The following is a 288,358-nucleotide window of genomic DNA, read 5'->3' on the forward strand; positions in this document are numbered from 1 at the left end:
CCGTCCTCCACAGCGCCTAGAAGCCTCCTGTAATATTATACAGGCGGAGCTGCGACCGTGACCGCCTGTCTCTGCATTTCATCCACACATGCAACCCTAAATCAGGTGCCTGGCTTTAGGACCCCTGCCTCTGGTCACGCCTGTCTAGACTACCTACGTGCACCAGCAAATGCGAGAAATATTCAACGAGTGGCAGAATTACCGGCTTCTTTAGCTAACAAGTATTTATGTCCAAGAGACTTTAACACGAAATTTTTCTTTGCGTTTTTATTTACTTACGTTACCATTTTAATAAATTATTTACAATATCTGAAATATGCAAATTTTATACATGTGTATAAGTGGTATCCATGTATACGTTTTGTAATTTCAGTATTTTGCCCAGCCGGCCGGTGTGGCCGAGCGGTTCTAGGCGCTTCAGTCTGGAACCGAGCGATCGCAACGGTCGCAGGTTCGAATCCTGCTTCGGGCATGGATGTGTGTGATCTCCTTAGGTTACTTAGCTTTAGGTAGTTCTAAGTTCTAGGGGACTGATGACCTCAGATGTGCTCAGAGCCATTTGAACCATTTATTTTGCCCAGATAAATTAATAAATAGGAACAGGGAGTTGGAGACAGTTGAAGGTCAATATGTGTTTGAAGGATCGTACAGTAGGTTATTTGGACTGATTAGTGTTTCTATTCGCGAGATACACACAAAACGTTTAGTAAAGGTCCCTAATAATTAATTAACTGTGTGAAACATAGGTTAAGGTGAGCGAACCCTGTTGGAGTTCGAATAGTAACGTTGCATATGTATCCTTACTTAAAACCTTATTTAAAAACGTCATATATACCAGTTGTCTTTTGGAAGGAAACACGTGCAAGAAGTTGAAGTATAAGGGCATCATCTCATAACGTTAAGCGATCTCCAGTTTATTCAAATAAACGCTGAGTCAGCGATCTACACGAATGAAACTGCTGTCTGTGTGAATTTAATATAGAGCCCAACGAAGCGTCACGTCATGTACTCTGCTGTATAGATTTGAGTTGCAGAAGCAACAAAATTACAGCAATCATCATTCATTTACCAGTCATTTAATCTTAACACCGAATTTCGCGATGTTTAAGGAAGAGGAGTTGCTATGTGGATACATTAGAAACAGCAAAACCAGACATCACGACATCACTCGACATCTTCGTACGTCAAGAGGCAGGCGCATATTAAAAAAATGGTTCAAATGGCTCTGAGCACTATGGGACTCAACTGCTGTGGTCATTAGTCCCCTAGAACTTAGAACTACTTAAACCTAACTAACCTAAGGACAGCACACAACACCCAGCCATCACGAGGCAGAGAAAATCCCTGACCCCGCCGGGAATCGAACCCGGGAACCCGGGCGTGCAGGCGCATATTACTTCCATACCTATTTCATTAAAGAAAACATAAATATTACAAGTGGACCACAAATAAAATAACTCATTCAGAGCATAACAACCATCAATATTTTGAATCAATACACAGATTAAAGACTTTACTATCATGTTTAATGGCATAAAGTACTTAACAAGCATTATGTTGGTGAAATAACGTGAACAGTTTTTACGTCACTTAGCTCTTCTGTTGTGCATGTCTAGCATGTCTACATACCAGGTTAAGAATTTAACACAATATGCCAAAGGGGTATCAGAGCACACTAAAGCAAAGTGTATCGTTGGAGACGGTACATGTACAGAAACAAAAGTAACCACATACGATAACACAGTAAAGGAAAAGAATGATCCTTTACAGTAACATTGTAACGAAAGTGAACAATAGATTTAATCTCTTAGGTGAATCTCTAACAAAAATATTCTTTACATTAATTGCATATCGACATTCTGGGAGTCCTTTCACTGTATCTTCCAGTGTTAGGTTTAAAGACTATGCAAGGGAGTGCTATATCAAACAGAGCCTCATCTATTTTTAAAAAGTGAATTACTTAAAATAGCTAAAATTTCATCTTGTACATCATGGGGTGTCCACTTCAAGTTTCGCACTGTGGCCACATGAAAAGTTCCTGGTTATCTTCACGTCAAAGGAGTTATAAAGTGTCAAAGTTATTTTTTTTTTCATCGGTATCCTCTCATATTGAAAGCCTTTGCACTGCAAAGGAATGGCGGAATATATGATTTTTAATTACAAGCTCGTATTCTTTCATTTGAGTCAGTTTTTCTTTTGAAATCTGGCTAAATACATTGACATTAAATTTTAAGAATTTGAATATCAGTACAGTTTCTCCGTGGCAGTCTGACGTTTTATGCACTTTCAAATTTTTACCTCTTTCTTGCAGCTCGAAATTGCCATGGTAGCTTTTTCCATTCCGACTGAAAACGATGTTCGTGAAATAGTTGTTTGCAAATTTTGCAAAACATAACATCTTTTATCTTATTTTAATCAATTCATGTAAACTGCTGTCTCCAAGAGGGCTGATAATTGCGACGCTTTTTCCTGAAACGGTGACATTTGTTACCACATCACTTTTATCAATATATTTGTCTTCGTTTTCAGACACAACTCCACTAACACTAGGTCTAGATTCACAATCACTAACACTTGAAGCATTAGCACTTACTTCCTAATTTTAAACTTGTTCATTTTAAAATGGCCAGTAATGGTCGAAAGACTGATTAGTAATTCGGTCGAGTCGTAAAACTGACGCTGTGCCATATTAGTGCATACACCTCAGACGATAAAAGCTCTAAAAATACTAATCGCTTTCCTTTACTTGGCGCCGGCCGTGGTGGCCAAGCGGTTAAAGGCGCTACAGTCTGGAACCGCGCGGCCGCTACGGTCGCAGGTTCGAATCCTGCCTCGGGCATGGATGTGTGTGCTGTCCTTAGGTTAGTTAGGTTTAAGTAGTTCTAAGTTCTAGGGGACTGATGACCTTAGCAGTTAAGTCCCATAGTGCTCAGAGCCATTCCTTTACTTGGCCCCTCTCCGATCGGTAAAAGTCGGTTGACTTTGAGCCGGTCCGGAACGTTAACGGTCGCTGTCATGTTTCCTACGTAACAATGTTGTCCGTGGTAGCCATTGTTTGAGTAGTGTTGATTCGTTTGATGTGTTGTGTCTGGTGATTGCCAATACTATTTACAAAAGTGAGTCAATAGGCTCTACCGGTACCTTGTCCACTAGCGATTATAGTCATCAACTGTCGTGTCACTTCTGCGACGCATTAACCTATGCACTTTCGTTTCTATTATAACCTCTAAGCTGCCTGCTCTGGGAGAAAGGGGCAGCGCTTTTCCGAGCAGCCGCTCGTAGGTTTCCGCTTCCAGCACGCCTCCGTACAGGAGCCAAGTAAAAGTGGGCGACTGGTACAGACGCAGGAACACCCCATCATAACTCGTCACGTGCATAGGTTAGAGTAGTAGCAGAGATAAAGTCGCAGTAGCTCGTAATGTTGGCATTGTTCTCTTACCTAATCATTACATGTTCTTATGCAACAATGTATACAGATTTCTCACTAAATCGGTGAGGAACGGACGGTGAGAAATACATGTGTTTGAACATTAGAAAGGAGGGGGGAGGCGGTGGCGGGAGTGATGGGGCCCCTACATGTAAATATTGATGGTGGCGGACACAAAAGGTACCTCGCCACAAAATGGTCGCCACTATGCTCGCAGGTTCGAATCCTGCCTCGGACATGGATGTGTGTGATGTCCTTAGTTAGGTTTAAGTAGTTCTAAGTTCTAGGGGACTGATGACCTCAGAAGTTAAGTGCCATAGTGCTCAGAGCCATTTTTTCAACATCAATATATGGAGCAAAAGTATTTTACTTTCCCCCTTTATCTCTCTGGGAAACGGCCTTTAACATTTTTTCTGAGAGCTGATGCATCTCGTTCTCACGAACTTCCTCCGTGTTGTAATGGATCTGGGAGATGTGTTATTTTCTACCGGATGTGACGATAACAAATCTAATGAGGGAGGTTGTAAATGTTTTCTTATATTTTTGTCAGAATATTTTTTGTGAATTGTAATTTGCCTTATTTTATGCTAATTTGCATATATGTTAGAGAGTGACAGCATATTGATTAATATTAGTAGATGTGACGAATAATATCAAAGAGACTGGTTACAAGTGGAAGCTTGTGTGTTGTGTGAAATGTCTTTGACGCTGGAGTCGTCTTTGACCGTAGTTAGTCGGCAGTGAACACTCGGTGCGTGACGGTGGAACAATGTACAGGTCCCCGTCATAATAATTTGCAAGTGACCAGCAAAAATGAGTTATTCTACTACTTTTTTATATAAACATCAAGAAGGAAGCACATTCGGAAAATGGTATTTGAAGCACCAAAAATGAGGCAAACGCATTGAACCAGGACATTTCCGCAGGCGACGAAACAGCATTATGGAATCATACTTTCACTAGACGACTGAAGCCAACACAAAAAAAAAACTCAAATATCATCTTATAAACATCCACGGAAAAGTGAGTACTGTCACGAAATATGCTAAATTCAAGTATATAAAAATAGTGAGCATATTTCAGTGTCCACATTTCTGTTGCTTCTAGCTGCTATAAATGTGTTTTACTCATTGTCCAACAATACGCTCCGTTCACCTAGTTTACACATCTCAATGTCTACAAATTTTCTTGCTACAAAACACTTTTAGCAAGAGCTCTCTGCTTCCTAATTTCCAGAGAATTTGTCTTGTCTTCAGAAATGATGCTTCTTAAATAATAAAAGTGGTGCATGTGCTTCGTTTTTAATAGGCCCTACCGCCAGTGCTGTTTTTTCAGCCATTTATTCGGTAAGACGAGAGAAATTAAGAAGAAAAAATTAGCTTCGAGACTCACTTACATACATGGTGTTCCAAGGATATGGCAGAAACGTTGATTTGAAGCAAAAAAGTTCGTAAGGACATTTGTGCCATTCCGAATGGTTTCGAAGATAGAACACGTTCAATGTGCATTGTTATTTAGTTTCATTATTATTCAGTACATAGTTACGTTTATGAATGTATACATGTTCAACATTATAACATGCGTTTCACAAAGTATCAATTGAAAAACAAGTATTTTTAACACATTCAACTCCAAGCATTATCGTATAAATCACATTATTATTGTTGTGCAGTTCACAATAGATGTTCGAAAATCTCGTCACCTTCAGTGTATTTCTGCGCTCTTGGAAGAATATGTCGTGTTGCTTGTCTGAGTACTTCTGTATGTTCCCTGATGAAGATGGCAGCAACCGTGATGCGACCAAGCAATGCATCTCACGTAGTCACCTTTCGTTTATATACACGTCAGAATTTCACGCAGCCTTGCAAACAAAAGTCTAATGGCGTAAGGTCTGGCGATCTTGGTGACCAGTTAATTGTACCACCACGACCAATCCAGCGATTAGGATGTTTCCTCTCACAAGTTGCAGTGGCGTGGCAAAAGAAATGTTCGCATGACAAAGTGTTCAACATATTTTTCAAACAAGTATAAGTGATTCTGTTTCATCATTCGCGCTTATAAAATGACTGATCATGCCGCCCGAAACATTTGTAGAAAAACGAACTTAGAAATTGATTTGCATTGCAGCGTCCGCAGCTCGTGGTCGTGCGGTAGCGTTCTCGCTTCCCACGCCCGGGTTCCCGGGTTCCATTCCCGGCGGGGTCAGAGGATTTTCTCTGCCTCGGGATGACTAGGTGTTGTGTGATGTCCTTAGGTTAGTTAGGTTTAAGTAGTTCTAAGTTCTAGGGGACTGATAACCATAGAGGTTAAGTCCCATAGTGCTCAGAGCCATACACTGCAGCGTATGGATTTTCATGCGATCATCTATGATTATTACGCATGTTGTTTATTTCATTCTGTGTAAACTTGGTTTCATCAGTGAATTTTAGTAATGGAAAAAAATTCGATTATCGCGTAACCAGTTAGAAAATTCAAGCCGTGTGGTACTGTCGACAATGTGAAGATTGTGGACGCGCTGTATGTGAAATGGGTACAAATTTCCCGAATGTAATTTTCGCCTTACACGTGGGATGCTGATACACGTAGAAAGTCGCCTTGTACTGGTAGTAGAACTACACTGCACTATCTCAGCAGTGTGTTGCTGTTCCCGCACAGGATGTTGAACTACATTTTCAGAAGAAAAATTGGAAGTTGGAAGAATACATGTTCCATGAAACGTGCTGAAAAGTCTGGTAAACTGGCTACGATCATGACTTCGATGTGTCTGTAAGTGCCGGCGGTACTTTTCGACAGTAACAGTAGCGCTACCTTCACAGAAGCCGTAACAAACATCATATCTGCGTAGTCTTCATTAGTCTAGATTTGTGGCACTTTAGGTGGCACGTATACAAACAGTGTCAACCGGTGCTTCTGTCTGGTACACTCTCACCCCCTCGCACTAACTCACTCGCGGCACACCATGGAGAACTGCGCGTTAAACTGGCTAGTTTAATAGCATCCCGCGGGGAAAGAGGTTGAAAGCAAAGAGGTAGACTGGGCTGGAATATAGCGTCACGAATGATGGGTGGGTAAGATACATACGTGCGCGCCCCTAGCACAAAAACAGATGTACGTTATATGTGTTGTGTCTTGGAAAACATTCCGATTAGGGCATATGTTCATATGAAGTTGTACGTTTCAAATGAGCGTTGCTGTTATGGACCTGAATACTGACCATTCCTCGTGGAACACGTTGTATAATATTTAAATGAAACTGACTATAGATTGCCGGCCGGATGGCCGAGCGGTTCTAGGCGCTACAGTCTGGAACCGCGCGACCGCTATGGTCGCAGGTTCGAATCCTGCCTCGGGCATGGGTGTGTGTGATGTCCTTAGGTTAGTTAGGTTTAAGTAGTTCTAAGTTCTAGGGGACTGATGACCTCAGAAGTTAAGTCCCATAGTGCTCAGAGGCATTTTTTGACTATAGATTAGTAACCATGTAATATCAGTTATGATTTTGTCGTAAAAAAGTAGACATAGAACTGGTCAGTCTTCAAAAATATAAATGAATTTTCCTGAACTCGCAGACGATAATTCAGTTATGGTAACTAATTAAACTAAATGTTTATGAGAGGAATGAAAGTATTTCAAATACTTTTGTAGCAGAGAATGGTTTAAGTGAAGAAATTTTAAAAAAAATGTATAACAGAATGGAAGGAGGCAAAAAATTTGTGACAAATATTTTCTGCGCGGTGGCCGTGCGGTTCTGGCGCTGCAGTCCGGAACTGCGGGACTGCTACGGTCGCAGGTTCGAATCCTGCCTCGGGCATGGGTGTGTGTGATGTCCTTAGGTTAGTTAGGTTTAAGTAGTTCTAAGTTCTAGGGGACTTATGACCTAAGATGTTGAGGTCCATAGTGCTCAGAGCCATTTTTTTTTTTTAATATTTTCTGCGACAAATGTTTTGCTTAGAAACTGTGATAGGCGTAATGCGACTGTAATTTGATGATGCTGGGGTAAAATCATTCAAATTTGTGTGCACAAACAAATCGTTAGTAACATACATTTTGAATATTCAACTCAGCTGTGTTCATTTATGAACCATTATGAATTTATGCTCTGCAGGTGAATGTGCGCAGGTTTGAAACTTCCTGTGTTTGCGTCGCACTCTAAGAAGATATTCTCCAGTGTCCTACGCTCTTTGATGATGACAGTAAGTAGTTGCCTGGCGGGAGCCTCGTAAACCAAAAACCGGTTCACAAATTAAATTATTGCTGTACAACATTCACAGTTTGCCTTTTTCGTGGATAAATATGAAATGCTGAACCGAGCAGCGACGGGAGAATACATTGGCATCATTTTGTTTCTGTTTCGTCGGAAACGCTTTATGGAATCGGCCGAGGCGACAGTGGGGGCGGCAGTGCGTGCCGCGGGGTGTTTCTGCTGGGAGCGCGCGCCGCGTGGACAGAGCGGATGAGCGATCGCCGCGGCCCTCCAAGAGCAACAAGTGCAGGGCGCGCCAGCAGGTGCCGCCTAACTTTAGCGCCGCCGCACCTTGGCACGCCACTGCGTCGCGGCTGCTCATTTTTCGGACAGCAAAGCTCGCCTCGCCTCGCACTGCCCCTGCCCACAGAATCCGTGCCGCATCGCCGCGCCCGCCGCTTATTTGCGTCGCAGCGGCGGCACAATGGGGCCGTTATACTGTGCAACCTGCGGCCGCGCCGTTCTGCTTGTGCGGAAAATCTGTCCTAATAATGGACGTTACCGAGCAGCTGCACAGCGAGGCGTCCGAAGCTGACACGCAAAGGCTAGCGTAACGTAGTGTACCCCCGGACACCTGTCGCGTAACGACGGACCTCTTCATTGTTATTTACATCCTCCCCAGCCGGGAGTAGGGCGGGGGCTCGCGGCGACCACGTGACCGCTCCTCGGCTTTTGATTAACACAGTGCATCCGTGGACCCTCGTTTCTCTATTCCTCATTAATCCGTACCTTTCTTTTAGTATAATACTTAAACATTATTTGATTCTTGAGGAGTAATAGCGTGAAACATCGATCACGATAATCATTAATTTTAAATTTAGCCAACAGTCACACTATCCATCGGTTTCTTGAGTTACGTTTATACGGGCCGTAGGAAATCGCAGCAATTTTATCTGGCCAAGTTGCCAGCAAAGATTGAGCTAGTGTGATAACAAAATATCCAAATCTCCGATACTGCATCCATGATTTAATTTCTACTGCAACACGAATTTTCGCCGCTAGTTGAATATTTCATTTAAAAAATAACAATGTGTCACCAATGCTGAAGACAGTTTTCTCTCTCTCTCTCTCTCTCTCTCTCTCTCTCTCTCTCTCTCCTTATGGGCGCTAATGACCATAGAAGTTTTGCGCCCTAAAACCACAAACCAAACAAAAAAAAAAAAAAATCTCTCTCTCTTTGCCTGAAATATAGTGAAATCGAAACATAGTTTGTTCGAGAATGTAATTCGTAGGTGAACAGATGTAAAGAATTGAATAAATATCTGAGGAGTGAAAAATAAGTCGCTTAGAATAGCAGATTGTATCAATACTGAATATACATTATTCTGAAAATGAATACAAAAACTCGAGTTTCATATATAACTGCAGTTCAGCAGACCACATGACTTTACATGACTAAACAAGTTCAAAAGACAAGAAGAAGCACCCTATTTCATGTTAACGTCCATGATATTATTTAATAATAAGTGGGAAAGCAATGGGATAATCAACTTGCAAGCTCAGATGACAGAACTGAAAGTGGATATAGATTCCCACGAGGTCTAACAAAACTGTGAACTCGAGCAAAGAACTAATACAATGAGGTGAAGAAAAGCGATAAGATACCGATATCCGCATACACAGATGACGGTAGTACCGCATACACAAGGTATGAAAGGGCAGGGACAGTGCATTGGCGGAGCTATCACTGGTACTCAGGTGACTCATGTGAAAAAGTTTCCGACGTCATTATGGCCGCTCTACGAGAATTAACAGTCTTTGAACGCGTAATGGTAGTTGGAGCTGGACGCATGGGGCACTGCATTTCGAAAATCGTTAGGGAATCTAATATTCTGACAATCGGAAAACCGAGGCCTGGTGAGACGAGTCCATAATGGTTTGGGATGTGTTTTCATGGAATGGACAGTGTCCTCTGCTCCAACTGAACTTATCATTGACTGGTTATGTTCAGCGATTTGCAGACCACTTCCAGCCATTCCAACCAACGATGGAATTTGTATGTAGACTCCTGGAAATGGAAAAAAGAACACATTGACACCGGTGTGTCAGACCCACCATACTTGCTCCGGACACTGCGAGAGGGCTGTACAAGCAATGATCACACGCACGGCACAGCGGACACACCAGGAACCGCGGTGTTGGCCGTCGAATGGCGCTAGCTGCGCAGCATTTGTGCACCGCCGCCGTCAGTGTCAGCCAGTTTGCCGTGGCATACGGAGCTCCATCGCAGTCTTTAACACTGGTAGCATGCCGCGACAGCGTGGACGTGAACCGTATGTGCAGTTGACGGACTTTGAGCGAGGGCTTATAGTGGGCATGCGGAAGGCCGGGTGGACGTACCGCCGAATTGCTCAACACGTGGAGCGTGAGGTCTCCACAGTACATCGATGTTGTCGCCAGTGGTCGGCTAAAGGTGCACGTGCCCGTCGACCTGGGACCGGACCGCAGCGACGCACGGATGCACGCCAAGACCGTAGGATCCTACGCAGTGCCGTAGGGGACCGCACCGCCACTTCCCAGCAAATTAGGGACACTGTTGCTCCTGGGGTATCGGCGAGGACCATTCGCAACCGTCACCATGAAGCTGGGCTACGGTCCCGCACACCGTTAGGCCGTCTTCCGCTCACGCCCCAACATCGTGCAGCCCGCCTCCAGTGGTATCGCGACAGGCGTGAATGGAGGGACGAATGGAGACGTGTCGTCTTCAGCGATGAGAGTCGCTTCTGCCTTGGTGCCAATGATGGTCGTATGCGTGTTTGGCGCCGTGCAGGTGAGCGCCACAATCAGGGCTGCATACGACCGAGGCACACAGGGCCAACACCCGGCATCATAGTGTGGGGAGCGATCTCCTACACTGGCCGTACACCACTGGTGATCGTCGAGGGGACACTGAATAGTGCACGGTACATCCAAACCGTCATCGAACCCATCGTTCTACCATTCCTAGACCGGCAAGGGAACTTGCTGTTCCAACAGGACAATGCACGTCCGCATGTATCCCGTGCCACCCAACGTGCTCTAGAAGGTGTAAGTCAACTACCCTGGCCAGCATGATCTCCGGATCTGTCCCCCATTGAGCATGTTTGGGACTGGATGAAGCGTCGTCTCACGCGGTCTGCACGTCCAGCACGAACGCTGGTCCAACTGAGGCGCCAGGTGGAAATGGCATGGCAAGCCATTCCACAGGACTACATCCAGCATCTCTACGATCGTCTCCATGGGAGAATAGCAGCCTCCATTTCTCCGAAAGGTGGATATACACTGTACTAGTGCCGACATTGTGCAAGCTCTGTTGCCTGTGTCTATGTGCCTGTGATTCTGTCAGTGTGATCATGTGATGTATCTGACCCCAGGAATGTGTCAATAAAGTTTCCCCTTCCTGGGACAATGAATTCACGGTGTTCTTATTTCAATTTCCAGGAGTGTATGATAACGCGCCATGCCACCAGGAAAAACAGTTTTTCACCGGGTTTGAAGAACGGCCAGTATAATTCATGCATATAATTTGGCCACCCATATCGCTCGACATGAATCCCATCGAACGTTTTTGAGACATAGTCAAGAGGACAGTTTGCGTACAAAACCTGCACTGGCAACACTGCTGCATTTATCGACAGCTCTAGAGGTAGCATGGCTCAGTATTTCTGCAGAGGACTTCCAACGACATGTTGAGTCCATGCCAGGTCGAGTTTCTGCATGACACTGAGCAAAAGAAGGTCCGACACGATATTAGGAGGTATCCTATGACTTTGTCACTTCAATGTACTTCCCGTATTGAATGCAACTGCAAGGTATCTCATGTAAATAAATCTGGTGTTCCACAAAGTAGCACTGTCGAACACACTGCAGGCCAGCAATCATCTCACCCAAATCCAGATAGATGTTACTTGAATGTATCCCTTTGTTTATCGAAAGACAAAGCTTATATACAGAACAAATGGGCCCTCCTAGTAGTGGGAAAGGGGGGTACCAGGCAATTTTGTTAGTGTGGGTTGCCTACATCAAGGGCAGGTATGCACTCAGGGACAAACCTATTGTTCTCCTTTGATTGATGGGTACTTAACCTATTGTTCTCCTTTGATTGATAGGTCCTTAGCCTATTGTTCTGTTAAGTGGTTTTACATGTCGCTGCACTTAACCTATTGTCTCCCCCATCCCCTCCCACTTCCCTCCACCCTCAGCAAGGGGGTGCTGGACCATTTTGTTAGTGTGGGTTGCCTATATCAGTGGCAGGTATGCACTCAGTGGCAAACCTTCTGTACTGCTTTGAATGACAGGTACTAAAACCTACATATTGTCCTGTTAAGTGGTTTTCCCTGTCACCGCCCTAAACCTATTGTTCCCCCCACCCCCTCCCCCTCTACCCTTGCTGGTAGAGGTATACTTTCATGCCTGAGATATTGGAATAGACCCTGCCACTACTATCAATTTAATTTGATTGACTACTTAATTAAATTGATCTATTAGTTAACCTCTCTGGTGGGAAAGTGCCACATCCCCTGCCACCCCCCCCTCCCCCGTGTATTAAGCTCAAATTCCATAAGGACAATGCAACCTCTACTAACCTAAGAAAATTGTGGAAATATAATTTAGGTCACACTGACTACTTAATTAAATTGATCAATTAATTAACCTCTCTGGTGTGAAAGTGCCACGCCCCTCTGTTGGGAAGTTCAGATTCCGTCAGGACAATGCAGCCTCTACTTACCTAAGAAAATGTTGGGAAAAAAGGGCACCTCCACTAACCTAAGTCATCTGACCGCCACCTCTTTCTAGGAATTGGCGGGAAAAAGACTCAGTTGATCGATTATTTGGAGGGTATTCTATTGTAGTGTATGGAATATTGTTTAAACTATTTAGTCATTGTGTGGAATATTGCTTAATTAACAATTTAGGGGTTTCAAGGCATTCTATAAAATATGTGGAAATTGGTGGAGAGGAACAATCTCACAACAGGAAATTGAAAGGTATATTGTTTATTTAAAAAAACTCAGGAGGGAAGGGGGGTTGGATTTCTCTTGCTCATCATTGTCTTCTGTCTGGAAACACGTAAGTCTTGTAAGAAGTAATTACATGGAGCAAACATGATGCATAACCTAATGTTCGACACTACTCTGGGTGTCTCAACTTAATGTTTGGGCCTTTGTCGGTACTTAACCTATTGTTCTGTTACGTGGTTTTCCATGTCACCACCAGATCCTTAAAATATTCTACTGCCATTGATACCAAAATAAGTAATTAGTTATGTCCTCCCACCATTTTATGGTACACTTTTTGAATTACACACGCTTTTGAATGCCATTTCTGGGGCATTCTTCTTTGCCACACACCCCCTTAAATTTTGTACTGCGTTTTACATGAAAATTATGCAAATTAACCTAGTGTTCTGCACTTAACCTGCCGTTCTGCTCAATGTCACCCACTCATGAACACCCTCCCATTAACTACTGAATTGCTAACACCACATTCATAAAAAAGATTTATGCAAATTAATTAAATCGGTATCCTTCACATGTATGGGGTAGTTTTTCTTACCTCGCAGCATGCTATTGGCCGGTGAAATCGATGGAATACAGCTTGAACAAAAGTTGCTAATAAAAAACACACCCCGGCACTCGACGTCCGCCGCCGCCACCGCCCCAGTCGGTCGCCGCCGCCGGCGCGAGCCACCGCCCGATGCAAGCCAGTGCGAACCATTGCACTCACACGGCTGCACGTGAAATTTGGGTCTATTTTCGTGTATACAGTTAGAATTCTTCGAGTGTTATACTGACATCGCAGAATTCCAAGTCGCGCTCACACTGGTCCCATACGCGATTTCGCATAGCTGTTGTATGGTCCAGCACCGAGAGAGCTGTTCCAGTGCTTCCCAGAATAGCACAGAGTGCATTGTTCCTCGCACAACGTGAGAGACGCGTCTAACCATGCTTAAATGCCCAGCGTAACTGACGCAATGCCGCGATGTGCGCGCGTTTAGCTAAAAATCCTCGCAAGCGCATCTAACAAGGTTCTCAATCTTATACAAATGTCTCATGACTATGTCGAGTGGCGGGGTGTGTTTTTTATCAGCAACTTTTGTTCAATCTGTATTCCATCGATTTCACCGGCCAATAGGATGCTGCGAGGCAAGAAAAACTACCCCATACATGTGAAGGATACCCATTTAATTAATTTGCATAAATTTTTTATATGAATGTGGTGTTAGCACTACAGTAGTTAATGGGAGGGTGTTCATGAGTGGGTGACATTGAGCAGAACGGCAGGTTAAGTGCAGAACACTATGTTAATTTACATAATTTTTATGTAAAACGCAGTAAAAAAGTTTAAGGGGGTGTGTGGCAAAGAGGAATGCCCCAGAAATGGCGTTCAAAAGCATGTGAAATTCGAAAAGCGTACCAGAAAATGGTGGGAGGACATAACTAATAACTTAATTTGGTATCAATGGCAGTAGAATATTTTAAGGAACTGGTGGTGACATGGAAAACCACGTTACAGAACAATAGGTTAAGTGCCGACGAAGGCCCAAACATTAAGTTCAGACACCCAGAGTACAGTGCCGAACATTAGGTTATGCATCGTGTTTGCTCCATGTAATTACTTCTTACAAGACCTACGTGTTTCCAGACAGCAGGGAATGATGAGCAAGAGAAATCCAACCCCCACAAACTAATTTTTTTTATAAATAAACAATGTACCCTTCAATTTCCTGTTGTGAGATTGTTCCTCTCCACAAATTTCCATAGATTCCACACATGCCTTGAATCCCCTAAATTGTTTAAATAAACAGTATTCCACACAATGTCTAAACAGTTTAAACAATATTCCATACACTACAATAGAATACCCTTCAAATGATCGATCACATGAGTCTTTTCCCGCCAATTCCCAGAAAGCGGTGGCGGTCAGATGACTTAGGTTACTGGAGGTGTCCTTTTTTCCCACCATTTTCTTATGATAGTAGAGGTTGCATTGTCCTGATGGAATCTGAACTTCCTGCCAGGGAGGCGTGGCAGTCTCCCACCAGAGAGGTTAATCAATTGATCAATTTAATTAAGTAGTCAATGTGACCTAAATTATCTTCCCACCATTTTCTTAGGTTAGTAGAGGTTGCAATGTACTCATGGAATTTGAACTTCGCACCAGGGCAGGAGGTGTGGCAGGGGGGTGTGGCACTTTTCCACCAGAGAGGTTTACTAATTGATCAATTTAATTAAGTAGTCAATCAAACTGACAGTAGTGCAAGGTCTATTCCAGTAATTCAGACATGAAAGTATACCTCGAGCAGTGAGGGGGGAGGGGACAGGGTGGGGGAACAATAGGTTAAGGTGGTGACATAGAAAATCACTTAATGGGACATTACGTTAAGTATCTGTCAATCAAAGGAGGACAACAGGTTTGCCGTTGATTGCATACCTGCCATTGATGTAGGCAGCCTGCACTAACAAAATGGCCCTGCACCCCCTTGCTGAGGGGGTAGGGTAGGGGGAGGGGGTGGGGGGGACAACAGGTTAAGTGCAGCGACATGGAAAACTACTTAACAGAACAATAGGCTAAGGACCTATGAATCAAAGGAGAACAATAGATTAAGTACCACAATCAAACGAGAACAATAGGTTTGCCCCAGAGTGCATACCTTCCCCTGATGTAGGCAACCCACACTAACAATACTGCCTGGCAGCCCCCTTGTCCCACTATTCCTCCTCACAGCTTGAAGTGGAAGAACAGTTCGTGTCGCTTTGTCCACTGACTGTACAGCCCTGTCTAACCGAACCTATCCACCAAGAATTTCTGTTGGCTGGCTCACGCTAGAATATAGGCGACCTGTTGAAGAGATGTCCTGCAGTTCCCATAACTAGATAAGCTACTCTAGCAGACAGGTAAGGGACTATGCTTTCTTGAGCCACACAATTGTTTATCGATGTGCACGGAAATACATGGCATGAACGATATCTAAGCAGGCGACTCTGAAGCCGCACAGCGCAGCTGCCGAACCTGTTCACTTGTGGCATTTGTGTTCTGCAGATAACCGCTACTCGAGGGCGTCTTTTTCATTCTTGCCACTTGGTATCAATGACCAAATGTCTTAAAAAGAATTTAAGAAAAGTAGGAAAACATTTCTGCTTAGGAAAAGTTGCAGGTAATGATGTGCATCTCGGTAACATGAATCATAAGTAAGAGAGAAAAAAGTCAAATACAAATATCAAAAATGAAGTTCCTTATGTTAGCTGTGCAAGAAACCAGGGACGCAGGCTAAAAAATGGTTCAAATGGCTCTGAGCACTATGCGACTTAACTTCTGAGGTCATCAGTCGCCTAGAACTTAGAACTAATTAAACCTAACTAACCTAAGGACATCACACACATCCATGCCCGAGGCAGGATTCGAACCTGCGACCGGAGCGGTCGCTCGGTTCCAGACTGTAGCGCCTAGAACCGCACGGCCACTCCGGCCGGCAAGGACGCAGGGTCAGGAACGGATATGTAAGGAGAACTGCACGTTACCTCTACCATGGAGGAAAAAATGAGTGCTGCGAGACTGAAGAAGTTCGGTCCTGTGACGCAAATGCACCCGACTCGAATACCATGTCAGTATTTGGAGGTGAAGGTACCAGGAAAAAGCTCGATTGGACGGTCTAGGAAGAGATGGGAAGACGAGGTTAATGAATATCTCAAGACTGGAGGAGAAACGTGGAATGTTGTGGATAAAGAAAATCTGTACTAGGGCAGAAATCAATAAAGGCAATCGTTGACGAAGTTCCAACCCGGCTCGCTGGTAGGATTTCCTGGAAGGATCCGCCATGATGAAAAGCTGTTACGAAAGCAAATGAAGCTTCATCATACATTTCACTAAGTCAGAGTAATGTAAAAGAAAAATACTGAAGTAATCGAAAATGAGCGTAAGGGCAACAAGAATCGTTCAGTAGCTTCAAATGTGAAACTGAATGCAAAGCTGCCTAGGAGACAGACCTCAACTTGTTCTTAACGAGACAAAAGTATCAGGTGGGAAAGTAACTCTGGAAGTACCTCAAGGTTGTTCATGAATATTTTCTGGGTTTCTTGATGTGAAGGACCTATGGTGTCCGGTGGCTGGTGACAGAATACCTGTATTTCGTTTGATTTCTTACCCTCAATTATCTTTGTAGCTGTCTTGCACTGAAAATATGTGCACAACAATGCAGGTGTAGACGGTGCGCACTGTGCGCCCTTCCTGAAAAAGAACTTCCTCCATTCATTCACGATACTTGCTGTTGACAACATTAACGACCACTTTCTTCTTTACCCTTGAGCTTGCATGCAGGAATACGGGCAACGTGAGAGGTAGGTCATCGGCGACATGTAGCGGTATGAGTAGGTTTACTTACGAAGAGTTGGCCAGTGCGCACCTCATTTCCGGGTTCTCTGAATGCAGAGGCAGAGTGACACAAGGGCGCTACGCTAAGCTGTTGCAGCAGCGGCGCCAACCACTTCACGGTACTCTTGCGTCTGTCTGAGGCTTGTTGTATTACTCTGTGTCCTCTGTTGTAACTTTTGAATACTGTTTTTTCAATGTTGGGAAGGTATTTTCTCAGAAACGAAGGTAATTTGGGTAACAAATCGAATAAATATTAATTAGATTATTACTCTGTAAAGAACCGTCGACCAACCATATGCCAAAACTCGCAGAAAATATCCCTGAACAACCTTCGAAATTTCGTGGATCCACGAAAGGGTAATTTCAATTAATTATGGTTGGAAAACAGAAATATTACGTTTGGCACACGATATACTATAAAGAGCCAAAAAAAAAGAACTGGTACACCTGCCTAACATCGTGTATTGCCCAGGCGAGCACGCAGAAGTGTGGCAATACGACGTGGCAGGACTCGAATAATGTCTGAAGTAGTGCTGGAGGGAACAGACACCATAAATGCTGCAAGACTGTCCATAAATCCGTAAGAGTGCGAGGGGGTGGAGATCTCTTCTGAACACCGCATTGCAAGGCAACCACGGTATGCTCAATAATGTTCATGTCTAGGGTGTTTGGTAGCCAGTAGAAGTGTTCCTGGAGCCACGCTAGCAATTCTGGACGTGTGTGGTGTCGCATTGCCCTGCTGGAATTCCCCAAGTCCGTCAGAATGCACAAAGGACGTGAGCGAATACAGGTGATCAGACAGGACGCTTACGTGCGTGTCACACGTCAGAGTCGTAACTAGACGCATCAGGGGCCTCATATCACTCCACCTGCACACACCCCTGACCATTACACAGCCTCCACCAGCTTGAACAGTCCCATGCTCACGTGTAGGGTCCTTGGATTCGTGAGGTTCTCTCCATAGCCGTACACGTCTATTCACTAGATACAATTTGAAACGAGACTCGTCTCATCAACAGCCGAATATCGGTGTTGACAGGCCCAGGCGAGGCGTAAAGCTTTGAGTCGTGCAGTCATCAAGGGTACACGGGTGAATCTTCGGCTCCGAAAGCCCATATCAATAATGTTTCGTTGAATGGTTCGCACGCTGACACTTGCTGGTGGCCCAGCATTGAAATCTGCAGCAATTTGCGGAAGGGTTGCACTTCTGTCACCTTCAACGATTCTCTTCAGTCGTCGTTGGTGCCGTTCTTGCAGGGTCTTTTTCCGGCCGAAGCGATGTCGGAGATTTGATGTTTTACCGGATTCCTGATATTCACGGTACACTCGTGAAATGGTCGTTCGGGAAAATTCCCTCTTCATTGCCAATTCGGAGATGGTGTGTCCCATTGCTCGTGCGTCGACTGTAACACCACTTTCAAACTCACTTAAATCCTGATAACCGGCCATTGTATCAGCAGTAACCGATCTAACAACTGCGCCAAACACTTGTTGTCTTATGTAGGCGTTGCCGACAGCATCGCCGCATTCAGCCTGTTTACGCGTCTCTGTATTTGAATACGCATGTGTATATTCCAATTTCTTTGGCGCTTCAGTGTAACTGTATTGGCAATGTGAGGAAGTGCTGTAGAATATGCTCACTCAGATAAAAAAAACAATTTCGAATTAGAATTCTCAAAAAAATAGTAAGACCAAAACTAAGACACCTATTGCAATTGAGTATGCGGCTGAATGAGAAGCAGCGGCTCCAAGTTGTCGAAAGCTGCCAGCAGCCGGACGAGCGGTGTGCCGACCCCATGTCCCTCTGTATCCCACCAGAATGGCGCCACGTGGCAGAGGATGACACGGTGACCGGCCGGCATCGCATGGCCTTCAGAGCTAGATGGCGGACTCAGTAGAGGATATTACGATTTTATTGCTTTAGTGACCGCAGCTTACAGAAGCTACTGCCAGTATAATGACCGTCAGGTAATGTATAGAAGCATTAGCAATCGATGCCAGAGTGATGATTTTGAATGGGGCTGATTTTAGTACTGTTCCCGTAAGTTGTTGCATACTACCACTTACCGACAGACTGCAGGTCGTTGACTGAAACCTGCCAATATGTAATCCCGCAGTGAGCAGCATTCCCACTAACAACAGATTTTCATCGCCAGTTGTGACGCAAAATCTTCCACAGAAATCAACTCTGGTAAATAAGAGAGTCGAAATTTTGTCAGGCAAAGATTGAAACTACACAGCACTTTCTCGTACAGGTGAGAAGGATTATAAAATAAAGTCTCTGGAGTCAAATCACAAAGGAAAATCTTATCACAGATATGAGTCGACATCTGAGTATACAAATCGGAAGCAATATGAACATACGATCGATGAGATTTCGGGCTTGCAGCCGGATCATGTAGACTTCTTGCCACGATATTTCTGCTGGGAATCGTCCAGCCATCTTCAGGTGAGTGTCCGTCACTGGAGGCGCCTGCGTCGCTAAAAACAAACGTCAGATGTCACCAGACGTGTCATTATGAATAAAATGTCTTCTCTCAGCGGAAATTAGAGAGATCACCGGATCCCAAGCCTTGTCCAGTTGAAAACCGCCATCACGATTCATAAGATTTTGCGCTAGGCGTACCTACACAGATTCTTTAATTACTGAATCCCATAAAGTTTTCGCTGGGGCCAAGATTTTCGTGGCACAAAAATCCATAGCATGTCCTGTGGTAATACAAGGTGCATTCAAGTTCTAAGGCCTCCGATTTTTTTTCTCCAGACTGGAAAGAGATAGAAACATGCGCCTTGTTTTAAAATGAGGCCGCGTTCATTGTCAATACGTCCCAGAGATGGCAGCACCGTACGGCAGATGGAATTTTACCCGCCAGCGGCGAGAATGAGAACTGTTTTAAATACTTAAAATGGCGACGTTTTCCTTACTTGAACAGCGTGCAATCATTCGTTTTCTGAATTTGCGTGGTGTGAAACCAATTGAAATTCATCGACAGTTGAAGGAGACATGTGATGACGGAGTTATGGATGTGTCGAAAGTGCGTTCGTAGGTGCGACAGTTTAATGAAGGCAGAACATCGTGTGACAACAAACAGAAACAACCTCGGGCTCGCACAAGCCGGTCTGACGGCATGATCGAGAAAGTGGACAGAATTGTTTTGGGGGATCGCCGAATGACTGTTGAACAGATCGCCTGCAGAGTTGGCATTTCTGTGGGTTCTGTGCACACAATCCTGCATGACGACCTGAAATTGCGAAAAGTGTCATCCAGGTGGGTGCCACGAATGCTGACGGACGACCACATGGCTGCCCGTGTGGCATGTTGCCAAGCAATGTTGACGCGCAACGACAGCATGAATGGGACTTTCTTTTCGTCGGTTGTGACAATGGATGAGACGTGGATGCCATTTTTCAATCCAGAAACAAAGCACCAGTCAGCTCAATGGAAGCACACAGATTCACTGCCACCAAAAAAAATTCGTGTAACCGCCAGTGCTGAAAAAATGATGGTGTCCATGTTCTGGGACAGCGAGGGCGTAATCCTTACCCATTGCGTTCCAAAGGGCACTACGGTAACAGGTGCATCCTACGAAAATGTTTTGAAGAAGAAATTCCTTCCTGCACTGCAACAAAAACGTCCGGGAAGGGCTGCGCGTGTGCTGTTTCACCAAGACAACGCACCCGCACATCGAGTTAACGTTACGCAACAGTTTCTTCGTGATAACAACTTTGAAGTGATTCCTCATTCTCCCTAATCACCTGACCTGGCTCCTAGTGACTTTTGGCTTTTTCCATCAATGAAAGACACTCTCCGTGGCCGCACATTCACCAGCCGTGCTGCTATTGCCTCAGCGATTTTCCAGTGGTCAAAACAGACTCCTAAAGAAGCCTTCGCCGCTGCCATGGAATCATGGTGTCAGCGTTGTGAAAAATGTGTACGTCTGCAGGGCGATTACGTCGAGAAGTAACGCCAGTTTCATCGATTTCCGGTGAGTAGTTAATTAGAAAAAAAAAATCGGAGACCTTAGAACTTGAATGCAACTCGTACAGTGCTCAGCTGCGGCCGACTTACTGGGCTACGAAAGGCGAGTGTGGCGTTCGTGTTCAACGCACCTTTCACGTACTGTGCGTGTCGTCTGACCGATGTAAGCTTTGCCACACTGGCAAGGAATTTTATAGATCCCAGCCTTCCGCAGAGCCAGATCGTCCTTTACTGAACCGAGTAGGGCACTAATCTTCGCCAGTGGCCGGAAGATCACTTTAACTTGATGTTTCGTTAGGATCCTGCCTATTTTAGATAAAAGGTTGCCGACGTATGGAAGGAACGCCCTGGACTTGAATAGCTCCTTATCTTCTTGATTTTGTAGGTGGTCACGTTTCTTTCATCTTAGCGCTGTTCTAATCTGATGTGGAGAGTAACCATTACCTCTGAACACCGACTCTAAATGTTCCAGCTCCTTTGTAAGGCTGTCTCCATCAGAAACAATATGAGCCCGGTGCACCAACGTTCTAAGGACGTCGGTAGTTTGTGCAGGATGATGGCAACTCGACGCTTGCAGGTAAAGGTCCATATGTGTTGGCTTACGATAGACACAATGCCCTAATGACCCATCCACTCTCTTAGTAACCAAGACGCCCAAAAACGGCAAGCATCCTTCCTTCTCTATTTACATCGTAAATGTATGTTCTTGTGGATTGCAAACTTCAAGAATCACAATATTTATATACTTCTAAACTGCTTCATTATTATTGTTTGTTGCTGGCTGATAAATTATTCTGCGTTCTGACATAATCCTATTATGAATACATACAAATGAAATATACGTCGAATGTGCGGGCAGTTATAGCAATTAACGAGTCTTTGTGTCGAGATACGTGAAAATAACTTCCTATTTATTTGAAATTTTTTGGTGTATCCTTCTCGAGTCATTGTTCTTGATGTTTCAATTGTCTAGGAAATTATTGCTACCCAAAAGAAGTTCACTGAATTTTTTATGTGATATCTTGTCATAAATGACATTCTTCACGTTTTTTGTTTCAAGTTATCCTCAAACCTTATTCATTCCCATTAACATTTCTAGCATTGTTCGCTTCACAGATTCCATCCTTTTCACAACGCAAACGAAATACGCGTCTTGCCTTCAGAGAGTCCATAATAGAGCTGCCTGGCAAAAATTACATTTGGTGGGAGCTCTTAAGTACCCTCAAGCATGTGTCTTTCAATTTTTACATACCTTCCTTTAATTCTTAATTATTAAATTAGTGTGGTCCGTATAAGCTATTATTTATTTCTTGTTACAAACAGATAATTTTAATATAAATAACATTAAAAACATAAGTAGTAATTTTGACTTGAGTGGTGCTAATACCATCATTCTACAAGATGGTTTCCGAAAATATTGGACTTTTAATTACATCGTATTACTGAGATGGACTAGTTGCAATTACTTCTATTGTCAATGAAAACAGTAGGAATAAAATGATACTTTAAATTTTTCCAAATTATTTAATTTTAAATTTTATACAACGGAAAGCCAATACTACAATGTAAAGCCAATAATGTAAAACCTTAAATACAAAACACTGATGCAACCTGTCTTAAAAATGATAATTACTAACTTGTTAGAGGCTAAGTGGCACGATATTTAACTGGAAATGTCACTGTTTCCGCCCTTTACATCAAAACAAATTGACAAATATGTACACTGTATATACATTGCGAATGAGGCTAGTAATAGCTTTTGTGGGCGAATAACAATACGAAATGTGGGTAAACAGTGTCAGAGTACTGATAAAACTCAAATGAAGTACCGTACCGACGGTATCCTGCGCTCCTAATAGAACTGCAAAAGCTGTTTTTCCTCCTCACATGTACCCCTCTACAACTACATTTCTGTAATTTTTTTCTGCGGCAATTTGGCAAATTTTATAATTTTGAAAGCAGGTTTAATATCGACTAAGCACAGTGATACCGAGTATCATTTCATATAGGAACTACCGGGTAGTTATAACTAATTTGCAGTACTGACGGAGGTCAAATATGGGCTTTAATTGTGGCATAGCAGCGAAACTTGGTAGATATGCCATTGCGTTAATATGGAACTGATTTACAGTGTAAGAAATTAGTTCCATTTTTGGCTACCAGGTGCAAATCTGGCGCTGCGAATGCAAGAAAGACGTACAGAAATATTTCCATATGCAATGGATTAGGAACAGGACACGAGCAGAAAAGGTCAAACAAGTGCGAAAGGCATAATGTTGATTTTGTTGTTAACCTCCGCTTACAAAATTCGTTTAGTATGAACACCGGAGGCGTCTATGAGACGCTGCGTCAGTAAAACGACATGATCAACAGTTGCCCACAGCACTTCCGGTGGCATCTGAGCCAAGTGTTCCTGTATACTGGCCTTCAGATCAAGTGAGAGCAAATGTGTCCCTGGTAAACGCGCTCGTTTAGATATCCCCAGAGCCAAAAGTCACATGGATTCAGATCAAGTGCCCTTGCAGGCTTTGCATCTGGAAAACCCCTCGAGATAACACGTTCGTGGAAAGTTTCATCAAGCAGATCTTTCACGGGGGGAGCGACACGAGATATTACACCATCTTGTATGGAAACAGTGGTGTCCACACGGTTGCGCGCATCCAAAGCAGGAATCACATTCTGTACTAGGTGGTCTCGGTAAGTTGTATACATCAAGGTACACCTCATAGGCCCTCTGGGTGTATTCTCTTCAAAGAAGAACGAATAAAGAATAAACGTGCTTGTAAATACACACCACACACACATTTCTTTTGTCATCAGTATTGAAACTCGTTTGATGCAGCACGCCACGATTTCCTCGCCTGTACTAATCTCTTCATTTCAGAGTAGCACTTGCAACGACGTACTCGATTTTTTGCTGGATGTATTCCGATATCTGTTTTCCTCTTCAGCTTTTACCGTCTCCAGCTCCCTCTAGAACCACGGAAGTTATTCCGTGATGTAAGAGATGTCCTAACATTCTGTCCGTTATCCTTGTCAGTGTTTTCCACATATTCGTTTCCTCTTCGATTCTGCGCCGAACCTCTTCATTCCTTACCTTATCAGTCCATCTAATTTTCAACATTCGTCTGCAGCATCACATCTCAAATGTTTCGATTCTCTTCTGTTCCCGTTTTCCTGCAGTCCTCGTTTCACTACCAGACATTGCTGTGTTCCAAAAGTACATTCTCAGAAAATTTCTTCCTCAAATTAAGGCCTGTGTTTGATGTTAGTAGACTACTCTTGACCAAGAATGCCCTTTTTGCCAATACTATCCTGCTTTTGATGTCCTCCTTGCTCCGTCCTTAGTGGGTTATTTTGCTGCCTAGGTAGCAAAATTCCTTATCTTCATCTACTTTGTGATCCCCAAGTCTGATGTTAAGTTTCTCGCTCTTCTCATTTCTGCTACTTCTCATTACTCCCGTCCTTCTTCGATTTACTCTCAATCCATATTCTGTCGTCATCAGATTGTTCATTTCATTTACCAGATCTTGCAACTCTTCTTCACTTTTACTGAGGATAGCAATGTCATCAGCGAATATTATCACTGATACGATTACAACTTGAATTCTAAACCCACTCTTGAACCTTTCTTTTATTTCCATAATTGTTTCTTCGATGTATAGATTGAACAATAGAGGCGAAAGACTACATCCCTGTTTCACACTCTTTTTAATCCGAGCACTTAGTTCTTGGTATTCCACTGTTATTTTTCCCCATTGGCTCTTGCACATGTTGTTTATTACCCGCCACTCCCTATAGCTTACCCCTATTTTGCTCAGAATTTCGAATATCTTGCACCTTTTTCCAGGTCGACGAATCCTGTGAATGTGTCTCGATTTTTCTTTATCAGCCTCAAAGCCAGAACTGCCTCGCTGGTTCCTTTACCTTTTCTAAAGCCGATTTGATTGTCATGTAACAGATTGTCAATTTTCTTTTCTGTTCTTCTGTACATGATTCCTGTCAGTAGTGGACGCATGAGTTGTTAAACTGACTGTGCGATAATTCTCGCACCTGTCAGCTCTTTAAGTCTTCGGAATTGTGTGGATTATATTTTTGCGAAAGTCAGATGGTAAATGGCCATATACATTCTACACACAAACCAGAATAGTCGTTTTGTTGCCACCTCCGCAATGATTTTATAAATTCTGATGGAATGTTATCTGCCTTTTTTTTATTTTAAGTCTTCCAAAGCTCTTTTAAATTCTGCTTCCAAAATTGGATCTCCTATCTCTTCTATATCTTCTTCTATCATATCACACAGGTCTTCCCCTTCATAAAGACCTTCAATGTACTCTTTCCACCTATTATCCCCTCTGTATTTAACAAAGGAATTCCCATTGAACTCTTAATTTTACCATACTCGCTTTTAATTTCACCAAAGACTGTTTTGACTTTTGTATGTGCTGAATCAGTCCTCCTGACAGTCATTTCTTTTTCAAGTTTTTTCACTTTTTTCATGCAGCCATTTCTCCTTAGCCTCCGTAACTTCCTATTTATTTCATTCGTAAGAGACTTGTATTTCTGTATTCCTAAATTTCGGGGAATATTTTTGAACTTGCTTCTTTCATCGATCAACTAAAGTATTTCTTCTGTTATCCATGAATCCCGCAACCCTTTCTTCTATTCCTTCCCCTACAACCGCATTCCAGTACCACATGAGTATTATATTTTCATCTCCCATTACATATTGAATTATACGTTGAATGTTCTCATATACTTTCTCTATCGCTTCATCTTCGGCTTGTAACGTCGGCATGTATCTCTGAACTGTAGTTGTCGGTGTTGGTTTGCTCTCAATCCTGATCAGAACAACCATATCACTGAACTGTTCACAGTAACTCACTCTCTGCCCTACCTTCCTATTCATCATGAATCCCACTCCCTTTATACGACATTCTGCTGCTATTGATATTACTCTGTACTCATCTGACCATAAATCCTTGTCTTCTTTCCATTTCACTTCACTGGCCTCCACTGTATCTAGACTGAGCCTTAGCATTTCCCTTTTCAGATTTTCTAGCATCCCTACGACGTTCAAACTCTGACATTCCACGCCCCGACTCGTAGACCATTATCCTTTCGTTGATTATCCAATATTTTTCTCATGGTCACCTCCCCCTTGGCAGTTCCCTCGCGGACATTCGATAGGGGGACTATTCCGGAATCTTTTGCCAATGGGGAGATCATCATGACACTTTTCAATTAAAGGTCACATATCCTGTGGATACATGTTATGCGTCTTTAATGCAGTGGTTTCCATTGCCCTCTGCATTCTTATGCCGTTGATCATTGCTGATTCTTCCGCCTTTAGTAGAAGTTTTCCACCTCAAGGGTAAGAGAGTGCCCGGAACCTCTATCCACTTCTCCGCCCTCTTTGACAAGGCCGTTGGCAGAATGAGGGTGACTTCTTAGGCCGGAAGTCTTCGGCTGCCATTGCTGATGATTTTTATACAAAATTTAAGCGACGGCGGGGTTCAAACCCGAGACCGAGGACGTTTTAATTACTGATCAAATACGCTACCCCTAGACCACGGTTGCAACACAGACGTCGATTATAATGGCTTTTCGAGCACAACACACGGTTTAACAGTACCCCAAATTCGGCAGTTCTGCGTATCCAGTGCAATCTGTAGTTGCCCGGCAACAAGTAATGAACTTCGATCCGTACCAGAAACCGACGAGAAAATTCAGAAGGTTGCTGCGGACCACGATGTTTCACGTACCACTTCAAAATAGACAGCAAAACTTTCGTACTGCTGACCATGCGATGGACAATTCTCGTGACACTGCACGAGCTCTAGCACTTCCGCGGGCACGTGCTGCATGATCAGTTTCAGCAACAGCAACGTCGTCAGCGACTTCCACACCGGGATAGGACACCTTCCTGTTGCAGTTGCCACACTTAGCTCATTTAATGTCATCGTGCCACTCGTCGGATCTTTCAGTCGGCGATACTCTCTCAATGCAGCACCGTAACTGCTGCTGCTGCCGTTCACATAAAACACTACCCCTAACAGCGCACGGTCTCTCTTCTCGATAGCAGAACAGTTCCCTCACGTTACGGCTTGCCAAATGACAGCGTGTATGCCATACCGGCACACATATAGTGTACAGCGCCATAATTGCACCCGGTGGCCATAATTGGAACTAATCTTTCAAGCGTAAATTGGTTCCGCTTTAACGCGTTATCGTATCTACCAAGTTTCGCCGCCATGATTATAGCTCCTATTGGACCTCCATGAGTAACTGTAGTTAAATTATGACCACCCGGTACATGATTTATACGCTTAGCGCAGATTTTAGCAAAGAAACTTCAGATTTCCGATGCTTTAACGTGTGTCAGAGTTACTTTCGCGATAGAATAATAGCAAAAGACCTATTACATATGTAAGGCCTATTCCTAGTGGTCGTTAAGATCCCAATGCTTGAGCAGTGCAGCCCATGACCAACAGGAAATTGCAGAACATACATTTGTTTAGCGGGTCCGACTTAAATGAAATGAGTACAGCTGTCTATAGGCACTACCGCTAACACTAGTACTATTAATCACTCACAGAAGGCTTATTCATGAGTTCTTTGTTATCTACACGACACATGAAACCAACCTAAATTTGGGTGCAGCAAACGAACTTGCAGGAGGGGTAAGTAAACTGGTATCTCCTCAACCATTTTTGCCTGTTTCCTACACAGGCGTATGTCACTCACCCTCAGTCGGTTCGAATCGGAAGCCTTCGGTCAAACAGCATATTTGATTTAGCACCCGTTCGCCGACCTTTCAGATCCTACGACATCGTAGCGAAGTAGCAGTAAAAACCCATTGTTGAACATGAGCGAAATGCGTAGTTGTCAGCCATGTGAACCAAGTGTACTGTTACACATAAACCATGTTAGGGGTAGATGCCCGTTCTGTAGTATCCATTTCTTTATGATGTTGCTGGACGAAATGACACCGTGACGACAGCATACCTTTTCAGTCGCCAGCTGAGGGGAGCCTGCTTCTCACAGGTAAAAGATGGGAACACGAGGGACAGGAGCACTCACATGCCGCTCCCCGACAGGTCTGTAACAGTCTCTCTTTTTTGTTTTGGTTGGTTTTTGCTCCCTTTGTGTGCCTGCGCCATTGGCGCGGGCCTATGTCGCCACCCTCTCGGTACGTCCTTGCGCAAATACACTATCGTAGTGCAAGTGCTGTTACAGCTGTCGAAAGTCTCTCTTGAGATACGATTTCTAAGTCAGAATAAATCTAGACAATGCCCAGTTTCATTACATAGTCTATAAAGAAGAAGTCGGGTTGAAAGTGGTAGAGCCGGCCCTATGGCCGAACGGTTCTAGGCACTTCAGTCGGAACAGCGCTGTTGCTGCGGTCGCAGGTTCGAATCCTGCCTCGAGCATGGATGTGTGTGATGTCCTTAGGTTAGTTAGGTTTAAGTAGTTCTAAGTCTAGGGGACTGATGACCTCAGATGTTAAGTCCCATAGTGCTTAGAGCCATTTCAACCATTTGAAAGTGGTAGAGTCATTTCGCGCTATACCATGGACTATGGATAGGTGAACACTAACTGTTTGTTAATAACGTGACTGACATTATTTATTCAGCCCTAACTGACAAATCGTCTGTAGTTCCATGAATTTTCAAATTGTTGTTAGCCTAACAATGGTACTAGAGAGAAACCTATGCGACGCATTATATTTGTTGAATTTCAGAATGAGCGATCAGGGTTCACATAGGCTAACATATTTTCTAATTTTGTTTTACAGGGCCCAGGACCCTAATGAGTACAGGACATTCGGGGCACGTGCTGGCGTGCACTCCGACGAGAAATTCAAGAACTAAGTGACTTTAAAATAACTTCCAGGAATTCATCCAGGTAACACTTTCAGCGGCCGCCGATATTTCGGCGGGAGAACACCCCGCCATTTTCAAGGCAAACTGCAGTTATTTGAAAGTTGTATACGCCAGGAGAAACTCAGGTCTCAACTGAGTGATGTACACCGCGCTCACAAACTCGTGGGATAGTGGTATGCACAGATACAGATGGCGGTAGTATGTTGCACACGAGGTATGAAATTGTGGTGCACTGGCGCGGCTGTCATTTGCACTCAGATGACTCATGTAAAAAAGTTTCCTACGTGATTATGGCCACACGGCGGGAGGTAACAGCCTTTGAATGGTAATGGCATCTAGACGCATTCCATTTCGAAAACAGTTAGGGAATTCAATATTCCGAGATCCAAAGTGTCAAGAATGTGATCCCAGGGATTGCCTCTGACCATCGACAACGCAGTGGCCAATCACCTTCACTTAACGACCGACAGCGGCGGCGTTTACGTAGAGTTGTCAGTGGTAACAGACAAGCAACACTGCCTGAAATAACCGCAGAAATTAATGTCGGACGTACGACGAACGTATCCAATAGTACAGTGCGGCAAAATTTGGCGTTAATGGTCTATGGCAGCAAACGACCGACGCGAGTGCCTTTGCTGACAGCACGACATCGACTGCAAAGTCTTTCCTTGGCTCGTGACGATATCGGGTCATGAGTCCCGATTTCTGCTGATAAGAGCTGATGATAGGGTTCGAGTGTTGCGCAGACCGCACAAAGCTAGGGACGGACCCAAGTTGTCAACAAGGCACTGTGCAAGCTGGTGGTGGCTCCACAACGGAGTGGGCTGTGCTTGCATGGAATCGACTGAGTCCTTTTGTCCAGCTGAAACGATCATTGAGTGGAGTAGACCATTTGCAGCCATTCATGGATTCATGTTCCCAACCAATACTGAAATTTTTATGAATGAAAATGTACCATGTCAGAACATTCTGGACAGTTCGAGCGAATCATTTGGATACCCAGATTGCCCCACATGAATTCCATCGAACATTTATGTGACATTGAAATGGAACTTGTAGTCTCATTCCATATTTTTCTCAACAAATTCCGGTACCAGAGAATTATAGCGAGAGTGCTTTTTTTACTCTGCAGAAGTACGTCTGTGGGTAACAAGCAGAAGAGAATGGACCAAGTGGTGTTTATTTATTTATTCATTGATTTTTTTTTCGTGTGTGCCAAGTTTCACTGTATCGCTTCCTTTGTGCAACCTGGGCTGTATGAGTGAGATATTATGTGAAGTAGCAGAAAGAGGTCGTAGCATTGCATGAGTAGAGTGGTTCTGTGGCAGGATAGTACCAGCCTCCAAAAACGCAAACAAGTTTGGCAAAGGTAGTGTGCAAGTCAGGTCAGAGAGGTCGCGAAGGCACGAGTATTGGCTCAGTCAGGTTGGCGAACCATCCCCTCCACAACCTTTGGGACGAACAACGGTTAGGCGAGGTGTCCGCAAGTCCACTGGATCCTGGGTAGCGGCTCTGGACAGACTCAGCTCTCGATTTTGGTAATGTTAAAAAAGGTATCAGAATGTCTCAAAACTACTCGTTAATAAAGTCCATATGTTGAAATCAGGTGTGAGATTACCTCCAAACCCCCATAAGGGAGTTTATTTTCATAATTTAGTCAAATTTTAGTAAGAACTTTGCGTTTGTGCCTTGGTGGAATAAAGACCTGCAAAATTTTCCCACCATATGATAGTAGATGTTCTTCCCCCTCCCCCACCCCACCTCCCCGCTCAGTAACCCGGCGTTGTTTCTGAAAGCAAGATTAAACTAAAATTGGCAGTCATCATTAAGTGCAACACTTGCTACCCTTTCTTCAGCGTACGTTTTAACGAAAATTGAAATATTTAGGCAAATACTCTTCGCTTGCAGTGTCTTTGCTGAACTTATTCTGCGTGACCTATAGTAATCGATTGTAATAAGCATGGGTTTAGGTCTAATTGTGTGCCTGCATAAAATTACATTGAAGCGAGGTCTGCGCTCCCCTCTCCTTTTCCATAATTACGTGACGAAAGTGAGTCATGTTAACTAGAGAGACCAATTGTGATGATGTACAGGGCTATTACAAATGATTGAAGCGATTTCATAAGTTCACTGTAGCTCCATTCATTGAGATATGGTCACGACACACTACAGATACGTAGAAAAACTCATAAACTTTTGTTCGGCTGAAGCCGCACTTCAGGTTTCTGCTGTCAGAGCGCTCGTGAGCGCAGTGAGACAAAATGGCGACAGGAGCCGAGAAAGCGTATGTCGTGCTTGAAATGCACTCACATCAGTCAGTCATAACAGTGCAACGACACTTCAGGACGAAGTTCAACAAAGATCCACCAACTGATAACTCCATTCGGCGATGGTATGCGCAGTTTAAAGCTTCTGGATGCCCCTGTAAGGGGAAATCAACGGGTCGGCCTGCAGTGAGCGAAGAAACGGTTGAACGCGTGCGGGCAAGTTTCACGCGTAGCCCACGGAAAATTGGCTCATGCCACAACTGGAGACCGACAGCGCCGACTTCATCTTTCAACATGATGGTGCTCCACCGCACTTCCATCATGATGTTCGGCATTTCTTAAACAGGAGATTGGAAAACCGATGGATCGGTCGTGGTGGTGATCATGATCAGCAATTCATGTCATGGCCTCCACGCTCTCCCGACTTAACCCCATGCGATTTCTTTCTGTGGAGTCATGTGAAAGATTCAGTGTTTAAACCTCCTCTACCAAGAAACGTGCCAGAACTGCGAGCTCGCATCAACGATGCTTTCGAACTCATTGATGGGGACATGCTGCGCCGAGTGTGGGAGGAACTTGGTTATCGGCTTGATGTCTGCCGAATCACTAAAGGGGCACATATCGAACATTTGTGAATGCCTAAAAAAACTTTTTGAGTTTTTGTATGTATGTGCAAAGCATTGTGAAAATATCTCAAATAATAAAGTTATTGTAGAGCTGTGAAATCGCTTCAATCATTTGTAATAACCCTGTATATTCCAACAGACACACGGCTAGTTATTGAAATGCCATCGGTATTGAATAAATATCAATTAACCTATACCCTCGACTAATTATTTCCTCCCTCCATCATAAAGAACAGGTGAAAGTCAGTACCACAGTTTAATGCTGGGACATGAAAGTAAATAACAGCTCTATGCTGCCTAATAAGCCCTGCATAGGTGCCCTCTGTAGTGCTTCGGAAAAAATTGCGTCATCCATTGCGTTCAGATTTTTACCGGTTGGTTAAAACCTTCCGCTAGAAATTATTAATACCTGGCAATAAATTGCAGGGGCCTGTAATTTCGTGGACCACAAGAATTTGTTAAACCGTTACTATTGGGGGTAGCTTGCATGAGCTGTAGGACATGATAAGCGACGGTAATCTTCCTACTAGATCCGAAAAAAAATGGCTCTGAGCACTATGGAACTCAACTTCTAAGGTCATCAGTCCCCTAGAACTTAGAAGTACTTAAACCTAAATAACCTAAGGACATCACACACATCCATGCCCGAGGCAGGATTCGAACCTGCGACCGTAGCGGTCGCGCGGTTCCAGACTGTAGCGCCTAGAACCGCTCGGCCACCCCGCCGGCACTAGATCCGAGTTTTAACAACAACTATACCACCGGTAGTCGAAGGTTTTGTAACATAATCGGCAGGTCAGTTCCTGCACAAAATCCTGCACCGGCAAAACTCTCGCAGTTGTGGGCGGATATAGAGGCAGCTTGGCGCATTTCCGCAGGCGATTTCCAACTACTTGTTTAGTCCATGCCACGTCGTGTTGGTGACTATGTTGGGCAAAAGGAGGTTCGATGCGATATCAGGAGGCATCCAATGACGTTTATCACCTCAGCGTATTTCCACCATTTATTGATTACCTTTTAATGTACCGCCGGCCGAAGTGGCCGAGCGGTTAAAGGCGCTACAGTCTGGAACCGTACGACCGCTACGGTCGCAGGTTCGAATCCTGCCTCGGGCATGGATGTGTGTGATGTCCTTAGATTAGTTAGGTTTAAGTAGTTCTAAGTTCTAGGGGACTTATGACCACAGCAGTTGAGTCCCATAGTGCTCAGAGCCATTTGAACCATTTTTTTTTTAATGTACCAAGTGGTATAATGAATCTCAAAGAGGTAATGTAGTGCATCACACACATGTAACGGGCGAGAGAAAGAGTTAAGATTGACATTATTTGTAACACGTGGAAAGGAGGTCGGGTCCGAACTACGGAAATGAAACAGTTCAATGGCTTCGTACGTTACTGTACGCGATCTCGTAATTCAGTTTCATTAACTGAATTACTGCATGTCTGTGACACGTTAAGAATCGAAAGGAAGAAAATGAACACTACTTAGCCAAAACCGTTTCCTCTGTCCGACATTGTCAGAGATTGCCTAACCTGAAATTAGTCTCCATTCCTTCCGAAACGTGCCCATTGCTCCACATTGCGTAGATCATACCGTGGCTGCTTCGCAGACCACAGCTCTGCGCCCGCCTTCTGCCTCCGTCGACGATCGACAGTCTCCACACAAATTTACAACGGGGTTCCAACATGGTGTCCTATCTCTACCAGAACTCGTGGCCGATGCCGACAACCTCAGGGCTCTGCTATTCACCTCGCCTAGGTGCAGCCCTCGTCAATCGCCGGACACACACGAGATGCAACTTCCAATCAGAAAAATTTGCAATAAAATTTAAGCTCCTACCCGCATGTCGAAGAGGAAAGAGCCAATCAGATTCGCTGCGGCCTAAGGCAGAAAGCGCGACCAAAACCACACCTACAGCGACACGCCGGTGTGAAAATGCGTCTCCCACAAAAATGTAGACAAACGCCGAGCACGTTGTTTTCCGTTGCTTTTCTGATCGCCCGAGTCCGCCGAAGATGCTATCGGGAGCCGTGAAATCCCTGCCGTTCGCGCTCCTCGGTCGCGAGTCAGACCCCAAATCAAGTAGTCGTTCGACGACTGCGACTAAAGCGTGTAACGGAACATATTAAAGGCTTTACTTTACCGAAGTATGCGATACCCTCCAAATTCAACCAGTTTAACGAGTATTTATGATTATAGAAAAGTTATTGTGTATGTTAACAATGATTGCATAACATGTCTGAATAAACAGTCAACCCATTAAATTATACTGAGTAACTGACCCACACAAAAGTTTATATCACTTGATCACTGATACAGCAAATGTCATCATGTAAAAACACTAAGTTCATCTTAAATAATTAATATGAAGTACGAAAAATAGTGGCCAACTTAGGTATTTTGGATCTCCTTAAATAAAAATCACCCAGTGAAACCTATTTGTTCACTAGGAGCGTTTTCACTCAGTATTCACGTAAGCAATCCTATTTTAGACGAAAACCAATGTAATTCTTAATAATTCATGTTATTTACTTATTTATGCAAATTAGAGAAGTCAATTGACAAACTTCTAAAAAACGGCCTTTTTGTAACAAAGAATTATTCTGTCAAGTCAACAAATCTGTCTGTCATTTTAATAACATGTTAAATTATGTCACTCGATGCAAATTAATAACTTTTCTGCACAAATTATGATAACAGATGTACATGTGACTTTTAAACTATATCTCTTTTTAGTAGTTCTTTGACAATGTTATAAATACAAGCAGCAAGAAGGGTCGAGAGGCAGTCGGAATGTCACTTTGGTAAAGTGTGTTTGTGTGTTATTCTTTGAGGTGGATAAACAATGCAAAGAACATGTAAAGGGAGTACTACTTTGTGTTGTGTCATGGTCTTTGGTGGACAGTGGAATTAAGATGGCCACCTGAGTAATAAATATTTGAAGTTTACATATTTGTTGGTTTCGCTCGTTCTTTATCATCAAAAGCACATAAAAACACGGGACCTCATGTTTTTAACCCTAGACAACCAGATTTAGAGCCAGCATCAGCATCGAGACACAGCAGCGAACCAGCAAGTGGCAGCGATTACCACAACACAATGCATTTTAATGGCGCCAACCTAACATCAAGTGCTAACAAGCTCCGTAAATGGGAGTGAAATAGTGCGATTACAGCAATTAGCTATATCTAAGACTAGGCGACCACTACAAGCGGAAGTTAATGACGTATCTGTGCCCCTCAGTACTGTTCTCTGTTGCATCTGTGGAAGGGCCGCACTCCCAGTGCGGTACCGTCCATCCCCCCCTACTGAGTCCTGGAACCCATGACGTCCGCCCATGCAAGGCCTGAAAGCGGCGGCACGTCACCCAGGCGCGTGGCCGGGCGTCGTCGTCTGGAATCAATACGTGGCCCATAAAGCTACACTCTCGTACACATGCGCTTTTAGAATCTTAATTGCATGATAAAGTTATTAAAAGAAATTACTGGACAAACATTACCCTTAACCTCGTAGTCACTCAGTTAGTCATCGAAAACAAAACTGAAGCTAACGTGGAAACAAGCTCGCATACATCGAGTGTAATTAATATCACTGCAGAACTGAATGTCAGCGAGTGGCCAATCAGGCCTCCGCCTCACAAGATACAAAGAGTAAAATTTGCTCGACAGTAACCGACAGTACACAGTACAGGACCATTTTGTTACAAAGTACGTTGTCAGAAACTGAGGAGCCCTAAAAATTTTATAACAACGTGGTTGTCGCAGCTGTGTCGTTTGCCAGAGAACTTTTCCGCTTATCTAAAAACAAAGAAATTTATTGAGAAACACTCAAGAAGAGACAAAAAAATGTAACGATACCGAAGGAAATGGTTGTGAAATGTAATGAACAGTACATTGAGGTCATGAAAGATGGTGGTGAGCAATGGTCTGGATACGAAGAAAGCCAGTTATTGTGCAGTAACATATAACAGTGACAACGAAATATTTTGAGTCACTTGAGTAGAAACGGATTGTGAGCGCTTGCGTCTGACATTCGCTTGCAATACGGTACTAAAGTTAACTGCCCGAGCCCACTATCGCGCTTGTTCTGCCAGAACGACAGAGGCAGCTGCAGAGAGGAGCAGAGTGATTTAGTGGCTCCTGTGACCATTAGCCGCCCACGTCCCGCGGCGCGCCGCGCTGCAAGTACGCAGGGCTAATTAACGGACGTGCTCGAGGGAAATAAGCTGCGACTGCAGTGCAGGTGTGCCAGAGGCGCGAATCTGCGTTTCAGAGCTACCTATTCTAAAGATGGTTACTCAGCTATCACGTATGAGTAAGGTGAACACACGGCTACAGTCCTCAGATAAAATTAACAGCCCCCTCAAGGGCCTCGGCATTCGTTTGCTGGGTAAGGGCTTGGCGACCCCAGCTTCCTGAACTGGGGATTGGTCAGTGCCGCCACTCCTCTGTCACTGTAACCTCTAGGCGGGATTCACCGACCACCGTGAGGTGTGACGGTGGAACAGTGTGTGTTATTGAGCCCGGGGATCTTGGCTTCACTCCCTGGGTCGCGAGGACGGTACAGACCCCTCTAAAAAACTAAATCGTAAGGTGTGTTGCGAGTCGATAGGATGCATGACGGTTGGGGCGGAATATTCGTTAGTGGGCAACCTCTGGGGAGTCTGCCACACCTGAGTTGCGTAAGGCTTCCTCAAGCTAGCTGGGCTCTGTCTCGGCCGACTGTTTGCCACAGTGGTATCCACGACCTCTCAAACACTTGCTCCCGACGGTTCTAGTGGTCCGATGGGTAGTAGTACTAACATCTGTTCTTCAGAGACAGCACGGGAGGATAGCCTTCGTGAGCAATGTTTATTCAATGTTCAGGCATTGTATCGTAACAGGACACACCCAGTGTGTAAAAATGTCTTTCTTATCGTAAGAAGATGGTACGTTTGAGAAGGTATCGCCCTTCGATATCCAAAAACGGCCTTGTTGGTTTGGCTGGGTCTCTCAGATCTGTTAAACGGCTACGTAATGTCACGTTGCTGGTCGAAACATCAATATCACTGCAAGATAACAAACATCTGAAGTACAGATGTGTGGATGAGGATCCCATCCTAGTAGAACCGCACCGTATCCTTAGCTTCAGTGAAGGACTTGTCACATACAGTAACAGCATGTATGTGGACACTTTAGAGCTTAAGGAGGAATGGCCTGACAAAGGGGTCGTTGAGGCGAGAAATGTAATGCATCTCTTGAATATAATACTGGAAGAATTAGACTCGTTTACGTTGCTGTTTCATTCACCGGTTTTACCAGATTATGTTAAATTTTGATTTCTAAGACTGAATGTCAGACCATACCTCCCCAACCTTATGTGGTGTTCCGCGTGCCAGAAGTTCGGGCACACGACTCTAGTGTAGTAAAAGATGAGATACATGTGGTAAGTGTGGTATGACTGTCCATGCTGATAGAACTACGTTTACCTCCCCTGACCTTCATAGCAATTGTTCACGTCCACATCTAGTTTGGAGCAGAGAGTGTACTGTGTTCAAGGAAGAAGAGAAAATCCAGGCGTTAAACGTGACTAACGCGTACTTTACGTTGAAGTGAGGAAGATGTACTAATCGCTTTAACCCCATCCTTTTACATTTCATTTACTGCAGCACTCACCAAGAAGCCTGCAGCATTAAGTATTTCCACCCAGACGTCATCTACGGATCTTGATACCAAGACATGCTCTTCCAAATGCGGTTGTGGCTGCAACAGTTCAGATGGAACTGTTGCTGTCTCCACACAGTGTCCAACGGAAATGAAATGTGTGTGAAATCTTGTGGGACTTAACTGCTAAGGTCATCAGTTACACACTACTTAACCTAAATTAACCTAAGGATAAACGCACACACACCCATGCCAGAGGGAGGACTTGAAACTCCGCCGGGACCAGCCGCACAGTCCATGACTGCAGCGCCTCAGACCGCTCGGCTAATCCCGCGCGGCCAGTCTCCAACGGGGCGAGCACTGCTTTTGCTCATGCCGTCGATGCCACTTTGGTAGGGCAACTGCTGCACACCTCTGTGTCATCAACTCTGAAGGAGAAGGTGCTGGCAAAGCGTATTGTCAAAAAGGGACAATCGAACCACGTTGATCGTCAGATCCGGAAACTCTCGGAACACGACGACTCGACCATTGACTTGGAACTCTGCTTCGACAAACCCTTAAGTTCACTCAGTTCTCCCCCTTCTGAAATGAATTCTCTTACACGCAGCAAGGCAAAGCGAAAACTTAAACATCTCAGATAAATGGCTGCTGTGCCTCAGTAGGACATGAACGGCTACAGAACACATGTGGAGGAGTTGAAACTGATGGCACAGAAGATATTCCTTTGTCTGTGTCTACAGCTAGCGAATTATAAACGTAGTGATACCCCTGTACTCAAAGGATATAGTCTCCATTGGGAAGTTGACGCCAGTGGAGACTAGGCTAAAGGTGTCGTGGCTATCTTTGTGAATGACACTTACCACTCCACTCCAATCTCTCTCAGAAAGGTATCCAGCAGTTACGGTCACGGTGCATGTTCCATTCGCTGATGCCATTTATAGCGTACATCTGTCGCCCAATGGAAGTCTGGATAGAGCTGGTCTTTCTGAGCTAATTTCACGACTCCCTCCACCCTTCCAACTTGTAGGCGATTTTAATACACACAATGTGGAATGGGGATTTCTATCAACGTGCCCCAGGGGTAGGGTTATCGAAAGCCTTATTGTGTTAGAGGCGTTATACCTTCTTAATGCTGGTGGCAACACACACTTTAGCAGTGCCCCATGAGGTCATTTTCAGCCAGAGACCTTATTTTATGTTCTCCTGTCCTTGCTAACAGGGAAGTAGTCTGTGACTTGTGCCCAGTGACCACTCTCCTATCTGGATCCACATTCCAGACAGAGTTGTTCCTGAAAAGAAGCCGTCAGGTTGGATGCTTAGTAGAGCGATCTGGACACCGTACTGTCAATTAGCTGTTTTTGAACGTCGAGATAGTGTACAGGACTGGATATATCACACCATTAGTATGATGCACTGTGCTGCAGGTGCATCTATGCCAAAGTCTTCAGACTGACTTCAGAGGCGACATATCCTATGGTGGAATGATGAGTGTCACTCCGCCACCAGGTGAATATCTGGTAAATGTGCCAGACGACCTATAACTGATGTATTAAGGCAGGGGCGTCTACGGTATGCGCCTTAGCACAAAGCAGAAGCAATGACAGATTAGTTCGGTTTGATTACTGCCACTGCAAACCAAGATTTATCTTTCCGCGGCCGTCGGGCACTGATGAGATAGATGGTTGGAATTTTTAATTCTACCAACACCAAAGACAACAGCTGCCCCTTTTCCTTGTGGGAGCTTGAGTGTACGTAGTCAAAGGTAAAGGAGACTATCCCAGGTAAGAATCTAATCCCATACAGCATGTTACAGTACATTCACCAGTATGCAAATGAATTACTCCTGTCCCTTTATAATGTGACTTAATTGCCCAGGGACGTTCCAGACTCGTGGAAGGAGGTGATTTCAGTTCCACTTCGAAACCAGGGAAGGACCACATGTTGCAAGGTAGTTACTGTAGCTAGGCCCTCACTTGCTGCATAGGAAAGACACCAGAACACATGGTCAACTGCCGCTTGATTTGGGTCCTAGAATCGCGGGAGTCGTTCGCACTGTGGGCTTTGGGCAACCTCTCTCCCTAAGCAGACAGCACCTCATAGGTGTCGTCTTCGATCTTAAGAAGGCCTATGACACTCCTTGAGGGCATCACATTCTGGGACAGCTTCACAGATGGGACTTTAGTGCATGTTTAGCAATTTTAATACGGTCCTTCATTTCCAGGCTATTTTTTTCGATAACGGGTTGGTAAGCAAGAAAATGGCGGCCACAGTTAAATCACATGTTCGATGTTCATTGGTTCTGGACGACTTTGCCATCTGCTGCTTCTCCTTCAATTTTGTAACGCCCATTCTTCAGTTGTAACTCACGATACAGTGATTGGAGGAGTGGCAGATAGTACGAGGTATTACATTTTCCTCAGAGAAATATGTCTGCGTTACTTTTAATCGCTCGTCACCCTTTTCACCTGCATATTCTTACAATGAGGGTCACTGGTCTTACTTTTAAAAGGTCAGTGAAGTTTTTGGGATTCACTTTCGATGAACATCTCACATGGTTATAATATCTGACGGCTATTAAGACCATGCGAATCCTCAGCCACAGGTCATGGGGGGCAGACCGAACATATCACCTTCAAAAAAATGGCTCTGAGCACTATGGGACTTAACATCTATGGTCATCAGTCCCCTAGAACTTAGAACTACTTAAACCTAACTAACCTAAGGACAACACACAACACCCAGCCATCACGAGGCAGAGAAAATCCCTGACCCCGCCGGGAATCGAACCCGGGAACCCGGGCGTGGGAAGCGAGAACGCTACCGCACATATCACCTTCAGTTTCACAAGGTGTTCGTGTGATCCCGTCTTGACTATGGCTGCACACTTTATGGCTCTGCTAGACCGTCTTATGTTAAGATAATGGATGCTGTTCATCATGAGTGCATTCTGCTGGCGAGAGGAGCCTCTGTTGAACCTCGGGAATCACCACTTGTCATCCGGCGGCGGCTCCTCATAATGCATCATGTGTGCGCCTACACTCTTCGCCACAATCACTGGCATTCCATACTGTTGCTCGCCCTCCAAGGGAGTGATTATTTTGAAATACGTCACGAGCAACGAAGCCATTCTGGATTCGCATGCGGCAGGACTTAATGCCTTGTCACTGACTGCGCGGTCCCTCCCGCCGGAGGTTCGAGTCCTCCCTCGGGCATGGGTGTGTATATTGTTCTTAGCATAGGTATGTTTAAGATAGTCTAGGTAGTGTGTAAGTCTAGTAACCGATGACCTCTGCAATTTGGTCCCTTAAGAACTCATACACAGGTTCACACTTAATGGCTCTCGATGCAGACAACATTTCTTGTTCTTTATGGCGGTTGGGCCGTTCGCCGCCCTGGTTAATATGGACACCGGGAAGAATTTTAGATCATCGTACAAAAAGATTTTTACTCAGAGCTCTGTTTTTAAATCGACGTTTTACAGAATTTTAGCCGAGTATTATGACTGTGTGGTCATTTACACTGATGGATCTCAGCAGGATAATTCAGTCAGCAGTGCTGTTTTATTTCCAGGCTGTGTCATCAAGGAAGATTTACCTGGTACATTTACAGTTTATGGCACTGAATTGTATGTGAACATGAGAGCACTGGAGAAGATGATGTGCTTTCCTGCTTCCAAATTCCTCAGGTGCACCGACTGTCTAAATGCCATGCAGGCTATCGACCACATGTATCGAGCCGAAAAGTATCTTCAGCTGATGCACGGCAGCCTTTTCCACTTACAGAGGCAGAGAAAGATGTATCATTCTGCTGGGTACCATGGCATGTTGGTATTCATGGTAATGAAGCAGCAGATGCAGCAGCTAAGGATGTCTGTTTAGGAAGCTACAGTTTCTGAATGTGCTGCCCCTGTCCATGCTATTGAGACAAAACATCACGCGTCTGTGACTGGGGTTGAAGAACAACAATCTGAGGCCCGTGAAACCAACAAGGCGATCGTGGTGTTTGCCCTTCTGGCCACTGCGGCAGGAGCAAGTACTTTTAACGCGCCCTATCCTCCGATGCATGGATTCTTCCTTCGGCAGGAAGACCAACCGGTATGCAGTGCTTGTGAATGCGTTTTATACCAAGCCATTGGGGCTGCAACCCATTTACCAGCTGACCTGACTTCTATTCTAGGCGATGATAACACGAATGTGATCCGTGTGATGTCTGATCTTCTCATTATAGTCTATATTTAGATGTTGTGTGGTTACATTCTATGTATTTTACTATCATACTGCATTGAGGCACATATCCTTTGCTGTTTTGTGTGACAGTGTGAGTGAGAGTGCCACAGGATGGCTGCGGATTACATTTTTTAATTTACATTTCGTTGAAAACTTCTAACAAGTCATAACCGCACTTGTATTCTCATAATTTAGTACGACGCTGATAACCTCGCTGTAGAGCGCCCTATACGTACCACCATTACCAGCATAAAGTGAACAGTATTAAAATGTAGCCGCTGCGGGATGGTGGAATGCGAACGTATATTTTCTTACGTTTGGGGTCCGTTCCCACTGGCTACTACGATCTGTAAACTTGATAGTTTCCTGCCGTTATGTAGACAGGAGTGATATCACCAGCAGTCGACCAATGGTGTAAACGCCCAGAAGATGACCCCTACGTCGGGTTGAAACCGGTTGGCGGTATAATAATAATAAATGCGATTAAGACTGTTTTTGAATAATTGACCTGACCTGGCTGCCTCACATCCGCAACGTCAGGGGGCGAGCAGTGGGGCGCCTTCGTGTCCTCTGTCCGCTGCTCAATCCCTCCTCCGTCCTCCCTCCACGGCATGGCCTCACCGTGTACCTGGCCCTTGCTCGGCCGGTGCTCGATTATGCGGCCGTGGTGTGGGCAATGCAGCTACGTCGCACACAGCTCCGCTCCAGCGCTTCCAGAACAGGGCGCTGCGGCTCATACTGCACAAGCCACTTCGTTATTCCACGAGGCTGCTCGTTATTCAACGAGGCTGCTATACGAGGAAGTCGGCATCGCCCTCCTGCGGGATCACTTCCAGTAGCCCGGCAGGATATTCTACAACAAAGTAGAACACTCCGGCAGCCGTTTAATTCGTGGGGTGGGTCGCCAGGTCCGCCACAGGGCGACAACCAGTTGGCCTGAACTGCTGCAGGAGTAGTATCCCTGCTGCGTAGATGCTGACACACGTGGCGTCTCCAAATCTGGAAGACGCTCGCGCAGGCCTATCCACAGTGATAGGCCAGCAACCCACAGGTTAGGTCTATGCACGAACAGCAGCCTGGCTGCTTACCCTGTCCCTACACCTATTTGATGAACCAGCGCTTTGAGCGAACGAGAGCCGCGCGGTCTGAACGCGCCTTACTACACTTCGTCCGGCTCTCCTCATCGGAGGTTCAAGTCCTCCCTCGGGCATGCATGTGTTTGTTGTCCTTAGCGTAAGTTAGTTTATGTTAGATCAAGTAGTGTGCAGCCCTAGGGACCGATGACCGCAGCACTTTGGTCCCATAGGAACTTACCATCACCACCAACGAGCGAGTGAGCGAGCACATATTTTTGTGTGTTTGCCATTTCATAACATTTACAGACTTTCATAGCGGTGAGGGCTCGTCATCTACGAAATAGTAACTGCATTGAAGACTGACTCAACTGTAAACCCTTGTTTATATATACAGGGTGAGTTACCTAACATTACCGCTGGATATATTTCGTAAACCACATCAAATACTGACGAATCGATTCCACAGACCGAACGTGAGGCGAGGGGCTAGTGTAATTGGTTAATACAAACCATAAAAAAAATGCACGGAAGTATGTTTTTTAACACCAACCTACGTTTTTTAAATGGAACCCCGTTAGATTTGTTAGCACATCTGAACATATAAACAAATACGTAATCAGTGCCGTTTGTTGCATTGTAAAATGTTAATTACATCCGGAGATATTGTAACCTAAAGTTGACGCTTGAGTACCACTCCTCCGCTGTTCGATCGTGTGTATCGGAGAGCACCGAATTACGTAGGAATCCAAAGGGAACGATGATGGACCTTAGGTACAGAAGAGACTGGAACAGCACATTACGTCCACATGCTAACACCTTTTTATCGGCCTTTTTCACTGACGCACACGTACATTACCATGAGGGGTGAGGTACACGTACACACGTGGTTTCCGTTTTCAATTACGGTGGTGAATGGAGTGTGTCCCGACATGTCAGGCCAATATATGTTTAAAATGGTGGCCATCATTTGCTGCACACAACTGCAGTCTCTAGCGTAATGAATGTCGTACACGCCGCAGTACATCTGATGTAATGTCACCGCAGGCTGCCACAATACGTTGTTTCATATTCTCTGGGAGTTGTAGGCACATCACGGTACACATTCTCCTTTAACGTACCCCACAGAAAGAAGTCCAGATGTGTAAGATCAGGAGAACGGGCTCGCCAATTTATGCGTCCTCCACGTCCTATGAAACGCCCGTCGAACATCCTGTCAAGGGTCAGCCTAGTGTTAATTGCGGAATGTGCAGGTGCACCATCATGCTGATACCACATACGTCGACGCGTTTCCAGTGGGACATTTTCGAGCAACGTTGGCAAATCATTCTGTAGAAACGCGATGTATGTTGCAGCTGTTTGGGCCCCTGCAATGAAGTGAGGACCTATGAGGTGGTCGCCAATGATTCCGCAACATACATTTACAGTCCACGGTCGCTGTTGCTCTACCTGTCTGAGCCAGCGAGGATTGTCCACGGACCTGTAATGCATGTTCCGTAGATTCACTGCCCCGGTTTATGAAACCCGCTTCATCGGTAAACAGGTAGAACTGCAACGCATTCTCTGTTAATGCCCATTGACAGAATTGCACTCGATGATTAAAGGCATCATCATGTAATTGCTGATGTAGCGACACATGAAACGGGTGAAAGCGGTGACGATGCAGTATGCGCATGACACTACCGGCTCTCGCAATGTCCCGTGACTCAAGTGTGGGTTCATGGCAACAGCAGCTAACACACCAGCTGCACCCGCTTCTCCTGTGACGGGCCTGTTACGGACCCGTTTGCGTGCTACGACCATACCTGTTGCATACAGTTGGCGGTAGATGTTTTGCAATGTGCGGCACGTTGGATGCTCTCTGTCCGGGTACCGTTCTGCATACACCCTGCAGGCTTCAGTTGCATTTCGTCGACACTCGCCATAGATGAGTATCATCTCCGCCTTTTCAGAGTTCGAATACACCATGTTCACAGTTCCTACAACACTACACTATCACAGACGTCTGGTAACACGGTGTACTACAGTTGGTCTGCGTGCGGAGACGAGTGCAGAATAACAATAGCAGCAAGCGCTGCATGCGGACACTGCGACAGCTAGACCAAACCACAACAGTGCACTGCAGCCACACTCATAAACACGGTCGTCATCGTAAACATGTCCGTGCAGATACTGCTCGCCGACCGTGGCCCGTGTTTGTTACAACTGAACGTCGGAGGTTTCAAGCGTCAACTTTAGGTTACAATATCTCCGGATGTATTTAACATTTTACAATGTAACAAACGGCACTGATTACGTATTTGTTTATATGTTCAGATGTGCTAACAAAACTAACGGGGTTCCATTTAAAAAACGTAGGTTTGTGTTAAAAAACATACTTCCGTGCATTTTTTATGGTTTGTATTAAACAATTACACTAGCCCTTCTTCTCACGTTCGGTCTGTGGAATCTGTTTGTCAGTATTTGATGTGGTTTAGGAAATATATCCAGCGGTAACGTTAGGTGACTCATCCTGTATATATATATATATATATATATATATATATATATATATATATATATATATATAGTGTTAGCAACTGACGCTGCAACTTTTGAAAACAAAATTACGGGTATGTATTAGTTTTACTATTTGATATTAGATATTGATGTTGATAGTGAAACCTGGTAATCAAGGGAAGGCAGGATTCGATTACGATTTTGGACGGGGCCATAATTAGTTACTGTGGGTTGCCTTTTACAGTTACACACAATTTATTTTAAACCAGTAATTCCAGACTCAACAATAAATAAAAATACCAGACGTTATTAATGAAGGAATAAACAAGTGTGTAAATAAAAGTGTTTTCAGTGAGTTACAATTTAGCAAATCACCATTAAATACAGATACAGCAGATAATGTTTTAAAAGCAAGCCACTGTGATCTGGGCAGAAGGCCTTACACGCCAGGAATGGTAATCAATTAAGAATTGTTTAAAACTCGCTGCAACTTACAAATAACAGGTATTGAAATATTAAAGGCAAGTCGCCACAAACATAGCAGAAGGCATCAGACGCCAGGAATGGCAGTAAATAAGGCTTTAAGGCTCACTGCATAAATACAAATACCAAATTTTAATTTTAAGGCAAATGACCACAATCACGGCTGAAGGACTTACACGCCAGTAACGACAACAATATCAAAAAATTTAGAAAGCTGATGTAAAACAGCAAATACAATAGCAAAGGTTAATTAAAAAACAAGCAACTGATCACCAAATGGGTGAAATAAGATGATGATAAACTTTGTAACACAGCCGTTAACATCCACAGACGGTGCTCCAGGAATCGACCTCTGAGAAGGTCCGGCAACAAACACTTTCGCCAGCGATGAGATAGGCAGCCAAGAGTTGCATTCACTTCACAAGACTGTAACTCAGACTAGTGGCAGCCTAACGAACGCCTAATGATAATCTTGCTGAAGCTACCTGACGTCCGATAAACCAAATGCAACGATGGAACAATACGCGAAAGCCGGAACCAGCGGTCTGCACTACGTCCCCGGAATACTGTGTTTAGAGCGCCTGGAACGAAAAAGGAACCACTACCACTAGAGTAGAAGAAACCACAAACCGGCCTACAATCAAGAAAGCTGTCAACTGACACACCTTAACGGACAGCAGCGGCAAGGCGTTGAAAGGTACACTGCCGTTACATACACTAACCCCTAGGGCAGGAAACTGGGGCGTTAGCGGCCACCAGGTAAGAAAAATTACCGCTGGTTGAACTTAACAAATTGTAACAAGTTGAACGCAGTAAATATTAATAAGAAGTCGAGGATAGCTGATTAGATCCGCGTTCCCCAAGCACTCCACTCGCTGCTCTTCGCCTCAGCGACACTATGAACAGCAACACGAACCCAAGTCACTGGAGAATCGCGAGGTATCACAGAGGTGGAGGTTTGTCTACTTGGATTGAAATGCACTCATCTTAAAGCTTGCTGGATCCGGTTTTCGACAAGGTCGTGCTCCCTCGTGACCACAGGCCTTCCATCCGGCAGTCTACGCGCGCCACCAGCGGCGTGTTCTGGCACTGCGCGGACCTGGCTGCTCCTGAGTCCCCAACCGAACTGGCCTACTCAGACGACCCGGAAAAACGACGTCGCCCCAAAGATAGTGCAACAGTTACTACATATCGATAACCGCCGCTGCTGCCACTAGCGGACAAACGCTTGCGAAACCAAGTGGTGCCAGTCAACACGAGAGGAAGACGAACAATCGCAACCATGCCAACTAAACGATACCGTCTGGCCTCCAACAGAGGGCGGAAACCTACAAAGAGCACCAACGCGAGTCGCACCACGGCTCAGACAGACAGATAGATGGTAGATGTTGATATCTCAATTCTCTGTTTACGAACCGCATCTGTTCCTCGCACCTATTTCCCCTAAACAACCACAAAGAGCGCAAGAGATGTTACAACAGGCGTTCAGATTTCGTCGATTGGTTTTGAACGGCCTAAAGTGGTTTGATCCTGTAGATCAGACCAAAAATTGCGGTCGCACTGCACTTCAAATGTGTGAGATCACATTCGCTGTCAACAGTGTCAAAGGTTGTCAAGAACATCGTCCTGCTGCACATTGTTCTACGAACTGTCGTTGCCGATCGCGAAATGTGTGGAAAGCGACGCCGAAAGGAACGGGATGGTTTCATTGACGCCGTTTACGTCACCACCTGAAGGCTTTTCGTGTCGATTGTGAGTGGTGGTGTGTCCGAAATGTTTTCCTTGGCCGCTCATAAGAAAACCGCGTGATTTCAACGATGGGCGTCGCGGTTCTGGCTTTCATCGTAGAGGCGTAAGAAGAAGGCCTGAAATGTGGACGAGAGACAGTGTGACGACCTTATCGTTGACTGACGCATTCACCGTGGCGTTGGGCAGAATTCTGATGAAATTTGATGCCAGTGTGACATCATTAACCCACCTGTTTCGCACGAACTTCTGAGCTCTGGTCTTTTTTGCGCGTATGTCAACACCTTGCTGTTTCAAGCGTCGCCGTGCCCGAGGATGACGTCACAGGGCACCACGCTTTTGCACCATTACGGAGGAAGGCTCTGGACGCCTTTGAGACAAATTTCAAACTTCTACGTCGCAATGGAGGACGTGAGGGCGTTTCTAAAAAGTGAGCCTTTAATTGTGTTTCATAGTGTATACAAAAATTAACTACACAAAAGTGAAGCAATGCAAGGCGCCACATCTACGGAAGCCTTTGATGACACCTCCCTCTCATTTCACTCAGTGACGAACATTTAATTTTGTATACTTAAAGCAAGATGTTAATACCGCCTGAACGTAAATCCCAGAATAAGCAGCAGTTTGATTACCAGGAAGCACCATGCACGAAATTAAATTATCGGAGGTGTATTGCATGTATCGTTCAATAATGTGAAGACATACCGCGCGCGAACTCTAGTTATGTGACATCTCAGAAAAACTCCTTTGCGAGAAATAAAGTTTGAAGATTTGAATAGCAATAAATAATGAAAGTATTAATATTTTCGTGGTTGTTATTCGCAGTTTAAATATTTGTCCAAATTTTTGATAAGAATATAATCATTTTAAAATTCACTTATGTATAACTTTTATTAAGTATCAAAACAATTTGGTGTTATGAAGCTGCTCTGTTACCTGTCAGGACTGGCTACGAGTTGTAGCTTGTTATACTTGTGTGTGATATCTTATAGGACTTAAATGCTAAGGTCATCAGTCCCTAAGTTTACACACTTCTTAACCTAAATTAGCCTAACACACGCACCCATGCCCGAGGGAGGACTCGAACCTCCGCCGGGACCAGCCGCACAGTCCATGTTTGCAGCGCCTAAGACCGCTCGTCTAATCATGCGCGGCTGTTATACTTGCTGAGCAATGAAGTACTTAAAAAAAATCGATTATTTTTGCTTATAAGTATATAGTAGTTGTCCTTCCAATGTACAATGGTAACTGTGATTTTATTTTTACACATATGGCGATTTAGATGGCCCCTGTGCTTCCATCTCCCTCATACCCTACGTAGAAAGTCGCTTGTAGACTTCCCCTTTAGGTACAGGAAGCACTGCTTATAATTCACGCTCAGACGTTCACTTTAGTGCCTACATTCAATCACTTTTTTTCTTTTTTTTCTTTTTTCTTTGCAAGCTTCTTCTCCAGTTGTTATACTGATGTTCGTCACCCTTTTTCTGCTTGCAAATGTCATCAGATCTGTTCGCAGTACGCCACGCAGAACTCACATAAACCTCTTCTGGGCCCGAAATATATATATATATATATATATATATATATATATATATATATATATATATATATATATATACCGGGTGATCAAAAAGTCAGTATAAATTTGAAAACTGAATAAATGTATAAATCACGGAATAATGTAAATAGAGAGGTACAAATTGACACACATCCTTGGAATGACATGGGGTTTTATTAGAACCAACAAAATACAAAAGTTCAAAAAATGTCTGACAGATGGCGCTTCATCTGATCAGAATAGCAATAATTAGCATAACAAAGTAAGACAAAGCAAAGATGATGTTCTTTACAGGAAATGCTCAATATGTCCACCATGATTTGTCAACAATAGCTGTAGTTGAGGAATAATGTTGTGAACAGCACTGTAAAGCATGTCCGGAGTTATGGTGAGGCATTGGCGTCGTATGTTGTCTTTCAGCATCCCTAGAGATGTCGATCGATCACGATACACTTGCGACTTCAGGTAACCCCAAAGCTAATAATCGCACGGACTGAGGTCTGGGGACCTGTGAGGCCAAGCATGACGAAAGTGGCGGCTGAGCACACGATCATCACCAAACGACGCGCGCAAGAGATCTTTCACGAGTCTAGCAATATGCGGTTGAGCGCCATCCTGCATAAACATCGTACGCTCCAGCAGGTGTTTATCAGCCAGGCTAGTGATGATGCGATTCTGTAACATATCGGCGTACCTCTCACCCGTCACGGTAGCAGTTACAAAACCAAAATCACTCATTTCCTCGAAGAAAAAAAGGCCCGATAACGGTAGATGTGGTAAATATATCCCATACCGTGACTTTCTCGTCGTACAATGGAGTTTCCACGACAGTTCTAGGATTTTCGGTAGCCTAAATTCTGCAGTTGTGGGCGTTGACAGACCCTCGGAGCGTGCAATGAGCTTTATCGGTCCACAACACGTTACTCAACCAATCGTCATCTTCCGCCATCTTTTGAAACGCCCACACCGCTAATGCCCTCCGCTTCACTAAATCTCCAGGTAACAGTTCATGATGCCGATGGATTTTGTACGGATAACATCGGAGGGTACGCCTAAGTGCCAACCAAACGGTAGTGTATGGAATGCCGGTGTGACATGCGACTACACGAGCGCTGACTTCTCCGTGCATAGACGAACCCGCTACAGTCTCCATTTCTACCTGAACTGTCTCAGCAGCATTACGCCTTGTGCTCGGTCGGCCACTACGGGATCTAAACAACCCGTGGCTTCGAACTTCGAAATCATTCTCGCCACAGCTGAATTTGTCAACGGACCTTTCCCGGTTCGAATCCCCTTCCTATGGCGATAGGATCGTAACGCTGAACTAGCACATTCCCCATTCTGATAATACAGCTTCACTAAAAGCGCCTTTTCAGGTGACTTCAACATGCTGCGACTGCTGGCACATCTGATTCTCTCTCTCATTACAGCTCCTTTTATACACGATTGTCATGCGCACTCACTGACGTTTTGCTGTCCAGCGCCATCTGTCGGACATTTTGTGAACTTTGTTTTTTTTTTTTTTTTTTTGTTCTAATAAAACCCCACGTCATTCGAAGCATGTGTGTCAATTTGTACCTTTCTATCTACATTATTCCGTGATTTATTCAGTTTTCAAATTTATACTGACTTTTTGATCACCAGGGAGAGAGAGAGAGAGTAAGTACCATTCTTTTTGCAATGTTCTACATTGTGTAAGTAAATGCTGGCAGTAGCTTCGCCTTTGTAAACTCACGCGGCATCTGCATGCGTAAATAAAGGCTCTCAGTGCGAGGGGTTGTTTTTCCAGTGTGCGCGTAGATTACTTTTAATGTTGTCGTCAACTGCGGCATGGCTGGCTTGTTTGCCAGTACAAATCCATCTTAATTTTTCAGAAACCACTTGCCAAAGTAGACATAAAAATGTTGCTGACTCTCAGTCGTTATCCATTTTCTTCAGATTCCTATACTGAGGTTTTACTTCGACAGTTCTGAGGTTTTACTTCGACAGTATGACGTATGATATTTTCACGTTACTTATTGTTAGACAAATTTCCTGTCATCCAGTAATTTGAAAATATCTATCTCCTGCGACCTTCAGTCAACATCGACGTACAGCTTTCAGAAGAGTTTTGATATGGTGGCTTACTACCCCAATATGATCCAATTTATTTTGCTTGTAAAGAGGCTTACTCTTGGCCTAACTTATGAAAGGCTTTTGTTTTAAAATGCCTCCTTTTCCCTTTGGTGTTTACATCTTTTTAACATTAATGATTTAATCCATATGTTTCATCTTGAGTAGTCGTCCTGGCTCTGAAGGGTCCTCAGTGGTTTGTAAATAGACAATTAAAATCGTTTTCTGGCCTCCCATAGTGAGGACAGGGATGGCTGACTGTTAATTTTAATGAAATTACAATGAAATTTTGACCATTAGCTGCTTACAGGCGTTGACAGTTGAAAATGTGTGCCCTGACTGGGACTCGACCCCGGGATCTCCTGCTTACATGGGAGACGCTATCCGATTGAGACATCGAAGACACAGAGAATAATGCGACGACTGGCACTTGTCTCTGGCACGCTCCCCGTGAGACCCACACTTCCAACTTAAGAGTCCACACACTAAATTTATAGTGCCCCTGCCCACTATACTCAATAGTCGCAGCAGTCGATCTACCGATTCCCGTAGGAGGTTGAGCGATGTGAGTGCATCCGCACTGAAGAAGATCATTGGCCGATAAGTCTTATCTATATGAAGATGGTATTTGTTCTTTCAGAGTTTACAAAATCTACGTGCAAGCAATATTACAAGCACAAATTCAGTAAACTAGCAACGTGATAGTTATAAAATGCTATGGAGCAGCAATATTCGACGTAACGACTCAGTCACTCCACTGAGCTTGCACTAACCATTTTTTTTCTTCCACACACCACTGTTACAACAACCATCTCTCGGCAGCTCAGCGCACTAGGATTATCGCATTACTACAGTTCTATAGAGCACGTTCTCCACTATTTCTTTACAGTGCTATCTCAAAATTCGTATTTTTTGAGATGTCACAGACCTAATGTCAGTGTGCAGTGTGTTGCAATGTATGGAAATGACCACAAACATGGCGTAGGGATGCTTCAACACGGCGTCAGCTGAGGAGGTATATAGGCGTAGAGGGTGGCGCTAAGCAAGGCGGCTGAAGCCAGTTGGGGCGAGAGGAAGTTGGGACTGCACGTCGTGGGTGAACAGTGGCGAGCGAGGGCGAATTATGTGAGATTATTAACAGTTTGACGCATCAGTCATATTATAGCGCAATAAAATAATTTACCTGTGTTCTGAAGTCATGCAGAACACTGTCGACTGTCAGATTTACATTACCACTTTTAGTCCACGGTTTAAGATTTGTTCGCTGGTCGTAGTAATTTTAATAAATAGCTTTCTTATGCACAGTTTTCATAAATAACTTCATTTTATTCACGATATTCACGTTACAACTACTCTCCGTGATCTCTCAGCTACCATTTCCTCATGCCATGAACTCTAAAACATAACTGACGACTCAGCTCTAACAGACAACTGTTTACTGTACAAAACGCGTGAGTGTCGGAGGTGGTGTGAAAACACTTGGGCTAGGTATACGATACATAGTTTTTACAACACGTTGATTTTCAAAATACATTGCGAAATTCTATATAATCATTGTAAACGTTCATACATTTAATTTGAATAAAATATAGAAAATCTACCGTTTGGCTGAAATATATGTATATACGCTATTACAAAACTGACTTGGATGTGGCAGAACCACTCTCTTTCATGAAACATTAAATATTTCCCTTCTCGAACACTGCAAATTAATTAACACCCCACGCCTAAAAACAATCACGAATTGAACTGATCTATAAAGCACTTCAAAAAAATAAATAGTAAGATTGCTACACCGTGTCATAAATCCTGGACTGAGCACGAACGATACCTGGCGAGTGACCACCTCGCTTCCAATGAATGTAAATAGTCACCGAATCTTCAGAAGTTGCTTTTACACAGTAATATGTGTGTACATTTGACGAATCCTATAACTTGGTGTGAGTACATCGAACAGAAAACATTTACGTTTCTGAGAGTGTCAGACAATGTAAGGCATATTGGTTTTGTAACAAGACATATAGCCGGCCGGTATTACCGTGCGGTTCTAGGCACTTCAGTCTGGAACTGCGCGACCGCTACGGTCACAGGTTCGAATCCTGCCTCGGGCATGTATGTGTGTGATGTCCTTAGGTTAGTTAGGTTTACGTACTTCTAAGTTCTAGGGGACTGCTGATCTCAGATGTTAAGTCCCATAGTGCTCAGAGCCATTTGAACCATTTTTCTTAGGAATCGGCTGGGATTAAATTCAAACAAAAAATCCCACATGTCCACGTAACGGCGTGGCAACAGGAAGGCCACCTGGCCACATGGCCAACACGTAAATTATCCGTGCCGACGAGAAATTTAATAAACCGGCATTTGAGCCAGACTGCAGATCGATTTTACTGCCGCTTACGTACATTTCGCGTAAAGACCACGAAGATAAGATGAGAGAAATTAGGGCTCATACAGATGCTTACAGATAGTCGTTTTTCCCTCCCCGTATTTGCGAGTGGAACAGGGAAGGAAATGATTAGTTGCGCTAGCGGAGTATGTCTCTGTATGTAGATGCGGGACAAAGACAAATGAAAAAGAAGGTGAATTCATCGTATTATTTATTTATAATTTATTGTTGTCCTTATTTCGAGCCGGCCGGAATGGCCGAGCGGTTCTAGGCGCTTCAGTCTGGAACCGCGCGACCGCTACGGTCGCAGGTTCGAATCCTGCCTCGGGCATGGATGTGTGTGATGTCCTTAGGTTAGTTAGGTGTAAGCAGTTCTAAGTTCTAGGGGACTGATGACCTCAGATGTTAAGTCCCATAGTGCTCAGAGCCATTTGAACCTTATTTCGATAGGTGTCCTTCAGGGAAAGAGAAGAGAAGCAGGCTGGCCGCTTTCGATCCGCGAGAGCAGACTGTATACGTTGGCGAACAAGCGAGGTCGCTGTGAGACAGCAGTTTGTAAAGCGGGAAACAAAGTGTCAGCGTGAGCGACGGGGAAGCGTCCCATCTGGCAGCCAGCGGTCGCCGCCAGTTAACACACCAGGTATTTCTGAAAACCGTCTGCACCGCTCCGTCGCGCCAAGGCCGCATCCAACATTAAACTGTGAATCGGGAGAGACTGAAGTCTTCCACTCACAGTCATGATTACATGTTGTTGTTGTTGTGGTCTTCAGTCCTGAGACTGGTTTGATACAGCTCTCCATGCTACTCTATCCTGTGCAAGCTTCTTCATCTCCCAGTACTTACTGCAACCTACATCCTTCTGAATCTGCTTAGTGTATTCATCTCTTGGTCTCCCTCTACGATTTTTGCCCTCCACACTGCCCTCCAATGCTAAATTTGTGATCCCTTGACGCCTCAGAACATGTCCTACCAACCGCTCCCTTCGTCTTGTCAAGTTGAGCCACAAACTCCTCTTCTCAACAATTCTATTCAATACCTCCTCATTAGTTATGTGATCTACCCATCTAATCTTCAGCATTCTTCTGTAGCACCACATTTCGAAGCTTCTATTCTCTTCTTGTCCAAACGATTTATCGTCCATGTTTCACTTCCATACATAGCTACACTCTATACAAATACCTTCAGAAACGACTTCCTGACACATCTATACTCGATATTAACAAATTTCTCTTCTTCAGAAACGCTTTCCTTGCCATTGCTGGTCTATATTTTATATCCTCTCTACTTCGACCATCGTCAGTTACTTTGCTTCCCAAATAGCAAAACTCCTTTACTACTTTCAGTTTCTCATTTCCTAATCTAATTCCCTCAGCATCACCCGACTTAATTCGACTACATTCCATTATCTTATACCCTCCTTTCAAGACACTGTCCATTCCGGTCAACTGTTCTTCCAAGTCCTTTGCTGTCTCTGACAGAATTAGAATGTCATCGGCGAACCTCAAAGTTTTTATTTCTTCTCCATGGATTTTAATTCCTACTCCGAATTTTTCTTTTGTTTCCTTTACTGCTTGCGCAATATACAGATTGAATAACATTGTGGAGAGACTACAACCCTGTCTCACTCCCTTCCCAACCACTGCTTCCCTTTCATGCCTCTCGACTCTTATAACTGCCATCTGGTTTCTGTACAAATTGTAAATAGCCTTCGCTCCCTGTATTTTACTCCTGCCCCCTTTAGAATTTGAAAGAGAGTATTCCGGTCAGCATTGTCAAAAGCTTTCTCTAAGTCTACAAATGCTAGAAACGTAGCTTTGCCTTTCCTTATTCTATTTTCTAAGATACGTCGTAGGGTTAGTATTGCCTCCAGTGTTCCAACATTTCTACGGAATCCAAGCTGATCTTGCCCGAGATCGGCTTCTACCAGTTTTTCCATTCGTCTGTAAAGAATTCGTGTTAGTATTTTGTAGCTGTGACTTATTAAACTGATAGTTCGGTGATTTTCACATCTGTCAACACCTGCTTTCTTTGGGATTGGAATTATTATATTCTTCTTGAAGTCTGAGGGTACTTCGCCTGTCTCATACATCTTGCTCACCAGATGGTAGAGTTTTGTCAGGACTGGCTCTCCCAAGGCCGTCAGTAGTTTTAATGGAATGTTGTCTACTCCCGGGGCCTGTTTCGACTTAGGTCTTTCAGTGCTATGTTAAACTCTTCACGCAGTATCGTATCTCCCATTTCATCTTCGTCTGCATCCTCTTCCATTTCCATAATATTGTCCTAAAGTACATCGCCATTGTATAGACCCTCTATATACTTCTCCCACCTTTCTGCTTTCCCTTCTTTTCTTAGAACTGGGGTTCCATCTGAGCTCTTGATATTCATACAAGTGGCTCTCTTTTCTCCAAAATGATTACATGAGGCTAGTTAAAATCGTCTACCGATCTTGGCGCGTCCTCTGGTCTCTTAAAATGAATTCTTCCCGAACACAGGCAGTAATCACTTGCCCCTGATTTCTTCGCTTTGTCTCCTCATTATTTTCAGAATGCCCTTGGATGCTGCAAGTACAATTCTTTCCTGGAAATTTATTTGCTATCTCAAATTTTCCTTTGCATTTCTTCTTCATGCCTTTCAAGAAAATATCAATAAATACAATATTCTTGGCATTACCTAATTTTACCTGCAGCGTAATTAATGTAAAAGTTGAAAATAAAGAACAGTTTATGCATAGCGACTCGATCTCATGACCTTCGCATTACCGTTCTGCACTCTTCCCGCCGCGGCAACTGCTGGCTGGAAGCTACCCTGCCATAAATGGTTCATTCCGCAACCAACCCGCTCCAAAAATGCTAATTTTTCTAAACGCTTGGCCATCTGGGGCTTCCATTTCAGTCATCCTGATTTCTGGCCAATCCCTGCATAAACCGTAAGGTTGGACGAATTCGGTCCCTTTGTGAGAGGTCAGCTTGGCTGGCTGCCATGTGAAGAACTCGTGTTCGATTCTCGGTACTGTCAACGACGTTTCCTTGGTGGGAGGACTGTAAAGGTGGCCACTCAGCCTCCTGACGTCAAATGAAGATCTGCTTGACGGGGTGGAGAGGCTCTAGGTTATGAAAGCTGACAACAGCCGACAGAGCGGTAAGCTGACCCCACGCCTCTCCAGGTAGTGCCCAATGACGCGATTGGCAGAGGGGTCCGCCAGTTCTTGAGAACGAAGTTTACTTTTATGTTTCTTACATCATTTTTGCACGGAAACTTTTCGATGTGTAGGAAAAATCCAAACGACGTACCAATATTGCTGACAGGAATTTAAAAGTTATGCGCAGTTTTTCATGCGCGTCATTATCCAGAAATGTGCCGCTATTTTTCCGTAGTTCACAAATGACAAACTGGAAGAACATAAATCCAATTCGTAAGTAAAATGCTCACATTACAAATGTTGTGTTCGAAGAAAGACGTACACAACAAATACCGCGAGAGGCCACCACAACATGGGCATACCACTCGTCTGGCGCCCCTCAGTTCCGAGCAGCAGCCTACAGATAGTGCTCACAAAGTCGGACCACTTTTGCTTCTGTGCCACTTCCTTCAGCGCGTCGTATGCATCCGCTGTCAGTGTGGACAGCCGCCAAGAGAGCGTTGTCACCCGTAGACCACATTGCTTCCGCCTTGTACCGGTGGACACAGAAATCCGTGAACCAACAGCCACAGCCAAAAAACCTGACGCGCAGTGGACACTCGGATCCCACCTCTCGCCATATCCCTGCTCCGATTGCTCTCACATCAGAAAAGCACGCCAGCCCACTTCTAATTGGTCTCGTGCCTATGCTCTCGGTGTGCAGGTATCAATGGAACACGAGGTACTGGTCGTTGGGCAAAGAGACCACCCAAAAGCAGTCGTTGTGCCACTGTGGAACATGAGACTGCGTACCAAGCAGTCCTGTTAAAACTAGCTGCAAGTGCACTCGCTGTTTAAGGGGCTCCGGAAAGGCTCAAAATCATGAAAAGTTCAATTTTTACTTTTTTGCGTTTTCTGAATCTGCAGACTATTACCTTTTAATAGATATATAATTTATTCAATTCCGAAGACTACAACTATTTTTAAATTTGTTTTTAAATGTGTTCTACATGGGCGTGACCCACTGTGGCGCTGTTAAACTGCTGTCAAATGGTGTTATTATTAACGTCCGTGTTCATCAGGTACATTTTAGTGATGTGAGATAAAGTATGTGTTGTGGCTAACCTGTGATGGTTCAGTATATATCGCTGGTGTGATTGTCGATTGTTTCATGTTTATTTACTCTGTCGTTATCTCGAAAATATTCGTAATTAATTCTGTTTCTTGAGTCTCTGTTTTGTTGAAGTATAATAATGAGTAAAAGTAAAGTTGCTGTTGCGACTTTCAATGATGGCAACATTGTAAGGTGTAAGGTATTTAGAAATATGGGAATGAAGATAGGTTCTAACATGGTACGAGCGATGCTTGCTTTAGACAAGAAACGCCTTCGGGCTGCAGACAGGGCTGTAAAGAGTCTAGAAATACAAACAAGAGTAAACAGGAGGAGGAACAAGAGGAAGCTGGAGGAGGAGTTTGCAGAGGATGAAGATAATCCATCCTATGGACCTGGAATGCACTAAAAAGTTAATCCAATCTTTGTCGCTCGATTCCCAAAACTTTTATTTTCTCATACTAATTACATGTTTTCTAAGGATCATCCAAACATATTTGTTTCAAACTTTCAATAAATGTTACACAGTACCTTCTGCATAATTTAACACAGCCTTTTTCCAAAAAACTGTATATTTTTGAATATATAAATAAAAAATTGCAAAAAAATGTTGTGGATTTTCATTACAATGGAAAAAAATCATCTTTAATAACTGAACTAAAATTTTGTAAAATCCCTGTGTTAAGTTGTAGCCCATATTCCAATAAATAATCTGTAAAAAGTTCAACTTCCTACCTCAAATACTTTGTGAGGAAAGATGTAATTTATAAGCGTTATTTTAACATTGCAAGTATAGGGTGTTCCGGAGCCCCTTAAAGTGGACAGTTTCTTGCCTGTTGCGCAATGTAGCGGCCATTTGCTGCTGTAGTTGACAGTGGCCGACCACTTCCTCTCCTTTGGGCAGCATGCCTATGATTTAGAAAACTCCCCATGAACGTGAAGCAATGCTGTGAGCAATACCAAACAACTGGCTACACTCGTCGCAGTTCGTCCTTCTCAAAGTTTCCCGATGATTCTTCCCCTTATGAAGTCATCCAAATGTTCTCTCAGGGTAATGTTGTAGTAAAGAACGTCGTCACAGTGCACCATAACTGCTCGCTGATTCCTGTTCAACTTGATTTCCCTAAATCGCTTCAGGCAAATCCCGGAACGATTCCTTCGAAAGGGCACGGCCAATTTCCTTCCCTAACCCGATGGGACCGGTGACATCGCTGTTTAGTCCCCTCCTCCAGAATCAGCCAACCAACCACACCGTTCAGCTGCCTCGTGTTGCTTAGCCGGCCCCATTTGGCGCAATGGTCACGGTGCCTTCACGCCATGTGACGTCGAGCTTTTTCTGTACGCTGAGGAGACCTATGACAACATGCTCCCACTCTTTCATTCATTTACACCGAGCTGTTGATATATTATGTTACTTGCTCTATCTCATCCTTAAGTTTCGCAGAGCTGTGTACATCCACAGCTACAGCTTCACGAATACTCTGCAAATCCCACTTAACTGTTTGGCAGAGGGCGCACAGAACCAGTCACATTATTGCTCTTTCGTTCCACTCTCGAATAGAATATGGGAAAAATGAAATCTAAATCTTTCGATGTGAGCTCTGTTTTATCCTACTTCATCACGTTAGTCATTCTCCCAATCCAAGTGGGTGTGATAATGAGCGCTGAAAATCGTATCCACTCTCAGGATTCAGACAGGCTACCTTCCTTCGAAGGGCACGGCCAATTTCCTTCTCTAACCCGATGGGACCGGTGACATCGCTCTTTGGTCCCCTCCTCCAGAATCAGCCAACCAACCACACCGTTCAGCTGCCTCGTGTTGTTTGGCCGGCCCCATTTGGCGCTATGGTCACGGTACCTTCACGCCATGTGCCAGACGACGGCACAACTGGCTCAAATATCGGTGTGGGATGTGAATGGCGCAATGTAAAGGTATTATCATCGTATTCAGTCGATTATTAGTTATAATTTGTTTACTGGGAGGATTTTACTTGCATTATGTGATCATTTTGTCCTCATGGGATGTAAACAAACTATATACAGTATATTTATAGTACAGTAGCGAATCGACGCCAGGACCTTAGCTTCACTTGTTATACGAATGGAATTTATGACGTGGGTGGCGTTATTGTCTGAGAAAATGAACTGGTTGGCGTCCTCACGTCTCAGCTGTCCATTTTCATCTGCCCAGTGTCTGCTGTCGGGAACGCAGCTGTGTTGTTGGCAGAGTCCGGAGTATCAGGTGGACCACCAGACGCTGGGATCTCAACGTAGAATTTGTTCAGTGGTAACGATGGGTGCAGGAGTTTGCAGAAGGAAGCGGCCAGACGCTTCAAGGTGGGTGCAGGAAAACTAAAGGCGCGCTTGTGTCAACAGAGTAAATCAGTCCAATTTGTGGCGTGGCAGGTAGGGCAGTCAGATGCGACCGAGGCGGCTGTTCCAAATGGCGCATTAGCCGTAATATATCTGTGTCCGCAGAGATGGAGTGCGCTGGCTCGGCCACCGAAATAGCTGAGCCGCGAGTTGGCTGTTGCAGGTCGCAGTGTGGTGAGAAGGATGGCAAAATACTTCTCTTTTGTAATCACTACAATTGGTAATTCGTCTATTTCTGCAGAGACACGGTAAAGGTCGTAGGATAGTCCAAAAAGAGGCATAACGATTTTTACACGCAGTTGGACAACTTGCCAACGCTTAGGTAAATCTCAATAGTTTGTTTACATCCCATGAGGACAAAATGATCACATAATGCAAGTAAAATCCTCCCAGTAAACAAATTATAACTAATAATCGACTGAATACGATGATAATACCTTTACATTGCGCCATTCGCATGCCACACCCATATTTGAGCCAGTTTTGCCGTCGTCCACACAGCATGCGTAGCAAACCTTTGCCAGATCAGCATGGCAGGCACGCATCCAGTACCAGCCACCTATACACTATCTAATGTCTCATGTGACATACTATCAAATACATAGCCAAAAGCCCCGCGGGATTAGCCGAGCGGTCTTAGGCGCTACAGTCAAGGACGGTGCGGCTGGTCGCGGCGGAGGTTCGAGTCCTCCCTTGGGAATGAGTGTGTGTGTTTGTCCTTCAAATGGGTCTGAGCACTATGGGACTTAACATCTATGGTCATCAGTCCCCTAGAACTTAGAACTACTTAAACCTAACTAACCTAAAGACATCACACAACACCCAGTCATCATGAGGCAGAGAAAATCCCTGACCCCGCCGGGAATCGAACCCGGGAACCCGGGCGTGGGAAGCGAGAACGCTACCGCACGACCACGAGCTGCGGAGGTGTTTGTCCTTAGGATAATTTAGGTTAAGTAGTGTGTAAGCTTAGGGACTGATGACCTTAGCAGTTAAGTCCCATAAGATTTCACACACATTTGAACAAAGCCAAAAAACAACTGCACCACAGTTCTCTATTTCACAGTATTCAGCAATTTAATCTATGCCAGCAATTTAACATCTTCTAAAATCATTGGCATCGACCGAGCAAGGTGGCGCAGTAGTTAGCACATCACACTCGCATTCGGGAGGACGACGATTCAAACCCCCGTCCGGCCATACTGATTTATTTTAGGTTTTCCGTGATTTCCCTAAATCGCTTCAAGCAAATGCCTGGACTGTTGCTCTAGAAGGGCATGGCCGGCCTTCCCTAATCCGATGGGACCGACGGCATTGATTAATTTCTTTCAGTTAATTTTTTGTGCAACCACAGCGAAAGACCTACATCTTGGCAACAACTAACCAGGGGCTAACTTGCCTGGGAGAAGCAGAACAATGTCGTGGAGCCCCTGAGAACGTGGGCGCCCTTAAGAACGCGGATAAAAGGAAGGAGAAATTAAAATGGATTGTAAAACCTGAAAAATTAGTGGTTTGTTTAGTCAAGTGAAGTGCCTCCCTGTGCTGGAATAATCAAACATGGTCTTAGAAACACATTTGCGTTGTTTATAGAGTTCAATGATCGATCTGAATTAGAACTCGAAAATAAATTAATTGAATCTATAGAATAAAGGAAGCTATATGTCAGCAGACGTTTTAGCCAACGCTATGTTGGAGCGCCCATCGTGAATGACGTATACAATGTTATGCAAACAATAAAGTCTTAATTTAAAACAAGTTCTTAAAGGCGCTGCAAGAGCTGATGAAGAAAAAAATCCTGTGTTTTGAAGCAGGTGAGAACATAAACAGTTTCTTTGGTCACAGGATACTACATTGTTATGATTTAGGAACTTCGTGTGTGCGTATTTCCGAGATGACTCTAAAGACACTAAATCCATTGCGTTGGATTGGCAAACGCGACTGCAGTTAAACAGTTGAAGACAGTTTCATGGAAGCTCTCATCAGTCTGACATAATTCCTACAAATAAGTGATCTAACAAATTTGGTGCAGCTTGTAATTCTGAACACATTTTAGCACTTTTGTTCCACCATCTGGGATATTATTAACTCATGTACCGATAACTCGCCTGACAACCTTTCATCCATTCTCAAACTGAGTCGTTTGCAAGATTTTTAAAACGCTTCACATTCCTGAGTAAACGTGAATGAATCAAAAATAACACTGTTGGTAACAAGGACATCAGGCATTAATAAAGCTTTACGCCTTTAAATGTAAGAGAAAAAAAAGCAAGCGCAGTGTCATCGAATCCACAGTGGTTACCAAGCACTTGGTTGATTAGTGTGGATGGCATATCTTGTAATGCCATACACTGAAGACTTAGAACAGTATTTCCTTTGAGCGTACTGACGTGAAATGAGAGATTTCTATTATTTGTCGAATTGGAAACCATCGTCTCTGTTGAACAGGTTGTCTGCCAATTGTACTTCCACAGCTTCTTTGACCACTGAATCCTACTGCGGTGGAGGGTTGAGATGGTGGGAAGAAACGCACCATCCGTGGGCTAAATATGCTGTGTGGTTTTCCAAGTGTGTGTATGAAGGCTGCTTGCTGGCTGGCTGGCCGGCCGCGCAGCAGCAACCCGTGCGGGCAGAGGCGGGCGGGCGAGCGCATGCGCACGCACGGAGATGTAGCTGCAGCACGGAGGAGGCGCACGGTTACGTTTTTGATTCCACCACAAGCAGCAGGCAGGGATTAAGATTCGTGCATCCGGTCTGCTGCTGCCACCATTGCTCGTTTCCATAGACTTACTAAATGAAAACTAGACCGCGCATTGGCGCTAGTGTCGCGTCCCCACATTGAACGTGATAGAAGCCGCCATTTGCAGGGAAACAGTGCGTAAACAGGATTCGTTCGTGTGCTGCTTTTAATTGTAACAGTAAGAATGGAAGCAAAGACGAAGACGGAAACAATGATACATTTGACAGGTCAGTCATTTCTGGCTGTTTGTTACTTTCTATTACTTGAGTATAGTATTTTCATGGAGAAATAATACATCATCAGCGTTTGTTTTTGTTTAGATTTCCCCTTACAAATGATTTTCTAAATCGGAAATGGATAGTTGCTACTCGGAGAGAGAACTTCCAACCGACAGCAAATCATTTGCTGTGCTCTCTTCACTTTGAAGAGAATTGTTATATGGAAAATTATGTTAACAGACGTCAACTGAAGGACGATGTTATACCGACAGTATTTTGATTTCCAACTCATTTGCAAAAGGTATAGTGTTTGCGAAGCCAATTAATGCAAATGCTAAATGTAGGTGACAGCAGATTGTTCTATAGCCTAACCTGATGTCTATATTTACACCTTATACTGTATCTAATAAACTTTCGGCTACAAAAATTGCCAGTTACAAAAGGAAAAAAGTTGCAGTGTTAGATTACAGACAAACGTACTTTGTTGCATGTCAAGTACTTATATTGTATTTGCATATAAATTACTAAAAATACTAACAGGGTCAATGCACTAAGTTGAACTCAATGAAGAACTAGGCACATGATAGGTATTTAGATTTTTAATCAGATATATATTAAGTATGAATCAGAGGTAGGTTGAATAATTGCGTTTAGATACTTAACATGTGTTGTCAGGTGGTGATTATACTTCGTAAATGGTCAAATATTTGATAAAGTGTTGCAAACTCAATCACTTTCAGAGGTGTTATCAGTGTTAAAAACTAATGTGCGAATGAAATTCCTACGGTATTTAAAGTGACATGGGTTATTACAATTAGTCATACCAAAATTCGAATGTAGACAATACTGTGCTAAACAAAAGTAAGCGTGCAAAATGTACACAGTAGTCGGCAAAAAGCAAACAGGACCTGACAGGAAAATTATGTGAACTAAATAATAATCGTGCTGTCTGCTACTTTAAAAGTTTCATGTAATTATCTAATGCAAATAGCTCGATGTAAACTCGCCCCACCTTGTCAGGAGAGAGCCTTACATTCTTAAATTTCACGTCTCTATGCAGACGTATTTCGGAAATTAGGAAACTTCATTCATTTAAGTATACTTTTAAAATAGACACGAATACTCCGTATTTTTTTAAAAACAAACATGTGTTTAATTTGTGCTTCAATTTGCTCTTGTTGCGTCTCATATACTTCAAATCACAACCCAGTGCTACGATTCATCCCTGCAAATTGCGACGATCAGCTGCTTCAATTGGGGGACAGTTGCCTCGCTTCTCCGCTACGGCGTGGTAGGGGCTTGCTCGTTTCTAATCGTGATATGTACGGAGCGCGGCTGCAGCGGAGGAATGTGGCCGCGCAGTCGCTTCGCCTGTTTCTCCCTGGGCACTGGGTGGCTGGGGGGTGCAGGGCTATGCGGCCAGCCGGGACGGGGCTAGGCCTACACTCAGTGTCCTCTTTACCCACGTGTGGCGGTACCAGCGGCACCGCCGAACACGACGTTGCCGTGGCTGCTCTCCATTCGACTGTGCCACCGGCATGTGGCGTTCGCTGTGCTATTCAGTGGTTTGATATTTAACTAATTTGTAAATGAAAATGATGTTATCTCATTACAGTGAGTAATTAAAAAATAATTTTTTCTCCCGGCTAAAGATTTGGTCAAGTTGCTAAAGAAATCCTAGTTAACGTCGTGTTAAAGTGTTGTCTGTAAGTTGTGTAAGTGTCACTAAATCACAGTTCATACAACAGATTCTATACAACTATTGATTATGATGGAAACAGTTATCTTCAGCAAAATGATCATTAAAACTACCGAATATCAGACGCGCACAACACTGACGTATGTTACATGAAACAATATTCTTCGCAACTCGTGCGTAATTAATTTCGGCTCCATACACCAGCAAGAAAAGTTTGTTGTACGAGCACTGTTTTTAAAGATCCAATCTGATTCGAATTATTTTTATTAAAATGAGTTCGGGACCACCGGTGCACATTTATTTTTACACATTTTTATTACCTTCGGCATTTATGTCTGCAGAGTTGCGTAATTTGAATTTGCCGCTGAGATAATTGTTAAGATGCGGCAGATAATTGACAGACACTTTCTATTGTTAGAGCAAATTTCCTTTTAACAGATAAGTATTTGAATTAATGCTTATTAAACTTAGCTTTTATATTGTGCACTATTTAGACTAATTTTCATCAAGCAAACCTTTGATACTTTCGTAAGAAACACAGATAAAAATGCGATACAAATCGCTATCATCAATGGCTGCGCTCCTTGCAGCGGAAAGAAATAATTAACACAGATAGTGCTCATTGAGAGAGGAATTAAAGTTACAAATAATTGTTCACTCATATTTATAATAATAATGAACTCTATTCTCAAGTAATAATTAACAAATAATTTCAATTTCTTAACAGACCTCAGTTTGATACGCGTCTTGCATCCGCAACCTACAAAAGCCAACCAAAAAAAGGTGAAAACAAAGGAAGACGAACACAGATCATAAAAGGAATTGACAATTATCATTTTCTTTGTATGATACACATCGATATGTCCAATTACATCATAAAACATTATATAAATAATTAATATTTATCATCGTTTTGTTTTATTTCACTGTTTTTCTATATGTCGGATAGATAATGTTTATAACTGTTAGAGGAATAATTTCCTCTCGTCGCACGGTAGCTAAAATTTATCTCGTGGATGTTACAAGCAGCAGCAAGTGCTGGCTCTCGCTAAGCGTCGCTTTCGGTGCGGTGAGGACGAGGGTGTTTGAGCACATTGTGGGACAGGTTTTGCCACCTTTCTTTTAGTTTGTTTTTTAAATAAAGAAATAACTGTCGTCCTTCTTCTACGGCCTACACTCTAGAGCGAGCGGTAGACTGAAGCCATACTCCTGTCCGGTAAATCAGCGTGTTCTGCGGTGCGATAGTAGTACACTTTTCGAAATACAAAAACTCTCATATTTTTTCTTCCGTGGTCGCAGCACAAGTGCGGCATATTACCGATGCATAGAGATTTCTATGGCAGTGTCCCTGCCGCTATTTTTACAAGTCCAGCGTGATTTTATACTCTTAGGGCACCTGATACTAACGTCTGATTGTTTGTAAACATACTAGTAGTGCGGGACATAGGTTTCTTTAAGTAAAACACAGGCTTGGTGCGTGTCTGTGATTAAATAAAAACTGTTTAACGTTAAATATAGCCGGCCGCAGTGGCCGTGCGGTTCTAGGCGCTACAGTCTGGAGCCGAGTGACCGCTACGGTCGCAGGTTCGAATCCTGCCTCGGGAATGGATGTATGTGATGTCCTTAGGTTAGTTAAGTTTAATTAGTTCCAAGTTCAAGAATCATGAAAGAGGGTTGTATACATGGAAAAATCCTGGAGATACTAGAAGGTATCAAATAGATTATATAATGGTAAGACAGAGATTCAGGAACCAGGTTTTAAATTGTAAGACATTTCCAGGGGCAGATGTGGACTCTGACCACAATCTATTGATTATGAACTGTCGATTAAAACTGAATAAACTGCAGAAAGGTGGGAATTTAAGGAGATGGGACCTGGATAAACTGAAAGAACCAGATATTGTACAGAGTTTCAGGGAGAGCATAAGGGAACAATTGACAGGAATGGAGGAAAGAAGTACAGTAGAAGAAGAATGGGTAGCTCTGAGGGATGAAGTAGTGAAGGCAGCACAGGATCAAGTAGGTAAAAAGACGAGGGCTAGTAGAGCTCCTTGGGTAACAGAAGAAATATTGAACTTAATTGATGAAAGGAGAAAATATAAAAATGCAGTAAATGAAGCAGGCAGAAAGGAATACAAACTTCTCAAAAACGAGATCTCGACAGCAAGTGCAAAATGGCTAAGCAGAGATGGCTAGAGGACAAATGTAACGATGTAGAGGGGTATGTAACTAGGGGTAAGATAGATACTACCTATGGAGACCTATGGAGAAAAGAGAACGACTTGTATGAATATCAAGAGCTCAGATGGAAACCCAGTTCTAAGCAAAGAAGGGATAGCAGAAAGGTGGACGGAGTACAGAGAGAGTCTATACAAGGTCGATGCTCTTGAGGGCAATATTGTGGAAATGGAAGAGGATGTAGATGAAGATAAAATGGGAGTTACAATACTTCGTGAAGAGTTTGACAGAGCACTGAAAGACCTGAATCGAAACAAGGCCCCGGGAGTAGACAACATTCCATTAGAACTACTGACGGCCTTGGGAGAGCCAGTCCTGACAAAACTCTACCATCTGGTGAGCAAGATGTATGAGACAGGTGAAATACCCTCAGACTTCAAGAAGAATATAATAATTCCAATCCCAAAGAAAGCAGGTGTTGACACATGCGAAAATTACCGAACTATCAGTTTAATAAGACACAGCTGCAAAACACTAACGCGAATTCTTTACAAACGAATGGAAAAACTTGTGGAAGCCGACCTCGGGGAAGATCAGTTTGGATTCCGTAGAAACACTGGAACACGTGAGGCAATACTGACCTTACGACTTATCTTAGAAGAAAGATTAAGGAAAGGCAAACCTACGTTTCTAGCATTTGGAGACTTAGAGAAAGCTTTTGATAATGTTGACTGGAATACTCTCTTTCAAATTCTAAAGGTGGCAGGGGTAAAATACAGGGAGCGAAAGGCTATTTACAATTTGTACAAAAACCAGATGGCAGTTATAAGAGTCGAGGGGCATGAAAGGGAGGCAGTGGTTGGGAAGGGAGTGAGACAGGATTGTAGCCTCTACCCGATGTTATTCAATCTTTATATTGAGCAAGCAGTAAGGGAAACAAAAGAAAAATTCGGAGTAGGTATCAAAATCCATGGAGAGGAAATAAAAACTTTGAGGTTCGCCGATGACATTGTAATTCTATCAGAGACAGCAAAGGACTTGGAAGAGCAGTTTAACGGAATGGACAGTGTCTTGAAAGCAGGGTATAAGATGAATATCAACAAAAGCAAAACGAGGTTAATGGAATGTGGTCGAATTAAGTCGGGTGATGCTGAGGGAATTAGATTAGGAAATGAGACACTTAAAGTAGTAAAGGAGTTTTGCTATTTGGGGAGCAAAATAACTGATGATGGTCGAAGTAGAGAGGATATAAAATGTAGACTGGCAATGGCAAGGAAGGCGTTTCTGAAGAAGAGAAATTTGTTAACATCGAGTCTAGATTTGTCAGGAAGTCGTTTCTGAAAGTATTTGTATTGAGTGTAGCCATGGTTCAAATGGCTCTGAGCACTATGGGACTCAACTGCTTTGGTCATAAGTCCCCTAGAACTTAGAACTACTTAAACCTAACTAACCTAAGGACATCACACACATCCATGCCCGAGGCAGGATTCGAACCTGCGACCGTAGCGGTCGTGCGGTTCCAGACTGTAGCGCCTTTAACCGTTCGGCCACTCCGGCCGGCCAGTGTAGCCATGTATGGAAGTGAAACGTGGACGATAACTAGTTTGGACAAGAAGAGAATAGAAGCTTTCGAAATGTGGTGCTACAGAAGAATGCTGAATATTAGATGGGTAGATCACATAACTAATGAGGAAGTATTGAATAGGATTGGGGAGAAGAGGAGAATGTGGCACAACTTGACAAAAAGAAGAGACCGCTTAGTAGGATATGTTCTGAGACATCAAGGGATCACAAATTTAGCATTGGAGGGCAGCGTGGAGGGTAAAAATCGTAGAGGGAGACCAAGAGATGAATACACTAAGCAGATTCAGAAGGATGTGGTTTGCAGTAAGTACTGGGAGATGAAGAACCTTGCACAGGATAGGGTGGCATGGCGAGCTGCATCAAACCAGTCTCAGGACTGAAGACCACAACAACAACAACATGTAATCATGATGTGAGTGGAAGAATTCAGTCTCTCCCGATTCACAGTTGCATGTTGCAACAACAACAACAAATTCTGTTGTTATGCTCTATGCAAAATTCTACCAGGCGGCTTCCTCTTTCATTCCTTACCCCCATTCCGTATTCACCTTCTATGGTTCCCTGTTTTCCTTTTCCTACTGTCAAATTCCAGTCACCCATGACTATTAAATTTTCGTCTCCCTTCACTATCTGAATAATTTCTTTTAACTTATCATACATTTCATGAATCTCTTCGTCATCTGCGGAGCTAGTTGGCATATAAACTTGTACTACTATGGTAGGCTTGGGCTTCATATCTATCTTGGCCACAATAATGCGTTCACTATGCTGTCTGTAGTATCTTACCGGCATTCCTATTTTTTTACTCATTACTATACCTACTCCTGCATTACCCATATTTGATTTTGCATTTATAACCCTGTATTCACCTAACCAAAAGTCTTGTTCCTTCTGCCACCGAACTTCACTAATTCCCACTATATCTAACTTTAACCTATCTATTTTCCTTTTTAAATTTTCTAACCTACCTGCCCGATCAAGGGATCTGACATTCCACGCTCCGACCCGTAGAATGCCAGTTTTCTTTCTCCTGATAACAACGTCCTCCTGAGTAGTCCCCACCCAGAGATTCGAATGGGGGACTACTTTACCTCCGGAATATTTTACCCAAGAGGACGCCATCATCATTTAACCATACACTAAAGCTGCATGCCGTCGGGAAAAATTACGTCTGTAGTTCCCCCTTGCTTTCAGCTGTTCGCAGTACCAGCACAGCAAGGCCGCTTTGGTTAGTGTTACAAGGCCAGATCAGTAAATCATCCAGACTATTGGCCCTGCACTTGCTGCAAAAACTGCTGCCCCTCTTCAGGAACCACACGTTTGTCTGGCCTCTCAACAGTTACCCCTCCGTTGTGGTTGCACCTACGGTACGGCTATCTCTTTCGTTGAGGCACGCAAGCCTCCCCACCAACGGCAAGGGCCATGGTTCATTGGGAGGGGGGGGGGGGCCTCACACTATAGTCCTCCAATATTTGGTAATATAAGCGGTCTGGGACTTCCAACAAACTTTAAACATTATTTCAAACATTTTCTAAAATTCTCACTTACATGCTTATCATATATCAAAATAAAGTCAAATATTTAACACATTATCTCATTTGTAAAGTAGTAAGACGTTTGAAGTTGTCTTATAATTAGGAACGCAATGCTTTAAGGAATCGGCGGTGCTTTCTTACCGGTGCATTTCTAGTTCTACAGAGCAACTTTCCAAATACAGATCACTACAAACTATAGGAGTCTTAACGTTTTTTATTACAGTGTTTGCCAGCAAAACAGCAGACTCTAGATTCTATAAAGAATCGGACTACGGTGAATAAAACAGCTCCAAACGCCTGATTACTTTACAATTCAGTTAATGTGTTAAAATTTGACTTTAACCCCCGTACGATATTCGTATCTTTTTTGACCACAAGGACTTTTGATGGTTTATAATTTTGAAAATATTTGCTTTTGACAATTCGTCTTCATTGACTTTGACCTTTGGCTGGCGTGAGGTCTGGAACAGGACAAGGAAATTAGACTTTAGAAAAAACGGACGTAGCTGGTGGAATACTTAACTTTAATCCATTAATAGTGAACTTCGCTCTGGACGTTACACGATTCACAGTATCAATAGTAACTGGTAATGGCGCCTTGCTAGGTCGTAGCAAATGACGTAGCTGAAGGCTATGCTAACTATCGTCTCGGCAAATGAGAGCGTATTTTGTCAGTGAACCATCGCTAGCAAAGTCGGTTGTACAACTGGGACGAGTGCTAGGAAGTCTCTCTAGACCTGCCGTGTGGCGGCGCTCGGTCTGCAATCACTGATAGTGGCGACACGCGGGTCCGACTTATACTAACGGACTGCAGCCGATTTAAAGGCTACCGCCTAGCAAGTGTGGTGTCTGGCGGTGACACCATACAGACAATAAATATATTTAGGAGCTTTAGTTTGGCATCCACATAAATAATGTATGGGCACTATTATATTGAAAAAACTGCCTCAGTTGCGAAAATTTTCTGGTCTTTACCCAGGTTTCGACTAGAATAATGTAGCCTTCTTCAGAAGCATAAAATCACTATAAAATGCCAGAGTAATTTTATGCTTCTGAAGAAGGCTCAGTTGCGAAAATTTTCTAGTCTTTACCCAGGTTTCGGCTAGAATAATCTAGCCTTCTTCAGAAGCATAAAATCACTATAACATGCCAGAGTAATTTTATTCTTCTGAAGGCTAGATTATTCCAGCCGAAAACTAGGTAAAGACCAGAAAAGTTTCGCAACTGGGGCTGATTTTTCAATGTATTAGTTTTATCACAGTTGCTGACAGGGCTGCAATATGCTAAAAATTCTTGTGGAAACTATAACTTGGCACGTGGTCCTCTAGTTCCGGATCGGAAACTATCGGCAGCAGTCGGAAGATGGAGTGGCGTGGCGATTTGAACATGTTGCCAACTGTGCGGCGTAGACTGCATTGGTCGTCTGCTTTGTTGCCTTCTGTGTCGGTCGCTTAGTTGTGCTGTTGCTGTCAGTGTGTAGTAGCTGTGTTTTCACTGTTTCGAAAATGAGTGATAATCCGGTTGCTGGACCATTGCGGGAGTTACCGTCGATTTCAGTTGGGAAAAAGAATCCAGCTATAAGGAGCGCTTGTCATAAAATGATGGTAAATGTGGTGAAGTGCTGCGATGACGAAAAAAAAAAAAAACTCGTACAGAGTATTTGGCAGAGCTGCGATGTACACTCGGAACAGCCTGCGTTGTATTGCGGGAATTATGGAATTTGTCAGGAATCACCCAGACGTATCCCCAGGAACTCATGACGAAAGGAGGTTAGCTTCAATTATAATCCTATTAGAGAATATTTCTAAATAGCTCCACATAGGACTGTACTCTTTTACTGATAGAGCCAGTAGAAAGACATATGCTTCTAGTAATGACTAATCGTACACTTTAACCTATTTCTGAAAATATTCGAATGCAATTTCAGTTCGTAAAAAAAGCGTTTTATTCTCTTCTGCTTAGGAGAAAAAGCGGGGAAACTGAAGCAGTTGTTGATGACTCCAACAAACGAGCCATCAGGGACGCAATAGAAGAGTTTTACACTGTGCAAAATGTTGTGCCCACTGTGAGAAAACTTCTGCCAGTTCTTGAACAGAAGATTGGTTGGAGATGGAGTATCACCTCTCTCACAAAAGTGTTTAAGTCCATTGGTTTCGTGTGCAGCGAGGTTGGAAACAAGAGGACTTTGTTATTGGAACTTGGCGACATTTTGCATTGGCGGTCTCGGTTTCTCGTCGAGTTGAAACATATCAGAGAGGCTGGCACAGAATTTTTTTATTTGGACGAATCCTGGATGGACAGTAACCTAACATGCGGCAAAGCTGGTAAATAAAAGATGTTGTGGGTGTTAGTGCGTGGGGAAGCGTCTCCAGAAGACTAATAGTTGAAAGTACGGGTTCTAAAAACGGATTCGTTAGGCAGGCAGAGCTAAAGTTCTGGGCCAAATCAAACCAGGGTGACTACCACGGGCAGATAAATTTTGATAATTTCGAAAAATGGTTCGAAGAGCTTGTACTCCCAAGTCTTCCTCCACACTCTGTAATAATCATAGACAATGCACCTTATAACAGCAGACAACTCAACAAACCGCCCACCAAATACGATAGGAAAGTATCTATGGTACAGTCGCCGCAGAATAGAAAAATCCAATATGATGAGAGTATGACAAAGCAGGCTCTGTACTCCGATTCGGGAGAATAGGCCGGCAGCGAAGTCGTATGCAGTTGATATACTAGCAACAAGAAATGGCCACAAAGTAATTCACTTACTGCCATATAATTGCGATCTGAATGCCATTGAGTTAGCGTGGGTAACAATAAAAAGATTCTTTCGGGAGCGCAACGTTACAGGTGACATGTCATCTGAAAATCTGTTGAATCTTGCAAGCGCTTGTTTTCAGGCTGTAACTGAGGAAGGGTGGAAAGGTTTACTGCAAAAAGGTTCAACAGCTTGAGCTGGAGTACTTGAAGCACGAAGGTGTGATGGAGATAGCCATTGACAACCTCATTAGCGACGTCGACACTTCAGAGACCAGTGGCAACTGAGAGAAAACGATCACGTGCGAAATTGAAACTGTTAGTGCATCGGAATTATCGGAAAATTCAGCAAAATTCGCCTGTTTCATCCTTATTTTATTATACATTTGTCTTAAATGTTATTATACCTTCGCTGAAGTGAGTGGCATCCAGTAAATTAAAAAAAAAAGACAGTAACTTATCTTCCATTCTTGCTGTCGTAAATTGTTCTTTTACCTACTTCTAATTCCGCATTTATTTTGATACGGTAACTCGTAACGAAGGACGTTGTATAGTATTGTATTGTTTGTTAACCGGGGGGCCTAGAAACGACGGAGATGCTCCGTCCCCGCCGCAGCCGCAGTGGTCCACAACCCCACGACGACTACCGCAGTCAACTTTTCCCTTCCGCCGCCCCACACCGAACGAACCACTCTTTCAGGGTTACTGTGCGGTTCGGCCACGGGTGGATCCCCCCCAGAGATCGACTCACACCAGACGAGTGTAACCCCATGTTTGCGTGGTAGAGTAATGGCGGTGTATGCGTACATGGCGAACTTGTTGGCGCAGTAATCGGCGACATAGTGTAACTGAGGCAGAATAAGGGAAACCATCCCCCATTCGCCGAGGCAGACGGAAGACCGCCTAAAAACCATCCACAGACTGGCCGGCTCACCGGACCTCGACACAAATCCGCCGGGCGGATTCGTGCTGGGGACCAGGCGCTCCTTCCCGCCCGGAAAGCCGTGCGTTAGGTCGAACGGCTAACCGGGCGGGCACGAAGGACGTTAATGTCTTTATTTAATATGTCAGTACAAACAGTGATCTCAATTTCGATAGCACGAAGTATTTAACTGACGGTTAACTCTGTCCTGCACATAGCTGTTCGATAGCACAAAGTATTTAACTGACGGTTAACTCTGTCCTGCACATAGCTGCTTTTGTGGAAGTTTAAGAAACACGTTTGTGTTGCCTGCACTACGCGCTTGCAGTACGTGGAAGCTTGTTCCCTCCTCTCCCCTCAGCAGCTATAGTGCTCGCTCCCCGCAGCACCTCTGGGAGATGCCAAGTGATAATTCGCGTATAGTAGTACTTCTATAGACCCTGCATATTTTAATCTTCACTATTACAGCAAATTCTGACAATATTCAATTTGCCAGCAATGAAAGGCTTATGGATGTACTAAGATGGGTACGAAGAAGTGAAATCATTGTCGTTTTGAACGATGGAATTTCTATTTCTGCGGAAAGGAAGAAAGGAGAAGTGTGGGTTACTGTTTTTCCCTGCAACAAAATCAGTTTGTAAAGTAATTCACTTCTACTCAGGTCACTAGATTACTGCCTTTACAATTCATAAATTTTGTACTGTTTTCCCTCGAGATAATGACCACTTTGCAAGATGATGAAATAGCAGACATACTGATGAACATATCTGATAGCGATGAAGAATTTTCGGAGGATGAAGATCATATTTCGGAATGCAGCTCTTCGTCTTTACTGGATGGCGCATGTGATACACCAGAACAGCAAATGGTAAGCGGTGCAGTAACGATGTCAAAGGATAAATCAGCTGAATGGAAGACAGAACCCGTATCTCAACTGGGGGGGGGGGGGGGAGCGTGCAGCATGTAATATAGTTCGCCTTACTCCAGGGCCAACAATGTATGCCACTTCTCACATTGCAAATGAATACTCAGCTTTCAAATTACTACCTCCTCCATAAATTGAAAATATACTAATCTATTCTAATGCTGAAGGAATGCGATTATGTGGAGACAACTGAAAAATATTAGGTATTCTTGACCGAGATGCTTATATAGATCTGTTGTTGTTAGCAGGAATTTATAAGTCATAAAAAGTCAATTGAAAGTTTATGGGACGAGTACAAAGGTCGCCTACTTTTCAGAGCTGTCGTGTTACTACAATCGTTCGAAAAGATATCAAGGGTTATTCGATTTGATGACCTTGAGACAAGACTACAAAGACGTGGACAAGATAAGTTTGTGCCTAAATTATACAATCCCAATATGTTTGTTACAGTAGACGAACAACTTGCTGCATTCAGCAGAAACTGCCCTTTCCGCCACCATATGCCCCGTAAACCGGCAAAGTATAGCATCAAATTTGGGGACTTTGTGACAATGAAAGAAGTTGTGTATGGAATATTCAGCCATATACTGGGAAACGATCAAGTAGTGCCCTTGAAAAGAACCAAGGTCTAAGGGTTGCAACTGACATGTCTTATGGTTTGAGAGGGCATAATACAACCCGCGATATCTTTTTCTGTTCAACCCCCCTCCCCCCTCCCCTCCCACAAGCTAGAACAAATAAAATGCTGGTGAAGAGAAATATTACAATAATTGGAGCTGTGTGAAAAAACGAGCCTTCCATCCCACAGAAATTATTGGAGACCAGAGGAACACTTAATTACACATCAACATTTGCTTTCACAAAGGACACAACGCTTGTATCACACATCCTACAGAAAAACAAATGAGTTATTGTGCAAAGCACTCTGCACTGCGATGCAAAAGTCAGTGATGGCACCAAGAGAAAACTTCAAATTATTTTTGACTACAACGCTACGAAACGAGCTTTGGACACATTAGACAAGATGGTGGTGAAATATACAGTATAGAGGAAGACGGACAGATGGCCCACTGGTGTGTTCTCAAATATCATTGACACATCTGCATACAACTCTTATTTGTTACACACAAGGCAACATATATCCAATGGAAATCAAACACCCTACGGCGAAGACGACTATTCCTAGGAATTCATGGCGACCATGTAATTGATGGGTATAGGGAGAGACGAGGAATTCTTCCAAGAGGAAATGCTGCAAGAGAGAAAAACATCGTTTGAATCTGCACCCTCCAGATCGTACGAAAATGATTCTAGGAGTAAGAAGAGAGGCAGATGTTGTCAATGCGGAAAATCTAATAACAAAAGTTCAGTGAAATGTGTTAAATGTAAGAAATTCTCTTGCAAGAAACATTTTACATATACATATAAAAACTGTTAATAAAAGTTAGTCATAGTGTAGTAAAATCAACATACACATAATTATAATATTTAATTATTGTGTTGTTGTACTATTCTATTACGCACTTCGAAAGATTAACACATTACGCTCTCTAAATTATACCGTAATTTATGACTTCAGTACACAAATGTGTAAAAGTATACCTACAGAAAACATCTTAAAGTGTACGTGCAAAATAAACGCCGCAGTCGGCTCAAGCATGTAAGCGAAGAAAAGTTTGGAAAACGTTTGAAATTTTGCTTGAAGTTTGTTGAAGTTGCTAAGTGCTCTCAAATGAAACACTAGATGAATATAACCTCGGTGATTTCTTCTTCATTTTAATCAAAAGCTATTTTTCCACTCATTTCAATGTTTATGAAGTCATATCTCCTGAAATATGTGTCGTACGATGATATAATTTTGTAGGTACATCCAGTGGTATATGTAGATACTGTTACTGCCTGCAAACTATGCTGCGCAGGGAGTCGGTAGTAAAGAAGTAATAAAACGCCATGTCTGATGCTTACGTTTTACTACATGAACAGCAAAAATGTAGTAAACTAAAACTTTTTTCCTTTCATCATTTTTTTTGGGGGGGGGGGGATGTAAGCGGTTTGAAATGATGTATGAAGTTTGTCGGAAGTCGTTAAGTGCTCTCATTTCCATATACTCGATGAATAGAGTCCGGGTCTTTGGGCGCCAGCAGTTACACTGCCTCAAAACGAACACAGAGTTTATAATTGTAATACTTGTCTTAGTGTGTGTAGCTTTTAGTAGAAGATTGCAGCTCTGAATGAGTAGACTATGACAACATTTTGAGTTTCCAAATTTGGTGAATAATTTCGCGAAATGCTGAACAGTTTTGCTTAGAAATTCATTAGGAATAGAGAGATCGAGCCGCCGAATATGTGAGGTTGCAAAGAGTACACATTATGTTAGTTGTATCAACAGGTCGAAATAAACTGACAAGGGAGACGTGCACTGGACTCTGCTTAAAGGTTTGCTCCAAGGATAATACTCGGTGGTACATGTAAGAGTTGTGCACATGTAAGTTTATTTTAAGTATTGATTTGAATCGTTCATTGACGGGTGGAATGAAAGCCTCACAAACTCCCTCTGTTGCCGTCTTTTAACATTGTTACCAGGCATTAAAACAGGACTAGGCATTAAAACGGGACTGAATCGTAAAAGCAATGACAACAATTAACGTTACTAAAGAGTAGTACTAGTCACCTACAAAGAACGTACTAGCAATTCAAATAAACGTTACCTTGGACACGTAGATATGTGTCTGACAGCACTAGCTGTTAGGATCTGACAGAAATCGTCCACTACACTGGAAGGATCTGCCATCTTCAGCGGTATGGACAAAATACTGTCGGAAGGATTCTAACAGTCTGCTGAGAAACACTTTAAATTTGTGACTACCCAGCGAGCTTGCAGATTACGAGGTTTTAAACCACCTTAAGACGAAACGTAAACGTTCTTTGAATGTAATGTTAAACAAGAACTGTGTATACAAAGGACAGTCAGATTCTAAATTAAAGTAACTCTGTGTCCCGTATTTCTGTTGTCTTGTTATTTTTCTGTCACTGTTTTTGCGTACGACAGTTTCGAAAGGGTCCAGTAGGGTAAAATTTTAGAACGAGCGTAGCTAGGAAATTTCTTGACAGCTGACTCCGGGAATTTGCCGACTGGGATATTATTTGCACCACCGACTATTAAAACTGGAAGCCAAGACAGTATACTAAGTAATGAAATTTTGTTTGTTGAGCATATACAATAGTATGGAGAAATCATGATTATACCTGTAGGAGCCTTGTGGTGTAAAGTATGCGAAGTTTAATGCGCAGAGTTACAACTTCTGAAAGTGACAATGGCTCTTACTCAGCTAGACACTGAGCGAAACTGAGCTTCTGTGACACTTAAGGGCACTTTGCGTCATTCCATGCTACTTCAACTCCCTGCCAGACCCCATCATCTGTAATAGCTGATCTGTGTAGTGTGCCAGTGTCTCTGCAACCCACGACGAGATGTTTTCAGCGGGTGAGAGAGCTCGAGAATGTGCTGGACAGTGCAGCATTGTAACACCAGCTACATCGAAGTATTATCTTGTCTACATCTGCATCTACATTTATACTCCGCAAGCCACCCAACGGTGTGTGGCGGAGGGCACTTTACGTGCCACTGTCATTACCTCCCTTTTCTGTTCCAGACGCGTATGGTTCGCGGGAAGAACGACTGTTGGATAGCCTCCGTGCGCGCTCGAGTCTCTCTTATTATACATTCGTGATCTCATCGGGAGGTATAAGTTGGGGGAAGCAATATATTCGATACCTCATCCAGAAACGCACCCTCTCGAAACCTGGCGAGCAAGCTACACCGCGATGCAGAGCACCTCTCTTGCAGAGTGTGCCACTTGAGTTTGCTAAACATCTCCGTAACGCTATCACGGTTACCAAATAACCCTTTGACGAAACGTGCCGCTCTTCTTTGGATCTTCTCTATCTCCTCCGTCAACCCGATCTGGTACGGATCCCACACTGATGAGCAGTACTCAAGTATAGGTCGAACGAGTGTTCTTTAAGCAACCTCCTTTTGTTGATGGACTACATTTTCTAAGGACTCTCCCAATGAATCTCAACCTAATACCCGCCTTACCAACAATTAATTTTATATGATCATTCCACTTCAAATCGTTCCGCACGCATACTCCCAGATATTTTACAGAAGTAACTGTTACCATTGTTTGTTCCGCTATCATATAATCATACAATAAAGGATCCTTCTTTCTATGTATTCGCAATACATTACATTTGTCTATGTTAAGGGTCAGTTGCCACTCCCTGCACCAAGTGCCTATCCGCAGCAGATCTTCCTGCATTTCGCTACAAGTTTCTAATGCTGCAACTTGTCTGTATACTACAGCATCATCCGCAAAAAGCCGCATGGAACTTCCGACACTATCTACTAGGTCATTTATATATATTGTGAAAAGCAATGGTCCCATAACACTCCCCTGTGGCACGCCAGAGGTTACTTTAACGTCTGTAGACGTCACTCCATTGAGAACAACATGCTGTGTTGTGCTTGCTAAAAACTCTTCAATCCAGCCACACAGCTGGTCTGATATTCCGTAGGCTCTTACTTTGTTTATCATGCGACAGTGCGGAACTGTATCGAACGGCTTCCGGAAGTCAAGGAAAATAGCATCTACCTGGGAGCCTGTATCTAATATTTTCTGGGTCTCATGAACAAATAAAGCGAGTTGGGTCTCACACGATCGCTGTTTCCGGAATCCATGTTGATTCCTACTGAGTAGATTCTGAGTTTCCAGAAACGACATGATACGCGAGCAAAAAACGTGTTCTAAAATTCTACAACATCGACGTCAGAGATAGGTCTATAGTCTATATATATATATAGATAGGTCTATAGTTTTGCGCATCTGCTCGACGACCCTTCTTGAAGACTGGGACTACCTGTGCTCTTTTCTAATCATTTGGAACCTTCCGTTCCTCTAGAGACGTGCGGTAAACGGCTGTTAGAAGGGGGGCAAGTTCTTTCGCGTACTCCGTGTACAGTCGAATTGGTATCCAGTCAGATCCAGTGGACTTTCCTCTGTTGAGTGATTCCAGTTGCTTTTCTATTCCTTGGACACTTATTTCGATGTCAGCCATTTTTTCGTTCGTGCGAGGATTTAGAGAAGGAACTGCAGTGCGATCTTCCTCTATGAAATAGCTTTGGAAAAATGTGTTTAGTATTTCAGCTTTACGCGTGTCATCCTCTGTTTCAATGCCATCATCATCCCGGAGTGTCTGGATATGCTGTTTCGAGCCACTTACTGATTTAAGGTAAGAGCAGAAATTCCTAGGATTTTCTGTCAAGTCGGTACATAGAATTTTACTTTCGAATTCACTGAACGCTTCACGCATAGCCCTCCTTACGCTAACTTTGACATCGTTTAGCTTCTGTTTGTCTGAGAGGTTTTGGCTGCGTTTAAACTTGCAGTGAAGCTCTCTTTGCTTTCGCAGTAGTTTCCTAACTTTGTTGTTGAACCACGGTCGGATTTTCCCGTCCCTCACAGTTTTACTCGGCACGTATCTGTCTAAAGCGCATTTTACGATTGCCTTGAACTATTTCTATAAACACTCAACATTGACAGTGTCGGAACAGAAATTTTCGTTTTGATCTGTAAGGTAGTCTGAAAGCTGCCTTTTATTACTCTTGCTAAACAGATAAACCTTCCTCCCTTTTTTTATACTCCTATTTACTTCCATATTCAGGGATGCTGCAACAGCCTTATGATCACTGATTCCCTGTTCTGCGCTTACAGAGTCGAAAAGTTCGGGTCTGTTTGTTATCAGTTGGTCCAAGATGTTATCTCCAAGAGTCGGTTCTCTGTTTAATTGCTCGAGGTAATTTTCGGATAGTGTACTCAGTATAATTTCACTCGATGCTCTGTCCGTACCACCCGTCCCTGAGTGTCCCAGTCTTGTTGTTGTTGTGGTCTTCAGTCCTGAGACTGGTTTGATGCAGCTCTCCATGCTACTCTATCCTGTGCAAGCTTCTTCATCTCCCAGTACTTACTGCAGCCTACATCCTTCAGAATCTGCTTAGTGTATTCATCTCTTGGTCTCCCTCTATGATTTTTACCCTTCACGCTGCCCTCCAATACTAAATTGGTGATCCCTCGATGTCTCATAACATGTCCCAACAACCGATCCCTTATTCTAGTCAAGTTGTGCCACAAGCTCCACTTCTCCCCAATTCTATTCAATACCTCCTCATTAGTTATGTGTTCTACCCATCTAATCTTCAGCATTCTTCTGTAGCACTACATTTCGAAAGCTTCTATTCTCATCTTGTCTAAACTATTTATCGTCCACGTTTCACTTCCATACAAATACTTTCAGAAACGACTTCCTGACATTTAAATCTATACTCGATGTCAACAAATTTTTCTTTTTCAGAAACGCTTTCCTTGCAATTGTCAGTCTAAATTTTATATCCTCTCTACTTCGACCATCGTCAGTTATTTTGCTCCCCAAATAGGAAAACTCCTTTACTACTTTAAGTGTCTCATTTCCTAATCTAGTTCCCTCAGCATCACCCGACTTAATTCGACTACATTCCATTATCCTCATTTTGCTTTTGTTGATGTTCATCTTATACCCTCCTTTCAAGACACTGTCCATTCCGTTCAGCTGCTCTTCCAAGTCCTTTGCTGTCTCTGACAGAATTACAATGTCATCGGCGAACCTCAAAGTTTTTATTTCTTCTCCATGGATTTTAGTACCTACTCCGAACTTTTTTTTTGTTTCCTTTATTGCTTGCTCAATATACAGATTGAATAACATCGGGGATAGGCTACAACCCTATCTCACTCCCTTCCCAACCACTGCTTCCCTTTCATGCCCCTCGACTCTTATAACTGCCATCTGGTTTCTGTAGAAATTGTAAATAGCCTTTCGCTCCTTGTATTTTACCCCTGCCACCTTCAGAATTTGAAAGAGAGTATTCCAGTCAACATTGTCACAAGCTTTCTCTAAGTCTACAAATGCTAGAAACGTAGCTTTGCCTTTCCTTAATCTTTCTTCTAAGATAAGTCGTAAGGTTAGTATTGTCTCACGTGTTCCAACATTTCTACGGAATCCAAACTGATCCTCCCCGAGGTCGGGTTCTATCAGTTTTTCCATTTGTCTGTAAAGAATTCGCGTTAGTATTTTGCAGCTGTGACATATTAAACGGATAGTTCGGTAATTTTCACATCTGTCAACACCTGTTTTCTTTGGGATTGGAATGTAATAATTCTTCTCGAAGGCTGAGGGTATTTAGCCTGTCTCATACATCTTGCTCACCAGATGGTAGAGTTTTGTCAGGACTGGCTCTCCCAAGGCTGTCAGTAGTTCTAATGGAATGTTGTCTACTCCGGGGGCCTTGTTTCGACTCAGGTCTTTCAGTGCTCTGTCAAACTCTGTACGCAGTATCATATCTCCCATTTCATCTTCATCTACATCCTCTTCCGTTTCCATAATATTGTCCTCAAGTACGTCGCCCTTGTATACACCCTCTATATACTCCTTCCTGCTTTCCCTTCTTTGCTTAGAACTGGGTTTCCATCAAGGCTCTTGATATTCATGCAAGTGGTTCTCCTTTCTCCAAAGGTCTCTTTAATTTTCCTGTAAGCAGTATCTATTTTACCCCTGGTGAGATAAGCCTCTACATCCTTACATTTGTCCTCTAGCCATCCCTGCTTAGCCATTTTGCACTTCCTGTCGATCCCATTTTTGAGACGTTTGTATTCCTTTTCGCCTGCTTCATTTACTGCATTTTTATATTTTCTCCTTTCATCAATTAAATTCAATATTTCTTCTGTTACCCAAGGGTTTCTACTAGCCCTCGTCTTTTTACCTATTTGATCCTCTGCTGTCTTCACTATTTCATCCCTCAAAGCTACCCATTTTCTTCTACTGTATTTCTTTCCCCCATCCCTGTCAATTATTCCCTTATGCTCTCCCTGAAACTCTGTACAACCTCTGGTTCTTTCAGTTTATCCAGGTCCCGTCTCCTTAAATTCCCACCTTTTTGCACTTTCTTCAGTTTTAATCTACAGTTCATAACCAATAGATTGTGGTCAGCCCCTGGAAATGTCTTACAATTTAAAACCTGGTTCCTTTTTTTGTCATCAGTCTACTGATGCGGTTTGATGCGGCCCGCCACGAATTTCTTTCTTCATCTCAGTGTAGCACTTGCAACCTACGTCCTCAATTATTTGCTTGACGTATTCCAATCTCTGTCTTCCTCTACAGTTTTTGCCCTCTACAGCTCCCTCTAGTACCATGGAAGTCATTCCCTCATGTCTTAGCAGATGTCCTATCATCCTGTCCCTTCTTCTTATCAGTGTTTTCCATATATTCCTTTCCTCTCCGATTCTGCGTAGAACCTCCTCATTCCTTACCTTATCAGTCCACCTAATTTTCAACATTTGTCTATAGCACCACATCTCAAATGCTTCGATTCTCTTCTGTTCCGGTTTTCCCACAGTCCATGTTTCACTACCATACAATGCTGTACTCCAGACGTACATCCTCAGAAATTTCTTCCTCAAATTAAGGCCGGTATTTGATATTAGTAGACTTCTCTTGGCCAGAAATGACTTTTTTGCCATAGCGAGTCTGCTTTTGATGTCCTCCTTGCTCCGTCCGTCATTGGTTATTTTACTGCCTAGGTAGCAGAATTCCTTAACTTCATTGACTTCGTGACCATCAATCCTGATGTTAAGTTTCTCGCTGTTCTCACTTCTACTACTTCTCATTACCTTCGTCTTTCTCCGATTTACTCTCAAACCATACTGTGTACTCATTAGACTGTTCATTCCGTTCAGCAGATCATTCAATTCTTCTTCACTTTCACTCAGGATAGCAACGTCATCAGCGAATCGTATCATTGATATCCTTTCACCTTGTATTTTAATTCCACTCCTGAACCTTTCTTTTATTTCCATCATTGCTTCCTCGATGTACAGATTGAAGAGTAGGGGCGAAAGGCTACAGCCTTGTCTTACACCCTTCTTAATACGAGCACTTCGTTCTTGATCGTCCAGTCTTATTATTCCCTCTTGGTTGTTGTACATATTGTATATGACCCGTCTCTCCCTATAGCTTACCCCTACTTTTTTCACAATCTCGAACAGCTTGCACCATTTTATATTGTCGAACGCTTTTTCCAGGTCGACAAATCCTATGAAAGTGTCTTGATTTTTCTTTAGCCTTGCTTCCATTACTAGCCGTAACGTCAGAATTGCCTCTCTCGTCCCTTTACTTTTCCTAAAGCCAAACGATCGTCACCTAGCGCATTCTCAATTTTCTTTTCCATTTGTCTGTATATTATTCTTGTAAGCAGCTTCGATGCATGAGCTGTTAAGCTGGTTGTACGATAATTCTCGCACTTGTCAGCTCTGTCTTACCATTATATGATCTATCTGATACCTTTTAGTATCTCCAGGGTTCTTCCATGTATACAACCTTCTTTCATGATTCTTGAACCAAGTGTTAGCTATGATTAAGTTACGCTCTGTGCAAAATTCTACCAGACGGCTTCCTCTTTCATTTCTTAGCCCCAATCCATATTCACGTACTATGTTCCCTTCTCTCCCTTTTCCTACTGACGAATTCCAGTCACCCATGACTATTAAATTTTCGTCTCCCTTCACTACCTGAATAATTTTTTTTATATCATACATTTCATCACTTTCTTCATCATCTGCAGAGCTAGTTGGCATATAAACTTGTACTACTGTAATAGGTGTGGGCTTGGTGTCTATCTTGGCCACAATAATGCGTTCACTATGCTGTTTGTAATAACTTACCCGCACTCCTATTTTTTTATTCATTATTAAACCTACACCTGCATTACCCCTATTTGCTTTTGTATTTATAACCCTGTATTCACCTGACCAAAAGTCTTGTTCCTCCTGCCATCGAACTTCACTAATTCCCATTATATCTAACTTTAACCTATCCATTTCCCTTTTTACATTTTCTAACCTACCTGCCCGATTAAGGGATCTGACATTCCACGCTCCGATCCGTAGAACGCCCATTTAACGACGTCCTCTTGAGTAATCCCCGCCCGGAGATCTGAATGGGGGACTATTTTACCTCTGGAATATTTTACCCAAGAGGACGCCATCATCATTTAATCATACAGTAAAGCTGCATACCCTCGGGAAAAATTACGGCTGTAGTTTCCCCTTGCTTTCAGCCGTTCGCAGTACCAGAACAGCAAAGCCATTTTGGTTAGTGTTGTAAGGCTAGATCAGTCAATCATCCAGACTGTTGCCCCTGCAACTACTGAAAAGTCTGCTGCTGCCCCTCTTCAGGAACCACACGTTTGTCTTGCCTCTCAACAGATACCGCTCCGTTGTGGTTGCACCTACGGTACGGCTATCTTTTTCGTTGAGGCACGCAAGCCTCCCCACCAACGGCAAGGTCCATGGTTAAGGGGGGAAGTCCCAGTCTGTATCTGGTAAATTTAAATCTCCACCTAAGACTATAAAATGGTGAGAAAATTTATGTAAAATGTATTCCAGATCTTCTCTCAGTTGAAACTTCCTGGCAGATTAAAACTGTGTGCCCGACCGAGAGTCGAACTCGGGACCTTTGCCTTTCGCGGGCAAGTGCTCTACCATCTGAGCTACCGAAGCACGACTCACGCCCGGTCCTTACAGCCTTACGTCTGCCAGTATCTCGTCTCCTAGCTTCCAAACTTTACAGAAGCTCTCCTGCGAACCTTGCAGAACTAGCACTCCTGAAAGAAAGGATATAGCGGAGACATGGCTTAGCCACAGCCTGGGGGATGTTTCCAGAATGAGATTTTCACTCTGCAGCGGAGTGTGCGCTGATATGAAACTTCCTGGCAGATTAAAACTGTGTAGCTCAGATGGTAGAGCACTTGCCCGCAAAAGGCAAAGGTCCCGAGTTCGAGTCTCGGTCGGGCACACAGTTTTAATCTGCCAGGAAGTTTCATATCAGCGCACACTCCGCTGCAGAGTGAAAATCTCATTCTGGAAGCTTCTCTCAGTTGTTCTGCCACTAATGCTGCTGAGTCGGGAGGTTGGTAAAAGGAGCCAATTATCAACGTAGCTCGGTTGTTGAGTGTAACCTCCACGCATAATAATTCACAGGAACTATCCACTTCTACTTCACTACAGGATAAACTACTACTAACAGCGACAAACACGCCACCACCGGTTGCATGCAATCTATCCTTTCTAAACACCGTCTGTGCCTTTGTAAAAATTTCGGCAGAATTTATCTCTGGCTTCAGCCAGCTTTTCGTACCTATAACGATTCCAGCTTCGGTGCTTTCTATCAGCGCTTTACCAATGCAGCTTCGACAGTTTACAATTAAAATACCGATTGCTGCTTGGTCCCCGCATGCCCTGACTTTGTCCCGCACCCTTTCAGAGGTAACGTAACGGACACCTCGAGCACAGCGCACAGTAACCGGCCTCCATGCGTCAGGAATGTAACGGTGACTGTCCCAGTTGCTGACTGTGCGAACCAGACTCGATTCTGTTTTGTACCCCATGGGACCCCATACCGCCACGCCACGTGCTGCGCACGTATGAAGATGACGAATGAAATCTGTCAACGTTCGTTCTCCCCAGGTCCTCCACAAGTGGATACGTCCGCCGTGGTGCTGTTCGCGGAACCGAGACTCGTCTGGACAGATGATGAAGTGCGACTCTTGTGTCCAGCGTCGTCGGTGGGCGCACCGCTGTCTCTGTTGTTGCGATGAGGTAAGCCGCAACAATGGCCACTTCGCTGAGGCTCACACGTACTGCAAAACTCGCCGCAGTGCCCGTGTCGATCCTTACTCTCCATTTCGTGACTGAAGGCTGTGCGAATCTGCATGGCCAAGTGAACAATACAGGATGTTCCAAATGAAGGCTACACTCTTTTTATGACTGTGATACTATTACTAGGGTCATTCAAAAGGTCTGCATTAACTTAGAACCTTCTATTTTGTACAGAACGAAAAGACTGGATACCCCAGTTGAAGAAAATAATTTATTTTACAAAATACCTTTACAGGCCTACAACAGAATCTCCATTCTTGCTTACGACAGCGTCCGAACGTTTTGGCAACTTCTCTATTCTCGATAGAGCATCTTCATTGTCGAGCTGTCTGACTACTCGGGCCACCTCACAGGAAGCTTCATCACTCGTATCAGAACGTTTTGTTGTTCCTCAAATGTGGGAAACAAATCAAAGTCTGGTGGGCTCATATCAGGACTATATGGTGTGTGGGGAAACGTTTCCCCTCTATATTTGTCGAGCGTTTCTCTCGCGGATAGGACAGCATGCAGTCTTGCAAAATGAGAACACCAGATGCAAGTACGTCAGGCCTTCTTTGACGAATTCTCGAAAGCAAAACATTTTGTAGGAACTGCTTGTAATATGCGCTTGTTATGGATGTGCCCTGGGGAACTCCATGTAGCTATGATTCTATAAATGCCATCATCTGTTTCCCCTTTGACTGTTGGCGGCGGTATTTTTTCGGGCGTGGAGCGTCGTAACTTTTCATTTGCGACGACTGAGAACTCAGTTCTGGCTCAAAGTCTCGCATCCAGGTTTCATCAAGTCCAATAGGCCTTTTCAGAACCTGTTCTCCTTCTGTTCAACGTTGAAGCAATTCTCCTGCGATCCGATTCTTTTGCAGCCTTCTTCAGTCCGATCGTGCGAGTCGCATCTGGCAGCAACTTTTCTCACCTTTAACTTTTGAGTTATGATTCTGTAAAGCTAAGTGACAGACTTTCTGGCACCATATGCAATTTCCTCACATGTTTTTCGTCGATCCACTCTAAAAATATCTTTTAACAATAACATGAGAGATGTAGTCTGTAGCAGTTTACAGCTTTCCACTTCTTGGACTGTCCTCAGTGCTTACCCGACCTTCACGGAAACTAGCAGACCACCGTTATGCTGTGCTATGATCCACTACGCATTTCTTAAGCGGCCAACTTGACAAAAGCTCAGTGCGGGACATTTTGTGGACTTGGGCGGGTACTGAGGATAAGTGACTGAGTGTCTAGGTTGTGCGGAAATTAGAAATAAACCCTAACTTACTAATGTGTTCATTTACTTTTACATTCATATTTCTGGCATGAATGATTTAGAATTTCATAAAAATCTTCACAAGTACCCAAATGAAATTTTACAATGAGCATTGCACGTTGAATATCAGCTTTAAGTGACGATTTTTCCGAAATCCACATGGCATCCATCAACAACAATACTCCTTCAAGTAAGTGAGTTTGTTCCTGGTAAACAACGATGATCAGATTTTGTTTTGTACTTACCGTTAATTAAGTTTTTCGAACACCTATAACCATTATCGCTCCGTACTACTCTACATCTTTTCTCGTATCTTCAGGAAATCATGGTCTACGTAATTTGAGACATAGCTCAATTCGTCTAAAAAGTTACCTTCTGCTATTTTCGTTGCCATCGTAGACATCTGTGCCATTAATTGTTGGTAAGTCTGTTCCACGTCAGCTCATTTTAGGCACTGTTTTCGCCCAGTCCAGTTATATGTTTCGAATCCACTGTACTGATGAATATATTTCTGTAGGTACTGGATGCAGCTGTGGCAGGACCCACATATGATGACCCATAAAATAACTTCTGTCGATTTGTCCGCTCTCCACAAGCATTTATAACTCATTTCCTATGCTCACAGGAATATAATCGTTTGTAAGCGATTCGTGTACTTGTTTTTCAGATCCACTAACAAGTAATAAACTTCCGTAAAACTGATTTTGGCTCCTTCCGTCATTTGCACGGAATCGTTAAATAATGCAGCTTGGAAATGTACTAATTTTAGCCATAGCTCCGAACATCCATTAGAAAAGAACGCCTGTAGTGAAACTGAACATTTTTCTTGTGATAAAAAGTAAGCTTTCAGTAATAAATGCGTTTGCAATATTCTCTCAACTGGAGGCAAAAGTGCAGGCAATCTTGTTTTACTACATCCCAAAATTCTTTTGTACTGCACATCTGCCTCTTCGCAAAATCTTTGAGAGCGTCTACAGGCGCTGAGTATACACTGCGCATCTGAAATGAATGTAGGAAACGAGAGGGCTGGTAGAGTGGGTCATAACAATCATACGAGGGCAGTTCAATAAGTAATGCAACACATTTTTTTTCTGAAACAGGGATTGTTTTATTCAGCATTGAAATACACCAGGTTATTCCCTAATCTTTTAGCTACACAACACTATTTTTCAACGTAATCTCCATTCAATGCTACGGCCTTATGCCACCTTGAAATGAGGGCCTGTATGCCTGCACGGTACCATTCCACTGGTCGATGTCGGAGCCAACGTCGTACTGCATCAGTAACTTCTTCATCATCCGCGTAGTGCCTCCAACAGAGATGTCAAGTTGAGTACTGAGTTGTTTGATGGTGATCCGTCGATCTCGAACGAGTGTGTTCGCACGCTCCGTCATTCCATGAGTCACAGCTGTGCACGGCCGGCCCGCATGCGGGAGATCAGACAGTCTTGACCTTGTGGCGATGATGACACACGATTTGCCCAACGACTCACCGTGCTTTTGTCCACTGCCAGATCACTGTAGACATTCTGCAAGCGCCTATGAGTATCTTAGATGCCTTGGTTTTCCGCCAAAAGAAACTCGATCACTGCCTGTTGTTTGCAACGCACATCCGTTACAGATGCCATTTTAACAGCTCCGTACAGCGCTGCCACCTGTCGGAAGTCAATGAAACTATACGAGACGAAGCGGGAATGTTTGAAAATATTCCACAAGAAATTTTCCGGGTTTTTCAACCAAAATTGGCCGAGAAAAAAAATGTGTTGCATTACTTATTGAACTGCCCTCGTATTTCACATATCAACCATGTCCGCATCCCTTAGCGGACGGTGCTGGGCGTCGTTGAACAGTGTCGCGCTCCGCCAAGAAGGTAGGGCACAACGTGCCATCCGAGCCATTATAGTAGCAGGTCTGCAGGGCAACGTTTCCATTTTATTTGTGCCGTCAAAGTAAATGGGAAGTCGGGTTGAAATTTTATAACCATTATTTGAAAACTGTTACAAAAAGTGCTCGTAGGTACGCCCTCCGGCTTGAACGCACGCCGTGCAACGATGAGTCTCGATTGATGTTCAATAGACAACAGATTTCAGTCGGTCCAGAAGGAAAAAATCAAGTGGCGTCAAGTCGAGTAACGTGCAAGCCATGCCACCAGCCCTCCGCACCCTATCCAGTTCACACCAAAGGTTTCATCCGAATGCATTCGCACTGCACGTGCGAAGTGCGCAGGTGTAGGATAGTGTTGGTACCACATTCGCTGGCGCACGGCGAGTGCAACATATTCCAACAACTCTGGCACAGTTTCTCGTAAAGCGATTAAGTATCTGTTTGCGTTCAGCCGCCACAGGAAAATGTATGGACCGACCAGATTATCGCCTACCGAGCTGACCCAGACGTTGACAGCGAAGCGATTTCCACGAACAAAGGCGGCGTGCGAATTTTCCCGTGCCCACACGTGTTGATTGTGGCTGTTAAACATACCCTCATATTGTAAGTAGGCGATTTAGGTTTTTATGCTGGTAGCGCCACGTAGCGCTATGTATGAAAATCACTGACTGTGCTGTGTGCAATCTGTGGCTGGTTGGCATTGTTGGAATATTCGCTATTGTAGTGTTGGGCAGTTGGATGTGAACAGCGCGTAGCGTTGCGCAGTTGGAGGTGAGCCGCCAGCAGTGGTGGATGTGGTGAGAAAGATGGCAGAGTTTTAAGAGCGGACCATCTGGACATGTGTCTGTCAGAAAGACGAAATTTGTAAGACTGGATGTCATGAACTGATATATATATATGAACTGTGCTATATATATATATATATATATATATATATATATATATATATATATATATAGCACAGTCATTTATAATTTATCTAAGGAGATGTTCAATATGAAGAGGATGCCACATACGTAAAAAGTACGAGGTTCGAAAAATCCGGCTGATTGGCACTTTTGAAAAGAACCACTGGCAGAATTCAGTTCGACATGGAAAATCGTCTTCGATATGGCGTGAACCTTCTGAAGATGGTAGGGGTGCAGATCATCTTCGTGCCACACACGCCAAATAGTGGAATGGCTTACGCCCATTTCCCGTGCAACACGGCATGAGCTTGTTGAGGATGTGTTTTCTAGCAGTGCTAACGCTTCCTCTTCCAGCCCTGGTGTACGTACTGTTCGTTGATGGCCGCGTCCGTCAGGCCTTCGCACCTGTAACCAAAATGAATACACCGGGTTTCGAAGTAGGCCTTAAATGCACATGTGCCATTAGGGGAATGTGCCAGTGGAAAACGTAGATCAAGTGAAACTGTCTCTCATAGGGACCTGTGGATGGCAGTAAAATGTGCGTGGACATGACACACGACGATTCGGAAACCGCCGAACGATTCTGAAACCGCCGAACGTATAAACGTTGGGCAGCGTGAGCATTTCCATTTGCCGTCCCGTAAGCACCCTTGTATGCCCTTTCCTCCCCAAAAACAGCTCCCCACTTCCTGCCCGCGTCACACAGTAACAAACACAAGAGTGTCCCCTTATGATGACATACTGATGCAGGGTGAACCAGACTCCGCAGTGTGCACAGGTTCTGCCCCGTCCACGTTCGAGTGAGATGCGGAAAACCCACAATGTTGTCCCGCCTGAAATATCTGTAACTACTCGCATGTCGACTACACCGTTTGCAAGTGAAGGTCATAAAACTTCAACCCGACATCTCTTTTACCTTGACGTCACAAATACATTGAAATCGTTACCCTGCAGACCTGTTACAATAAGGCTCGGATGGCATGTTGTGCGCCTTCACTCTTGGCGGCGCGCGACGAAGTTCAACGACGCCCAGCACCGTTTGCTAAGGGATGCGGACATGGTTTGCTGTGTGAAATATGATCGTTGTGAGCCCCTCTACCAGCCCTCTCATTTTCTACTTTAATTTCAGAAACACCCTACATTTAAAAGTACGACTATATCTTCGTAACAATATATTCGACGTCCGCTGGTAACAAATCTTCTGATGAAATCTTCTGAAGTTTGTTCAGCGTTGTATGCAAAGTGTTGTGCGCACCCGACACCAACTATTTTTCTTCCTAAGCCCTCTTGAAGTTCGAAGAAAATGTTGGATTGTCCTTCACTTTGAACTCCACCAAAATTTATATTGGCATTATCAGCACAAATTCCAATCATTTTCTCTGTAAGGCCGTACTTTTCAAGTCGGTCCATCGAGGGATCGTATACAATTACTGCAGTATCGCCAGGTAAATTCAGGATATCTAATATTTTGAAGTTAATTCCAGTTGTAGGACGAAAGTACCGCACAAGCACTGGAAATATTTTCGAGTCTTTATGGTTTGAAACACTTGTAAATATAGATAAATGAAACACCATTACGTTCTGACGTCAGGCTGTCTAAATGATACGGCGCAGTCACACTGTTTACAGTTTCCTCGAACTTAGTTTTCCTGCAACGAAACTTCTCTTCAAAAACCTTTTGAATTAATGCAGAAGTGCACTCCATCCATCTAAAACTCTGGTTGTGACTTACCGCGTGGAAGGCCCCCAAGGCTTCGGCTCTTGCAAGCTCTTAATCGCCGTATTTTCCTTGACAGAAGCAAGTTGACAGTGCTGATGACGATGTACTTACAGCAATCGGCGCTTTTTTATGATTGTCAGCTGTTAAATGCCGTTGTACATCGTGTTTGCCGCCGTGAGCAACAGAAAACATCCCTTTGCATATACTGCACCGTACCTCAGGTGTTGAACACTTCTCTAAGAAAGCGAACTATTTTTGCAAGTCTTGCGTGAATTTACAACTTCGCTTTTTCGCAGTCGCCTGCATTGTTAAGTACAATAAACAGATTACATCACGAAATTGGGCGAGACACACAGGCACAAGTTACCACACAATCCGTTAGCGTCGAAGGTCTTGTTTTTCAGATCACTGCCAACCTCAGTGATCAAACAGTGTTCGCTGTTTTTCTTATGCTAACTGTATTGTATTACATCATCCTTAATTCAGTGTCATTTTATTTTCTACAGAAAGTGCCGCATTTCTAGATAAAGGTCTCTAAAATTCGCTTTCAAGAATGAATGTTACATCTGTGTGAAATTTATTCGACAACCTGAAATCTCGTTTTTCGCAGGACAGAGCGGATCAGGTTGTGGAAAGGGGCCAAGGTCAATTACTGTTAGTTATACAAGAACACAGACACAACTTTATTCCTCAAACCAATGCACACTTTTCTCTTTAAAACAACAAAGATAATTTCATGGCTGAGGGCCCAAGTAACTTCTCCAAAATAAGTTTAAATGATTTCTTTTAAAACACCTGGATTTAGAGTAACGACTAAGGGCCTTACCTAAGAAAAATTACAATGACTTCTCGGCTGAAGGCCGAAATAATATTTCAGATCAGCGAAGGAAATTCTTTAAAAGCCAAGTATTTACAAATTCCGGCTGAAGGCCATATTAAGGAAAATTCAAGTTAATTCTTCGGCTGGAAGCCCAATTAAAAAAGATTTCTTTACATAATAAAAGAGAGATCTTAAAGATAAACCTTTAAAGAGTACAACAGAAAAACGCCTTAAGAAAACTTGAAGTATCTTGTCGGTTGAAGGCCCAAACAACTACTCAACAATAATTAAGGACAACCTTAAGATAAACATTTACAAAATGGTTCAAATGCCTCTGAGCACTATGGGACTTAACTTCTGAGGTCATCAGTCCCCAACAACTTGAACTACTTAAACCTAACTAACCTAAGGACATCAAACACTCCCATGCCCGAGGTAGGATTCGAACCTGCGACCGTAGCGGTCGCGCGGTTCCAGACTGTAGCGCCTAGAACCGCTCGGCCACCCCGGCCGGCTAAACATTTACAGAACACGGCTGAAGGCCGTTTCAAGAATTCAAGATAATTAAAGGGAAATCTTACAGACAGGGATTTACATATTAAAGCTACAGATTCTGAAACAAACGCGGCTGAAGGCCTAAATGCAAAGCAACAAGAATTATAAATGAAACACGGCTGAAGTCCTTATCTTAAAGTTGTTAGGAAGTTCGGTTGAAGGCAATATACAACAGACAATATTAATACACGGCTGAAGGCCTGGCACAGTACCTGCGACCAAATAGAATGGCAATCACAAACAACTAACAGTGGTGCTCAGAAGTGTTCCAAGGGTCGGCCTGGGGAGGAAACTCTAACCACAGTGTAGGTGAGACAGCCAGCCAAGCGTGACACTCAAGAATGGGGTGGCAACACGACCTAGCGACGGCTGAAGAACCAACCGACAACCTAATAAATTCCCTCCGTCGCAACCGACCAACTGTCTACTCCAGTTCGCAGACAGCATACATCTGCTCAGTGAAAATCACAGAAGCAACCCACGGTTCCACGTAAACACACTTGCACAAGAACTCGAACAATCGTAAAAGCAATCACTGTGGGACAACAAGGACGAATCAATTCGACACACAGAGTTTCCACAAGCGGTCGGCGACCAAATACACGTCGTACGATGAGACGACCGACCGAACGACCAACCCAGGTCGTTCCCCCTCAAGTTACGTGTGTCGGCAACGGTCGGGCGAGTCTTGGCCGTCCGAAGCTGACTGCAGCTCCAACCCGACTCAACTCGATGTCCGTTCGGAATTCGGAGACACAGCTACCCGGGCACACTGGCTCGGACCCAACCATGCAAAGGTAACTCTTGCCCACTGTCCCCGAAATCTCTGCAGAAGGAAGGATCCGACCCACGCCCGGAAACATGACCAACTGCCTAGACCGAGAACCGATCAAAAGACCAAATACACGTCGCCCGATGAGACGACCAACCGAACGACCAACCAACGGTCGTCCCGCTCCAATCTTCTTCTGTCGGACAGTTCATGTGTGTCGCCAGCGGTCGGCAAGTATTGGCTGTCCCAGCCTCATTGGCGCTCCGTCCCCGCCTTCACTGCTACTGCGTCCATACTCAACTCTCGACAGACGACGACCCGGAAATATTATCGGTCGCTCCAGAGATATTACAACAGTGTACTTATCGATAAATGCTGCTACTACCACTCACGGGCAGGTAAGGCAGGAAGTTAGTGACGCCGGCAATACACTGTTCTAGTGTTGCACCACCGCACTCAGTGGGCATTGACATCCACATGCTGGTCAATGGCCGGATGATTACTGTAACCAGAGACACTGTGACACACAGCATTCTTGACGTCTGCACCTGTAATACAACAACAACCTGTTTTGGCATGACTATATACTCGTACTGGCCATCCAGCCAAGCTGAACGTGCACTGAGCAAGAAGTCACTGAATAGTCAACCATCATAGTGTCTGCTTCTGCTGTGAGGTCACTACCACTCTGCCATCATATGGCAGGACCAGTTGCCATCTGATGGGCCAAGGATGGAACTAAGGTGTCCTCCTAGCTACTGATTCCCTGAGGCACTCACCAACATTTCACTGCCAGCCAGCTGCCAGTTTGGGGTTTGCTACTTTGATGTATGCGCCCCTCACTTGCCATGGCCACAAGGTTATCAATGTCCCGCACTTAGTGAGTCATGTCAGCTTGTGTGTCATACATGGCTTTGTTCAGCAATGGTCAGGACTATTGGCTACACAAACCCACACAGCATCTGCACCATATTAAGCTTAGCTGCGGACGGACTCCTACTACAACACTTCATTGTTGAGGTCCATGAGTAAAGGCCCACATTCCAGCACCACCTGATAATGGTCTGAGCTATTCTATGAACCACTGGGTGCAATAAAGGGATTATACAGCTTTCATGTTACTTCTCTCTCACTCAGACCCTCCATCCTTCACCAAAGCATATAAATACCCTTTAAAACTGATGTCAGAAGTGCTCATGAAGACTGTAATGGTGGAAAGCTAACTAATTTATATTTTTCAGAGGAATAGCCTAGATAGGAAAAGAAAGAAGACAGAGGGTAAATGTTCAAGTGCAAACTCTCAACAATGAGGAACAAATGTTATAGGCAAGATGCAAAAGTGTAAACATGTTTATCTAATGGTATTGGTAGATATGGTAATGAGAGATATGATACCGTGTGAAGACTTTAACAGAGCACTGACAGACCTAAGTCAAAACAAGGCACCGGGAGTAGACAGCATTCCATTAGCACTACTGACGGCCTTGGGATAGCCAGTCCTGACTCTACCATCTGGTGAGCAAAATGTATGAGACAGGCGAAATACCCTCAGACTTCAAGAAGAATATAATAATTCCAGTCCCAAAGAAAGCAGGTGTTGACAGATGTAAAAATTACTGAACTATCAGTTTAATAAGTCACGGCTGCAAAATACTAACGCGAATTCTTTACAGACGAATGGAAAAATTGGTAGAAGCTGACCTCAGGGAAGATCAGTTTGGATTCCATAGAAATTCTGGAACACGTGAGGCAATACTGACCTTACGACTTATCTTAGAAGCTAGATTAAGAAAAGCAAAACCTACGTTTATAGCATTTGTAGACTTGGAGAAAGCTTTTGACAATGTTGACTGTAATACTCTCTTTCAATTTCTGAAGGTGGCAGGGGTAAAATACAGGGAGCAAAAGGCTATTTACAATTTGTACAGAAACCACATGGTAGTTATAAGAGTCGAGGGGCATGAGAGGGAAGCAGTGGTTGGGAAGGGAGTGAGACAGGGCTGTAGCCTCTCCCCGATGTTATTCAATCTGTATATTGAGCAAGTAGTAAAGGAAACAAAAGAAAAATTTGGAGTAGGTATTAAAATCCATGGAGAAGAAATAAAAACTTTGAGGTTCGCCGATGACATTGTAATTCTGTCAGAGACAGCAAAGGACTTGGAACAGCAGTTGAACGGAGTGGACAGTGTCTTGAAAGGAGGGTATAAGATGAACGTCAACATAAGCAAAACGAGGATAATGGAATGTAGTCGAATTAAATCGGGTGATGCTGAGGGAATTAGATTACGAAATGAGATGCTTAAAGTAGTAAATGAGTTTTGCTATTTGGGGAGCAAAATAACTGATGATGGTCGAAGTAGAGACAATATAAAATGTTGACTGGCAATGGCAAGGAAGGTGTTTCTGAAGAAGAGAAATTTGCTAACATGGAGTATAGATTTCAGTGTCAGGAAGTCGTTTCTGAAAGTATTTGTATGGAGTGTAGCCATGTATGGAAGTGAAACATGGACAGTAAATAGTTTGGACAAGAAGAGAATAGAAGCTTTCGAAATGTGGTGCTACAGAAGAATGCTGAAGATTAGATGGGTAGATCACATAACTAATGAGGAGGTATTGAATAGGATTGGGGAGAAGAGGAGTTTGTGGCACAACTTGACTAGAAGGGATTGGTTGGTAGGACATGTTCTGAGGCATCAAGGGATCGACAATTTAGTATTGGTGGGCAGCATGGAGGGTAAAAATCATAGAGGGAGACCTAGAAATGAATACACTATGCAGATTCAGAAGGATGTAGGCTGCAATACGTACTTTGAGATGAAGCAGCTTGCACAGGATAGAGTAGCATGGAGAGCTGCATCAAACCAGTTTCAGGAGTGAAGACCACAACAACAACAACAACATTCACAACATTTAATGTTCCCTCTACCTCTCACATATACAGGGCTTTTGAATACTAGAGTCATAAAGGAATACAAATGAAAAGTTCAGTGCAGAAATAATATAAAATTAAACCATTAAAAAACAATAAATTTTGTTATTTAAACACCTGGTTTATGGCTTGATTATCAAAAATTATTCATCCAGCTGAAATGTTTTGTTTGCTTGGAATTAAATCCCAAGTTGCTCTGCTTCTTTTTCACATTTCTTTATGTAAAATCTTGTGGTGCACTGTAACATTTTGAAGCTTTGCATAAGTTAGAAGTTCATTCCCAGTCATTACCTATTTTACAAATCTCCTCAGTTAACCAAATTGACTCTACCCTTAAAGTCTCCACACAGGCATAGTTTCCCCAATGGTGTCTGCCTGCTTAGCTGAGTAGTAACATGCTCACCTCCAATGCAGTAGGCCCGGGTTCAATTCCCAGGTGGCTTGGAGATTTTCTCTGCTCACGGGCTGATTGTTGTGTTGTCTTCATCACCAATTCACCAGCACACAAGCTGCCCAATATGGTGTCGACTGAAACAAGACTTGCACCTGGCAGCCGAACTTCCCTGGACGGGTACTCCCAGCCAGCAATGCCATACGCTCATTTCATTTCTTTCCCCAACGGTTTTTTTCACAGTAACCAAAGGTGCTGCCACTTGCAGACATGGGTTCAATGATTTCCAAGGTTTCCTAATTATCTAGCTCATTCTTGACAACATCCCACAGTGCAAGGGGCACTGGTCATGTTTGGAAAAAGCAAGGGTGCACCAATTTCTTTAATTTAGTGTGCACCGTAAAGCTCTTCACTTATCTTAGACCCCTGGAGAAAATGTGAGGCTACTCCTTACTGAGGGTTTCCAGTTCCCAAGACAGGAATGACAAATCTGAAAGTGGAAAAAGCTTAGAGCCTGAAGACAGTCTCCACCTCTGTGCTGTGAACGATAAAGAAGGTGAGGCGTCTTATAACATTTTTGTACTTCACTGCGAGTGAGTTATCATTTGACATGAATGAGTTGTTTATTATATGACACCAAGCAGCGAGCTGTGAATTGAAGTGATGGTGCTCCCAGCTGGAGATATTTTTGCAAGTTTAACACGGATGTGGAGGTACTCATGTCGACAAATGCAATATGACCTTCCTGCTGGCATACCCTACATTTTGCGCACCTGTCGGTCAATCTTTCTAACATGTGTCCATAAACAGTCCGGGCATGACAGAAATGAGCGCCAGACATAGGGCTGAGACTTCTTTCCTTCTTTATGAGAGGGAGCCGAACTGCAGCAGTGTTGGCACTCTACTGTTGCCGCATTTGCTGTGTAAGCAAGTTAGAGCCCTCTGCCAGATCTGCTGTGATGGCTGCCACATTGCTACAGAATTCTAACTGAAGGTCCATGGTCTGGGAAATGTTAAAGGGTTGGCCCCACTTTAAGATGTTCTCCAAAGTAGGGTCCACAAATTCTAAAAATTTCTGAAGCACCTCCTTATCCAGAGATGCCTGAATGATAGTGTCCAGAATCATCACCTCTGCATTTGATTTCTTACTTACTGGAGTCACAAAAAGGTATTTTGTACAATGTCCCTGCAATTCAGCTGTTCATGCATATGATGGCTGGTTTGGTTGTTTACAACATGGATACGATTTCACCCAAGGTGCAGTGACATGGCAGTCTCAGTGAAAGTAGGTAGCTAACAAAGCACACATTTAGTCAATGGTCAGGTGTGATAGTTCTGTGAAAGGGGCCAGTTTTTACAGAAACTGATACATACATACTGGGTGAGACCCACAACAGGAAAAGTGATTTTATCATGGCTGGATCTAGTACCTGGAATGTGACAAAGTGCTGCTAGAGGCACTTCTCTAATGCTTCCCATTCTCATCATAAGGCAGGAATGGTGGCGGATTTATAGCTAACGGCCAGGAGAGCAAGATGGCCAACAAGGCTCCCTGATGTTTCTGTCCCTCCAACTACTGGTGCAGAAATTGCTGTAACACTGCTTCCATCAACACATTTCGTAAGGTAGCTTAGTTTGCAGGGTCCACGATAATGTAATGAACATGAAAGGTGCCCATGGTCGTCACCAATTACGTTGTAACTCACAACTTAAAAATGCAATACGGTACTGCCAGAATGATTATATTTAGTTACCTCGCAGGACAATAATTCACAACAGATACAATGTATGGGGCTGCCATGTGGCAAGACAGTAGAGTTCTAGGTAGCATAGTAAATAGCATGATGAGCAAAAGCAGGCTGAAGGGAATTACCAGGTGGTGAACGCATATGTACATGATGGCACTGGGAAGTGCCTGCACAGCCATCGTGCATGATTTCTTGACTGCGATGTCTCACACTAGTGGCCATGCTTCAAAACAGTTGGACATGTAATGACTGGTGTGTCATATGTGCCAGTCGTGCAATGGCAGACAATGTCAGCTGGTACCAAGTGGGTTACCACAAATATTATTTGCTTCTACATCTTGTACATTCATGCACAAAAATTTTTTCATTCAGTCATCATGTTTTGTGGATCCTATCAAGAAGGAGAACCTTTATCATTGTGGAGTAAGTCAAGGTATATGACAACAAAACAAATGCATCTCTTAGAAACATACTCTGCAAACTGTTATAAAAATGAATTGTCACCAGAGTGCTTACTACTGTTTGTGCTTGTGCCAGCTAAACATAATCTAATAAATTAGAAGAAAATATAATATTTTGGGAAAAAAGGGATGCAGATGAACCTTAGTCAAATTACATATAATAAATCAAACAATGGAAACTCCAGGCAGAAATATCAACAATATGAGAAAAGACAGATTGCCTCCTTATGGTCACCTTTTCATTTACTCTTGATGCAGTAATCCTACTATGCAGTTCCGCTAATTGTACTGTGGAACTTTGACTGCAGAGGGTCAAAAGCTGTAAAAGAGCTCATAACTAACTACAAAATCACATTACCACTCTTTAAAGAACTCATTCATATTTAACATTTCTCATAAACTATTACAGCATTGAATAAACACAGTGCTTATTTACAACATGCTCGTAGCCATTCTGGATGTGATAACTGATCGAATGACAGATAGTAAGTAAGAGATTACATAATATAGCTACAAATGTTCTGGGGCTAGACCATTGTTTTCAAGCCATTTCTTCTCTGGAATCGACAGTATTCACAAAGCATAACTGCAAAGTGTAAATGACTTCTCCATCACAAGTAAAGACACTACCTTAATGTCGTGTCTTGTTGGTGCACTGTACTCACATTTTTCCCTTTGTATCTGCACACAACTCCAAAAACTGCACTCACAGTGGGCAGTCCTTTTTATGCTACTAATTAAAATCATGTTTATCCACAAACATCTTTCATTTTGCAGTAGAAAGAAGTGAGACATGTTGCTATATTAAATAACAACGTGTACCATTACACCAGTGACACAACATAGACAATGACAAACATATAAAGCAACCAGCACAATTTACCCTGCCCCTACATTGACCCAGGGACACCATCTAATTTTCAGGTAGTATAATTTTTTTTTTTTTGTCATCAGTCTACTGACTGGTTTGATGTGGCCCGCCATGAATTCCTTTCCTGTGCTAACCTCTTCATCTCAGAGTAACACTTGCAACCTACGTCCTCAATTATTTGCTAGACGTATTCCAATCTCTGTCTTCCTCTACAGTTTTTGCCCTCTACAGCTCCCTCTAGTACCATGGAAGTCATTCCCTCATGTCTTAGCAGATGTCCTATCATCCTGTTCCTTCTCCTTATCAGTGTTTTCCACATATTCCTTTCCTCTCCGATTCTGCGTAGAACCTCCTCATTCCTTACCTTATATAATTTAGATAGGTAAAACTGCTGTTTCATTATATACACATAACAAATATACAAAACTAACATTAAGATGATGAAAGGACTGCTACCACTAGACAGCTCTTTTAAAGATGATCATAGGACATACCCCACTAATTCAAAGATAGATTTTTATTGTGTTCAAATTAGTGTTACTGAAACTTAAATTTACTTGCATTTTATTCAAATGTATTGGTATTACCATATTCACGAATGCTCTCAACCGAACAGCTACCAATAGGCATAAATTGGTGCATATAAGTCAACTACATGTCTGTTGTAGTTTGAATGATGGAGTCATGGAAAAGTTCCTTTTTTCAAGCCAGGAGTGCAGATATAAAAGGATTGATATTCACCGGACTGGTGTCAGTCGCTTGTGGTCAATCAAAGGTGATGAAGCTGTGACACTTTGTTTGGACTCTAATTCCAGCTGGTGATACGCCACACAGCTATGATGATAGAATATTTTTCACATAGTGGAACTTACAGACCAAGCAGTGGTCAGCCAATGCACAGTCTCACAACATTGCTTTGAATTATGTGACTTGTACTTTAACTTAGTTACATACTGACCACATTCTAGAACTTTTATAACTTGCATTCTGATGGAGCATGGATCAACTAGTGAATGTTGGTGTATAGCTGGTAGGAGTATATACCAGTGAAGAGGAGCTTATAATTTGTGAAAGCCCATCATTCATCAACAGTAATATTTTGTAAAGTAAACCATTGACTGTGAATTTTATTTACTGTTTTCCAGTGCTTTATCTAAATATTATCTAACTTTTGTATGAACTCACAGATGGACATGGTACCACATAAGTTCATAACAGCTGGACAATAATATGATGAGTCTACACTGACACCCTCCCCCTCCACAACCACACACAAAATAACAAAGCCAAATAACGTCTTTACAATGGGTGTAAACCTGAAATACGGAATATTTAATAAAGCGGTTGTACTGGAGTCTCCACTCTTGACTATAGTCTTCTCAATTAAGCGAAGTTTTGTCTTCCTGACATGAGACAACTTATTCCGAAGATACAAAGAGTTCTTTTCATATGGAAACCACAACTGTACATGACCATTTTCACAAAATGAAGAAAACTGCAACAGTTGTTGGACCAATAATATTACTGGCTCAACAACTGTTGTGGTTTTCTTTACTTTGTGAATATTTTGAAGGGTTATCTGTGGATTGCACAGGCATCTGCTTAATTTTACCTGTTTTTAGGTTTAGCAGGAAACAAGAGTCAAAGTGCTGTAGAAATATATTTAAGAATGTGCCACTTTTCTGCTTATACTGCCAGCTTTATAAATTTCTCACTTGCAAACTTCTCTTAATTTCTGTCTCAGCCATTGTTTGTCACTATGTGGTACAATACTTTTATTCTATGAAATGAAATTAAATGTGATGTGGCTATGGCCTCCCATCAGGTAGACCAGCCACCTGGTGTAAGTCTTCTTAACTGATGCCATTTTGACAACTTGCATGTCAATTCTTCTATTATATGATCCTAACTGGTCACCATATTTTATCATTGAAATTTGACCCCCACAGTAAGATGAATCGAGGCTGTCACTTTTACACGTATGTAACTGAAGATGTTGGGTTTAAAAACAAATTATCATTGACTTGTACCATGTCCTCCAATCTTTAATGAAGAAATTACTCTTGGAGATAATCCAAAGCTGGACATCTAAAATCATAGGTGTTTCTGAATAATTACTACTTAATAGAAAAATCAACAGTAAAGTCTCTACAAACAATGATTCTTCATCTGAGTATATATAACATTATTAAAACTGTCTCTAACTGCTTTATAAGGCTTAAGACATCTCCTGTTGATAATTCTAAAGTGTCACCACTGCTAGCTTCTGTGCATCCTGGTCCACTTTTCTGGCACTGCATTCAAAGGACTTTTCAACACAATATTCATTTATCTGAAGAACTTAGAAATTAACTCAATTTTTGCGTACATAACCACTCCCCATTTCCTCATTCTGTTTCCACAGTTGTATGATATTAGCTTGTGTCCATCAAGATGTACCTCCCCATTCTAAGATCTTCCCAGATGTATATCTTAGATTTCCCACAACAGACTGTATATTATGTACAGAATAATGATACTGAAGAAGCAGGATGGCATTCAATTACACTCCTGGAAATGGAAAAAAGAACACATTGACACCGGTGTGTCAGACCCACCATACTTGCTCAGGACACTGCGAGAGGGCTGTACAAGCAATGATCACATGCACGGCACAGCGGACACACCAGGAACCGCGGTGTTGGCCGTCGAATGGCGCTAGCTGCGCAGCATTTGTGCACCGCTGCCGTCAGTGTCAGCCAGTTTGCCGTGGCATACGGAGCTCCATCGCAGTCTTTAACACTGGTAGCATGCCGCGACAGCATGGACGTGAACCGTATGTGCAGTTGACGGACTTTGAGCGAGGGCGTATAGTGGGCATGCGGGAGGCCGGGTGGACGTACCGCCGAATTGCTCAACACGTGGGGCGTGAGGTCTCCACAGTACATCGATGTTGTCGCCAGTGGTCGGCGGAAAAAGCACGTGCCCGTCGACCTGGGACTGGACCACAGCGACGCACGGATGCATGCCAAGACACTGTTGCTCCTGGGTATTGGCGAGAACCATTCGCAACTGTCTCCATGAAGCTGGGCTACGGTCCCGCACACCGTTAGGCCGTCTTCCGCTCATGCCCCAACATCGTGCAGCCCGCCTCCAGTGGTGTCGCGACAGGCGTGAATGGAGGGACGAATGGAGACGTGTCATCTTCAGCGATGAGAGTCGCTTCTGCCTTGGTGCCAATGATGGTCGTATGCGTGTTTGGCGCCGTGCAGGTGAGCGCCACAATCAGGACTGCATACGACCGAGGCACACAGGGCCAACACCCGGCATCATGGTGTGGGGAGCGATCTCCTACACTGGCCGTACACCACTGGTGATCGTCGAGGGGACACTGAATAGTGCACGGTACATCCAAACCGTCATCGAACCCATCGTTCTACCATTCCTAGACCGGCAAGGGAACTTGCTGTTCCAACAGGACAATGCATGTCCGCATGTATCCCGTGCCACCCAACGTGCTCTAGAAGGTGTAAGTCAACTACCCTGGCCAGCAAGATCCCCGGATCTGTCCCCCATTGAGCATGTTTGGGACTGGATGAAGCGTCGTCTCACGCGGTCTGCACGTCCAGCACGAACGCTGGTCCATCTGAGGCGCCAGATGGAAATGGCATGGCAAGCCGTCCCACAGGACTACATCCAGCATCTCTACGATCGTCTCCATGGGAGAATAGCAGCCTGCATTGCTGCGAAAGGTGGATATACACTGTACTAGTGCCGACATTGTGCATGCTCTGTTGCCTGTGTCTATGTGCTTGTGGTTCTGTCAGTGTGATCATGTGATGTATCTGACCCCAGGAATGTGTCAATAAAGTTTCCCCTTCCTGGGACAATGAATTCACGGTGTTCTTATTTCAATTTCCAGGAGTGTATTTTGACTCAGCATTTGGAGTTGTATAATGCATTTTATTTAATCATTTAAATACTTTTTTACTGCAGATATGATTGTATTTGAAAATCATGAATGGTATTAGTTCACAAATGGTCCCATTAGTGTCAACAAAATCTCATAATACACTGCCAGGAAAAAGAAGAGATAGTACACCCTTTTAGAGGTTTCCAGTTTACTCTAGATTTACCGGGTGATCAAAAAGTCATTATAAATTTGAAAACTTAATAAACCACAGAATAATGTAGATAGAGAGGTAAAAATTGACACACATGCTTGGAATGACATGGGGTTTTATTAGAACAAAAAAAAAAAAAAAACCACCCCATATTGCTAGCCGCGTGAAAGATCTCTTGCGCGCGTCCTTTGGTGATGATCGTGTGCTGAGCTGCCACTTTTGGCCTCCTAGGTCCCTAGGCCTCAGTCCGTGTGAATATTGGCTTTGGGGTTACCTGAAGTTGCAAGTGTATCACGATCGACCGACATCTGTAGGGATGCTGAAAGACAACATCTGACGCCAATGCCTCACCATAACTCCGGACATGCTTTACAGTGCTGTTCACAACATTATTCCTCGACTACAGCTATTGTTAAGGAATGATGGTGGACATATTGAGCATTTCCTATAAAGAACATCATCTTTGCTTTGTCTTACTTTGTTATGCTAATTATTTCTATTCTGAACCGTATGAAGCGCCATCTGTCGGACATTTTTTGAACGTATGTATTTTTTTGGTTCTAATAAAACCCCATGTCATTCCAAGCATGTGTGTCATTTTGTACCTCTCTATCTACATTATTCTGTGATTTATTGAGTTTTCAAATTTATACTGACTTTTTGATCACCTGGTAGTTCTGCAACAGTGCATATGGATTTCATAAAATGATTACATTTACAGATCAATAGCACAAGTAGTTTTGAGTTACTAGGTATCAACCAATGTTGAAACAACCATATTATTATTTGGAATAATCTCTACAGGTAGAATGCAGGTGCTGACTTTAGCATCCAGTCAATCACACAGATGTGAATACTGCCCTGGGATATGTTATGCGATGCTTGTATGACCTGTTCATGTAGTTCTGCAGGAGTTGTTGGTTGACTAGTCACCAAGTCACTTCTCGTCCTATCATATTCCAAAGGTGCTGAATTGGAGACAAGTGCTGGCTATGGAAGATGCTGCATATCTTGCAGAGCATGTTGAGTTTCATGGGCAGTGTGTGGGACAGCATCATCCTGATGAAACAACACATCACCTTCCTGTGGCAAGAATGGCGAATGAATGAGTCTAACAACATTCTGCATGTATTGAGGACTCCAGAAACACCAAATGTGAATGAGAGTTGTAGCGTATCGCACTCCAGACAATAAGGCCTGGGGTGGTGCCAGTGTGTCTTGGACAAATGTAGTCTATGAGACAGCACTCACCAGATTTACATTGTACTGGCAAACAACAATAACTTGTGTGCAGGTAGAATCTGCTTTCATCGCTGAAGATCACAGCACGCTATTCTTCCAAGTGAAGCTTTTATGGTTCTAGTTGAGCTGTGCACATTGATGGTGCAGCATGAGTGGAAGATGGGCTAGAGATGAGCATGTCCATAGTCACACTGCTAATTGGGCTCACAAGCCCTACCATGTGTGCTATGGTAGCTGTACGATCTTCCATTGCTGCCCTTACAATATGATGATCCTGGTGGGAGTTGTTATTCAGAAACTTGTCTGCAGATGCAAAAATGTTCACACAACCACTGATACCAGTGTCATTGCATAACTGATTCAGCACTTCCACTTGTGTGGCATTTCTCTAAAAGGACCATCCCACCATCAAAATCGACATTATCTTTCCAGGTGTACTAATACTTCCCCCTACCCCTGGCAATTTATGTCAGGTGAAGGGAATAACATTTAAATGTGGAAATTGTGCCTCAGATGTAGGGCTGGAAGCAGGAAGCAGTGTGAAGTGGAAGAAATATAATCATCCTCAAAATACTGTGCATTTTCAGGATGACTTGAGGGATTGTCATAATTTTTCATGTGATATTTGTTATACTTGAATAAAAATGAGATTAGCCCTAAACTTATCATCAAAATTGGAGACAATAAAGTAGACAAAGTGAAGGGATTCAGGTAACTTGGAAGCAAAATAAGATGTGACAGATAAAGCAATGCGGACATAGAAAGCAGACTAGCACCCAAAAGAGGGCACTCTGGACCAAAAGAAGTCTACTAGAAACCTTGGCCATAATTTTGGGGAAAAAATTTCTGCGAATGATCATTTTGAGGGCAACATTGTCTAAAAGAAAATCATGGACTATGAGAAGACTAACAAGAAGAGAACTGAAATGTTTGGGATGTTGTGCTATAGTAGGTGTTGAAAATTAACTGGACTGATTAAATAAGAAACGAGGATGTTCTCTGCAGAATTAGGGAGTGGAGGGACTTTTGGAAAACATTGATAAGAAGAGACAGGATGATAGGACATGTTTTAAAACATCAAGGACTAACTTCTGTGAATCTTGAAGCAACTGTAAAGGGTATAATTAATAAAAGAAGGCAGAGATTGAAATATATCCATTAAAAAACTGAGAATCTTGTGTGCAAGTGCTAATCTGACATGAGGAGATTGATACAGAAGAGGAATTCATGGCAGACTGCATCAGTTCAGTCAGAAGACTGATCAGCAGTGGGGGCAGGGGATGGAAGAACCTGCTTCAATTTTGGACAAAAACCATTTTTCCACCCTTCTGAAAATAGTGTGGCTCTTGTCAAGGCACTTTATTGGATGTGAGTGAAGTACATTTGCTGACATTCTGGGATACATCAGGACTTTTGAAGCTCTAAATAAGAACCAAAAGTTTTTCCTCAGGTCTCGACTAGCACCTTTGCAGTGCCTTTAATTATGGTGAACTCTTGAGCTTGTCAATCTCCATCTGAAATGAACCTTCAAGAAGGCACACATTTCCAGTGCAGTTCTGTCTCATCATCATCTGATATTTGACCCAAAGAGTAGCTTTGAGAATCCATAGATGGCTTTAATGTATCAGCGAATACTCTGACTGCAGTTTTATCAGAACTGGTTGCTTATACAATTAATTGTATATTGTGCCAATTATGCCTTAGCTTAAATCTATCAAACAGCCTACATTTTTCATTGAAGTTGCTTCACCATCCTCCTTCAGGTGCTAATACGATGAGTTTCCTTTCGTCTGGATGGTAATAGAACTTGCTGAAGTTCATTTTTTACTAATGTTCTATTTTCAAAGAAGTTTTTTCTCTTCAGTTATAGAGTCATGAAGTTTTTACAGTCTTCAAAGAAGCTGGAGTACACTCCTGAATACATTGCTTTCTTCATATAGGGGGATGCCTGAGTACCTACTCACAAAAAAGAAAGAAGCATATCTGGGAAATTATTGCTTATACTGAACTGGGGTTTACACTGCTGGCAAGAAGAATATACAAAGTTAGTTTTAGTAGACAAGGGCACTGTTTATGGAACAAAATATATTTAGAGGATACCCAACATATTGAAACACAAATTTCTCCAGTGTGGTCATTCATTTTTCAATAATTTTAGACATCATATTTATGGACCTACAGTGACTGCTATGTCTTTGTTACAAAAAATAGTCTCAATCACATTTATTTAATGCTACTGTTGTTTGTGCTTTGGGTCAGTAGACCATCATTTCAGGTAATATTTAAGCAGTGCCAACATGGACTCTGAGGTAAACACCAAATGGTATCAGTCAAGAATTAAGTGTTTGATAGATGATGATCTCCTGTTGAAAAAAACCTTAAGGCAGTTCCTATTGCAAGGATCATTTTATACATTAGAAGAGTTCCTGAACTACAGTGTTTAACATCTCTTGTATTGTAAATTGCAAATGTATGCCCAAGTTTGTATTTGTAATACCAAATATTTTTATTGTAAACATATATTTTGCAATATTTATTTCTTTGTAACACTTATTACTTTGTAATCTTTATCTCTCTCTAAAACGTATTTTTGTAGTGGGACATAAGTTACTGTTCACTGTTTTTTGTTTTGTAATCTCTATCTGTATCTAAAATGTAATTTTTTTTGTAGTGGGACCCAAGTTACTGTTTACTGTTTTTGTTTTGTTTTATGTATTTGTGGTGTCACCGCCAGACACCACACTTGCTAGGTGGTAGCTTAAATCGGCCACGGTACATTAGTACATGTCGGACCCGCGTGTCGCCACTGTCAGTACTTGCAGACCTAGCGCCACCACATGGCAGGTCTAGAAAGGCGGACTAGCACTCGCCCCAGTTGTACGACGACTTTGCTAGCGACTACACTGACGAAGCCTTACTCTCATTTGCCGAGAGACAGTTAGAATAGCCTTCAGCTAAGTCCATGACTACGACCTAGCAAGGCGCCATTAGCCTTACATAGCAATTGATAATTATCGTCCAAAGCATGTCTCAACAAGAACGATGTATACCACAAGGATAATAAAGTTAAGTAAACCGACATTACGTTCTTTTCTTATTAGCATTCATTGAGCGTCCTGTTTCAGACTTCACGATATTCTGGGTGAGCTTATAGCGTGCCTATTCGGCCCCCTCAAAATAACACTGTGTCGGCCCCTCTGTCGACACATCACATGGCGACGAGTTAAAACGGGGTCTTGTTCTTTCTACTTGCTTACATTTACTTGTCATGGCTTCGCCACATTCTCCAGATGTACTGTCCGAATTTTATCGCTTGCAGAATCAGCAGACGCAGGCGTTATTGGATGCCCTTGGACAGCTCGTCCAGGGTCAACGTGCGCTGCAAACCGATGCGGCCACCGCCGCTTCATCGCTACCGCAGCCACAACATGCAGTTGCACCGCAGTTTCGCCAGTTTGACCAAACCCACGAGACCTGGTCTGAGTGGTCACGCCAGTTTAGATTCCATCTCGCCGCCTACAGAATTCAAGGTAACGAGCGGCAGCCTCACTTATTGTCTTGTGTCGGCGTGCAAACGTACCGTGTGATAGTGAAATTGTTTCCCCGACGCGACGTCGCTACACTGTCCTACGAAGAAATTGTGTCGGCTTTAGATGCCTATTTCAAAGAAACAGTTAATGTAGTTGCCAAAAGGTATACGTTCTTTCGTACCAAACGTACGGCCGGTCAAACTAATAGGGAGTGGGTTGCAACTTTGCAAGGCCTTACTAGGGATTGCGCATTTGAATGTGACTGTGGCCTTCCTTATTCAGATACAATGGTGCGTGATGCAATAGCACAGAACGTTTCTGATGTTCGCATAAGGGAACAGATTTTGAAACTAGTTAATCCCTCCCTTCAACAAGTGATAGACATATTGGATAGGCAAGACACACTTGACTTTGCTCAGGAATCCTTTGAAACTTCGCCAGCTGTGTGTCGCATTAACCGGCCCGCCGGGCGCGCTGCAAGGAACTGTAAACAGCCTTCGCGCACGTCCGCACAAACATGTGTCCCGCGAAAGCGAGCAGATGCAGTGCTGCAATCATGCCCGCGGTGTGCAACTAGACATTCGCGTGAACATTGCCCGTCACGCCAAGCTATTTGCTTTTTCTGTAATAAGAAAGGACATGTTCAAAGTGTTTGCCAGAAAAAGCTCCGATCGGACACTACCAACCATTCCGGGCCCTTTGCTTCGCGCCGGAATCGAACCAAGGACACTCAGGCTTGGGACCATTCGCCCATGGACATTCATGTAGTTAATGCCACTCCGCCCAGTGTTCCTCTCTCTAATAGTGACTGTGTTCATCCCACAAAAAGTGTGCGTCGACGTCGACGGCAATCCCGTCACGTCGCAAGTGATTCTGTACCAGTGTCTGTTCAAGTTGCACAAAACAGTCGCTCTTGTCGTCAGCTGGACAATAAACTTTTTGTAGATTTGGACTTTGCCGGACAAGTGATACCATTCCAGCTCGATACCGGAGCTGCAGTTTCATTGCTCAATCACGCCACGTACAAACAACTGGGCGCACCGCCGTTGCGTGCCGCAAAAGTTCAGCTCACTAGTTATTCAGGACAGCATATCCCTGTGTTAGGACAGTGCAGCCTTCTTGCAACATACAAGGGACAAACAAAACTTGTGTCCTTTTACGTTCTTCGTTCTTCTGCTGCAGTGAACTTGTTTGGTTTAGACTTATTTCAATTGTTTAACTTGTCTATTGTAAATCAGGTCCTATCAGTGAACCAGACTGTGCCTTCCGCCAGTGTTTCTCGACTATGTGAGGACTTTGCAGACATTTTTGCACCGGGCCTTGGTTGCGCTAAGAACTATGAAGCGCATTTGGAACTCAAAGTCAACGCGCAACCGAAATTTTTCAGAGCGCGCAATGTTCCCCACGTATTGCGTGATGAGGTCGCAAGAACATTACACGATTTAGAATCCCAAGGTGTCATTGAACGTGTGCAGGCTTCTCTCTGGGCCTCACCCTTAGTAATTTTGCAAAAACCTTCCGGCAAATTGAGACTTTGCGTGGACTTCAAGGCAACAGTGAATCCACAACTAGTGACTGCTACTTTTCCTTTGCCCCGCCCGGAAGATCTTTTTGACAAACTGTGCCCGGGAAAATATTTTTCAAAGTTGGACCTAGCAGATGCGTTCTTGCAAATACCGGTGGACAAAGATTCCCAGCGCGTATTGGTGGTTAACACGCATCTTGGTTTGTACAGATTCAAAAGACTGCCATTCGGGTGTGCATCCGCCCCTGCATTGTTTCAGCAATATTTACAAACCATTTGTGCGTCGGTCCCTACTGCAGCAAACTATCTGGACGATATAGTGATCTCCGGAAAGACAGAAGCGGAACATTTACAAAATCTCCGAACATTATTTCAGGTCTTGCGACAAAATGGTCTTCGCTTGAGGAAGGACAAATGTGTGTTTTTTGCTCGTGACTTGCCATATCTGGGACATGTAATCAATGCTCAAGGCATACATCCGAGTCCAGAGCACCTCCGTGCCATACAGGACTTGCCTTCGCCGCGGAATTTGAAGCAGCTACAGAGTGTGTTGGGAAAAATTAACTATTATCATAAATTTCTTCCTCATGCCTCTTCCATTTCAGCTCCGCTTCATCGCTTACGCCGTAAAGGTGTTCCGTTCGTCTGGTCGACGGAATGCGAACGCGCTTTTCGCCAATTGAAATCGGCGTTGCTTTCAAATACTTGCCTTACGCCATTCGATCTCCAGAAACCCCTTTTGTTGATGGTAGATGCATCGGATTTCGGGATCGCTGCTGTGCTTGCGCACAAAGATGGTTCGAATGATCGCCCTATTGCCTTTGCGTCCAAATTGCTCTCGTCAGCGCAAAGAAATTATTCCCAGATAGAGAAAGAAGCTTTGGTTCTCGTGTTTGGTGTTACAAAGTTTCACGATTTCTTGTATGGTCGTCACTTTACCATCATCACAGACCACAAACCTTTGACATGGCTTTTTCATCCGAACAAGCCTGTACCTCCACGTACAGCGCAGAAATTCATTCGCTGGTCTATTTTCCTCTCGCAGTACCGCTACGAGATCTTGTATCGGTGCACTGCTAAGCACGGAAACGCAGATGCGTTGTCCAGTTTGCCTGTTGCTGAGGATACAGCATTCGATTCTTCCGAACTTGCTTGCATGTTCATTGATGCAGAAACCGATGACGTGGTCGAATCGTTTCCGATTGATTTTCGTCGTGTACCTACAGCCACAGCTGCTGACCCTGTCCTTGCTACCGTTTTGCGTTTTGTTGCTACGCGATGGCCCTTGTCGAAGTCGCGGATCGAGGATCCGATGGTTCGCCGCTTTTTTTGCTCACAAGGAGAGACTTTTTGTACGACGTGGTGTTTTGTTGTTGCGTTCTGATAATGATCAGTCTAGGGTCGTGGTCCCATGTTCGTTACAGTCCTCTGTCTTAAAGCTTCTCCACCAAGGACATTGGGGTATAATTGCGTACGAAACAACTTGCTCGTCAGCACTGTACTTAGTTCGGAATCGATGCTGCGATTACGAATATGTGCTCTTCTTGCATGGCGTGTGCCGAACAACAATCCGCACCGCCGCGGAAATTCTTTGCATGGCCAAAAGCCACTTCCCCTTGGCAACGCTTACACATAGATTTTGCTGGTCCATTCTGGAATGCTCGATGGTTGGTTGTTGTCAATTCCTTCAGTAATTTTCCTTTTGTTATCCGGATGTCTTCCACGACGTCCTCTGCCACCATCCAAGCGTTGTCTGCTATCTTTAGCATTGAAGGTCTTCCACAGACTATTGTTTCCGACAATGGCCCACAATTCATGTCCGCAGAATTTCAGTCATTCTGCAAGGCCAATGGTATTCAACATCTGACGTCCGCGCCGTTTTCGCCTCAGTCAAACGGTGCCGCTGAACGATTGGTCCGGACTTTCAAGTCACAGATGTTGAAGTTGAAAGAGTCGCATTCTCGGGAGGACGCGTTGTTGCTCTTTTTGTCTTCATATCGCTCTCAGCCCCGCGATGGTCGCTCGCCGGCTGAGTTGCTTCACGGTCGTCCTCATCGAACCTTGATGTCTTTGCTGCATCCGCCGCATCGGGTTCCTGTGCCACGGCAGACTCCTGCTTTTGCTCCTGGCGACGTGGTATTCTATCGCAACTATCGTGGTTCACGGCGTTGGCTCGCAGGGCGCATTCTTCGCTGCCTCGGCCGCGCGATGTATTTGGTTTTGGGGGCCTCCGGTGAGGTGCGTCGGCATCTCAATCAGGTGCGCCTCTGTCGTCGCCTGGGTTCTGCCGCTCCCCGTCTGCTTTCAGCGACGGGGCCGTCCGGTCAGCGCCCTGGGGACCCATCTCCTGGCTCGCCTCATCCCCAGGTGTTGCCGACGATGCCTTCCATTCTGCCTCATGGCGTCACGCAGCCACCGTCGCCGCAGCAGCCGCCGCCCGCAGTGGACGCTTCGCTGCAGCCGCCAACCGCCTCCCTGGGTCACGCGCCGCCGATCGCTTCCCGTTACCAGCTGTCCTCCGCCATGGAACACTTGCCCTCTCCGGACCACATGGCGTCATCGCGCGTCGGATACCCCGACGCAATGGAGATCGACCCTTCGGCCACTCCTGTCTCATTACGGGCGCATACGCCGCATGTTGACGTGCACCCTGGAGTAGGTTTCCAGGCGTTTCCTAGCTCCCCTCGGACCGAATGGCCGGGTGCGGGTGGCACAGCCTCGCCTGTTGTTAGGCTCCCCACCTCATCGCATACGTCAACATGGGGCCCTCCCCACGGCGGACGGAAGCCTTATAACACGACCGTTCGCCGATTTGCGGGGGAGGAATGTGGTGTCACCGCCAGACACCACACTTGCTAGGTGGTAGCTTAAATCGGCCGCGGTACATTAGTACATGTCGGACCCGCGTGTCGCCACTGTCAGTACTTGCAGACCTAGCGCCACCACATGGCAGGTCTAGAAAGGCGGACTAGCACTCGCCCCAGTTGTACGACGACTTTGCTAGCGACTACACTGACGAAGCCTTACTCTCATTTGCCGAGAGACAGTTAGAATAGCCTTCAGCTAAGTCCATGACTACGACCTAGCAAGGCGCCATTAGCCTTACATAGCAATTGATAATTATCGTCCAAAGCATGTCTCAACAAGAACGATGTATACCACAAGGATAATAAAGTTAAGTAAACCGACATTACGTTCTTTTCTTATTAGCATTCATTGAGCGTCCTGTTTCAGACTTCACGATATTCTGGGTGAGCTTATAGCGTGCCTATTCGGCCCCCTCAAAATACCACTGTGTCGGCCCCTCTGTCGACACATCAGTATTACCATAAATTCTGGCCAAAAGCTTGTAAAATTGACACGTTCCATATCCTGTGATACTGTCACAACATGGATCACCGGAACAAGAGATAGATAAATAAATAAATAAATAAACATGCTGATCAGAAGTCCAGATGAATCTCTGTCCAACTCTGATGTAATCAAGCTGGAATCTTCCCATGTTCAAGCTTATTCACTATTATGAACTGAAATTTATTGTAAACTCAAATAGCCTTTCTCCTCTTTCATTCCTACTACCAAGCCAATATTCTCCCACAACTCTGTCTTCTGTTTCTTCCCCTACTTCAAGATATCAATCACACATGATTGTTAGATTTTAAACTTCCTTTATATACTGAATCACATGCCCAGTGTCCTCTCATATACTTTCATTATTCTTCATCTCCTGCTTGCAGTGTTGGCATATTTAACTGAACAATTCTTGTCAGCACTAGGTTTCTGGCAATTCTGATGAGAATAATTTATTCTTGGTCATATAGTCTTATTCATAATGAGTCCCACTTCTATTACACCATTTTCTGCTCCTGCCAATATTATTATACATTCATCAGACCAGAAATTCTTATCTTCTTTCCATCTCACTTCTCTGATCCTCACTATATCAAAACTGAACCCATGCATTTCCCTTTTCTGTTTTCTAGCTTTTCTAACACATACAGACTTGTGACATTCCACACTCTGACACACAGAATATTACCCTTTCCTCGGTTATTAAATCTTTCTCTCATAGTGACCTACACTTTGGCTGTCCTCTCCCAAAACTCAAAATGGGGGACTACTCCAGAACCTTTGCCAGTGGAGAGATCATCATGACACTTCTTCAATTGGATACATATTGTCTTTAATGCAGTGATTTCCAGTGCCTTCTGTATCCAAATCCATTTGATCCTTGTTGATTCTATCACATTTAACATGTTGCTTCCTTCCTCAAGGGTAAGGGGGTGTTCCAACCTTTGTCCATACCTTCATCTTTTTTGACAAGGCAATTGACAAAATGAGGGTAGCTGCAACTGGAAGTCTTTGGCCATTTTTGCTGACAATTTTTATTCAGTATGTAAGCTATGTCTGGGATTGAACCTGGGAGCCAGGGCATTTTAATTACCAAAGACTCTGTTCCTAGACCTCACCTGCAAAAAAGTAAATGACACAAAATGAATGTAACATTCGCCAACAATTACAAGCCCACATATCTGTAGTTTTCAGACCTGCATTCACAGCCATACTGCAGAGTGAAATACTGATAATGTTGAGAGCACATTACTAATTTACATTGTGTATAATTACAACACTGGCATAGTCATGCAAGTTTGTTACTATTATAGGTCAATTAATTTTATAAGACACATTCTTCTCAAATTTTCAGACAAATGCTTTTAAAATTGTACATTTCTCTGAACTGCAATTATACTGACTTTATTGTAAAACAATGCATTAAGTACTGATGTGAACAAGTTATTATTATTATTATTGTTGTTGTTTATTAAGCCATTTTGTTTATTATATTGTAGTTATTATTATTAAAACTGTAGGCAACTGTGGCATGTTAAAACTGAGGGTGACCACAAGCAAGGGTGCCCTTATGATGGTTTTTTAGGGGGAGGCCTAGACCTGAACGAATCGAGTATTTTTACTATTTTAGAAGACAAATGGTGATATGTGAGTAGCCATAAAAAAGTTTCTGTTCCAACCCTGTTAAAAACCTGCACAATACCAACTTTTAAATCATTTTTTTTTTTAAGAAAGACATCTGACTGCATTTTTTCCCCCTTTTCCCTGAGACATAGTGGGAAAGAGAGGTGTAGTCTGTAACAGCAAAACTCAAATCCCAGAATACTGGAGATAACTTCCGGAAATCTGCATTTCTTTAAATAGAAGACCAGAAAACTCACATTTGTAACTAGAAATAAGAAATAAACAAATACAAAGAGGAGAGAGTAAATTGGAAGAAAATAAATATCGAAGATAAATCAAAAAGGAAGACTGACAATGACAGATACACTGAGGGAAATCAATAACAGAAGGAGAAAAAAAAGAAACTACAGTCTGTTTCTAATAAAACTGTCCCACTCCATAAGCAATACATTGTAATTTTACTGTTGCCTGATCACATGCTAGGCGTGCTTAATTGTCAACAGTTTCAATTCTTGTTCCAAAGCACCATCAGTGTCACTTTTTTGTCCTCTGAGAAATTTAACTAAAGAATGCTGTATTCTATTAATATCAACCTCCACAGCCAACTGGCCATGCAATGGATCCTCAATGCCCAGGTTGGATTCTCAGTACTGCCAGAGATTTTCTCTTGGTGGGAGGACTGGACTGGGGTGCACTCAGCCTCATGATGCCAATTGAAAAGCCACCTGACTGAGTGGTGAAGGCTCTAAGGTCGGAACGTTGACAGTGGTTGGGAGTGCAGTATCCTGACGCCATGCCCCTCCAATCGCATCCAATGATGAATGATTGAGGATAACATAGAGGATGGGTGACTGATGCATAGTGTTCAGGGACTGATCACATGGTTTACTTTCCTTTCCATGAACGAAAGAGTGTGTGAAGCTGAAGCTGACATCCAGGCTGGCTTATTTAAAAAGACCTGTGAAACGTTTCATGAACAGTTTCTGAATCCAGTATTTGTATCAAAAGTAACCGTCAGAAGATTATATCAAAATAATGCTCCAATGGCAATATCTCTATGTGTAAGCCTAATCTAACCTTTCAATTTGAATTCTAGAAATGGTTGAAACATTGTGCTGCTAACACACACACACACACACACACACACACACACACACACACACAAAGACAAGCAGTTTCTGCCATAGTCAGGTATTAAATACAGGGTGATTCACAAAGATATGCAAATATTTTAATATGTTATTCTACAAGTGAAACTGAAGTAAGAAGTTCATATAAACATAGGTCTGCAAATGTTTAGTTACGGAGTTATGGCTAATAAAAGATATTGCCTGAAATTTAGCAACTTCGCTAATAGGAAGCCATCACAAAACAGTATGAAGTTAAAGTAAAGCACAATTTTGATTTATTTTGTTGTTATTGGTCTGATTATGAACGCTAGATAGAGGACCTGTCTCCTGTAACATTCAAAATACTCTGCTAATGGTTCGTGCATTCGGAATCCTCCAAGTTGGATAACGTAGCAGCTGTTGCATTACCATCACATTTGCCATAAATAAACACATCAGCATATTCCTCTGTCATAAATTTGTAATGCATCACCATTTCAGAAATAATCTACAAACTATAACAGTTACTTTGTGATTTCACTTAAATACACTGTTGTTTTTTTATGTTCTTTCACAGTAAAGTAACTCGTTTCAAGGTCAGGAAATGACTGAAACAACCCACTTGTTGCCAACATTGATAGAAACATTTCTACATTCTTAATGGAACATAAACAAATTCACTTGTTCAATAATCTTTGCTTCTTTGGATGTTCTGGAAAACTACTGCAGATACACCTCTGGGACATTTTATTACATTCACCAGACCAATGACAACAAAATAAATGGAAATCATGCTTTCCTTCAATCTCATAAAGTTTTGCGATGGCTTCATATTAGCAAAGTTGCTAACTATTGGAATAGGTAATATCATGCATACTTTAAAAAAAATGAAAAAACACATAGTGTCCTATGACTACATTATCAAGAAGTCACTACTGAAATATATCATATCGTACAAAAAGCTGGGTGTAACAATTTATGGGGTTATCAATGGAGCAATCACATATAATTAATAAATGTTTTATTTGTACATAATAACTTTTACAATTGTTGACATAGCCTGTTTATAAACATATGAACCTTAATAAGAGTTTAGAAATAAAAGTAAATTATACACAACAACATTAGAAATCCTTGGTGGTGTACAAACATTTAGCAATTAACAGTTGCTTTAATTCTGTCTTAAATATGTTTCCATTTAATAGTTTTATGTTATTTGGCAGCCTGTTATAAAAATGTCCTCCAACAGAAAATGGACTATTATGTGTCACTGTTTTATTACTAGGTTTTATGTGGTAATCCTCCCTTTTTCTTGTATTATAATTATGGATTTCACTATTGTTTATACTATGCTCCATATTTTCTTTTACAAACAGTATAGTCCTGAGAACATGCAATGAATACACTGTTAATATGTTATACATAATGAACTGTTATCTGCGAGACTGACATTTACTAATTTTAGATATTATCCTAATTACTCTTCTCTAGGCTCTGAAAGCCCTATACATGTATACCGTTGGTACCCCACACCAAACCTTGATACAATATTGTTGGTGGGAATGCATGATTCCAAAATAGATTTGTCTTAAGACAGGTGGCACTATAATGCTAGAAAGGCATTTTAGCTGGTAGGTGTTGAAGGAGATTTTTTTTTTTTACACATGTAAGTTGATGTGCTCCTTCCATTATAATACCTTCTATTACAATACCCATTAATTTATGTTTTCAATTATTTCAGCTGATAACTCTGGCTCAGTATCCACTTGCAATGTAACAATATTATGAGAAGGAAAGTTGCTACTCACCATATAGCAGAGATGAAGGAAAGCTGCTACTCACCATATAGTGGAGATGTTGATAGGCACAACAAAAAGACTTGACGAAGGCAAATGGTTGAAAGTTTTAATTGTGAAAGTCTTTTTGTTGTGCCTATCTGCAACTCAGCATCTCCGCTGTATGGTGAGTAGCAACTTTCCTTCTCATAATATTGTTAAATTCCATCCTACATTTTCAGTATCCACTTGTCTTGATTTATAATTTAGCAGAAACTCCATCAGAATTGTCTTGTCTTTATTTAGTGCCAATTTGCTTTTGGTGAGATATTCTGTTACAAGGCTAATGTTCTCTATATTATTTTGCACTGCTAATTGTTTCGTAGAGCCCTAGGTTATGAAGGAGGTATTGTTGGCATAATTTACTAGGTTTGAATTTTGTGGAATTATTATATCATCGAGGTACACAATAAGAAAAGAATGCCCAACCATGCTTCTCTAATGAAGTCCACAGTTAAGAATTTTATAAGATAATTTTACTGTTTGTGTATATACCCCAGTTGAATGATACAGCTTATCACATTGTCTCCTGTCAGCAAGGCAGGATCTTAATGATTCGAATGCAACTCCTCTGACTCCATAAGTTTGTAAATCATTCCATACTTTTATATAAATTAGAGAGTCAAAGGTCTTGGATAGATCAAAAAAGGTGCCAATGACTTCGTTTCAAGTTTATCTGCCCTTCCTGAAAGCACATTGAGAGCTCTTTAATAGCTTGCATTGGCAGAAAAATGATTCAAGTTGATCAAGAAGTATACTTTTCCAACAACTTATTACATATTGATGTCAATAAAATAGGATTATAATTTTATGTATTAGTAGTTACTCCCTTGTTATGCACCAGTCTTATTTCAGTGACTTAAGTCAGGAAATGACACCTGACTGAGAGAGCTGTTTATTAAATGTTGTAGTAGCTTCATTAATTCATTGCTGCATTTTCTCAGAAATTTGGCTGAGATGTCACCCCAATCATTGGATGTATTTGCTCTCTAGCTGGAAATGGTTTTCAGGATTTCTAATTCTGTAACACACCTCAGGAAGAATTAACTACTGATAATGGTGGGATTTAACACCTGTGGTGGGTCAGTCACATCCTCTCTACTCATCTTACTAAATTGGTCTATGAACCTCTCACTTTCTTTGGGTCACTCAGCAATATTTCATTTCCTCTTATTATTATGTTATTGCACACTGCGTTGTCGCTTTCCTTGTTTACTATACTCCATGTTGTTTTGCTAACATTGCTGGATTGCCTCATCTGTTCTACATACATCTGTGCTTTTAATGTCTTAATGCTTCCCTGTAGGTTTTTGTACAGGCTTTGTATTTACATTGGAAGTACTGGCATTTGGTGTCCTAAAAAAATATATATTAATCCTTCATATCTTTCTTTAATTTTATCATGTTAAGGGGAAGTTTAAGATTCTTGGAAGTGTCAGTTTTCCTTAGTTTTATGACCATTGGGCACATCTGATTAAGACAATTGATTAATGTTGTGTAAAATTTATCCCATTTTTCGTTAATGTCTTCTGTTTCATATAGGCTTACCTGATTCCAGTTTTGTGTGCCAGGGTTTCCTTTAATGCATGATAGTCTAGTTTTCTTTTCTAGGTAAATAGGTTCCCATGAGATACTATTTCTTTGCCTGTATGAAGCTCTAGCACTAATGCACTGTGATCTGAAATGTGGTTCTCAATGGTTCTAACTACAAGATCTTCCTTGCTTAAGTTTGTAATAACGTGGTCAATACACATCTGAGAGTCACATTTTATCCTTGTTGGTGTTGAATTCACATGGGTGTAATTATAGGACTGTAACATATCGCTACATCTAAGATAGGTTCAGTCAAAGGCAGATCAGATAGCAGACTTCAGTTCATTGGTAGAATACTGGGGTAATGTACTCAGTCTAGAAAGGAGATCGCTTACAAAACATGTGTCCCATCTACTGAACACTTTTGCTCCAGTGTAGGGATTAACAAGGGATAATGAATGTATACAAAGAAAAGCAGCATGAATGATCATAGTTTGGGAATGCATCGGAGATGCTTAAGATACTGAACTGCCTGACCTTGAATGCACATGCAAACTAATCCCAGAAACCCTGCCTATTGTAGGGATTCCAAGGAGATGATTTTACTGGACTTTCCATTGAGGTGGCAGTTCCAAGTACTGGTGACCAATTGACGTGTGTTGAGTAATGTTCTGCCTTTTAGCCAGTAACCCATCCAACACCAGCACAGTATTTGGCATCTAGTACAGAAGCACTGCCATGCAAAATAATTGCTTGACAACTGCCAATAAAATGGGCATGTAAATAAAATGTAAGTACACCACATGAAGGTTGTTGAATTGGAATGTAAAAGGGCATGGTACGATATCAGACAACCTCTAAAGGATGACCAGTTAGAGAAGGCCACAGTTGTCTAAAGAAAGACTAGTTTCACAGTGGTTACTATTGAAAAGATTTGTTGCCCATATTAGCAAACATGTCATGAGAAGAAGACAATGATTCATTGAGTGCACTATTTGTACCCCATAAATGTTGCCATGTAATGTGATTGCCATCTTCTGCAAGTGAGAATTCATCTGATGTTTCAATAAGTGATCAAAGTATGCAACAAGCAGCCAAACACTGTGCATTTTATGACTGCCCAGGGTGCCAAAGTGAGTGATGAAAATGTGAAAAAGTGTAACAATCTCAAAGGTTTTAAGGACTTTTTGTCACAGATGAAATATTTGAACACAACAGTAAACAAATATTTATGCTACACAAACAACAGTGGTTTCCAAAGATCTGACTCAATGGGTCCCAAGAAACAAGAATGAAATAAAGTGGTTGTATCTACTGAATTTGTGGATGGGGTTGATGAAATTGCCATCCAACCATTTATGTTCATCCCAGAATCCACAAGAGATATGTGTAGAGATTGTTTCGAAATTCTGTCGAAAATGCTGCATTTGGTAGACAATACAAAAGCTGTCACTGTCTCTCAAAAGTCCAATTCATCATTGATGAACTGATCAAAAATTTAAAAAAAATTGTGATCCTGCCAAAATACTGTGTGTTACTGAGTCTCTAATTCCATTCTGAGAACAAATTATACTCAGGCACTGTTTGAAACAAAAGAGACACATGCATTGCTTCAAAATGTTTTGCTGTGTTAATCAATACTGCTGCCATCCGCCCTCCCCCTTGAACCATGGACCTTGCTGTGTTTCCTGAAGAGGGGCAGCAGTCTTTTCAGTAGTTGCAGAAACTGGATGACTGGATGACTGACTGATCTGGACTTCTAACATCAACCAAAATAGCCTTGCTGTGCTGGTACTGTAGATGGCAAGGGGGAACTATGGCTGTAATTTTTCCCGAGGGCATGCAGCTCTACTGTATGGTTAAATGATGATGGCATCCACATGGGTAAAATCCACCACAGGTTAAATTAGTCCCCCTTTTGGATCTTTGAGTGGGGACTACTCAGGAGGACGTTGTTATCAGGACAAACAAAACTGGTGTTCTACAGATTGGAGTGTGGAATGTCAAACCCTTTAATTGGGTAGATAGGATAGAAAATTTAAAAAGGGAAATGGATAGGTTCAAGCTAGATATAGTGGGAATTAGTGAAGTTCGGTGGCAGGAGGAAGAGGACTGCCGGTCAGGTGAATACAGTGTTATAAATACAAAATCAAACAGGGGTAATGCAGGAGTAGGTTTAATAATTAATAAAAAATTAGGAATGCAGATAAGCTACTATGAACAGCATAGTGAATGCATCACTGTAGGCAAGATAGATACGAAGCCCACACCCACCACAGTAGTACAAGTTTATATGCCAACTAGCTCTGCAGATGAGGAGATTGAGGAAATTCATGATAAGTTAAAAGAAATTATTCACATAGTTAAGGGAGATGAAAATTTAATAGTCATGGGGGACTGGAATTCGATAGTAGGAAAAGGAAGAGAAGGAAACGTAGCAGGTGAATATGGAATGGGGGTAAGGAATGAAAGAGGGAGCTGCCGGGCAAAATTTTACACAGAGCTTAACTTAATCATAGCTAACACTTGGTTTAAAAATCATGAAAGAAGGCTGTATATGTGGAAGAGGCCTGGAGACACTGGAAGGTTTCATATAGATCATATAATGAGTAATATAGCGGAGATGCTGAGTCGCGATAGGCACAACAAAAAGATTCACACAATTAAAGCTTTCGGCCATTACAGCCTTTGTCAGCAGTACGCACGCGCACACACACACACACACACACACACACACACACACACACACACACACACACACACACACACACACACGTAAATGCAACTTGCACACACGTCTGCAATCTCAGAGAGCTGAAACCATTGTTACATTCCATCGTGGATTTTACATTGTTTGATTATATAATGAATGGAAAGACAGAGATTCTGGAACCAGGTTTTAAATTGTAAGACATTTCCATGGGCAGGTGTGGACTCAACCACAATTTACTGGCTATGACTTGCAGATTAAAACTGAAGAAACTGCAAAAAGGCAGAACTTTAAGGAGATGGGACCTGGAAAACCAGAGGTTGTAGAAAGTATCAGAGGGAGCATTGGGGAATGATTGACAAGAACAGGAGAAAGGAATACAGAAGAAGAAAAATGGTTAGCTTTGACAGACAAAGTAGTGAAGGCCGCAGAGAATCAAGTAGGTAAAATGATTAAGGATTGTAGAAATCCTTGTGTAACAGAAGAGATATTGAATTTAATCAATTAAAGGAGAAAATATAAAAATGAAATGAATGAAGCTGGCGAAAGGGAATACAAATGTTTAAAATATGAGATTGACAGGAAGTGCAAAATGGTAAACAGGAATGGGTAAAGGACAAATGAAAAGATGTAGAAGCATATATCACTAGGGGCAAGATAGGTCCTGTCTACAGGAAAATTAGTGAGACCTTTGGAGAAAGGAGAACTAGCTGTGTGAATATCAAGAGCTCAGATGTAGAATAGGCCTACATGAGTGATGGTTTGGAGAGATGAATATTAAAGACACAGACCGTGATAACTTACCACAATCTCTGCCATTAACTTCAACGAAGTCTTATCCCTGTTGGAAAATCTGTTTATTAATTTTATTTTCAGGTTAACCCATACTAACTGGTATGTTTTAATGATTGTGTATTAGTGTTTGTCTTTAGGATTTATAATGAGATAATGGTAACAGCACAAAACAGAATGCGCAACCAAGTAACTGTAATCAGACTTCCTAATCTACAAAGCACACATGCTACAACCATATATAATGTGAAACATGCATTTTTCTACAGAAATGATGTATCAGATGTTTTTAACGAAGAACAGTGCAGCCAAATACTTGCAGTTTCTCATCAACACTCTCGGCCACATAGAACAGAAAATGACATGCACAGCCAAGTTAATGTAACTTGATTTCCTAATCTTCAAGCACACACGCTGCAAGCATATGTAATGTAAATGGGCATGAATTATCCTACAGAACTGATGCATCAGATGTTTCAAAGCGATGAACAGTGTAACACAATACTTGCATTTCTCAGCAACTCTTATGCACATACAACAGAAAATAGAACGCACGGCAAAGCAACTGTAATTTGATTTCACAATCTACAAAGTAATGATGATACATACATTTGTAATGTGAAAGGGCATGGGTTATCCTTGTGTGTCTCATTTCTTACCTTATCAGTCCACCTAATTTTCAACATTCGTCTATAGCACCACATCTCAAATGCTTCGATTCTCTTGTATGCCGGTTTTCCCACAGTCCATGTTTCACTACCATACAATGCTGTACTCCACATGTACATCCTCAGAAATTTCTTCCTCAAATTAAGGCCGGTATTTGATATTAGTAGACTTCTCTTGGCCAGAAATGCCTTTTTTGCCATAGCGAGTCTGCTTTTGATGTCCTCTTTGCTCTGTCCGTCATTGGTTATTTTACTGCCTAGGTAGCAGAATTCCTTAACTTCAATGACTTCGTGACCATCAATCCTGATGTTAAGTATCTCGCTGTTCTCATTTCTACTACTTCTCATTACCTTCGTCTTTCTCCGATTTACTCTCAAACCATATTGTGTACTCATTAGACTGTTCATTCCATTCAGCACATCATTTAATTCTTCTTCACTTTCACTCAGGATAGCAATGTCATCAGCGAATCGTATCATTGATATCCTTTCACTTGTAGTTTAATTGCACTCCTGAACCTTTCTTTAATTTCCATCATTGCTTTCTCAATGTACAGATTGAAGAGTAGGGGCAAAAGGCTACAGCCTTGTCTTACACCCTTCTTAATACGAGCACTTCGTTCTTGATCGTCCACTCTTATTATTCCCTCTTGGTTGTTGTACATATTGTATATGACCCGTCTCTCCCTATAGCTTACCCCTACTTTTTTCACAATCTCGAACAGCTTGCACCATTTTATATTGTCGAACGCTTTTTCCAGGTCGACAAATCCTATGAAAGTGTCTTGATTTTTCTTTAGCCTTGCTTCCATTATTAGCCGTAACGTCAGAATTGCCTCTCTCGTCCCTTTACTTTTCCTAAAGCCAAACTGATCGTCACCTAGCGCATTCTAAATTTTCTTTTCCATTCTTCTGTATATTATTCCTGTAAGCAGCTTCGATTCATGAGCTGTTAAGCTGATTGTGCGATAATTTTCGCACTTGTCAGCTCTTGCCATCTTCGGAATTGTGTGGATGATGCTTTTCCGAAAGTCAAATGGTATATCGCCGCACTCATATATTCTACACACCAACATGAATAGTCGTTTTGTTGCCGCTTCCCCCAATGATTTTAGAAATTGTGATGGAATGTTATCTATCCCTTCTGCCTTATTTGACCGCAAGTCCTCCAAAGCTCTTTTAAATTCCGATTCTAATACTGGATCCCCTATCTCTTCTAGATCGACTCCTGTTTCTTCTTCTAACACATCAGACAAATCTTCACCCTCATAGAGGCTTTCAATGTATTCTTTCTACCTATCTGCTCCCTCCTCTGCATATAACAGTGGAATTCCCGTTGCACTCTTAATGTTACCACCGTTGTTTTTAATGTCACCAAAGGTTGTTTTGACTTTCCTGTATGCTGAGTCTGTCCTTCCGACAATCATATCTTTTTCAATGTCTTCACATTTTTCCTGCAGCCATTTCATCTTAGCTTCCCTGCACTTCCTATTTATTTCATTCCTCAGCGACTTGTATTTCTGTATTCCTGATTTTCCCGGAACATGTTTGTACTTCCTCCTTTCATCAATCAACTGAAGTATTTCTTCTGTTACCCATGGTTTCTTTGCAGCTACCTTCTTTGTACCTTCCCAACTTCTGTGATGGCCCTTTTTAGAGATGTCCATTCCTCTTCAACTGTACTGCCCACTGCACTATTCCTTATTGCTGTATCTATAGCGTGAGAGAACTTCAAACGTATCTCGTCATTCCTTAGTACTTCCATATCCCACTTCTTTGCGTATTGATTCTTCCTGACTAATGTCTTGAACTTCAGCCTACTCTTCATCACTACTATATTGTGACCTGAGTCTATATCTTCTCCTGGGTACGCCTTACAATCCAGTATCTGATTTCGGAATCTCTGTCTGACCATGATGTAATCTAATTGAAATCTTCCCGTATCTCCCGGCCTTTTCCAAGTATACCTCCTCCTCTTGTGATTCTTGAACAGGGTATTCACTATTACTAGCTGAAACTTGTTACAGAACTCAATTAGTCTTTCCCCTCTTTCATTCCTTGTCCCAAGCCCATATTCTCCTGTAACCTTTTCTTCTACTCCTACCCCTACAACTGCATTCCAGTCGGCCATGACTATTAGATTTTCGTCCCCTTTTACATACTGCATTACCCTTTCAATATCCTCATACACTTTCTCTATCTGTTCATCTTCAGCTTGCGACGTCAGCATGTATACCTGAACTATCGTTGTCGGTGTTGGTCTGCTGTCGATTCTGATTAGAACAACCCGGTCACTGAACTGTTCACAGTAACACACGCTCTCCCCTACCTTCCTATTCATAACGAATCCTACACCTGTTATACCATTTTCTGCTGCTGTTGATATTACCCGATACTCATCTGACCAGAAATCCTTGTCTTCCTTCCACTTCACTTCACTGACCCATACTATATCTAGATTGAACCTTTGCATTTCCCTTTTCAGATTTTCTAGTTTCCCTACCACGTTCAAGCTTCTAACATTCCACACCCCGACTCGTAGAACGTTATCCTTTCATTGATTATTCAATCTTTTTCTCATGGTAACCTCCCCCTTGGCAGTCCCCTCCCGGAGATTCGAACGGGGCACTATTCCGGAATCTTTTGCCAATGGAGAGATCATCATGACACTTCTTCAAATACAGGCCACATGTCCTGTGGATACACGTTACGTGTCTTTAATGCAGTGGTTTCCATTGCCTTCTGCATCCTCATGTCGTTGATCATTGCTGATTTTTCCGCCTTTAGGGGCAATTTCCCACCCCTAGGACAAGAGAGTGCCCTGAACCTCTATCCGCTCCTTCGCCCTCTTTGACAAGGCCGTTGGCAGAATGAGGCCGACTTCTTATGCCGGAAGTCTTCGGCTGCCAATGCTGATTATTTATCAAAATTTAGGCAGTTTCAGGGGTCGAACCCGGGACCGAAGACGTTTAGATTATGAATCAAAGACACTACCCCTAGACCACGAGTACCATTACAGAAGGTGAATAGTGTTACTGAGAAACTGAATGTATTTTGCTACACTTTTGCTAGAAGGTGAATAGTGTAGCAAAATACATTCAGTTTCTCAGTAACACTTGCTGCTGTGCAGAACAGAAGACATTCTGAGTTTTTGATAGGAACTGGTCACTTTAAAACTGTGTATCCTGAAACATATTGGTCCAATATGAATTTATTCATAGGTTATGGGCACATGTATATCTAGTGCAAATCTCAAGTTACAGACTTTTTTTTTTTTTTTTCAGCACAGGAAAAACTTGTAGCAGAAACCTTGGATTAGTTCTGAAGGTCTCTTTTAGGATCACAAAAAATAGCAACCATTGTGACTGTACAGTGTAATACTGATTTTGTAAGTATATCATCGATGAGTGGTTCTATGTGTGTTGGAACATAAGATTAGCTGACAGTGGCCAAAGCCTGAGAAGTCATAGGGCTCAGAGAGTTGATCACCCCTTAAGCAGGTCAGGCAGGCTGGATGCTCGGCTCTAGCAGTTGCAAAAGGGTTAATCAAATAGCTAAGTAATATTTACATATTTTTGTTATAACCTGCACCACATATAATTTGAATTATATACTTAAATAAGTGATTCTGTGCAGTTCATGATGGTGAGTAGTAATAGCTTACTAGTTGCTGAAATTGGTAAAATTGTTATGTACAGTACCAAAATTGGCAATCAGTTTGGGTGGAAATGGGTCACTGATGAACTGAATAAGAAAAAAGTATGATAAGCTGGGGTTACTTTAGCCCTTTGCGAGCAGCTTTGGTCCATTGGTTGGAAAAAAGTTTAAAACATTTCTGTCATTAAAATTACATAATTATCATGGGGTAAACAATACAGTATGCATTTACAAGGTGTGGATAACGACATAAAAATAATATTGTGGGTTCCACGAAGCAATTTTGTGTTTGCAGCATTGAACTCAATGTTGACCATAAATATTTTGACAGCTATTACACTCAATAGCTTCTGCCTGTAGGGTTAATATCAGTTAAACTAAAAATACAGTGAGTGTAATTTTGCATTCTATTCATATTAGGCAATAAGGTGAGAAACTATCATTTGTGTGAAATTCAGTTTTTATCATACATTTAACACTTTTGTAAAATGGTGCATGTTTTTGCAAAATATTGGATAGCTTTAACCCAGACCAAGTAACCCTACAATGAAGATGAACTGGTGTTAGAATGTGATGGTGATTTCAAAAGTTTCTATGATATGCAAGATGATGTCCAGCACCACAAAATGTTGAAAGATAAATTAGTATTCGGGCAATATCTTACAGTTTTATATGACGCAAAGAATATTCTGGAATTGGGACTGAGGGTACTGAAGTGAACTGTATGGGAAAGATGAAGTCCTAGTGCAAATGGCCAGGACAAATTATTATATCTTTGGGGGTATCTGAAAAGAATTATCAGTCCAACACAACTAATAACACTGGCTATTTTCAAGCACCAGAGCATCTGTAATTTGTGTAGTAAGACATATCCATGCTGTACAGATTTCTTAATGTGTTATACATTCTCTTTGCATATAATCACCATAGTGTAACATGTAACTTGAAAATTACTTAGTCAATTAATGCAATATATTACACTTGCATATCTACTGTGACACTTTCTGAACAAAGTTGAATATTTCCTGACCTTGCTTTTCAAAATTAAGGTTTTTTTGTTTCTTGTGCTTACAAATGCCTACTCTAGAGATATCCATCAGATTTACTTTGTTCCAACATTATATTACTACTTTTTCATGAAGAAATTACTGAGTGGATCAAAGCAGCCCCAATTGTGGGTAACATTGGCCCACTTTTTTAAATGGTACCACACCAACATGTTACGTATTTTGTTTAATATATTTTTTGATTGATGGTACAAGTCTTAGACAATACTACAAAAATGCATTTGAAACTCTCTTTCTGCCACTATACTTTGTTTGCTTCCCCCATATAAAAACACATGTATAATTGGGCCCAAGTATCCCCAGGTACATCTCATTCCACAAGATATTTACCCTTTGCTGATGATATGTCTTCTTACTAAGAATATTAGAGGAAAGACTATGCAGACTGAGAGAAATTTAACAAAACGAAAAGAAGCTATGAGGAAACTAATTTCTGTGTATACCTTGCCTGCTTGTGTAGGGTTAAGAGTTACTGTACTCTTATGTAAAGAAATTTTAACAAGAAGCCTGCAATCATCAGTAAAGGAATTAGGAATGTATAAAAATTCAAAAGGACATTAAAAACAAAACATTATTAATCATTCCTTCTACATGTTATATGATTACTTCGATTCAACAATTGAAAACACCTAATACCATTATCATAAATAACAGTACTCACTCCAAGTAAGCTTATGTGCCTACAGTACTTAGGTAACTATTTACAACAGATAAAAAGCGATTCCTTGGCAAAATTTTGGAAGAAACAGTTCATTACAGGCCAAAAAAGATTGTTTTTCATAATTACAGAGAGGAAGGGTAACACACAAATGATAATAGGCAAATCTTAGTGTTACTGACTGCAAATCAAACAACACTATCTTTTGGATACTAAGAATAGCTATACTCACAAATTAAACAATGTAAAATTTGGGACAGAATAACAATATGAAGAAAGACAAATTTCCACTTGCCACGTAGAAGAGGTGTTAAGCAGAAGATGGGCATAAATTTAAAGTAGACCAAGCTATTGAACGGAGTCCTTCATCAGATTTAGAAAAACACACACACATTAATGCAAGCACAAATTACACACGCATGGTACTGAGGCATGACTACAGTGAGCAGCAATCTTGGCTGAGATGGGTCGGGGGTACAGAAGAGGCATGGGGCAAGGATTGGCAGGGATAGCAGGGTAAAGGTGGTGGCAACTGACATAGTGCTGCCTGAGGGAGTGTGCAGGGACAGAGCAGTGATAGGATGATGGCCGCTATGTGGCTGCTGTCAGGGAAGGGGGAAGGGAAAGGAAGGGAGAAAAGCGAAACAGAAAGGACTGTGCAGGTGCTTGGAAGGATAAAAGGCATGTGTGATACTGCAGTGTTAGCAGGGAAAGGAATAAAGGTAGGGCGAGGATAGGATCTAGCAGAGACCAGCAGGGTGAAGGGAACAATGGATATGTTCTACTGAGGTATCTCCCTGCTCATTTCAGAAAATGTGGTGTTGGTGTTCCTTTCCCTTGTTCTTGTCAATCATTCCCCAATGCTCCCTCTGATACTCTCTACAACCTCTGGTTTTCCAGGTCCCATCTCCTTAAAGTGGGCTTTGAATTGGTCACTGAAATCAAGCAACAGTGTTGCACGGTGCGCTCAGCAAAGCTACAGCTGTCTCTTTGCTGTTGTCTGGCAGTGACCATTCAAGCAGAAAGGCAGCCAGTAGTTGTCATGCTCACATAGACTGTCACAAACTGGTTGCAGTAAGTTGATATATAACATAGCTAATTTGACAAATGGTGCTGCCTCTGATGGGGTAGGAAATACTTGTGAAAGACTGTAGTATGTGATAATGGGAGGATACATACAGCAGATCTTGCTTCTAGGTCTTTCACAGGGATACAAACCATCAGATAAGAGAATGGGAGCAGATATGGAATATGGGTAGGCAAGGCTATTGCGTAGTGTGGATGTGTGATGGAATACCACTGTAGGATGGTTGGGGAGGACATCACTCATTTCAGTGCATGGAGAGATGTAATCAAAACCCTTGTGGAGAATGTGATTAGTTGCTTAAGTCTTGTATAATACTGAATCATGTAGGGAGCACTCCTGTGTGATCAGTCAGTGAGTATGTGAGGGACGGTAGCTGACTGAGGAGACAAGGCACAGGAGGTTTCTGGAATAGGTGTGAAGGGTAATTTGTAAGCCCCTCAGCATATTTGGAGAGGGAGTGCTCATCACTGCAAGTATGACAGTCATGGTGATTAGGCTTCATTGAAGAGACTGCCTGGTGTGGAAGACGACATCTGTCAAAATGGCAGTGTTTTGGGGGTTGATAGATCTAATGTGGGTAGAAGTACTAATGGAACCATCAATGGAGTAGAGATTGACATTAAAGGAAATGCTTTTCTCAGCTAAGGAAGACCAGGTGAAGCAAATGGGAGAGGAGGTGTTGAGGTTCTGGAGGAATGTGGATGGGGCATCCTCATCCTCAGTCCAAATCATGAAGATATCGCCAATGAATCTGAACCAGGTGAGGCGTTTGGGATTATGGGTGGCTACAAAAAATTCTTCCATAAGGAGCAGTTAAATGAAAATGAGACGGATGGGAAAAAAGTAACTAAACTGTTTATAATTTCAAAAGTAATCACCATAACTCTTAAAATATTGATTGCACTATGAGACAAGATGCATCAATGCTTTCATAGAAAAGTGTTCACGACTGCCTACAGAACCATGATTATACCCAGGTGTGCACCTCTTCATCTGAAGCAAATTGATGGCCACAGCTCCAAGAATATAGAAATCACATGGGAAGGGATTGGGATTGTACAGAGGGCTTCCAAATGAAATTTCTGCAGTGAACTTGAAAGAACCTTGGCAACATATGGGTGGGCCCACGTATTACCAAAGTAGTTTCGCCTATGCTGCAGATTGCTTTGGATGAAAATGTGCATGCCTGAGTACAGTTTCACTGGCAACTGCAAATAATTTTCCATTAAGGCAGTGACCATCTTGTCTCACAGTGGGATAAATGAATTAACAAGTATAGTGATTAGTTTTGAAATAATAAACAGTTTACTTACTTTTTCCAATCTATTTCATTTTCAATTGATTGCCCCTTATAAATGACACATGAATAGACTGGCATAAGTTTATCACATGTGGGTGCCGATGGTTGTACTGAGGGTTTGTTTGGTTTGGAGAAATTACTACTGATGAAAATATAGTTGGCCATAGCGATCAGGAAGTACATTATAGGTTTAGTGTCAGTCCTGTAAAACTATACTGCCTTACAAAACAAGTGAAGCACCAGCAAGACGTACTGCAATGTCAATGGAACTTCTAACATACACACACCAACAATGGGCATGTAAATGATCAGATTTGCAGTTCTCTGTGACAGGTAGAATGGCCATCAGAGTGCATTAATATTATTCATGTTTAGTGTTCTTACCATGCCTGGTAGAATATGCAAGGGGCAAGGACATCATCAGGTGTTTGTGATCAATGTGAGGGGCACAGAGATGCCATATACTCGTGTGAGACAGCGTTATCAGTACCTGACAGAGTTTGAAAGGTGCCTAATTGTGGATCTTCATTTGACTGGATGGTCAAATCATACAGTATCCAGAATTGTGGTGCATTCAGATGTTACAGTGGCCTGATGTTGGACTGCACAAGAACCTGAGGGTAGGCACGCTTGTTGTCAAGGCTCTGGTCAACCACATGTGACCATCACAAGTGACGGTCGCTGTATTGTGCTCCAAGCACATTGTAATCCCTTTCGCACTTGTACCTGCCATTAGGTAACAAGTAATGGACTCCCTGTAGCATTCAGTGTCAGATAGGAGAACTAATGTCCCACGTGTATGCTGGCGTTAATACCGCAGGACAAATAGCTACATTCAGAGTGGTGCCATGACCAGGAAGCATGAACTACTGCTGAAAGGCACTGCACTGTTATTGGGAATGAATTCCAGTTCTGAACTACCCAGGATGACCATCATTGGTGAGTATAATGGAGACCTGGGGAGATGTCCCATTCTTTAAACATTTTGGTGAGGCAACATGGTGTCACTAACATGTCACAGTGTGGGGAGCTATCAGGTATGACTTCATTTTTGTTTAATTTGGTAGTGATAGGGAACTCTGGCAGCACAATGGTATGTCACATACATCCTGTAACAGTTGCGCACTAATTTCTCTATCACATGGACTTATAAATAACAGAACATTGTTCTCAGCAGCAGGAGAAGACCACACCTGGTTCTGGCATTGTGACCCGCTCTCTTTCTTATGTGGGGGGGCAAAAAAAATAACATAAGAATTTCTTTCATTCACATATTTCATTACAATACTGTCCACCTCCATAGCTGAGTAGCCAGCACTGCAGAATAGTATGCAAGGGGCTCTGGCTTGATTCCTGGTCAGGTTGGAGAGTTTCTCAATTTGGGAATTGGGTGTTGTGTTGTTTTCATCATCATTACATCCTCACTGGCATGCAAGTTGTTGAAGAGCCGTCAACAAAGAAGACTTGTACCAGGTGACTGGTCTAGCTCGCCAGAGGCCCTAGCCTCGCACATTTCATTACAACACTTCATATCAGTGATACATTTTGTCAACATTCACTGGTTGATATGTACCAATATTGCTTCCTTAAATGGGACCTGTTCCTCACTCTTGAAATAATCCATAAATACTCACCAGATTTCTATCCCTTCTGCAATATGCTCCCTCATTGTGGCTTGGGGCAGAGGAACAAGGGACTATAACCAACAAAAGTCACCTGGCACAAATGCTGTATACAGCTACATACATGTGCTTCATTTCTCTTTAATAAATAATTGTGCAATGAACAGTACACAAGTACACTACTGTCTACTGCCTGCCAATTCACAGCCAGAGTCCCCTGCAGAAAATTATATCTTGACGAGATGACACCAAGCGCATTTTGAACTCTCCAGGCTTGAGACAGCCTGTATTTAAAAATTTATTTCTCTTTGGTAATATTTTCCAATATAAATGGCTTTATAATATTTCTATTTAGTGCAAATGTGCTGACCATCTAGCTTCAGTGAAAAATGGAATTTCAATCACTGTGTGGGGGCCATGGATGGCAAACATGTGGCTGTGGCAAAGCCATCTGGGAGTACATATATGAATTCCTAACCTATATTCACATCAGCAAATAAAATGATACTACAAATTGTCTGTAGGTGTAATAGAGGGATCCAATCTTGGATGGTTTTGCTACAGTCATGTGCCTACCATCCACGGTGCCCACACATTGACTATAATTTCATTTTTCTTCAAAGCTCACGGTAATAGATTTCCAGTCTGCTGTAGAAAGTAGTCTCTGAAAACTAAGTTTATGTACATTAAAATTTTATGTATGAAATGTATTTCTTTACATGATTTTATACCGTTTTCATTATTTCCAGGAATACAATGTGGAATCACAAGAAATGAGCCAGCAAAGAATAAAAAAGAGAGGGGAAGGGAAGGAGCAACAGCAATTAATTAGTATGATGATGAAACTAATTGCATCCCAATCTAAGCAGTGGGAAGCATTTGCTATCATCTATACTGAGCAATTGAACATGCTGCAGCCTGAACGACTGGCAATAGCTCAGAAACTGATATCAGAAATTATTTGTTATGAAAGGTTGGGTCTTCCTTTCACTCGGTGTACCATTACAATTCTGCGTCAAGTACATACTATTCCTCTGATACCGGCATGTGTAGTCCCAATCCCATCCTCATGCTGTGCCTCACACAACCGGTCCTCCTTATCTACTGCCAACATGGAAGCATCTCTCTCTCCCTCTCTCTTCCATTCTGTCTGTGCTCCTGTTCAGATCCATTTAATGGAGAGTGATGGTGTCAGTTGTAGTCTGGTAATTTTTTTATTTTTTCTTAAGTGAGGACTGTGTCTCACGTTTCAGTAATATATTACCTAAATTACGTGTATAAATATCGAAACAGCAGTAAGTGACAGGAAGACCAGGTGCACACAGCGCGAATGCATGTGGACATCATTTAACATGCTGAGAAGGCTATTCCAGCAGCCACAGAGGGAACACAGTGCAGCCAACTGCAGATTGTGGCACACACTGTGAAAAATGATGTTTGTCATCTGGGGTCATACTTGGCTTATTCCAGTGAATGGCAGGGAAGGTTGAGAAGACCAGTCTTGCACACAGAGTTTCAACGAAGATCACAATTAGCAACATTGTCTCATAACTGATGGTGCGCCCCTGATTCCGAGTCAAGCAGAAGGGCTGAACCACAAACTTCAAACGTTCTGTGACAAGCTGAGCTGTGACTTCGTTGATTTGCACCATAGGTTTGCAAACTGTAGAGTGTACTACATGTGCCAGATGTACATTATACATCAGAGACTGCTACCCAGGTAGCTGATTGGTTGTGCACACGAGGGCTTTTTATATTCCACAACTCTCCATCCAGCCCAGATAACAAAAGCTGTAGAAGAACCAGAAGAATAAAAGTAAGATCCAAAAGATTATCGCCCCCACCACAGACACAGGTGAGTGTATTAAAATCCCAGTAGTTGGAATGCTGAAAATTTGCAACAAAGTGCCAAAGTTTGAAGCACTCCTGAGAAACATAAGTAACAGTAATTTTCCTAATTGATTGTGAGATGATTAAATTCTGTACCCATGATTACAATATGACTGGGGAACTTACTTCCCCAATCATACCATAATCATTGGTGGAGAGTTTAATCATCCAACAATCAATTGGGAAAATTACAGTTTTGTCAGTGGTGTGCATGACAAAACATACTGTGCAACATTAATAAATGCCTTCTCTGAAAACTACCTAAAACAGATGGTTCAGAACCCCTCTCATGATGTAAATATTTCATATATGTAATTGCAACAAATAGACCTGACCTCTTTGAGGATGTCCACTTTGAAATTTGTACCAGTTACTGTGAGATGGTTACAGCAATAATGATTAGCAAAGTACAAAGGACAATTAAAACAAGTAGAGACAACATGATTAGGAAAAGGACAGATTGCTTCTTATTGTAGAGATGACCCATTGAGTTGCAGAAAGATACAACAAAAACATAGTTACACATTATTAATTTTGGCCTGAGCCTTCTTCAACAAAGAGAACACACACATTTGGACAAGTAAGCACATCTCACACACAAGACTGCTACCACAAATGGCCCCCTGACTGTTACTCCACACTGCCGGGTGCAACATTGTGAGATGGAATGGGGTGGGGGAGGAGCAGAAAAGGAGAGCCGGGAGGGCGAAAAAGGACAGATGGGTACCGTATTTCCTCGAATCTAAGCCGCACTCGAATATAAGCCGCACCTGAAAAATGAGATTCGAAATAAAGGAAAAAAAAAATTCCCAAATCTAAGCCGCACCTGGAATTTGAGACTCGATATTCAAGGAGAGAGAAAAGTTTTAGGCTGCACCTCCAAATCGAAACAAAGTTGGTCCATTGTAATATGAGACACAATTTAGGTTGAATGAATGACGATACAGCTACAGTAGTTTGGTTCGAGTCGTAAGCTTAGCAGTTGGAAGCTTTACCAGGTAGCCATTGCTATGCGTCAGGCACTCCGTCCGTATTTACACGGATACTCTTCCTTTTTCACATGCTTCGTCTGGTTTGAATCGATTGCTTATTTTGCTTTGATCTGATAAGTGCCGTTTTCTGTGTTACAGGTGTTTACGTCAGTCACTCTAAGCTGAAAATGCATTACTATATTGTGTAATGCATTGTTTGTCGCATTCTGATAGTGCGTGTTTACGGCCTGTCGCTGCTCGCGGCATGGCTTGCTTTTGTGCGCGCTACCGCCGCTTACAATTAAAAAAAGAGAGGAATCGTCTCATTAGCGAAGCAATGGCAAGAGACTGCTATTTGTAGTTACTTACACTGCTGCTTTCTTTGATAATGATCAACAAGAACCAAATAATAGACTGCGTATGATAGAACATGTTCTGAACGAGAGTTTGGCGAAATTTTTTCTCCGTTTGAAAGTCTTTGCGGCCGCTTCTTTAGTACATCAAATTCTGCACAGAAATTAGTCATCTTCGATTTAAAAATCTAGTCAGTTGCCATGCTTCATTTCTGACTGTATCACTATTAGGCATAAGAGTAATACGAATATAAACATGACACGATATGTATATTCTTCTGCGTTTGCTGTTGTCTCACTCTAGTTTCGTAGTTTATTAGGCAGACAGGATTTAAATGAGATAGAAACAAACACGAAAGAATACATGGCAAAATGTTTATATTCGTATTATTCTTTTGGTGAAGAGAATACTGTATGTGATTCACATTTCATCAGGTTCCTATTAGCAACCATCTCTTCTCACAGGTAGGAAAAAATTCAGAACGTAGAGTTGGCCATATTGACAAAAATCCCAGTCTTGCCAGTCGGACTTTCGTAGTACATTGAAATTCTGCTACATTCGAAGATGAACAATACGGAATTTGTATTTACTTCATTGGATAATGTATGAAAATGCAGTGGTCGAAACTCGGGCGGAGAAAAAAAGCTCGTCTTCCAATTTTTTTTTAAATTTTATTTACTGACGCAGAGGTTTTGGCGCCAGTATTTATCTTTGTGCCTACAAAGGATGCCAGTGTAGCGCTACATACATATGCGATGGCAGAAGTTAATTGTGGCGGCACCTACCAACATTTTTCAGAACTTCCGCTTGCTTTGCACTCGATTCTAAGCCGCAGGCGGTTTTTTGGATTACAAAAACCGGAAAAAAAGTGCGGCTTAGATTCGAGTAAATACGGTACATTGTTAGAGGATGGGACACAAAGAGGGTGAGGTAATGTGAAAAGGGAGGAGGTGAGAGTACAACGGGGTGGAGGGAGTGGGAATAGTTGGTTAAGGCTGGGATAATTTCAGGAGTGGAGACTGTGTTGTAAGAATAACTCCCATCTGCACAATTCAGAAAAGTTGCCAATGGAGGGGAGGGGGTTGAGGGCATCCAGAGGGCCCTGGCTGTGAAGCAGCCATTGAAATGTAGTATATCATGTTCCGCCTCATGATGTGCCACAGGGTGGTCTGCTTTGCTCTCGGCCACACTTTGGTGGTAGCCGTTCCTCCTGGTGGACAGCTGGTTAGTAGTCACACCAATATAAAAAGCAGTGCAAATGGTTGAAACACAGCTGGTATACAACATGGCTGCTTTCTCAGGTGGCCTGGTCTTTGATGGGGTAAGACAATCCTGTAACAGAACTGGAATAGGAAGTGCTGGGTGCGTGGATTGGGCAGGTCTTGCACCTGGGTCTCCCATGGCAATATGATCCCTGTGGCAAGGATTTGTGATTGCGAGTGGCATAGGGATGGTTTAGGAAGTTGTGGAGATTGGGTGGGCTATAGAACACCATTTTAGGAGAGGTGTGAAGGATCTTGTGTGGGATGTCCATTCCAGGGCATGATGACAAAAAGCTATATGTGTAACAGTCTTTTCATTGTACCTGTCTGCAACTCAATGGATCATGTTTATGATGAGTAACAATCTACCCTTTTCCTAATACTGTTGATATTCCGACCTGCAGTTTCCATTATTTGAATATAACAAGAAAGAAGTATATGTACAGTAAATGAGAAAAAAAGCAGTATAGTCATATCTCAATGAGGAACTTGAATCTTTCAACATAGGGTAGGAGCATGTAGAAGACATGTGGCTCAGGTTTAGAAGAATAATTTACCATATGGTGGATAGATGCATATCCAGTATAACAGTTCATAATGGGAGGGGTCCTCCATAGTCACTGTAAAGAAATTTCTAAAACAGAGGCTGCTGCATAATGATGTTAGTGTCAGTGCTGTTGAGAAGCAGCTGAAATCATTAAAACTGAACAAAGCTCCAGGGCCTGATAGAATCTCCATCAGATTCTATATTGAATTTCACCTGAGTCAGCCCCTCTTTTAATTATAGTCTATTGTAGGTCCCTCAAACAAAAAATCATGCCAAATAGTTGGAAGAAGGCACTGGTCACACTCATTTACAAGAAGGGTAGTAGAAGTGGGGCACAGAACTACCGTCCAATACCTTGACACTGATTTTCTGTAGAATCTTAGATAATATCCTGGGCTCAAACATAATATCTCAGACAAAATGGCCTCCTCCATGTGAACGAGCATGGGCTCTGAATACAACAATCATGTGAAGCCCAACTCACATGTTTCTCACATGACATACAGAAAGCTTTGGATAAAGCCAATCAGATAGATTCAATATTTATTGATTTCTGAAAATTATTTGACTTAGTACCTCATCTACATTTATTATCAAAAGTATGACCATATGTCATATCAAGTCAAATCTGTGACTGGACTGAGGATTTTCTGGTAGGGAGGATGTAGCATGTTATCATGGATGAGAGTCATTGTCAGATGTAGAAGCATTTTCAGGTGTGTGCCAGGGAAGTGTGTTGGGATCCTTGTTATTCATGTTGTATATTAATGGCCCTGCAGACAGAATTAATAGTAAACTCAAATTTTTTCAGATGATACTGCATAAATATTCTGTCAGATCTTAATAATATTTCAAAGTGGCGCAAGGACTGGCAACTTGCTTTAAATGTTCAGAAATGTAAAACTGTGTACTTCACAAAATAAAATAAAACATAATAATAATAAAAAAAACACACACACACTATCATGCAGCTTTAATATCAGAGTTGCAGTTGGAATCAGTCAACTCATAGAAACATGTGGGTGTAACACTTTGTAGGAAATGAAACATGACTACACAGACTCAGTCATACGTAAATCCAAGTGGTAGGCTGCAGTTTATTGGTACAACACTGGGGAAATGAATTCAGTCTACAAAAGAGATTGATTACAAAGCACTTGTGCAACCCATTCTTGAACACTGCTCAAGTGTGTGGGACCAGTACTAAATAGGTCTAACAGAGGATAGAGGATACTGAACGTATATAGACAAGGACAACATGAATTGTTAGAGGTTTGTTTGATATGTGGGAGGGAGGCACAATGAATCTCAAGAAACTAAACTGTTAGACTTCTGAAGACAGACTTACATTCAAGAACTGGTTTTAAATGAATACACTACAACCCCCGACATACCACTCTCTTAGCGATCGTGAGAACAAGTTTAGATTAATTATATAACACACAGAGGCATTAAAACAATCACTCTTCCTGAATTTCATATGTGAATGGAACAGTAAGAAACTCTCGTAACTTGTACAATGTGCCGTATCCTCTGTCACGCACTTCATGGTGGTTTGCAGAGTACAGATGTAGATGTTGAAGTAAAATAAAAATGTTTCCTTTCTATTGTCAGGTACACTAATTAATAAAGTATACTTGAATACAAATTGATTCGTTTGTTTTATATTACATTGATGTATTCCCTCAGGCAACTATAAATGTCGCAGGTTTCAGGAATCCTCATCAACAACAATTGCCAAAATAAAATAGCACTAAAATTCAGGGCCTCGTATGTTCTGTCAGTGGCTAGAAATCAGTCCCGAAACATCATGTAGTAACAATATCACACATTTGACAACTCATGGCATAACATTAGTTGGTTGGTTTGTGGGATTGAAGGGACCAGACTACAAGGGCCGTCGGTCCCTGGCATAACATTCTCACTATCGATTCATGAAACAGTAAAGTAAACAATTCACAAACAGTGATATGCAGAGCAGCACTATATTCTCTGACTAAAGTTGGTTGGGGCATGTATAGGCTGCAATGAAAGTGGTTGGTAGGTTGGTAGACTGATAAATTGATGCACATGTCAGGGCCTTAAAGTTGAGTCCATTTTGTAGTCACTGAAATAACACCACATACTCTCTCAACTGAAAAAGTCTCTTTTTGTTTCCTACTCCCCATTCTGACTTCTGAGTGTTTCACTTTTTTGTCAGGCAGTATATGTCTTATAAAAGCTTTGGAAATTCAAACAAAACAAAAAAAACTGAGAAAAGGGAATCACTCACGTGTAAATAACTGACTTGTTCAGAGGTGGCAGGGCCATGGGCTTTGGAGATGTTAGTGTAGGTGGATGTCACATGGACAGTGACAAGCAGAGTACCAGGTTGTAAAAGGACACAACTGTGAAGGGTCAGAAGAGGAAATGTGTATTGTTCTTTTTTATAGGACGGTAGGATATAGGTAATAGGCTGAAGGAGTTCGTCAACAAGGGCAGAGATTCTCTCTGTGGACACGCAGTATGCAGCCACAATGGGGTCTCTTGGGTGGTGGGGGTTTATATATTTTAGAAAGTACGTTGAAAATAGGACTGAGAGGTGTGGTGAGTGTGGGGAGGTAGACAAAAACAGGGAAAAGGTTCTGGAAAGAACCTTTGGATTTAAGGAGGGACTGGAAATCATTCTGGATATCTGGAATGGGGGCACTGTGGTATGGCTTGTACATGAATGTGTATGACAGTTGGCAGAGCCCCTAAGCCAAGTAATCTCTGCAGTTCATAGCCACAGTCAGCTGTTCACTGTAGCCATGTTTTAACATCCAGAGACAAAAGTGGCCATGTGTGTGTGAGCTGTGTGTTTAAGAATGTGTATGTGTTTTACTAAATCTGATGTAGGACTTTGTCCAAAAGCTTAGGCTACTTTTAAGTTTGCATGTCTATCATTCAGTACCTCTTCATTGTGGCAAACAGCAATCTATCATAATTCATATTGCTGTTGTCACGCTCACAAATTTATATTTATGCTTGCTAACAATATCTGCATCAAGAAACACAATTCTTTTTAACTACTAACAAAGCAAAACTATGTATTATAACCACAACATAAATTCATGGTTGGAAACAACACATCAAACTGAGGAAAGAGAATCACTCAACTGTAAATAACTAATGTATGATGCATAGGCATACATAATAGCTGAGGGACCCAACTAATTCTTTTTGTGCTAAAACTCTTTATCTTGTTTTAGGTACATACTGTCATACACAACAACACAGACATCCAAATTCACCCACTTACAGTAAAAAAGTGTCACCGCAGCTGGCATTTTTAGATGACTTACGAATTTCTACTTATGATAATTATGCTGATTGTGATCATAAAAACATCAAAACATTCAAATTAGCAGTTAAGTCATATTCTGACTAATCTAGTGTATGAAAAAGAAATAATTCTCAGAATGAAGTTCACACAACAGGGTAGCATAAGTAAATAGGGCTGACAAAATTATCAATGAAATTTTATTCTTTTCTTTCCCTCCTTGTTATCAAGCCAAAGCATCTACTGGTATAAAGGCTTTCTGCACAATCTTTCCAGTTGGTTTACCAAGCACAGCTCCCTTCCATGCTTACCCCATTATCCATTCTGGACATCAGCTAACATGATACAATGATGTCTTCTGCACTACACAATGAGAGAATTCTTCTGCTTCATTATTTGTGAAGAACCATTCTTGAGAATAAATCATGTGCCAGCCCCACCACTGGAATACCATATCTTACCAGGAAACAGCCAACCTGAGAGAATAATACATGTACTGGCCTGTAAATTATGTTACAGGGTGTTTATTATAGTTACAGGGTGTTTCAAAAATGACCGGTATATTTGAAACGGCAATAAAAACTAAACGAGCAGCGATAGAAATACACCGTTTGTTGCAATATGCTTGGGACAACAGTACATTTTCAGGCATACAAACTTTCGAAATTACAGTAGTTACAATTTTCCAACAACAGATGGCGCTGCGGTCTGGGAAACTCTATAGTACGATATTTTCCACATATCCACCATGCGTAGCAATAATATGGCGTAGTCTCTGAATGAAATTACCCGAAACCTTTGACAACGTGTCTGGCGGAATGGCTTCACACGCAGATGAGATGTACTGCTTCAGCTGTTCAATTGTTTCTGGATTCTGGCGGTACACCTGGTCTTTCAAGTGTCCCCACAGAAAGAAGTCACAGGGGTTCATGTCTGGCGAATAGGGAGGCCAATCCACGCCGCCTCCTGTTTGTTTCGGATAGCCCAAAGCAATCACACGATCATCGAAATATTCATTCAGGAAATTAAAGACGTCGGCCGTGCGATGTGGCCGGGCACCATCTTGCATAAACCACGAGGTGTTCACAGTGTCGTCTAAGGCAGTTTGTACCGCCACAAATTCACGAAGAATGTCCAGATAGCATGATGCAGTAATCGTTTCGGATCTGAAAAATGGGCCAATGATTCCTTTGGAAGAAATGGCGGCCTAGACCAGTACTTTTTGAGGATGCAGGGACGATGGGACTGCAACATGGGGCTTTTCGGTTCCCCATATGCGCCAGTTCTGTTTATTGACGAAGCCGTCCAGGTAAAAATAAGCTTCGTCAGTAAACCAAATGCTGCCCACATGCATATCGCCGTCATCAATCCTGTGCACTATATCGTTAGCGAATGTCTCTCGTGCAGCAATGGTAGCGGCGCTGAGGGGTTGCCGCATTTGAATTTTGTACGGATAGAGGTGTAAACTCTGGCGCATGAGACGATACGTGGACATTGGCGTCATTTGGACCGCAGCTGCAACACGGCGAACGGAAACCCGAGGCTGCTGTTGGATCACCTGCTGCACTAGCTGCGCGTTGCCCTCTGTGGTTGCCGTACGCGGTCGCCCTACCTTTCCAGCACGTTCATCCGTCACGTTCCCAGTCCGTTGAAATTTTTCAAACAGATCCTTTATTGTATTGCTTTTCGGTCCTTTGGTTACATTAAACCTCCGTTGAAAACTTCGTCTTGTTGCAACAACACTGTGTTCTAGGCGGTGAAATTCCAACACCAGAAAAATCCTCTGTTCTAAGGAATAAACCATGTTGTCTACAGCACACTTGCACGTTGTGAACAGCACACGCTTACAGCAGAAAGGCGACGTACAGAATGGCGCACCCACAGACTGCGTTGTCTTCTATATCTTTCACATCACTTGCAGCGCCATCTGTTGTTGAAAATTGTAACTACTGTAATTTCGAAAGTTTGTCTGCCTGAAAATGTACTGTTGTCCCAAGCATATTGCAACAAATGGTGTATTTCTATCGCTGCTCGTTTAGTTTTTATTGCCGTTTCAAATATACCGGTCATTTTTGAAACACCCTGTATATACTGTCATTACCACCATTAAACAATTATCAGAATGAATGCTGATAGACTCGAAATGAATGGCCATAGTCAAACTGCTTACACCAGCAATAGTGACTATTCTATAGCATGATTGTTATCACACTTTTCTTCTGAATTTTTTTCTCTCAGCAGCAATGCTTCTAAAAACATGGAAATGTCAGTTAATTTTGCAACATCTATTTAATTCAGTTGCTTCAGTTCTGAGACACAAGGGGAACACTCCTTTGTGGCTTGTCAGTGGGTATGTGAATGATGGTAGGTGACAGGAGACAAAGCACAGGACACCTGTTACAGGATGGGGTGTGAAGGGCAATTTCGGTCACCGCTAAACAGTCAGTCACAATTGATGGCTACAGACAAACTGTTTACATCAGCAGCACTGACTGTTCTATAGAATGGTTTGGAATATACCAGTACTGATGCTTATGCACCTGTTTTATCAAAAATTTCTTCTGGATCCTTTCTCTTGGCAGAAATGGCTCTAAAAATCTGGATATGAAAACTGATTTTCCAGTCATGTATTCAGTTCATGCTAATTTTCTGGGCTTAAATTAGGCTGCAGTAGCCTCTTTCTTCTGTCTCTCTTCCACAGCCTCCTTTCTCTTTTTTCTATCTTCATGCTCTGTAGCATCATTATTGCACTGTATATAGGCCTAAATTTAATTTTATTTTATGCTGTCTAACTTTTTTATGAGCATATGTATTCTGTTTTCCTCTCTTGACATATTATTCCATCCCTTCTCCTTCTTTTTCATCATATTCTAATTTTTTTCTTCTTCCTCTGCATATTTTTTCCATCTACTCTCTTTTATTTTTGGCTTTTCATCATGTATTGCTTTTCTATGGCTTATGAATATCTTCCCTTTCACTGCTTTTTTCAATATGTTATGTATATCTTATAAAGAATAACATTCCTACTTTGAAACACAGTTTTTACTGCTTCTATTGTACCAATCAATTGCTGTTTATTGATGACAACTTGCTTGATATTTATATAATAGATTGAAATTGTTCAAAAAGAGTTATCTATAGTCTTTCAAAACTATTGTCACCAGTCATGCTCTAATAGGAAAGTTCAGTTCTTAAATATCGGTTCTGAGATAATGTTTTAGGAAGAATGTTTCAGAAGAAATGTTTTAAATTTATGTTGGTATCAGTAGAGTACCAAGAAGAATTGTGTTTGGTTTCAGCTTGTTAAAGAGACTTGTATCAAATTATGGAACCCAATCCTGTAACCATACTAAGAGCTACAATAAAAATTAAAACTATTTATATACGTTTTGTACTGTGAGTGCGTAAATTGCAGTTCATCCAAAATTTATTTTTATTTTCTTTATTTTAAGCTCTTGTCTTTGATCAGGGTTGCCACAGGTTTCCCCAAGTGAAATTCCCTGGTGTTTCTCTGATATACATATTTCCCTGACGAATTTTGAGATCTCAGGGGTAAGTAAAGACATAAGTTGATAAAAAATGTAAGCACTTCTGTATTTCTCTCTCATGTAACTACTAACATCATCATTATCTATAATGAAAGCTCAATGGTATATGTGTTTCATTAAGACCACTGTTATTATTTTATCTCAATAAAATTAAACACATTTGGTGACAAATACGCATTTCCTTGGAGTTTCAAGACAGATTTAAAATACCTTCACTGATTTCAGAAATAACCTCAGAAAAAAATAGGCCTCTTAAAAGATTTGTACAAGGCAGGAAGAGTTATGCAAACCAACACTATTGGTGACCGCCAATAAAATGTTGGTTCTACTATGTTTGTTACTGTCGGTTATTACCCATTATGTTACAGTCACCATGTTGACAAACTGAGACCGCAGTGATCAATCCATGCAACAGTTAACTTGCTACTCTGAGAATCAATACTAATGCGGACAGGTAGCAACTCACCATAAAGATGATGGCTGAGCCACAGACAGGCTCATAGAACAGACAATTAGAATCTAGCAACTAAATTTTCAGCCATAGCCTTCCATTGGAAAATAATTACTCAGATATGGCTCATGCACACATGACCGTCGTCTCCAGCAACTGTGTCTACAGTCTCTGAGAATCAAATCCAAACAAATCACTCCTCATGTTTCACTGCCTCTCGTCGGCAGCTGCTATGCTAGAGGCAAGAAGTGGTGGCACCACTGACTGCAAGCTGAGGGGAATAATAGAAAGGGGAGAAGCAGTAAGAATGAAGGATAGGGAAGCGGCGCCTGTAGTTGGCTGCGCATAGCCAGTGACAATACATAACATCTCAGTAAACAAACCATTTCATCAACTGAGACAAAAACAAGATTTTTCCAGTGTTTTTTTTTTTTTTTTCAAATTTCCCTGATATTTCCCTGACACTCCCTGATTTCCAGAACTTGTGGACACCCTGTTAATTTATTTATCTCCCATTTATTTCTATCATCTCTAGCTCTCATCCATGTGCTACCACACAATAACTTACTTACGTGGTGGTGGTCTTAAATCTCAAACTACAATAGACTGAAACAGTGGATCTGTGCTTTCACTAACAGGAAACCAAAACATAGTGTTGATAAATGACATTTTGGTCACAAAGTTATCTTTATTTTATCAAAGAAATTCTGATGTTGAAATCTCCATCTGTTCTTCATCGCTCACTCAGATATATAACTGGGTAGTCTGTGGGGTGTTATGTTTCCAGCAGCAGTGTGTGGTATTGTTGCAGTATTGCACAACTTCTGATAATTTTGCACTTCACATGACCCCCCTTTTCTCATTTTGTTTGTGGTTAGAAAGCCTAATAATACCATGAAATACATTACAGTCATCTACTTTTGCTTTTACAATGTCCTACTGCCTTGTAACAGCCCCAAAAATGCTGCTGGGCTCGAAGCAAATTCAGGGAGTTTGCGCTCTTACAGCAACTCCTTGGCGAAGTGTATGGCCCATTGTACTTTGAGAAGGGATGAGTCGAGGCCTGTCCTTAGCACCAGGTAGCATGCTTGCCAGTGATGTCACACATGTTGATGAGGTGTTGCATTCAACATGAAACTCACTGCTTGGAAACAGATCCAAATGTCCTGTTAGGCAGCATCACTCTATGGAGTACACTTCTCACAGCTTACTCTCTTCTTGCAACATTAATTTATTATCCAAGCCACTAGAGTGTGTAATTCTGCCATCCCCAATATTACCAATATTGGTATTTCAACAGTAATCAAAACAATTGTTTTATTCATAAATTTGTTTCCAGGGTAGTAATTTGGAGGAAGCGTTTTCTCATCGGCGTAACTGTAGTTTATGTTTTTGTCAGTCATAAATATAAATTAGATTTAATGGTAACATTGTGACACTTTGGAAAGTAGCTAGAATATTGTAGTTGTTGGTGTTACTGCTGCTGTAATGTTTATATTAATCATGTGTATGAGTATTATTTCTGAGAACCGTGCGTATAGATTGTGTGGTGTTTCAAGGTGATCGAGTGTTTTGGTTCTCGATACTGCAGTTTTCTATGCATTGCTTTATCTGATATGATCTGGACAGTGAGAACTAGTTTGTCACATAGTTTCTAGGTTGTGGAGTGTGAATAAAAATGAACAGCATAAATAATTTACAAGGTACAGACTTTTACCGCCTTCCTGATGAAGAAAAGCATGCTGTAAAGAGAGTAGTATGACTGTTACCACTTTTGAATATTGTATTAAAATATTAATATGGGAAATAGTTTAAGAGAGCACTTAAAACACATATTTATAAAAGCAGTTATTAGTTATGTGGTTGTAAAGTTAAAGCTGTATTATTCTGCTTCCCATGCCTGGTGCTTCTTGGGGAACTATCAAGGACAAAAGTGGGAGTTACAGACATAAATAATCTAGAGTACCACAATGAAGAACTATGAATCCTCATCTGTTCAAATAAAAATTGCTTAAGACTGGCACTTTTTAGAACTGAACATTTGGATAATGCTTATAGAAGGAAAATTCTGGCATATAATGAAGAAGTTAGGCATAACAGGTATGTGTCAAATATAATTGACCTTAAAGGGTCATAGAGAAACTGAATCACCATCAAACCTTGGTGTTTACTGAGGACTTATTAATTTTAGTGCTGAATTGGACGCTTCACTAAAAGATCATTTGAATAAGGCAACTATTTTCAAAGTAACATCCAAAACAATTCACAATAAACTTCTGCAAATTATGTTGGAGGTACACCAAGAACAAATTTGAATAAATAAGGATATCGGAATTTTTAGCTATTCTTGCAGTTGGAACTAGTGATATAACAATTGTATTTGGATGGCTGTTGTATACGTTAGATAGAAAGACATAAATAATCTCGAGTACCACAGTGAAGAACCATGGATCCTCAGCTGTTCACATAAAAATTGTTTAAGACTGGCTCTGAAGTTTTCTGGCCCCTTCCAAACATGACACACAGATTTCACCTGTTAGTTTGCTGCAAGAATCAGAAAAGCAAAAAGTAAATGAGACTTCCCAAGAATTACTTGTACAGGACTAAGGTGGGGCACTCTTTTTGAAGGATACAGGGTAGGGGTTGGGGATGCTGAAGTGCTGCTTGTGGGAGCACAGAGGGACATGATAGGACAGGGTAGAGCAGCTAGATGCAGTGAGGAGATTAAATCAGATTTTTTTTTGGGGGGGGGGGGGGGGGGAGAGGGGGAAGAAAAGTAAAAATATTGTGAGTGCATTGCTTGATTGCTCGAACAGTAGGCCGTGTATTGCTGGAGGGGGAGCACAGAAGGCGATAGGAGGGTGAAAGACAGTGACTAATGAAGGCAGAGGACAGGGCGATTATGGGAATGTAGAATATATTGCAAGAAGATTTCCCACCTGCACAATTCAGAAAAGCTGGTGTTGGCAGGAAGGAGCCAGATGGTGCAGGCTATGAATCAGTCATTGGAGTGGAGAACATTATGTTGGGCAGTGTACTCAGCAACTAGGTGGTCCCACAGTCCCTTGGCCACAGTTTGTCAGTGGCCATTCCTTTGGACAGATGGCTTGTTGGTTGTCATACACAGTTAGAATGCAGCATAGTGGTTGCCACTTAGCTTGTAGATCACATGACTGCTTTCACAGGTAGCCCTTCCTTTGAAGGGATATGTGATGCTTGTGATCAGACTGGAGTACATGGTGGTGGGAGGATGTATGGGAAAGGTCTTGCATCTAGGTCTATTACAAGGATGTGAGGCAAGGGTTTGAGAGCAGGGATGGAGTAGGGTGGATGAGGATATTGTGTAGATTCCGTGGGCAGCAGAATATCACTGTGGAAGAGGTGGGAAAGATAGTGGGTCATTTCAGAGCATGACAAGAGGGAGCCAAATCCCTGGCTGAAAATGTGATTCAATTGCTCCAGTCCCAGGTGGTACTGAGTCATGAAAGGAATGCTCTTTTGTGGCCAGGTGGTGGGACTTTGGGAGGTGATGGTGTCTGGAGAGCAGCATGTGTTCTACAAGCTAAGCTTCAACTACTATGCTGCATTCTAACTGGGAATAAAAACCACAAGCTGTCTGTCCACATGAATGGCCACTGTTAAACTGTGGCCAAGAGACAGTGGGACAACCCAGTTACTGACCACACTATCGATTTTAACACTCTTAATTTCAGGACTGCTTTAAAGTGTGCACCCTCTGGATTCTCCCTATAAACAAAAGCTCTTTTGAATTGCACAGTTGGGAAATCTTCCTGCAATATGTCCTACATTCCCGTAACCTCTCTAACGTCAGCCTTCATTGGTCACTGCCCTTTGCCCTCCTATTCCCCTCCCTGCTCCCACTCCAGCATTACACAGCCTTCTGTTCCAGCAATACACCCCTCCCCTATCTTGTTCAGTTTCCTGACTACACCTAACTGCCCTACCCAATCCCACCACCTCCCTGTATGCTCCCACAAGCAGCACTTTAATTCCCCCAACCCTACTCTGCTAATCTTCCTCCTCCCTACCCCTGATTCCTTCTTAACCCTACCATCCGGATTGCTTCTCCAATTATACGCAGTTGATTGCTGTCTGGTCTCAGGAGCCAAAGACAGTGGTCGTGTGTGAGTTGTGCTTGCGTGAATGTGTGTGTGCATTTGCGCGCGCGCGCGCGTGTGTGTGTGTGTGTGTGTGTGTGTGTGTGTGTGTGTGTGTGTGTTGTCTACTTTAGAAGCCCTCTGGTAATAAACTCACTTATTTAGCGGTCTTTTGTTGTGCCTGTCTGTAACTCAACATCTCCAGTATATGGTTCTATAACATTATCTTATAATGACGATGATATCAATCAACCACAGGGTGAAAATAATTTTTTTGTGTTTGCAGGGAATGTGTGACCAAGCAAGGTGGCACAATGGTTAGCACACTGGACTCACATTGGGGAGGAAATGGTTCTCGCACGTACAGCCATCTTGATTTAGGTTTTCCATGATTTTCCTAAATCGCTTCAGGCAAATGCTGGGATGGTTCCTTAGAAAGGGCACGGCCGACTACCCCCTACCCTTCCCTAATCCAATGGGACTGATGACCTCGATATTTGGTCCCCTCCCCTAAATCAACCAATCAGGGAATGTGTGCATTCTTCTCAAACAGACCACAATGGGCCACGATCATTGATGAGATAGTGAGAAAACATCTGCCCTCGTCTTACCCCGCTTTTCAAACTCAGTCTATAAACACAGTTCATGATTACTAGGAAGACATTATTAAGTATATGAACTAAATATTAGAAGGTGCCAGGCTGTTAGCCATAAAAATTCTTTACAGTTGTAAATTATTGGTTGGAACTATTTGGTAAAGTTATAACAATAGTCAAAGTTCCCTTCAGTCAACTACAGTGCGGAAACACTAATTTGTGCTCTGCCCATAAGGCCATTTCAACATATGAAATAAATGTTTTCATGATCTGAGAAAAAACTGACAACACCAGTGGTAATGAATTGACTGACTACTCAGTGAAGAAAATGTTGGAAAGGACTGTGTGGAAAAGAGAAGCAAAGAGCATGTGTTACGTGGTCATTTCTGAGGCTAAAGATCATTTTAGTTTCTCAGGTAATCTTGCAACTTCATCACTGTTTCTTCTAGAAAAGTTCCCCTTGTACTGTTCTAAGTTTCCGGAAAATATCTTGAAGGAGATGTATTTAGTGTACATGCTTTTGGATAAGCTGAAACTACCTCATGAACAATCTTCTATAGCACAAGAATTTAGATCGTTGTCTGGTGCTGTTAGTCTAGCCAGTTTTATAATAATGAACAACCTATGGAAGACATTCACTAAGTGCTCCAAACTGTTGAAGCTAATTCTCACAATTCCCATTATGTCAGTCAAAGCAGAGAGGTGCTTTTTGACTTTGTAAAGAATAAAATCATTCTTATGTAATTCTATGAATCCGAAGAGAACATCAACATTGGCGATACATACTTTGAAAAAATCTCATGATAAAGATCACAGACTTCAATCAACGGGTGACTGACAACAAGAGGGCAAATTTTCAACAAAAGTGAGATAAGAATAACTGTACTTTTAATGTATAATTTTTCTCTTATTCCCAAGCTTTTAAGTGACAAATCTGTTTCAGTACTACTAGAAATATAAATCAATACATAATAATAATACTAGTTTTTCTACACAGCCAATAAACTGTACCATGCTCTATGCCACACATCTTTTTCTGTCATAGATATATCTCTTACTTTTAGCAGGGTAATAAATTGGATTTAAAAAACTGAATTTTGTGACAGTCACACACCATGAGTTCTAGGAGTGTTTGCATCAGAATGAATGTTGCAAAGCCAGGTGCTGAAATTCACATCTCATATAAAAATGCAACATTGAAACTTTGGTATAACACCCAACTTCAGATACATCTGGTTGCTACTGATTATTATCCTATCCTGATAAGAAGGGTAAAAGGCTGGACCTGCAATATTATAGACCAATATCCCTAACTTCAGTTTGCTGCAGAATGCGTGAACATATCCACAGTATGAATACATTAAAGTTTCTTGAGGCTGAGGCAAATCAGCATGGTTTTAGAAACTCAGCACCTGTAAAAAATGCTGGTGTGACATACTCTTGAGTACTGCTCAGGCTTTGGAATCCACACCAGGTTAGATTGAAGGAAGACATCAAAGCAATTCAGAGGCAGGTTGCTAGATTTGTTACCAATAGGTTCAAACACCATGTAAGTGTTATTGAGGTGCTTTGGGAATTCAAATGAGAATCCCTGGAAGGAAGGCGATGTTCTTTTTGAGAAACACGACCGAGAAAATTTAGAAAACTGGCATTTGAAGCTGACTGCCAAACGATTTTACAGCCACCAACATACAATGCGCATTAAGGACCATGAAGATACGATACGAGAAATTACAGAATTACAGCTCACACAAAGGCATACATGAGTAAACAGTCGCTCACTCTATTTGCAAGTGGAACAGAAAAGGAAATGACTAAAGGGAGCCTTCTGCCATGCACCATATGGTGACTTGTGGAGTATGTATGTAGATGTAGATGATCACTTTGACAGCAAACTCACTTCCATGATTCTAGGTAAATGGAACTGTAACAAAATTGTCTGGGAAAGTTATTAATAGAGGAAATTGTTGATTAAATGTGAATGGTGCAAACAAAATTAGGGTCCCGTCCAATTACCTTTTACAGACTAATATTTCAAACTGAAGCACCACAATTCAAATTTGCAAATACAATCTTATGCCTGCTGTTGACAACATTGAAGTTACAGGTCTCGCTGCTCCTAGATAATGAGCCTCTACATCACAATTATAGTTGCGGCAACAAGTCAAATAAATGATCAACAAACAATTACCATATTACTATGCTGGAGGAGTAGAAGACATAAAGCCATGGGCAGCTAGTATTTGTGCATAACAGGCAGCTATTTGAGAGATGCAACACAGTAGCAGACTAGGAAACATACAAGATAACTGTTCTGACAGTTTACATGCTCTCAACAGGAAACGTTTCAAGCTTCATAAAGCAATTAGAGGAATAATAATAAGACTTAGTAGAAATAAGTGGGAAGTAATTGATGTGGCGATTGCAATGTAGTTTTCATATCTGATAGTTCTGATCACGGGCACCCAGACTCACTGATGTTCAGCGTGGTTTGACCCCTATAGTAACATTCCCAACATGACCAGGACATAGAGCAACAGCAACTGATAATTTATTTCCAAGTCCAATGTCTTTAATGAAATACACCCTAAAACAAGAAAGGGGGGGGAGGAAGGCAACACACCATGAAGGAATTATCTGAACAGGACAGAAACTGGTAGTTGTGACGTACATGTACAGATAAACAAACGATTACAATTTCAGAAAAAATTGATGATTTATTCAAGCAGGGCCCTCCAACCAGCTTGATATTTTGACAATGTAACACACCAAATGGACAGAATTTGGCACACTACCTCTCAGGAGGACATCAAACAACTTTATCAATTAATGCCAATGCTTGCATAAGGGCTAGAGATGGACCATGCATTATTGACTTGCTTAATTTGTGAAGCTCTTTCTCTTGAATTAATCATCCAATTTTTCTGAAATTTTAATCATTTGTTTGCCTGTACATGTATGTCATATCAACTGATTTTCATCCCATTCGGATAATTCCTTCATGTCTTAAGAATGTAGATATGAGCTCTATAATTAATGGTTTACATCAGGGTGCAAAATTTCAATTCTGAATCCTCTAGGCAGTCTTGGTCACCACAACCCCTTTATCTGAATATGAACCCCCCCCCCCCCCCTCCTGTCACTCTTTATGAAGTTTGTTTGAATATTAGGGTTCAACATAATCACTGCAAACATAATACATATCGTTACCACAGTCTAGCAGTTCATCTCTTCTAGTCTGTGTACCGTTGTCTTTCAGCAGAGGAGTATTACTTATCAATGGCAGCTCTTGGGTCAAACTCAGACAGAGAAGGCCCCTTTAAAGACATCACCAAGCAAAAATTCCTCGTGAGTATATCGTCACCAAAGACCTGTATGCAGTTTTTAGTCTGTCTGTTGTGAAAGCTGAAACATCCATCACATGAAGCTTTTATTTATTTATTAACATTTTTTGCATGTAGGTTATAAAGCTGATGATGATGATGTTTGGTTTTGTGGGGCGCTCAACTGCGTGGTTATCAGCGCCCGTACAATTTCCCAACCTTTGCTCAGTCCAATTTCGCCACTTTCCTGGATGATGATGAAATGATGAGGACAACACAAACACCCAGTCATCTCGAGGCAGGTGAAAATCCCTGACCCCGCCGGGAATCGAACCCGGGACCCCGTGCTCGGGAAGCGAGAACGCTACCGCGAGACCACGAGCGGCGGACAGGTTATAAAGCTGATGCCTTTTGCGAACGTCATACATAGGTTGGGTATATTACTACAGATAGCACTTACATACAGTATTGGTACATACATTTGTCTTAGTATTCTAATTATGTGTTACAAGAGAGGGCATGTAGATTAGAATTCACTGGGTGAATATAAACATTTATTTACTAAGAAGGCTTTTAACTTCCTTTGGAACAGCTTTGGTTCACAAGTTTTCAAAGCTTGTGGCAGCTTATTGAACCATATCTGCCCATTAATATAAGGACATTAATATAAGGACTATTATTCAGATAGTGAAGGGAGACTAAAATTTAATAGTCATGGGTGACTGGAATTCGAGTGTAGGAAAAGGGAGAGAAGGAAACGTAGTAGGTGAATATGGATTGGGGCTACGAAATGAAAGAGGAAGCCGCCTGGTAAAATTTTGCACAGAGCACAACATAATCATAGCTAACACTTGGTTTAAGAATCATGAAAGAAGGTTGTATACATGGAAGAACCCTGGAGATACTAAAAGGTATCAGATAGATTATATAATGGTAAGACAGAGAGTTACGAACCAGGTTTTAAATTATAAGACATTTCCAGGGGCAGATGTGGACTCTGACCATAATCTATTGGTCATGAACTGTAGATTAAAACTGAAGAAACTGCAAAATGGTGGGAATTTAAGGAGATGGTACCTGGATAAACTGAAAGAACCAGAGGTTGTCAAGAGTTTCAGGGTGAGCATAAGGGAACAATTGACAGGAATGGGGGAAAGAAACACAGTAGAAGAAGAATGGGTAGCTTTGAGGGATGAAGTAGTGAAGACAGCAGAGGATAAAGTAGGTAAAAAGATGAGAGCTAGTAGAAATACTTGGGTAACAGAAGAAATATTGAATTTAATTGATGAAAGGAGAAAATATAAGAATGCAGTAAATGAAGCAGGCAAAAAGGAATACAAACGTCTCAAAAATGAGATCGACAGGAAGTGCAAAATGGCTAAGCAAGGATGGCTAGAGGACAAATGTAAGGATGTAGAGGCTTATCTCACTAGAGGTAAGATAGATACTGCCTACAGGAAAATTAAAGAGACCTTTGGAGATAAGAGAACCACTTGTATGAACATCAAGAGCTCAGATGGAAACCCAGTTCTAAGCAAAGAAGGGAAAGCAGAAAGGTGGAAGGAGTATATAGAGGGTCTATACAAGGGCGATGTACTTGAGGACAATATTATGGAAATGGGAGAGGATGTAGATGAAGATGAAATGGGAGATATGATACTGCGTGAAGAGTTTTAACAGAGCACTGAAAGACCTGAGTCGGAACAAGGCCTTGGGAGTAGACAACATTCCATTGGAACTACCGACGGCCTTGGGAGAGCCAGTCCTGTCAAAACTCTACCATCTGGTGAGCAAGATGTATGAAATATTACCATCCTATATAATGCAGAAGGGTTTACCGTCCCTAGCTGTGGACATTTTTTGCTACTTATTGGTCAGTTTCCATGGTGTCTTGCTTACATTTGTAGACTGAGAGATTTCATTACTTCGGACTTGTTTTCTAAGGTTTGAAAGTTCTGCTTTAAAGATTTTGTTAACTGTGTTATTTTTTTGTTTGAAAGTGTACAATCTTGCTGATTTGTACAGGACATCCAGGTCAAGAATGTTCTGCCTGAGTTTAACAAGGCTGGATGGGAGTCTGAGTTCGTTATTTCTTCCACTCCGACTGTGTATTTGCCCTTTCTGCATTTCTTTAATGGGACAAAAGGAATCAAAGTGTCTAAATAGGATGTTACAAAACTTCTCCCATTTGTTACCTGATCGTTCCACCTGGTAGATTCGATCCCACTTCTCCTCAGCTAGTTTAATTTTCAGAGAGTTGATAGTACTAGTGCTCATAACTTGCTTCTTTTCAAATGCTTTTGGTATCATTTCAGGAGCTGTTCTCTATTCTATCTGTTGTGCAAGGTGGTCTGAGTAATGAAAATCTATGTTACAAAACTTAGCAGTGTCTTGAGCTGTTTTGTTACTTATTGCATAATCTATCCTGGTAGTGTTTTTCATCGCCCTACACAGTCAGATCCACAGTCATACACTGTCGGATCCACAGTTCTGGTTTTCATTGTTCTGTTTATTTCGTATTTCTCATGTAGTTTTTTAATTTCATCCTGCAAGACTCTGATAATTGAAATAAAAGTTAGGTTTTCCTTTTTGGTACTGATGATCGTCCTAGCTGCCTCACAAGTACACACTTCTTGGCCACTAATAGTCGTTGCTTTTTGTTTACACTCTACACGGCTCAACACAGTCACATAGTTATGGCCACTTCTCACTGAAGGGTCGATTTTTCTGCACCAAAAATGAAATTTTTGATTGCAATGGACTCAAATTAAGCCACTTTTAACAGTTTTTGCACGCTTTTTGCAAGCTTGACCCTTACTAACATTGTTTCAAGAACCTCTAAATTCAAAACATCTGTAGCTGAGACCATCTTTGAACTTGATTGCACAGTACAAAATGTGCAAACCTGAAGCACATTGGGAAATCTTCTAGAAAAATTTTCACTGTAAATTTTCTGAAGTATCTGATTCAGTGTCAGTGTGGGAAACAAAAGCTTGTATTCTGCTAACAGAACACCCACTTCCTCATCAAAGGGAGTTGTAGTCAAATAGATAAAGAGCTTTTTAATTTCTACATTTCCAAACTGAAGAATTTTGTCTCCATTAGGCCAGCCAAAGGTGTCAAAAACACACAGAGAGGTAATAACATCTGCCGAGGCAGACTGCAACCTTTCTGTAATGGACATCTTTCCAATTTTTATTAAGTTACCTCTTACAGTTTTGTACTTTTGCTCCACAGTTTGAACGTTTGTCAGCTGAGTATCATTCATTTTTTCTGAAATGGATAATGGGTCCAAAAACCTTTGTTCACTTGGTCCAAAACTGAGATGCAGTGTTCAGATTTCATTTTCAGGGATGAAATAAGAAGTTCCTTATTTTGCAGTGCCACACTTAATAACTTCATTCCCAGTTGAAGTCAAATAGGAATCAAAGAAACCTAATAAATTTAAATTGCTTTAGACTTTTAAGCAAACCCTTAGCTTTACCAGTTTCATTGTGATTTCCATGGGCTACCTTTTCAAGGTGGGTCACAACAGCTTTCCACAGCTACAGGAGATCTTGAATGCACTCTTTACACTGGCTAAACACCTGACAGTGTGAATAACATTCAATTTATGAATTTTTTCTCGTAGAACCTGTGTTTTTTGCTGGTCCATAGGATAATTTGAAAATATTTCTAACAACTAAATCAAATGTTCTGAGATGTTCACATTCCCTACAGGGATCTAACACAGCTAACTGCCAACAGTTTGCCATACAGTGAATGCTTATGAGCTCTGGACAAACAGCTTTCATTTGCACAACTAATTTGGATTCATGGCCAACCAGATTTGCAGCACAATCAGTACTTAAGCCTATCGTATTACCATTTTTTCTGTATTCACTTGGGCCTACGGTCTTATCTAAATAATCTGTTAAAGCTGTGAAATAACCAGAGGACATGGAGTCCAGTAGTTCTATTACACCTAAAATGTCCTCCTTGATGTGGCTGTCATTGCATCCATGTATCTAACATACACATTTGCATGATTGATTGTAAATCAATCAGGTAGAAGGCTGGTGTAAGAGATCCACTATGGCGTGAATTTTCTCATGCTTAACTATATTATATGCTACATTAAACAACATTGCGAGGAGTGAAAACATTTGACTGTCCATTTTTAAGGCACCTGGCCAATGATGTTCCTGCGTGTCATTCCTTTTTCTTTACACTGGCAACATTTTCATGGTGCACTTTACTCTGAATATACAGATCAAAGAACTCTTTTTTTTAAAAAAAATGTGCAGAAAACCCTTTTATCCACTTCCAATCATTACTAACTTGCACCTGTTCACAAAATTTGTGAGATGCAAGCTTTGTTGTATCCTCATACAGTAACCACTTAAAATGGCTAACCAGTCTTTATTAAATTTCCTTTTATTTGGGAACGGTGGTATGGCACTATCACCTTTCCTTTTAGTAGAGCAGGAAGATGATATAACATGAATACTATTACTACTGGCTTTTCACAAATCATAGTTGTTTTTCCTGCACATGGGGAATGTTCACATTGCCTATCTCATTTTGTTAACCAGAGGTACACATATAATGTGACGTATTATGTTTAAAAAGGGAATATATGTTTGTTTGCTTCTTTTCCATGGTAATAACTAATGTGTCACAAAACTAGAAATGATATATATTTAGTTACAACACAATATAGATAATCATAAAACTTGAATTCTGGAGGACATCACCACATCAATGAAGCACCATCGTACCATATGTTATGGCCTTTTTTTAACAGGTGGCACTGCTCTCTTGTTTCACAAACCAGGACTTTCTTGTTGCTGCAACACTTGGCATCGTGTATACACACTACTATGGTATGTGAGCAATACACAAGTTTATGTTTGGGCAATTCTGAACCTAGCACTAGTGTGTTTAGAAAATAAATTAAAATTTGCATTAAGCTGGGTGCTGATTTTCAATGATCAATGATGAGCTGGTGACCGTAAATTTAGCCACCTAGTTTACCTGACACCTAGGGTCAAATGGCATCAATAGTGCATCTCCATTAATCATAGTTAACCAAGAAGGATAACTAAATTTTCACAGAATTGTAAATGCTAACTCAATTATACAATTCAGAGAGATATTACAAAATCATTAATGGGAAGATGTTTGCCTAGGGCACATGGCAGATTAGAAATTTAATTCTTGCCTAAAATGTTATTAACTTCCATTTAAAAAGGGTCAGGGCCATTGACAATGGTTGGCAGGAAAAAGTGTGGCTAGCATATGGGATTAGAATATCTTATTAGGCACAGAGAGCTTAATCTCTTGCCAAAGACTACTTCTAATCAAAACATAAAAATGTGCTACAAGCAGCATATAACACATTTTTATGACACATGTTCATAAATGGTTCCAACCAAATATTGGGATCATGAAATATTATGATTTAGAAGTAGCCAACTTGGGTAATTATTCTGTGACTGTGAGTTTTAAATGTCTTAAGTGCACCATTCTTGTTAACTCCGGGCAAATTGGACTTCACACGTAATATAGCAAGAAGGCTCTATATAATTACAACAATTGTAGCTATCTGAGTGAGATAGCCATAACGGTGGACAGACAGATCACATCCAAGTGGCTAATTCTGATCATTAAACAGAACGCACCAACACTTCCAAAGGGCAGACTGTTAAAAATATACAACTGGCATTAGTGGCAGGAATAATGAAAAGTACAACTTCATACGTTTATTTGATGATAATTATTATTATCATAAATAACATAAACATTTACATATGTCTGTACAGATAGAGGCTAGGAGGAGAACAGATTAGGAAGAAACAAGAGAAGAAAGAAAGGCAACAGAAAAAAATATCTGACAAAGATATTTTCTTTGCACAGCTTTCAATTTGGTATCAGTATTTTTCAGGATCATGTGTTTTGAGTGTCCCACTTATCACAACAGAAAATATGATCTTTGAGCAAACAATTACAACTGTACACATAAAAAAAGGTGTCTCTTCACTGCCCCCCTTGACTGAGGCATGAAAATGGTTACATTTATGTGGTGAAATCAATTGTAAATACCTTTCACTAAATCAAAGTGTCCATGGATCACAAATACTTGGTAGGACAGATGGATTACAAAATTTTTTTCCTTACCAATGTTAAATTCTTCCACCAAAAGGTCTGGAATTAAGTACTGCACTCAGGGTTTAACTGATTAGTATTACACCATCTTGGCAAAGTCAGCAGAAAAACCCCAGGAAGAAAACTTGCAGCAGGACTTTCAGATCTTATTGGATTCATACAAATGTTTAGTTGTGGTCTGAAACTAAGTATTTTACTGTGGCCTTCATAACACCCACACACTTTACATACATACTTAGACAAAAATAATGTTTTTAGCACATTTTGCTTCTAACTTATGTGAACAAATTTTGAATTTCAAGACTTATGCCAATCACAAAACTGCCAGAAGTAAAAGTACTGTTAGCTATTCAGTTTCTGTGATCACTCATTGCATGACACAAGGGTACAAATTATTTGACCTTTATCATAGTTTCTTTCCTTAAAAGAGTTTTAAGTAAAATGATAAGTTCTCTCACTTATGTCAGTTTTAATGGAAGTTTCATTTGGAATGGACTGTTGATGACTGCACTGGCAACAATGGATATGTAACAGAGAACTGCAGGCACAGTTGCATAATGACCCTCAAGCAGAAATCTGATCTTCAGATCTTTACAACAACTGCTCAATATGTTTCTTCCATGATGCAATTTGTTTCCAAAAATAGCAGCTTATTTAAAATCAATAGTTTGTACCATAATTACAATACCAGAAGAAAACTTGATATTCATTATGATCTAAAAACAAAACAGCAAAAGTGGGTTTTATACAGTGATTTTTAATGCCTTTCCACCAATAATTAAAAAACTGTTTGGATACACCCCCAAGTTTAAAGAAAAGCTGAAGCAGTTCTTTCAAGATGGATCTTATTATAGTATAGATGAATTTCTAAACCAAAGTGCATAATACTTCTTGTATACACTTAAATCAATTTTTGAGGCCTTTATGGCCTAATCATCATTCTTGTCTATGTACGGTGTAATTTAAAACTGAAATGTATGTATATCTGAAGGTATAACTGTATATTCATTCAGAAGTCAAGTATGATAACTCATACGTAAGGTTATATGTTAGCTTATCTGTTCCTGTTATTTATATGATCAGAACAATGTACTTGTGCACTAAACAACAATCTGTACAAATTTGACTCATTCTGTATCCAGAGATATATTCTCATATGGATCTACAGAACTCAAAATAAATAAACCCACGACCCATCATCGAAAGCCAGGACCAATCAGGAAAGGTTCCTGGAATCAGTGGTCAGGAAACTGCTGAGGCAGCTCAGGACAGGATTCCAAGAGGTTATGATGATGTCTACATTTGTTGAATTACATGAAAAGGCACACAGACATGAATTAGAATAGCTGCACCCACAAGATACATGCATGTGCAGAATAAAAGTTCACTTTAGTGAACAATTATTTTGTTTTCTTTATTTGATACCAATTAGTATCATTTTAATCAAAATTCATTAGAAATTCCTGTGAGTTTAACATGAGGCTGGAATATCATTACATGACCATGATAGTTATAACTGTAGCATAACCTATTTATGGGAAACCTGTAGACAGCTTTAAATCACCTTTATTAGTTAATGTAATTGGATAGATAAAAAAATCTACTCACCAAGTGGCGGTAGAACACACACATATAAGGTTTTAGTTAGGCAGGCTTTTGGAGACAGTGGCTCCTTCTTCAGGCAGAAGGATTGAAGTGGAAGGAAGAGGGGTAAAAGGAAAGGATGGGAGGGGTATAGGAAAAGGTTAAATTTCAGAAAATCTACCCCTTTTCCTAGACCTCTCTCCAGTCCTTTCTCTTCACCCCTCTTCCTTCACCTTTAACCCTTCTGCCTGAAGAAGGAGCAACTGTCTCCAAAAGCTGACCTAATTATAACCTTCTTTTATTTGTGTGATCTGCTGCTGCTTGATGAGTAGATTTTTTATCCATACAATTACAAAAATTGATTGGTTTCATGGTTTTATTAATGGTCAGTCTAGAGGCAACTAATCACAAGCATTGCATGCAGTGTCTCTGTGTGTCATTTTGTCAGTTTTTAAACTCCCTTTATTGGTTCACTGAATGTTAAGAATGCTGGTGTTTGCACCAGAACACAAACAACAATTGAATTTAAACCACTACACTGGGCAGCAAACACTCTAGGTTACACCATACTGCCAAAGCAACTGATATGTACGTACTTAGTGTTGGTCTTCTTAATATTACAGACAAGTGTGGATGTTATCACTGATTTTGCAACATTTGGCGCTATCCATGGGAAGAAATGAATACCTTTTGTGACTTTAATCTGTCCCCACAGTATCCCAACACTGTGAAGTAAAACATACTTGCATTTTCAATTAGCTTTTATAGAAGGCAACACAGTTATTTCGCATCACTGTCTATCACCGTTTCATCTTTTATCCACTTTCGCTAAGAGTTCTTAAATATGTTGCACAGTTAATTATTTAGACGGTCAATTAAGTTTATTCTCCTTCTCACCTTGCATGTAAAGTACTTTATACATCATCTGGCCTACTCATGGGTAATTTAATTGCTAAGTGACTATAAATTCATATAGTGTCTTGACATGAAATTACAATTATTTACATATTTACAATTTTCTTTTCTTGTGCAGTGACTAAGAATTAATATTTCTTGCTTTTATGTTATTTTGATAGGAACACAGTTCAGCATATATTGTGCCCTTGTCAGCTATATACAGTAAGGCAATGCCACTCACTTATTTACTAAGAAATAATTAACAGCTTTCAAACTGTGACATGCAGATATTAGTCTCAACCAAAAAAGACAGGAAAAAAATCCACACTGCAAAATTTACAGGAGAAAATCCATTTATTTGGGACCCAAACATGAAATTCTACCGTATCTTTTATGTGGTTATTTGTTCATAGAAAATAAGTAGAAATTATTAATTACAATACTTTAACTGGCAATTACCAGCTGGTGTTTCAAAACCACAAGCTTTTTATTTTACTCAGTAGGATAGCAAATAATAAATCAGTAACTGTTCAGATGTGATATTACTCACTCACTAAAACACACACACACACACACACACACACACACACACACACACACTTGCAACTAGAGGAATGTCTTTAGCACATCAAGAATAATGTTGACATGTGCTAATTAACACTCCCAGATAAAGTCCTTATTAGCTATTATTTACAGGATTAAGTGCTACATTAGTCAGTCAGTGTAGATATTGCTCTATGTCATTACAGAACTATGTAAAAATTATATTTTATCAACATCGTTAATTTATGGTAGAATAAGGTAAATAATGGGGTATAGTATTGTCATTGCTCATTATAAATATCCCCACAGCTTACATCACATTACATGAGTTGGTCAGTCACCTCTATACAAAAAGTCCACAGCTCGTGGTCTAGTGGCTAGCGTTGCTGCCATGGATCACGGGGTCCGTGTTCGATTTCCGACTGGGTTGGGGATTTTCTCTGCCCAGTGACTGAGTGTTTGTGTTCTCCTCACTATTTTATCATCATTGTCATCATTATTCATTACAGTGGCTAGATGTCCACCCCCAGTAGCTGAGTGGTCAGCCCGACAGACTGTCAATCCTCAGGCCCGGGTTCGATTCCCAGCTGAGTCGGAGATTTTCTCAGGGGTGGGTGTTGTGTTGTCCTAATCAGCATCATTTCATCCTCATTGATTCACAAGTCACCGAAGTGTTGTCAAATCAAAAGACTTTCACCTGGCGAACGGTCTACCCTATGGCAGACCCTAGTCACAGGACATTTACATTTCAGTGGCTACATTGGATTGTGTAAAAAATTGGACTTGTAAAAATTGTGACTTTGTATGGGTGCTGATGACCACACAGTTGAGCACCCCGAAAACCAACCATCATCATCTACACAAAAAAGAAAGCTCCAAATGATTTACCATACTGTCAGTTCCACTAGACATGGTTCCTCACGGTTGTGACTGGTTGTGACTGTGAGGTGGGAAGATTGCTTTCCCTTATACCACAAAAAAGACTGCTTTCATATTATGGCCATGAATGAACAATACTTGAACTTCCAACCTCAAGCTTCAGGCCAAAGTACAGCATAGTTAAACTTATACTTTCATGAGTGCTTGTTACATCATTATATATCCATCCAGTTATCTAAGAGTCCTAATAGTTAGCCTTTAGTCCACATGAACAAATTACCTGCTTTTATATGAGACAGTATTTGTTTTATCACTTACCTATTTCACAAAATATACACCTGTTTACTTATCCCTCATTTAATTTCCATAACCTGGTGGAAGGTAAATTCATTCATCCCTTCCTAGACAAATATCATTCTGACCAAACTGCATTTAACTACCTATTAGGGCCATGCCGGTCAACTGCTATTCTTCTTAATAAATCCAACTTAATACTTCAGTGGTCGCAACACATTTCCTCACCCATTGCACCAAGTGCATTTCTATCGATGCACAGAAATTAGTTACTAGTGTAGTAGGCTAGTTACTTATCAATGATAGTAACATTCACACAGATAAACAGAATTAAAGCGTCTCAGATATGGGAACAGGAAGTTACTTATTCTGTGAAAAGTACAGCAATAGCTGTTTGCATTCACTGCATTTTATTTCAGTTGTAGTCTGAAAGTAATCTATGGTACCTGACTGTACAAGTAACAATTATGACGTCACACACAGAATTATAGTTTACGAGTCTTGGTTGGATCTTACAAGTCCAATAATTACTTGCAAGCACTAGTGAAAATATTTTTAATTCCCCTGTGGGAATACAACCTTCTTGCTTGTTGGATATGATAACACCTAACGTCCTTAGTTGCTGGATTTAAACTGCTTCCACCTCATTCCAAGATTTGTTGTTACATTTTAGTCTGTGTTTATATTATGATCAGAGCACCAACCTAAACAGGATGACGGCAACTGATGTGGTTTCCATCACATCTTATCTTATTAAGATGAGGCTTTCTGCATGTTGAGTGTAACACAACAGTGGCGCCATCGATTGCATCACCAAATTGATGTTTTCGTCTTGTGATGAACCACAGCAACAAAACTTCAAGTGCAACAGCGAGAAGTGACCTGTGCCGCAACTATTGTAGTGTTTGTCCTTATTATTATTTATCATAATTGTGAATATCCTAAACTTCCTGTGTTTTAGTGTAATTTCATATAGGAAAACAGAATAAATAGTGGGCTCTGTCTCCATACTCCTAGTTGTAAGTTTAGTGGTAATTGATTACTACTGAACCAGACAACCGGGAGTTAAGGAAAATAGGAAGGACTGGGCCCACAAATCAACTGGTTATTTTTTCATGGAAATAACAATTTATTGATAAGTTAAAATTTAACTTAAAATCAAAGATAAATACTGTAATTTAAATCTTAAGGCAACATTTCAAAAGAAAAATAACATGTTTTTAATAATAATAATAATAATGATAATGATAAAAGGGCCAGCTGCGCAAAAGTTCAAGTGAAATTTGCAATGCAAATCTTAAAGGCCACAGTTTGGAGAAATATGATTACAAGGTTACTCTTTTCAGGCTACTGTAGTCAAACAAAGCTACACTTACTACTCATCTTGTGTAAGGTGTCGGTGCTGCATGGTTGCAAGAGGTGCCTTGAGATGGAAATTTTTAAACAAACAGTCAGATGGGGCATCCAGCAGATCAGTCCAGGGTGAAGCAGATGAACCAAGCTGCAAGCAGTGTGAAGCGGCAGTCCATACAACCCAATGAATTGCAGTGTCACTAACCAATGATCAGGTGGCCGCAAAGTTGACCCTTTCCACAGCTGGAGGCCCGCACTAGCTGGCAGACTAGACAAAGGCAGGCCCCACCAGCCAACTGACACACCACACACACCACTCATCCAACAGGCAATTTCCTGTGTCAGATGAATGCGGCTTTTGCAGACCAACTCGGCTCAAACAACCCAAATCAGCTCTCACATAGGAACTTGATGTCACAAACAACTTGGCTCTAACTGTGCAACTCCACTCTCTCAGACCAACTGCCTGCCCATCCAGATACACCACACAGCCAGCACTTCCTCCTAGGCTGACTTCGACCAAAGATGCTTACTGAATAAAAAGTAAATTGATAGTAAACTTGAGCCAGTGGTGCCAGACAAGACCCAAGCAAAGTACAATATGGTGTCATGGCTCAACCTCCCGCCCTTAAACACAAACTGGGGAGGCAGCAAGCAGGCAAAATCAGCTGGTAGGCTTGACTTGGCTGACGTGCATCTTAATGGTCCTACTGGTAGTTGGATGTTTGAATAGCAGGTTGACCGGCTCCAAAGTCCTCCCAATCAGGCATGGTCCTATGAAACGTGGAATGAACTTCCCCGGACTCCCTGAAGTATGCCAGGCCACATTCCTGATGTAGACCATATCACCAACCTTCCCCTGGAAGAGGCGCCTATTTCAGTTATACCACTGTGCTCCATGGCAATGGGAAATGTTAATGTTTGTTTGAGCATGCTGGCAATTTTCACTAAGAACTTCAGGCATGACAGAAATGGGTAGGAAGTCATTAATTTCCCACGAATTATCCAGAGGAGAGTTGGCAGGGTAAGAGAACAGGCGGGTAGCAGGGGCTGCCATGGAAGCCTCATGTTTCACAGAATTATAGGCCAAGTTCAGTCATGGTAAGCTAGTACCACACTTGCTAGGAGACTTATGATGGTAAATGATTAATGCCGACTTTAAGTTGTAGTTCATCCTTTCGGCGAGTGATGCCTGAGGGTAGTGCAGGGAGTGGTTATGTGTTTAATCCATTGCCAAAACAAAATTGCCTAAATGTCCTCAAGACAAACGCAGGAGCGTTATCAATAACCAATGCCCGCGGGTGCCCAAACCAACAAAAAAATGTACGTGAGGTGGGCAATAGTTACTGCTGCTCTCACCCCAGGCTTGGAATCAACCAAGAAAACCTAGGAAAGGCTTCTATGACCACTAGGATATAACAGTTTCCTTTCTCGGTGTGTGGAAGTGGCCCGACATAATCGATAAAGAGCTTATCGAGCAGATGCTCTCCTAGTTGCGACTGTAACAAGCCGTTGGGAGGCACGTTGCTGGGTTTAGTCATCTTACAATCTTGGCACTCCGTAACTAACCGTCTGATATCCTTGTAAAGTGTTGGCCAAACAAGATGCTGTTTGATGTTTTCAAGGGTCACATGTAATCCAAAATGTCCTCCCACTAACGAGTCATGGAAAGACCAGAGGAACCAAGCTTTGTGGGAGAGTAATCCTGACCTCATCAGAAATAATTGGGGAACCTCTGTTATTACAGAACACACAAGGGGAGGGAGGGGGGGCTTGATTGACCGGAACGTCTTCCTCAGGTTCCTCCTCTTGCAACATCCAGCTAACTGCATTAGCAACCCGACTGTCGCTCCCTCATAAATGTCGTACCTTAAAGTGGAAAGCAGAAATTTGGATAGCCCATCTAGCAATCCGCTATCTTCTTAGGCTGGGCTAGCACCCAACTAAGCACCTGATTATCAGTCTCCAATTCAAATTCTCGATGTTCGAGGTAGAACTGAAACTTTTCGACAGCAAATAGTATGGCCAATGCCTTGCACTCCTACGCTGAGTAATTAACATCGGCTCCCGTCAGTTGCCTAGATGTGAACACCAATGGGTGCCTCACCCCTTGGTTCTCCTGGAGGAGCACGGCTGCAACACCCATGTTACAAGTGTCAGTCTGCATGATGAAACACTTGGTGAAGTCAGGAACTGCCAAGACGGGCAGGTTTGCTATCACGGTCTTAATTTCCTCGAAGGCAGCTTGTTGGATTTCGCCCCATACAAATTTCTCCTCCTTCCTGCGCAACTGGTTAAAGGCAGCTGCCAACTGCGCAAAATTCAGAACGAAACATCTAATGTAGTTCACCATACCAATAAAATGGGCAATCTCCTTTCTATTAAGCAGCTGGGAAAATTTCCTTAAGGCGAGGGTGCGTTCTTGATTGGTACTAACACCCTGTTCAAATGCCCCAGAAAGAAAACTTGCTGTCTAGCCAAACTAATCTTAGATGGCTTGACCGTTAAACCCACTTCACTAAGCCTGCAAAGTACAGCCTAGATATGATCCAAATGATCCTGTAAACAACTAGATCATCCAAATAATTAAAAATACATTTGAATTTAAGGTCACTCAAAATATGTTCTAACAAACGCAACACCATTCAGCAGACAGGCCAAAAGGTACCTGATTATACACTCCTGGAAATGGAAAAAAGAACACATTGACACCGGTGTGTCAGACCCACCATACTTGCTCCGGACACTGCGAGAGGGCTGTACAAGCAATGATCACACGCACGGCACAGCGGACACACCAGGAACCGCGGTGTTGGCCGTCGAATGGCGCTAGCTGCGCAGCATTTGTGCACCGCCGCCGTCAGTGAAAGCCAGTTTGCCGTGGCATACGGAGCTCCATCGCAGTCTTTAACATTGGTAGCATGCCGCGACAGCGTGGACGTGAACCGTATGTGCAGTTGACGGACTTTGAGCGAGGGCGTATAGTGGGCATGCGGGAGGCCGGGTGGACGTACCGCCGAATTGCTCAACACGTGGGGCGTGAGGTCTCCACAGTACATCGATGTTGTCGCCAGTGGTCGGCGGAAGGTTCACGTGCCCGTCGACCTGGGACCGGACCGCAGCGACGCACGGATGCACGCCAAGACCGTAAGATCCTTCGCAGTGCCGTAGGGGACCGCACCGCCACTTCCCAGCAAATTAGGGACACTGTTGCTCCTGGGGTATCGGCGAGGACCATTCGCAACCGTCTCCATGAAGCTGGGCTACGGTCCCGCACACCGTTAGGCCGTCTTCTGCTCACGCCCCAACATCGTGCAGCCCGCCTCCAGTGGTGTCGCGACAGGCGTGAATGGAGGGACGAATGGAGACGTGTCGTCTTCAGCGATGAGAGTCGCTCTGCCTTGGTTCCAATGATGGTCGTATGCGTGTTTGGCGCCATGCAGGTGAGCGCCACAATCAGGACTGCATACGACCGAGGCACACAGGGCCAACACCCGGCATCATGGTGTGGGGAGCGATCTCCTTCACTGGCCGTACACCACTGGTGATCGTCGAGGGGACACTGAATAGTGCACGGTACATCCAAACTGTCATCGAACCCATCGTTCTACCATTCCTAGACCGGCAAGGGAACTTGCTGTTCCAACAGGACAATGCACGTCCGCATGTATCCCGTGCCACCCAACGTGCTCTAGAAGGTGTAAGTCAACTACCCTGGCCAGCAAGATCTCCGGATCTGTCCCCCATTGAGCATGTTTGGGACTGGATGAAGCGTCGTCTCACGCGGTCTGCACGTCCAGCACGAACGCTGGTCCAACTGAGGCGCCAGGTGGAAATGGCATGGCAAGCCGTTCCACAGGACTACATCCAGCATCTCTACGATCGTTTCCATGGGAGAATAGCAGCCTGCATTGCTGCGAAAGGTGGATATACACTGTACTAGTGCCGACATTGTGCATGCTCTGTTGCCTGTGTCTATATGCCTGTGGTTCTGTCAGTGTGATCATGTGATGTATCTGACCCCAGGAATGTGTCAATAAAGTTTCCCCTTCCTGGGACAATGAATTCACGGTGTTCTTATTTCAATTTCCAGGAGTGTATTTATATAAGTTCCAATCAGAGCAGAAGGCAGACAGATGTTTAGAGACTCCTCAGTGAATGGTATCTGGTGGTATGCCTGATTAAGGTCAAGTACAGTGAACCAACAAGCACCGGAGAACCATGTATAACAGTTGTGGAGGTCGGGTAAGGGTACTAACTCTAAGATTACCTTCTTATTTAGAAACCGGTCATCGACTACAGGGCGGGAATCCTGCCCCTGGGCTTTGGAAACCAAGAAAATTGGAAAGGCGTAATGGTACATAGACTGCCTGATGACACCATCCCTCAACAATCCATCAAGTTTCTGCGACAAAATCTTCATGTTGGGTGGTGAAAGTCAGTAGGGAGACTGTTGGATTGGTACATCATCACTCACACGAATGTGATATTTAATGACGTTAGTCATCCCTAATTTGTCACAAAGCATGTCAGGAAACTGTGCTAACAACCCCAACAACTGCTCAGAGCATTCACGTGGAAGATGGTCCACCTCAAATTGACTGCCAGTACTATTTATGTGCCCACCAATTTCGGCCTGCCGGCAGGAGCACAATGCTATTCTCTCAGCTGGGGCAAATTTCAAAGAAAACAAGGGAGTACAGAAATCCAACATCATTACAGCCTTCTGAATAAAATTACACCCTAAAATAAGGTTAGAAATGCGCCCCCTGACAAGCAAGACACGACATCTCTGAGAGGAAGGGCGGACAGTATAGATAACCCGTATAAGTGTCCAAACTCAAGAAACCACTCATAGTTGAGGAGAGAAACAGAACTGCCAAACTCCAACAAGCCACACAGTGGTTTGTGGCCAACTCTGGCGCAAATAAACAGAGAAGTGCAGACAGAAATGGTGTGAATTCGAGCACACCATGGGCCACGGCGCCTGCAGGTGCAAGTTCCTCTACTAGGTGCCAGGCGTCATTCATCAGGATGGGGCAGAGGAGCGAACTGACATTGCTACACTTCATGGTCTCGGGCACCACATCTGAAAGAACCCCCCCCCCCCAATTTCTCGCCCTCGTTTGCTTTATCGCTGAGGTTGGTTCCAATTCTAACAGGAGGATGGCTCACACTACCAGAGACTCAGATAATAATTCCTTAGTGCCACAGCTAAACTACCACAAAATTTGTCAGTAAACATGTTTTCAAGAGATGCTGCACTGTGACAGACACCACTGGTCCCATCCACATGTACGGCATCAGTTCTTACTTGTTCCTTCTATTCCTTTTCTATGTTACCAATCTGAATACTAAGCTGAGATTGCACGCTGTCTTGCCACTGAGGCAAATCTTGTTTTAGTGTCTTGTGTATCTGTCCTAACTCATTCATAATCATCTGTACTGAAGTGCTCTGCTTGGTACATACTTCAGTTAACTGCTCAGTTTGCTTCTCGTCTGCAAACCAAATGCTGTAAATGTGACAAGCTGCAGATGACAAGCTGTCAGTGCAGGACACCATACATATGGTCCTTGAAAACCATTTCATGTAAAATCCCAGTAAGAACTAAAGTGAACAAAAATTGTCTTTAGACCTCATTTTTTTGGATCAGTTATAGCCTAAAATATGTTCACTTTTTACAGTTTTTCAATACATAAACAAAACCCACTGATGATATGTTCATTTTTTACAGGTTTTCAATAAATAAAACCCATTGACGATGGCACAGAGGTGCCAAAACATGTTTGAATAGCAAGAAAAACAGTGTTTTTGCATAAAAGGTGGAACCTATGTCCAATAATTTTAACTGCAAACATAGAAACAATTCAGGAGCTGCAAATCCAAAAGATGAATAAATCACAGATGGTATTCATATGCAGCATAACATTATTGATGAAAAGTATTTCTTTGAAAACCATAGCATATTGCTACTACAAACTGCATGCACTTAATAATAATAGATTTATTGCAGCCAAACTGGCCATTTAGTACGCAAAGTACAGGAATTATTCTCTATTCACTATTGTTATTCTTAGTCACTACAGAATTTCACCAGCAATTCTGTTCTCATCCTACAGATTAACACATGATATCTCTCACACTGGCCACTGCACCTCGCACATATACAGCTTGTGCTGGGCTCATGAAAACTCTGGGTGTTGCATAGTTTGTGGTGAAATCCATGCACGGAGAGTCTTGTCACTACGTGGCAGAGTTTGTATGCTTCCTGCATCCATTCACAGTTTGCCATGTCATCTGTAACAGAGAAATCCATCCATATCTTGTGTTTCTTGTCATGTAGTTCCGTCAATAAGTCGTGGTAGGCTATCGTCACTGGTAATAAATGCTTCAGTCGCAGTTCTTCTATGAAGAAGGGCTCTCTGACCAACTCATACACAAACAGCGAGAGTGTGTATTTGGAGACACATAGCACCCTTTTTAAGTAAGTAGCCTTCAGCTTCTCTATTTTTTCGAAACCTGTCTTCTTCAGAGTAATCCATATGTTTTCCAATCTATAAATTGCTACAGGCTCAACTTTGAGTTCAAACAGTCGTAGGGCTGTTTCCAGGGAGTTTATGTGGCATGTGAATACTGTTCCCTGTGACTGAAGGATAACTCCTAGGTACGTAAAACTGGTGACTGACTTTAGCAGTGTCTCTCCAACATAGAATCTGCCAAGTCTTCCTCCTCTTCTGAAGGTCATGTAGATTGTCTTCTCTTCATTCAAGGATAGGTTGCTTTTTCATGCCCAGTACACTAACTGGTTGAAGGTTTTTTGCAAATCATCCTCAGAAACTGAGGTTAATCCTGTGTCGTCTGCATACATGAGTAGGTTTACATTGTCAGGTTTTATTGTCTCAATGATGACTGCCGTAGCTAAGATGAAGAGTAAGGGGCTCAGTGGGTCACCTTGCAACACTCCAACTGTTTGCTGTAGCAGGCTGGATGTATCTATACCACCATGTACCAGTTGTTAGTGAGAAGATCTCTAATGATTGGCAATAGGTAATGTCTTGGACCTAAGGTGGTTTCCTGTTTCTTCATTAGAATGGAGCTATTGATTTTGTCGAATGCCTTGGTGTAGTCTATGAAAATTGCATGAAGCTTTCCTCCTTGGTTCGCTATGGCCATTTCTACAATGGTTTGGAAACAGTGTACAGCTTGATCTCCCACATCTGAAACCATACTGTGAATCAGGGAGTTTCTCTGTAACTCTAAGACACTTGCACAGTATTGTTGAAAAGATCTTGAATAGGGTGTTCTCTAGTGCAATGCCCCTGTACGCACTTGTGTCAGCCATGTTACCTTTTCCCTTGTACAGCATTATCCCCTTTGAATGTTTCCACTGTCCAGTACAATTCCTCATTTCAGGCATTCCTTGAGGAATACTGAGAGTGGAATCACTAGTACAAGGAGCTTGCACTTAATTATGAATATCTGCAATCTTGTGGCTTTCTTCAAATATGTAAAAATAATTGTACGATAATGATAAATGTTGCAAGTAACAAAATTTGTAACTAGCAAGGGACCCAAATAAACAGATTTTACCACTACAGAATGCTACACTTCCATTTATTATTGTATGTGTGTAAAAATTCCTTACTGCCTCTTATCTAATATTGGAAACTCCAGATAGAAATTTTCAACAAGGCTGTGGCAGAGAGCTATATGTGAGTGTCTTTTAATTGTGTCTGTCTGCAACTTGACATGTCTTCTTTATGGTATGTAGTGATCTGACTATTGCATTGTAGATCACAATAACATATTTGTACAATTTTTTATTCTTTACTCTCTCTCTCTGTTTTAATTGTTGTATTGTATTTTCTTCTTGTAAAGCACTTATTGAACCTTGTTATAATATTTTATTCATTCGATTAACAGTTCTCTTGAGCAACATTCATGCTGTATCATTACATGAAAAAGAAACACTCAGTCGTAAAATGAATTTATTTCAGATTAAAATTACATATGCAGCATTAAATACCTTTACATATACAGTCCTTTTTGGGTCACAATATAATGCACTTTTTGTGCACCTTGCCACACTAATGGTTCAAACCAAATATTGGAAAAACGAAATATTATGATTTAGAAGTAGCTTGCTTGGTTAATTATTCTATGACTGTATGTTTTAAATATCTAAAGTGTGTCATTGTTTTCACACTGGTGAATCAGACTTGGTACATAATATAGCAAGCAGGCTATATATAATTACATTTAGTAGCTACCTCAATGAGACAGACATAATGGAGGCTAAACTGGTAACATCCAAGCCAGCTAATTTGGATCATGAAACTGAACTCACGAACACTTCCAAAGGATGGGGTTTTAAAAATACATGTATGGCATTAGTGACAGGAAAAATGAAAAGTGCAATGCAGTATGTCTAACTGATGGTAATTATTATTATCATAAATAACTTACACATTTGCAATGTCCATAAAAATAGAGGCTAGGAGGAGAACAGATAAGGAAGTGAGAAGAACAGGAAGAAAGACGAAAGAAAAAAAATTGACAGAGATATTTTCTTTGCACACCTTCAACTCAGCGACATCAGTAATTTAAATTCATGTATTATGCGAGTCTCTCCAATCATAAAAGAAAATGTGATATATGTTCAAGTGAACCACTAAAACAGTCCATGTAAAATAATTCATTAAAAAAAGTGTCTCTTCAAGTACTGCAAAATTCTTAGATATATCATCAAGAAGACAAACACAATGTACTGTACTATGCTCAAGAAATTAATTCAAAGAATGAGATCAGAACAATCTGGAGCATTATTAGGCATTAAAAGAATAAACTCAGCAAGACAAATGTGACAGTAGCAATGAGACAAAGGATATGAATTCAAACTCTGGGCTACCAAATTCAATGAATTCTTTCTAGAAGCATCTGAAAACATGGGGACAAACAGCGGTTCATCAACATAGCTTACTTAGGCAGGCAGTATACACTCCACCATCAGACATAGCTATGCCAACTCACCTATTGGAGAAATCACAAAAATTGTCAGGTTACTAAAAAGTACGGTCCTTTGACTATGATGATACCTCAGCAAAAATATTAAAACCCTGTGCTGACTTGGTAGCACAACCCTTGAGTTACATTCATCTGGCTTAACATGTAAAATAACGGAAAGGCAACCACTCACCTATAGCAGACCGTTGTGTGGTGCATAGAAACATGTAACAGTATGTAGTATTTATAGCGTGAAATAAGATTCACAGTGTGAGTACTGTTTGCTGTTATATTTTCTGCACTCCGGACATCAGTGGTTGACTTTCCCTTATTTTTCATATTGTTCCATCCAGGAATTTCCATTACTGTTACTCATCTGGCTTAGACAGTGTTATATCATATCTCATAAGAGAATGTAAGGAGAGTCTGCTTAGACCATTAACACATGCTGAGTGCTACTGTAATACATACATGATTTTAAAACATGAACAAAAACAATCACGAAGATCAGGCAAAGAGTGCTTTGAAGTATAATTGTTAAGCTTCAAAGATCATATATTTATTTGTCAAAAAATGGTTCAAAATTTAAAATGTCACATCTCTGGAGCAGTTCTAGATATTTTTTGGTTTTTTATTTTAAAGATAATTGCTTTATGATTACAAAGAAATCCTCCATTTGGATTTATCTGTCAAAGTTCTTTTACTATGGCATTCTGAATTTTTTTTATAATTTATGAATTTTTTTTTTTCAGAAATCCCAATCCATAAAATTTTGATTTTTTTTCTGTTGATTAGTACCATACAGTTCTACATTCTCTGAAAATGAGAGCTTTCAATTTTAGGTTGAACAGCTCTTATAAACAGTTAAATTTTTGCCATATGTATAACCTGTTTTTATTACTACATTATCACATAACAGGCTCATAAAAACCTAGCCTTATTTAACATAATTTTAGTTTTGAAATAAGAGACTCATTTTTCAAGCATTTTAAATGGTTCCAATATGTATGTGTAAGGTCCAAAGACTTAAAGGTTTCAATTTATACAACTTCTGTGCACTCTATTTTTGTACTGAAATTACCCAGTCAATGAACTAAAAATGTGTTCCACTGCTTCATTATCTTCCTTTGATATAGAGTGATGCCTTCTTGTTGAACCAATAGGAACTGGAGCACTTACAGTTTTCAAAACATTGTGAACAGGAAGTGAGCACTGATGGCGTTGTTGCTGTCCTTCAGCTGGATACCTATCTCCAGCAGCTGGTCCATGTGGTAGAATAAAGTTCACTACAATTTTGTTTAACTCATAACTGGTGTCTATAGTCTCTGCAATCCACCAGTCACAGTCATAAACACATGCCACAAACATCCTCCTTCTCAGGTTAAGAATCTGAATATTATCCTGCTGTTTCTGAGGTGTTGGCTGAACAAACAAAATTTCTTCTTTCTTGCTCTTCAAAGTGCGTGCAATATGAGTTCACCCATCACTCTGAGTCCAAAAATGTGTCTTCTGAATTCCTTTCACAGGAATAGTTTGTTTGGACCATTTTTCTTTTTTCTGCTCATGGAATTCTTCGATTTCCTCTTTGGACAAAAGAACGAGGACTGTGGATGTGTAAGATTTCACAACTCTCAAAAAATCCTCAGAATTCTGAATTGCAGCTGTATTTGGTCTGGAAAGATTATGTTTTGTTGCATGGTGCTTCAGCAGGCCTCCTACACCATCACAAGGTCGCTTCCCATGACCAGTAGCACTGTACACCCAGTCAGTTGGCACAAGCAACTTACTCAGTTCAAACAGCTGGTAACGATTTTTAAAATGCCTAGGAGCACGATCAGAAATAACAATGATCTTCTCTGCCCCTGTTTGCAGTTGAAGAATTTTGTGTATTGCTAGCAAAGCATATGCTGAGTCATGTCCTGTCTCATCACTTATAACTGCAGCACTTGTGACCTTGTTTTGAAAATGTGTCACTCCTGTAAAAATTGAAACCTGGTCATTACTCCAATGATACCATAGTACTTCTTGTGGGAGAATTACAAACCAGTTCTCAGCAAAATCACAGTGAAGCACTAAACATAGTTCTTCTGCCTGTACACACCCTTTCACTTCTGCAATATGTTGTTGCAATTTCTGCAGATGCTGATGTGTTACTACTTTCACTGATCATTTACCACATTCATCAATGAAGCTGTCAAAGGCAACAGTTTTCTTAATTAGTTTATTTTCCTCCCATATTGCATATGTAATTTCTGCAGAGTTATCTGCTATGCCTTTTAGGCCAAGTGTCTGTAAAGACAGTCCTCCCTTTCCAGGGCAGTCACCACATTCTTGAAACATCTAGTCTCTCGCTTTACGTCGTGACTACTAATGACTTCACACACCCGTGTCATATGTCACGTGCTCCAGTAAGTTCTTCAAAGTTACCACACAAAGTTCAAAATTCACGCAATACACATATAGACAGATATCTCTAGATGGGTGTGGAACTACCCACTTAGGTTGTAGTGCATAAAATTTTGTTCTTCCAATATGTGAAGCTGCATAGTTGCTCTTATGAATTGCAAAGGTTTCTTTACTACTGCGAGTCATGTACCTCTTCACTTTCACAGCTTTTTGACCTTCAGCTGTTACAGTTATAGCGTCTTTTTTGTTGGCACTCTGGTGAGAACAGTCCAATTTATCTTCCAGATAAAATGACTGCACTATTTGAACTTGAGCTGCTTCTAGAGGATGACCATAATAGGGATCTGGTCTTCCAAAGATTCCTTTTACAGACCTCACATTTCTTGATTTGTCGATTATGTACTTTGATACTGATGGAACATGGTTCAAAATTGTTTTCTTTGAAAATGTCTCTGGAATAATAGTTAAAACTTGCACCTCTTCACTGTAAGGTGCACAACATTCAACAGCTGATATTCATGAAAAATTCCTGGCAAGAGGTGCAAGAGTGCTTTGGTTCATTTTCTTCTGAAGATGGAATTTCTACTTTGAAGAGTGTGGTCAGTTTTGCTGTAGTGTACTCATCCATAGCTTTAGTAATTTATCTGCACTTTCTTGATGAATAGAGCTTATGACCCAACTTCACTGACCACAGTTTCTTAACAGGACTAACACCTACCTCTGTAGTTGACAGATTCAGGGTATTTAAATTTTCCTCTATTGATCTGCATCACCTTGTTCAGATAATATAATTGTAGTTATTCTGTCAAAACATTTAGAACACAAAAAGTCGTCACTGGAAACACCTTCACCTTGAAACATTGTCTTCAAATGAGAACACTTATTCCCAACATGAACAAAGTCTGTTTCTTTTTTTTCGTTTTTTTATATAACACTCTTTTATAGATATGCAAATAGTCAGCACAATTCACTCTACAAATAATTCAAAAGCCAAGATCGCTTAAATACTGTTTACTGGATAATGGGTTTCAACACACTAAAGGTGGCATCATCGGATCTGAATGTAGCTTAACATTTATAAACCATTTGGATATAACAATACATGAGGCAGACCAGGTGATATAAAATCATTGTCACAAAAAATAAAACAACTGCTCTCATTTTATTTTTTGTGACAATGATTTTATATCAGCTGGTCTGCCTCATGTATCATTATATCCAAATGGTTTATAAATGTTAAGCTACATACAGATCCGATGGTAGAACCTGTAGTGTGTTGAAAGCACTTATCCAATAAACAGTATTTAAGCAAGTTTGGTTTTTGAATTATTTCTACAACAGAGTGACTGCCCCACTACACACTATGTGTTCACTGCAAAACACTTCACTCTCCTGTGGCCCCAATCAGAAGACAGTCCTTTCCACAAAACACACGGCAACTGTGTCAATTGGCAAATTCCTCACAAAAACATCAAACTCACTGGATGGTCTCAGATTTCTTAGAAGCCTCTTCAGTAAACAAATTAGCACTAAAGAACCACAACACGGAAACCTGCAATAAACATCCATGACAAAGAAACTGACAAGAAACTACAACAAAGTGTCAGAAAATCTGCAACAATGAAAGTGAAAAGAATAACATCAACAAAGAAAATCCAGAATGAGATTTTCACTCCACAGTGGAGTGTGTGCTGATATGAAACTTCCTGGCAGATTAAAACTGTGTGCCCAACCGAGACTCGAACTCGGGACCTTTGCCTTTCGCGGGCAAGTGCTCTACCATCTGAGCTACCGAAGCACGACCCATGCCCCATACCCACAGCTTTACTTCTGCCAGTACCTCGTCTCCTACCTTCCAAACTTTACAGAAGCTCTACTGCGAACCTTGCAGAACTAACACTCCTGAAAGAAAGGATATTGCGGAGACATGGCTTAGCCACAGCCTGGGGGATGTTTCGAGAACGAGATTTTCACTCTGCAGTGGAGTGTGCGCTGATATGAAACTTCCTGGCAGATTAAAACTGTATGCCCGACCGAGACTCGAACTCGGGACTTTTGCCTTTCGCGGGCAAGTGCTCTACCATCTGAGCTACCGAAGCACGACTCACGCCTGGTACTCACAGCTTTACTTCTGCCAGTACCTCGTCTCCTACCTTCCAAACTTTACAGAAGCTCTCCTGCGAACCTTGCAGAACTAGCACTCCTGAAAGAAAGGATATTGCGGAGACATGGCTTAGCCACAGCCCGGGGGATGTTTCCAGAATGAGATTTTCACTCTGCAGCGGAGTGTGCGCTGATATGAAACTTCCTGGCAGATTAAAACTGTGTGCCCGACTGAGACTCAAACTCGGGACCTTTGCCTTTTGCGGGCAAGTGCTCTATCATCTGAGCTACCAAAGCACGACTGACGCCCGGTACTCACAGCTTTACTTCTGCCAGTACCTCGTCTCCTACCTTCCAAACTTTACAGAAGCTCTCCTGCGAACCTTGCAGAACTAACACTCCTGAATGAAAGGATATTGCGGAGACATGGCTTAGCCACAGCCTGGGGGGTGTTTCCAGAATGAGATTTTCACTCTGCAGCAGAGTGTGCGCTGATATGAAACTTCCTGGCAGATTAATACTGTGTGCCCGACCGAGACTCGAACTCGGGACCTTTGCCTTTCGCGGGCAAATGCTCTACCATCTGAGCTACCGAAGCACGACTCACGCCCGGTACTCACAGCTTTACTTCTGCCAGTACCTCGTCTCCTACCTTCCAAACTTTACAGAAGCTCTCCTGCGGACCTTGCAGAACTAGCACTCCTGAAAGAAAGGATATTGCAGAGACATGGCTTAGCCACAGCCTGGGGGATGTTTCCAGAAGTGCTAGTTCAGTAGTGAAAATCTCATTTAATCTGCCAGGAAGTTTCATATCAGCGCACACTCCGCTGCAGAGTGGAAATCTCATTCTGGAAACATCCCCCAGGCTGTGGCTAAGCCATGTCTCCGCAATATCCTTTCTCTCAGGAGTGTTAGTTCTGCAAGGTTCACAGGAGAGCTTCTGTAGAGTTTGGAAGGTAGGAGACGAGGTACTGGCAGAAGTAAAGCTGTGAGTACCGGGCATGAGTCATGCTTCGGTAGCTCAGATGGTAGAGCACTTGCCCATGAAAGGCAAATGTTCTGAGTTCGAGTCTCGGTCGTGCATACAGTTTTAATCTGCCAGGACGTTTCACAACAAAGAAAGTGATAAGACATAACTGCAACAAATACAATAGAAATAAACATTGTTACAAAGAAATTAGTAAGAAACAACTTCAGTGAAGACATACATTACCCTTGAAATTTAAAAAAATGATTATTTAAATTAAAATGTGTCAAATTTAAAAGTGGAAGCTCTCCTTTACAGAGAATATAGTACTACATGGTATTAATCAACAGAAAAAAATCTAACTTTTCTGGACTGGCATTTTTGGAAAAAAAATTATGTAAATTATAAAAAAAATTCAAAAGGTGACAGTAAAAGAACTTTGACAGATATGTCCAAACAGAGGATACCACTGTAATCATGAAGCAATAATCTAACAAAAAAAAAAAAAAAAAAAAAAAAAAAAAAAAAAAAAAAAAAAAAAAAAAAAACTCTAACTAAATATCTAGAACTGTTACAGAGATACAGCATTTTAAAAAAATTTCCGAAGTTTAGTTCTTCAAAATGGTGTTCGCAGTGTCATCTTTGGAGGGGAGGCCTGTATCTCGGGGGCAGGAATATTTTTGGAGAAGAAAAAAAAATGTGTTTCTTACTTACTCCTGAATTTTAACATATGCTAAATTCAATAACATCTGAGAATATGAAGGTAACCCTCCTTGCCTGAAGTAATATGGATTATGCCATAATGATTACACTTGAGGCTTCTCCTGAGTATGAGTAGAGAAAAAAATAAAAATTACAAGGATGAAATCAGGGGAGCAAGGAGAGTGTATAATCAGTTCAGACTTCTGGTTATGCAGAGCCTCTTTAGTTGCACGCAAGGTGTGCGGAAGAGCACTGTCATGTTGCACAATTATTGGTTGTAGGTTGCTTCTAATACAATAAAGTCAGTGTTGGAGGTATTTTAAAGTCTTTATGTTCTGAGAATAATTTACTGTTGCCCCTTGTACCAGATAATCCATCACATAAACTCTGTGAGCATCCCAAAATGCAATGAAAAGATGGTTGTGTTTTGGGCATTTTCACCTGAGGAGGAGATGGATCTCAGTACTCAATTCTCTGTCTTTTCTCTTTTGGGTCATAATGATGGACCCATGACTCATTCCTTGAGTATTCAAATGAAACTAATTTCCTTCATCATAGATAGCACTGTAAAAGTTACTCACAGCATTCTAATTGACGCTGTTTCTCCTACGATGATATGATATTCATCATGCACAGATTTTACAGTATTCTAATTGTTAAATACTGAAGCGTACACATTCCTTGGACATAATTTGCGATATGCTTTTGAGTGATTCACGAGTCATTTTGAATCAAACTGGCAACAGGTTTGTGATGTTTCTCATCTGTGGCAGTGATCAGACATTCACTGCACATTTCATCAGCAGTTATCAAGCATTGAAAGCTCCAGGTAGGAATATCACCAATGAAGAAAAACTGCAACCAGAACTCGAGGGAGCACTGAATATATGGGCAGTGTAGAGGGCACCACAGGCCATCACGTGACATGGGTTACAAGATTATCTCTGGTAGTGCCAACACTCTCGACTGAAAGTAATCAATCATCTTTCTTAAGTTGACACCCAAATTTTGTGTAACTTAACACCCTCCTCCTTTTTGTTAAAATTATTATGGTGTTTATAAATCTCATTAGCCTCTCTATAAATATTGGCACTCTTCTCAATGAATTTTATTTCATTTCATGATCACCTCTTGGTAAAGAGTCATGTGATGGACAGTGGTGCTCTTACACTGCCCATATATTCTGCACTCCCTCAAGTTCTGGTTGCACTTTGCCTGCAGTCAGAGAGAAAATGTTAGGTGAAAGTTTTATACATTGACCACAGCTTATTGGTCGTTTTAAGTGATGTCAGTACCAAAGTGCCACGATCAGTTCTGGGGACAATGCTGCAAATTGTGAGCTACATTGAAATTCCATGTGCAAGACTGGTCTTCTCAACCTTCTCTGCCAGTCACTGGAATGATCCAAGAATGACCTTGGAGCTCAGACAACAGGCATCATTTGTTTCAATGTGTGCCACAATCTGCAGCTACCTGCTGCCTGCACCCTGTTCCCTCAATGGCTGCTGGAATAGCCTCTTCAACATGTTGAATGAGGTCCCCAGGCACATATGCTGAGTGCACATGGTGCCCATTCCTGTCTCTGCCATTTATCTATGGGGTAGCACAGTTCACAGTAAGTATGAACTGACGACGATAAACAGACCCCTACCCTTTTGCGTTTACCTCCTCTTGAAACTGGACAAAACAGGTTTCCCCAAAACAAGTGAAGTGAGTACCACAGGCTCAGTTTCAGTTTCAATAAAAGACGGCACCTCATAGTTGTTGGTTAGGGGGATCAGTGCCTTAGTCCTCCCTGGTCCCATTCACCCTGTACAGGACACCTAGATCTACCATATACATGCCACTCACATTCAAGTGGACGCATTCTGTACTTTCTGCAGAGGAAACAGGATCCACAGGAGAGGATACTACTTGAGGTACCTCTGATACCAGTACCACTGGTACACAACTATTGGGAGCTCTTCCAACACACAAATTCACAGCAGCTGCCAATTGTCTGATTGTGATCAGAGCAATTTCCAGCTGCTTCCAAACATCAACCAACTCATCCTGTGTTAGAGAACAGCATTCCCAATGGGACTGCAGTCTGGCTGCTGCAATTCAACGTAGAGAACTAATATTTTCAACCTAACCATCTCATATTTCTTTCAGATCTGTTGAATCCAATGAGCAACATCACCTTCAATTTTTTTGAAAAAATATCTTTATATCTTATATCTCACAATGATGAACATGGCCAAGTATTTTCAGAGTGGAAGGAGCCATTGTGCCATTAACCTGCCTTCCATAATCTAGTCTGGAGAAGACCAGAGTGCACGGTAAAGATGGAGGAGAGTAGCATGGTCTGCACCCCAAGATGTGTGGGCCAGGAGGCAGAGAGCATTAAGCTTTTGCATGTATGTAGTCTTCAGGTGGCAAATATGGGGCAGCCACATCAGCTTTTCATCAAAAATAAGTCCCAAGAAATGGGACTGTGCTGCAACATCTAGAAGCCAGATGTCTAAATAAAGTTCTGGATCAGGGTGTACTATGGGTTGATGACAAAAATGCATAACCCACAGTTTGGAGGAAGAGAATTGGAAGCTATGGGAGACAGCCCACGCAGAGATCCGTCAGATGGCACCTTGGAGCCAGTGCTCAGCAGACGCTACTGAGTGAGAGCTGCACCAAATGCAAAAATCGTCAACATGCAACGCCGGGCTAAACTGTGGGCAACAGAGGTTACACGCCCATTGAGAGCTATGAGGAAGAGTGTGACACTTAATACAGAACCCTGTCGGATACCGATCTCCTGAATGCGAGGGGTTTTGAGTGAAGTGCCAATTTGAACCTGGAAGAGCTGGTGGGATAAAAACTCATGAATAAAAATCAGAAGGGGGCCACAGAAGCCCAAGTCATGGAGGGTAACTAAAATGTGATGGTGTCAAGCCGTGTCATATGCCTTATGTAGGTCAAAGAAGACTGCGAGAAGGTGCCGACAGTTAGCAAAACCCTGTCGGATTGCAGTTTCCAATCTGCGTAAATGGTCAGTTGGAGATTGTCCTTCCCAGAAGCTATATTGATATGGAGACAAAAGGCACTGAGATTTAAGTACCCAACATAATTGAAAGCTAACCATCCTCTCAAGCAGTTAACAAAGAATATTCATCAGGCTAATTAGGCAGTAGCTGACGAGAGACACTGGATTCTTCCAGTGCTTAAGGATGGGGATTATACTGTCTCATTATTGTGAGGCAAAGGCACCCATGAACCAAATGCGGTTGAAGACCCTGAATAGATATTGCCTCTGTGTAGTGTCCAAGAGTTGGATCATCTGGCTATGGGTGAAATCTGGGCCTGGAGCCGTGTCAAGTGAAGAGGTAAGAGCCTGCAAGAATTTCCATTCAGTGAAGGGTGAGGGTTGAAACAGAGGGGGGGTCTGTTCAACTCTGTGCTTCTGCTGGAGAATGATAGCAGGATAGGAAGAGGACGCCGATGCTGTCGCAAAGTGTGTCACGAGGTGTTCGGTAATGACCAATGGATCAATAGACAGAGCACCTTGGTGGATAAGCCCATCGTCAATTGCCTGTCGTTGGTGGCCCAGAAGGCTACAGAACTTGAAACTCATCTGTGATGAAGAGCCATAGATCCCCAGGGAGGAAACATAGTGTTCCTAGCATTCCTTTTTACTCTGCTTAATAAGGTAAAGAGCCTTAGAACAGAGAGGCTTAAAAGCGAGGAGGTTGATCTGTGAAGGGTGTCATTTAAATCGCTGCAGCGTCCGTCAGTGGTCCTGGACAGCAACTGCTACATCCTTGGTCCACCACAGTACTGGTTGATGATGAGGGTGACCTGTGGATAGAGGGACAACATTGCCAGCAGCATGAAGAATAGCAGCAGAGATGCCCTGACTTGACTGCATCAATGCGATTCAAGAGAGTGGTGTCAAAGTGCACAGCAAACATATATAAAGGTCAACACATGGGCACGTCTGCCTGGTCATGCAGGGGAATGTCGGAATCACCAGAAAGTGGTCACTAACACAAAGATCAACACAGGGTGACCAATGTAGGCAAGCCACAAGAGCAGGGGAGGATGGGGATGATGAGGTGACATTCATAAAAACTGGGTCTGCTTCATGTTGAGGTGGAGGGGGCAAAGTCTCCTGGGAAGCCTTGTCCTTTGACTTTCACAGCTTCTTCTTCTCCCTCAAAGGGAATAGGTGGCATTGATGTTAGGATTGGATAGAGAGCAAGTGGCTTTGGGGTCCTTGGAGTGTGGGTCTCTCTCCAGCCCGAGGGTGCAAGCTTCTGGTCCTGAGAAAGCAAGGGAGGGGTATTCCAAGAGACAGGAGCTGCAGAGGGTGAGGAAAGGGAAGGGGGACAGGACGGGGGTAAGGGGGAGTGATGAGAATGGGAAGACGTAACTGAGGCAAAGGTAGAGGAGAGATTTAAAGGGTGAAGTCAGTCAAACTTCTTCCAGGCCCCAAAGTAGCTGCGACAGTCGAGGATCTTTATTTCCTGCTCTTTTCTTTCAGGTACACTGGACACTTCGGCGAGTGGGGAGAATAGAGACCAGATAAGTTTACACATTGCCGAACTTGAGGCAATGGAAGCAATGTATGGGAGGTGGAATGTATGGTTTCACGTCGCATCTGCACACCATTACCTTGACCTTCTCAAGCAGGGAATCCCCATTAAATGCCATGATGAAAGCTCAAATGTCTACATGATAGGGCCTTTCTTGACATGCCGGATGACATGAATGCCATGTCGTTCAAGATTAGTCGTAAGTTCATCATCGAACTTCTCTAACACAAGTGGAGGGAATTAAAAGGGCTTAGAGCCCAAGACCCCCCCCCCCCCCAAGAAAAAACTGTCTCAGGTAGAAGGGGACCCCCCACAACGTTGAAGACACATAGCAAGAGGATAAGTGAGTCCCTCCTCCCTGGATAAGTGAGCCCAGAAAAAGTTAAGACAAGAAATAGGGAAACAGACCTATAGTGCTGCAGTCTCGGTTAGCCAGGAAGGCTATCCACTAGTGGTCATCACCTTGCAGTAGGAGGAACTTGTACAGATGGCCCTCTTTGGAAAGACTGGAGGGGGGGGATGCTGGTCCAGGACTGAACTTCGGGAGGGTCTGTCTACATCGCGGTGCCCGCATTTTTGTCTGTGAGGGGATCCACTTGGTAGAATGGCTTAAGGACAAGCTGCCCACAATATCCTGGTGGGAGGATGCGAAGCTGCTGGTCAAGATGGCAGCGGAGCTTCTTAAGAACACAAAGATGTCAATATGGTTACCAAAGATCCTTAAGGATGTCCCTCCAAAGACTCTGTTCGATAACATAGGGGTCCAGAACCCAAAAGTCTGGAGAATAACTAACCAGAAGACTGTACTGGAAGGAGGAACCCTGGTGGTGGAGGTCAGAGAGAAGTCTCTGAAGGCAATGCGAGAGCAAGACCTGAATTTGTTTTTAGGGTTCTCACAGGTAATCAAATTGACCTCAAAGGCAATGATGGCATCAAGATGGAGATTGGAGGTACTGCAGATTAATCTGCACTGCAGTAAAGGGTCCACTGCTGCCCTGAACCGCTGCCTGGGGGGACAGGAAGAGGGCATGGCCCTGATACAACAACCCTACTTATATAAAGGGGACGTATCTTGCCTAGGCGGGACTGGATGTAAGCTGTTTCATGCTAAAATCTACGAAACTCCAGAACATGCATCTACGTAAGAAATGGAATTTCTTTCATTCCGTTGACAGATGTCTGCTCCAGGGACCTAGTGACCACTAGGATGCAGAAACATGAGGAAGGTATCACGAGGGAAATTGTTTCGGCCTCAGCATATGTTCCTTACAAAGACAGCTCTCCTCGTTTGGAGGTTATGAGACTGATAGAAGCTTGCCAACAGCAAGGCGACCTACTGTTGGTTATTTGTGATGCCAATGCCCACAACCTAATGTGGGGCAGCAAGGGCACCAACAGTAGTGGTGAGTGTCTTCTTGAATTTCTCTTGTGTAACAACTTGGTGGTCCTGAACAGGGGCAATGAATCTACATTCAGGAATAGCAGAAGGGAAGAAGTAATTGACATAACCTTTGGTTCAATGATGATGGGCAGCTATGTCAAACAATGGCATGTGGCATTAGAGCCATCCTCATCGGACCACATGTACATTAAATTCAAGGTTGAAATGGGTTCAAATGACTCTAAGCACTATGGGATTAACATCTGAGGTCATCAATCCCCGACTTATAACTACTTAAACCTAACTAACCTAAGGACATCGCACACATCCATGCCCGAGGCAGAATTCGAACCTGCGACCGCAGCAGCAGCGCGGTTCTGGACTGAAGCGTCTAGAACCACTTAGCCACAGTGGCCGGCGTTGAAATAGGAATCAGACAGACCATGGCCTATGGGAATCCCAGGAAAACAGACTGGGAGACATATAGAAGGGACCTTGACTTAAGCTTATTGGAAATTTAAACCTCGATAAGGAACTCAGTAGAATTTGAGGAAGTAGCAGAGGCTGTGACCTCATACCAAGACAACTGCACCATCACCAAGAAGTGCACAAACAGGAGTGTGCCTTGATGGAACAATAACTTGGAAACACAAGGAAAACAGGTACGAAGACTGTTTAGCCTTGTGAGACATAAAAGACAATGGGCAAAATATTGTGAGGCCCTAGTCAACTACAATCTTGCAATTGGACAAGCAAAGGAGGCATCCTGGAAAGCATTCTGTGAGGAAGTGGACAGCACAGCAGCTCAAGACAGATTTCACAGAATCCTCACTAGAGTAGCAACCAATCCAGGAGGTATGTTGAGGAAGGAGGATGGGGAATATACAAAGACAGCACATGAGACGATGGAACTAATCCTCAAAATGCACTTTCCTCAATATGCTCTGGCAGAAAACACAGACCAGAATGTGATCCTGGAGAGCCAATGGTTCTCAGGCAGTCGAAGAGAGGACTGGGAATTGGCCAAGGAGTGTGTGGACTTCAAATCCAATGGACAGTGGGAACATTCCAACTGTTTAAGTCACTTGGCCCAGATGGAATCTTTCCAGCTCTCCTGCAATAGGCAGGAGAGAATCTCATGAGAGTCCTATGCAGGTTACTCAGGGTTAGCCTAGCAGTGGGAATCATTCCCAATGCTTGGAGGACAGTGAAGGTTGTCTTCATTCCAAAGCCAGGGAGAACTGATCATACCAAGGCCAAGGATATGAGACCAAACAGTCTGCGCTCCTTCACTCTTAAAACATTGGAGAAACTGGTTAATGTATTATTTTGGGGAGAGGAGGCTAATTAGGTCCCCTCTAAATTCAAACCAACATGCATATCAACCAGGTAAATGTGAGACAGCTCTCCATCAACTCATTGGGAGGGTGGAAAAAGCACTTCACTTTCAGGGAATAGTGCTCTGCATCTTCCTGGACACTGAGGGGGCCTTCAGTAACACAACCTTCAATTCCATGGTAAGGGCAGCAAAGGTGCATGACCTAGGGACCACTATATGTAAGTGGACTAGGATCATGCTTAGTGGAAGGAAGGTAGAGGCTACCATGATGAATAACAAGATGGTAATTAAACCCACTATAGGCTGCCCATGAGGAGGAGTTCTGTCCCATTGTGGAATCTAGTAGTGAATGAACTCATTGAGGAACTAAATTCCAGACAATGCTTTTACCAAGGATAAGCAGATGACCTTGTCATAGTAATATTTGGCAAATTTACTGACACAGTTAGAAATATGGCACAAGATGCATTGGACATTGTGCAAATTGGTGCATTAAACAGGATCTAAGGGTTAATCCTAAGAAGACTGTTATGGTGCCATTCACAAAGAGGCATATCCAACACTCACATTGGAATCTAAAGCTCTTCGATGAAACTCTACCTGTGGTGGGGATAGTGAAATACCTAGGGGTAACCTTAGATGTGAAACTACCATGGACCCCTCACATTAAGAGCGTCTGCTCCAAGGCAAAAGGTACTCTAGTGAGTACCAGAAGGGCTTTTGGCAAAAACTAGGGCCTAAGCCCCAGAGGTATGCACTTGATATACACCATGGTGGTTAGACCTAGGATTTTCTATAGGGCAATAGTGTGGTGGAAGAAGGTAGAACAGTGTTGCAGCTAAGGAGCTTGCTAAGGTGCAGAGACTGGTCTGCTTAGCCATAACAGGTGGAATTAGCAGCACACCAACCACTGGGATGGAAGCCATGTTGGACATGCCTCCACTACACCTTTGAGTCAGCAGTGGTGCATACAGACTTAAAACTGGTAAAAACTAGATCTCATTGGGACATCCAGAATGAGTGAGGTAAATATAGGACTGGGGAAATGCTGGCTGACTATATAATAACTCCCATCTGCTTCTAAAGGCCTTATAATATAATAATTGGGAGCAGAGGAAAACAAAAAAACAAAAAAAAAGGGGGGGGACGTCATCTCTCTAGGAAAACTGGCCTCGGTATTCCAAGCTGAAATTACTGCAATCAGGGCATGTGTGGAGGAGAATATGCATAGTTGCTGCAAGGACCATAGCACCTACATCTATTCAGAGAGCCAGGCAGCCCTGAAATCACTGGCATCTCCTGCAACGAGGTCTAAGATTGTTGCAGAATGCCACAGGACTCTGGTGGAGCTAGGGGGAAGCAATAGGGTAAACCTAGTGTGGGTCCCTGGCCACTCAGGGATCTGTGGCAATGAACAAGCCGACAGATTGGTCAGGATTGGGCAGCAACTCCATTCATTGGACTGGAACCTGTCCTGACAATCACTGTTGTTGTTGTTGTCTTCAGTCCTGAGACTGGTTTGATGCAGCTATCCACGCTACTCTATCCTGTGCAAGTTTCTTCATCTCCCAGTACTTACTGCAACCTACATCCTTCTGAATCTGCTTAGTGTATTTATCTCTTGGTCTCCCTCTATGATTTTTACCCTCCACACTGCCCTCCAACGCTAAATTTGTGATCCCTTGATGCCTCAGAACATGCCCTACCAACCGGTCCCTTCTTCCTGATCAAACTAGAACTACAGAACTGGCTTAGGAAACAGCACGTAGAATACTGGACCAAGGTGTTGTGTCTGACAATTCACAATTTTTCACAAACACAACTTTTATTGATGTACGTTCACAAGGTTGATGACTGAACAACAAACAAAAGGTAACAATAATGATGCCAGAAAAAGTCTCCTAATTGAGGCAAACAAACATTTACTTCTAATTTTCCACAAAGGTTTGTGGTAACACACACACGCACACACTATTAACAGTCCAATTCAGAGACGAAGACGTAATCTTCGACGGTCGCAGTACACGAGGTCGGCATCTGGTGTGAACTGAACTTCGGGGCTGGTTCTAGCCTCTAAATAGCTGTCTCCAGCCGATCAGGTTTCGGCATAGTGATACTTCCTGCAGGCCGTGGCTCGAGCTTCCCCTGCAGAAGTAGTGCTGGGAATGTCTGTTTCCATGATCTTGTATGTAAATAGCCGGTGTTTACCGTGGTGCTTTTGGTACGCCTTGGGCATAGACAACCTCGTCCTCTGTGTTGTAATATGGGTTGCTGGCCCTCAGGGGCTACCTTGGCACCAGTATAACACCAGGTCTATAAACAAAAACATGGTACGGTAATTATGTTTAACAATAAGCTCTGTAATCCTGGGATTGAACAGGAAGGAGATTAAACTCATGACTGGACTGATGACCGGCTATGGGAATTTCAAAAAACATCTACATACAATGGGTATAATGGAAACAGACCCTAAATGTAGGATATGTGATGAGCGTGAAGAAACTGCATCACACCTTATCTTCAAATGCAAGGCATTGGAGAGCAAGATATACAGAATTTTCAGGACAACTAGACCTGAAGAAATTGTGTCTCACAAGAAACTTGTAAAGAGACTCCTTGCACTATTTAAGGGCATTGGTTGGCTTTACTAGATATACAAGGAGCATTACCGCACAATAAACTTGGTTTCTGTGCAGGCAGTGGTGGGTTAAGCTGTTTTAGCTTCCCTATCAAAATCAAATCCAACAAATCAATCCTCATCAAATGCCATGATGAAAGCATCAATGTCTACATGACAGTCTTAAGGGCCTTTCTTGAGATGCCAGACGACCTAACTGCCATGTTCATCACTGAACTGGAGGAGCAGGTCCACTGTCATATTGAGTGACTTGTGAGGAGCAATAGTCAGGGGATGTCGCCTATATGGTTGCAGGTACAGAGAGAGGCTAACTGATTGACAGAAGTAGAGGAGAGAGCCAGATCTCATCTTGCTTAATGACTCAATTTCACCAAACTTGTCCTCAGTATGTTACACAAAGTAAAGGGGTTTGGTGGCTAGAAGTCTCCCTGTCAGTCCTGGTACACACCAGGAACTGTGGAAAGCCTTTCGCCCCAAGCCAGCAGGCCTGGCCCTCCTCCCAGTGTGTATCCAAAGAGGGTGAGGCTAGGAAGGCAGAAACAGGAACTAAGACAGAAGTATGTTGAGGAAGAGAAGCAGCTGCAGCAGCACGGCTAGGGTTTAACACATTTCATGTGCCAAACGTCCACCCAGGTACCACCCACTCTGAGCAGGGGCTCACCTTGTGGGCACCACCCAGCCACAGCAATGGCTGCCTAGCAGGATGGTTGTTTCCAGGAGTTCTGATGCACCAAAAAGATAGGCAACCACTGCTAGGCTTGCACAAGGCATTCACAGTGCAGGTACCAGCAGTGTGATCCTTGTGATGTCAGGGGACTCAGCCAGATGGGTACATAACTGCCCCACCACATGGCCCCACCACATGCACTGTCTACTGAGGTGGTGACCTAGCATGGAGGTGAAAGGGCTTTGGCAAGGAGGGAAGGGAAGGCAAAAAGGGAGAGGGAGAAGGAAGGGGAGAGGAACCCATGCCAAAGATGCTAGGGAGGGAGTTCTTTCCCATCTGGCTCATACTACAGATTTCAGATTTGGAGATGGATGTCAAACTCCTGAGGCGGACCAAAAATGAAAAGCCAAAAAGGCGGAGGAAAAGCAACCGACCTAAACCGCAAGACGAAGCAAAGTCATGAGGATAGCTTGGGCCGACATAAAGAAGAACGCCAAGGGAAGGAACGTAAGGGGCAAAGGGAAAGGAAGAAGGACATGGAAGGAGAAGCAAAGGGAAGGTAAAGCAGCTCAAAAAAGAATAAAGGAACCTCTGTGCACCATATACGTACCCACAAAAGAGCTGTGCGCCTTCTGAAGGGACAAATTTTGGGATCTCAAGGGTAAGTAAAGACATAAGTTGACAACAAAATGTAAGGACTTCTGTATTTCAAAACATTTGAGCAAAAATCTTAAGTACTAACATCAACATCTTTTGTAACAATCTGTTTTTAGATGGAAAAAGCAAGCCAAATGGTGTACTGGTATATATTTCATTAAGACCACTGATCTTATTTTCTTTCAATAAAATGAAGCACATTTGGTGACAAAAATACGCATTTCATTGCAGTCACAAGATAGATTTAAAATACCTTCACTGATTTCAGAAATAACCTCAGAAAAAAGTGGCCTCTTGAAAGAAGTGTATAAGGCAGGGAAGAGTTGTGCAAACCAACAGTATAGGTGACTGTCAGTAAAATGTTGGTTCTACTATGTTTGTTATTGTCAGTTATTACCCACTGTGTTATGTCTAATATTTTACAGGTACTGTGTCGTTTTTATTTCAAGAAATACGTGAGTACATAGTGTATGAACTGCTAGTGACTGCCACAATTTTCTTCCTACTATCATTCGTACTTTCTAATATATAAACTGCTTTCAAAGTGCCAAAATGTACTAGAATAAATAAAATGTCTATAAAATGCATCATTGTACAATGGACTTGCAGTGAGACAGTTGCAATTCCTGAAATCCATTGCCTGTGGCCTCTGTCCTGCCAAGGAGCACCACAGTCCTGAGACCAAGGATAAACCATGAAAATCTGCTGCATTATGCCACACACAGACAGACCTGACCTGTGGGCAGATTGGTGAGACTAGATCTGATGGGCAGGGCCTGCGCATTAGTGGGAAATGATGGGCCTCAGAGTCGCAGGCCCGACACATTAGAGGTACCGACAGAAATGGCGTGCGGTTTTGGCCCGTCATGGAAGTCCACTGGCTTGGCCAGATATTTACATGTCACAGACATCTTGTTGATGAAATGAGACTGCAGTGATCAATCCGTGCAATAGATAACTTTTGTGAATACTCTAAAAATCAATACTAATGAGGATACTGAGCTGCAGACAGGCACACAGAAAAGACAATCAGACTCTCACAACTAAATTTATAGTCACAGCCTTTGTCAGAAAATGAGAGCACACACACATTCACACAATCACTCAGACACAACTTGTGCACACACGACTGCTGTCTCCGGCTGCTGCGTCAACAGTCTGAGAATCAGAGCCAAACAAACCACTCCTCACGCCTCCCTGCCTCTTTTCGGCAGCTGCTAGGCTAGCAGCAAAAAGTGGAGGCAACACTGACTGCAAGCTGAGGGGAGTTGTGGAAAGGGAAGAAGCAGTATGAATGTGGGAGTAGGGAAGGGGCTCGTGCTCAACTACACCCAGCCAGCAACAATGCATGAAATCTCAGTAAGCACACCATTTCATCTACTGAGTCAATCCCCTAGAACTTAGAACTACTTAAACCTAACTAACCTAAGGACATCACACACACCCATGCCCGAGGCAGGATTCGAACCTGCGACCGTAGCAGTCCTGCGGTTCCAGACTGCAGCGCCAGAACCGCACGGCCAGTGTTTTTTTTTCCAAAATTTCCCTGATCAGGGTGTATACAGGGACAAGGAAAAAAAATTCCCGGATTATTCCCGGATTTCTCCCGGATATCCCGTTTAAAAAATATGCTTTTTCCCGGGCGACCTACTGTCACTTAGCACAGAAAAAGTTCCCTCGGAACTGTAAAACTTATCAATCCTTTGAATGGTTAACGTTTTATATAATCGCGTAGAACTTCCCGGAAAAAAAAAAGAAAAGCCGGAGCAGAGAAGTTTTGGAAAGACCTTTGATTTGCAGCAGCATATTTTCGTATTACGAAAGTATAAATTCGAATTGCACCAAACACAGCTTGTTAGTTTCCAGAGCGTTGCAACCGAGGTTGTGATGTCCTTTTGTAAGCGAGTCATATCTCAAGCCACGAGATCTCGCCAGCCGATGACAGCAGCTATTCAGAGCATAGGGCACGTGTTATAGTCAGCCACTAGCAAGATTACTGGTTACATAGCGCGAACACACAAGAGGAAAAGTTAACGGTTTACATTAATGTACACAGTACCGTATATCTACAAGAAAAGCTAAGCTTTCACGTGTAATATTGGTCTTTTTTTGGTGTGACATACTTTAAGATACATCACACAAATGTGCCAGTAAATTTAAAATTGTGACATAAATGCCTCGGCTCGAAATTCTTGAAGTGGCTGGTCCTCAAACTGTTCAGTTTCGAACGCTCTGTGATTTAGATATCCATCCCACTTTCACACACGTAACATAATTCATCTTGCGTAAAAAGAAATTTACTTTGAAAGTAACGCTTTTCTAACCACCGTTCGCAATACTGTTAGTTATAGGTTCGATTTACCAGTTGCCAGAGAGCGCCAAAAACGAATTATTGTGCGTGTGCAACTGCAGTGGTGTAGGAAGCCCGCATGTTCGTGTGTATAAAGCACTAAGAGAGCTTACACTACACCATAAAAGAATCAGGGCATCAGAGGATACTCCAAAAGGCATCAAAATTTCGTGAATCATACTAAAATGCATAATTCGGCTTGAAGTGCACATTGGTTTTTTCCAGATTCACAATGAAGTAGGTCCCATCTGATATTAAGCTTTTCAGTGTGGTTTTTGGGATGTAAATTTTCTTGGAGTACCAGTACTCTACGATCTCATGTTTGGTTCTTTATTATGGCATAATGCCATACATGGCAGAAGATGATAACGTGCACTTGAAATTCACCGAACAGTTGGAAGTACCCAAAATTGTTAAATGAAACACTTCGTTTCAAATAAAATGATTGCCTCAGCGGAATTTCTTTAGCAAACTTGCAAAAATAACTTCATTCTTCTGCAAAGCGATTAATGCTTGACTGCTACTAACTTGGAAAGAAAATAAAATCAGAAACTGAAATTAATAATATATTTTTGCTCTCTGTAATTATGTGAATGCATTTTAATTCACTTGATAGCTCCCGGCCACAGAAATCCGTTTTGTTTTCATTTGACGTGGGAGCTGTACACGAAGAGAAGCAGCGAAATCACTTAACGTAAACACGGGTCACGTGGAGACTAACCCCCTCCCCACTACAACTCAGACAACTCTGTGCAAGCGCGAATCTGGCAACTAGGGCGCACGAGAAAAATTTTTCTCGTTTGCATCTGGCTGCTTGCTGCTACTACCGATGCAGCTAACAGCCAAACTTCAAGAAGCGGGAAGCGAGAGAAGGTACTGCTTATACGCGAGTCAAATGCGCATGCGCAACAGACCGCTGGCAACTGGCCAAACGAACCTAATGTGAACAGTTGTGACGTCATGCTCATAGCAAGCAGTTTATTGTTACGAAGAATTACAGTCTGCGCCCTGCGGCCTTTAACATATTTTTGCTATCTGTAGACGCTTGTGCGTGCACGGTGTTTTGTTGTCGTAAAATGCACATTTCCTTTGCCACTACAGTTTTATTTTTTCCCCTCTCGTTTATATTTTATTGCTGCAGTATCATTCTCCAGTAGCAGGATACAATAACATTCTTTGCTAGAGAATCAATTCTGCAGTCAAAACTACAAAAATGTAACTGAAAGCTAAAACAATGAAAAATTCCCGGAATTTCGAAAAATTCCCGGGTTTTTCCCGGTTTTCTCCCGGATGAAAAAATTCCCGGGTTTTTCCCGGAATTCCCGGTTGTCCCGGGTCGTATACACCCTGCTGATATTTCCCTGATATGTTTGAAATTCACTGATATCCCCTGATTTCCAGAAGTTGTGGCAACCCTGAACTATACACAATGCTTGTATGATGGTAGTGTGTGTTCTCTGAACAGGCCTCGAAATGGTACTGACCAGCCAGCCCTCAGGCGTCACCGGATGTGGATACGGAGGGGCACGTGTTCAGTGCACCGCTCTCCTGGCCACTGTCAGTTTTCGCGACCTGTGTCCATATTTCTCAATCAAGCAGCTCCTCAATTGGCCTCACAAGGGTTGAGTGCAACCCACTTGCCAACAGCACTTGGCAGGCCTGGACAGTGACCCATCCAAGTGCTAGCCAAGCTTGACAGTGCTGAACTTCAGTGATCCAATATTTACATTTGGGTGAATCTCTTTGAAACGCACATACAATTCCTTAAGATTGTGCAACACTAGCTGCTGCTGCTTATGTACTCTAGTTCCATTTTTCTTTCACAGACACATAGTCTTTTCTTCTTGGCATGGCTCACATTATGATCACAGTAAAAAAAAAAAAAAAAAAAAAAAAAAAAAAAAAAAAAAAAAACATTCTGAATTGTTCACACGATGTTTTACCTGGCTTTGGATTTGGTGTCACTAACATACAATGCTCTTTTACTAACTGTTCAGCTCTCTCCCCCATGTAATCTAAAAGTGAAAATTCTTTCATGGTTTTCCTTATACTCCAGATCTTTCGATGTACAGTCAAAATTTGTACTTTGTCACGCGTACCATCTTAAATGTGAAACTTTTCTTTCAGCTGGACCATGATCTCTCCTTGTCCATTCTTTTCACACTCTTCATTTTTCAGTTTGTCATATAAGTATACTCTGACAATGAGGCAACCTTTTTCAATTTTTGCTTTGGGCACTTTTTTTATATAGATGCCTCTTTTTCTTTACAGAAAATTCATCTAGATTCTGAAGGCTAGTATTTAAAGAATCCTGTGCCAGATCCAATACTATTTCATCTTCACTTACATGTTCTATGGAAGTGTATGTCTAGCACAGCTGAGCAACACGTGCAGCGGAGGTGGATTTTGTGATATTTGCTTTTTACATCTGCTGCAAATTTTTCCATCTTGCGATAAATTACAGCATTTGTTTACCATCCACTCCTGAATATACCTCGAATTCACCTATAATCTTGCATGACCTTCTTTAAATGGAGTACAAGAATACAATTTTCACTTAAATCCATATTTTACAAACTACTTCTAAATATTACTTTGCAGCACAGGAACACTGCAGTTAGAGTAAAAAAACCACACCCATGAAACAAGCTACAGTAATGATGACTGGTTCAAACAGAAGTCTCTCTGATTGGCTGTTCACAGCAAGAAGTGTTCTCCAACTACCCAGAATAATAGTGACTTCTACCACTGCTTTTTTTGGAAAAAAACTGGATACATAGCTGCATACTGCGTTTCGGAAGTGTACTGATATGTAAATTTTTGGGCTTGATACCCTTAGTGTGCCATTTTGACATTTACCATGTTTATAGTAACATATTGGAACAATGCAATAACATATTGTTTCAAAAAATTTGAAGGAAGGATGTCATGTGATATTCAAGGTCAAAGGTCAAGGTAAATTGCCCTCAATTTGAAAATTCACTGGAACTCACCATGAAACACATCAGAGTAAAGCTCTACCCATTACATTTTGAATTCAAACTTTGCAAACCTGTAACTTTCTTCATATTTCTCAAACTCTGCATACTGGTGACTTTCCATCTCTTATCTGGGTCACTGAATGCAGCAAATCTGAAAGAAATCTGAGTGTGTTGGAGTGAGAGGTACAGTGAAATGAATGGAATTACACAGTTATTCGACCTAGTCCTTTAGTTGAAACCAAAGTTAACTAATCTTTTTGTTTGCCAACAAACAGCAGTAAGTTATCGTCTGAGTACCTTACCAACTGGGAGTTGAGAGGCGGCTCTGTATAATTTATGTAATATTAAAAAGGAAAAGAACCTAGAACTGAGCCCTCGGGTGCACCTTGTGTAACTTTTTCATATTTGGATTGGAAATTTACAACCTGGTCATTGATGTTATAAGCCAGCTCTGAACACTTATTTTCAGAAATAATCATAAAGTTGTGTGAGCAATACAACTTCAAATACTATACCGAAGATGAGTGTTGATATGTTACTAAAGTTTGAAATCTCGGAGATCCTTTCTGATGCACTGGTTTAATTGGGCTCCACTTAGCACATTGTAAAGGTGTGCTCTCTGATGCTACAGTTAATTAGATGAATAAATATTTTAAATAATTCCTCATTACAGTACACAAACCAACATGTTGAGATTGCAATTTAATGATTATATCTGTGACTTATGCTAAGTAACATTGGAGATTTAAAGGCATATTTGTCGCTGTTTTCCGTTGCTCAGTTGTTTCAGTTATATTTCTTCAGTTTAATTAAAATCAGCTAACAATTTTAACATTTTGTGAGTGTTATTTAAACAGCAAACTGAAAATTTATCAGCTTATGAACCTAGGTTTTTTTTTTTTAAATGAAGTTTGTCTTAAAATACCTGGCCGTGAATGGACTCTCACTTAACAGTTTTTTGAGATGGCAACTGAAGTGGAAAAATATTGTATCCCTTTATTCGAGAGAACGAATTTCAACAACTGGGAATTCACAATCAAAACTCTTCTCGAGGAACTTTAACTTTTACCATTTGTGCAAGTGACTTATCTCAGAGGGGTGGAATTTGTGGATGGGAGGGGGACACATAGTGTGTCACATGATTGACTGAATTGGCTAAACAAGATTGGAAATATAAGTCTCATATTCTTAAAAGCAATGCTGACAGTCACTTGGAACATGCAGAAATAATGTAACTTCTTCTGATTTATGGGCATCCTTGTGCAATAGATGTGAGAGAAAAGGAATTGCTAGTCAACTTTTGTTGAGAAAACAGTTGTTAACTATGAAATTTAATGCAATAAATGATATGTTAGTTAATCACTTTCTAATGTTTGATAAATTGATTCAAAATGTTCATTTGACTGGAGCTACTGTTGAAGAAGTTGACATTGTGTTCCACCTACTTTTAACATCGCCTGCAGAATACAACGTAGTGCTCACTGCAATAGAAACACTCTCACTGGGGACCTGACACTGGGTTTTGTGAAAAATAGGCTACTAGATGAAGAGTTGATGTGGAAGGGACCGTCATGAAAAACAAAAATGATGATGCACCATCTCCTTCAGCTTTTCAGACTTAACAAAAAAGGGTTTGTCAGACACCAGTGAAACAAGACATCAGCTTTGTGGAACTCAATCAGTTTTACTTGTCATTGTTGTCGAAAGCCTGGTCACAAAAGGGCAAACTGCAAAGTTATCAGATAAGAACTTAGGAACCAGCAACTCAATGATCGTGGCTAACGTCAAAGAGGAAAACGATTTTAGATTTTGCAACACCATGTGAAGATCAACCAGCCAACAACATAAACTGCTTCTTAGACTTTGGAGCAATAAAACACCTGATTAACAGTAAGAGATCTCTCACTAATTTAAACAATCTGGAACAACCACTTACAGTTAAAGTAACTAAGTGAGGCACCTGACCTGTGTGGGCCAATCTCCCCATAATAGTTTGACAAACAGAAGAATGTGCTCACGTTTGTCGACAGCTTTAAACATTTCACAGTGGCCTATGCACTGGAAGCAAAGTCGGAGGTAACTCGATACCTGAAGATGTTTTACGCTATGACTAAAACTCATTTCAACTTGAAGATCGGCAAATTGTGTTGTGACAGTGTTCCTGTATCCATCATCCGTCACACATCTGCATAAGATATCACAGAACCAAAAGAAAATAGACCTAATAAATAAAATAAATGCCACTTGCATTACAGCTCTCATCGACTATCCGAAAATAAAATTCAACTCTGTGACTTGCTTCTCCACATCCGTCACATATCTGCATAAGGTGTCACAGTGCCAAAACAAAATAGACCTACACAGATAAAATAAATGCCGCTTGCTAAGCAGCTCTCATTGAGCACCAGAAAAAAAATTCAAATTCTGTGGCTTGCTTCTGCACACTGGTGTATAATAGGCTTGGTTGTGATATCAGATGCCCCCCCCCCCCCCCCACCCTTTGTGATTTTCTGGTAGATCAAGATCTAGTTTAGGTTGAAATGTGTTTGATTTGGCTGTGAGTTGGCGTAGCGATCGAAAATGCACGTCATATAAAGGTTGTGATAACAGATCCACCTGTAGCATAGCCTAATGTTTATGTCAGCGGCATATTTAAACGCACTTTTCGTCATAAAATCTAAAATTGCAAGCAAGATTCAGAAACGTATAACGGTAATGGGCAAGTCTCCAACAAGTATTTTGTGGGTATTACTTAAATATATGACATATCGTAAACAACTAGGAACAGCGCAACGGGCGTGGTGGCAGTACCTAATTTTTAACGGCAAATTCAATACGACAAGCTATTCCGTCGCGATTAGCAAACTGCGGTTTCTTGTTAGGGCGTAAGTTATTGGCAACGCTTTCTCGGTATCCTCTGGTACAATCGTCATATACAAATGTTTTCGATTATTACCGTATGCAATAATTTTTGCATTTTGTCGAATGAGTTCGGCTGTGATGACATTTTCTTGAGAAGTAACTGGAGCCCTGAAATGTTAGTTTTAAATTAGAACACGGTGTTCAAGAAACGCAGCCTTTAAAGTTATAGTACGATGAATCGCGTTTCATGTCGAAATGAAGCTTCATATTATATTCGTTGTAAACTGTGAATGTTTCGTTACAGTTTACAGACAATTCCTCTCTGTTTACTTAAACAAAGAAATACTGGTTTGTCCGTCCGACCTGAAATAATCTGCCTTCTTCCGGAACTTTTCTTCTCTTGTTATTCCATTCATTCTACTTTAACACATATCAGAGCAGCACTGGAAAACAAAGCTATCACACAGCCAAAACTGTCATGTAACAATCACACAATACAAGCTGTTTTGTCGTTATACCTCAGGACATTCAATGTTCGTTTAGGTTATCGGGCATTCAACAATGAATGGAAGAATCAAAGAATTACCAACGGTTATTGTACACGTCAGTGCTTTAAATAGTCATAGTTAACTCCATAAGCACCTACCCAAATTTTCCTTTCTCCGTAATTTTAGATTTTAAAGTTAAAGTTTGTGTGAGGACATACGACCTGGAGGCCTCTAATTGAACACGTGTGGATGAAGCGAGCTTCATGTTCATGATTTATGACGTGCTTGGAACATTGTTGGAATAAGTGGCAGATATACTCGCCTGTAAACATATTGCTTATCTCCTACTCACTAGACCTCTTTCCGAATTCTTTGAGCATTTGTTTAAGCAACAAGGAGACCGCAGATAAAATGTTAGTTAAGCGCCATACTGCTACATCAATAATCTTGATGACTGGTGCGAAATGTTAACAGACAAATGCAAACTCTGCATGACAACAGCAAAAAGATACTGTTATTTTAAATAAAACACAATGTTTTTGGTGACTTACTTTATCATCTAAGAAAATGTACACGGTCTGCTAGATTACGGCAATATCTTCCTCTCCAAACTTTAACAGATGAATAATAATTATAGAACTTTCTGTCTTTTGTTTTAGAAACAAAAATTACCTGAGGTACAATCTCCAACGCCTGTCATATGTATATAAATAAATGCTTTGCCGCTACTCAGCATATTTGTTCTATACAGATTTTTTAAAATGATCTATTATACTACTCAATGAACAAAGCAGATCTCCGTTGGAAGGACGAACTCGAGATTGAAAACGCCTGTCTCGAAGTGTCAGTAGGCTCCCCGATTCTTTAAAGGATCAAACTCCCGTGTATAAAACAGCTTCAAACTTTTGATCAGTTTACAAATGAGTTAAAGTGTTAAATATTTGACGTTCAGCATGTAAGCGGGAAGAAGTTAGAAAAGTTTTGAAACTATATTTAAAGTTCGCTGCAAGCCACTGAGTACTCTCATTGTCAAATACTGGAAGAATATAATCTCGATATGTGTGCGCAGTGAGTGACGCTGCCTCAGTGTGCCGCGCGGGATTCGCCGAGCGGTCCAAGGCGCTGCAGTCATGGACTGTGTGGCTGGTCCCGGCGGAGATTCGAGTCCTCCCTCGGGCATGGGTGTGTGTGTTTGTCCTTAGGGTAATTTACGTTAAGTAGTGTGTAATTAGGGACGGATGACCTTAGCAGTTAAGTCCTATAAGATTTCACACACATTTGAACATTTTCTTTGCTGCCTCAGTGCACATACCGATACACTGTTTCTAACTGTAATACTGGTCTTACTGTATGAAACCTTTAACATAAATGTTAGCTCTTAATGAGCAGATTATGACAGCATTTTAAATTTTTGAATTCGGTCAATAATTACGCGAAATATTGAAAATAAAATTCTTGTTGTATCTAGAAGCCGTTGTATAGGCGGCTTGTAACTGGAGCTGGGAACCGGAAGGGATAGCCATACGTATGTGAGAATGGTAGACTGACGTGAGCAGTTTTATCCATGCACTGGGGCACTTCCGTCAAGCACTGATTCCCATCAACTTTCAGTGTATGAGTACTGTAGATGCCTAAATGGCCATATAACGTCATCTGTGAATAAAAGAATGACAATCAACATTTGTGCATATTTATGATTCACGCTCGTTATGGCATGTAGGCCTATAGTGGTGCTGAAATTTTTCAAAAGTAGATGCAAAAGCATTTCAACTGGCGTATTTACAATATTGCAACACAGGCTGCTCACGGGAAATTATGTCTTTTGTTCCACACGGTGGTGGTTTCGGCGTAATCCTGCATTCAATGCGGGTGTGACAATTTATTGAACACTGCCAAAATACAGTCGTAAAACCAATCTCTGTCCCTTCCTTCTACAGTCGTTATCGCGCTCCAACAAGGAACCACTCCGACACGCTAATGCGCAAATTTTGCTGAGTGTTCTCAGTATAAAATAACCACAGGTGGAGTATACCTGTCCAACATCCATCCCCACTCAGTAATCACCACGAGGACACTCCCTCTTCCTATTGCACCTATTGCACTACTGAATCGCAAACTAAACATTTGTCTGCAGTCAACGAACACCAGTCATAAGTCGCTGAGAGCACATTCAGTATTTCGATCGTAGAGCGTAAAAATGTGTGAAAAATCAAGATCGACAATATTCCCAACTTAAAAAAAAGACCTTCTCATACTCCAATGTGTGCAACACAGCACAACATCCAGTCATAGAATTGCGAATTCAGCAGTTCAGTTGGCGCAGCTGTATAATAATTTATCAAACTGTAGGGAGAGTGACAGGGGATAAGACGCGTTTCAATACTAGGTTGTTAAAGAGTCGATATTGTCGGGCAGTTTGTGATTGTCTTGAGAGGTTTCCCACGTTCATCTTTTCGAATAGTGGCCTAGCTTCCACTTTATTCAAATAACATAGATTTCAAAACAGATTTGAACAAATATGAGACACGCGCAAACCTGGAAGTTGGAGATGGAACTTTGAGCAAAATTTCTGAAAACTGTGGGCGCAAATCACATCTGTGTAGACATTTGCGCAGACAGATCGTTGCCTGTTGACCGGCCTTAATATGTGCGCAAGCAGTCTGTCTTTGATTCGCTATGTTTTTTATAGGTTTTTTTCCCCTCTGAAGCATAGCTAGACGCCTTCTTTCTTTACTCGATCAAACCACCTAAGCTTTAACTATCTACTGCAAAATCACATTTCGAGGGTTTCAAATCCTTTTCTATCTTTTCCATTGTTCACCGTAAACGATTTTCGAATCACATTATTTGCTTAAAATGTTAAAATATTATTTCAAAGATCTGAGAAACCATTGCCCAATGGAGAACTGTAGAGCTTCTTTTATGACATGATATTTTGATTCGATGTCACTGCAAGACAATTAAACGAGCGCTTTCGCTAGGTTGAGGTGAAGAAGGCATATGTATGTGGATTTACTTATTACTGAAACGCGAGTACTTTTTTCGCGTAAGACGCAATTTTACGAAGCAAAGTTTACTACTTGATGCATTTCTGCTACTTTTTGGCAACACTTGTCTGTTGTCTCCGTGGTCTCAATTATTTTAACTGTCACACAGTTTGTTTAAGAGCCTTTTCTCTGAGTCAGACAAGATTTGCGTACTATTCAAGACGTAAACACCATTTCGGCTCTGTCCATGTTAAATCGACGGAATGTAGGAGGAGCGTTCAATAAGTAATGCAACAGATTCTTCTCTGAAATCAGGTTGGTGTTATTCAGGATTCCAGTAACCCAGTCTTTTGGCTACAAAACACTATTTTTCAACATAATCTCCCTTCAATGCGACGGCTTTACGCCACCTTGCTTGGAGGGCCTGTATGCCCCCGTGGCGCCACTCTACTGGTCGACGTCAGAGCCAACGTCTTGCTTTCAGTAACCCCCGCATAATCCACGTACTGCTTCCTGCGGAGTGCATCCTTCACTGGACCAAACAGATTGTAAGCGGAAGGAGCTGGATCCCGGCTGTAGGGTGGGTGAGGAAGAACAGTCCAACGAAGTTCTATGACCTCCTTTCGGGTGCGCAGACTTGCGTGAGACAAGGAGAAGGAGAAGTTCGTTTGCATTTTTGCGGCGACGAACTTGCTGAATCCGTTTGTTCAGTTTCCTGAGCGTTGGATAATACACTTCAGTGTCGGTCGTTGCACCGTGATGGAGGACATCAAACAGAACAACCCATCCAGTGTCCCAGAAGACCGTCGCCATGACTGCCAGGTCTCTGTAGACATTCTGCATGAATATCTGCGATGTTGTGGTTTTCCGCAGCTCTCTGCTTGGAGCGCTCCTCCATTACAGACTCCATTTTGTAGGCTATGAATAGCGCCGCTACCTACTGGAACTTTATGAAACTATAGGGCCCGAGAGAGACTGTTACACGACGTCCCACAGCAAATTGCGCATTTTTACAACTGAAATTGGTGGAGAGAAAAAAAAAGTGTTACTTTAGTTGTTGAACGCCCGGCGTAAATCGGTAACATCCCTCCCGCAACACTAGAGGCTTAGACAACCGAAGGATAACAAACAGGTTTCAGTACTTTGAGTTAGCTCTCTATTATCATCATGACCGTGCTGCATAGAATAATATTTTTTGATGGGCCTTCCGATGTTCAGAACAGGATTCTTGCCAACATTCGTTGCCTCCCAGGCCTAGCGACATCGGTATGGCGGAGTAAGGCTTGGCCACAAAATCTCTGCAGATTTTGAATGTCTTTATGTCCCCTGTACAGGGAGAACTCGTTTGTATACGCGTTTCAAAGATATCTTAACAATTTGTAGTCTGTATCTGAACGGAACGTGCTTTGGTGCTTTGTGGAGATAAACGGAAGGCAGTCTGCCATGTTAGTGGCATAGCGTCCCTGCTCAAGTAAAGCACTAGTCTGCAAAACTTAAGGAGGAAAATAACTTTCACATGATATGTCACTGCCAATTAACACAGCTCGATGAATGTTAGACCAGGGGTAGAAAGAACTGCGGCAATATAGTGAGAGACAGTTAGACCATAGGTAGAAAGAACTGTGGCAATATAGTGAGAGACAGTTACAGTGTGTAAACTTTTAGATGGCAGACCTCTCCCTAGTCCTGAATCGGTAGAAGTCGGTAAACGTCGGGAGGCTTCGGTACGCACGCAGTTTCGTCTGCTGCCAACATTACATAGCTGACTGTGTTGTACAAGGTAGCCATTGTCGTCTGCTTCGTTGTTGTTTGCGCTGTACTGTTCTGCGTGTTTTATTGTGCAGTTGTGCTAAACATTATCAAAATGAGTGTAGAGGCAGTTGCTGGCCCATCTCGGAAGTCGCCAACAACCCCTACCGGTAGGCCTACGGTTAGAAGGAAACCAGTATTACGTAGCGATGCTCGCAATATTATGTTGCGTGTGATTGAATGCTGCGAAAGGGAAAGGGAGCAGAAAAAATTGCTTAACCCGCTTACAAATCTTCAGTGAGAGCTGCTACATACATAGGACAAAGCATGCGTAGCATTGGAAGATTCAAACAGTTTTCCAAGAATCATCTTGGCGTATCACCACAAACGCCTGGCAAGAAAAGGTGAGTTTCCATTTTGTTCGCGATCACTTGAAGGAGCCCCCTATTTCGTCCGAATTACCTTATATTTCATTTTTGCTTGCTGCCGTATTGCTTTGTATGGAAACACCACTGGTTACTGTATTATTTCGAAACACATTCATATTACAGTACATTTCCAAATTCAAAAAAATACATGCAGTGCAGAAGGCATTTTCTTGTAAATCTTTCTCGCTTTCAACTCAGGAAAAGAAGTGGAGAAATCTAAGTAATGATCGATGATTTCAACCAGCGTGTCATTCGCGACACGATAGCGGAATTTTGTTCAGAGCGGAAGATTATTGTGCCGAGCCTGCGAACACTGCTTCCAGTTCGGAGAACAACTCACCAAAGTTTCATTGCAATCGGATGAATGGTTTGCAAGCGCATAGTAGACAAACATACATACATTCATTTATATATGTATAGATTTTAATGTACATGACGATTTCAGTTCCGTTTACGAACATCATTTAAAGCGAGTTTTACTTCCAAGCCTTTCGTCTGCTTTCGTGTAAGCATGATGCGCAATTTGTAGTGCCAGCAGCCAGCACTGCAACTGGTAGGCGTGCCTTGTCCCCCCCAACGGCTCCTCCCCCCTCACCAGGCAATGCTTGCTTCCTCCTCTCCCCGCACTCCCCTCACAACCTAGCCGTCTTACAGTTAAAGCTGTGGCAATATAGTGAGAGAAAGTTAGATATAGCGAGAGACAGTTAGACCATAGGTAGAAAGATAGTGAGAGAAAGATCATAGGCAGAAAGAGCTGTGGCAATAAAGTGAGAGACCGTTACACCATAGCCGGCCGCGGTGGTCTAGCGGTTCTAGGCGCTCAGTCCGGAGCCGCGCGACTGCTACGGTCGCAGGTTCGAATCCTGCCTCAGACATGGATGTGTGTGATGTCGTTAGGTTAGTTAGGTTTAAGTAGTTCTAAGTTCTAGGGGACTGATGACAGCATAGGTAGAAAGAACTGCAGCAATATAGTGAGAGAAAGTTAGACCATAGGCAGAAAGAACTGCAGTAATATAGTGAGAGGCAGTTAGAACATAGGTAGAAAGTACTACAGCAATATACATTCCTGGAAATGGAAAAAAGAACACATTGACACCGGTGTGTCAGACCCACCATACTTGCTCCGGACACTGCGAGAGGGCTGTACAAGCACGGCACAGCACGGCACAGCGGACACACCAGGAACCGCGGTGTTGGCCGTCGAATGGCGCTAGCTGCGCAGCATTTGTGCACCGCCGCCGTCAGTGTCAGCCAGTTTGTCGTGGCATACGGAGCTCCATCGCAGCCTTTAACACTGGTAGCATGCCGCGACAGCGTGGACGTGAACCGTATGTGCAGTTGACGGACTTTGAGCGAGGGCGTATAGTGGGCATGCGGGAGGCCGGGTGGACGTACCGCCGAATTGCTCAACACGTGGGGCGTGAGGTCTCCACAGTACATCGATGTTGTCGCCAGTGGTCGGCGGAAGGTGCACGTGCCCGTCGACCTGGGACCGGACCGCAGCGACGCACGGATGCACGCCAAGACCGTAGGATCCTACGCAGTGCCGTAGGGGACCGCACCGCCACTTCCCAGCAAATTAGGGACTCTGTTGCTCCTGGGGTATCGGCGAGGACCATTCGCAACCGTCTCCATGAAGCTGGGCTACGGTCCCGCACACCGTTAGGCCGTCTTCCGCTCACGCCCCAACATCGTGCAGCCCGCCTCCAGTGGTGTCGCGACAGGCGTGAATGGAGGGACGAATGGAGACGTGTCGTCTTCAGCGATGAGAGTCGCTTCTGCCTTGGTGCCAATGATGGTCGTATGCGTGTTTGGCGCCGTGCAGGTGAGCGCCACAATCAGGACTGCATACGACCGAGGCACACAGGGCCAACACCCGGCATCATGGTGTGGGGAGCGATCTCCTACACTGGCCGTACACCACTGGTGATCGTCGAGGGGACACTGAATAGTGCACGGTACATCCAAACCGTCATCGAACCCATCGTTCTACCATTCCTAGACCGGCAAGGGAACTTGCTGTTCCAACAGGACAACGCACGTCCGCATGTATCCCGTGCCACCCAACGTGCTCTAGAAGGTGTAAGTCAACTACCCTGGCCAGCAAGATCTCCGGATCTGTCCCCCATTGAGCATGTTTGGGACTGGATGAAGCGTCGTCTCACGTGGTCTGCACGTCCAGCACGAACGCTGGTCCAACTGAGGCGCCAGGTGGAAATGGCATGGCAAGCCGTTCCACAGGACTACATCCAGCATCTCTACGATCGTGTCCATGGGAGAATAGCAGCCTGCATTGCTGCGAAAGGTGGATATACACTGTACTAGTGCCGACATTGTGCATGCTGTGTCTATGTGCCTGTGGTTCTGTCAGTGTGATCATGTGATGTATCTGACCCCAGGAATGTGTCAATAAAGTTTCCCCTTCCTGGGACAATGAATTCACGGTGTTCTTATTTCAATTTCCAGGAGTGTAGTTCGTGACAGTTAGACCATAGGTAGAAAGAACGGCGGCAATATAGTGAGAGACAGTTAGACCATAGGTAGAAAGAACTAAAGCAATATAGTGAGAGGCAGTTGGACCATAGGTAGAAAGAACTTCGGCAATATAGTGAGAGACAGTTGAAAGAACTGCGGCAATACAGTGAAGGAAGATGCACTGACACGACAAAAATGACACTTTCATTGAAAGTCAATAATTATACTGAAGTCATCGCGATTTATGGTGGTTCGCTGGACATTACAAAACGCGGGACACGGTTCTTAATAGGGTGTTTGTCACCATAAATGGCAACGTATACTCTGGAATGTGGTCCCACGCTGACCAGAAGTGTGGTAAGGAGTTCTTGTGGTAGGGCATGTCACTGCTCCACCAGTGCGCTTGACAACTGCAGGATGGCCGTTGGCGTGTATGGACGTGCTGCAGTACATACGCGCTCTATGGAATTTAAGTCGGCGGAACGGGCAAGCCAGTCCATTCGCCGAATATCGTCTCGCTCCATAAGCTGCTCCACCTGCAAAGTTCGATGCGGTCGCGTACTGTGATGCATAAAAATGGAGTCAGGGTCGAGTGCACCCATCAAAAGACGGTCATGGGGAAGGACTACAGTGACTGGCAAGTGTACAGTGTTCAAATCTGTTTAGGTCAGTACATCCATGTAACGATCATGTTGGTCAGTTGTGAGTGCATTACGTGTTCGCACCTCTCGGCGTATGAAGGTATGTAGTGTCCAGGGTATCATCATAGATAGCGGTGACGTCAGTGTAACTACTGTCTTTGAGTAAATGTGTCATTTCTGTTCGTCTCAGTGAGTATTTCTTTCAGTTATCTTCTGTACGATACTGCAGTAGTTGTTATATGTATAATCTATGTTTCATCGAGCTATGTTAGTTGGAACTGACACATCGGGGAGAAGTTATCTGTACTTTCGTCCTTAAGTTTTACACAAATTTGCAGAGCAGTTGTAGCAGACCCTGATCCACAACTGTAGGTCTTCTCATCCATACTTAATCTAAGAGTTTAAATGCACCTATGGTAAAAAGAAAATTCGATTTCGTGTGTCAGAAGAGAGAGAAAAATGTGAAATATCAGGGTCGAAAAGACGTCCTCACCAGGAACTGGCAACTTCTCATACTTGCAGTGCACTATAGCGCAACGCGCAGTCATGAAGCCAGGAAACTGTAGTCCAGCTGTGCTGACATGGCTGCGCAATAGTGGGACAAACTAAAGAGACGAAGAATGGCTTGATTCTGTCCAGAAATATTAGAGGCCAATTGTACAGATAAATCTGAGGGCGACTTTGGAAGATTTCCCTCCTTCGTCTAGTCGTATACTGACCCTGGGTTGTACTATATCCCGATTCCAAACACATTTTGTTGAACAGTAGTTATGCGAGTCAACATTAAAAAAATAGAAAGCTACAAAATACTGCAAAACATATGTGAAGTTTGTGAGGCAAAACAAAATGTTCACAATCAAGTTGCATAAACGTTTCTTAAAGTTTATTCTTTGTTTCTCTACTTCGAGTCACTGATCTGACTCCTTTCTCTACTGCATATTTTTAATTTTCAGTTTCAGTCTAACGTTATTCGAATATGAATAAATTAATTGTGTTCATTTTCTAACTTTCTAGCTTTCATCGTTGTACTGCGTAGTCTGAAGTTAATGATATGGGGATGTAATTTTAAATCGTTGAACAAATAACATAAAAATTAGTATTTTTTCTGTGATATTGAAAATCCTTAACTTTTAGGTGTCCAAGTAATCTCCCTCAGAATGAGATTTTCACTCTGCAGCGGAGTGTGCGCTGATATGAAACTTCCTGGCAGATTAAAACTGTGTGCCCGACCGAGACACGAACTCGGGACCTTTGCCTTTCGCGGGCAAGTGCTCTACCAACTGAGCTACCGAAGCACGACTGACGCCCGGTCCTCACAGCTTTACTTCTGCCAGTATCTCGTCTCCTACCTTCCAAACTTTACAGAAGCTCTCCTGCGAACCTTGCAGAACTAGCACTCCTGAAAGAAAGGATATTGCGGAGACATGGCTTAGCCACAGCCTGGGGGATGTTTCCAGAATGAGATTTTCACTCTGCAGCGGAGTGTGCGCTGATATGAAACTTCCTGGCAGATTAAAACTGTGTGCCCGACCGAGACTCGAACTCGGGACCTGTGGCTAAGCCATGTCTCCGCAATATCCTTTCTTTCAGGAGTGCTAGTTCTGCAAGGTTCGCAGGAGAGCTTCTGTAAAGTTTGGAAGGTAGGAGACGAGATACTGGCAGAAGTAAAGCTGTGAGGACCGGGCGTCAGTCGTGCTTCGGTAGCTCAGTTGGTAGAGCACTTGCCCGCGAAAGGCAAAGGTCCCGAGTTCGAGTCTCGGTCGGGCACACAGTTTTAATCTGCCAGGAAGTTTCATAATCTACCTCAGATAATATCTGTCAGTCGTTTGAGATACAATAAGTTTTGTGTAAAATTTAGTTCGTGGAGAAAGATGCGTTTTTCGGACCCACTGAATCGGATATTTCAAGAATGGCTATTTTATATCTTGCCCCCTCTTGAATAAGTTTATACGGACGCTCATGCTCGTAGGCACTCCAGTAGTTGATGAACTATCTGCCATCCGCTTATCACGCTAATAAAGAGGTGAGGACTTGGCTTCTCGTTTTGTGCATGCGCACAAGGCTCTGTGTCCCTCGTTACTCAGACAGCAGACACCACGCGGCGTGACTATGGTACAGACGCGAAACGCCCAGTGCCTGCTCGACCTCGCAGACGCGACTGTCCCATCCGCACGGCAGCTGGCTACAGTCTGTTGAACTCATATCGTACGTCTTTCCCGCACTGAACTCGGCTGGCCTGCAGACGGCTCCTGTGAAATTTTATGACTTCAGTCACGTCACACCTTTTCCGTTCACGGTCGTGTCGGAAGCGTTTTATTTTCCACACAATTCTCTTTCAGTCTACATCTACATCTACATTTATACTCCGCAAGCCACCCAACGGTGTGTGGCGGAGGGCACTTTACGTGCCACTGTCATTACCTCCCTTTTCTGTTCCAGTCGCGTATGGTTCGCGGGAAGAACGACTGTCTGAAAGCCTCCGTACGCGCTCGAATCTCTCTAATTTTACATTCGTGATCTCCTCGAGAGGTATAAGTAGGGGTAAGCAATATATTCGATACCTCATCCAGAAACGCACCCTCTCGAAACCTGGCGAGCAAGCTACACCGCGATGCAGAGCGCCTCTCTTGCAGAGTCTGCCACTCGAGTTTGTTAAACATCTCCGTAACGCTATCACGGTTACCAAATAACCCTGTGACGAAACGCGCCGCTCTTCTTTGGATCTTCTCTATCTCCTCCGTCAACCCGATCTGGTACGGATCCCACACTGATGAGCTATACTCAAGTATAGGTCGAACGAGTGTTTTGTAAGCCACCTCCTTTGTTGATGGACTACATTTTCTGAGGACTCTCCCAATGAATCTCAACCTGGTACCCGCCTTACCAACAATTAATTTTATATGATCATTCCACTTCAAATCGTTCCGCACGCATGCTCCCAGATATTTTACAGAAGTAACTGCTACCACTGTTTGTTCCGCTATCATATACAATAAAGGATCCTTCTTTCCATGTATTCGCAATACATTACATTTGTCTATGTTAAGGGTCAGTTGCCACTCCCTGCACCAAGTGCCTATCCGCTGCAGATCTTCCTGCATTTCGCTACAATTTTCTAATGCTGCAACTTCTCTGTATACTACAACATCATCCGCGAAAAGCCGCATGGAACTTCCGACACTATCTACTAGGTCATTTATATATATTGTGAAAAGCAAAGCTGCCCATGAATGTAGAGCAAAAATTTTTTCTGTTCAAGAAGCCGCTACTATGTTAGTTACAATGTCGCTCCCAAAAGCCTCCTTTGCGCTTAAGCAAACGCAAACACTGCTGCAACATCGAACGAGGATTGTCACTGGCGTAAACTCTAGGTACCTGCGAGCAAACGGCATTCAGTCATGTTCGGCTCGCATTCGCTTGTGTTCGGTCGTGTTCTGCTGCAGCTCGTCCATTCAGCGAACCGTTCGCGTCGCCTCCGCCTCGACGTTAGCAGTTCGGAAAGATTTTGTCTGCTACCTTGTCTACTTTTGTTTTTGCTGTAGACATCATCTGCGTGAGCGCTCGAGTGGTCTCAAGAGACTGTTATGTTGCCAATAGGAGAACATAGATATCATAAGTGCTTGTGGGACCCAAAACATGCGCACCACAGATGCCGAAGGAAAGTTGAAAATTGCCGGAGCACTCAGAAATCTAATTGGGGACGTGAGCAATACGCTAAATTCATTAGATGCTTGTATCAGGTGGGGACTGAGTGAATAAGCATAAGCTTTCTAGTTGATTTGATGGAAAAGGAAAAGCACACTAAATTTCCCTGACAGTAACAAGTGCGAACATATATCTACTAGCTGCTACCCGCGGCTGCGCACGCATACCAGTACTTTTATTATGATGAGTTACGGCGAGGAAGTAATTTATAAAAATCTGGATGTATAGTCGTGTAGATATCTAAAGTATGTGATCAAAAGTATCTGGACACCTGGCTGAAAATGACTCATAAGTTCGTGGCGCCTTCTATCGGTAATGCTGGAATTCAATACTGCGTTGGCCCACCCTTAGTCTTGATGACAGCTTCCACTCTCGCAGGCATACGTTCTTTCAGGTGCTGGCAGATTTCTTGGGGAAAGGCAGCCCATTTTCCACGGTGTGCTGCACTGAGGAGAGGTATCGATGTCGGTCGGTGAGGCCTGCCACGAAGTAGGCGTTCCAAAATATCCCAAAGGTGTTCTATAGCATTCCGGTCAGGAAACAGTGCAGGCCAGTCCATTACAAGGATGTTATTGTCGTGTAACCGCTCCGCCACAGGCCGTGCATTATGAACAGGTGCTCGATCGTGTTGAATGATGCAATCGCCATACCCGAATTGCTCTTCAATAGTGGGAAGCAAGAAGCTGCTTAAAACATCAATGTAGGCATGTGCTGTGATAGTGTCATGCAAAACAACAAGGGGTGCAATCCCCCTCCATGGAGAACACGACCACACCATAACACCACCGCCTCCGAATTTTACTGTTGGCATTACACACGCCCCCCCCCCCCCCCCCATGAACCATGGACCTTGCCGTTGGTGGGGAGGCTTGCGTGCCTCAGCGATACAGATGGCCGTACCGTAGGTACAGTCACAATGGAGGGGTATCTGTTGAGAGGCCAGACAAACGTGTGGTTCCTGAAGAGGGGCAGCAGCCTTTTCAGTAGTTGCAAGGGCAACAGTCTGGATGATTGACTGATCTGGCCTTGTAACAATAACCAAAACGGCATTGCTGTGCTGGTACTGCGAACGGCTGAAAGCAAGGGGAAACTACGGCCGTAATTTTTCCCGAGGGCATGCAGCTTTACTGTATGATTAAATGATGATGGCGTCCTCTTGGGTAAAATATTCCGGAGGTAAAATAGTCCCCCATTCGGATCTCCGGGCGGGGACTACTCAAGAGGATGTCGTTATCAGAAGAAAGAAAACTGGCGTCTTACGGATCGGAGCGTGGAATGTCAGATCCCTTAATCGGGCAGGTAGGTTAGAAAATTTAAAAAGGGAAATGGATAGTGCATGGGGGCTTAATTTAAATAGAATGCAAATTTTTTTTTTAGTAGCTGTCTGTCCGATTACGCAAGTCTCGTAAACGGCTGGCCCTGACTAGTTTTTGTACGCAATCTGACTGCATGTAACAACCACAAAGAATGAAATGAAAATTTCAGTTAATACAATTAATTAATTAAGCCCCCAGCAACTATAAAACCTACGAAACCAACAAAGCACAAGTGTAGCTGTTCTGTATGTGGTAGTACGACTCAACGCACATCTGGCACGGTTCTTCTTCAACAAGACAAGAATTTTTAAATATCATTTATACTGACGTGATAAAAGAAAATTAGAAATACTATAATTGTGCAAGAAACCCAGAATTACACTCTAATACAAGAACACACGCCAGATGCTTTGTTGACTGAACCTGTAATGAAGCATTATTCAGGACACACAAATAATAAGAAAATAAAGAACAGTAGGTAGTTACCTTAATTTATATTGACGAAAAGCACTCAGATCATTACAATATCTCCATTGGAACAACATCTGCTATCTCTCCCATCAAATAACTGCATAAACATGGAACAACACTCTCCACTACCACATCTCACTCCCTTCAGCTACAAGCAGTGTCCACCACAACTTCTCGGCAAGAACTGCTTGCCGCTCCGTCTCAATAATCACTGCCAGTGGAGGCGGCGGAACAATACTCTCTGGCGCGATTTTTGGCGCTGTGGCTCAGTGTAGCCACCTTTCATATGCCCTTCCTCCACGGGCTAGAATTTGATGGTATTTTTGCCAGCATTGGTGGTGAAAATACCACCAAATTCGTCAAAAAAAATACAGACAAAAATAAAAGATAATATTAATACGTAAATATCATATAACTAGATAAAATTTTGGCTTTGCACTGACCTTACAATAGCCTAATATATAAAATACAGTAAGGAATACAAATTCTTTCATACATATGACTTTACATAATAGTTTACAGAAATATCATGTGGTTAAACAGTTCAATCAATGGCGTCAGCAATGACGAATATGTACAGGTAAGAGTCTCATAACTTTTCACAAACAGTAATACACAAAAAATCAGTTTATACAAATTTTCACAACAAGTAGTTCACAGTTCCAGCAGTAGCACCCAGCACTGTTGAATAGGTGCTGACAGCAACAAGTGACATCGTCTCAGTAGAAGCAGTCCATCGGTGGCACCCAGCATTGTGGAATAGGTGCAGACACCATCAGGTGACATCATTTCAGTAGAAGCAGTCCATCAGTGGCACCCAGCATTGTGGAACAGGTGCAGACTCCAACAGGTGACATCATTTCAGTAGAAGCAGTCCATCAGTGGCACCCAGCAATGTTGAGTAGGTGCAGACTCCAAGAGGTGATATCATTTCAGTAGAAGCAGTTCATCAGTGGCACCCAGCAATGTTGAGTAGGTGCAGACAGCAAGAAGTAACATCATTTCAGTAGAAGCAGTTCCATCTGTGGTACCCAGCAATGTTGAAGAGGTACAGACAGCAAGAAGTAACATCATTTCAGTAGAAGCAGTTCCATTTGTGGTACCCAGCAATGTTGAAGAGGTACATACAGCAACAAGTCACATTTCTCAGTAGAAGCAGTTCATCAATGGCACCCAGCATTGTTGAGTAGGTGCAGACACCGACAAATGACATCATTTCCATAGAAGTAGCTCCATCTGTGCACCTGGTATTGTTGAGTAGGTGCAGAGAGCAACAAGTGACATCATTTCAATAAAAGCAGTTCCATCAGTTGCACCCAGCAATGATGAGCAGGTGCAGAGAGCAGTCCATCATATTCACTATCACTGATCACACTGTTCCTCAGCAGAAATTAAACATGTCCTAGTGGCACCAATCATGTAGAAAAAGTACAAGTAACAGTCCATAATATTTACTATCACTGATCAGACAGTTCAAGCATGAACAATAGTTTGAATACACATACAAATGCTTTTACACTAAACATACAAATCATAACAAACACACAAATGATGTCAGATAATTGTCATATTAACTATTACAAATACACAAATACCAGTAAACCTATAATATTTATAGGTGTCAGTGCAAGCCACTACAAACAAATAAAATAATATTTAGGAGATAGGTGGGTAGGATTAGGAAAGGAAAACACACAAAACACACTCACTCATCTTTCATCCACATTAAGTACTACTGTGTAATTGAATAGTGTTAACTGTGTACATGCACTTCTGTCAAAATTTCATGTTCAACTTGTGTATCAAGTAGTAGTGACAGCAATGTATAACAGTCAATAATAGTTAAGTCAACGTCATAGTCATCATGTCAAGACCAATGTTTGCCAAGCCAGATTAAAATGTACGGTTGCTGAACAACTGTCAGTGTGCCAAGATATGCATCTTCTTCTCTCCAAAAAAAAGTACATACTGCTTAGTGATTTAACAAAGTGTGTGTAGACAATCTTCCTTCCATTTTAGTGTTCTAGTCTGCTATCTTCATCCTCCTTGTTCCATATAGACCAACAAAAAAAAAAAAAATATGCACCTCACTTATTTTACCTCTTATACACCAAAACTCCAATCAACTTCATATAATCTCAATACCTCAATAATACCTCTTCAATACGTCGATACATATAAACCTTATTGCCAGTATCATTTCACTTCCATAACAACACTTTCCTCTAGTCAGTCTCCTCGAACGAGTACAGATAAAATCCTAATGCAAACCTCCTCATCCCATACAATCCGAAGACACACTGTCAACACACAACCTCTGTGTAATCCATCTGACCAAAATCTTCTACTCATTATGAATTATAAACGAAGAATGCATACATGACCTCTAACAGACTTAGTTCGAATAACTCTCAGTAATTAAGTACGATTACGGAGTGTGAATGATCCTAATATTTCACAGTGTGTACACCACTTCAAGAATTATGGCAAACAGAAGCAAACATGTGGAGTATTTCTTGTGTCAAGTGTCACTTCCTATTTCAATTGCTCACGAAAAATGCAGTGTAATAACTGTGTTGGTATGTCATGTCGTTAGCTTCCTTCCTATTGGCATACATTTATATAGCTTTCATAAAACCTCCAGCTCATGTGACTTGTATGAAGTTTCTTGTACTAATGTCGTTCGTCGAATTATAGCAGTTCATTTTCTTATCTTAAAAGTATAAGGCACTGAGCGTAAGCAAGGCAATAGCGAGTAAATATACCAGTAGTGAACAGAATGTCAACAAGTGGATGCAGCACAATTTCTATAACGAGGCTTCGCCAAGCGAACAATCCGTAACCCATACCACAGCGTAACCCACACTCCATGTCCGTACACTGTACATCAGCATTGCTATATACCAAATTAAAGTATAGTTATGACAACAAGCAGAAATGTGTAAATGTGCAATCCATACGCATAGCAGTAAACATATATCTTACGTACTAAACAGGTCATTAGCATCGTATCTTAATAAGTAAACATGAAGGCGCAAGCAGATAAATCACAAAGTATAACTTACATACCTAACCACATCAGCACAATTAATCAGGTGACAATTATAATTTAAATAAATAAGCACAGCAGGCACATAATTAAAAAATATGACATCAGTGGAAAAGCAGTGCAGTCAAGCGATGCATAATATACACAAGTTACAACCCAGTTCATTAATAATCATTGTCAAAATCAGTTAACGTATGCAAGCACGTCGCTTCACAAGTAAATTCATAGAACATGAAATTTAGCACAAAGTATGAATCACGTAATCGCGAGCAGCAAATTATGTCTAAAGTACGTACCTAAGTGGAAATATGTTACCTGAAAAATAAACTCAATTAATAATTACCTTTTTAGTTTATTACTTTCTTCTTCGAAATGACATTTTTCCTGAAATTTTCTCGATAGCAAGTCGTCTTAACGTCGGACACGCACAGAATTTACCTGAAGTTCTTAAATATTTTATACAACCGTATCCTGAAAAATACTGAATGTTAATAACAGAATTCATCAAGTCACTATAGCTTTATACTGAATTTAGTCGGAGAAATTAGACTGTGTATTTATTTACGGCTGTCAGTGCATTCGCACTGAGCGCTCGATCAGCTGTAGGCGCGTGATGTAGGAAGTGATTGTTTGCGGTCAACGACTGCCTTGTGCGGCACGCAGACTTGACTGTTGCTTTGAGTATATGCCGCCGCCAAAACACAGCGCGGTATCCTTGTACTCTCCGTGTGTTTACATACAACTGTTAGTTTCTCAAAAGTATGTCATTCTACAAAAATTTTTCAAAAGTATATCATTCCACAAAAATTTTAACGTTAGATATATGATGTATTCCCTTAGAGCGTCGTGATTTAGGAGTTTCTACTTCGACAGTGTTATCATGAATAATTTTGCGAATTCTATATGGACCGTTATAAAGCAGAAAAAATTTGCGACACAAGCCTTTTCCCTTGTGAGACAAACGATGAGACTTAATTAACACCTTCTGACCAACTGACAAGATTTTTGAACGACCAGGACGCTTAGCTGATTTCTCTCTTCTAGCAGCCGCAGATGCAATATTTTGTAGAGCCAGATTCACAACTTCAGAATGCCGCAGTTTCCGTGTAGGCGGAAAAGGAACGATTTCAGAAATGCGATTTGTCGGTGCTTTGTTTTTTAATATCAGTATAGGTGGTAAAGAAGTTGAATCATTAGGGAGTTCATTCAGAATGTTTTGAAAAATATGAAGATACTGATCCCACGTTCTGTGATTCTGATGACAATAAAGACGACACAATTTATTGATTTCCTTCATCCATCTCTCTGAAGCGTTAGATTGAGGGTGAAAAAGTGAAATGAAAATTGGTTTAATTTTACGACACTGTAGAGGACGAAGCCAAATTTTAGAACGAAACTGTGATCCATTATCTGATATAACCTTATCAATATGACCCACTTCTTTAAGAAAATGGTTAATGAAAGCATTAGATACTGAACGAGCTGTTGCTTTGCGTAACGGTGTAAAACACACATATTTTGATGTCAACTCCACTGCTACGAAAATGTACGCAAAACCATTAGTAGATCGAACCACTGGACCGAACAAATCAACTGCAGCCATGTCCTTTAATTTTGCTGGAATGATAGGAAACAACGGTGCTCTGTGAGAAACTGTCAGCGGCTTAGCCTTTTGACATAATTTGCATTTGGCAAGAACAAATCGAATACGTTTTTCCATATTATTGAAGTAGCAATTTTCTCGTAATTTATGAAAGCATTTTCTGGGACCAAAGTGTGCATAACTGAAATGCGTATACCAAATCAGCTTATTAACCCACTCATCAGGAATACAAACTAACCAAACAGAGTTGTCGACCGATTTTCGTTTGAAAAGAATGTCATTGCGAACTAAATAATGCTGTCTAATCGCTACGCTTTCCTTTCCCCTCCACTTCTCCTTAATGTCCTTCCAGATTGGATCCTTATTTTGCTCCTTAGCGATGTCCTGGAGCGAAGACGAAATAAAGTTCTCAAACACAACACCTTGAATATACATCAAACAATAATTGTTTTCCTTGCAGTCCTCTTCAGCACTTTGTTTCAAACCCATAGGTGCACGTGATAAAGCATCGGCAACAATATTTGAAGAACCCTGTATGTAAACAATACTAAAATCAAACTCCTGTAGGTACAACGCCCATCGTGACAATCTGCCATGAATTAATTTTGTCGACATAAGAAACTCCAGAGCTCGATGATCGGTGTAAACCTTAGTATGTCTGCCAAACAAAAATGTGCGAAATTTTGTAAAAGCCCAAACAACAGCCAAAGCTTCAAGTTCCGTAATCGAATAATTCTTTTCTGATTTCGAGAGAACACGACTTCCAAATGCAATAGTCTTTTGTACTATAACGCCGTTTTCTTCTATCTCTTGAAATAAATGTGCACCTAGCCCTTTGTATGATGAGTCCGTTGCCAAACAAAAATCTTTAGATAAATCCGGATGTGAAAGAAGTGGGGCAGCAACTAAGGCATCACGAAGTTGTTCAAATTCTGACTGAGCTTCCTCATCCCAACACCAATTAGATTTCTATCCGGATAGTTCACATAAACGAGGTGTGGCCAAATTGTCCAATCTAACAAAGCGTCTAAGAAAATTACAGACACCAAGGAAACTACGAACATCACGTTTTGTGGTAGGAACAGCATAATTACGAATAGCGTCTAATTTTTCTGGATCAGGAAGAATACCTTCTGTAGAAATAATGTGACCGAGAAATTTCACCTGAGAACGACCAAATTCAGATTTTTCCAAGTTCACTGTAATGCCAACTCTTGCAAAGATACGTAATAATGAATCCAAAATATTGTTGTGCTCACTCCAAGAATGTTTAGCAATAAGAATATCGTCAACATATGAAGTAATATTGTCACGAAGATAAACAGGTAAAATTTCATTTAAGCTACGAATGAATGCTGCTGAAGATACAGTAAGCCCAAACGGTAATTTCCGAAACTGGTAACAGTTACCAAAGGCTAAAAAGGCAGTATATTTTCTACAATCAGGGTGGAGTTCTATTTGCCAAATACTTGCGCGCATATCAATCGTGGATAAAACTTTAATTCCATGAAAATGTTGAAGAAGTTCATCTAAATTTTGTGGGCGGTCAGTTTCAGGAATGATGATATTATTTATCTGTCTGGAATCCAGAACCAAACGAATTGACCCATCCTTTTTAAGAACAACGTGTAATGGGCTAGTATAAGGACTGACTGCAGGCTCAATAATGCCCTGATCTAACATGTACTGAAGTTCATTCTTAACCTTGTCTCTGTAAGCCAAAGGAATAGCGTACGTTTTCCCGCGAAATGGTGTGTGTTCTTTTACTTTAAATAAATATTGTAAGCCTTGTATAGTTCCTGTGTGATGTCTAAATACTGTAGCATGTGAAGTCAAAATGTGGTGCAGCTCTTCTCTTGCAACGTCATCTGGCACTTCAGCTTTCTTAACCTTTTCATTAATTAGTTCTTCGCTATTAATTATATCATCCATCGCGTCTCTGTATCTATTGTCATTGTCATGAATAAACACATTGTCGTCATAATGCTCAACGAAAACATCAGAAGTAAGAAACCTTAAACATTTTGTATCTGACTCAGATCTTGTTAAACACTCGAAAAATTTCAAACATTTCGGCATTCCGGCAACAGTCAAATTCACACTTCCTTCTTTAAAGTTCAAAATTGCCTTATGTGCGTTAAGAAACTCCATACCTAATATAATTTGTGTACTGAGTAATGGAACAATAATAAAATTAGCAGAAAATTCGTATCCTTGACAATTGAAATTTAGGTTGGTCTGTTGTTTAACTTCTACACCTTTTCCAGAAATCGCTCCTCGAATTGTAGTTTTAGAAATAGGTAACACAGGACAGGCAATAGTCCTTTCACATATACGAAAAACTGATTCACTAATGACGTTCAATGGGCTCCCAGAATCTAAAACTGCAGTGAACTTATTCTTACCCACACATACTTCAATAACAGGATGTAAAAATGCGTCTACATTATTTTCCTTTTCGTCTTACAAAATGTCTCTCATGTCTTCCAGGCGTACGTAGTGTAAAGCCGTAGTGTCATTACTTTCTGAACCGTCTATATTGCTGCCAGAAGCCGAAGCTGCTAGTCATCGTCGATTGTTTGCGTCACGTCTTTGATTATTCGCGTCATTTCGCGGATCCATTTCTACGATTTGCACTTGTCTCTCTGAAGTTCTGTCACGTGGAGGATGCCAATTAGGCCCCTCCTGTCTGTTAGATACAAATTCTTGGTTGTGTCTGTTATTAAAATTTCTGTTTTCCTGTCCGTCTGCATAACTACTTCTTGTGTAATTTCGACTGTCACTTCTGAAATTATTGTTGTATCTACTACCCTGATTATTTCTGTAGTAAGAATTTCTATTACTGTATGAATAATTTCTGTCTTGATGATACCGATTACTGTTTCCGTATGATTGATCATTCCGGTACGAATTACCGTTACTATAATTGTCTGTGTAGTTTCTGTTAGAACGTCTGTTATTGTCATAAGGCTGGTATCTATTGTCCTGTCTGTTACGTCTGTCATTCTCAAAGTTACCCATATAACGCCCGTTCCGATCACTATCCCTTTTCTCTGAAAATCTATTGTAATTACTGTTACTGAAAAAGTTACAAGAAGTCCCGTCGTCGTTGTCATACTCAAGTTCTTGCAACAAAGTCTTAAAAGTCTCGATGTCGTCTTTACATCTTCCAGCTAAAGCAATTTGTCTTATGGATTGTGGCAGCTTAGTTAAACAAATGCGAATTAATTCAGTCGGGCTATAAGGGTTGGAAAGGAACTGATTCTTTCGAATCATGTCTTCAAAATATTCCGCTGGCGTGCGGAATTCAGACTGTTTGAAATTACGCTGCATGATAAGACTGTGTTTGACTCTGTCTTGCGTGTTTTCGGACCAATATGCCGATAGAAATGCATGATAAAAATCATTCAGATTGTTACAATCTCTAATGAGTGCGCGCATCCGCGTCGCCGGTTCGTTTTCTAAATATCCACACATAAATTCCAGTTTGTGACTTAGTGGCCAATTTGGTGGGAGTGCGTACATAAATTGATCTAACCATGCACATGGATGTATGTCATTCTTCGAGTTGCGGAAGATCTTAAATTTCCGAACAGTCAAAAAGTGTTTATAGTCAAAGTTTTCGCCTCGTGGCGGCAAAGACCTACCGCGTCTGTCCCAGTCACAATGACGATTATTGTTAAATTCACGCGCCTGGCGCTCTCTTGTTGCATCCCGTAAATGAAACAAATTATTTTCTTCAAACCCCTCTGGTATCTGTGATTCTAAATTTCTTGTGCCGTCTTTTCCTACGATTTCGCCTTCAATCTGTTTGACTTGCTTTCGTAATGCCTCAACTTCCCTTTTAACGCGTTCATTAAATTTTCCCTGATTTTCAACATGCTTATTTATGTTCTGGTACTCTTCGGTTTCTGCAAATGGCAATGGTGCTGTATCATCTGAATCTCTGTCCCCATTTAAACTAAGATTTGTCAATTTGTCTGAAATTTCCTCAACTCTTTCCGATAAATCACCTATTTGTTCTTTCTGTTTATTTACGTCTTCCGTAAGTGTCGCGACTCGGGTTTCAGTATTGCCACATTTGGTAGTTAACTGTTCATATTGTTGTGTTAAGTTATTTAATCTGTCATTTGGTACGGATTCCTCGATTCTCTCAAATATTTCTTTCTTATCGTGTGCACGTTGTAAATTTAACTCTGAAAATTTCTGTACTGTCACGCGATCTCTTTCCTCCTGTTCTCTATCCTGTTCCCTTTGTCTAATCTCTACTGCAACTAATCTATTATTGTGAGCATTCAAAATCGGTTGTACTTCTTCTCTGATTTCTTTCTTTAATTCATCTTTCATATTTTTGAAACATGTCCCTATTCGTGAATCTATCCGTGTTTCCATTGTTCCAATCTCAGTTTTAATTGTTCCTATATCAGTTTTAATTTCAGATCGCAAAGTTCCCATCTCTGTTTTAAACTTAGATTCCAACTGTGATCCCAGATTTAATATTGCACCCATCAACTGCTCCATGTTAGCCGGTTCGAAATTCTTTTCGCCCCTAACATTTCCCGCAAAACTAACTTCCTTCTGCATAGCCATAAAGCTATCTGTGTTCGATACTATTTCAGAATCTTGTATCGTTAATCTCGTATTCTGTGAATTTTCTGATTGAGAAAAATTTTGAAATGGTTCCGAACTATTTTCCCGACTTATTACATTGTTTTCCACCTCATTATTCATCATACTGTTGTCCTGTGTTGGCGAGTTCGCCATGTCAACAATTTCGTTATTCTCACTATTCATCATTTTCGCCTTTTTCATTGATCGCGTAATCATTTACAAAACATACAAAACTCGTTACTGTACGAAAATTACACACAATGCCTCCTTATGTCCAACAATACCATTCACTCGAAATGTTTCCCTCAAACACGATTGACGAACAATTGAAATAATTGCACAAAAGCGTCAAACGCGTATACAAGACAACAAATCAAATTCTAAAAAAAAAGAAAATACCATTAGAAGAATGACAATTATCAAATCTACACATGCAAAATATACTACAATTACTAAACTACAAATTACTACAACAATACTACTGTCTACTATTTTTACAATCAGAAGATTCCAAGGGACGATCCGAAGCAGCGGTCGCCACGTGCGTGGGGGCTTAATTTAAATAGAATGCAATTTTTTTTTTTAGTAGCTGTCTGTCCGATTACGCAAGTCTCGTAAACGGCTGGCCCTGACTAGTTTTTGTACGCAATCTGACTGCATGTAACAACCACAAAGAATGAAATGAAAATTTCAGTTAATACAATTAATTAATTAAGCCCCCAGCAACTATAAAACCTACGAAACCAACAAAGCACAAGTGTAGCTGTTCTGTATGTGGTAGTACGACTCAACGCACATCTGGCACGGTTCTTCTTCAACAAGACAAGAATTTTTAAATATCATTTATACTGACGTGATAAAAGAAAATTAGAAATACTATAATTGTGCAAGAAACCCAGAATTACACTCTAATACAAGAACACACGCCAGATGCTTTGTTGACTGAACCTGTAATGAAGCATTATTCAGGACACACAAATAATAAGAAAATAAAGAACAGTAGGTAGTTACCTTAATTTATATTGACGAAAAGCACTCAGATCATTACAATATCTCCATTGGAACAACATCTGCTATCTCTCCCATCAAATAACTGCATAAACATGGAACAACACTCTCCACTACCGCATCTCACTCCCTTCAGCTACAAGCAGTGTCCACCACAACTTCTCGGCAAGAACTGCTTGCCGCTCCGTCTCAATAATCACTGCCAGTGGAGGCGGCGGAACAATACTCTCTGGCGCGATTTTTGGCGCTGTGGCTCAGTGTAGCCACCTTTCAAAAGGTTAAAGTTAGATATAGTGGGAATTAGTGAAGTTCGGTGGCAGGAGGAACAAGACTTCTGGTCAGGTGACTACAGGGTTATAAACACAAAGTCAAATAGGAGTAATGCAGGAGTAGGTTTAATAATGAATAGGAAAATAGGAATGCGGGTAAGCTACTACAAACAGCATAGTGAACGCATTATTGTGGCCAAGATAGACACGAAGCCCACGCCTACTACAGTAGTACAAATTTATATGCCAACTAGCTCTGCAGATGACGAAGAAATTGAAGAAATGTATGACGATATAAAAGAAATTATTCAGATAGTGAAGGGAGACGAAAATTTAATAGTCATGGGTGACTGGAATTCGAGTGTAGGAAAAGGGAGAGAAGGAAACGTAGTAGGTGAATATGGATTGGGGCTAAGAAATGAAAGAGGAAGCCGCCTGGTAGAATTTTGCACAGAGCACAACTTAATTATAGCTAACACTTGGTTTAAGAATCATGATAGAAGGTTGTATACATGGAAGAACCCTGGAGATACTAAAAGGTATCAGATAGATTATATAATGGTAAGACAGAGATTTAGGAACCAGGTTTTAAATTGTAAGACATTTCCAGGTGCAGATGTGGACTCTGACCACAATCTATTGGTTAAAACTGAAGAAACTGCAAAAAGGTGGGAATTTAAGGAGATGGGACCTGGATAAAGTGAAAGAACCAGAGGTTGTACAGAGTTTTAGGGAGAGCATAAGGGAACAATTGACAGGAATGGGGGAAAGAAATACAGTAGAAGAAGAGTGGGTAGCTTTGAGGGATGAAGTAGTGAAGGCAGCAGAGGATCAAGTAGGTAAAAAGACCAGGGCTCTTAGAAATCCTTGAGTAACAGAAGAAATACTGAATTTAATTGATGAAAGGAGAAAATATAAAAATGCAGTTAATGAAGCAGGCAAAAAGGAATACAAACGTCTCAAAAATGAGATCGACAGGAAGTGCAAAATGGCTAAGCAGGGATGGCTAGAGGACAAATGTAAGGATGTAGAGGCTTATCTCACTAGGGGTAAGATAGATACTGCCTACAGGAAAATTAAAGAGACCTTTGGAGATAAGAGAACCACTTGCATGAACATCAAGAGCTCAGATGGAAACCCAGTTCTAAGCAAAGAAGGGAAAGCAGAAAGGTGGAAGGAGTATATAGAGGGTCTATACAAGGGCGATGTACTTGAGGACAATATTATGGAAATTGAAGAGGATGTAGATGAAGATGAAATGGGAGATACGATACTGCGTGAAGAGTTTGACAGAGCACTGAAAGACCTGAGTCGAAACAAGGCCCCCGGAGTAGACAACATTCCATTGGAACTACTGACGGCCTTGGGAGAGCAGTCCTGACAAAACTCTACCATCTGGTGAGCAAGATGTATGAAACAGGCGAAATACCCTCAGACTTCAAGAAGAATATAATAATTCCAATCCCAAAGAAAGCAGGTGTTGACAGATGTGAAAATTACCGAACAATCAGTTTAATAAGCCACAGCTGCAAAATACTAACACGAATTCTTTACAGACGAATGGAAAAACTAGTAGAAGCCGACCTCGGGGAAGATCAGTTTGGATTCCGTAGAAATACTGGAACACGTGAGGCAATACTGACCTTACCACTTATCTTAGAAGAAAGATTAAGGAAAGGCAAACCTACGTTTCTAGCATTTGTAGACTTAGAGAAAGCTTTTGACAATGTTGACTGGAATACTCTCTTTCAAATTCTAAAGGTGGCAGGGGTAAAATACAGGGAGCGAAAGGCTATTTACAATTTGTACAGAAACCAGATGGCAGTTATAAGAGTCGAGGGACATGAAAGGGAAGCAGTGGTTGGGAAGGGAGTGAGACAAGGTTGTAGCCTCTCCCCGATGTTATTCAATCTGTATATTGAGCAAGCAGTAAAGGAAACAAAAGAAAAATTCGGAGTAGGTATTAAAATCCATGGAGAAGAAATAAAAACCTTGAGGTTTGCCGATGACATTGTAATTCTGTCAGAGACAGCAAAGGACCTGGAAGAGCAGTTGAACGGAATGGACAGTGTCTTGAAAGGAGGATATAAGATGAAAATCAACAAAAGCAAAACGAGGATAATGGAATGTAGTCGAATTAAGTCAGGTGATGCTGAGGGAATTAGATTAGGAAATGAGACACTTAAAGTAGTAAAGGAGTTTTGCTATTTGGGGACAAAATAACTGATGATGGTCGAAGTAGAGATGATATAAAATGTACACTGGCAATGGCAAGAAAAACGTTTCTGAAGAAGAGAAATTTGTTAACATCAAGTATAGATTTAAGTGTCAGGAAGTCGTTTCTGAAAGTATTTGTATGGAGTGTAGCCATGTATGGAAGTGAAACATGGACGGTAAATAGTTTGGACAAGAAGAGAATAGAAGCTTTCGAAATGTGGTGCTACAGAAGAATGCTGAAGATTAGATGGGTAGATCACATAACTAATGAGGAAGTATTGAATAGGATTGGGGAGAAGAGAAGTTTGTGGCACAACTTGACCAGAAGAAGGGATCGGTTGGTAGGACATGTTCTGAGGCATCAAGGGATCACCAATTTAATATTGGAGGGCAGCGTGGAGGGTAAAAATCGTAGGGAGAGACCAAGAGATGAATACACTAAGCAGATTCAGAAGGATGTAGGTTGCAGTAGGTACTGGGAGATGAAGAAGCTTGCACAGGATAGAGTAGCATGGAGAGCTGCATCAAACCAGTCTCAGGACTGAAGACCACAACAACAACAACATTACACACGCGGGCAGATGACGTTCACAAGGCATTAGCCATACCCACACATTGCCATCGGATCGCCACATCGTGTACTGTGATTCGTCGCTCCACACAACATTTTTCCACTGTTCAATCGTACAATGTTTACGCTCCTTACACCATGCGAGGCGTTTTGCATTTACCGGCGTGATGTATGGCTTATGAGCAGCCGCTCGACCATGAAATCCAAGTTTTCTCACCTCCAGCCTAACTGTCATAGTACTTGCAGTGGATACTGATGCAGTTTGGAATTTCTGTGTGATGGTATGGATGGATGTCTCCCTATTGCGGATTACGAACCTCTTCAAATGTTGGCGGTCTCTGTCAGTCAACAGACGACGTCCGGCTGTACGCTTTCGTGCTGTTCGTGTCCCTTCACGTTTCTACTTCACTACCACATCGGAAACAGTAGACTTAGGGATGTTTAGGAGTGCAGAAATCTCGTGTACAGACGTATGACACAAGTGACACCCTATCACCTGACCACGTTCCAAGTCCGTGAGTTCCGCTGAGCGCCCCATGCATTTACGTGATCTTCCGATGTGACTTTAATTATGATGGGCAAAATCTGTCTAAAATCGTCAGCAAATAATACAACCTTCCTTTTACGATAGCTTAGTTTTTAATACATTGCATGGCACAATTTAATGCTTCAGCTGCTCTTTCGTGGGACACTGTACATTCGTCCTAAATCAACAGTTTACATTGTTGCAACATCCATCCACCATCACTATTTTTACTGATGTTAAAAATAGGTATTTCTTCGTCAGCTAAGTTCAGTGGGAGATAAGGTACTAAATACGTTGTTTAGAATTTGTTCTAAGTGCAAATTTAAAAGAAAAGTCTTACGAGGTACTTCCGGAGTATCTAATAAGAACAAACCAGCTTCGTCACCCTCAACTTTTTGCATAACATTGTTGGAAAATGTTGTGTCTTCTGGATTCAATTGCGGAACATATTCACTGAGTTGCTCTTGCAATGAACATGTGTCATAGCTCATTTATCGTAGAAAATCACTACTAACTTCCCCATTCTAACATGTCTATTCAATCTGAAGTCAAATATTTGCCAGTTATCATTATTACGTGGTCTTCCACCTTATGAGACCTTCGTTGAAGATAAAAATCATTGTATTAGCAGTAAGAGAATTGAATCTGGGCATCATGTCTTCTGCCATATCATTTTTGTATTTTCTCCCATTCGTTGTGGATTTGGAAAGCCATAGGTTGTTACTAATATTACAAAAAGTTCTCGCACTTTGGTCGATGATCTAGACTGTACGCCTCCTTCAGAGTTGGATCCCAATGATTATCATTTTCTGATAACCTTTTTGCCTCAAACGCCTGTTTGAATGTTAATAATTCCCGATCACCGCGTTTTTTAAGATCTTCGGAACAGGTTGGAACTCGAACATGATGTACCATCATCCTCAAGCAAAAGCATTATACACTCCTGGAAATGGAAAAAAGAACACATTGACACCGGTGTGTCAGACCCACCATACTTGCTCCGGACACTGCGAGAGGGCTGTACAAGCAATGATCACACGCACGGCACAGCGGACACACCAGGAACCGCGGTGTTGGCCGTCGAATGGCGCTAGCTGCGCAGCATTTGTGCACCGCCGCCGTCAGTGTCAGCCAGTTTACCGTGGCATAGGGAGCTCCATCGCAGTCTTTAACACTGGTAGCATGCCGCGACAGCGTGGACGTGAACCGTATGTGCAGTTGACGGACTTTGAGCGAGGGCGTATAGTGGGCATGCGGGAGGCCGGGTGGACGTACCGCCGAATTGCTCAACACGTGGGGCGTGAGGTCTCCACAGTACATCGATGTTGTCGCCAGTGGTCGGTGGAAGGTGCACGTGCCCGTCGACCTGGGACCGGACCGCAGCGACGCACGGATGCACGCCAAGACCGTAGGATCCTACGCAGTGCCGTAGGGGACCGCACCGCCACTTCCCAGCAAATTAGGGACTCTGTTGCTCCTGGGGTATCGGCGAGGACCATTCGCAACCGTCTCCATGAAGCTGGGCTACGGTCCCGCACACTGTTAGGCCGTCTTCCGCTCACGCCCCAACATCGTGCAGCCCGCCTCCAGTGGTGTCGCGACAGGCGTGAATGGAGGGACGAATGAAGACGTGTCGTCTTCAGCGATGAGAGTCGCTTCTGCCTTGGTGCCAATGATGGTCGTATGCGTGTTTGGCGCCGTGCAGGTGAGCGCCACAATCAGGACTGCATACGACCGAGGCACACAGGGCCAACACCCGGCATCATGGTGTGGGGAGCGATCTCCTACACTGGCCGTACACCACTGGTGATCGTCGAGGGGACACTGAATAGTGCACGGTACATCCAAACCGTCATCGAACCCATCGTTCTACCATTCCTAGACCGGCAAGGGAACTTGCTGTTCCAACAGGACAATGCACGTCCGCATGTATCCCGTGCCACCCAACGTGCTCTAGAAGGTGTAAGTCGACTACCCTGGCCAGCAAGATCTCCGGATCTGTCCCCCATTGAGCATGTTTGGGACTGGATGAAGCGTCGTCTCACGCGGTCTGCACGTCCAGCACGAACGCTGGTCCAACTGAGGCGCCAGGTGCAAATGGCATGGCAAGCCGTTCCACAGGACTACATCCAGCATCTCTACGATCGTCTCCATGGGAGAATAGCAGCCTGCATTGCTGCGAAAGGTGGATATACACTGTACTAGTGCCGACATTGTGCATGCTCTGTTGCCTTTGTCTATGTGCCTGTGGTTCTGTCAGTGTGATCATGTGATGTATCTGACCCCAGGAATGTGTCAATAAAGTTTCCCCTTCCTGGGACAATGAATTCACGGTTTTCTTATTTCAATTTCCAGGAGTGTATTTTAGGATTTATAATATTTGTGTGGATTACGTTCAGTAAAATTAGAAGTAAATTGTACAAAAGACTTGATTATTCTTATTGTTGTCGTTCATGTATCTGTAATCACATGGTGATGCGTTACTGTTATAGTTGAAACTAACCTGATCGCTCATCTATAGTAGAGTTAGCAAAAGGTGATGGCTGACAGCTGGTAGTGCTGTTGCCAACTTTCAAGTAAGAAACGCTAACGGCTGCTGGTGGAAGAATAGACGTCTGTAGAGAAGCGACAACACTGAGACGTTACCGTAGGGACATATACGAGGGTTGGAACCTAAAATGTAGTTTGGCAACACTTTCATGGAAAAGAAATAATAACAAAACTTATCGTTGTGGACATGTTAAACATACTACTGTATTCAGTAATAGCGATCATATGTGGAAGGCGTAGTATACCGTTAGCAGAGCCTGTTCTGTTGATGGTGCGAATCCAGCGGTCTACTGCCTGTCGAATCTCTCAAACAGTGCTGAAGTGAATGCCACTAAGTGGCTCCTTCATCTTCCGAAACAAATCAAAGCCACAACGACTTACGTCCGGGGAGTATGGTGGATGGTACAGTACTTCCCAGCCCCATCGACCGAACAGAGCAGCCACAGCTTGCGCTGTATGCGCCCGCGCATTGTCGTGGGTTGCGTAGAAAGTGTCGCCGCTTCATTCGCAAAGCTGGTCGCAGGTGCTGCTCCAAAAACCAACAGTAATACTGTGCATTGACGGTCTACCGTGGACGAACGTAATGCGTTAGGATAACACCATCACAGTCGTACCCGAGGATCACCATAACTTCAGACTGCTCCACTCGCACCATCAACAGAACAAGCTCTTCTAACGGTGTACTGCACCTTCCACATAGCTGGCAATGGCTTCTACATAACGCTGGTGACTACTTTCAAGGACAGTAACAGGAGCAAACATGTAACTCTTTCGCGTTGGTTGTGAATAAATAGTTGCCACTATTTTTAAGTTGCAACCCACGTACAAAATCAGCCGCACTCAGCCCACAGCAATAGTCAGGGGTCGCTATCGCCGACTCTGTTGTAGCCACAGTCATGTTCCGGTCGAAAGTATATGCTTTGTTACCTTCCAATGCAAACAAGAAAACCTTTGTCGATAGGCGCGGTAACACGCTGTCAATGACGGGGAGAAATAGATAGGAGTCCATGTGCGTCATGGGATGTGGAATTGTAGAAGTCCCCTTGATAGGTTGGGAGAGCACTACGCAAAGGAAGCAGCTACTTGAATAGCAGAGTATTTGTGGAATGCACGTACGGTTTTTGTATGTTTTTGGGCAAGGCGGTAGTTTGATGTGCACTGGTGTACGGTCGCCAGTCAGTAGCCGACCGCTGTGGCCGAGCGGTTCTAGGCGTTTCAGTCCGGAACCGCGCTGCTGCTACGGTCGCAGGTTCGAATCCTGCCTCGGGCATGGATGTGTGTGATGTCCTTAGGTTAGTTAGGTTTAAGTACACTACTGGCCATTAAAATTGCTAGACCAAGAAGAAATGCAGATGATAAATGGGTATTCATTGGATATATATATTATACTAGAACTGACATGTGATTACATTTTCACGCAATTTGGATGCATAGATCCTGAGAAATCAGTACCCACAAGAACCAACTCCGGCCGTAATAACGGCCTTGATACGCCTGGGCATTGAGTCAAACAGAGGTTGGATGGCGCGTACAGGTACAGCTGCCCATGCAACTTCAACACGATACCACAGTTCGTCAAGAGTAGTTCAAATGGCTCCGAGCACTATGGGACTCAACTGCTGTGGTCATAAGTCCCCTAGAACTTAGAACTACTTAAACCTAACTAACCTAAGGACAGCACACAACACCCAGCCATCACGAGGCAGAGAAAATCCCTGACCCCGCTGGGAATCGAACCCGGGAACCCGGGCGTGGGAAGCGAGAACGCTACTGCACGACCACGAGATGCGGGCATCAAGAGTAGTGACTGGCGTATTGTGACGAGCCAGTTGCTCTGCCATCATTGACCAGACGTTTTCAATTGGTGAGAGATCTGGAGAATGTGCTGGCCAGGGCAGCAGTCGAACATTTTCTGTATTGAGAAAGGCCCGTACAGGACCTGCAACATGCGGTCGTGCATTATCCTGCTGAAATGTAGGGTTTCGCAGGGATCGAATGAAGGGTAGAGCCACTGGTCGTAACACATCTGAAATGTAACGTCCACTGTTCAAAGTGACGTCAATGCGAACAAGAGGTGACCGAGACGTGTAACCAATGGTACCCCATACCATCCCGCCGGGTGATACGCCAATATGGCGATGACGAATACACGCTTCCAATGTGCGTTCACCGCAGTGTCGCCAAACACGGATGCGACCATCATGATACTGTAAACAGAACCTGGATTCATCCGAAAAAATGACGTTTTGCCATTCGTCCATCCAGGTTCGTCGTCGAGTACACCATTGCAGGCGCTCCTGTCTGTGATGCAGTGTCAAGGGTAACCGCAGCCTTGATCTCCGAGCTGATAGTCCATGCTGCTGCAAACGTCGTCGAACTGTTCGTGCAGATGGTTGTTGTCTTACAAACATCCCCATCTATTGACTCAGGGATCGAGACGTGGCTGCACGATGCATTGCAGCCATGCGAATAAGATGCCCGTCATCTCGACTGCTAGTGATACGAGGCCGTTGGGATCCATCGCGGGATTCCTTATTACCCTTCTGAACCCAGCGATTCCATATTCTGCCAACAGTCATTGGATTTCGACCAATGCGAGCAGCAATGTCGCGATACGATAAACCGCAATCGCGATAGGCTACAATCCGACCTTTATCAAAGTCGGAAATGTGATGGTACGCATTTCTCCTCCTTACACGAGGCATCGCAACAACGTTTCACCAGGCAACACCGGGCAACTGCTGTTTGTGTATGAGAAATCGGTTGGAAACTTTCCTCATGCCAGCACATCGGAGGTATCGCCACCGGCGCCAAACTTCTGTGAATGTTATGAAAAGCTAATCATTTGTGTATCACAGCATCTTCTTCCTGTCGGTTAAATTTCGTGTCTGTAGCACGTCATCTTCGTGGTGTAGCAATTTTAATGGCCAGTAGTGTTGTTATAAGTCTAGGGAACTGATGACCTCAGATGTGAAGTCCCATAGTGCTTACAGCCATTTGAACCATTTTTGAGCCAGTCAATACACAGAGAGCGAAATTAGACCGCATACAAAATAAAGACACTTCGACTCTCAAAATTTTAACAGCATAGCTCCACAGACATGGAGATGCTTGAGCGATTCTCCACCTTAACCTACCAACAGAACCGAGCAACAAGCACATGGCACGAAAAGTGGCACAGAATAGCTGGAACAATGATGTCCCTGTTCCCGTGTTTCATGGCTTAACGCACGCCTGAGTGCTTCATTTGCTTTAAGAGATTAAAGATTTGTCTACCATTTCCAAAAAAATGGTAACTAATAAACTAAAAACTTAACGACATTTCATTCACTGTATAAAAATAGAAATGCGTGATTTGCTGCCTGTGTCTACATAATATGCCTTTATCTGGTTTTAGGCCTTGAAAAGCAAATTTATGGAATTCTTTAACCTCAGTTTCCACTCTTCAGCACTGACTATTCGTAATGTCCAAATAGTACAATGATCTCCGATTACAACATTATTTTTGAGCAGAATTTCAAAGATTTTGAATCAACAAGAGAATATTGGTTATTTGTTGCAATATTCAACCACTTATCTGTTTTCGAGAAAAGCAGCGAACAGGCTAAGTGCTTTATATTTGCCTATTTATTTTCAGTACATGCGCCTTGAAACTGAGTGAGTGAAAAATTTTCAATCTTTGTTCGACTTCTACGTTTATTACACGGAATAATAGGAATAAATAACCGAGAATCGGTTACTTCAGAAACTTTGAGAGGTTTTAACAATCAGGTTAAACTGCTTTGGAAAAAACTGATATAATCGGAAACCGGATCGACAATAACCAGCCCGAACGGCCTGACGTGGAAATGTGACAAAGTGGCAAAGAGCAGCTATCACGACTGTACGTGCCAATGATCGCTTAGGAAATGAGGTTGCCCGGTTTGATAGTATGTCAACGAGGGCTGTCAACTCACATGTGTGTAAAGGAGTGGTGAACCACTCGCAGACAAATAACATGGCGTAAGACCAGTGATCGTAAAAAGATCCGAACCAATAGAGGGCGGAGACGAGTGTCAATGCCAATCAGATTAAATACTATAACAATTTGCTGCTCTCTATGAATGGAGACCTGTCTCAAACAGTTTGCGAGCGAGCGTTCCGAAGGGATCTAATGAATGAAATGTGAAGTGTCTGCCGTAGGTGGTTAGACAAGGAAATACCCCAGGTACAAACAAACGCTTAAAGTTTATTTGAAAAGAGAGAAAAACAATTCAACTTAAAAATGACAAGTCTTGTGAATCATGAAACAATGTAAACTCGTTTAGTTAAACACAAACAGCCTTTCAACCCTTGAAGGGTGAAAACAAAGTTTATATTTGTGGTGTCACCGCCAGACACCACACTTGCTAGGTGGTAGACTTTAAATAGGCCGCGCTCCGTTAGTGTACGTCGGACCCCCGTGTCGCCACTATCAGTGATTGCAGACCGAGCGCCGCCACACGGCAGGTCTAGTCTAGAGAGAGTCCCTAGCACTCGCCCCAGTTGTACAGCCGACTTTGATAGCGATGGTTCACTGTCTACATACGCTCTCATTTGCAGGGACGACAGTTTAGCATAGCCTTCAGCTATGTCATTTGCTACGACCTAGCAAGGCGCCATATTCAGTTACTATATGTCTTCTGAACAGATAATATTGTGAATCATGTACCGTCAAGAGCGACGTTCATCATTAATGGATTAAAGTTAAGTATCAAACTAGCTATGTCCGCTTCCTGAATTCTAATTCCTTGTCATGTTCCAGACCTCACGTCAGTATAGTCCTTCCCTCCTCACGCCAGCCTGCGTGAGCTAAAACGCGTACATTTCGGCCTCCATTAGTAACACGGTGTTGGCTCTTCTGCCAACACAACAATATTAGTACAGGAAAAATCCAAATGACGTCTTCTGAGTAGAACATAAATGAAGTCCAACTGTCTGGTAATGAAGAAAACAGCTATTTCCGGAAGGATTGTACTTCTGTTACGTTGAACTTTTCTCTTCAGTCGTCGTTGGCCCTGTTCCTGCAGGATCGTTTTCCGGCCGCAGCGATGCCGGAGATGTAATGTGTTACCGGATTCCTGATATTCACGGTACACTCGCGAGATAGTCGTACGGGGAAATCCCCACGTCACCGCTACCTCAGAGATGCTGTGTGTCCCATCCTTTGTGCACCGGCTGTAACAGCACGTTCAAACTCACTTTATAACCTGCCATTGTAGCAGCAGTAACCGATCTAACAACTACCCCAGACACTTGTGGTATATAGGCGTTGCCGACCGCAGCGCCGTACTCTGCCTGTTTACGCATCTCTGTATTTCAATACACTTGTCTGTACCAGTTTCTATGGGAAACAGCAACTGAACCGTAAAGGTCACATTCATTGCAGTTTGGTATCTCTCCAGGATTTAATCATCAGCTGTACTTGACATATCTGAAGAATCTTTTGGACTCTCTTCTCTGCGAAACTGATGCTACCATCAAGTGTTGTAGACGGTGTAATCGGTGCCGGATTAAGCAAGCGCGGGGCCCGTAGTAAATCCTGACAAGGGGCCCTTGGTCTGTGTAGGTCGTATGGTTTAGTATACAAAATAAAACAAGATTGTTACACATAAACTTTTCTCGATTTAATTTCGGCAAATTTAGAAAAAATACAAGGTAGATCAATGTCTCTGAGCAAACCGTATTCAGTGTTCATTATACTGAGGTCATTTAGACATTCCTATCCCATCATATTTCTTAATTCATTTTCTATGCCCTTTAACGTCGAAAAAGAACGTTCTCCACTGCAGTTGGTGATCAATACAGATAAATAAATGCACAAGTCTATTTCTACATTTGGAAAATACGATCCCAACGAATTTTCCATTAAAAATTTGTAAATTCGTAGTTCCAAATCTTCGTTCTTTTTTCTGTCAATGGCAGCAGCGATATCCGTTTTCATCAGCTCAGCGAACTGTACCAGATCGTCGCCTAGCGACGCTTCTACATCATCTGGGTAAGCATTGACGATATTAGAAGTTCTTTTCAGGATCTTTTCTGCTATGAGAGATATAATAATCCCGTAATATTCCAAAAACATTAGTTGGTGGCATTTTCCCATGCGTTTAGCTGATGCAGCCAGTACATTGTCAATTATCACAATAAACACCTGAAATTCAAAATGTTCTCCAACTGTTTGATTTTCTACAACTTCAACGAGTGTAGTTGAACCACTAAAATGGTCGTACTTTGTATTTCGCTTGTGTTGTCTTGAAGTTTGTTGCTGATATTCTTAACAGCTAGTCAGGGATCTGACTTTTGTCTCAATTTCTGAAAATGTGAACCTCATTGCTTGGAAATATTCACGTAAGAATTTATAAAGTGCATATTCAGTGCTCAGATCTTGATCAGACGACTGCAGCGAAACGCTAGTCGCTTGCAAGCGTTCTACGATTCTGTTTCATGCGACACACATTATTCCCGTTTCCAACTTACTCGTTTTCAAAACCAGTCCGTAAGCCTGATTCCGGACTCTACCTTTTGATGCACATTAATAGATATGTCATTCAAAACTTGTTCGATCGTATGAAAACCAAATAAAAGCGTCTTTGTAGCATCAACTCTGGCGGCCGACTACCTAAGTGTCCAATGACCTTTCCAAAATCGGAATTTTAGTACTATCATTTTTCAGTGATCCCAAAAGAAGGTCCCATCGATAGGTAGAAGCGGAAAAAAATATATAGAGGCTTTTAAGAAAACCAAGGAAACTGGATGCTTCTGTACAATATTCTGCAGCACGCTTGGCGACCAAATTTAGCGAATGTGAAGAACAGGGAATATATTCAGCGTATTTATGCATTTATATCTTTGATTCGTGCTTCTAAGCCGGAGTACCTGTCACTCATGTTACTGGCATTGTCATATCTTTTCCCACAATCTCTGATATTAATGCCATTCTCTGTTAAAAAAATAGCAAGCTTTGGGAGAGTTGTTCAGCAGAATGAGCTTCCGTATCCAAAAACTTCACAAATCTTTCCACTGGTCCGGATGGCAGGACATAGCGCACTGTCAGAGTCAGTCGATCTACGTGAGATATATCAGGAATAGAATCCAGTGAGATTGAATAGTATTTGAATCTCTTAATTTCGCAAATAATATGATCCAGTAGATGCAATTAGATGGATAAATTACTCGCACTTTGTTTTTGACAAATATGACGTATATCCCTTTCCGTTATTTGCATGAATACATATATGTTGGGCCAGAAACACACCAAATTTGGCAAGTAATTCTAATAACACTAAATAATTTCCATTGTGGGGTGAACCAACAATTTCATCACTACCTCGAAATGGTAGCCCTCGCTCAGCTAAAAAAGTTATATAACTGCAACAATTCGTTCTAAAAGTGTTCGCCAACACTTTTGTTCGCTCTGAATTTGGCTTACAAGTTGAGATACGACACGTGCATCTCTGTTAAAGAACTAACAGGGAAATTATCGCTTTTCTATGCGAACTGCTTTGTTCATGTCTCTTCAGCAAAATAATTGCATTTTTCAAGTCATCTAATCCGTCTTTCGTAAACCGTGGCAAACCGTCAGAATCTGCCACTTTGTAAACAAAACAGAACAGTCGCCCTTTGCTTTCTGAATAGCACAAACAATCTCTCATGTAAGTTTCATTCGTTAGTTTATGTTTATATGTGAAAAACGACTTTCTGCAGAATCTTGGCTTATTTTCCTTCTCATATATTTCCATCGAAGACAAAAAATACTGTTCATATGCTGAACTTTGATACTTCCTTTCTTAATCCAATAATCTCTGTCAAAGTTGTTTGGTCACTCACCTATATCGTCAGAAAACATTTTACTTTCACTTTGTGTTCCACTTGAACAAGAGGCAGTAACATCAGAAGTCTGTAACGTTTTTTCGACTTCTCTTTGTCTTGAAAATGTGGTCTCTGGGCCGATAGTACTTCTATGCTTCTCAGTTCAGTTTGGCCTGGAGACGATATGGCTGAACTGGGAAGATGTTTCGGCTGTTCAATTGCTGTATCACTTGTGGAAAGCGTAACTACATCGGAATAAGTTGCATATTCTGATGAATCTCGTATAGTATAACTATCGTCCGTACAATCAACTACAGCTTTCGTGTTATGTACTTCATTTTCTGTGTATTCGGCAAAATCATTCTGAACATTAAAAAATTCACAGTTTATGTGTTTTAGATATAACAGAATGTGTCTTTCTCCCTTTCATCTCTTGCTTAACGCTTTGCACTTCCAGAAGCGTAGTGGCGTCCAGTATCTCACGGTCTGCTGCTCATGGTGGTTAGCTCGATCTGTGTAGAAGGCAAAATGAATTACAAAATAAAATGGAACACTACTATTTAATCGGACTGCGTAACGCGTAAATATCCTAAATAATATACGTCCATTTTCTATTGAAGCTAGTGCCAGTTGACTGCACAAATAGCCGGCCGCTGTGGAAGATCGGATCTGGGCGCTTCAGTCCGGAACCGCGCTGCAGCTACGGTCGCAGGTTCGAATCCTGCCTCGGACATGGATGTGTGTGATGTCCTTAGGTTAGTTAGGCTCTGGCTCTGAGCACTATGCGACTTAACTTCTGAGGTCATCAGTCGCATAGAACTTAGAACTAATTAAAGCTAACTAACCTAAGGACATCACACACATCCATGCCCGAGGCAGGATTCGAACCTGCGACCGTAGCGGTCGCTCGGTTCCAGACTGTAGCGCCTAGAACCGCACGGCCACTCCGGCCGGCAGGTTAGTTAGGTTTAAGTAGTTCTAAGTCCAGGGAACTGATGACCTCAGATTTTAAGTCCCATAGTGCTTAGAGCCATTTCAACCATTTAATTTGACCGCGCAAATATTATACGAGAGTTCTTCACTCACAGAGCTTTTGCGAATGACACGTGCCGTGTAAGCAGGAGCGAGACTCTGCTCACCAGCACTATACGAGAGTGGGGCGAAACCGACAGCCGCCTTTCAAGAGTTTAGACTATTACAGCTTCCCGCCTATCGAGATCTATTGAATCTCTGCCCATTAAAATTATGCAGGAAGAAGTAGAAAACTTGTTGATAATGAGCTCTGAGCTGTTATCTACCCATCAATACAAACCCAGGCACATCTTTAAATTATTCGTAATTAGCGCTCTCAACAAAACATCATCCAGTTGACATCATGTTTTATGTTTAATAAGGGAAGCAAGATGGTAAAATATCGGTACCCACAAACGACCCAGCTCGAGAATGTGGGCCATACAGCGAAATTATGCAGGTAAGACCTGACTATACTCGTGCGCACTGGTTGTTCGTCACTTGTTCTGCCACATAGCAGCCATTTGAAGCCTAAGCGCGAAGTACGTACGTAACCTCAGCTTACCGGCTACCCACGAGCTATAGCGCGACAGTTCCTGTATTTGAATGGAAAAACGATCGAATTGAAACTGTTGAATGTAAAATAGCGAGAGCTAGTAAAGACATGATTCCCTAAAATCGTTATTTTCCGGGTATTTCCCATTCAAATGGAAGTGTATGGTCTTTTCTTTGCGCTCTTATTTATAAGTTTCAGTTTCGTTGCAGATATCATACACAACTTTCCCAATAAAGTTGCAAATAATGGCTGACGTTCGATGCCCCTCAAAAATCTCCAATGGTGGTAAGCTCACCTCCTATCGAGTGAGGAAGTAAGTGATAATGAAGACTGTTCTGAAGATTTAAAATTATTAACAATAGCTCGAGATGACAGCGAAGGAGTAAACGAAACGGTCTGTCACATTCTGGAAGACTACAAAGGAAAGAATCTTTCAGGGCCGTTAAGAAGATTTTTTAATTATTATAACAAAAACGACCTGTAATTTAACAGTAAATAGGGTAGAAAGTGATGTACGCGTATGCAAATGTCTTCAGAGGTCAACGTAATCGATCTACATAATAACATCGTATGCTACAATAACGTGACGGTACTCGGCGTTAACACATTGAGCAATGTGGCGTTTAGCCACAATACAACTGGCCCAATTTTTTTAAATAATCTGTTTCGTGGATGTACGAATTCAATAAGAGTTCTATTGTGATGTGGAAGGTAACCTATGTTACTACAACAAAACAACTAGGTATCGTTACGAAACAGTCATACTACTGTATGTGAAAAATTTTTCAACGACGCCCCCTAGCTACTATGCCTTTGTGAGTTTTCGATGGACAGAATTTGCATAAGCGTATTTTCATTTTAGAGATCACATATGATCATCCACCTATCGAAAAGGGACGAAAGACGACACACTCGTCCTGTCTGTGCGTCAGTAATACTATATAAAGCTACACAACATGCCGCTACGGTCGCAGGTTCGAATCCTGCCTCGGGCATGGATGTGTGCGACGTCCTTAGGTTAGATAGGTTTAATTAGTTCTAAGTTCTAGGCGACTGATGACCTCAGAAGTTAAGTCGCATAGTGCTCAGAGCCATACACAACATGCCAGCGGTACCTGCACAATGACACTTGCTGTCGCCTCTGTTTCTACTTTTTAAAAAAGCGACGTGCATACTAGGGCCACGAGATGAGCAAAGTTTGTTTTATGGGGGTCGTATTATAGCAGGCAGGACATTTTGTAGACAAGGAATACTGACGGATGTCGCGAGAAGACGTGTTTTACAAAAACATACAATATTACAATAGATTAGTTTTCATTCCGTAATAGTTTTCAGGCCACAAGACCTTGTCAATGAATGAAGGACATGGACTAAAGAGTCTGCCGTTTCCGGAATGACGATAAAACGAGGTGGAAGAAGATTGTCTACTGATCTAGAGTTGTCACAAGTCTGGCCTTCTCTTGTTTTGTCTTCGCATTGACCGCATCCCAAGGCTGTCCTTTGCGGGTAGGGACTGTCTGAGATAAGCCCGGACTTGCTTCTGTTGTTGGAGAAATTAGAATGATTGAAAGCAACCCATTAATACACACTCTTTGCTAAAAATTTAATTAATGGTGACGGTTGTGTGCGTAGTTTCGTTCAACGGACATTAAAAAAAGCCAGTGCCACGCACACTTAACGGCTTTCCTGTACACGTATTTTTTTCGCCTCTTGCCGCGAAATATACTTATGAGACTGTTCACGTGCTTTATTAGTCTGTTTCTGGTGCCACAGACATCTTTGCTCTGTACATTTTTATACTGCGTCTAGCCTTTACCCGTGACTTTGTCCGCACATAAAAGACGCCGGAGCGGGCGGCGGTTCACAAAGCTTTGCCTTCCTGCGGCACATTTGATTGTCTGCAGCAAGCAACAATGTGTGCAACAGCCCTAGCTTTTATAGCAAAACTGCGATAACTTTGATTGTACCAGGCGTGTCAAAGTGAAAGCTGTATCACATTGTTAGTTAGAATACAACTGAAAATCGCATCCAATTCCGTGCATTCGTTTTTACGTGATGCACGTACAGACATACACAAAAAAATTCTAAAAATGATTTTTATTGCTTCGGTAGCTATTATAAAAAACACCCAGTTTTCTTAAATATCTCCTACGTACAGACATGGTCGAGTTATAATTTTATTATATGTGTAAATTCACAATGTAATGGAAACCACTGAGCATATCATTCAAAGACTACCGACTAATATGCATCAAAGCTATGTCCAATATGGAATTATTTTCGCTGCCAATGTCTTGAGTAGCTAGTGGACGTCACTCCAGATTAGACTTGGCCACTGTTTCTACGTTTCGATACAGTGTATCGATACGTGGAACTGTTTCTCTGTTTCGAAACTGCTATGTTTCACTGTTTCGAGACAGTGGTGTTTCATTCCACACTGAGTCGGATAACGGGACCAGATTCGATCTCGAGCCAGCCACAGATACTGTATCGTTGTTTCAAAATAACGCTGTTTCAGTCCACTTGTGCTTGGACGGACTAACTGTATCGAAACAGTGATGCTTCATTTCACTTTGTCTCGGATGAGATTCGGGCACGGCACAGATACGGAAATACGTTTAACATACTCTTAATGGCAAAGCGTGAATCACGAACACAGCTAATTGGTTAAACAATTATTTTAAAAACAGGTTAACAATTTTCAATTTACAAATCCGTACCGTTGAAGAATGGTGTAGCTCTTGACTCTCTACTTCACATTGTCAGCTTTACACTTCAAAGGAAGTGTTCCCTTAACGGCACTTCTAACAATTTTTCAAAGGATGGTGATCTGGAGTAGAGATGGGCAAACTGAAACACATAACTGTTTCGAAACAAATGAAACAATACAATGTAATGTTTCGAAACGCTGTTTCGAAACAGTGAAACAGTTTGTGTTTTGTAATAGTACTGGAGGTGGGAACAAACTGCAGAAACAACGGATACGCTACTGGGATTCCCAAATTTCATTAGTATGGATAATATATACCCGGCCTGCTAATATTCATGCACACATTGTGGAGAATAGGCACATTGACTATAGACTCGTGAATAACGCCACATAAATCGAAAAAATAAAGAAATACAAGAGAAAAAATTTTTGTCCCTCAAGGTGTTTCAAATCATTACTATAAATTCACCATGCTTCCCAGCCCTTCCCGTTCACCATTACATCATCAATGATCCGTCAATCACATTGCTTGAAAGTACATCCAATTTACGTATACGTCTAAAAACTGCCACTCTACGCCTTTTCTAATTCAAAATGTTGTAGGTTTACTTGAGTTTTTTTAATGTGATTACTGTACATGAACAGAGAAGCATATTTTATAGGAGATGTGTAATTTAACTGAATGTTTTTCACACTTTTATTATTTTGAATGCGAATAATGTGCTTTATTTTATTGTTTGTTAGTGTTTATAAAGTGGGCTACTGCAACGTGCTAATGCCTAAAATGTACATGACAGATGGCAAAGCTGCGCACTATCAAAAGGATTGCTCAAATTGAGACGCAAAATGAAGGTTGTAATTTCACCAGTGTTCTATTTTCCTCTTTAAAATTTGACTTCAAGTCGATGACGTTCCATTGTGGTATTGAAAATTCTCAAGTATATACCAGTAATAAGGGTGAACAAATTTTTAGCGCTAAATAAATGTCTATTGCATTCGAAATCATCCAAATAAAAGCTACAGTGTTTCAAGATGATATCGAACACAAATAGTTGATTCGTACATAGTTACATACCGAGACCCAACATTCTTTTTTATTGTTTAAACTAAGGAGTAAATATGAACAAACAAGGATCTTACCATGTGCTTCAGTGGTTCCCTCTTTTCAGTCAGCAACTTTGGAATAACTATGTAAAATCGACGTCACCAACTTAATAATCTTGTACTTTGTAAAAGAGGTTGACGACTGGCCTCCAAACATCGATTGTTAGATGTCTGTACCTCTCGGAACTTGTGTCGATTCCCTTTTTGAATCGCTGTTGCCAACGTCAACACTCCCGCGCTTTTACATTTCTAATTGTTGTGCTGTGTGGCGTTGGTTGCGTGCAAGGGGTTTGTTGCATGAACTAAACGTCACTAAGAAGCTGTTGCTGGCCATCGAGGTTAGCTCCGACACACCAATTACCCTGTTCTTCATCGTGACGCCAGTAACATTATTGATCAGTTGGCAGAATGTTGCGAACTTAACCAAATGGTGAGATAATTCACCTTTTTCGCTAGTCTACTTGCAACAAATAAATGCTATACTTGACATTACTGTCAAAAAAAGGGAAAAAAAACTCTAACTTGACGAGAATTTTCGCGGCCAGACGCGTGGCTCGTAGCATTTGCTAACTCCTGCTACGTGGCTAATCCGGCACTGCGGTATTAACGTGGTGCCGCCTGGGGGTTACTAATTTTTTTGTCTCATGGTCTTCGGTCTATTGTGAGCTTTCCGCTGGATGGTTAGGTGAGGTTTCCATGTCAGTTACTGGTCGATGGTTGGTTCAAGATACTTTAGTGTATTAATTGACAGGATAGGGCAGTAGTAAATGGTAAGATGAATTCGTGCAGGCTGCAGGCGTGGTTGGTTCGTCCTCTAATTATTGGCTGGATTCTGGAGCGGTTGATCTTGGCGAGCTATTGGTTATACCACGAGGCACACTGATTGAGGTGAGTTGGAAGTATCATTGGCATTTCTACAGGGTAAGGCAGAGGGCGAGAAAAGTGGTGTCATCAGCATATTGAAGAAGGTGCGTCTTTCCATATCAGTCGGTTGCTTTCACACACTGTCTGAGTGGTTAAAGATATGACAAGAATTGATATATCGCGTTCGGAAAATTGATCTTGCGACTTTGGCAACCCCACTGGCCAAGTCTACTGTCTTGAGGACAAGGTCATTAATGGAGATAAACTTATGGGTTGGAGTTGCGGTAAACGACAAGACCGGCGGAGCTAAGAAGGTGTTAACAGAATTTCCACACCAGTGTCTGTGTTGGAGTCTCGCTCTCAAATACTAATAGTAAATGAGCAGCGATGAAAGGTCGTTAATTCGTGCTTGAGTTTTCTTTGCTAGGACTGAGGATGATCGTCGGAAGTTTCATTCGTCAAGTAGTTTCACTACTCCTGCATTACCGGACCAAAAAGGCAAAAGCTAATGGGAAGGCTTGCGTGCCTCAGCGACACAAATGACCGTACCGTAGGTGCAACCACAACGGAGGGGTATCTGATTTGTGGCCAGACAAACGTGTGGTTCCTGAAGAGAGGCAGCAGCCTTTTCAGTAGTTGCAGGGGCAACAGTCTGGATGAATCACTGATCTGGCCTTGTAACACTAACCAAAACGGCACTGTTGTGGCGGTACTGCGAACGGCTGAAAGCAACCGTAATTTTTCCCGAGGGCATGCAGCTTTACGGTATGGTTAAATGATGATGGCGTCCTCTTGGGTAAAATATTCCGGAGGTGAAACAGTCCCCCATTCGGATCTCCGGGCGGGGACTACTCAAGAGGATGTCGTTATCAGGAGGAAGAAAACTGGCGTTCTACGGATCGGAGCGTGGAATGTCAGATCCCTTAATCGGGCAGGTAGGTTAGAAAATTTAAAAAGGGAAACGGATAGGTTAAAGTAAGATATAGTGGGAATTAGTGAAGTTCGGTGGCAGGAGGAACAAGACTTTTGGTCAGGTGAATAAAGGGTTATAAATACAAAATCAAATAGGGGTAATGCAGGAGTAGGTTTAATAATGAATAAAAAAAATAGGAGTGTGGGTAAGCTACTACAAACAGCATAGTGAACGCATTATTGTGGCCAAGATAGACACAAAGCCCATGCTTACTACAGTAGTACAAGTTTATATGCCAACTAGCTCTGCAGATGATGAAGAAATTGATGGAATGTATGATGAGATAAAAGAAATTATTCAGGTAGTGAAGGGAGACGAAAATTTAATAGTCATGGGTGACTGGAATTCGAAAGTAGGAAATGGGAGAGAAGGAGTAGGTGAATATGGATTGGGGGTAAGAAATGAAAGAGGAAGCCGTCTGGTAGAATTTTGCACAGAGCATAACTTAATCATAGCTCACACTTGGTTCAAGAATCATAAAAGAAGGTTGTATACATGGAAGAACTCTGGAGATGTAGAGGCTTATCTCACTAGGGGCTAGATAGATACTGCTTACAGGAAAATTAAAGAGACTTTTGGAGAAAAGAGAGCGACTTGTATGAATATCAAGAGCACAGATGGAAACCCAGTTCTAAGCAAAGAAGGGAAAACAGGAAGGTGGAAGGAGTATATAGAGGGTCTATACAAGGGCGATGTACTTGAGGACAATATTATGGAAATAGAAGAGGATGTAGATGAAGATGAAATGGGAGATATGATACTGCGTGAAAAGTTTGACAGAGCACTGAAAGACCTAAGCCGAAACAAGGCCCCGGGAGTAGACAACATTCCATTAGAACTACTGACGGCCTTGGGAGAGCCAGTCCTGACAAAACTCTACCATCTGGTGAGCAAGATGTATGAGACAGGCGAAATACCCTCAGACTTCAAGAAGAATATAATAATTCCAGTCCCAAAGAACGCATGTGCTGACAGATGTGAAAATTACCGAACAATCAATTTAATAAGTCACAGCTGCAAAATACTAACGCGATTCTTTACAGACGAATGGAATATCTGGTAGAAGCCGACGTCGGGGAAGATCAGTTTGGATTCCGTAGAAATGTTGGAACACGTGAGACAATACTGACCTTACGACTTATCTTAGAAGAAAGATTAAGGAAAGGCAAACCTACGTGTCTAGCATTTGTAGACTTAGAGAAAGCTTTTGACAATGTTGACTGGACTACTCTCTTTCAAATTCTAAAGGTGGCAGGGGTAAAATACAGGAGGTGAAAGGCTATTTACAATATGTACAGAAACCAGAGGGCAGGTACAAGAGTCGAGGGGTATGAAAGGGAAGCAGTGGTTGGGAAGGGAGTGAGACAGGGTTGTAGCCTCTCCCCGATGTTATTCAATCTGTATATTGAGCAAGCAGTAAAGGAAACAAAAGAAAAATTCGGAATAGGAATGAAAATCCATGGAGAAGAAATAAAAAGTTTGAGTTTCGCCGATGACATTGTAATTCTGTCAGAGACAGCAAAGGACTTGGAAGAGCAGTTGAACGGAAAGGAGGATATAAGATGAACATCAACAAAAGCAAAATGAGGACAATGGAATGTAGTCGAATTAAGTCGGGTGATGCTGACGGAATTAGATTAGGAAATGAGACACTTAAAGTAGTAAAGGAGTTTTGCTATTTGGGGAGCAAAATAACTGATGATGGTCGAAGTAGAGAGGATATAAAATGTAGACTGGCAATGGCAAGGAAAGCGTTTCTGAAGAAAAGAAATTTGTTAACATCGAGTATAGATTTAAGTGTCAGGAAGTCGTTTCTGAAAGTATTTGTATGGAGTGTAGCCATGTATGGAAGTGAAACATGGACGATAAATAGTTTGGATAAGAAGAGAATAGAAGCTTTCGAAATGTGGTGCTACAGAAGAATACTGAAGATTAGATGGGTAGGTCACATAACTAATGAGGAGGTATTGAACTGAATTGGGGAGAAGAGGAGTTTGTGGCACAAGTTGACAAGGAGGAGGAACCGGTTGGTAGGACATGTTTTGAGCATCAGGGGATCACAAATTTAGCATTGGAGGGCAGCGTGGAGGGTAAAAATCATAGAGGGAGACCAAGAGATGAATACACTAAGCAGATTCAGAAGGATGTAGGTTGTAGTAAGTACTGGGAGATGAAGAAGCTTGCACAACATAGAGTAGCATGGAGAGCTGCATCAAACCAGTCTCAGGACTGAAGACCACAACAGCAGCAGTTAAGTAGGAAACAATACATATGTCAAAAGAAGTAACACTGTATTCCTACAAAGCCAGGTTTCCTTCACTTTACGGTATTTAGCGGAGGAAATTTTTTGTACAACTGTCACGTCTCTCTTTCTTGTTCCAGTCGTGAATGGTTCGCAGAAGAACGATTATTTTTGAGCGCGAATTTCTCTACCTCTGCCTTCGTGGTCTTTTCGCTAGGAATACATGCGAAGAAACAATATACTGACTGATTTTTCCACGTGAGGCGTTCAATGAGTAATGCAGCACTTTTTTTCTGAAAGCAGTTTAGTTTTATTTAGAATTCTAGTACACCAGTACATTTTTTTTCTGAAAGCAGCGTGGTTTTGTTCAGGATTCCAATACACTATATTATTCCCCACTCTTTTGGCTAAGAAGTCCTATCTTTCACGATAGGCCATACGCCAACGTACTGGGAGAGCCTGTATGCCCTCGTGCTGCATCAACAACCTCCCCATCATCCATGTCCTGCTTTCCGTGGAGTGCATCCTTCATTGGGCCAAACAGTTGGAAGTCGGAAGATGCAAGATCCGGGCTGTAGGAAGGATGAGGAAGAACTGTCCAACGAAGTTTTGTGAGCTCTTCTCGGGTGCGCAGATTTATATGAGTCCTTGTGTTGTCATGGAGAAGTCTGTTTGAATTTTTGTGGCGACGAACAGGCTGAAGTCTTTTTTTTCAGTTTTCTGAGGGCAGCACAATACACATCAGAGTTGATTGTTGCGCCATGAGGGAGGACATCAAACAGAACGACTCCTTCAGAGTCCCAGAAGGTCGTCGCCATGACCTCACCGTCTCAGGGTGAGGCTTTGAAACTTTTCTCCAGAGGAGAGATTATGTGGTGTCGCTCTAGGAATTACCGTTTTGTTTCCGGTTCGAAGATTTGAGCCTATACTTCATCGCCTGTGATGACGTTCGACAAAAAATTGTCACGATCAGCCTCGTAACACGCAAGCAGTTTCGCACAGATGGTCCTTCGTTGCTCTTTATGGTCTGTTTGGCGGCGAGGAACGCAGCGGGCACAGGCCTTTGAGTACCCCAACTGGCGGAAGAGTATGTCAGCACTAAGACCAGAGTCGTACAGTTGAACAGCGAGGTTTTTGATTGTGATCGATCTCCTCGGGTGAGAGTGTCCGGACGTTCCAACATGGCAGGTGTCCCAGCTGCATGCGGGAGATCGGACAGCTCTACACGACTCACCGTGGTTTTGTTCAGTGCCAGGCCTCTGTACAAATTCTGCAAGTGACTCTGAATATTTGCGAGGCTTTGGTTTTCCTCCAAAAGAAACTCAGTGGCAGCTCCCTGGCTGTAACGCACCTTACAGATGCCATTTTGAATGCTACGTATAGAGCCGCGACCACATGGAATTTCATGAAGCTAATAGGTGCTGAAGCAGCAATACTGCTCGATGTTCCGCGAGAAATCCCACATTTTTTCAACTGAAAATGGCAGAGAAAAAATGCATTGCGTTACTTGTTGAACACCCCTAGTAGAAACATATGATCTCAGAGCTTTAACAGTAAACCAAACTGTGATGGAAATCACTTTCTTGGAGAATCTGCCACTGGTGTGGGCCAAGCATCCGTGACGCTTTCACGCTAACTGAACGAAACGAGTTGTTCTCCTTTGGAACTTCTGTGTTTCTTCTATCGTTCCTATCTAGACTAACGAGCAGTATTTAAGTATTAGTTGAACGAGGGTTTTGCAACACTACACTAGTCTTCCCGAGGAACGATTAGTTGTATGTGATCGTTCGACTTTAAGTTGCTCCGTACGCCTACTCGCAGATATTTCACGCATGTTACTACTCCCAGTGATTTATTCTGCAATATCTAATCATACAATAATGGGACTTTTTGCCAATTTAAGCTCAATACGTTACATCCGTTTGCGTTGGGGGTCAACTGCTAATCGCTGCATCGAGTATCGACACCTCTGCAAGTCTTTCTGCATTTCACCACAGAGAGAGATGCGGAGTGTCTTCACTCCACCAGCGGAAGTTCGGTTAGGTGACACATTTATTGAGTGTCGAAATTACTTTCACTGTAAGGTAACGTTCAGTACTTTCTTTGTCAGCTATTATATTATGCAATAAGCAAATGCATTTAACAATATTGACCACCACATCTACAGAATTTTGCACCTGCTAGGCTAATATTCTCCCTTTGGTACACATTTCACCAAAGAGAAAGTCAACAGCTCTTCGTGAAGTTTATAATCTACTGCTGAAATATCTTTTTTCAGCATCCAGCCGATGCGTTCTGTTGCGTCAATATTTGTGAATTTGTAATTAGCATCAGCCAGCCTTTGTAACACAGTAAAACCTTAAGTTACTAGTAGGCCTACCTGAACATAGATCCGGAATAAGCACGTCAGGTACTTTAGATACGTTTGCCATGTAGATGAGTTACAAAATTCCAAACATTGCTGCAGTTGTTCACTGTTATTCTGAAATTATTGACCTCTGAGTTCTCATTTTGGACTATTTGACAAGTTCTGCACCTAATTTTAGTTACCTCTCTTAAGTCTTCGCCGGCCGGAGTGGCCGTGCGGTTCTAGACGCTACAATCTGGAGCCGAATCCTGCCTCGGGCATGGATGTGTGTGATGTCCTTAGGTTAGTTAGGTTTAATTAGTTCTAAGTTCTAGGCGACTGATGACCTCGGAAGTTTAGTCGCATAGTGCTCAGAGCCATTTGAACCTTAAGTCTTCGATAACAATTCCAGTGAAAAGAACACATGAGGCTGACGAACCAAATTCTGTAAAGCACATGTAACATTTTTTAAATTTTTCGTGTATTTGTGGCTATGCAGTATGTTTTTTTCATTTCATACAGTTCTTTAGCAACTGTTATAAGGAATAAATGGAAAATGTATGCTGATGGATTTAGGACTACCTTGAGTTTCATTCAGAAGCCAAATACACCGCTCAATACACTCTGTCATGAGAGCTCTGTCATGAACACCTCACAAAAACCTTGAGCTGCGCTTCGCTTCAGTCGCCGTCCTCTTCGAAGCTCTTACCGTTTACCACAGCTCCAACGCAAACGTATACTAACAAAGGTGAACAAGGACGCTGATACGGACTCACAATCCTTTTCACTACTATCTCCAGATATCTTCATAATAGGAACTAGTTGAGGACGGCAAGTATTTGGGGATCTCGCAAAATGCGTATTTTCGTTGTTTCCGCCTTTGTTCTCCAGAGTGCGGTTTTCCAGCCGAGCTGCGGCGTGCCACTCAGCGACTCCTGGACTTCCTCGTCGGCCCTGGGACGTGGGAGTGGCGTCCAGACAGCCTCGAGTCACGTCCGACTGCGCCGGCGGGCCGTTGGCGTTTGTTTTGGTGCCGCGCCGCAGGTGCGTCCGCTCGCCGCGGCCAATCGAGACCTCCCCCCTCCCCCGCGCCGAGCCCAGAATAGAGCGGCGACAGGAATAGGTGGGCCGCCTGCCCGGCTACCACGTCCTGGCCGGGCAAAACAGAAAAAGACGAGGGAAGCGGGAAAAAAGAGAGCCGGCCTCGTGTGTCAGCGAGCCGCGGCCAACGAAACCCGACACCGGCCCTAGCCCCCGCTCCAGGTTAGCTAGCACAGTCGCAGCTCCTAGGCCGCACGTCATACCGCACCAACCAACAACGCAGCTGGAATGGCTGCTCCACCTACACTCACTGTCTCATGATGTTGTTGTTCCGGTCTTCAATCTGAAGACTCTACCGAGCGAGGTGGCGCAGTGGTTAGCACACTGGACTCGCATTCGGGAGGACGACGGTTCAATCCCGTCTCCGGCCATCCTGATTTAGGTTTTCCGTGATTTCCCTAAATCGTTTCAGGCAAATGCCGGGATGGTTCCTTTGAAAGGGCACGGCCGATTTCCTTCCCAATCCTTCCCTAACCCGAGCTTGCGCTCCGTCTCTAATGACCTCGTTGTCGACGGGACGTTAAACACTAACCACCACCACCAATCTGAAGACTAGTCTGAGGCCGAGCGGTCCTAGGTCCTAGGCGCTTCAGTCCGCAACCGCGCGACTGCTACGGTCGCAGGTTCGAATCCTGCCTTGGGCATGGATGTGTGTGATGTCCTTGGGTTAGTTAGGTTGAAGTAGTTCTGCGTTCTAGGGGACTGATGACCTCCTATGTTGTCACATAGTGGTCAGAGCCATTTGAACCATTCTCTCCCTCTTCCTCTCCCCCCCCCCCCTCTCTCTCTCTCCCCCTCCCTCACTTTCTCTCTTTCTCTCTCACACATACATACACACACACTTTCCTCTACTACCAAACTGACGGTTCCTAGATGCTTCAGCTTGCGTTTTATCAATCGATCCCGTCTTTTACTCAGATTCTGCCAGAATCTTTTTTTCTCGCCAATTAGATTCACTACCCCGTCTTTAGTTAGCCGATCTATCTGTTTAATCTCCAGCAGTATTATTTAGCACCACATTCCAAAAGCTTGTATTTTCTTCTGGTCTGAACTGTTTATTGTTTACGTTTCACTTCTGTACAAGGCTACACTCCAAATACCTTTAGAAAAGTTTTCTTAAGACTTAAATTTATATTTCGTGATAATGAAAATTTCCCGTTTTGCAGAAACACTACTGCCAGTTTGCATTTCATATCTTCCTTGCTTCGGCCATCGATAGTTATTTTGCTGCCCAAATAGGAAAACACGTCTACTGCATTCAGGCCTCATTTCCAATGCGAATCCCTCAGCATCGCCTCATTTAATTTCACTAATTTCCATTACCCTTGCTTTACTTTGAATGATTTTCATGTTGCAACCTCTTTTTAAGACACTACCTATTCCGTTACAGTGCTCTTCCAAGTCCTGTAGCTTTTCTTATACAATTACCTTGTCATGGGCAAACCTAAAATTTCCGTTTCTTCTGCGTAACATTTAATTCATTTTCCAAATTTCTCCTAGGTTTCCTTTACTGCTTGTTCAATGTGCCGATTGAATAACACCAGCAATAGGCTACAATCGTTTCCCCCTCTCTTCTCAGGTATTGCTTCTCTTTCATATTATTTAAATTTTACAACTGCACTCTGCTTTCTGCATGCAACAGTAGATTTGCACGGGACATCATACCTAATATCAACACGAAAGCGTTGAAGGACTTTGTAAGTGCGTGGGAGTATGCCTGCCGTCTCTACACAGATGTGTCACATACTACGAATGGCATCGACAGTGCGTATAACGACGAACTGACACACCACAGTGGCCTGTTCCAGCTTCCTCTGGTAACGTATGTGTTTACAGCAGAGTACACTGCAATACTAGACGGACCAAATCATGCTCTAGGCCTGTCTTTATCGTGTCACAGTCGCAGTCAGAGTTGCTGCTCATATACAGGGTGTTTCAAAAATGACTGGTATATTTGAAACGGCAATAAAAACTAAACGAGCAGCGATAGAAATACACCGTTTGTTGCAATATGCTTGGGAGAACAGTACATTTTCAGGCAGACAAACTTTCGAAATTACAGTAGTTACAATTTTCAACAACAGATGGCGCTGCGGTCTGGGAAACTCTATAGTATGATATTTTCCACATATCCACCATGCGTAGCAATAATATGGCGTAGTCTCTGAATGAAATTACCCGAAACCTTTGACAGCGTGTCTGGCGGAATGGCTTCACATGCAGATGAGATGTACTGCTTCAGCTGTTCAATTGTTTCTGGATTCTGGCGGTACACCTGGTCTTTCAAGTGTCCCCAGAGAAAGAAGTCACAGGGGTTCATGTCTGGCGAATAGGGAGGCCAATCCACGCCGCCTCCTGTATGTTTCGGATAGCCCAAAGCAATCACACGATCATCGAAATATTCATTCAGGAAATTAAAGACGTCGGCCGTGCGATGTGGCCGGGCACCATCTTGCATAAACCACGAGGTGTTCGCAGTGTCGTCTAAGGCAGTTTGTACTGCCACAAATTCACGAAGAATGTCCAGATAGCGTAATGCAGTAATCGTTTCGGATCTGAAAAATGGGCCAATGATTCCTTTGGAAGAAATGGCGGCCCAGACCAGTACTTTTTGAGGATGCAGGGACGATGGGACTGCAACATGGGGCTTTTCGGTTCCCCATATGCGCCAGTTCTGTTTATTGACGAAGCCGTCCAGGTAAAAATAAGCTTCGTCAGTAAACCAAATGCTGCCCACATGCATATCGCCGTCATCAATCCTGTGCACTATATCGTTGGCGAATGTCTCTCGTGCAGCAATGGTAGCGGCGCTGAGGGGTTGCCACGTTTGAAATTTGTACGGATAGAGGTGTAAACTCTGGCGCATGAGACGATACGTGGACGTTGGCGTCATTTGGACCGCAGCTGCAACACGGCGAACGGAAACCCGAGGCCGCTGTCGGATCACCTGCTGCACTAGCTGCGCGTTGCCCTCTGTGGTTGCCGTACGCGGTCGCCCTACCTTTCCGGCACGTTCGTCCGTCACGTTCCCAGTCCGTTGAAATTTTTCAAACAGATCCTTTATTGTATCGCTTTTCGATCCTTTGGTTACATTAAACCTCCGTTGAAAACTTCGTCTTGTTGCAACAACACTGTGTTCTAGGGGGTGGAATTCCAACACCAGAAAAATCCTCTGTCCTAAGGAATAAACCATGTTGTCTACAGCACACTTGCACGTTGTGAACAGCACACGCTTACAGCAGAAAGACGACGTACATAATGGCGCACCCACAGACTGCGTTGTCTTCTATATCTTTCACATCACTTGCAGCGCCATCTGTTGTTGAAAATTGTAACTACTGTAATTTCGAAAGTTTGTCTGCCTGAAAATGTACTGTTGTCCCAAGCATATTGCAACAAGCGGTGTATTTCTATCGCTGCTCGTTTAGTTTTTATTGCCGTTTCAAATATACCGGTCATTTTTGAAACACCCTGTAGAATCATGCACTCAATATTTGCGGTACCAGATAATAGAACTGCTTGGAGAACTACACTTCCACGACAAGGAGGTTATTACGTTATGGGTGCAGGGATACTATGATATTACGAGAACTGAAATTTTCGACATCGTCGCTTAGAGTCTATGCACCATGGGGCAAAGAGAGGGAAGGCATAGTGGAAACATAGAGCAGAAGATCTCTGGACGGTCGTGGTATGGCTTTTGGACGGGCACAGAACATTCCTTGTCACAATATTCCGTCTCCTTTTTACCCACGGTAGGTCCACACAGCACAGCCCTGTGTGACTAAGGCGTGGAGGACACCGCGTACCACAATTTCGGCTCCCCACAGCGGTGTCATGTGACATCCAATTTAGTGCAGTGCTCACTGCGTCTTGGACAACAACTACCTACTAGGTGAAGATGCTGCTTACAACAAATGGTGTGTCCATATATGCTGCCATTGTGCTATACGGCCATTACAATTATACCGTCATGAAGGTCGCCCGCAGCAGACGACAAATTGGCATGAACTGTGCTGCATGCTTAGCTATGCGAATGTTTAAATAGTATCTGCATTCAGTTTATTCTCTTTATTTATATATTAATCAGGTTCGACGTGACAATGCGAGTCACAGCTAGTTTATCGTGGAACGAGTCGGTACATCGCTTACAGAAGGCTATTAGAAAATTTATAAACAAACGAAATTAACGAAATACGGGAAAATTGTGAGAAAGTATTTGAATAAACAACATACTACAGTGAGAAATTGTCAGCTACTGCGAGGATCTCCTTCGCAGAACAAGAGTGTGCCACAACGAATCCTTTCAACTTGAATGTGAATACTTGAAGTTTGTCACTCAGTTTTTTTAGTTCTGTTGGTGGTCTATTGATGATAAAAACTGCAGAATAGTGCACACCTTGCTGTACAATGATTAAGGAAAATTATTCACGTTTTACTTGTATATAAGAAAAGAGTATTCATTGAGTTTCGTGTTCGTAAATCGAAAATAAAACTTGTTCTTTTTGTATACTTGAGAATGCTAATGTGAGAAAAACTGGAACACCAAATATGTTATTATACTTAGCTTTTGCCTTATTTGCATCTGAACGTATTACGAGTATAAATTAAAGTTCCGTGCCACATTTTTCGGTCTGTATATGAAGGCTAATCTCAGGAACAACAGTACCGATTTTGATAAGGTTTTCAGTAATAGATGGACTGAGATAAGATAGGGCTAAAGGGGGGGGGGGGCGGACTCGTAGTGGTATGCATGAACGTACCACTGACCACTGTTACATTTATTATATACACGGGGCAGTCAAATGAAAACGAGACAGATGGAATAAAGTAAGTAATGGTTAACACATTTACCCACTGCGAGACAAGACAGTCAATGCCTTCACACAAAAATGTTTGCGATTGCCTGTGGAAACTTGGTTGTATCCATGTGTGCATCTTTTCGTCCGAAGCAAACCGACGGCCATGAATGTGTTTCTTCAGAGTTCGAAAAATATGGAAATCGCATGAGAGCGGGAGTGTTTGGAAGATAAGTAAGGGCTTCCCAGCTAAACTTCTGCAGCGTCCTCGAAACAATCACGGCAACATGTGAGCCCCTACACGTCCTTCATGCAGTCCCGATCTCTTCCCATGCGACTTCCATATTTTTGGGACCCTGAAGAAAGACATTCGTGACCGTTGGTTTGGTTAGGATGATGACGTGCACGCCAAGGCTGCATAGGCAAATGCAGACATTTTTTCATGAAAGTATTGACTGTCTTGTCTCAGAGTGGATTAAATGAATTAACAGTTATGGTGATTAATTTTGAAATCATCAGTCGGTAAAAACGGAACCCTTATGGGATCATTTTGATGTCCGCCCTTTTGTCTATCCGTCCGACTTAATAGCTGGCCCTTTTTTCTGAGGAATGAGTAGAGGTATAACGTTGAAACTTATGTGACATACTGAGGTCTACGACCGCTTGGAGGTGTGAAAAATTTAAGCTTCTAAGTCAATGCAGTCAAAAGACACGGCCATATATGTCTAACATTTCGATATTCGCAAACTCATTCATTAAAATCTACAGGGCACAGTCCGCGCCGACAGATGAGTGGTCAGCGTGACGGATTGCCGTCCTACGGGCCCGGGTTCGATTCCCGCCTGGGTAGGGGATTTTCTCCGCTCAGGCACTGGGTGTTGTGCTGTCTTCATTATCATTTCATCCCCATCCTGGGCGCAGGTCGCCCAATGGGGCGTCGAATGTAATAATAACTACACCAAGGCGGCCTGACCTCCCGGCCAATGACGCCAAACGCTCATTTCCATGTTATAGGGCACTTCCCGTTGACCTAGAATCTTGAAACATTATAAGAAAAAAGGTTTCACACCAAAAGTTCGTCGGCCGGTGTGGCCGTGCAGTTCTAGGCGCTTCAGTCTGGAACCGCGTGACCGCTACGGTCGCAGGTTCGAATCCTGCCTCGGGCATGGATGTCTGTGATGTCCTTAGGTTAGTTAGGTTTAAGTAGTTCTAAGTTCTAGGGGACTGATGACCACAGATGTTAAGTCCCATAGTGCTCAGAGCCATTTGAACCATTTGAACCAAAAGTTCAGCAAAAACACCAAGGTGTACAGTTCCTTGGCGGTGTATAAAACTTAAGCTTGTAAGTCAAAGCAATCAAAATATTCGGCAACAATATATCACATATTTTAATACTACCAAACTCACTTACCAAAATCTATAGATTAGCTGTCTGTATACACGTCGGGTCATTTATGCCTTGTGCGCCGAGTGAGCAGGTGGTTGTTTACAAATCCGCTTCGCTGCAGGGTCGCAAGTGTTCGGGTGTTTATCGCGTCATTAATATTTGAGTTTCTGCCTTTGTGTTTGTGACATCCTCGTTGTCTCGTCTCGTTCTTCATTGTCTGTGTGTGTAACAGAGGTCTAGTCGGCTCCTGTTTGTTTCTTATGGCGTCCAAAAGTGTTCCACTTAAAGATGACAAGTAACGTGCAGTCCGGATCCTTAGAAATCTATGACTGACTAGCTAATACTTCTCATGTTACCTCGGACAAAGTTCATACCGCCTACTTTGACACCGAGATTTGTGTGTTCCTTATGAAATTCGTAGACTCCCTTCAAGGAGGCAAGTTCCTATTGAAGAATGATAATCAGGTTCACTACTTGCATAGGGATGGTTCGGTCTGCATGGTGATGCTTGCGAATACGTACATTGAATATACCGATGTTCGAATATTCAGTCTTCCTCCGGAGGTAGAGGATATTTATCTTAAAGTTTTGGCGCAATATGGTGATGTGAGAGGTATTGGCCCTAAACGTTAGTCAAGACAAGGTACAGTATTACAGCAGAGTATGTCGGGTGGAAATGAAGATAAAACAGAACTTTCCATCTCGTTTGCAAGTTTGTGGCTATCGTGCTGATGTTACGTACAGCGGACAGTTGGGGACTTGTTTTCTGTGCAACGAAAGTGGCCGTCTTAGAAAGAACTGTCCGCGGAGAGTTTTTGATTTACGGTCTTCCTTCGAACAGTGCCATAAGTTAACAGTTGCTGATCTTGTTCCCCCTGGTGAAGAAATTATGACAAATCTTCGCTCATTTCTGGTGATAATACGACAGTTTCCACTATCAGTGCGGGTGATTTTCCACCGTTGCAAGCAAAGCCTGAATCCGAAGTACAGCGAGGCCCGCCTGTTCCTCTGCATGTTCTCGACGATGAGGATCGTGATTTGCAGCCTATTGCGACTTTAGTTGCGGAAATTGTTATCCAGATTTGTCTTCCGCTGTCTGGGAGATTCAATGTGATTGCTCTCCATTAGGAAATCGGCATGCTTTTCAGAATGACTCTTCTGTGGGGCAGGACTTTGACCCTGTCAACTCAAAGACTGATATGGAACTGGTACAAGATCCGTCTACGACGCCGACTGCAGAGGCTGTTATGCCTCTCAGCCTGATTAAAGAATGTGCGCAGCCAGAACGTGCAGCGGCGCGCAAAACAACCAAGGGTAGAGATTCAGTTGTGGCCGGTACTGGCTCCCCGCTCTCGGATTCGTTAGTGGGCTCCCAGAAGGACTATGACGGGCGTCTGGTGGAATAGTAATGCTGCTCTGCGTTTCTTTCTGTGATTTTTCTTTTGATTCATAGCTTAATTATATACAATTGTCACAGTAAATGTTAACCTAGTGGTATTAGAGCTGTGCCTAGTTTCGATGTGTCAGTTTATACATGATTCCTATGTGGATATAGTGTTTCTGCAAGAAGTTCTATTTACCTGTTTCCCTCTCGCTGGATTTCGAACTATTTTTTTAATGTGATACCCAAATTTTCGATGGGAACTGCGTTATTTTTCCGGGAAGGCGTTCCCATTGCTGAGGTGGAGACACTACAGTGTGGCAGAGGGATGGGTTGTAGACTTTTTGACCTCACCGTGCTTGTCTTATACACACCGCCTGACTCTGGTCACACAGTCGAACGTTCGAGGTTTTGTAAACAGGAGACTGTTTATACTTTACGTAGGACACTTCGCGGTCTATTGTTGGGTGGTGATTTTATCCGTTCTACGTCCTGTTGATCATTCTTCCCATGTTAATTCTTGTAGGGTGTAAACGAGTTGATAAGCTCGATGCACTTGAAGAATCTTTGGTAGTGGAAATATCCGACATTCGTCGAATTTATGCTGGACTGCCCTGGCTGAAACGAACCTCCGCCATTTATTGTACTGCTAGGGCGAGGGATTTTCGTAGAACTCACGAATTTTGTAATTCTCTCTTGCGCGACTTGTTTGACGGTGCGAAACACCTCACCCCAATGCGGATTACAGATGTACGGTATAGTGAAGTTATCGCAGTTAAGCCGCGACAGATGGAACGTTTCCGAGTGCGATCGAAACTACGATCAGTAGTGGCGGAGGAGTTGACTTCGTTCTACCATCTGCTCCGACATTAAGCTAGAAGTTACCGCTCTTGCATTATTTTTCTTACAGCAGCTTACAGAAGTCAGCTGACAGCGCGACATGACGTAGCTCACGCCTTACATCAGCACTACGTGGATTTTCAGGACGTGGATACACCCAGTGACTTTCCTCCCTACCCAGCAATTGGGACCCTAGATAGGCCACGAACGCCCGAGAAGAACACCTAATCTTGGCCGCCTTTCACCCAGATGACGTTTCTGACTTTATTGTTGCTTCTCCTTCTCACAAGTAGTCAGGTATGAAGCGCCTGCCTAAGGAATTTTATGTCGGTTTTTGCCCTCTTTTGCGCGTCTTATTTACTACGTCCATGTTGTGCGAGATGATGAGGGGGGAATCCCTAGGCGGAATGGGCCTTCCTGACGTTAAAATGGAGACTCTGTCTGATAGGTTCGGCGCACGATTTTGATGACCACTCAGGAACTATATACCTTTACGTTTCTCCTGTTCGCCTAAGTTCGTCCAGCGAGTCTTGATACTCCTGTTGACGTTGGTCATCTGAGACACATTTGAGAGTGTGAGCTGTTTGGGGGCTCACCTACGGCAGTGGCCAGTGCTCACGAGTTTCTGTTGTTCCGCTGCTCCAATCCCATTGGACAATTGTCACCGCGAAAATCCTGAAAAATTGTGTGGACGAACATCTGCCTCCCAGTTCTATCAATGGAAGCGGCCTCCTGCTGGTGGTCAACAATTTAATTTCCACCAACGAACGACTATATCATATCTGAACTAGTGATACAGATAAATGCAGTGGCTGTGCGTCCTCAGATACGGAGCAACGGTATACTTGTCGTGGTCACCTAGTAAACTGGTCCTGGCTCAGGCAGCAATTGACTTTCCTCACTCGGTCTGTTGTGTATTCCACTGATATAATTTCGCGGCCGACGAGTTTTGTTTTTCCGGTGACAAAGATCAATGCGATCTTTGCGGTTACTGGTGAGGTGATGATGACCATTTAGCTTTTCGCCAGCTTGTTTTTACTGTTTACTGGTCCTGCTAGCAACTACCCCAGTTTCGAGAACTCTTTGTCAACGTACTGGATGTTACCTTTAAAAGACAGGGTGTTGGATAGTCGTTCAGTAGTAGGCGTTGCCCTCATTGTGCTGCTGTTTTGTTGTCTCTGTTTTTGTAATGTATTCCTTCCTTTTGCGATATTGGTATTGTTTTCGGGGAAAAACAAAAGAAAGTCATGTGAGGGAGCAGCTCAGTGAAAGAGGAGGGGGGGGGGGAGATTCGAGCCCACGCCCACCTTCTCCTCACCATTATACATTGCTTTTTGTAAAAAGTATTTCCTGTTTGCACAAAAATTCAGATACTATTGTTGTGCTTTTACTAATTATTTCTACTTTCATATATGTAAACTGCGTCATGCTCATGCTCATATTTCAATGTAAGTTAACTGTACATGCAGACTACTCAATAAATTACTGTTATTGAAAAATGAAATTGCTAAATGTCGCGAAATGTCACGAGTTCGAGTCCATATACTCCGTTATTTTTTTAAAAACGCATTTCGGCTATCTGCCAATGTTGCCGGTATGATGAACCTCAAAGGTAACTCGCTTCACTTATTTGTAAAAAGTCTAATGTGTGCAAGTCTTGTGTCTTTAGTACCTTTCTAATATACTTTTTGATTAAGTGTCACGAGTACAGTATCGAAGAGACAACATGAAACATTAACTACGTGCGAATGACATGGCTGTGTTAAAATATTCTTTTCTTTTCTGAGTTAATTATTAACCCTATGATTGAAATATCACAATTTTCTTGTGACCTCTGTTGGTGTTGCACGTTTTGCAGAAACCCAGTATTTTATAATGAAACACCAAATCTACAACCGAGAGAAAAATTAGGGAATGCCATTCGAAGTTATGTTATGGTCAACTGCACTTAAAGTGTTGTTTCTGAACAGACGTGCTGTTAGCTGTTAACCAGAGCCGAGTCTCGTACCCTCGTAGTTGGCTCAGCTGGCAGCTACAACGATTCTCAACCCCCTGCCATGTGGTCTATTAGAGAAGTGCGTTTCTGTAAAGAAACAGCACCACAAGATGCACCGACTACATACGCACTCAAGAAGGACCGCAGTTTGTGAGTTTTGTGTACATCAGATTGAGTGTAAGTGCTGAAGTAACGTTTAATTTAATCGCTAATTAACATAACGACCTGCTCTTCATCATAAGTCAGGGGTAAAAGAGGTGCTAGGGAACTGGTGGGCAGCAGTCTGCGGAAACATACGCCAGACTCGTATGCGGTATCGCTGAGAGATGTTTTAACTAAATAGCTTTGGTGCCACCTTGCAGGCGAAAACTGGAAATTCTCGTGTGGAGGACGGAAAGAGCTTGTAACTTACGTATACGAAATGTCCTTTACTTATATGGTCTAATTATTTTGATACATTTAACTTTACATTCATTTATCTTTATTGCTGGACCATCATAAATGTAAATAAATCGATCGATTCTTTGTACATTACATTTTGAAACAAGCTATACAGACAGAGACACATACATTTTTGCTATCATTCCTTAGTGTACATAATACAAACGAGTGACGTCGTTAGCTGCCAGCGGATGACTGTTCCAGAAGTTTGCATCCCTCAGGACTTCATTCTTCTAAAAACTAACCATTACTAATTTATCCATTAAAACTACCCTGCACCTAATATTACAGAAAAAGTACCTAATAATAATAACTAAGAACTGATAATACTAAAAGTAACAGGCAAGAAACAGAAGGAAGAATAGAAACGAGAAGGAAAGTAAGACAATAAAAAGTTTTCGCTTTTCGTAACTCGTGATTAATCAGATCTGATGAAGACCATTACATGATCGAAACAAGTAATCATTGGTGATAATTTCCAACTGTAGATTGTTAAAATAAACATTAGTGTAAAGATATTTCATATTAGTAGACTTTTTTTTAGGAATTTCAAGTAATTTCAGTGACTTGTGCAGTCTACGACCCGTTTCCTTTTCGCCCTAGATTTAAGAGCCTCTTGGAATCGAAATCTTGTTGTATTGTGCGGGAATGTTTCTATTTGGCCACCTATGTTGTTGGTGAGGTAATGAAGAGCCAGTCTCCCTTTCAAACTCGACTTCAGATCCGAAGACAACTGGGCTTCGGAAAGGAAGACAAGCTGGCGGTCTACTAAACCTTTTTCCTTCCATTCTTCTTCTTTTGATAGATAACTGAAGAAAAATTTTGATATGATTCGGAAACCCAACATCACTGTCCTCAAATAATAGAAAAATTTCGGGCTAGCTCAGAGCCATCCCATTAATTGTAACTCTTGACAAAAAAATAAACTCACAAATAATAAGACATTACCAACGAGGAGCAGTTATCAGGAAGTTACTTCTTACTTGTACGAAACGAAAGTGGGTACTTTGCTGAAATGTCTCACTAAACAGACTTTGCCTTTCGATATGAACTCATATTTAAATATGAGTACAGATTTTAACCTACAAAGGGAATTCTTCGATGCCGTCTACTGCATCAAAGGGGAACTTCCACTACAGTAACCGATCCTAAAGAACGATTCACTGGAATATATCACTGAACCGGTACAGTGAGTCCCACCATACGCGCAGCTTATTGGTCTGTACAAGTGGTGTACAACAAGAGCAATATAATACGTACAGATAAAGAAAAAGAAGTTGCATAGCGTTCGATAAGAGAATCAGTTCGGAAACCTCAAGACTGCGATAAAACGGTAAAATAGCTAAGAATAATTTCACAAGGCCATGAAAATCGCTAGGAGGATATACATTAAGTTGTAGGAAGGGTGAAGAGAAATCTGCGACTTTGTACAATGAGAATCTTTGGAAGAAAGGCTGCTGGATAAGCTGTACTAAGCTTCTGTTGTTACAATGAACGACGTCACGTAACTATGCTTTATAGGAGTATCATTTCCTGGCCGCTTACGTGGTTACAACAGTCAGTTCCCAGTTTCGGGGGGAAGGGCGTTTCTGTATGACCAGAAGCTGGTCGACTGGTGTTTCGGTAATGCTCCTAAGTCGACGGTAGTGGGAACAGACAAGCTTGATTTTAAGGGCGAGTAATTTACTCATGAAGGCTTCCATTTTTCAGCACCCGTTGCAGCGAAACTTCTCAAAGTCCTGTCGGCAAGCAGCACCTTACAGATGTGATAAATGAGTGAGCCAAAAATAGCCGATGAAAATGCCTACATTCTTCCCCTGATTCTGTTTTGCTTGAGGGCTTGGTGTTAAATAATCGCTTGAAGCGACCTGGAGCTTTCGAAATCGGAGAGTTGGTCAGCAGCCCTCGCAGGTGGAGGAGGTGCCCGTGCGCCCTCTGGTGTTCTAAAGGGCGTTTCTGAAATCAGTAGTTGACGTTCCTAACTGATCAGCCAGGTGTTTCTTAAGGTACCGGAAGTGCAAAAGAATCGAAAGTGCGTTCCCGTGAGTCAGCGTGGAATTGTACTTAGACACTTTCCGCTTTCCTAGGCGAGTGTTCCCTTTAAATGAGAAAGCACATTATATTTGTTTTAGCGGAAAATTGAGAAAGATTATTTTCTTATTGGTCTTGAAGAGTATTCATGTTTTGAGGCTTGGAGATTACCGGCGGAAGCTATCAGGAGCCAGTTGGAGGCCGTGTAGGAACCGTAAGCAGAAAGGGCGCCAGTCTGGAACGGTGCCGGAAAACACAGGAAAGCAGACCTAGACCGATATTGTAGTTGTCAATTGTCGTAGTTCCTAGCGCTAATAGAAAGCACTGAACTTCAAATCGGGGACAGCTGCCTAAGCCGGAGATAAGTTCAGGCGAAATTTTTCAATGTACCTAGCAGTGGTCAGAAAGAACTAATTAAATACTGTTGTTTTGAAATAGTATGGATAGAGGTTTTACTTGAAAACCGGAATAAAGTAATAATTGGTTTCTTTTACCTCCCTCCCCACATGCCAACCTAGATGATATAATAATTGAACTGTTCAAAGAAAACCTGAGCCTCATTTCAGATGGATACCCCATCCTTACAATTGTAGTTGGTGGTACTTCAATCTATACCCGATATGTTGAGGAAGATACATGTTTAAAGTCGGAGGTAGGCATAAAACGTCGTCCAAAATCGTTCTGTATGCGTTTTCAGAAAATTAGTTTGAACAATTAGTTCAGGAGCCCACTCGATGTGTACATGGTTGCGAAAACATATTTGACCTCCTAGCATCACATAATCCTGACCAAATAGGGAGCATCATGACGGATACAGGGATTAGTGACCACAAGGTTATTATAGCGAGACTGAATACTATAACATCCAAACCCATAAAAAATAACACAAAATACATATATTTAAAAAAGCAGATAAAAATTAGCTTGCAGCTTTCCTAAGAGACAGATATTGAGAAATATATACCAAATACTCGCAGAAGCAACGAAAAAGCGCACCAAATTTAAAAGAACACAAATCCTCTGAGATTGGCCAAGTATTATAGTAGTTAGAAATGGAGCACGAACTTCAACTCGATATACTTTTAATACCTTACACAACGAAACTCTGTCTCAAAATCTGGTAGAAAACCCAAAGAGATTCTGGTCTTATGTAAAGTACACCATCAGAAAGACACAATCAACACATTCACTGGGCGATAAAATTGCTGGTGTTACTGATAACAGTTATCCGAACCAAGAACAACCGCCAACATGAGTAATTAGAAGTAGATGTCCTCGGTGTAGTAAAGTGGCTCAAATCACTTAATAAAGGCAAGGCTTACGGTTCCTTTCAGAGTATACTGGTACAGTAGCTCCCTGTTTAGCAATCATATACAACTACTCGCTAGTCGAAAGATCCGTACCTAAAGACTGGAAAGTTGCACCAGTCACACTAATAACCAAGTAATAAAATAGAAGTAATCCGCAAGAGTACAGACAAATATCGCTATCGTCGATTTGCAGTAGGCTTTTGGAACATTGTTCTAACATTAAAATTATATCGAAGAAAACGATTTATTCATAAACAACCAACAAGGATTCAGAAAATACCGTTCTTGTGAAACGCAGATGGTTCAAATGGCTCTGAGCTCTATGGGACTTAACATCTGAGGTCATCAGTCCCCTAGAACTTAGAACTACTTAAACCTAACTAACCTAACGACATCACACACATCCATGCCCGAGGCAGGATTCGAACCTGCGACCGTAGCAGTCGCGGGGTTCCGGACTGAATCGCCTAGAACTTCTCGGCCACCGCGGCCGGCTTGTGAAACGCAACTAGCTTTTTATTCGCATGGTGTAATGAGTGCTATTCACAGGGCGTGTCAAATTGATTTAATATTTTTAGATTTCCAGAAGTCTTTTGATACCGTACATCAGAAGTGACTTCTAATCAAATTGCGTCCCTATGGAATATCGTCCCAGTTATGCGACTCGATTCGTGATATCCCATCAGAAAGGTCACAGTTCACAGTAACTGACGGAAATTCATCTAGTAAAACAAAAGTCATATCTGGCATTGCACAAGGCAGTGTTATAGGCCATCTGGTGTTCCTGATCTACATTAACGATTTTGGAGACAATTTGAGTAGCTCTCATATTTTTTTTTTTTTTTTTTTTTTTGCAAACGATGTTGTTGTTTACCGTGTTATAAAGTTATCAGATGATCAAAACAAATTACAAAACGATTTACACAAGATATCCGTATGGTGCGAAAAGTGACAATTGATTCTAAATAACGAAAAGTGTGAAGTCGTCCGCATGAGTACGAAAATGAACCCGCTAAATTCCACTTCAGTGATAAATCACACAAATCTAAAGGCTGCACGTACAATTAAATACTTAGGGATTACAATTACGAATAACTCAAGTTGGGACGATCACATAGATAATGTTGTGGGTAAAACACACCAAAGGCTACGATTTATTGTCAGAATACTTATAAAATACAACAGGTTCACTAAAGAGACTACCTACACTACACTTGTGGGAACCACATCAGATAGGATCGACCGAGCGAGGTGGCTCTGTGGTTAGCACACTGAACTCGCATTCGGGAGGACGACGGTTCAAATCCGCGTCCGGTCATCCAGATTTAGGTTTTCCGTGACTTCCCTAAATCACTGCAGGCAAATGCCGGGATGGTTTCTTTGAAAAAGCACGGCCGACTACCTTCCTCATCCTCGACATAAAGCCGCGCGGTCCGAGGGGTCTTCTCACAGTACGCCTCGGAGGTTCGAGTCCTCCCTCCGGCATGGCTGTGTGTGTCGTCCTTAGCGTAAGTTACTTTAACTTACATTAAATAGTGTGTAAGGTTAGGGACCGATGACCTCAGCAGTTTGGTCCCATAAGACCTTACCACAAATTTCCATTTCCTTGTCATAAGCCGAGCCCGTGCTTCGTCTCTAATGACCCCGATGTCGATGGGACGTTAAACCCAATCTCCCTTCCTTCCTTCTTTCTTTCAGATAGGATCGACGGAGGACATTGAGCAAGTTCAAAGAAGGGAAGGTCGTTTTGTACCATCCCGAAACAGGGGAGAGAACGCCACGGATATTTTTCGCGAATTGGGCTGGCAATCATTAAAGCAAAGGCGCTTTTCGTTGCGGTGGGTCTTCTCATGAAATTTGAATCGCCCTTTTTCTCAGAGTGTGAAAATATTTTGTTGGTACCCACCTACGTAGGGAGAAATAATCACAATAAAACAAGAGAAATTATAATTCGCACGGAATGATCAAAGCGTCGTTTTCCCCGCGCGCTGTTCGAGAGTGGAACGGTTGAGAAATAGCTTATTGGTGGTTCGATGAATCTCCTGTCAGGCATTTAATTGTGAATTGCAGAGTAAACTGCGTAGATGTAGATGTAGCAGTGTACGTATTACAGTCCAGAGGTCGTATCTCGGGTGCTTTCTGGAAGTAGATGTATTGCTACAAGACTTTGATTATTGAAATTGGAATAATGAGAATTTTAATCTGTCTTGCGGATTAAACCGAGGCTGGCGATCCTTACTCCGACTGGTATTGTAGTGTGGTGGAACAGAATTAATCCTAATTCGTCAATAAATATTTTCGATTAAATCCGCGGAGCCTTACGTCGCGAAATTTGTGTAGCGCGCTGCACATCGCCAAGAGTGCGTACTTTTTTGGATGCCGCGGAAACCCCGAGATACGAACGATGGCACATTTTTCAACGACTCTGCAGTCAATACTTTCTTTCTTGAAGTGATATGGAAGGAATGGCTTTGGGTGTAATATGTGAAGCAGCATGGTACTCCTTCCATTATATCTGCTGCATACAAAAATATTGTTACTTACCTGATATAGATGGTTAGTGATGGCTTCCTAAATTTCATTCGGCCTTCGAATTTGCTACTGAGAAAGATAAAAGCTTTACTTTATTCTGAAGTGTTCGGCCTGATCTACGAATACAAAATATCGGCGTTCTCGGTCAAGGGGTCAAGCTCTTTTACGGAACCAGTGTTTTCCTACCACATAAAGAAATCATTCTCTACATGGGATCTTCGAGCTACAATGATGATACGATTGCACCTGGAGTGCGCTAGAATGACGTCCGTCCCTACGTACGTTCAATTATAGCAGTCTCCAGGGACACGCGAGGAGTTCGGAGCCCACTTATTACGCCTTCGTAATTGTTGACGCTCCGTCCGCTGCGGAGCGGTGGGATTGCGAAAGCAGGACGCCTGTTTGCTGTGCTGGGTTGCCTAAGCGAATTTCTCTGCTAGCACAGGGGCAGCAGTACTGCAGTGCTGCGCTGCTGGGTTGCGTCTCATCCTGCAGGGTTGCGTCTCATCTCTGGAACCACCTCACTCACGTTGCTCGACCGAAGGTGGGTGACTCATAACAGAGAGCAATCTCCTATTTGCTTAGTTGCCAAAGGAGGAACGGAAGTGACAGTGTACAGATAAATTTCGTGCGGTCGCGCGCTACACGTTGACATCTAACATTGCCGTAACCTGTAATGCATAAATGACGAGGTCCCTTCCAGAACTTTTAAGTCGCTGATTTGACTGTGATTGGAAGTTCAAGGCTTCGTTTGATGTTTGAGATGATTTTAAGGATTGAAAAACAGATAACCTGGAGTAATGTTTGTTTACTATCATTCAGTGCAAAATAATAAAATACTGCTTTACTTCTATATGGAAGTCGGCAATGGTGTCACCATAGTACTTACTAGAAGGCAAAATGCCCACTGCAGGGAAAAACATCGCTCCCAACTGCCGTAGCTTACTAAAAACTCTGCCAGTTTCAACACTGCCCACAACTGCTGACTTTCAACTTAGAACTTTTTTAAGTATGGTGATTTTTGACGTTATTACCGAGGCTTCAGTGAAATCCTTCGTAAAAATTGTTATGTGTCATATATACTGAATTATCGTCTGTACAGTTTCAAATTACACTGAAGGCCAATTTTCGGTATGATTCAATGGGTCGAAGTAGAATTTGATGACTCTCACAAATTATTGGTTCTGTTCTCTCTCTCTCTCTCTCTCTCTCTCTCTCTCTCTCACACACACACACACACACACACACACACACACACGATGACAGGAAAAAATCGCAACACCAAGAAGGAGTTTTGCGACTTAAACGAAAGTTGGTAGAGGTGTTTAGAGTGGCCCTAGTGGTACCATTACCAGGATGCAAATCAAGTAAGCTTTAAATGCGCGCTGTGAAGTTCGTGAGCGTTAGTTACCTTTAGAGACTGGACGTGACGAGTTGATGTTAATCAAGAATGCCTTTAGGGTGGCAAAGGCGCCTTTATCAACATTTCACTTAGTTTGACTGAGGTCATGTATAGCGTCACGAGAAGCTGACTGTTACTTCTGCGATACAGCAGAAAGACTTGACAGGAATGTAGAAACTGCGTATGGTTGCTGCCAGCAGCGGCCACGAAAATGTACAGTTGCAAGACGACTGGGCTCCAGATGGCCGTATGGCACTAGCGAGAGGGAAGAGGTGTTCGGCGTTGGTTCTGGTGCATCGTTCTGCATGTGCAGCAGCGTTTGAGCAGCAGTTGGCAGCACAGTGACACAACGAACTGTTACAACGGCTCCGAGCCAGACGCCCTATAGCGTGCATGCCGTGACTCCAAACCACTGCCACCTGCGACTTCACTTGTGTCAAGCGAGAGCTCATTGAAGGGCAAGGTGCAGGACTGATATGTTTTCTGACGAAAGCCGGTTCTGCCTCGGTGCCAGTGAGGCCCGTGTGTTGGTTATAAGGAGGCCAGTTGAGGACCTGCAACCAATGTGTCTGCGTGCTAGACACATTGGACATGGAGTAATGGTCTGGGTGTGATTTCGTAGGACAGTAGGAGCGTTTTTGTGATTATCCCACGCACTCTAACTCCAAATTTGTACGTCAGTCTGGTGATTCGAGCTGTTGTGTTACCATTCATGATCAGCATTCCACGATGAATACTGTTCATGATTTCCAAGAGGATAACGTTCCCCCCACATTCCGCTGTTGTAACCCAACATTTTCTGCAGAGCGTCGACACGTTGTATCGGCCTGCTCGATCACCAGATCTGTCTCCAACTGGGCAAATCAGCGTCATCTACAACCAGCATTAACAGTACCTGTAATGACCGACCAAGCGCAACAGGCATGGAACTCCATCACACAAACTGACATCTGGCACCTGTACAACGCAATGCAAGCACATTTGCATCCTTGCGTTCTACATTCTGGCGGTTACATCAGAACATACTTTTATCACGCGAAGATTTAGGTTATGGGGAATAAAGGGGCTTCCTTCTGAAGAAATTGAAGAGATAATGTTCGAGAGCTTGCAAAAGATCATTGAGTAGTAAAAACGACTGAGACTTTCTCTTTTAATGAAATCTTCACTGAATTGCTAACGGCTAATGAATAGCGCGCACGTTCTGGAGACTATGGTTTTCAGTTTCAACAAATGTGTTTTCACAGTGAGAGCATCTACATCAGAGACAGATACGGTTCCCGTTGCCCACCGCGGTAAGTGGTCGTAATGACGCCTGATTCTGTATCATTTTTCTGAGTAACCGTGGCAGATCGATGACTGCAGCGAAATACACCAGATATTTTATTTCCGAAGGCGGGCAGCCTATTGGTATAATAAGAGTTCCTATGTTAAGGGTTTGCCATGAGTGCCAAATTCGTGGCAGGTCAAGACAATTTGCAGTGAGAAATGACCGTCCGCTCGCTCGTTTAGTAACAAGTGGTCGACTCGCTACATCGCACGAAATCATTTGCCAGCTAAACAGTCGACAATAGCTACATACGAGCATTCCCCCTTGTATTTAAACAGTTCAAACAAGTACTTTTTCAGAGAGAATGTTCACCTATTTAGTACCCTACAATGTCCTTCCGCAGACTAACACAATCTCTAAGTAATCGCTCCTGAACAAAGCACAAGTTACGAACACACTCCACAGACGCGAAAAAAGATGATTGGACTCTGGGGTTACTTCGTGTCAGTCCTGTGGATAACATGCAGAATGCTGTCATGTGTAGCCTATATACACTGAAGCGTCGAAGAAACTGGTATAGGCATGCGTATTCAAATATAGAGATACGTAAACAGGCACGGCAACGCCTATATAAGACAACAAGTGTCTGTCGCAGTTGTTAGATTGGTTACTGCTGCTACAGTGGCAGGTTATCAAAATTTAAGTAACGTTGAATGTGGTGTTATAGTCGGCGCACGAGCGATGGGATACAGCATCTCCGAGGTAGCTATGAAGTGGGGACTTTCCCGTACGACCATTTAACGAGTGTACTGTGATTATCAGGAATCAGGTAAAACATCAAATCTCCGACATCGCTGCGGCCGGAAAAAGATCCTGCAAAACCGGGACCAACGACAACGGAAGAGAATCGTTCAACGTGACAGAAGTGCAACCCTTCCGCAAATTGTTGCAGATTTCAGTGCTGGGCCGTCAGCAAGTGTCGGCGTGCAACCATTCAGCGAAACATCAGCGATGTGGCTTTCGGAGCCGAAGGCCCACTCATGTACCATTGACGACTGCATGACACAAAGCTTTATGCCTCGCCTCGGCTCGTCGACACCGAAGTTGGACTGTTGATGACTGGAAACATGTTGCCTGGTCGGACGAGTCTCGTTTCAGATTGTATCGAGAGGATGGGCGCTGCAAGTCAGCAAAGGACTCTTGGAGCAGGTGGAGGCTCTGTAATGGTGTGGACCGTGTGCAGTTGGAGTGATATGGGATCACTGATACGCTTAGATACTACTCTGACAGGTGACACTTTCGTAAGCGTCTTGTGTGTTCACCTGCATCCATTCATGTCCATTGCGCATTCCGACGGACTAGGGCAATTCCAGAAGGCAATGCGACATTCCACAGGTGCAGAATTACTAGAGAGTGGCTCCAGAAACACTCTTCTCAGTCATGTCTGGCCACCAAACTCCCCAGAAATCAACATTATGAGCATATCTGGGATGCCTTGCAACGTGCTTTTCAGAAGAGCTCTCCAACTTCTCGTACTCTTGCGATCTTATGGACAGCCCTGCCGAATGGATGGTGTCAGTTCCCTCCAGCACTACATTAGACGAGTCCATGGCACGTCATGTTGCGGCACGTCTGCGTGCTCATGGTGGCCTTACACTATATTAGGCAGATGTACCAGTTTATTTGGTTCTACAGTGTAGCAGCAGCCCACCATCCTACTAAAGACTGCACTGAGTGATGATGAATCTCCATTGTTCACCAAACTTCTACAATAAGGAGAAATGGCGACTGTTTACGAAGTCCTACGACAGTTGCTCATAATCATTTTTGCAAAAGGTGGTGACAGTAAACATTGTGGTGTTTCAAAGACTGTTCTGCATTGATGTTTTGTTACACTCTAAAGTACCAAAGCCTTTTTAATAGTGGTCGTCGTAAAATTTTCCTTTGATAAGCATTTATCTGCTCAGTTTGTAAGCTGTCGCCAGTCACCGGGAGTTAAGATGTTGAAGCAAGCGGAGCACTCATGTCGTCAAAATCGGTGTCACTGATTATTGAAATAAGTGGTACGTCTTGTGCCTATTGAGGCGGAAGTACAAACATGTTCCTGAAAAATCACGAATACAGAAATACAAGTGGCTGAGGAATGAAATAAATGGGAAGTGCAGGGAAGCTAAGACGAAATGGCTGCAGGAAAAATGTGAAGACATCGAAAAAGATATGATTGTCGGAAGGACAGACTCAGCATACAGGAAAGTCAAAACAACCTTTGGTGACATTAAAAGCAACGGTGGTAACATTAAGAGTGCAACGGGAATTCCACTGTTAAATGCAGAGGAGAGAGCAGATAGGTGGAAAGAATACATTGAAAGCCTCTATGAGGGTGAAGATTTGTCTGATGTGATAGAAGAAGAAACAGGAGTCGATTTAGAAGAGATAGGGGATCCAGTATTAGAATCGGAATTTAAAAGAGCTTTGGAGGACTTACGGTCAAATAAGGCAGAAGGGATAGACAACATGCCATCAGAATTTCTAAAATAATTGGGGGAAGTGGCAACAAAATGACTATTCACGTTGGTGTGTAGAATATATGACTCTGGCGATATACCATCTGACTTTCGGAAAAGCATCATCCACACAATTCCGAAGACGGCAAGAGCTGACCAGTGCGAGAATTATCGCACAATCGGCTTAACAGCTCATGCATCGAAGCTGCTTACAAGAATAATATACAGAAGAACGGAAAAGAAAATTGAGAATCCGCTAGGTGACGATCAGTTTGGCTTTAGGAAAAGTAAAGGGACGAGAGAGGCAATTCTGACGTTACGGCTAATAATGGAAGCAAGGCTAAAGAAAAATCAAGACACTTTCATAGGATTTGTCGACCTGGGAAAAACGTTCGACAATATAAAATGGTGCAAGCTGTTCGAGATTCTGAAAAAAGTAGGGGTAAGCTATAGGGAGAGACGGGTCATATACAATATGTACAACAACCAAGAGGGAATAATAAGAGTGGACGATCAAGAACGAAGTGCTCGCATTAAGAAGGATGTAAGACAAGGCTGTAGCCTTTCGCCTCTACTCTTCAATCTGTACATTGAGGAAACAATGATGGAAATAAAAGAAAGGTTCAGGAATGGAATTAAAATACATGGTGAAAGGATATCAATGATACGATTCGCTGATGACATTGCTATCCTGAGTGAAAGTGAAGAAGAATTAAATGAGCTGCTGAACGGAATGAACAGTCTAATGAGTACACATTATGGTTTGAGAGTAAATCGGAGAAAGACGAAGGTAATGAGAAGTAGTAGAAATGAGAACAGCGAGAAACTTAACATCAGGATTGATGGTCACGAAGTCAATGAAGTTAAGGAATTCTGCTACCTAGGCAGTAAAATAACCAATGACGGACGGAGCAAGGAGGACATCAAAAGCAGACTCGCTATGGCAAAAAAGGCATTTCTGGCCAAGAGAAGTCTACTAATATCAAATACCGGCCTTAATTTGAGGAAGAAATTTCTGAGGATGTACGTCTGGAGTACAGCATTGTATGGTAGTGAAACATGGACTGTGGGAAAACCGGAACAGAAGAGATTCGAAGCATTTGAGATGTGGTGCTATAGACGAATGTTGAAAATTAGGTGGACTGATAAGGTAAGGAATGAGGAGGTTCTACGCAGAATCGGAGAGGAAAGGAATATGTGGAAAACACTGATAAGGAGAAGGGGCAGGATGATAGGACATCTGCTAAGACATGAGGGAATGACTTCCATGGTACTAGAGGGAGCTGTAGAGGGCAAAAACTGTAGAGGAAGACAGAGATTGGAATATGTCAAGCAAACAATTGAGGACGTAGGTTACAAGTGCTACTCTGAGACGAAGAGGTTAGCACAGGAAAGGAATTCGTGGCGGGCCGCCTCAAACCAGTCAGTAGACTGATGACCAAAAAAAAAAAAAAAAAAAAAAAACGGTTCTGCGTTAACGTACGAGGGCAGTTCAATAAGTAATGCAACACATTTTTTTTCTCGGCCAATTTTGGTTGAAAAAACCGGAAATTTCTTGTGGAATGTTTTCAAACATTCCCGCTTCGTCTCGTATAGTTTCATTGACTTCCGACAGATGGCAGCGCTGTACGGAGCTGTTACAATGGCGTCTGTAACGGATGTGCGTTGCAAACAACGGGCAGTGATCGAGTTTCTTTTGGCGGAAAACCAGGGCATCTCAGATATTCGTAGGCGCTTGCAGAATGTCTACGGTTATCTGGCAGTGGACAAAAGCACGGTGAGTCGTTGGGCAAAGCGTGTGTCATCATCGCCGCAAGGTCAAGCAAGACTGTCTGATCTCCCGCGTGCGGGCCGGCCGTGCACAGCTGTGACTCCTGCAATGGCGGAGCGTGCGAACACACTCGTTCGAGATGATCGACGGATCACCATCAAACAACTCAGTGCTCAACTTGACATCTCTGTTGGTAGTGCTGTCACAATTGTTCACCAGTTGGGATATTCAAAGGTTTGTTCCCGCTGGGTCCCTCGTTGTCTAACCGAACACCATAAAGAGCAAAGGAGAACCATCTGTGCGGAATTGCTTGCTCGGCATGTGGCTGAGGGTGACAATTTCTTGTCAAAGATTGTTACAGGCGATGAAACATGGGTTCATCACTTCGAACCTGAAACAAAACGGCAATCAATGGAGTAGCGCCACACCCACTCCCCTACCAAGAGAAAGTTTAAAGCCATACCCTCAGCCGGTAAAGTCACGGTTACAGTCTTCTGGGACGCTGAAGGGGTTATTCTGTTCGATGTCCTTCCCCGTGGTCAAACGATCAACTCTGAAGTGTATTGTGCTACTCTTCAGAAATTGAAGAAACGACTTCAGCGTGTTCGTAGGCACAAAAATCTGAACGAACTTCTCCTTCTTCACGACAACGCAAGACCTCACACAAGTCTTCGCACCCGAGAGGAGCTCACAAAACTTCAGTGGACTGTTCTTCCTCATGCACCCTACAGCCCCGATCTCGCACCGTCGGATTTCCACATGTTTGGCCCAATGAAGGACGCAATCCGTGGGAGGCACTACGCGGATGATGAAGAAGTTATTGATGCAGTACGACGTTGGCTCCGACATCGACCAGTGGAATGGTACCGTGCAGGCATACAGGCTCTCATTTCAAGGTGGCGTAAGGCCGTAGCATTGAATGGAGATTACGTTGAAAAATAGTGTAGTGTAGCTAAAAGATTGGGGAATAACCTGGTGTATTTCAATGCTGAATAAAACAACCCCTGTTTCAGAAAAAAAATGTGTTGCATTACTTATTGAACTGCCCTCGTATTAGCGTATCTGTCAAGTTTCGTTGCCATACGGTAAGTATAGCCCACACTGTACCTCCGTGAATAGCTGGACTTTAATTGTTCCCAGCCAATAGAACGAAATGACATAGCGAAGGTCGACGGCCGATACCAAGTTCGTGATCGTCTTCAGTGCAGAGGCCAAGTCCTGGCGATATGGGAGGCAGACGCTGGTCGGCGTACGTTGCCGTACGTAGCGGAGCTTCTGGTTGGCGCTCTGACTGAAGGGCTGCGGGTGCAGCCGGCTCCTGGCCCACAGCTCGACGTACGACTGGCTCGGAGCAGCACTGCGCTGCCCCATGTACCCAGGTCGCGAAGAGATGTTATAGGGACTGTTTGCGATCACGTGGCCTGTGGAAGGAAGCAATTCCGATGGGCCGGCGACCTCTAGCGGCGCTCGCACTGGCGCCTGTCGGCCTGGCCAATGTCCGTATTTGAGGTTCTGTCGTCGGCTCGTGTAACCCTTTCCGTCTTAGGCCGCTCGCATACCAGGAGAGAGAGGGGTTACACTTGTGCCAGATGAGAGGATTGTCTAGTTATCAGTTGTGTTTAACACAACAACTGCTGTCGCATCCTCGACAGGACACGTTTAAAATCCGAATGATGGACTGTAGGCTGTTTATTCCATCATAAGTTTCCTTCCAACTAACAGAATGAAATGATTTTACCACAATTCCAAGCTTAGCTAGGCTAATACTGGAATCAAGAAAAGGAGCAACGTGGTTTTAGTCATACCTTAGTGAGTATAGTTCACAATATTTGTCTGTATTTTTGTTTCGATAAGAGTATCGTAACTAACAGAAAAAACAAAGACAGGTGAAAAATACAGTGATAGCACCAGAAAAGTCTCACAAACTAGCATTTTGCGAAATAGGGCTTTTTGCGAATGTCCGTTTACGAGGCACCACCCTAACTAATTTGCTTCCGTCATCGTACATTTTCACCTGTGTTTTTTCTCGCAAATATTTATAATACATATTGTATACAAGGCATATTTTCTATCTACCAATAATCTTTATTGTCCTCTTTAACTGTTACGTTATACAGAAATCACTGCCTATTATTTCTGTTGTGTTCTTGACAGGTGAAATTCTCGGCAGTTTAAATTTTTTTCGGTATTTTTGTTTTGTTTGGCGATAATGTTTCCCTTTTGGTACATGTTATTTGCATCTAGTGGTTTCTAGACACAATCTCTGTTTACATAATGTGACACCTAACATGTGATGAGTTACGACAGAGAAAGGAACCAGTGACAACTGGAGGTATTCAATTGTACTTGTTTTGACTTTTAGATATACGCTTAGCTTTTACTCAAAAAACTCGTAAACCATGTTCTGGAATAGTGTTTTTGTTTCTCCACTAGACAGTGCTACAAGTTACCTTAAAATCGTAACACGACACACGCATATTGTTGTGTTAGCTGAAGAGCCAACACCGTGTTACTAAGAGGACGCCGAAATGCACGCCTTTTAGCTCACGCATGCTGGCGTGAAGAGGGAAGAGCTATACTGACGTGAGGTCTGGAACATGACAAGGAATGAGATTTCAGAAAGCGGACATAATTGTTTGATACTTAACTTTAATCCATTAATGATGAACGTCGCTCTTGACGGTGCATGATTCACAATATTGTCTGTTCAGATTAGAGTAACTGAATATGGTGCCTTGCTAGGTCGTAGCAAATGACGTAGCTGAAGGCTAAGCTAAACAGTCGTCTCGGCTAATGAAAACGGATGTTCACAGTGAACCATAGCTAGCAAAGTCGGCTGTACAACTGGGGCGAGTGCTAGGGAGTCTCTAGACTAGGCCTGCCGTGTGACGGCGCTCGGTCTGCAATCACTGATAGTGGCGACACGCGGGTCCGACGTATACTAACGGACCGCGGCCGATTTAAAGGCTACCACCTAGCAAGTGTGGTGTCGGGCGGTGACACCACACATATGTCAGACTAACACGTGTAAATCCACCTTATGATGGATGCTTAAACCTTCGAAACGCGGTGACCAGTAACAAACTTCTTATTTCATTCGATTTGATTTTAATGCGTTTGGTCGTATTTTATTGTCTTTCTTTCCTGTAATACTTCTTTCATCTGAAACCTGATTTGATAACTGGGATAATAATACACAAGCAGTTACGCGCTGTTTATCCTTATCCATTCCTCTAGGGTAATAGATGTGTGTGGAGAGTCTCTTTTGGAATTTTATCCGCTTAAACCTACAATTTCACGTTTTTGTCGCACTTATACTAGAATTGGGAAACGCTTTAGTGGTGTCAAATCTGTACCCACAGCAGTACTTCATAACTGTATGATGAATACACATCTCGTCTCAAGTACCCACGTAGGGATGGTGCTTTCTTAGCCGATATTATAGACCGAAGCAGCATTTATTTTATGATCAGCAAGCAAGCGTTCATAAATCTGCTCTCGACTCTCCCAACCTACGACTTTATACCAAGAAAATAAATATCGGAAAGTACCGCAGAACCTATCGCATGTGTCGTTATGGTATGGAGTTCTTATCTGTGGTTCAGTTTTGCAGTAAACCATTGCTTTGTCTCATCCGTTTACGAAGCACTATGTTCAGATTCTATTATTGTAATAGATACTATCATACAAGTCTCTGAAAACGCCACACTGAAAAAGCTGCTTTAAAATTCATACTGTCGTTACGGATGTCTATCCTGCGACCCTCTGCGCAATTCTCTTTACGAGTAAGGGCTTTGAGGATTATATCAAATGAGATATTTCGTAAACACGTGCTTTTCATTTCATTCGCATTGGTCAGAGCACGCCTCAGGAGATGATGAGCAGTTTCGACCTAATCTATCCAGTTTAGAAGAGACTTAGTTCACCCTGTGCGTCCATTCGATCCGGAGCGCCGTAGGCAACGGTATCTACACTCATGCTCATAAATGAAGAATAATGCTGATACATGGTGAAACAACGCTCTGGTGGGCTGTTTGGGGGTTTAAATCACCTCGGGGTATGACCATGCGGTGCATTTGACCTGCGGTCGTCGCACGGTGGCACTGGCAGCAGTCCCCATACGCAGACGTGTGTTGGTGCATGTCAGAGTACGGTGCAGCGAGTAAGTGTGCAGACGTTTTTAGACGTGCTAATGGTGACTGTGTGTTGAAAATGGCTCAAAGAACACATATTGATGTTATGAGGGACAGAATACTAGGGCCACTGGAGGCTGGTCAAACACAGAAGGTCACGGATACTCCGTGTGCCACAAGGTGTGATCTCAAGATTATAGCAATGATTCCAGCAGACAGGAAACGTGTTCAGGCGCTACAGTATGGGACGTCCACAGTGTACAACGCCACACGAAGACCTATATCTCACCATCAGTACCCGCAGACAGCCACGGAGTACTGCAGGTAGCCTTGCTCGGGACCATACCACAGCCACTGGAACAGTTGTCTCCAGACACACAGTCTACAGACGACTGAACAGACATGGCTTATTCGCCCGGAGACCTGCAAGGTGCATTCCACTGACCCCTGGTCACAGGAGAGCCCTTAAAGCCTGGTGTCACGAACACAGTCCATGTTCATTGGAACAGTGGTCACAGGTTATGTTCATGGACGAGTCCAGGTATAGCCTGAACAGTGATTCTCGCAGGGTTTTCATCTGGCGTGAACCAGGAACCAGATACCAACCTCTTAATATCCTTGAACGAGACCTATATGAAGGTCGTGGTTTGATGGTGTGGGGTGGGATTATGATTAGTGCACGTACACCCCTGCGTGTCTTTGACAGAGAAACTGTAACAGGTCAGGTGTATCAGGACGTCATTTTGAACCAGTATGTCCGCCTTTTCAGGGGTGCAGTGGGTCCCATTTCTTCTTGATGAATGATAACGCACGGCCCCACTGAGCTGCCATCGTGGAGGAGTACCTTGAAACAGAAGATATCAGGCGAATGGAGTGGCCTGCCTGTTCTACAGACCTAAACCCCATCCAGCACGTCTGGGATGCTCTCGGTCGACGTATCGATGCACTTCTTCAAACCCCTAGGACACTTTAGGAGCTCCGACAGGCAATGATACAAGAATGGGAGGCTTTACCCCAGCAGCTGCTCGACTACCTGATCCAGAGTATGCCAACCCGTTGTACGGCCTGTGTATGTGTGCATGGTGATCATATCCCATATTGATGTCGGGGTACATGCGCAAGAAACAGTGGCGTTTTGTAGCACATCTGTTTCGGGACGGTTTCTCAGCTTATCAGCAATACCGTGGACTTACAGATCTGTATCGTGTGTGTTCCCTATGTGCCTATGCTATCAGCGCCATCTTTGTGTAGTGCCACGTTGTGTGGCACCACATTCTGAAATTATCCTTAATTTATGAGCATGAGTGTAGGTGGATGCCGTGTTCCTTGACTTCCGGAAGTCGATACATGTCAGCACTGCCGTATGGTGAACAAAATTCGAGGCTAGTCTATATTGAACGGGATTTTTAATTGGATTCAGGTTTTCTTTGACAGAACTAAGATGCAAAGGTAATTTCGGGAATACGCAGGGGAGTGCTGTAAAACAATCACTGTTTACAAAAATGGCTCTGAGCACTACGGGACTTAACGTCTGAGGTCATCAGTCCCCTAGAACTTAGAACTACTTCAGCCTAACTAACCTAAGGACATCACACACATCCATGCCCGAGGCAGGATTCGAACCTGCGACCGCAGCGGTCGCGCGCTTCCAGACCGCTCGGCCACACCGGCCGGCCACTGTTTACAACGTAAACTAATGGATATCGTCGGGACCCCCTTCATGTTATTCGTGGACGATACTCTTGTCCGCAGAAAGGCTTCAATACCGATTCGTAGAAAGGCTTCAGTACCGGAAGACAGTAGCCAAATGCAAAAGGGCTTGTAGTGGATGGTCGATTGGTGTTGTGGCTGTTAGCTAAATAAATGTAACAACTGCAAATAAGGAAGCGAAGAGATCGGCTAGAATCTAATTACATTATTGCAAATAAATCAATGGAAACAGTAAACACCGTAAAATACAGTAGCTTCCTAAAATGGAATGACCACATAAAACAAACTGTAGGAAAAGTGGATGCCAGACTAAGATTAACTGGGAGAAGCTAAAGGAAATATAATTCATCCGTGAAACAGGTGATTTCCAAAACAATTGTTCGATCGACTTTTAAGTATTTCTTATCTTTCTGGGACCCTTATCAGGTTGAATTAACAGAAGAGAGTGAAAACTTTACGAAGTCGCTTAACAGAGTCCAACGGCAGAGGCTACAAAAGAGGCACTTAACATCAGGGACAGGTTTACTTTCGTAATTTCTGAGAATGTACGTTCCAAAAATTATCGGTCGGTACACTACTTTCTCCCACATATTTCTTGTGAAATAAGCACGAGGAGAAAAATCGGAGGAATTAGAACTAATGCAGAAGTTTACCGACAATTAACCTTCCTACACAACATTCGCGAAAGAAACAGAGGACATCAGTTAGTGGTAGCCAAATTACTCCGCCACACACCGCAAGATGGCTTGCAGAGTGTAGGTGTAGATGTTTGCTAGAGAGAAATCATATTAATCGTATCTTGAGAAACTGGACGTGTGTTTTAATAAAAACTATACGATAATCTAAAGATCCTTAGTTCATTATCTGCTCAGTCTACAAACTCCCTGCAATACTTCATTATTTTCATTATATTCATCTTTAGCAGCAAATGCGAAAATGCTTGAAATCTTGGAATATTTTCAGCTCAATTGAAATCGAAAATACCATTCTTCTCGAGATTAGATGTTGCGTGCGAAAAATATTTGCTCACCAATCACATGTCCCATGTTATTTTCCAGCATTCTGATGCAAATTTGTCTGAACAGACTTGTTGCCATGTACATTATTCATAACTTTGCTTGCGAAGGGTTAGCAGCGAAATTTTTTTGTGAAATACGAGAACAGATGTGGCACCAAGCAAAATAGTTACGGTAGATATCCACGTTTCCTGGCTATATTGGATGTGAAACAGAACTCCACCGACAACATTTCGGAGGATGTTCAGGTTATTTTCCTAGTGGTTTGGTTTAGTCGACCCGCGGTCTCCGATGGTTCGTTACGCAGTAGTTACGTTTGACTTCTTATTCCTTATGTCAGTACTCCATTAAAAGTACCTGCACAACAATTCAGATGTCGACAGTGTGTGCTGTGCTGTATGCCTTATTTGGAAACAAACTTGTACCACTCACTCATAGTGCTTGTTATTGGCAACACTAAAGCCTGCTTTGTCCTCAAGCTTCCATTGAGTACTGCCTTGTGTTTGGTTATCCTACAATGTTAGTTTTAGGTTAACGGCAGCACGCAAGTAATTAACGAGGCGTTCATCGACGTGCACCTCGCGTACGGCAAGCTATTCTCAGATGTTCTCGCAGCGACGGTGATCGCGTAACATTAATTTTGCATCTGTACATGGGCACCCGGGAACAACCGAACCATTTCATGTTACTATGATTTAGTAACTGCGTATTACATGTTTTCACTCTTATGAAGATATTTCCACAGAAACAAAGATAATTCTAGTAACAAAGTCGAATAAATCGTAATTACACTATCATTCTGCAGCGAGCCACACGCGAAATACTCAGAAAATATACCTGAAAAAACTCCGAAATTTTGTCAGTCGAATTCTGGTTCATCCGGTATACAGAAAGTCACAGGAGAAACGGTCAATGTTCAGGAATATGACAGGAACGATCATTCGAAGCAAAGTAGTCCATTAAACATCGGCTATAAAATGCATACCTTAAGAGATACAGGGTGACAATTATTGAACTAGATGAAAAAAAACGTAAATTAGTTGCAAACTACGGCCTGCATACACTTAATTCAACAAGTAAAGTCATTACAGATATTGGGATTTAGGTTATGACATGTTCGATACGCCTGTCATCATTGGCGATGATGTGGCGCAGACGAATAGCGTAATTCTGCGTGACCTGCTGAAGTGTTGGAAGAACGATGCTGTCAATGTCCTCCTGTATGGCTGTTTTAGCTCAGCAATGGTTCTGGGATTATTGCTGACTCGCGTGAGTTCAGATCCGGAGAATATGGCGGCCAATCGAGGCCAATGGGAGTGTCCTCTGGGCACCACAGAGCCGGACTGCGGTGTCCAAAGTGCTCCTCCAGGATATCAGACACTCTCCTGTTTTGCTGGGGTCGAACTCTGTCTTGCATGAACCACATCTTGTCGAAATCTGGGTCACTTTGGATAATGGGGAAGAAAACGTATTTCATAACCTTCGCCTATTGTCCATTAGTCACTGTACCATCGAGGAATATCGCACCGATTATTCCGTGACTGGAAATTGCACACCACTCAGCCACCCATTGAGGGTGAAGAGACTTCGCGATCGCGAAATGCGGTTTCTCATCCCTCAAATGCGCCCGTTTTGCATATTGACGAACCCATGCAAATGAAAGTGGGTTTCGTCGCTAAACCAAACCATACAGCGCACAGTAATTCTCATCATGTCCCGCGGCCTACAGTGTAGATTGAACGTCCTAATGCAAACCGCTCAGACGTTATGAAGACGATTTTATTACGTGTAGTTCAATAATTGTCAGCCTGTGTGAGTACTCGTTTATCTCCACTAGTGTGAAACACATCCCTTCCACTGAACGAGTGCTCATAGCTCTTAAGGTACGCCTCTTAAAGCCTTTGTCTCTTGGACAATTTTATTCTTATTTCGGTCCATTCCACCTCCCTCAAAATATGGAAAGCAAAGACCGTGTAGTAGTAGAGACTTGTTCCACAACATCGAAGATGAAGAACTACTCATGGCTTTCAATGTATGCAAAGTAGATCCCATGTTTGCTAAGCTTTTTTCTTTGAATGGTCGTTCCTGTCATATCACTTGATATTGGTCGTTCGTTCTCGGACACGCTATACAGGGTTATTACAAATGATTGAAGCGATTTCACAGCTCTACAATAACTTTATTATTTGAGATATTTTCACAATGCTTTGCACACACATACAAAAACTCAAAAAGTCTTTTTAGGCATTCACAAATGTTCGATATGTGCCCCTTTAGTGATTCGGCAGACATCAAGCCGATAATCAAGTTCCTCCCACACTCGGCGCAGCATGTCCCCATCAATGAGTTCGAAAGCATCGTTGAAGCGAGCTCGCAGTTCTGGTACGTTTCTTGGTAGAGGAGGTTTAAACACTGAATCTTTCACATAGCCCCACAGAAAGAAATCGCATGGGGTTAAGTCGGGAGAGCGTGGAGGCCATGACATGAATTGCTGATCATGATCTCCGCCACGACCGATCCATCGGTTTTCCAATCTCCTGTTTAAGAAATGCCCAACATCATGATGGAAGTGCGGTGGAGCACTATCCTGTTGAAAGATGAAGTCGGCGCTGTCGGTCTCCAGTTGTGGCATGAGCCAATTTTCCAGCATGTCCAGATACACGTGTTTTCTTCGCAGAGGAAAAAGGGGCCGTAAACTTTAAACCGTGAGATTGCTCAAAACACGTTAACTTTTGGTGAATTGCGATTTTGCTGCACGAATGCGTGAGGATTCTCTACCGCCCAGATTCGGACATTGTGTCTGTTCACTTCACCATTAAGACAAAATGTTGCTTCATCACTGAAAACAAGTTTCGCACTGAACGCATCCTCTTCCATGAGCTGTTGCAACCGCGCCGAAAATTCAAAGCGTTTTTGTCATCGGGTGTCAGAGCTTGTAGCAATTGTAAACGGTAAGGCTTCTGCTTTAGTCTTTTCGGTAAGATTTTCCAAACCGTCGGCTGTGGTACGTTTAGCTCCCTGCTTGCTGTATTCGTCGACTTCCGCGGGCTACGCGTGAAACTTGCCCGCACGCGTTCAACCGTTTCTTCGCTCACTGCAGGCCGACCCGTTGATTTCCCCTTACAGAGGCATCCAGAAGCTTTAAACTGCGCATACCATCGCCGAATGGAGTTAGCAGTTGGAGGATCTTTGTTGAACTTCGTCCTGAAGTGTCGTTGCACTGTTATGACTGACTGATGTGAGTGCATTTCAAGCACGACATACGCTTTCTCGGCTCCTGTCGCCATTTTGTCTCACTGCGCTCTCGAGCGCTCTGGCGGCAGAAACATGAAGTGCGGCTTCAGCCGAACAAAACTTTATGAGTTTTTCTACGTATCTGTAGTGTGTCGTGACCATATGTCAATGAATGGAGCTACAGTGAATTTATGAAATCGCTTCAATCATTTGTAATAGCCGTGTATTGTGCGTCACTAGCTAACAGTGTATGCTGGAACAGGGTTCGAATCCGCGTCGCTACCTTCCCTGGCCTAGGCGCAGTCAGTAACGTAATTAATGGCGCATTTCACTTAGTAATGCGGTCCGATACACAATTTCAGCTAAGATGTAAAACTCAGCGGAGGATACACCCTACCTACAGTAAAAGAATTATTTAGTAGCTTGCAAGTTCCTGCACGCTTCCTCCGTAAAACTAGACTCGTAGTTCGCAAAGCGACTGAAAATACGAGGGCAGTTCAATAAGTAATGCAACACATTTTTTTCTCGGCCAATTTTGGTTGAAAAAACCGGAAATTTCTTGTGGAATATTTTCAAACATTCCCGCTTCGTCTCGTATAGTTTCATTGACTTCTGACGGGTGGCAGCGCTGTACGGAGCTGTTAAAATGGCGTCTGTCACGGATGTGCGTTGCAAACAACGGGCAGTGATCAAGTTTCTTTTGGCGGAAAACCAGGGCATCTCAGATATTCATAGGCGCTTGCAGAATGTCTACGGTGATCTGGCAGTGGACAAAAGCATGGTGAGTCGTTGGGCAAAACGTGTGTCATCATCGCCGCAAGGTCAAGCAAGACTGTCTGATCTCCCGCGTGCAGGCCGGCCGTGCACAGCTGTGACTCCTGCAATGGTGGAGCGTGCGAACACACTCGTTCGATGTCCTTCCCCATGGTCAAACGATCAACTCTGAAGTGTATTGTGCTACTCTTCAGAAATTGAAGAAACGACTTCAGCATGTTCGTAGGCACAAAAATCTGAACGAACTTCTCCTTCTTCATGACAACGCAAGACCTCACACGAGTCTTCGCACCCGAGAGGAGCTCACAAAACTTCAGTGGACTGTTCTTCCTCATGCACCCTACAGCCCCGATCTCGCACCGTCGGATTTCCATATGTTTGGCCCAATGAAGGACGCAATCCGTGGGAGGCACTACGCGGATGATGAAGAAGTTATTGATGCAGTACGACGTTGGCTCCGACATCGACCAGTGGAATGGTACCGTGCAGGCATACAGGCCCTCATTTCAAGGTGGCGTAAGGCCGTAGCATTGAATGGAGATTACGTTGAAAAATAGTGTTGTGTAGCTAAAAGATTGGGGAATAACCTGGTGTATTTCAATGCTGAATAAAACAACCCCTGTTTCAGAAAAAAAATGTGTTGCATTACTTATTGAACTGCCCTCGTAGTAAATCGTCATGCTTCCAGCGTATGTTTCAGAGAGCATGCTGAATGCGATTCATAACCAAATGGTTTGCCACATACATATGATGTAAAACGGAAATCAATTCAAATTACAAACGGAAACCGTTCACACGTCACTTTGTATATAAAATTTTAGAAACTTAATGTCCTGTCTCTAATTTACGATATAATCATACAAACTGTCAATAGATGTCCGTACGATCGTGTTCTGCATGGAAGATGGCATTCCGATCAACAAATAACCACGCCAATGATGACGTGAGGGCACCTATCAAACGGGTTAGTGTTTGCAGGGTAGTCCTACATACACAATCACTGTGTACACGGTCACAGACTGTTCAGTGTGGCACAGAGAAGAAGCCTGCCAGACTGGTGGAAGACCATAGGAAGAATGGAAGCAGGACGGTCGCAAACTGATGTGACCCGATGGCTTAAAGTGAATCATTCGGTTGTTTCTCGGATATGGCGACAGTTGATAGAGACAGAAACTGTATCCAGAAGATACAGAGCCAACATCAGAAAGAGTAAGTGTAAGACGGTACTGCCTTAGACTGCGCGGAAAGTGACATCTGACCTCGCAGCATCCACTGGACACATTGCATCGAGGCAAACGGTATACAGAAGGCTTCAGCAGAGTGGTCTTTAGTGACAGAGACCTGATGTATGTGTACCTCTGACGCGTCTTCAAAGAAGGGAACGTCTAGAATGGTGTCGTCAATATGCCACACGGACGGTCGAACAGTGGGCCAATGTACTTTTTACGGATGAGTGCCGATTTGGTCTGGAGAGTGATTCTCGGCGGATGCGCATCTGGAGCGAACGTGGAACACGATTTCAGGACCCAAACATTGTGTAAAGAGACCGATGTCG

Source organism: Schistocerca cancellata, chromosome 8 (genome assembly GCF_023864275.1).
Source record: "Schistocerca cancellata isolate TAMUIC-IGC-003103 chromosome 8, iqSchCanc2.1, whole genome shotgun sequence".
In the NCBI taxonomy this organism is placed as follows: domain Eukaryota; kingdom Metazoa; phylum Arthropoda; class Insecta; order Orthoptera; family Acrididae; genus Schistocerca; species Schistocerca cancellata.